General features: G+C 38.4%; 5 protein-coding genes, 1 long non-coding RNA gene and 2 pseudogenes across 9 annotated transcripts; 5 read left to right on the top strand and 3 right to left on the bottom strand.

Moving 5' to 3' along the window:
* Positions 1–13,536: 13,536 nt before the first annotated feature.
* Positions 13,537–18,523, top strand: SMCO1 (single-pass membrane protein with coiled-coil domains 1). 3 transcript variants are annotated; one of them, XM_037837640.1, is made up of 3 exons: positions 14,479–14,528; positions 17,501–17,650; positions 18,079–18,523. In XM_037837640.1, the coding sequence occupies exons 1-3, from the start codon at positions 14,479–14,481 to the stop codon at positions 18,521–18,523; spliced, it is 645 nt and encodes a 214-aa protein (XP_037693568.1). The 3 variants fall into 3 exon arrangements, 2 of the variants coding, with proteins under 2 accessions (XP_037693568.1, XP_037693575.1); XM_037837647.1 differs by lacking the exon at positions 14,479–14,528 and adding an exon at positions 14,559–14,583 and having other exon boundaries at positions 17,500–17,650; XR_005217180.1 differs by lacking the exons at positions 14,479–14,528; positions 18,079–18,523 and adding an exon at positions 13,537–13,597 and having other exon boundaries at positions 17,501–17,637.
* LOC119535164 lies at positions 15,429–24,094 on the bottom strand. Its single transcript, XR_005217181.1, has 3 exons — positions 24,047–24,094; positions 22,427–22,535; positions 15,429–16,050 (listed from the first exon to the last, which is right to left on the bottom strand). It is a non-coding gene; the product is annotated as an uncharacterized LOC119535164 (long non-coding RNA).
* A 2,155-nt stretch (positions 24,095–26,249) lies between these two features.
* Positions 26,250–92,947, top strand: RNF168 (ring finger protein 168). The gene is made up of 6 exons (XM_037837628.1): positions 26,250–26,584; positions 68,658–68,734; positions 70,488–70,667; positions 72,391–72,512; positions 85,121–85,202; positions 88,077–92,947. The coding sequence occupies exons 1-6, from the start codon at positions 26,284–26,286 to the stop codon at positions 89,031–89,033; spliced, it is 1,719 nt and encodes a 572-aa protein (XP_037693556.1). The 5' UTR covers positions 26,250–26,283; the 3' UTR covers positions 89,034–92,947.
* Positions 92,948–121,845: 28,898 nt separating this feature from the next.
* Positions 121,846–130,155, bottom strand: LOC119538770 (annotated as a pseudogene).
* A 28,316-nt stretch (positions 130,156–158,471) lies between these two features.
* On the top strand, positions 158,472–235,447 carry UBXN7 (UBX domain protein 7). Its single transcript, XM_037837619.1, has 11 exons — positions 158,472–158,591; positions 177,099–177,246; positions 187,902–187,969; positions 192,610–192,675; positions 193,827–193,939; positions 215,312–215,458; positions 217,876–217,966; positions 218,704–218,831; positions 225,428–225,821; positions 225,961–226,040; positions 227,345–235,447. The coding sequence occupies exons 1-11, from the start codon at positions 158,519–158,521 to the stop codon at positions 227,504–227,506; spliced, it is 1,470 nt and encodes a 489-aa protein (XP_037693547.1). The 5' UTR covers positions 158,472–158,518; the 3' UTR covers positions 227,507–235,447.
* Positions 235,448–244,563: 9,116 nt separating this feature from the next.
* Positions 244,564–252,636, top strand: TM4SF19 (transmembrane 4 L six family member 19). 2 transcript variants are annotated; one of them, XM_037841811.1, is made up of 6 exons: positions 244,564–244,770; positions 246,519–246,726; positions 247,140–247,217; positions 249,051–249,220; positions 249,494–249,675; positions 252,145–252,636. In XM_037841811.1, the coding sequence occupies exons 2-5, from the start codon at positions 246,547–246,549 to the stop codon at positions 249,672–249,674; spliced, it is 609 nt and encodes a 202-aa protein (XP_037697739.1). In that variant the 5' UTR covers positions 244,564–244,770; positions 246,519–246,546; the 3' UTR covers position 249,675; positions 252,145–252,636. The 2 variants fall into 2 exon arrangements, with proteins under 2 accessions (XP_037697739.1, XP_037697783.1); XM_037841855.1 differs by lacking the exon at positions 252,145–252,636 and adding an exon at positions 251,564–252,119 and having other exon boundaries at positions 246,412–246,726.
* Positions 252,637–257,722: 5,086 nt separating this feature from the next.
* Positions 257,723–258,272, bottom strand: LOC119518524 (annotated as a pseudogene).
* Positions 258,273–258,402: 130 nt separating this feature from the next.
* DYNLT2B (dynein light chain Tctex-type 2B) lies at positions 258,403–287,085 on the top strand. Its single transcript, XM_037837614.1, has 5 exons — positions 258,403–258,656; positions 262,513–262,646; positions 274,662–274,731; positions 284,299–284,362; positions 286,940–287,085. Exons 1-5 carry the CDS (start codon positions 258,544–258,546, stop codon positions 286,985–286,987), a joined length of 429 nt encoding a protein of 142 aa, XP_037693542.1. The 5' UTR covers positions 258,403–258,543; the 3' UTR covers positions 286,988–287,085.
* Positions 287,086–288,358: the final 1,273 nt, after the last annotated feature.

Below are 288,358 nucleotides of genomic sequence, written 5' to 3'. Positions count from 1 at the left end.
AGTCTGAAAAAGAGATCAGACTTCATTTAGAGATATGAACAAAATGGAGTTGGTTAGGACTAAGGTAAATCAGACTAAAGGGTAAAGGAAGATATGATGGTATTTTAAAACTTCAACTTCTGTGTGAGACCAAAGGAAGTGATGTTTATTAGGTGCAAAATCTATATTTTTTGGTAGCACACTGTATAATTTAACTTGTATGTTCAGTTTATTCAAGCACCACAATTACATGGAACTTTGAATAGGGAGTGAAATCTGGTTGGTTTGTACAGGTTAGTGTACAAACCCAATACATCCCAAGGCAATTTGGGCAGAGAATACAAATGTGTTTTCAAAGCCCCCTTGAGGGACTGGGGGAAACTATGGAAATATTAAACTTCCCTACCTGGAGAATACCTGATATTCTCACAAGAATTTGTGACTATAAATTTACAAGGCCGAGCCCTTGATCTTGGGGCTTGCCCTTATGAAGTGTGTTACTGCAAAAGAGAGGCTAAGCCTACTTATAATTGTGCCTAAGAGTCACTCCCAGAGAACCTCTTTTGTTGCTCAGATGTGGCCTCTCTCTCTAAGCCAGCTCTGCAGGTAAACTCACTGCCCTCCCCCCTACCTGGGACATAACTCCTATGGGTGTAAATCTCCCTGGCAACATGGGACATGATTTGCAGGGATGAGCTTGGCCCTGGCATCGTGGGATTGAGGAAGCCTTCTTGGACCAAAAGGGGGAAGAGAAATGAAATAAAGTTTCAGTGGCTGAGAGATTTCACATAGAGTCAAGAGGTCATTCTGGAGTTTATTCTTACACATTATATAGATATCCCCCTTTAGTTTTTAGTGTATTGGAATAGCTAGAAGGAAATACCTGAAACTGTTGAACTACAATCCAGTAGCCTTGATTCTTGAAGATGATTGTATAACTATTTAGCTTACACTGTGTGACTGTGTGATTGTGTGAACCTTGTGGCTCCCACTCCCTTTATCCAGTGTATGGACAGATGAGTAGAAAAACGCAACAAAAAGTAAATGAATAATAAGGAGGAATGGGGGGTATGGGATGTTTTGGATGTTCTTTTTTACTTTAATTTTTATTCTTATTCTTTTTTTTGTGATAAAGAAAATGTTCAAAAATTGATTGTGTTGATGAATGCACAACTATATAATGGTACTGTGAACAACTGATTGTACACTGCATGATTGTATGGTTGTGAATATATCTCAATAAAATTGAATTTAAGAGGATCTAAGATGGTGGCATAGAGAGGAGTAGAAGCTAAGTAGTCCCCCTGGAACAACTAAAAAAAACCAGAAACAACTAGTAAATAATCTGGAATAACTGCAGGGGGACAAACGTGACTGTCCACTCATCATACACCAACCTGAATTGGGAGGAATGCCCAAGATCACAGCATAAAATCTGTAAGTAAAAACTGCGGATCCAAATTGGGAGACCCCACCCCCACAGCCTGAGCTAACAAAGCTTCCTCCCAGCAAGCGAATATAGCTCAGCTGAGCTCCAACTGGGGTTTTAATTAGCGAGTGTGAACTGCTCACTATGCTACGAATCCCCAACAAGTAGACAGAGGCTTTGGGTGACAACTGACCTTGGAGAGCCAGAGGGTTGCCTCGGACTAGCTCTGTTCCTTTTTTGACTCAGTGGAGAAAGCCTCAGCCATTTTCAGTTCCCAGTTCTGTGACCCAGACAAGGGTATAGCACAGGCAGAGAGAGACCATTGAAATGCTAATAACCACCCCCCCCCACCCCGAGGGCATCTATCTTCTCTAAGAGGAAAGAGGTGGGGCCCAGCTCTACTGCCTGTCTTTCATTCAGAACTTACACCAGTCAAGAATTATAGGCTAACAGGTGCCACCTGCTGGGCAGAAAAGCACAGTGACCGGAGGCATCAGAGGGTGTACCAATTTTCTAAGACATACCCTCAGGGAAACCGGATACTGACTATTTCTTCCTTCTGGGACCTTAGCCCATTCTGGTCTGGGGAGGCCTGATTGGAGTAACCAAGGAAATCATGCCTAGACAACAGGAAACTACAACCTACACCAAGAAAAATGAGGTTATGGCCTGGACAGGGGAACAAACTTGCACTTCAACTGTGATGCAGGAATTGAAACAACTAATAAGTGAATTCAAAAAGTTTAGGGAAGATATGGCAAAAGAGATGAACCGTATAATGAAAACACAGGATGTACATAAGGTAGAAATTGAAAGTTCAAAAAAACCAACTGGTGGAATCTATGGAAATGAAAGGCACAACACAAGAGATGAAAGACACACTGGAAACATACAACAGCAGATCTCAAGAGGCAGAAGAAAACACTCAGGAACTGGAGAAAAAGGCACCTGAAAGCCTACACACGAAAGAACAGATAGTGAAAAGAATGGAAAAATATGAGCAACATCTCCAGGAACTTAAAGACAAAACGAAAAGCAAGAATTTACGTGTCATTGGTGTCCCAAAAGGAGAAAAGAAAAGAAAAGGGGCAGAAGCAATAATAGAGGAAATAATCAACGAAAATTTCCCATCTCTTAGGGAAGACATAAAATTACAGATCCAAGAAGTGCAGCGTACCCCAAACAGAATAGATCTGAATAGGCCTATGCCAAGACACTTAATAATCAGATTATCAAACATCAAAGATAAAGAGAGAATCCTGAAAGCAGCAAGAGAGAAATGATCTATCACATACAAAGGAAGCTGGATAAGACTATGTGTGGATTTCTCAATAGAAACCATGAAGGCAAGAAGGAAGTGGGGTGATGTATTTAAGATACTGAAAGAGAAAAACCACCAACCAAGAATCCTATATCGGGCAAAACTATCCTTAAGATATGAGGGAAAGCTTAAAATATTCTCTGACAAACAGACAATGACCGAGTTTGTGAACAAGAAACTTGCTCTACAGGAAACACTAAAAGAAGCACTGCAGACAGAAAGGAAAAGACAGGAGTGAGAGGTTTGAAAACAATTTTGGGAGATAGTAGCACAGCAATGTAAGTACACTGAACAAAAATGACTGTGAATATGGTTGAAAGAGGAAGGCTGGGATCATGTGGGACACCAGAACAAAAGATGAACAATAAAGACTGGGACTGTGTAACTCAGGGAAACCTAGGATGCTCAACGATTGTAATAAAAGGTACAAATATATTTTTACACAAGGTAGAACAAATGAATGTCAACATTGCAAGGTGTTAAAAATAGGGTGGGATTGGGGGGAAAGCACAATCAATGCAAACTAGAGGCTAGAATTAACAGAAACATTGTATTATGCTTCCTTTAATGTAACAAAAGCAATATACCAAAGCTAAATGCATATGGGGGGGGGGGGGAATAGGGGAAGGGTATGGGATTCCAGGCATTGGTGATGTTGTCTGACTCTTTATTCTACTTTAGGTTAATGCTATCTTTCCTTTTGTCACCTTCTAGCTATCAAGTTTTTTTGTTTGTTTGGTTGGTTGTTTTTCTCTCTTTCTCTTGCCTTTTTCTTTTGCCTCTCTGCCTTCTCTGACTCTTCCTCTGTCTTTGTGGAAGAAATGTCCTTATATAGAGAGTGGCGATGGTGCTCAATACATAAATATGTGACTATACAGGGAACCAACAATTGTTTACTTAGGACGGAATGTATGGAGTTTGAACAAAACCATCTTAAAAGAAATGGGCTGTTGAAGAAATCTTGAGGGCACTATATGGAGTGAAATAAGACAGAGACATAAAGGCAAATATTGCAGGGTCTCACTGATATGAACTAATTATATTATATGTAAACTCATAGACATGAAATATAAGCTACCAGGATATAGAATGAGGCTCAAGAATGGGGAGCGGTTGCTTATTATGAGCAGAATGTTCAACTAGGGTGAACCTAAATATTTGGAAATGAACAGGGGTGATGGTAGCATGTAATGAGAATAACTAACAGTGCTAATAGGTGTGTGAAGGTGGTGGAAAGGGTAAGCTCAGAGTCATGCATGTCACCAGAAGGAAAGTTGGAGGTTAAAAGATGGGAATGTATAAAACCGTGAATCTTGTGATGGACAATGTCCATGATTAACTATTCAAATATTAGAAATCTCTCTCACGAACTAGAACAAATGTATGTCACTATAACTAGAGGTTAATAATAGAGAAGCATATGGGAAAAAAATATACCTATTGCAAACTATATACTACAGTTAGTAGTATTTTAACACTCTTTAATCAATAGTAACAAATGTACTATACCAAAACTATGAATCAATAATGGAGGGAGGGGCTTGGTTAGGGGTATGGGAGGATGTGAGTTTCCTTTTTTTTTTGTCTTTGTTTCTTTTCTGGAGTAGTGCAAATGTTCTAAAAATTGAAAAAAAATAGTTGTGTTGATGGATGCACAGCTGTATGGTGGTGCCGTGGGCAACTGATTGTGCACTTTGGATCTCTGGATAGTTGTATGGTATCTGAGCAATCTCAATTAAAAAAAATAAATTATAGAAAAAAGAAGGAAAAAAATTGAATTTAAAAAAGCATATATGCAAAAAGAATAAAGGCTGAAAAAAAATCAGTGAGCTAAGTACACATATCTCAAGATGTTAGGGAAAAAAGAGGAAATTAAACCTAAAGATAGTAGAGGAAAGAAATACTGTAATAAAGATCAGAACAGAAATTAATGAAATAGAAAACAAATTAATAAAAGAAGGAATTATCAAAGGCAAATATTGGATCTTTTAAAAGGTTAATAAAATGGAAATGCTCCTGGCAAGACTGATAAATAAAAGAGAGAAGGCACACTCAATCAATAAAAGGATTGAAGAAGGAAAATCACTCTCTATCCATATAAAGAGACATTAACATGTTAGAATATTATAAAAAAATTCATGGCAATAAATTTGGAAGTCTATCTGAAATAGAAAAATTCATTGAAAATTTCACTTGGCATAAGACAAGAAAGAAAATATGAATAGACCTATATCTGTTTTTTGCAGATTTTATTGAGATATTTTCACATATCATATATTCCATCCAAAGTATACAATCATTGTCTCACATTATCATCATCTGGTTGTGCAATCATCACACTCAATTTTAGATGTTTTCATTGCTCCAAAAAGAAAATTATCAGATAAACACAAAAATAGAAAACCCAAAACACCCCATGACTCTTTTCTCCCCTTATTATTGACCTCTAGTATTGGTGTGGTACACTGGTTAGTGTTGATGAAAAGATTTTAAGATTTTACAAGTAACTATAGTCCATAGTTTGCAATAGGTATTTTCCCCAATATTCCACTCTATTATTAACTCTTTGTACCAGTGTCATACATTTGTAGTAGTTCATGCAAGGATTTATTTAAATTTGTTTTGTTAATCAGTGACATACATGACTCTAAACAACCCCTTTCAACCAAATTCGTGTACCATACAGCACTATTATTTATATTCCCAATAATGAGCTACCCTCACCACTTACCTATTTCCTAAAATTTTAAGTTCAACCTCATTATACCTTCTGAACTTATTGGGTAACCACTCCCCATTCTTTGGCTTCCTCCTATCTCTAGGTATCCTATAGTCTACATTTTAAGACTCTGAGTTTACATATTCTATTTAGTTTACATTAGTGAAATCATACAATATCTGTCCTTTTGTGTCTGATTTATTTCACTCAGCATTATGTCCACAAGACACATTCATGTTGTTGCATGCTTCAAGACCTCATTTCTTCTTACTGCTGCATAATATTCCATCATATGTATATACTACGTTTTATTTATCCACTCATCTGTTGATGGGCATTTGGATTATTTCCATCCTTTGGCATTGTGAACAATGCCGCTATGAACATTTGTGTGCAAATGTCTCTTCGTGTCCCTACTTTCTGATCTTCTGGGTATATATCGAGTAGCAGAATTGCCAGGTCATAGGGCAACTCAATATTTAGTTTTCTGAGGAACTGCCAAACTGTCTTCCACAGCAGCTGTAACATTTTACACTCCCACCAGCAGTGAATAAAGTATTCCTCTCTCCACATCCTCTGCAACACTTGTAATTTCCTATTTAATAGTAGCCATTCTTATAGGTGTGAGATGGTATCTCATTGTGTGTTTGATTTGCATTTCCCTAAATAGCTGATGAAGATGAACATCTCTTCATGTGCTTTTTAACCATTTGTATTTCCTCTTCACTTCTGTGAAGATTCATATCTTTTGCCCATTTTATAATTGGGTTGTTTGTCCTTTTATTGAGTTGTAGGATTTCTTATATATACTGGATATCAAACCCTTATCAGACATATGGTTAGCAAATATTTTCTCCCATTGAGTTGGCTGCCTTTTCACCCTTTTGACAAAGTCCTTTGAAGTACAGAAATGTTCATTCTTGAGGATTTCCCATTTATCTATTTTTTTCATCCATTGCTTGTACTTTGGGTGTTAAGGTCTTAGAGGCTACCTCTTATCACTAAGTCTTGAAGATGTTTCCCTATATTTTCTTCTAGGAGTTGTAAAGATGTCAGTTCCAAATGGACTCCCAGTTTGTACTGTTGTAAAAATTAGGAAGCTGATTCTAAATTTTATATGGAAATGCAAATGGCCAAGAATAGTGTAAATAATCTTGAAGAAGATAGCTGCAGGACTCACCTTATATGATATTAAGACTTACTGTAAAGCTACAGTATTTAAGAGAGTGTGGTACAGGTGCAAGAATAGACAAATAGACCGATGGAACGGAAGAGAGGGCAGAAATTGATGCTTATATATATGGAGACTTGATTAATGACAATGGTGTTCTGCAGAGGGGTGAGGAAAGGGTAGTCTTGGTAATAAATGGGATGAGGTCAATTGCATATCTATGTGAAGAGGAAATTAATTTTGACCACTTCTTCACTTTCACTCCAAAATTATTTCTAGGTGCATTATAGATATAAATGTGATAGGTAAGGCAATAATGTTTCTAGAAGAAAAAGAAAATAATATTTTCATAACCTTAGCATAGGAAATATTTAATATATGACCTCAAAATGAAAACACTGGTAAACTGATATATAGGTTGAACTGTGTCCCCAAAAAGATAAGTTCCAAGTCTTAATCCCCACTCCTGTGAATGTGATCTTATTTGTAAATATGGTCTTAGAAGTTGTTATTAATTAAAATGAGGCCAAACTGGATCCGGGAAAGCTGTTGTAATCCAATGTGTCTGGTGTCCTTATAAGAAGGGATAATTGGACACAGACAGACAGACATAGGGGAGAGGGAGAATGCCATGCAACAATTAAGGCAGAGAATGCCAGGACAAAGGCATGGAACAGATTCTTCTCTATAGCATTCAGAGGAAGCAGAGCCATGCCAATACCTTGATTTAAGACTTCTAGCTCCCAGAACTGTGAGACAGTAGATTTCCATTGTTTTAAGCCCCCAATGTGTGGTAATTTGTCATGACCATTCTAGGAAACTAGGACAATTGAACTATATTAAAAGAGTGAAAAGAAAAGCCACAAAGTGGAAGAAGATACTTGCAATATGTATAAATGACAAAAGACTCAAATCCACAACAAATATCTCAATCAATTAATCAACCAATTTGAAAAGTCAAACAATCCAATAGAAAAATGGGCAAAAGACATGAACAGCAGCATACATATGAAAAGGTGATGAACATCACTGGAAACCCAGAGTGCAAATTAAAATGCATACACACACCAGTGTGGCTAAAATTTTTAAAATCTACAATACCAAGTGTTGATGAGGTGGTGGAGCAACTGAGACTCTGATACACTGCATATGAGAGTGAATATTGATACAAGCATTTTGCAAAACTAATTGTCAATATATGTCAAGCTGACTATAAGCATATTCTATGACCCAGCAATTCCATTTCTAGATATATACCTACCAGGAATGCATATACAAAAAGACATGCACAAGAATGTCCACAGCAGTATTATTTGTAATAGTCCCAAGCTGGAAATCACCCAAATGTTCAACAAGGATAAATAAACCAGGATATATTCATAGTATGGAATACCAGACAGAAATTTTAAAATAAGCTAATTCCTTCACTCAACAATGTGAATAAATCTCATAAACATAATGTTGAGCAAAAGGAACCAGTTGAAACAATGAATACCTCTAGTCATGATAGAGTGACACCAGACTAATCTTCATGTCATAAACAATTAGATAACTGTGCAACATATATGAAATAATTGTTTTCAGTCATTGGACTACAGGCAGTGCAGGACTGTGGTCACTGAGAGAAGAGAAATATCTGACAACCAAATTAAATGAACAAATTTCTTGAAAGATGTATATTACCAAAACTGACACAAGAAAAAATAGGAAATATGACTAGCCTTACAACTATTGAAGAAAAAGAATTTATATATGAAAAGCTTGCCAGGAAAAAACTCCAGACACAGATGGCTTCACTGGTAAATTCCATCAAAGACTTAAAGAACAAACAATAAAAATCTTTTGTTAGCTATTTCATAAAATAGAGGAATAGGGAATACTTCCCACCTCATTATGTAAGGCCAGTATTATCCTGATACAAAAACACCAAAAATAATCCGACCAAAATTCTTCATGAACATAGATACAAAAGTCCTTAAACAAATATTACCAAATTCATTCCAATGATGTATAAAAAAATAATGCATCATAACCACGTGGTATTTGTCTCAGAAATGTAAGGTTGACTTAATATTTGAAAAAATATATATATATATAATTATCTCATTAGATACAGAAAAAACATTTGACAAAATGCAAAATCTATTAATGATAAAAACTTGCAGCAAACTAAGAAGAAATGAAATTTTCTCAGCTTCATAAAGGACATCTACAAAAAAAAATCTACAGATTTTTAAATGGTGAAAGATTGAACATGTTCCCTCTAAGGCAAGGCAAATGGACAAGGCAAGGATGTCCACTCTTGCTACTTCCATTTGGCATTGTACTGACAATACTAGGTACTGCAATAAGGTGAGAGAAACAATTGCCGAGGGCTGGCCTAACCCTCAGCAACGGTCAGGGTCCTGATAGGGGAGCTGGAGTCAGCAAAGGAACGAGACAGACACCTTGTTGTGTCTGGGTACGAAGATGAAATCTCCGACCAAGCAGAGCATCAGAGCTTTATTTTTATAATTTTCTATAACATACACACTAGCATTTAGGCATACAATACTAGAATAGTTTGGCTAAATTTCAGACATTATTTATTCTTACACAATGACCAATGGGTTTGCAGGGACAGATTCCTTGAAGCGTAGCAAGACACAGTGTTCCGGGCACAGGCATAGCAATTCCTACTATTGAGTACCAAGCAATCTATAACTATTTTTTTGTGTTCATGTTTTAGAGTCTGTTAATCATTACCTTTTTGTTTCTTCTAACTAACTCTTTCAAAGCTACTTATTTCTTCTAGCTAACTCTTTCAAAGCTTGGGAAGGGGGATTTTGAGCAGGAAGGGTGACCTATTGTCTTCTAAGAAAGGAGCAGGCATTTTCACTACGCTGAAGCTAATGCAGGGTAAGCTGCTGGCTCATTAATGGAGCTAGGTGTGGGAGCATTCCACCACCACAGAGCCCAAATGAGAAAAAGAGGCAGTATGTATATAAGAAACATATAAGAAACAGCATAAGAAACAAATTCCTTTTAGGCAGGAGTCATAGGTGCCACTTGATGCTCCGCCTTGTGGAACGGTTACCACGACATGTACTGAAGGCCCAGGGACCGTGCCACTAGGCCGACTGTCGGGTGCTGAATTGGCTGCCCACAAACAATAACAAAAAAATGCATATGGATTATAAAGGAAAAACACTGTCTTTATTTACAGATGGCATGATTGTGTTTATATGCTTAGGAATCTAAAAATGGAACCCATAAACCACCAGAACCAATAAGTGAATTTAGCAAGATTTCAGAGGTCAATAACAAAGTCAACAAATTAAAATCAATTGTATTGCTTATACTGACAACAAACAATTGGAAAATAAAATTTAAAAAAACAGTATCATTTTCAGTAACATCAATAACAGTCTATTTAGGGATAAATTTTTTACAAATTGTGTGGAAAACACTGCTAATAGAAATTCAAGATGACTGAAATATATGAAGATTTATACTATGTTCATTTTATTTCACTTTACATGTACTTGAATGTTCATAGCAGCATTATTCATGATAGCCCAAAAGTAGAAACATCCCAAATGTCCATAAACTGAGTGTGGCATATACAAAACAGGTTCTGGAATTTAATTCAGAAATAAAAGGAATGATGTACTGGCATGCTAAAACATGTGAAAACTGACACATGTGAAAATCCCATATTAAGTGAAAGGAGCCAGTCACAAAAGACCACACATTGTATGATTCCATATATATGAAATGTCAAGATTAGGCAAATCTACAAAGACAGGAAATAGATTAGTGGGTGCCTAGACTGGAGTGAGGGGTAGTGGGAAGGAATGGGAAGTGACTACTAATGGGTATGGGGTTTCTTTTTGTGGTGACAGAAATGTTCTAAAATTGATTGTGGTTATGGTTGCACAATTCTGCAAATATGCTAAAAACTATTGAATTATATGCTTTAAATGAGCCAGTTGTGTGGTATGTGAATTATGTCTCAATAAAACTGTTAAAAATACATATTATATGATCCCATGTACAAAAATTTCAAAACCAGGCAAAACAAATCTATAGCAAAAGATAATGTTATCCTTTGGGAAGAAAGGTGTTTTAGTTTCCTAGGCTGCTCAAAACAAACACCATGAAATGGTTTGGCTTAAACAATGGGAATTTATCAGCTTTCAAGCTTACAGTTTTGAGGCTGTGAAAATATCCAAAGCAAGGCATCAGTAAGGTGATGCTTTCTTTATGAAGACCAGCTGCCAGCAATCCTTGGCTCCTCTGCCACATGGCAAGGCATCTGCTTGTCTCTCTCTTCTCTTGCGAGTTTTGAGTTTCATGGCTATCAGCTTCTTGCTTCCATGGCTTTCTCTCTCTTTGTATTCATTCCTTTTATAAAAGACTCCACTAATAGGATTAAGACTCATCCTGAATGAGGTAGGTCACACCTTTACCTGAAGTAGCCTCATCAAAAGGTCCTACTTACAATGGGTTCACACCCACAGGAATGGATTAGATTTAAGAACACGTTTTTCTGGAGTACATAGAGCTTTAAACTGTCACCAGAGGGACAGTAATAATTGGGAGGGGCCACAGAGGATTTCTAGCATGTTGACAATAGTCTATCTCTTGATTTGGGCTAAGGTTACATGAGTATATTATCTTTGTGATGAGTCATCATGTTTAACAATACATTTTTCTGTGTATATATTATACTTTAATAAAACTACTTCAGTAGATTTGAGGTAGGTAAACCATTTCTATGGTTTTCTGCAGTTCCTTAGTGGAAACTAACATAATAGCCCCACTCTCTATGAGTATACCTTTATATGTAAAATGTATTTGAAACCAACACATACATTTTGGGGTCAATAACTGATCTAGCTAGTAGGGTCTGCTAGGGTTATTTGAAATTACTGCTAGAACAAGAAACGTCTCACACAGACAGCAAGAGTGCAGTCTTAATTTGATTTCCCAGGAAGGAGGACCTGAGATAAGGATTTGATTGCAAGTAGTTTATTTGGGGGTGATCCCAAGAAACATCTAGGATACAGAAGTAGGACAATGAGTCAGAGAAGGGAAGGACACTGATACAGGTGCACTGAGTAAGTTCCCCCTTTGGGCAACCAAGTCTCAATCCTGTTAGAGAGCTCTTGATAACTGCTATGATCTCCATTTTACAGATACAGAAACAGAGGCTGAGAGAAATTAAGTAACATGTACAAAGTCACAGATTTAATAAGTGGTAAAACAAGAATTTGTATCAGTCTGTCTCAAGAGCCCAAGCATAATTTGGTTTGAAGGGCACCAAAATCAGGGTACTATAGGTAGCACTGAAATCGGGTTTTAGAACCAGGAATCTAGGAATGAGAGGGGAAGAAACAAACACAAGCAGGCTGCAAACAAATGGAGGGTCAGCCTAGAATCAGCTCTGTTATTTGGATCTTACTTTTATTTGATGAGCAGGCCAGGTACAAGGTTGAGTCTGTGGATGCAACTAATAAAATATATAGAAATCTCACTCTAGAATATGGGCTCAGATATTCTCAATGAATCCTTTTGTAGTCTTTACAAATTCCCAAGTTAAAGAACTCCTTTCTCTGACACATTGGTGTAGATCAATATCTGCACTGCGTACACTTACTTGAGGAGGGCAGTCAGCTCCTGAAGTGCAAAGTGAACAAAACCAGTCTGACAGCCCCCCAACAAAGTATTATTATACTAAATCCTATTTCCATCTGCACATGCTATTGTTAGAAGAACTCAGAAGACAAAGTGACCACTTCCTCATTTAATCTCTGGCAAAAACTTCCTGGATTTTAGGGTAAGAAGCCTCTGGAGATAATACTCTATTAGTGTCTATACACACAAGAGTGCATCAAAGAACATGGCTTTTTCTGGGGGAAATAATATAGCCAAACTAGCACACCTTGACCTCAGCTCACTTGGGATAAGCCACTGTGGGACCAGTCCCCCTTCCTCAACCCCCATCCTCTGTTAGAAAGTTTAGCACAAGACAAAGAACAAATAGGTCTGCCATGGAAACAGAGCCTGCCAATTCTACCCACCACTGCTGTTTCTTCTAGGATGCTGCCTGCCTATCTAGATCCAATACTTGTTCCCTCCTTTCTGTTCTCATTTCTACCCCTTCTCTGTGAAGACCTAAATAGTACCTGTTGATCCTTCCATCTTTGTCTGCCTCTATGGTATTGAACTTTTTCTTTATTTGTTTATTTTACTTTTTATTGTAGTAGCCAATATAGGGCACAAAATTTCCTATTTTAGTCACATTCAAGTGTACAATTCAGTATTATTATGCTACCATCACTGACATCCATTACCCTTCCTTCTTCATAATCTCAAACATCCATTAAGCTATAACTGTCTTTGTGCCCTGCCCCTGGTAACCTCTAAACCACCATCGGTCTCTATAATGTTTATTTCTTCTAGGTATTTCATAAAAGAAATAATTCTTATTTCACTCAACACACTGTCTTCAGGATTCATCCATGTTGTCAAGTGTATCAGAATTTCATTCCTTTTTAGAGCTGAATAATATTAATTGTATGTATATACCACGTTTTATTTATCCATTCATCCATTGATAGACACTTGGGTTTCTTCTACCTTTTGGCTATTGTGAATAATGCTGCTGTAAACATTGAGGTACAAATATCTACTTGAGTCCCCGCTTTTAATTCTTTTGGGTATATACCTAAAAGTGGGATTGCTGTGTGATATAGTAATTCTATTTTCAATTTTCTGAGGAACCGCCAAAGTGATTTCCACAGATGACCATTGAAAGCAGAGTTTCCCTGATGCTTTGGAGGTACTAGCCCAGAGTTTGCCCTGAGAAGCTGACACTGAGACATTCTGGAGAATGCCATTTTGAAACGCAACCTGGGAGCAAGCAGATGCCAGCCATGTGCCTTCCCAGCTAACAGAGGTTTTCTGGATGCCAATGGCCATTCTCCAGTGAAGGTAATCCATTGTTGATGCCTTACCTTGGACACTTTATGGCCTTAAGACTGTAACTTTGTAATCAAATAAACCCCCTTCATAAAAGCAAATCCATTTCTGGTATTTTGTATAATGGCAGCATTAGCAAACCGGAACAACCAAGATTGGGGAGGGGCCCAGACTCCCCTGAAGCACATGGCTGCCCAATACCTGAATAAAATTTAGATTCTATTAATCAGAAAAAAGTGAGAGGAGTGGTGGGAAGAATGGCCACTGGGTAGGCCACAAAGAATCTTGCAAGGTTTTCTCCCACTGAGGCAAGGAAGGACCTGATTCCCTCAGGACACACCAACTTTTCTGAAGATTCATGTGAGACTCACTGACTCCAACCCCTAAGAATCCTCGCGGGAGTTACAGTGTCTCTCAGATCTGTCCCTTTGTCTTTCCATTCCCAGGACCAATGTATATCATAAAAGGTCTGGGGCTCTCTTTAAACCTAGTTAATTAAATAATGAAGCTGTTAAAATTTGGGAGTAATTAATATTTCCATCAAATTTAATCCTAAAACATGTATACATATGTTTATCTCTATATACATTTACCAGAATATACACAGAGCCACAATTACACATGGTTGTGCTATGTTGACGTACTATGGATCAGTTTTCAAAGGGAAATATTATAGTGCATTCCAGGACACCTGTGTTCACATGGGCAGTTCTTTGAAACTATATTTGGATGTACAGGCTATTAAAAGCTTCTTGTACTGAGTGACCTTTTAGACAGCATTTAGATTGTATGCTCATGCTGTTTTGCTGCCTGTTGCTGAGTGGAAGACAGTAGAAGACCCTGAATTCAAGCCTCTACTGGGTTTTTGTTTTGTTTTGTTTTGCCTTAAGAAGATGAACAATGAGACCACAACCCTGATATCCTTGAAGGAGGCCATGAAAAGGTTGCTAAGGGTAATAGGGAGGGAGCAGGTATGGGTTGGCTTTTCTGGGAAGATGCATAAGAGAAAATGAAGAATAAAAAATAGGCAAAGAATTAGACATGATTTAGATTTTTATTTCTGTTAAAGTTGTTCAGACCTTCCAGGTTCAAAAATATGTAAATTGCAAATAAAAATCTACTCTCAAGTGCTATAGTTCCATTCAACTTACTGAGTACCTACTATGCATGTGATAAATGCTAGGTATACAAAGCTAAGCAAAATGTGGTTTCTGCCTGGAAGGAGCTCACAGCCTTTAGGGACAACAGAAGTATTAAAAATAATTACAATTTAATGCTGTTGGCCTTATAATAGGTGTACCTAAAGGGCTATGAAAACATGAAGGGAGGCTCCATTAATTTTGCCTTTGATGCTAGGAAAAGGAAGGCTTCATAGAGGGACATTCAAGCTGGATCAAAAAGAGCGAGTAGGAGTTTACAAGAAAGAAAAATATGTAAAGGAATTCTAGGCTGAGGAAACAGTACATACAAGCCATAGAGCTTTGGGATCCCTCACTGTATTCAGTCAGTGGCTAGATGTCTCATGTGGCTGGTGACTAGGATATGTGAGAGAACTGGCAGAAGATGGGAGCAAAGGGCAAAGAGCTTTGTGATCCTTGCTGAGGACATTGAAGTTGGCTCTAAAGATATAACCAGGCAAGTCAGAGGCAGCATAAAAGACATATAAGCAGTAGAGTAAACATGATCAGAATTGTGTTCTAGGAGAATATTTCAGGAGGATGGATTGGGGGTGGTAGAGGCTGAAAGTAGAGGTCCAGTTAGGCCACTGTAATCCTAGGTCCAGGTAAAAGATGATGAGGACCTTATTTAGTGGGGATGGAGAAAAGGGGATGGATTAGAGAGACATTAGTGGGGAGAAAGAAATATACAAAGGTGAGAATTATTCTGATATTTCTAGTTTAAGCAATTGGATATATGGTTATGTCATTAACTGAGTGGGGAAGAAAACAATCTGGACCAGATTTGCAAATATGTTGTTTAGGATTTATTTTGAAAGGCCTGAAAATGCCCTTTGGTGAAAGGATTCCAAAGAATTTATGCAAATGTAAACTTTTATACTGATTGACAAGCTAAAGGTCAAGCTAAAGATGACCTATAAGCAATAGACTTGTCTTAGTTTCCCAGCTGCTAAAATACCATACAATAGGTTGGCTTAAACAATGGAAATTTATTGGCTCATGGTTTTAGGATAGAAGTCCAAAACTGAGGCTTCAGCAAGGTGATGCTTTCTCCCTGAAGACTGTGGTGTTCTTAAACTGGCCTCTGGTGATCCTTGGGTCCCCGGCTTTTCCGTTACATGGCAGCAGCTTCTTCTTTCTCTTCTGGGTTCCCTTGACTTCCAGTTTCTACTCCTTTCTCTTCATGAAGCTTCCAGTAATGAGATTAAGGCCCAAACTCATTCAATTGGGTCACATCTTAACTAAAAATAACATCTTCAAAAGGTCCTATTTATGATGGGTTCACATCTACAGGAATGGATTAAGAACATGTTTTTTTTTTTTCCTGAGGTACATAATTCAACCTACCACAATATGCTTAAAGGTCTAAAAATTACTATAAACAGTATGCCAGATGAATGGTTTGGAGTTTGAGATAGAGATTGCCAGCATAATAGGTCATGCAAACTTTTACACATTTCACACTAAGCCTTATCGCTCTGTAAAAAGAACCCAAAGCAGTGAGAAACACAGGAGTCAAAGCTAAATTTTGATGGCGGGGAGGCTAGTAGATTAAGCTTAGGACAGTTGAGTTTGACATCTCCAACCAAGTGGAGATGTGCAAGAGAGTTGAAAATGCAGGTCTTAGAGCTCAGAAAAGAAGCTGAATTAACCTTAGTTGAAAGTGAGAACCAAGAAGAGAAGACGGTCAAGGACAGAACCCTGGGCAACTGCAAAGGCATTCCGGTCACTGGGGACATAGAAGCTCAGGAAAGTCATGCGTGTGTGTATGTGTGTGTGTGTATACCTTCCTTCATGAAAGACAATGTGGGTAGCTTCAGGCAAGTGAGTTGTGGTCCCCCAGTTCTTTGTGGCTCAATTAGACATAATTCTGGTGCTACGGTGCCCTCTGATGATCAAGCCTGTTCACAGCAACTTAAATCCCCACATTGGGCTTGGAAGCTTAGCATCGCATTCATGTCACAGATGTGAATCATATGAGAGGTATTTTATTACTTCTATGTAAGGCCTATCTAGGTGTTGGGGTACAGACATAAAGACATCCAAAAAATAGTCTCTGATCCTCTCCTCCCAAAAGCTTACAATTTAGTTCATGAAATGTTAACTCTAAAAATAAAGCAGGATGTGGGGAGTGACAGGTGGTAGAGACAGCCCCGTCACAGAGCAGTAGAGCCTGAGGAGATCTCCAGGTGGAGAGGTGGGGAGATTCAAGGAAGAAGTGGAATTTGAGTTGATCCTTGAAGAAAGGATAGGATTTGGACAGTTATAATAGGGTAGAGAAAGCAACCTTATTCAAATCCTTCTAGCATTAGCTAGCTATATGACATTTGGTCTCAATCTTTTTGCATCTCAATTTCTTTATCTATAAAATGGTTAAAAAAAACACTACTTCTCACAGTTGTGAGAATCAAATAATGTTTGCATAAAATACTTTTTAAAGTATAAAGTACAATACAAAGACAAGACATAGCAGACAATTCAAGAAATTAGAGAATTAGACATTGTTTGTTTTTAAATTTTTGATAAAGTTTAAAAAAATAGGGAACATAAAAAATGCAAGAACTAGAAAGGTGGCTAGAGAGAATGGCAAATAGAAACATCTGCCCATAATTTTTAATTTAAATAGTTATCCAAATTTGATAATATTGTCATCAATGTCTTAGAGCCTTATTTTAATTCAAAACCTCAGTTTTGTCTTGTGACCTTAACTAACCCTTGATTTTTTTTTCTCTTGTAGAGTAGATCACAAACTCCAAGCTTTAGAAGCACAGTTCAAAGAACTGGACTCCACCAAGGATAACCTAACACAGAAATTTGAACAACACAGCAAGACTTTGGCAAGCCAGGCAGCCCAAGATGAGATATGGATAGCAGTTCTAGCACTTAAGTGAGTATCCGATGAGAAATCAGTGGAATTTTGTGACTTTGTGAGTTTCCAGCAGGCATTCCAGAATTTAATTTCCCAGTGATGGAGTGTGAAAAAATTACATCTTCTTAGGTTCATTCAAACAAGATTCATTTGAGCACCTGTTTAAATGCTAGGCACTATGGTAGCTCTCTCATCACAGAACCTCTTGTTTGCCAGTCTTACTAACGCAGAGATGGATAATATATCTCCCCTGACACTGAGGAACTTATAGTATGGGAGGCCTGACAACTAAGCTTCTCAGTTAGCACAGCGCCTATTTCTAAAGTATTTTCTAAAACACAGAAGCTACTTCTAGTGGGTTTGTACTCTGAGTTAACCTAATAGAATTCATTTTATCTTTGTACAGTAAGAGTTCTATTGCTAAAGAAGCTCTCCACATTTTATAGGTTCACTTCAATGGAACTGAATATTTTATACAGCTACGTCGTTGAAGTACTCATTTGCTTGCACACTCGTGTGCTTGAAAAGTTGCCAGATCTTGTGAGAGGTCTTCCCACCTTAGCTTCTGTCCTTAGACAAAAAGTCAAGAACAAGCGCATTAGAGTTGTCTGGGAGTCTGTCCTGGAGGAGTTTGGGCTGCAAGAAGGAGATATCATAGCACTTCGTACTTTTTTTATTGCACATGGTAACAAAGCAGAACACTATTCTGCTAAAGTGAGACAGATGTACATCAGGGATGTCACTTTCATGATCACTAATATGATAAAGAACCAGGCTCTGCAGGATGGTTTGCTGAGAGCTGTTCAAGTAATTGAGAAGGCGAAAGCAGTCAGGGCCTCCAAAGAACAAAAGTCATCCTTAAAAGAGTTAATACTATCAGTCAAAAACTAACCTGTTGAAGTCGTAAGGCATGCAATGATGTGAATGAACCTCGAGGACATTATGTTGAGCAAAATAAGTCAGAAGTCAAAGGACAAACATTGCATGATCTCACTAATATGAACTAACTGTAATGAGCAAAACTTGAGAGTTAAAGTAGAAAGCATAGGTTATCAGGAGATAGAAAGAGAGAAGAGATTGGGCAGTAGATGCTTAAGGAGTACAAAATGTTTAATAAGGTTGATTGTAAAGGTCTGGAAATGGATAGCACAATACTGTATGATGGTGGCACAATTCTGTTAAGTGTAGTTAACAAAGCTGAGTGTGAATATGGTTGAAAGAGGAAGGCTCGAGTCGTGTATGGCACCAGAAGGAAAGCTAGAGGATAAAAACTGGGACTGTATAATTTAGCAAAACCTAGAGGGGACAGTGATGGTGGTTAATTTTATAAATACAAGAAAGTTTTTACATGAACTAGAACAAATGTACGTCTCTATTACAAGTTATTAATAATAGGGTGGTATATGGGAAAAATACAATGAATGTAAACTAAGATCTATAGTTAACAGTAACACTGTAATATTCTTATATTAATTGTAACAAAGGCACTATACCAAAGCTAAATGGCAATAATAGGGGGGATATAAGGGTATGGGAATTTTTCCTTTGGAGGAAATGAGAATGTTCTTATACTAACTGTAGTGGTGAATGCTTAACTATGTGAATATACCAAAAGCCACTGATTGTACACTTAGGATGGATTGTACGGTGCATGAATAGAACTGCTAAGAAAATAATAGGGGGAATAGGGGTATGGGATGTTTTGGGTTTTCTTTTTTATTTTTATTTATTTTTTGGAGTAATGAAAACGTTCTAAAATTGATTGTGGTGATGAATATACAACTCTGTGATGATACTGTGAGCCACTGATTATATATTTGGATGGATTATATGGTGTGTGAATGTATCTCAATAAAATTGTATTAAAAAAGACTAACCTGTTGCCCTATGACCCAGTGATTCTACTTCTAGTAATTTATCTTGCAAATTGTAGAAAACGTATATATACACATTTATTCACTATAGGCCTATTTTTATAGCAAAAGTGAGGGGAATGCAGGGGAGTGAATCTCCCTGGCAACATGGAATATGACTCCCGGGGAGGAATGTAGACCTGGCATCATGGGACGGAGAACATCTTCTTGACCAAAAGGGGGATGTGAAAGGAAATGAAATAAGCTTCAGTGGCAGAGAGAATCCAAAAGGAGCCGAGAGGTCACTCTGGTGGGCACTCTTACGCACACTTTAGACAACCCTTTTTAGGTTCTAAAGAATTGGGGTAGCTGGTGGTGGATACCTGAAACTATCAAACTACAACCCAGAACCCATGAATCCGAAGACAGTTGTATAAAAATGTAGACTGCGTGGTATGTGAATATATCTCAATAAAATGATGATTTAAAAAAAAAAAAAAAAAAAAAATGTAGCTTATGAGGGGTGACAAGGGGATTGGGAAAGCCATAAGGACCACACTCCACTTTGTCTAGTTTATGGATGGATGAGTAGAAAAATAGGGGAAGGAAACAAACAGACAAAGGTACCCAGTGTTCTTTTTTACTTCAATTGCTCTTTTTCACTCTAATTATTATTCTTGTTATTCTTGTGTGTGTGCTAATGAAGGTGTCAGGGATTGATTTGGGTGATGAATGTACAACTATGTAATGGTACTGTGAACAATCGAAAGTACGATTTGTTTTGTATAACTGCGTGGTATATGAATATATCTCAATAAAATGAAGATTAAAAAAAAAAAAAAAAAAGACATAATGCTGAGCAAAATAAGCCAGGCACAAAAAGAGAGATATTGTATGTTACCACTAATGTGAATTCTGTGAAAAATGTACAATGTTTTATACTGTAGAATGTAGGGGACCTAGAGATACCAATTAGTGGAGGGGGAATGATAATCTAATAAGAACAGATAAACTATGGAGGGTAATCTCAATGTTATGGGAATGCTCAGGAATGATTATGGTTTGTAAACTTTCTTGGATATAGTAAGATCATGTTGGAATAGAGTTATTTTAGGTTTTTTTTTCTCTTATTCCTTTGTTTTCTTAGGGGTTGTTAATTTTCTTGGGGTATGGTAGGAACATGTTGGAAGCAATGTAGTTATTTTAGATTATTTGTTTTTCTTACTCCTCTGTTTGGACATGGTTTATTAATTTTCTTGGGATATGGTAGGAACATATTGGAAGCAAAGTAATTATTTTAGGTTATTTGTTTTCCTTAATCCATTGCTTTGTTTGAAATGTTGTGGGTTTTTTTTAGTTGTTGTTTGCCTGTTTGTTTTTAATTTTTTGATAAACAAAGTTAAAAAATTGAAAAAAAATCAGTAGAAAAATGGGAGTAAAAACTAAATGACAAATAGGGTGGGATGGGGGGATGGTTTGGGTATTCTCTTTTCACTTTTATTTTTTATTCTTATTCTGATTCTTTCTGATGTAAGGAAAATGTTCAGAAATAGATTGTGGTGATGAACACATAACTATATGATCATACTGTGAACAGTTGATTGTATACCATGGATGACTGTATGGTTTGTGAATATATTTCAATAAAACTGAATTAAAAAAAAAAAAAGTGAGGGGAATGCTAAGGGAAGTATAAATTGATACAATGGATATTTTCTGTGTAGCCACATAAAAGAGTGAAGCTCTTCGTGTAACGACATGGAGTTATAACCAAGATGTATTGTTGTTTTAAAAATATGTATTTCCAAAATATATTGTTAATTAGAAAAAAGGGCAAAAACATATACATATGCATATATATATATGTCTATGTGTGTGCATATATATGTGTGTGTGTATTTATATGTGTTTGTGTGTGTGTGTATTTATTCTGGAGAGACCATGAGAAAGTTGTAAGATTGGTTGTCTTGAGGAGGAAAACTGATTGGTAGGAGGAAGTCTTTTTGACTGTTAATCTATTTTGTACATTTTGAATTTTCTACCATTTGTGACTGTATTACTGTGCTGGTTTGAAGCTGTTATGTACCCCAGAAAAGGCCATGTTCTTTTAACCTATTCCTGTGGGTACAAAGCCATTGTGAGTGGGACCTTCCAGTTAGGTTATTTCAATTGAGAAGTGACCCAGCCCATTCAAGGTGGGTCTTAATCATTTACTGGAGTCCTTTATGAGGATAAAAGACAGAAAAAAAGCCAAAATTGCTCAGAGAGAAATACAGAGAAAGAAACACCCAGAGAGAGTTCAGTAAGAAGCTTAGAGGAAAGCCTCCAGAGGAGCTAAGAGAGCCATTGAAGCCAGAAGCTGAAAGCAACAAAACCCAGGAAAGAAGGACCAGTAGATGCTGGCTGTGTGTTTTGCTATCCGACAGAGAAACCAAGATGCCAATGGTCTTCCTTCAGAGAAGGCAGCTTACTGTTGATGCCTTAATTTGGACATTCTGATGGCCTTAGAACTGTAAATTTGTAAACTAATAAATCTGCTTTGTAAAAGCCAATCCATTTCTGGTATATTGCATTCTGGCAGCTTGAGCAAACTGAAACAATTACCTATTAACAAACAAACTGTAAAAAACACCTAACATATATACCATGACATGCTATAAATTATATGTTGATGTACATTTTCTCTCTAGTTCAGTACCATAGTTATTTATACTGGGAAGGGAACTCTCAAACACTGACCATTTATTTATAATATTTACTGAACACCTAATGCCATGTGATAGGTGCTGTAAATAATAGAACCATTTAAAAATGTGGACTCTGTCCTTAAGGAAAGAATTAAGTGCTGGTGCTTTATTTAGGAGGTCCAAATTCAGGGCAGCCAGAACGAGGTAACAGGGATGTGAGACAGGGAAGGATGAGAAGTAATGTGATATATTACCTTTCTGGCCCCTCCCTCAAGATGAGCCACGAGAGGCACAGCAGGGTACTCAGCAGGGACATCCACTCAGTCTTCTCCATCGCCAGACACAGTGTCTGGAGAAACATGCCTTGGAGGGAAAAAGGAAAGGGACTTTATCTGTCTCGCTGGCTCAGACTACTGTTTTCAATGAATCAAATTTTGATCCATGGGGAATTAATTACCCCCTCACACTTCCAAGAGGCATCATGTAGGCCTTCCCAGCAGCCATTGGAAAGCAAGCTCCTATACTGTTTAGTGTAATGTTTCACAGGAGTCCAGAAGTGGCAGGAAGAGCCAGAGATTCCAGGAATACTACTGGAATTCACCAAGGCAGAGCAAGTGACTATGGGTCCAAAATTCAAGCAAGGCCAAGGAAATTTGAGGAAACACATCAAATGCATTCATTACAAAAGGCATAAGCAAGCATCTGAAAATAAAAATCGAAATGCAATAGTTAAATAATAAGACTACAATAAAAACCCCTGTCACTAGCCCATATATGCATGGGAGAGTTTAGAAGATGGGGTATCCCTGTGTTATTGGAGAAATACTTCCTGGAGGAAGTACACTGAATTGATTCTTGAAGTAGGCAAAGCAACAAAGCAACCTGTTCAGGATGAATTGCAAAAGGAATGGCATGACAAAGGAGAGGCAAGGCCTGCCTATAATTGTGCCTAAGAGCCTTCTCCTGAATGCCTCTTTGTTGCTCAGATGTGGCACTCTCTCTCTAGCTAAGCCAACTTGGCAGGTGAAGTCACTGCCCTCCCCTTACATGGAATCTGACACCCAGGGAAGTGAATCTCCCTGGCAACGTGGAATATGACTCCCAGGGACGAATGAAGACCCAACATCGTGGGATGGAGAACATCTTGACCAAAAGGGGGATGTGAAAGGAAATGAAATAAGTTTTAGTGGCAGAGAGATTCCAAAAGAAGCTCAGAGGTCACTCTGGTGGGCACTCTTACACACAATATAGACAACCCTAGCTAGCAGTAAATGCCTGAAACTATCAAATCACAACCCAGAACTCATGAATCTTGAAGATGATTGTATAAATATATAGCTTATAAGGGGTGACAATGTGATTGGGAAAGCCATATGGACCACATTCCCCTTTGTCCAGTGTATGGATGAATGAGTAGAAAAATGGGGGCAAAAAAAAAAAAAAAGGCACCCAATTTTCTTTTTTACTTTAATTGTTCTTTTTCACTTTAATTTTATTATTATTTTTTTGTGTGTGGTAATGAAAATGTTCAAAAATTAATTTTGGTGATGAAGGCACAACTATATAATGGTACTGTGAACAATTTGAATGTATGCTTTGTATGATTGCATGGTGTGTGAATATATCTCAATAAAAATGAACTAAAAAAAAAAAAGGAATGGCATGAAAGCACAAGATTTAGATGACAGTTGAGTATACCATTTGTGATGGTTAGGTTCATGTGTCAACTTGGCCAAGTGATAGTACCCAGCTGTCTGGTCAAGCAAACACTGGCCTAACAATTGCTGTGAGGATGTTTGAGGCTGGTTAATAAACCAACAGGCTGGTTTATTAAACCATCAGTCAATTGACTGCAGCTGTGACTGATGACTCACCAAAGGGCGTGTCTTCCACAATGAGAGAATGCAATTGGCTGGATTTAATCCAATTAATCAGTTAAAGACTTATAAGCAAGACAGACAGAGAAGAGTGAAGAGTTTCCTGAGGAGTTCGTCGAAGTTGCCAGTTCGTTTCCTGAGGAGTTCATTGAACACGTTCGTTGAAGATCCCAGTTCATTTCCTGAGGAGTTAGTCGAAGTTGCCGGTTCATTTCCTTAGGAGTTCATCGGACATCTTCCTTGGAGTTGACAGTTTGCTGACTGCTCTACAGAATTTGGACTCGTGCATACCCATAGTTGCGTGAGTCACTTTTACAAAGTTGATAGTCAGAGACACCTCTCATTGATTCTGTTTCCCTAGAAAACCCTAACTAATGCACCATAGTTGAATCAAAATTCTGTTTAAATAATGGGAGATCCTGCTGGAAAGGCAGATTGGAGCCATATTAGGGAGCTGGAATTCCAGGCAAAGCGGTTGACACTGTAGACAACTGGATGACAATCAAAGGTTTCAGAACCCACATTAAATCAAAACAAAATAAAACAAAAGCTCCCAAACGTACCGAAAATCCACACCTCCTTGTTTTGCTTCAATCTGGAAATCACTCCCCTCCCTAACCTTAATGCCTTCAGCCAACCCAAAAGATTGTTTTCATGCACAGTTATTTTATTTTCCACATTTATGTAACAGTTCCTCTAAAACCTTAGACCTGGTTCTTAAATACTAGGGATCACACTATTTATTCCATCATTTTCCTAGCCCAAATCTGCTTTTCTCATAGAACTCAATTCTGTAAAATCAGTTGTCAGTTAAAACACTTTATGCCAAAATGGAAAAACTTATTTAAAATGTAACAAAATGTGAAACTTGTTAGCCTCCTTCATAGTTTTGACTGTTCTAAATTGAAATTCAATAATAAAGCAGTGTATTATAAATGCACACGACACGGCTAAGCCCCAGGTTCGAGGCAGCCCTGCAGTTTGTTTCCAACGCCCATAGGAGGAAAGGCATCTCGCGAAAACCCAATTCTGCACTTGATCTTAGCCAAAAGGCCGAGAAGCGATTGAAAATCCATCTCCAGAACACAGACTTTAAGAAGGGACTGGGCTACAGAAGGAAGGATAAATGCCTGTTAAATTGTGGTAAGTTTGCGGATATTCTGACCATAACCTTTCTAGCAGCTCAACCTTTCTCGGACAAGCTTTTTTAAGAACTTTCGGAAAACGACCTAAGGGGCTGTTATAAATTAACAGAAACAAACAAAAAAGTAGTTTCGGATTTTAATCTGTTTTGAGGTTTCCCTTTTTTGTGCCCAGAGACTAATCTTGCGACATTCCTGGGTTTACACAGCCTCTGATAGCAAAAAACGCAGGGGAAGGTCGAACGCCACCCAAGCCAAAGCGAGGAGCACCTCCAGCCCTCCGCTTCTCCCGGAAGCTGGAAAGCAGGCGGGATCTAGGGGAGGACCCTCTTCAGGGCCGGGGTCGGCGGCGCGCGAGGGACCCGGAAATCCTACCCCGCCGAACGTTAGATGGCTCTGCTCTTCGCGGGTTCTTTTGGTGGGAAGTGCCTTTTTGGCGGGCACTTATGACGTCAACAGCCATTGCCGGGACGCTGCGGCACCAGCACGACGAATGAGCATTTTCACTGGCAAAAGTGACGAAAGGGGCGGGACGCGAAGTGCCCAGAAACCGCGCGAGGTCCCCGAAAGTTGGAACGCCGATGATTTCCAGTCTGCTCCGCAAAAACGGAAAAACGGGAAGTTGTGCTCCGGTGGAAGCCCCGTTCTTGCCGGAGCCTGGTGTTTTGGTGCTTTGGCGGCCTCCGGTTTAGCTGCCGGACCTAAGGGGAGCATCCTCACCCGGATGCGTACCTCCCGCCGCGCCAGGAAAGCGGAGCCCACCGTGAGTCCTGCTACAACGGTTATGTTAAGGCCTCGAAGCAGCCAGGGTCTCCCCACGGAAACGTTCATTTGTTTTCTTATCCAACATTTGTCTTAAAAACGGACTCATCCACTGCATCCAGGACATTACTGTTTTTCTGACCTTCAGAGCGCCTTTTTGCTGCAAGACATGTTTGATGCTCCTAATCTGTGAATTCTGATATGCTGCTGGACAGAATACTGAAACACAAAACTGTAACACCCTGTTAATTTGCTTTCTCTGTAATTGGGCCGAAAATATCCTTTTTCTTTCAGGTGTTGATGTTGAATAGGCCTTATTAGCATATAAAAATGGCTGTGCCTAAAGACCCCATCCCTACCTTGTCGGAATGCCAGTGTCAGATCTGTGTGGAAATTCTAATCGAGCCCGTAACTCTCCCTTGTAACCACACGCTTTGTAATCCATGCTTTCAATCGACTGTTGAAAAGGCAAACTTATGCTGTCCCTTCTGTCGCCGCCGGGTCTCTTCTTGGACCCGGTACCACACCCGAAGAAATTCTCTAGTCAATTTGGAACTGTGGAAGATAATTCAAAAACACTACCCAAAAGAATGCAAGCTTAGAGCGTCGGGGCAAGAATCAGAGGAAATCGGTGAGTAAAACCCAGCCTGTTTATTTGTCTAAAAAAAATTACTTTAAAAACGGAATCACCACCACTCCAATTAAAACACACACACGAAACACTAGAATTTGGCCTAATTATTTATGGGAGTTTGTGCTTTTTACGGGCTACAAAATGTGGATTGAGATTAAGGCAAGATTTTGTTCATGGTTGTAATGCCCAAGCTGCCTGTGTCTCGAGTATTCAGTTGGTGGTGTGTTAAAAATGAAAATAGCCCCACAAGAATTGCCCGTTTAAAGCTTTCGTCATATAGAAAGTTACGTAAATGTACACTTATGAGCAGTAAACCACAGTACATCAACAGCAGTAGGAGTGGGAAACTGATGGATTTCTGTGTTAATACTTCTTTTACTTTCAATTTCTGTCTCTAATTTACTTGCCTATGCACTTCCATTCATTTAGTTCTTTATTCTCTTCTGTTAATCATGCACCAACCCTAAAGTAGCTAATCCTGTGTATTTCAGCCTTTTTATTCAAAGCCCTCAACAGTGTGGACCCAACAGCTATTCAGTATGCCCTGAACAACACTTGCCTTCAGCAGGTTACTTCTACTGATAGGATCAGAAAGAAGCCCAGCAGTTTGCTTCCTAGGCTTGCCTGTGGTGCCTGTTCGCTGGTGTACCTGACTTTTTATGCTGTGGATGTATATATACATTGCAAGTCGCTTGTAAAAATACTGCAAACTTGGTATTTAAACAATGGAAAATTATCTTGTAAAAGAACAGTCATTATCTGATTTACCTATTTTTATAGTTGGGTTTTTAGATTTGGATTTGTTTCTTGGTTTAGGAAGAAAAGGTATTTCCAATCTGGAAAGCTAGATTGAGATTTATTCATATGAAAAATGTTAGTTTCCAGATTCTAAAATCATCTGTATTTGCTTGCTGCAGATAAGATTGATTCAAGGATTGATTCTTCCAGGTTTGAGAGAGAGTTGGCCTGTAAATGGAAGCTAGTTTTTAAAATTCATTTTGCAAAATGATAATGTTGTGCTTTAACTTAGGAGTACATCATTAAGATGTGGGGAAGTTACACTACTTTTCACTACTTCTAAATCATGACATCCTTTGCTAAGAAATTTTAATTTACTGATGATCAAGAAATCCCGCATCCGAATATAAGTTGGAAAAATGCATTTCAAGACCAAAAAATGATATGGCAATTTGAACCATCCTCATTACTTAAAATAAAAAGTGTTTCATTTTGTTACATAATATAATATTGTTACATAAAGCCTGTTACATTAGAATAAGGATTCAGATGTTGATTCTATAATTTTCTCCTTTAAATGCTTTTATATTTCTCTATCTGTAATCTTATTTCACTATCTTTTTTCCTGTTATTTTAAAAGTTCTCTAATTTTAGTACTTGTCAGTATTTAAATTTGAGTGTCTGATATGTGTTAAGCACTGTACTGGTCTCTGTAACAGAAAAGCTTTGTCTTTTATTCCCACTGTAGAGGCTAAAACACATTTTTCTTCATATGAAATGTATTTTAGACCCTACAGAAATTGAGTACAAAACACATGGTGTATCTATACATTCACTTTTTTTTCCCAATTCAGTAGTTTCTGGTATATTAACAGCATTTTGGAATCATCAGCACAGCCAATTTGAGAACATTTTCATAACCCTATTAGCAGTACCCATTAGCAGTCACTCCCCATTTGCTCCCAAGTCTCCCAGCCTTAGTTAACTCAGTCTACTTCCTGTCTCTTTAGGTTTGCTTATAGGCAAATAAATGAACATTTCATATAAATGGAATCATACAATATGTAATCTTTTGTGTCTGGCTTCTTTCACTTAGCCAGAGTTACTTCACTTCAAGCTTCATCCATACTGAAGCATGAAATAGTACTTCATTCCTTTTTATGGCTGAATGATACTCCACTGTATGGATATACCATATTTTGTTTATTCATAAGCTGATGGACATTTAGGTTGTTACACTTTTTGGCTACTGTGAAAACTGATGTACAAGTATTTGAGTTCTTGTTCAGTTCTCTAGGAGTATAATTGCTGGATCGATGGTAATTCTACGTTTAACTTTTTGAGGACATGCCAAACCGTTTTCCATAGCCACTGCACTGTTTTGCCTTTCTATCAACAGTGTACAAAGGTTCCAACTTCTCCATATCCTTGCCAGAACTTATTTTCCTTTTTTTAATTATACACACTGGTAGGTGTGAAGTGGTGTCTCAGTATAGGTGTTGTTTTGGGTTGGCTTCCTAAAAGCTTGCCACTATTAGCATTTGTATACAAGTTTTTGTGTAGACAAATATTTTATTTCTCTTGGGTATATACCTAGGAGGGGAAATGCTGCGTCATGTGGTTAACTCTGTTTAACTTTGAAGAACTGCAAAACGGTTTTCCAGAAGCACTGTATGAGGGTTCCAATTTCTCCACCTCCTCACCAGCATTTGTTATTGCCTGTCGTTTTAATTATAGTTTTCCATTGTGTATTAAGTGGAATCTTGTTATGGTTTTGATTTGCATTTCCCTGATGGTTGATGCTGTTGAACATCCTATCATGCACTTATTGGCCATTTGTATATCTTTTTTGAAGAAATGTCTATCCAGGTCTTTCCCATTTTTTAATTTGGCATATTTGTCTTTTTATTGTGGAGTTGTAGTGACCCTGTGCATATTCTTGATACAAGTCCCTTTTCCATCCCTTATGATAACTCCCCTGTTATTGGCAAAATTTTTCTTCAGTTCAGTGAGCTGTCTTTTCACTTTCTTAATGATGTCTTTTGAAGCACAGGTTTTTAATTTGAACAATATCCAATATATCTATTTTTTTTTTAATTTTGTTGTTTATACTGTTGATATATCTAAGAAGGCTTTGCCTAACCAAGGGTCATGAAGATTTATGCCTATTTTGTGTCTGAGTTCTATAGTTTTAGCTCTACATTTAGATCTATGATCCAATTTGAATTAATATTTGTATATTGTATAAGGAAGGGGTCCAACTTCATTCGTTTGCAGATGGATATCAAGTTGTACCAGCACTATTTGTTGAGACTATTTTTCCCTATTGATTTCCACTCTTGTGAAAATGAATTGACCAAAGAATATTAGTTTATTTCTGGACTGTCAGTTCTGTTCTCATGTTAGTACCACACTGATTAGATTACTGTAGCTTTGTAGTATGTGTTGAAATCACAAAGTGTGCATCCTCCGCCTTTTTTTCAAGATTGTTTAGGCTATTGTGGGTCCCTTGAACTTCCATATAAATTTTAGGATCAACTTGTCAATTTCTGAAAAGAAGCCAGCTGAGATTTGGAAAAAAAATTTTTTTTTCTTTATTAGAGAAGCTGTGGGTTTAAAGAACAATCGTATAAAATGCAGGATTCCCATATACCACCCCACCACCAACACCTCACATTGGTGTGGAACATTTGTTTTAATAGATGATAGACATTTTAGTAATTGTACTATTAAAGTCCATTGTTTAACTTACAGCTTTCTGTTTCTGTAGTGTACTTACATGGATTAAAAAATAAATTTTTATTGTTATTACCATATATACAGTCTAACATTTCCCCTTTTAATCATATTCAGATATATATTTCATTGCTGGTAATTCCATTCACAATGTTGTGCTACCATAACCAGCATCCATTACCAAAACATTTCCATCATTCCGAATAGGAACCCTGTACATTTTAAGCCTTAACTGCCCATTCCCTATCCCCACCTCATCCCCGGTAACCTGTATTCTAGATTCGGACTCTATGAGTTTGCATATTCTAATTGTTTCAAATCAGTGAAATCATACAATATTTGTCCATTTTTGTCTGGCTTATTTCACTCATTATGATATCTTCAAGGTTCATCCATGTTGTCACATGTATCAAGACTTAATTTATTCTTACAACTGAATAATATTCCATTGTATGTATATACCACATTATATTTATCCATTCATTGGTTGATAGATACTTGGATTGCTTCCATCTTTTGACAATTGTGAGTAATGCCTCTATGAACATTGTTGTGCAAATATCTGCTTTCAGTTCTTTTGGGTATATCCCTAGTAGTGGGATTGCCAGATCATATGGTAGTTCTGTATTAGCTTTCTGAGGAATTGCCAAATTTTCTTCCACAACAGATGCATCATTTTACATTGCCACCAGCAATAAAATAAGTGTTCTTATTTCTCCGCATCCTTTCCCTGAGCTTGTTGTTTTCCATTTTTTTAAATAGCAGCCATTCTAATGGGTGTGAAATGGTATTTCATTGTGGTTTTGATTTGCATTTCCCTGATGGCTAATAATGTTGAGCATCTTTTCATGTTTTTTATGGCCATTTGTATATGTCCTTGGAGAGATGTCTGTTCAAGTCTGTTTCCCATTGTTAAATTGGGTTGTTTATATTTTTTTTGTTTGTTGAAGAATTTCTTTATATATTCTGGATATGAATCCTTTATTGGATATGTGGTTTCCAAATATTTTTTTCCTGCTGTGTAGGTTGCCATTTGACTTTCATGGTAGTCCTTTTTTTTTTTTTTAATGCAATTTCATTGAAATATAGTCACATACCATACAGTCATCCAAAATATACAACTGTTGTTCACAGCATCATCACATAGTTGTGCATTCATCACCACAATCACTTTTTGAATATTTTCATTACACCAAATAATAAAAATAAGAATAAAAATAAAAGTAAAATTTGGAAACCACGTATCAGATAAGGGTTTAATATCCCGAATATATAAAGCAATCCTACAACTCAACAACAGAAAGACAAACAACCCAATTAAAAAATGCACAAAAGACATGGACAGACACTTTTCCAAAGAGGAAATACAAATGGCTCAAAAACATATGAAAAAATGCTCAACTTCACTGGCTATTAGGGAAAAGCAAATCAAAACCACAATGAGATACCATCTCACACCTACCAGAATAGCCATTATCCGAAAAACAGAAAATTACAAGTGCTGGAGAGGATGTGGAGAAAGAGGCACACTTATTCATTGCTGGTGGGAATGTAGAATGGTGCAACCACTCTGGAAGACAGTGTGGTGGTTCCTCAGGAAGCTAAGTATAGATTTCCATATGATCCAGCTATTCCATTGCTAGATATATACTCAAAGGAACTGAAAGCTGAGATATAAACGGACATATGTAAACCGATGTTTATTGCAGCATTATTCACGATTGCCAAGAGATGGAAGCAGCCTAAATGTCCATCAGTGGATGAGTGGATAAACAAACTGTGGTATATACACACACTGGAATATTACGCAGCTGTAAGGCAGAACAAAGACATGGAACATATAATAACGTGGATGAACCTTGAGGACATTATGTTGAGTGAAGTTAGCTGGAAACAAAAGGACAAATACTGTACAGTCTCACTAACATGAAGTAACACTAATGAGCAAACTTTGAGAGTTAAAAGCTGATAACACAGGCTACCAGGAGATAGAAAGAGGGTAGAGATCAGGCATTTGATACTGAAGGACTACAGAAATGTTCAGCAGGATTGATTGTATAGATCCAGAAATAGATAGCATAATATTGTGTATTGGTAGCACAATATTGTAAGTACATGGAACAAAGTTGTCTGTGAGTAAAGCTGAAAGAGGTCGGATAGGGGAATGTATGACACCAGAGGTAAAGATAGATGATGAAGACTGGGACTGTATAACTTGGCAAAAATTGGAGTGGCCAATCACTGCTGCTAAATGTACAAATATAAAAATGTTCTCACATGTGGGAGAACAGATGAATGTCAACCATCCAGAGTGTTGAAAAACAGGGATGGTATTTAGGAAAAAACGTAATCAAAGCAACTGGGGTCTATGGTCAACAGTAACATTCCAGTATGCTTCCATTAAATGTAACAAAGGCAATATACCAAAGTTAAATGTGTATGAGAGGGGGCTATAAGGGAGGGAAATGGGATTCTTGATAGTGGTATTGTTTTTTGTCCTTACTATTGTATTGTATGACATTTTTATTTTTGTTATTCACCAAAAAAAACACTTTTTCATAATAATCAGTATGTTCAAGTGCTGACTGTGGTGATAAATGTACAACTATGTGATGATGCCGTGAACAACTGATTGTACACTGTGGATGGTTGTATATTATGTGAATATATCTCTGTAAGATTGTAGAAAAAAGTATAAATAGAGGTAAAAGTGTTGGAGAAAACATGGAGAGAGGGAAGTTGTACCTATTTACTGTTGATGAGGAGGCAGAATGGTGGAGCCTTTCTCGAGGTCATTGTGGTGGCTCCACACGAAGCCGAGTATGTGGGGCCACAGGGTCCTGCGACCTCATTGTGGGGTGTGTATTTGGAGGATCCGGGAACAGAGACTTGGGTGGACATTTGCACATTGGTGTTTGTGGAGTCAGTGTTCATGATTTGTAATGGGTGGAGGTGGCCTAAGGGTACACTGACTGAGGAACAGAATGGTGAACTGTGGTGTATGCATACAATGGAATATTGAGCAACTACAAGAAGGAGTGAAGCTGTGAGACACACAACGAGGAGAATGGATCCTGTAGACAGCATGTTGAGTGAAGTACACCAGAAACCAAGGCAAACACTATAATGCCTCACCAATATGCACTAACTAAAATGTGTAAACTCAGAATTAAATCTTAGAGCATAGCCTAACAGGGAAATGATTACTGTAACGGTCCCTAGATTGTAAGCTCTTACAGCAGTCAAATCTATTCCTGAATTGTAATGGCTATCTCCAAACTCTGAGATGTTGATCTCTTGGTGTATAACCTGATTGGTCTCTGGAACATTGGGTATCTGTGTGACACCTGAAACTCAGAGCTAGAGCTTGGCAGATATGAATATCAGTATTTATGCATACAGCAACTGTTAGAAAAAAAAAGCTGAAATAGAGCCCAGACTTCAATTAGAGATACGAATAAAGCAGATATGGTTAAGACTAGAACAAATCGGGCCAAAGGGTAAAGGTTGAAACTGACTGTGCTCAAACTTCAACTTCCGTGTGAGACCAAGGGAAGAGATGTTTATTTGGTATAGGATCTACGTTTTCTAAACAATATAACTTCTATAGTTAGTTTGTTCAAACACTACAGTTACATGGAACTTTGAATAGGAAGTGAACTATGGTAGGTCTGTATAGATGAGAATGAAATAGCAATACATCCTAAAGTAACTTGGGTGTAGAATAAAAATATATATTCAGGGCCCCCTGAAGTGTTGGGGGAGAATGCAGAGGTGTTGGACTTTCACCTGGATTGTTGCTGATGTTCTCACAAACATTGGGGACTGACGGCTTGATGTGCTGAGCCCTCTGTCTTTGGGCTGGCCCCTATGAAGCTTGTTGCAAGGAGAGGCTAACCCTGCTTATAATTGTGCCAAAGAGTCTACCCCTGAGTACCTTTTTGTTGTTCAGATGTGGCCCTCTCTCTCTAATTAAGCCACCTTGGCGGGTGATCTCGCTGCCTTCCCCCCTATGTGGGACCTGACTCCCAGGGTGTAAATCTCCCTGGCAATGCAGGATATGACTCCCAGGGAAGAATCTGGACCCGGCATTGTGGGATTGAGAACATCTTGACCAAAAAGGGGATGTGAAATGAAATGAAATAAAGCTTCACTGGCTGAGAGATTTCAAATGGAGTCAAGAGGTCACTGTGGTGGACATTCTTACACACTATATAGATAACACTTTTTAGGTTTTAATATATTGGAATAGCTAGAAGTAAATACCTGAAACTACCAAACTCCAACCCAGTAGCCTTGACTCTTGAAGACGATTGTATAACAATGTAGCTTACAAGAGTGACAATATAATTGTTAAAACCCTGTGGATCGCACTCCCTTTATCCAGCGTATGGATGGATGAGTAGAAAAATGGGGACAAAACCTAAATGCAAAATAGGGTGGGATGGCTGTGATCTGGGTATTCTTTTTTTTATTTTTATTTTTTATTCTTATTCTGATTCTTTCTGGTATAAGAAAAATGTTCAAAAATAGATTGGGGACAACCCTTTTTGGGTTCTAATGAATTGGGGTAGCTAGTGGTGGATACCTGAAACTATCAAACTACAACCCAGAACCCATGAATCTTTTTTAGTATTCATTTTATTGAGATATATTCACATACCATGCAGTCATACAAAACAAATCGTACATTCGATTGTTCACAGTACCATTACATAGTTGTACATTCATCACCAAAATCAATCCCTGACGTCTTCATTACCACACACACAAAAATAACAAGAATAATAATTAAAGTGAAAAAGAGCAATTAAAGTAAAAAAGAACACTGGGTGCCTTTGTCTTTTTGTTTGTTTGTTTGTTTCCTTCCCCTATTTTTCTACTCATCCATCCATAAACTAGACAAAGGGGAGTGTGGTCCTTATGGCTTTCCCAATCCCATTCTCACCCCTCATAAGCTACATTTTTATACAATCGTCTTCAAGATTCATGGGTTCTGGGTTGTAGTTTGATAGTTTCAGGTATCTGCCACCAGCTACCCCAGTTCATTAGAACCTAAAAAGGGTTGTCTGTATTGTGCGTAAGAGTGCCCACCAGAGTGACCTCTCGGCTCCTTTTGGAATCTCTCTGCCACTGAAGTTTATTTCATTTCCATTCACATCCCCCTTTTGGTCAAGAAGATGTTCTCCGTCCCACGATGCCAGGTCTACATTCCTCCCCGGGAGTCATATTCCACGTTGCCAGGGAGATTCACTTCCCTGGGTGTCTGATCCCACGTAGCGGGGAGGGCAGTGATTTCACCTTTCAAGTTGGCTTAGCTAGAGAGAGAGAGGGCCACATCTGAGCAACAAAGAGGCATTCGGGAGGAGGCTCTTAGGCACAATTATAGGGAGGCCTAGCCTCTCCTTTGCAGCAACAGTCTTCCCAAGGGCAAATCCTGTAGTAGAGGGCTCAACCCATCAGACCACCAGTCCCCATGTCTGTGGGCATGTTAGCAACCATTGCGGTGGGGCAGGCCAATACCCCTGCATTCTCCACCAACTCCTCAAGGGGGCTCTGCATATTTTTTTCCTTGTTTTTTTTTTTTTTTTTTTTTTAATCAACTGTATGAAAAATAAAAAAAATTAAAAAAAATTAAAAAAACATACAATAAAAGAACCTTTCAAAGAGACCATAACAAGGGAGTAAGAAAAGAACAACTAACCTAAGATAACTACTTTACTTCCAAAATGTTCCTACTCTACCCCAAAAAAGTAACCTAATATAGCAACATTTCTGTGAACTTCCAGAACCCAGGAATTTTGAAAACAATTGTATAAAAATGTAGCTTATGAGGGGTGACAATGTGATTGGGAAAGCCATATGGACCACACTCCCCTTTGTCTAGTTTATGGATGGATGAGTAGAAAAATGGGGGAAGGGAAAAAAACAAACAAACAAACAAAGGCACCCAGTGTTCTTTTTTACTTTAATTGCTGTTTTTCATTTTAATTACTATTCTTGTTATTTTTGTGTGTGTGGTAATGAAGGTGTCAGGGATTGATTTTGGTGATGAATGCACAACTATGTAATGGTACTGTGAACAATTGAATTATGATTTGTTTTGTATGACTGCATGGTATGTGAATATATCTCAATAAAATGAATTAAAAAAATAGATTGGGTTGATGAATGCACAAGTATAAGATGGTACTGTGAACAGTTGGTTGTATACCATGGATGATTGTATGGTATGTGAATATTTCTCAATAAAACTGAATTTAAAAAAATTAAAAAATAAAAGTAAAAAAGAACACCTAAAACATCCCATACCCTTCCTCCTTCCCTATTATTCATTTACTTTTGTCCCCATTTTTCTACTCATTTGTCCATACAAATGAGGGAGGAGCCATAAGGTTTTCATAATCACATGGTCACACCATATAAGCTATGTAGTTATATAATCGTCTTCAAGAATCAAGGCTACTGGGTTGCAGTTTAACAGTTTCAGGTTATTTTCCTCTAGCTAGTCTAATAAACTAAAAACTAAAAAGGGATGTCTATATAATATATAAGAATAACCTCCAGAATGAACTTTCGACTCCATTTGAAATCTCTCAGCTACTGAAACTTCATTTTGTTTCATTTCTCTTCCCCCATTTCATCCAGAAGGCTTTCTCAATCCTACAAAGCCGGGTCCAGGCTCATCCCCGGGAGTCATGTCCCACGTTGCTAGGGAGATTTATGCCCCTGGGGATCATGTCATACATAGAGGGGAGGGCAGTGAGTTTACCTGCTGAGTTGGCTGAGAGAGAGGCCACATCTGAACCAAAAGAGTTTCTGGGGGTGACTCTCAGGCACAATTATAAGTAGGCTTAGCCTTTCCTTTGCAGTAACAAGCTTCATAAGGGGAAGCCCCAAGATTGAGGGCTTGGCCTACTAAACTGATAGTTCCCAATATTTGTGAGAATATCAGGAATTCCCCAGTTGGGGAAGTTTAATATTTCCACACTTTTCCCCAGTCCCTCAAGGGACTTTTGCAAATACGTTTTATTCGCTACCCAAATTACTCTGGGATGTATTAGGGCTTCACACTAATCTGTACAAACCAACCAGATTTTACCCCTGCTTCAAGGTTCCCTGTAATTATGGTGTTTGAGTAAACTGACCATACAAGTTAAATTGTAGAGTGTGCTACAGAAAATACAGATTTTGTGCCAAATATCTTTTCCTTTTGTTCCACACGGAAGCCCAAGTTTTAAAACACAGTTAATATCATCCTCTACCCTTTAGTCTGATCTGCCCCAGTCTCAACCAAGTCCGTTTCTTTCATATTTCCAATTGAAGTCTGATCTCCTTTTCAGCCTTTTTAACAGTTACTGCATGGGGCAGTGCTGACACTCACAGCTGCTGAACTATGGCTCCACGTCCCAGGCCACACAGACAGGTGAAACTCCAGGGGCCGACCAGGTCACAGGCAAACAACCCAGCATCTCAGAATTTAGAAATAACTGGTACAATTCATGAATAGATGTGACTGCTGTAAGAGCTTACAGTCTAGGAACCTTTACATAAGCATTCTCCTGATAACCCATGCCCCCAGATACAATTCTGAGAGCTTGCACATTATTGTTAGTCCATATTAGTGAAGTTTTGTAATGTTTGTCTTTTCATTTCTCGTTTATTTCACTCAGCCTACTGTCTTCAAGGTAGTTTTGTCATGTTTGCCTTTTCTCGTTTATTTCACTCAGCCTACTGTCTTCAAGGTCCATTCACCTAGTTGCATACCTCACAACTTCTTTCCTTCTTGCCCCTGCTCAATATTCCATTGTGTGTATACACCACAGATTGCCATTCCATTCATCAGTCGATGTACCCTTAGGCTACCTCCATCCATTATGAATTGTCAATACTGCCGCCACAAACAGCAGTGTGCAAATGTCCACTTGTGTCCCTGCTCTCAGTTCCTCCAAGTATACAACCAGTAACAAGGTTGCAGGACCATATGGCAACCCCATACTTTGCTTCCTGTGGAATCACCACACTGACATCCAGATGGGCTGCGCTATTCTACTTCCACACCAACAGTGAATAGGTACATACCTCTCCACATTTTCTCCAGCACCTGTATCATTCGATTTATTTTTTTAAACAGTTTTATTCACACACCATATAATCCATCTTAAGTAAACAATCAGTTATTCCCAGTATAATCACATAGTTATGCATTTACCATGACAGTCTATATGAGAACATTTCCATTTCTTCTGTAATGAAAGAGGAAGAGGAAAAAAAGATAGAAGAAAAATAAAATAAAATACAATGAAAAGGTCATGTAACAACCAGAAGACCAAGAATCCCGTATCACTCCCTTATACCCCCCTCTTAAAGACATTTAGCTTATTTAGCTTTGGTATATTGCCTTTGTTACAATTAATGGAAGCATATTACAATGTTACTGTTAACTATAGGCTCTAGTTTGCATTGATTGTATTTTTTCCCTATACCATCCAGTTTTCAACGCCTACAATGTTGACGTTCATTTGTTCTCCCTCATGTAAAAACATTTTTAGATTAGTACACTTAATCATCATCACTGACCATGCTAGGCTTCACTAAGTTATGCAGTTCCAGTCTTCATCCTCTTTCTTTCTTTCTGGTATCATACATGTCCTTAGCCGTCCTTTTCACCCATAATACACTCATGTTTGTTCAGAGAACTTACAATATTTGTGTTACCATCACGCAGTATTGTGCTATTTCTGGATCTATACAATCAATCCTGTTGAAAATTCTGTACTCCTTCAGCATCAGATGCCTGATCTCTACCCTCTTTCTATCTCAGACCTGTGTTCTCTACTTCTAACTTTCAAGGTTCCACTCATTAATGTTAGTTCATATTAGTGAGACCATACAGTATTTGTCCTTTTTGTTTCTGACTAATTTCACTCAATGTAATGTCTACTGTCTACCATTTTCTCTTTTAGATTTTATGTCACATATTATTTTATTTTTATTTTTTCTTTCTCTCTGTTTTTACCCTTACTGATAGTCTTCATTTCTACACTCTTTTTCCAGACCTCTCTCTCCTGTCTTTCCTCTCTGTCTGTAGCGCTCCCTTTAGTATTTCTTGTAGAGCAGTTATGTTGTTCACAAACTCTCGGTGTCTGTTTGTCTGAAAATATTTTAAACTCTCCCTCATTTTTGAAGGATGGTTTTGCCGGATATAGAATACTTGTTTGGCAAGTTTTCTCGTTCAGTATCTTAAATATATCATACCGCTGCCTTTTCTCTTCCATGGTTTCTGCTGAGAAATCTGCATATGGTCTTATTGAGCTTCCCTTGTATGTGATGGATCACTTTTCTCTTGCTGCTTTCAAAATTCTCTCTTTGTCTTTGACATTTCATAATCTGATTATTAAGTGTCTTGGAGTCAGTCTACTCAGATCTATTCTGTTTAGGTTATGCTGTGCTTCTTGGATCTGAAATTTTGTGTCTTGCATAAGAGATGGGAAATTTTCAGTGATTATTTCCTCCATTATTCTTTCTGCCTCTTTTCCTTTCTCTTCTTCTGGGATACCCATGACATGTATATTCATGCACTTCATGTTATCATTCAGTCCCCTGAGAAGCTCGTATTTTCCCATTCTTTTCTGTATGTTTTTTTTTTTGTCTGTAGGATTTCAGATGTCCTGTCCTCCAGTTCCTGAATCCTTTCTTCTTCCTCTTCAGACCTGTTGTTGTGTATCTCCATTGTGTTTTCCATTTCTTCTATTGTGCCTTTCATTCCCATAAGTTCTGCCATTAGTTTTTTCAAGCTTACGAATTCTTCTTTATGGTCATCCAGTGCCTTCTTTCTATCCTTCATCTCTTTTGCCACATTTTTCCTTCAGCTCATTGATTTGATTTAGAAGAGTTTCTTGAACATTGTTAATTAGTTGTTTCAACTCCTGTATCTCATTTGAAGTGCAAGTTTGTTCCTTTGACTGGGCCATGTCTTTATTTTTCCTAATGTGACTCATGAGTTTTTGTTGTCTAGGCATCTGGTTTCCTTGATTACCCCAGTTGGATTTTCCCAGATCATACAGGCCCAGGTCTCAGGAGGAGGGTGTAATCAGTATCAAGTTTCTCTGAGGATGAGACCCAGAAAGTTGTCAGACTTTCCTATGAGGCCTCCAGACTCTGTGCTCTTCCTATTCTGCCCACAGGTGGCGCTTGTCAGCCCACAGCTCCCCACTGGTGTAAATAGGTGTGGTGCCTTTAATTCTCAGTGGATCCTGTCCTGGCCAGGGGCAGAAGGTGTCAGAAATGAAGCGTAAGCAGTTTCTGTCCTCACCACCCCCAGCCCTGGGGTCTGAATTCTCTGAGGGTGGGCAGCCGCTTGAGCTGGGCCCTGCCCCTCTTTTCTTAGGGAAGATATGTCCTTTAGGGATTTGTCTCCTATACTTGACTTCTTTCTTTGTCTCTATCTTAACCCCACCCTTGTCTGGGTCAAGGCTGACAACTGAAAATGCCTGAGGCTTTCTCTAATGAGCTACTTAGAATGACAGGAAAAAAAGAAAGGAAGGAAGGGAGGAAGGCAGGCAGGCAGGAAGGAAGGCAGGCAGGCAGGAAAGAAGGCAGGCAGGCAGGAAGGAAGGCAGGCAGGCAGGAAGGAAGGAAGGCCCCTTTTCAGAGCCCGTCCCCAGCCCCCCAGTTTTGCTGGTCAACCAGACTTGCCCTTTTTCTTGGGACACAGCTGTTTTCCAGTATTCTGAGCTCAATGTCTCCAAAAGCCTCTGTTTTTATTTACTTATTTTTCCATCAGTTCTGCCTCTCTCCGTGGGGAGAGACCTCAGGGTTCCTTTCCTGCTTACTCCAGGTTTATCTGTGCTCCTAACTGGTATTCAGTAGTCTAAATTTGTTAACTAAGACTGCAGTTGGAGCTTGGTTGTGTTACTTTCCCTTGCTTCTAGTAGACTGCTTATTTTTTTCCACAGGGAAGTGTTCCAAGTCAGCCTGCTATGTTGGTGGGAGAGGGTGCCAGTTCCACAATTTGGGGTGCTTTATTTACAGTTCTGTGCTGCAATCTCAGCCTTTCCACCCACTCCAGACTGGTGTACAATGTCCCCTAACAGTTGTTCCAGACCATTTACTAGTTGTTCCTGGTTATTTACTAGTTGCTCGAGAGGACTAACTAAATTCTACACCTCCCTATGCCACCGTCTTGTCCCACCTCCCTGGTAAAGTCTTTTTGAGAACTAAAAGTTTAAAATTTTGATGAGGTCCCATTTATCTATTTTTTCTTTTGTTGCTTGTGCTGTGTGACTAAAGTCTAAGGAACCATTGCCTAACACAAGGTCCTGAAGGTGTTTCTCTATGTTTCCTGCTAGGAAAGTTCTAGCTCTTATATTAAGGTCTTTGATCTATTTTGAGTTGATCTTTGTATATGGTGTGAGAAGTTGCCCTCTTTTTTTTTTTTTTTTAATCCCAATTGAGTGGTCTTTGCCTCTTTGTCAAAAATGAGTTGGCCATGAATGTGAGGGTTGATATCTAAGCTCTCAGTTTGATTTCATTTGTCTATATGTTTGTCCTTGTGTCAGTACCATGCTGTATTGATTACTTTGGCTTTTTAATAAGTTTTGAGATGGGGAATTGTGCATCCTCCAACTTCATTCTTCCTTTTCAAGGAGGCTTTAGCTTTTCAAGTTTCCTTACCTAGCCATACAAATTTGATTATTGGCTTTTCCATTTCTGCAAAAAGGGTGTTGGAATTTTGATTGGGATTGCATTGAATCTGTAAATTGTTATGGATAGAATTGACCTCTTGACTATATTTAGTCTTCTAATACTTAAGCATGGGTTGTTCTTGCATTATTTAGGTCTTCTTTAATTTCTTTTAGCAATGTTTTGTTGTTTTCCTTGTACAAGTCCTTCAAATCATTGGGTAAATGTTTTCCTAGAGAATTTGGAAGAAGCCAAGATGGCAGAATAAGGAGCTCTAGGATTCAGTTTATCTTCCTGGGTAGCTAGTAAACAGCCAGAAAGTGTCTGAAATAACTGTATAGGGGCTCTGGAGACCAGAAGAACACCATACACCATCCAGGGAAGAGCAGAAGGGACTGATAAACTGTGGTGAAGATTTTGTGAGTAGATCTTTCCAAGTTGTGGAGGCTGGTGCCCATCCCCCACTGGCATGGCAGGTCACCTTGGGAACCACCTCCTGGCTGGAAATAGATGTCCTGTTTACCAAGAATGGGGTGAAGACATGACCAGGTACCAAATGAATCTTTGGATTAGCGAATTCAGATTGCTAGGTAGAAAGTGGGGTTGATTTAGAGACACAGTAACTTCTTGGGGTGGCAGGGAACAGTTTACTGAAGGACAACTCTTCCCCAAGGATGGGTTGAAACAAGAGCTGCCCTCAGAGCTGGGACCAAGTAATCTGAATTTGCTTATCAAAAGCCATGATCAGTGTTTAGCCATGCTTACCCCTGTTCTTGGGGAAGAGGAATTTGATGTCCCTTTCTGTTCCCAGAAGCTAGCCTAGGACTGGACCCTGTGGTAGCCTGCCATGAGAGTAGGGGATGGGCACAGGTAGCTGCCATGCTGAGCGAGCAATTTACAGTTCTTAACCATAATTTATCAGTCTTTTCCTCCCACTCTTCCTGGGTGCTCTACAGAGTTATTCTGGACTTTGGAGTTTCAGGGTACTTGTTTCAGACAGTTCTTGCCTGTTTAATAGTTGTTTTGGTGAAAGGACTGAGGCCTGGAGCTCCCTACTTTACCATCTTCCCTGAAGTCTCTGCCAGCTGGGATTTTGATAGAGATTATGTTGAATTTGTAGATCAATTTGGGGAATATTGCTGTCTTAACAATGTTAAGTCTTCTGATCCATAAACATGACATGTGATTCATTTATCTTGACCTTAATTTTTTAATTTGCAGTTTTGCATTTCTGTTAAATTTATTCCTGATTAGTTTATTCTTTTTGATGCTACTGTAAATGGAATTATTTTAACTTCAATTTTGGATTGTTGATTACTAGTATATAGAAATACAGTTGATTGTTTTATCTTAGTCCTGTCTCTTGCTAATTTGCTGAACTTGTTTGTTTTGGGTTTTTTTGTTGTTGGTTTTTTTGTTTTTTTGTTTTAGTAGATTCCTTATGATTTTCAATGTATGAGATTATGTCATTTGCAAATAGACATAGTTTTACTTATTTCCAATATGGATACCTTTTTTTTCTTTTCCTTGCCTAATTATCCTGGCTACATTTCCTGTACAGTATTGAATAAAAGTGGCAAGAGTGGACTTCCTTGTTTTTTCCTGCTTTTAGGGGAAGAACATTCAATATTTCACCATTAAGTATGCTACTAGGTTTTTTGTAGATGCAGTCCCTTCAGTGTCTAGTTTTTGAAGGTTGACTCTTTTATTATAATAACATGTCACTCTTTATCTCTAGTAACATTTTAATTTTAAAACCTGTATTGTCCAATATTACTGTAGCCACTCCACCTTTCCTGTGGTTGCTGTTTGCATGATATATATTTTTCCATCCTTTTACTTTAAACCTAATTGAATTTTTGTTTCTGTGTATTTCTCTTGGAGACAGTATGTAGTTCTTGTTTTTTATCGAGTCTGACAATATGGCTTTCAACTGGATGGTGAAGATCCATTTGCATTTAATGTTTATTGAGATAGTTGGATTTATATCTGCCATTTTACTTTTGGAGAGGATAAATGTTCTCTATGTTTCATGGTTTTGTTGTTGTTGTTGTTGTTCCTCTATTCTTCCTTCCTGCTTTCTTTTGTATTAGAAAACATTTTTCTAAGTGTTTTAGTTCTCTCAATGTTTTTTTTCATTGTATTTTTGAAGTTAATTTCTTAGTTCTAGGACTTATTATAGACATAATAATTAAGCAGAATTCAGTTTAGATTATTCTAACTTAATTCAAATGAGGTATGGAAATGTTGCTCCTCTATGCCTCTGTTCTGTCTTTCTCTGTGTTGTGCTGTTATACACGTTATGTCTGTATATGTGACATACTTAATGATACATGGTTATAATGATTATATAATTTTGTCTTTTAAACATGTTGAGAGAAAAAAGTGTATATATTTATAAAACTTGTTACACTAATGTTCTTATTTGCCATTTTTGGTTCTCTATTCTTATTCCTGTGGATTCAGGTTACCATCTAGTGCCATTTCCTTACTCTGCTATAACATTGCCCTCCCTACCTCTTTTGTGCTCTTGTCAAATATATTATATGTCTATGTGTTATCCGCCTGACAGTACAATTATATGCATAGTGTTTTATGTAATTGCTTTTAAATTCACTTTAGAGAATAAAGGAAAAAGAAATAAACATTTACACCATCTTTAAACTTGAATTATTTTTATTAGTTTTTTTGTGTGTGGTTTTTTTTTTTTTTTTTTTTTGGCATGGATTTGAATTATCACTTATTTTCAGCCTAAGAACTTACTGTAGTATTTCTTGTAAGGTGAGTCTGCTAGCAACAAATTCTCTCAGCATTATTTATCTGGGTATATCTTAATTCCTTCATTTTTGAAGGACAGTTTGCTGACTATAGATTTCTTTGTTGACAGTTTTATTCTTTGAGCATCATCACACTGTCTCTGGCTTTCACTGTTTCTGATGAGAGGCTGTGTTCATTTCTAGGCTGCTCAAGCAAAATACCATGAATGAGTTGACTTAAACAGTAGGAACTTATTAACTTATGGTTTCGAAGCTAAAAGAAAATCCAAATCAAGGCGTCGTCAAGGCAATGCTTTCTTACCAAAGACCGGCATTCTGGAGCTGACTGCTAGTATTCCTTGGCTCCTCTGTCACATGGCAAGGCACATGGGGGCATCTCCTGGTCTCTCCCTTCTCCTCTGGGTTCCGATTCAGCTTTTTGCTTCTTGTGGCTTGCTTTCTGTGTGTCTGAATTTCATTCTCTTGTAAAGGATGTCATTCATAGGATTAAGGCCCATCCTGATTGAGGTGGGTCAAACCTTAACTGAAGTAACCTTATCAATATGTTCTACTTAAAATGGGTTCACACCTACAGGAATGGATTAAATTTAAGAACATGTTTTTCTGGGGTACATACAACTTCAAACGACTACAGAAGTCATCCATTAATCTTATTAGTGTTCCTTCATACTTGAGTCATATTTCTCTTGCTACTTTCAGTAATTTCTCTTTGTCTTTTAACACTGACTATGATGTGTCTGGGTATGGATCTCTGCATTTATCCCACTTGGAGTTTGATGAGCCTAGGTATGTAGATTAATGTTTTTCTTCAAATTGTAGAAGTTTTCAGCCATTATTTCTTCAATATTTTCTACCTTTTTCTTTTCTCTCCTCCTGTTCTCATGATGGATATGTTTGTCTCAGATTTTTCTGAGGCCTTTTAGTTTTTTCTTTTTAATTTTTGAACCTTTTTGTCACCCCAGACAAAAAGGCTGTACTCACCAACTCATAAATCCTTATCCCCCACTCTGCCCAGCCTCTGGTAACCTCTGATCCACTTTCTGCCTGTGATTTGGCCATGCTTTATACCTCATATAAGTGGAATCATACATTTACTCTTTTGTATATGCCTTATTTAATGTTTTCAAGGTTCATTCATGTGGTACCATCTATCAGAATTTTGTTATGGCTGAATTATATTCCATTGTGTCTATGACAAATTTTGTTTATCCATTCATCTGTTGATAGACACTAGGGTCATTTGTACCTTTTCACTATTTTGAATAATGCGTTGGTGAGCAAGTATCTGATTCCTTCTTTTCAGTTCTTTTGGGTATATACCGAGGAGTGAAATTACTGAATCACATAGTAATTTTATGTTTAACTTTTTGAGGAACCAACAAACTATCTTCTACACCTTCTGCACTATTTCACATTCCCACCAGCAATGCACAAGCGTTCACATTTCTCCACATCCTCTCCAACACTTCTTTATCTTTTTTTTTTTTTTTAATATCCATCCTAGCAGATGTGCAGGTACTATCTCTTTCTGGTTTTTATTTGCATTTCCCTAATAACCAGTAATGCCAAGCATTTTCTCATGTGCAGATTGGCCATTTGTGTATCTTTAAAGAACTGTCTTTTTAAGTCCTTTATCCATTTTTAATTGGGTTGTACATCTTTTTGTTGCTGAGTTGTATAAGTGCTTTATATATTCTAGATTTTAAACACTAATCAGATGTATGTTTTGGAAATACTTTCTCACATTCTGTGTGCTATCTTTAACTGTCTGGATAGTGTCCTTTAAATACACAAAATTTCAATTTTGATGAAGTCCAGTTTATTTTTTCTTTTATTGCTTCTGCTTTTGGGGGTCATTTAAGAAACCGTTTGCAAATCCAAGGTCATGAAAATTTGCTCCTGTATTTTCTTTTTTTTTTTTCCCCTTTCTTTTTTTTTATTTTAATCTTAATTTTATTGAGATATATTCACATACCATGCAGTCATACAAAACAAATCGTACATTCGATTGTTCACAGTACCATTACGTAGTTGTACATTCATCACCTACATCAATCCTGACACCTTCATTAGCACACACACAAAAATAACAAGAATAATAATTAAAGTAAAAAAGAGCAATTGAAGTAAAAAAGAACACTGGGTACCTTTGTCTGTTTGTTTGTTTGTTTCCTTCCCCTATTTTTCTACTCATCCATCCATAAACCAGACAAAGGGGAGTGTGGTCCTTATGGTTTTCCCAATCCCACTGTCACCCCTCATAAGCTACATTTTTATACAATTGTCTTCGAGATTCATGGGTTCTGCGTTGTAGTTTGATAGTTTCAGGTATCTACCACCAGCTACCCCAATTCTTTAGAACCTAAAAAGGGTTGTCTAAATTGTGCGTAAAAGTGCCCACCAGAGTGACCTCCCGGCTCCTTTTGGAATCTCTCTGCTACTGAAGCTTATTTCATTTCCTTTCACATCCCCCTTTTGGTCAAGAAGATGTTCTCCGTCCCACGATGCCAGGTCTACATTCCTCCCCGGGAGTCATATTCCACGTTGCCAGGGAGATTCCCTCCCCTGGGTGTCTCATCCCACGCAGGGGGGAGGGCAGTGATTTCACCTTTCAAGTTGGCTTACCCAGAGAGAGAGGGCCACATTTGAGCAACAAAGAGGCATTCGGGAGGAGGCTCTTAGGCACAACCATAGGGAGGCCTAGCCTCTCCTTTACAGCAACTGTCTTCCCAAGGGTAAAACCTATGGTAGAGGGCTCAACCCATCAAACCACCAGTCCCCTATGTCTGTGATCATGTTAGCAACCATCGAGGTGGGGTAGGCCAATACCCCTGCATTCTCCACAGGCTCCTCAAGGGGGCACTACATCTTTTTTTCCTTGTTTTTCTTTTTTTTTTTTTTAACTTTCCCTTCTTTTTTAAATCAACTGTATGGAAAAAAAGTTAAAAAGAAAACAAACATACAATAAAAGAACATTTCAAAGAGACCATAACAAGGGAGTAAGAAAAAGACAACTAACCTAAGATAACTGCTTAACTTCCAACATGTTCCTACTTTACCCCAAGAAAGTTACCTAATATAGCAACATTTCCGTGAACTTGTTCCTACTATATCCATCAGAAATTAACAGACCATAGTCATTCCTGGGCATCCCCAGAACGTTAAATAGCTTATCTGTTCTTCTTGGATTATTGTTCCTCCTTCCTTAATTGCTCTCTATTGCTAGTTCCCCTACATTCTACATTATAAAACATTTGTTTTACATTTTTCAAAGTTCACATTAGTGGTAGCATATAATATTTCTCTTTTTGTGCCTGGCTTATTTCACTCAGCATTATGTCTTCAAGGTTCATCCATGTTGTCATATGTTTCACGAGATCGTTCCTTCTTACTGCCGCGTAGTATTCCATCGTGTGTATATACCACATTTTATTTACCCACTCATCTGTTGAAGGACATTTGGGTTGTTTCCATCTCTTGGCAATTGTGAATAATGCTGCTATGAACATTGGCGTGCAGATATCTGTTCGTGTCACTGCTTTCCAATCTTCCGGGTATATACCGAGAAGTGCAATCGCTGGATCGAATGGTAACTCTATATCTAGTTTTCTAAGGAACTGCCAGACTGACTTCCAGAGTGGCTGAACCATTATACAGTCCCACCAACAATGAATAAGAGTTCCAGTTTCTCCACATCCCCTCCAACATTTGTAGTTTCCTGTTTGTTTAATGGCAGCCATTCTAATCGGTGTTAGATGGTATCTCATTGTGGTCTTAATTTGCATCTCTCTAATAGCTAGTGAAGCTGAACATTTTTTCATGTGTTTCTTGGCCATTTGTATTTCTTCTTCAGAGAACTGTCTTTTCATATCTTTTGCCCATTTTATAATTGGGCTGTCTGTACTATTCTCATTGAGTTGTAGGATTTCTTTATATATGCAAGATATCAGACTTTTGTCAGATACATGGTTTCCAAAAATTTTTTCCCATTGAGTTGGCTGCCTCTTTACCTTTTTCAGAAATTCCTTTGAGGTGCAGAAACTTCTAAGCTTGAGGAGTTCCCATTTATCTATTTTTTCTTTTGTTGCTTGTGCTTTGGGTGTAAAGTCTAGGAAGTGGCCGCCTAATACAAGGTCTTGAAGATGTTTTTCCTACATTATCTTCTAGGAGTTTTATGGTACTTTCTTTTATATTGAGATCTTTGGTCCATTTTGAGTTAATTTTTGTGTAGGGGGTGAGGTAGGGGTCCTCTTTCATTCTTTTGGATATGGGTAGCCAACTCTCCCAGCCCCATTTGTTGAAAAGACCATTATGACTCAGTTCAGTGACTTTGGGGGCCTTATCAAAGATCAGTCGGCCATAGATCTGAGGGTCTATCTCTGAATTCTCAATTCGATTCCATTGATCTATATGTCTATCTTTGTGCCAGTACCATGCTGTTTTGGCAACTGTGGCTTTATAATAAGCTTCAAAGTCAGGGAGTGTAAGTCCTCCCACTTCGTTTTTCTTTTTTAGAGTGTCTTTAGCAATTCGAGGCATCTTCCCTTTCCAAATAAATTTGATAACTAGCTTTTCCAAGTCTGCAAAGTAGGTTGTTGGAATTTTGATTGGGATTGCATTGAATCTGTAGATGAGTTTGGGTAGAATTGACATCTTAATGACATTTAGTCTTCCTATCCATGAACATGGAATATTTTTCCATCTTTTAAGGTCCCCTTCTATTTCTTTTAGTAGAGTTATGTAGTTTTCTTTGTATAGGTCTTTTACATCTTTGGTTAAGTTGATTCCTAGGTACTTGATTTTTTTAGTTGCTATTGAAAATGGTATCTTTTTCTTGAGTGTCTCTTCAGTTTGTTCATTTCTAGCATATAGAAACATTACTGACTTATGTGCATTAATCTTGTATCCCGCTACTTTGCTAAATTTGTTTATTAGCTCTAGTAGCTGTATTGTCGATTTCTCAGGGTTTTCTAGATATAAGATCATATCATCTGCAAACAATGACAGTTTTACTTCTTCTTTTCCAATTTGGATGCCTTTTATTTCTTTGTCTTTCCGGATTGCCCTGGCTAGCACTTCCAGCACAGTGTTGAATAACAGTGGTGACAGCGGGCATCCTTGTCTTGTTCCTGATCTTAGAGGGAAGGCTTTCAGTCTCTCACCATGAGAAATATGCTGGCTGTGGGTTTTTCATATATGCTCTTTATCATGTTGAGGAAGTTTCCTTCAATTCCTACGTTTTGAAGTGTTTTTATCAAAAAGGGATGTTGGATTTTGTCACATGCTTTTTCAGCATCTATTGAGATGATCAATTGATTTTTCCCTTTTGACTTGTTAATGTGTTGTAATACATTGATTGATTTTCTTATGTTGAACCATCCTTGCATGCCTGGAATGAACCCCATTTGGTCATGGTGTATGATTTTTTTAATGTGTCTTTGGATTCGATTTGCAAGTATTTTGTTGAGGATTTTTGCATCTATATTCATTAGGGAGATTGGCCGGTAGTTTTCCTTTTTTGTAGCATCTTTGCCTGGTTGTGGTATTAGATTGATGTTAGCTTCATAAAATGAGTTAGGTAGTGTTCCATTTTCTTCAATGTTTTGAAAGAGTTTGAGTAAGATTGGTGTCAGTTCTTTCTGGAAAGTTTGGTAGAATTCCCCTGTGAAGCCATCTGGCCCTGGGCATTTATTTGTGGGAAGCTTTTTGATGACTGATTGGATCTCTTTGCTTGTGATGGGTTGGTTGAAGTCTTCTATTTCTTCTCTGGTCAGTCTAGGTTGTTCATGTTTCCAGGAAATTGTCCATTTCCTCTACATTATCCAGTTTGTTGCCATACAGTTGTTCATAGTATCCTCTTATAATTTTTTTAATTTCTTCAGGATCTGCAGTTATGTCACCTTTTTCATTCATTATTTTGTTTATATGGGTCTTCTCTCTTTTTGATTTTGTCAGTCTAGCTAGGGGCTTGTCAATCTTGTTGATCTTCTCAAAGAACCAACTTTTGGTGATATTTATCCTCTCGATTGTTTTTTTGTTCTCTATGTCATTTATTTCTGCTTTAATCCTTGTTATTTCTTTTCTTGTACTTGGTTTAGGATTGGTTTGCTGTTCATTTTCTAGCTTCTTCAGTTGATCCATTAGTTCTTTGATTTTGGCTCTTTCTTCCTTTTTAATATACGCAGTTAGTGCTATAAATTTCCCCCTTAGCACTGCTTTTGCTGCATGCCATAGGTTTTGGTATGTTGTGTTCTCATTTTCATTCGTCTCTATATATTTAGCAATTTCTCTTGCTATTTCTTCTTTAACCCACTGATTGTTTAGGAGTGTGTTGTTTAACCTCCAGGTATTTGTGAATTTTCTAAGTCTCTGATGGATAATGACTTCTAATTGTATTCCATTGTGGTCAGAGAATGTGCTTTGAGTAATTTCAATCTTTTTAAACTTATTGAGGCTTGTTTTATGTCCCAGCATATGATCTATTCTGGAGAAAGTTCCATGAGCACTAGAAAAGTATGTGTATCCTGGTGATTTGGGATGTAATGTCCTGTATATGTCTGTTAAATCTAATTCATTTATCAGATTGTTTAGGTTTTCAGTTTCCTTATTGGTCTTCTGTCTGGTTGATCTATCTATAGGAGAGAGTGATGTGTTGAAGTCTCCCACAATTATTGTGGAAACATCAATTGCTTCCTTTAGTTTTGCCAGTGTTTCTCTCATGTATTTTGTGGCACCTTGATTGGGTGCATAGACATTTATGATTGTTATTTCTTCTTGTTGAATTGCCCCTTTTATTAGTATGTAGTGGCCTTCTTTGTCTCTCAAAACATCCCTGCATTTGAAGTCTAGTTTATCTGAGATTAATATTGCTACACCTGCTTTCTTTTGGCTGTAGCTTGCATGAAATATTTTTTTCCATCCTTTCACTTTCAGTTTCTTTGTGTCCCTGTGTCTAAGATGAGTCTCTTGTATGCAACATATTGATGGTTCATTTTTTTTGATCCATTCTGCGAATCTATATCTTTTAATTGGGGAGTTTAATCCATTTACATTCAACGTTATAACCGTGAAGGCATTTCTTGAATCAGCCATCTTATCCTTTGGTTTATGTTTGTCATATTTTTCCCCTCTATCTGTTAATATCCTTTATTGTACCCATACCGAATCTCTTTAGTACTGAACCTTTCTCCAAGTCTCTCTGTCCTTTCTTTGTTTCTCTGTCTGTAGGGCTCCCTTTAGTATCTCCAGTAGGGCAGGTCTCTTGTTAGCAAATTCTCTCAGCATTTGTTTGTCTGTGAAAAATTTAAGCTCTCCCTCAAATTTGAAGGAGAGCTTTGCTGGATAAAGTATTCTTGGCTGGAAATTTTTCTCACTCAGAATTTTAAATATATCATGCCACTGCCTTCTTGCCTCCATGGTGGCTGCTGAGTAGTCACTACTTAGTCTTATGCTGTTTCCTTTGTATGTGGTGAATTGCTTTTCTCTTGCTGCTTTCAGAACTTTCTCCTTCTCTTCCGTGTTTGACAGTGTGATCAGAGTAGGTCTCGGAGTGGGTTTATTTGGATTTATTCTATTTGGAGTTCGCTGAGCATTTATGATTTGTGTATTTATGTTGTTTAGAAGATTTGGGAAGTTTTCCCCAACAATTTCTTTGAATACTCTTCCTAGACCTTTACCCTTTTCTTCCCCTTCTGGAACACCAATGAGTCTTATATTCGGACGTTTCATGTCATCTATCATATCCCTGAGGTCCATTTCGATTTTTTCAATTTTTTTCCCCATTCTTTCTTTTATGCTTTCATTTTCCATTCTGTCATCTTCCAGGTCATTGATTCGTTGTTCAACTTCCTCTAGTCTTGTACTATGAGTGTCCAGAATCTTTTTAATTTGGTCAACAGTTTCTTTAATTTCCATAAGATCATCCATTTTTTTATTTAGTCTTGCAATGTCTTCTTTATGCTCTTCTAGGGTCTTCTTGATATCCTTTGTATCCCGTACTATGGTCTCATTGTTCATCTTTAGTTCTTTGAGTAGCTGCTCTATGTGCTGTGTCTCTTCTGGTCTTTTGATTTGGGTGCTTGGGCTTGGGTTATCCATATCGTCTGGTTTTTTCATATGCTTTATAATTTTCTGTTGTTTTTGGCCTCTTGGCATTTGCTGAACTTGATAGGGTTCTTTTAGGATTTGTAGACCAATTGAAGTCCTTATCTCTAATTTATCAGATCTACAGCTTCGTGGAGTACGCTTTCTCTAACTAACCAGCAGGTGGTGTCCACGAGCCACGTGTTCTCCACAAGCCAGTTCTCCCCTGCTTAGCCTTTTTGGTGAGTGGGGGAGTGAGTCTTGTGGGGTCCAATTGGTGTACCAAGCTTGCGTGTGTAGTTGGTGTTGCCTGCCCTGTATATGGGGTGTGTTTCTGGGCAGTCAGGGAGGGGGGGTGGCTGTAACAATCAAGTCTCCCTGGTGATCCTGGAGTTTTAAAGCTGGTGCAATAGTCTAATCCTTCAGTTCAGTCCTGCCACAGTTTGTCTCTGCCACTGACCCACAAGTCCTTGCTATTGGCGTATGGCTCCTGAGACTTGCAAGTGGGCCCCTCTTCCAGGCTGTGCACCCCAGGTCCTCTGTTGAGGGATGACTGTGCTATGTCACAGGTGAGTGCCGTCCCCCCAGGGCAGTTCTGGGCTGCTGGTCTGTGTAAGGAGTCTCCCAGTCTGCTGAAATGATGACTGAATGGGGCTTTGTTAATTTACACTGCTCCACCTTCCCAACTCTGGGAGAGTCAGCTGAGGTTGCAGGGAAGGCTAATGTCCACGCCCAGTTTTGTGGTGTGTGCCTGTTATTTGAAGCACTTCCGTCGCACTGGTTTGTCTGGGGTAGCTCTGGGGTATGAGGCTGGCGATGGGCAGGAGTGTTTCCTGTCCACCAGGATGATGGCTGTGAGCGGACACCCCCCTTTTCTTGGGAAGTTGTGGTGTTTAGTGAATTTTCTCAGCCACTGGATTATTGCCTTTTGTCTCAGAGCTCTCTTAGTTCTGCTCTTGACTTGACCTGCCCAAATTGCAAGTCTTTGAAGCTTTCTGTATTGGGCTTCTTAGAGTAATTGTTTTAGAAAAAGAAAAAAGGATTAGAAAAAGGGCCCTCCTCAGAGATCTAATGGGCTATTGAAATGCTAAGAGACAAAGCAATTAGGGCCATTAAGGAAAGGTCCACAGGGCAGAGAGATCAGCTTTTCTTTGGGATTTGCATATGAGCCTCAGGGCCTGAGCTCTGCCCTTCCCCTTTCTATGTTCACCAGAACTCCAAAAATCCTCCGCTTTTATTTTGGAGTTTTTCGTGTTGTTTTTTTCTATGCCTGTCTCCTCTCTGCTGGGCTGGCTGCTCTCAGATTCTCTGGCGTCTGGTCTCAGTCTATCTATGGTTGGAGTTTGGATCAGTAGAATGAGTTTCTGATAAGGGCTGCCACTGCAGTTCTCCCTTTTCCTTCCCGGAGCTGACAGCCCCTCCTCCCACGGGACTGAGCCTGGCAGGGAGGGGTGCGGGTCCCCTGGCCACAAAAACTTACAGATTTCGTTCGCTGATATCAGCAGTTCCACGTTTTCAGGAGTGTTGTATGAAGTATGCCCAAAGTCAGATTGCTCTGTGGTGTCCAGTCCACGCAGTTCCTGGCTTTCTACCTACTTTCCTGGAGGAGTAACTAAAACATACAGCTCACCAGTCTGCCATCTTGCCCCGCCTCCTGTATTTTCTTTTGAAGTATATAATTTTAGCTTTTTAATTTAGATCTTTGATCCATTTTTTCAAATGCTTTTTCTGCATCAGTTGATATGTATGTTTTCCTTTGTTCTAAACTCATGTATCATTTTTAAAATTTTTATATGTCGAACCACCCTTACAACCCAGGAATACATTCAGTTGGTCATGGTTTATAATCTTTTTAATATGCTGCTGAATTCAGTTCACAAGTATTTTGTGGGTGATTTTTATGTTCATATTCATAAGGGATAATAAACTATAGTTTTCTTTTCTTGTGATGTCTTTGGCTTTGATATCAGGGTAATGCTGGTCTCAAAGAAGAGTTAGAAAGTATTCCCTCCTGTTCAATTATTTGGAAGACTTCGAGAAGGATTGGTATTAATTCTTCTTTAAATGTTTGGTAGAATTCACCAGGGAAGCCATCTGGTCCTGGGCTTTTCTTTGTTGGAAGGTTTTTGATTATTCATTCAATCTACTGATTCATTCTCCGTATTTCTACAGGCCTATTGAGATTTTCTGTTTCTTCTTGAATCAGCTTTGGTAGTTTGTTTCCTTCTAGGAAGTTGCCCATTTCTTCTGGGTTATCTAATATGTTGGTGTACGGTTGTTCATTGTATTCTGTTAAAATCATTTTTATTTCTGTAAAATCAGTAGGAATGTCCCTGGTTTCATTTTGGACGTAAGTAATTTGTGTCATCTCTTTTTTTTTTTAGCTTACTCCATCTAGGTAAATGCTTAACAGTTTTTTTTTTTTTTCATCTTTTCAGTTAATCAACTTTTGATTTCATTGATTTTCACTATTTTTCTGTTCTCTATTTTGTTTATCTCTGCTCTGATCTTTATTATGTCCTTCTTTCTGCTTGCTTTGAGTTTAGTGTGCTCTTTTCATCCTTAAGACATACAGTTAGATTATTGGTTTGAGATCTTCTTTAATGTAGGTGTTTACAGCTGTATGTTTTCCCTCTTAGCATTGCTTTCACTGCATCCCTTAAGTTTTACTCTGTTTTGTTTTTGTTTCATTTGTGTCAGGATATTTTTAAATTTCTCTTTGGGATGTCTTCTTTGACCCATTGATTATTTAAAAGCGTGTTGTTTAATTTCTAAGTATTTTAGAATTTTCCAGTTTTCCTTGTGTTAATTTCATTCCAAGGTGATTGGAAAAGATATTTGGTACTTCAGTATTTTAAAATTTATTGAGTATTTTGTGACCTAACGTTTGGTCTAAACTGCAGAATGTTCCATGTGCACTTGAGAAGAATGTGTATTTTGCTGTTGTTTGGTGGAGTGTTCTGCATATGTCTGTTAGATTTAATTAGTTTATAGTGTTGTCAAGTCCTCTTATTTCTTCATTAATCTTCTGTTAAGATGTTCTGTTACCAATAGTGGGTATTAAAATCCCGAACCATTATTGTAAACTGCCTGTTGTTCCCTTTAGTTCTGTCGATTTTTGCTTCATATACTTTGTCTGATAATGGTTACAGCCACTTCAGCTCTCTCTTGATTAATATTTACATAAAATATCTTTTTCCTTCCTTTTACAAATTTCAACCTCTCTCTTTGTGTTTAAAATGAGTCCCCTTGTAGACACCATAAAGACGGATCATGGTTTTTAAATGCATTCTGCCAATTTCTGATTTTTTATTGAAGAATGCAATTTGTTCACATTTGAAATAATTACTGGTAAAGGAGGATTTACTTCTGTTGTTTACCTATTTTTTTATGTATGTCTTTTATGTTTTTATTTCTCAGTTCCTCCATTACTGCCCTTTTTTGGGTATTTAATTGATTTTTTGCAGTTTACCATTTTGATCTTTCCTTTTCTGTGTGTTTTTTAGTTATTTTCTTATTGGTTACTTTGGGGATTACAGTTTACATCTTAAACTTACAACAGTGGCTTTTAAATAATACCAATTTAGTTTCAGTAGTGTATACATTGTGTACACCCATACATATTTGTCCTTCACCCTTTATATTATCATTGTTTCAGACTACATCTTTTTACGTTCTGTGCCCATTGACATAGATTTATAATTTTTGCTTTATGCATTTGCCTTTTAAGTCACAAAGAAAAAAAGAGTTACAAATCAAATATACAGTAATACTTTTACATTTATGTAATTGTTTTTGCAGTGTTCTTTATATGGCTTTGAGTTACTGTCTAGTCCTTTCTTTTCAGTGTGAAGGGCTCCCTTTAGCATTTCTTTTTTTTTTTTTTATCTTCATTTTATTGAGATATATTCACATACCACGCAGTCATACAAAACAAATCATACATTCGATTGTTCACAGTACCATTACATAGTTGTACATTCATCACCTAAATCAATCCCTGACACCTTCATTAGCACACACACAAAAATAACAAGAATAATAATTAAAGTGAAAAAGAGCAATTGAAGTAAAAAAGAACACTGGGTACCTTTGTCTGTTTGTTTGTTTCCTTCCCCTATTTTTCTACTCATCCATCCATAAACTAGACAGAGTGGAATGTGGTCCTTATGGCTTTCCCAATCCCATTGTCACCCCTCATAAGCTACATTTTTATACAACTGTCTTCGAGATTCCTGGGTTCTGGGTTGTAGTTTGATAGTTTCAGGTATCCACCAGCTACCCCAGTTCTTTAGAACCTAAAAAGGGTTGTCTAAAGTGTGCGTAAGAGTGCCCACCAGAGTGACCTCTCAGCTCCTTTTGGAATCTCTCTGCCACTGAAGTTTATTTCATTTCCTTTCACATCCCCCTTTTGGTCAAGAAGATGTTCTCCATCCCACGATGCCGGGTCTACATTCCTCCCCGGGAGTCATATTCCACGTTGCCAGGGAGATTCACTCCCCTGGGTGTCTGATCCCACGTAGCGGGGAGGGCAGTGATTTCACCTTTCAAGTTGGCTTAGCTAGAGAGAGAGGGCCACATCTGAGCAACAAAGAGGCATTCAGGAAGAGGCTCTTAGGCACAATTATAGGGAGGCCTAGCTTCTCCTTCCTTTAGCATTTCTTATAGGGCAGGACTACTAGCAACAAACTCCCTCCACTTTTATTTCTTTTAATTTTGACATATCTTAACTGTTCTTCATTCTTGAAGGATAGTTTTGCTTGATATAGAATTCCTGGTTGACAATGTTTTTTTTCCTCTCAGCAGTGTAAGTACGTCTTTCCACTGCCTGCTGGTCCCCATGGTTCCTATGAGAAATGAGTTTTTAATCTTATTGAGGATCCCTTGTAAATGATGACTCACTTCTCTTTTGCTATTTTCAAAATTCTTTGTCTTGGGTTTCTGCAGTTTGACTATGTTTCTTAGCTTGGATTGCTTTGAAGTTGATCTCACTTATAGTTCATTGAGCTTCTTGGATGTGTCTGTTTATGTCTTCCATTGGACTTGGGAAGTTTCCTTCTGTTAATTCTTCAAATATTTTTTCTGCCCCTTTCACTCTCTCCTCTCCTTCTGGGACTCCTATGACACATACGTTGGCAAGTTTGATGCTGTCCCACAGGTTTCTCAGGTTCTGTTTATTTTTCGTTTTTTTTCTTTCTGCTTTTCAGTCTGGATAATTTTAATTGCCTCATCTTTAAGTTTGCTTATCCTTTCTTCCTGCTCAAATCTGCTGTTTGAAACCCTCAAGTGAAATTTTCACTTCAGTTGTTAAACTTTTCAGCACTAGGATATTAGTTTGATTCCTTTTTATAATTTCTATCACTTCATTTTGTTAATACATCATTTTACTGATTTATTTTAGTTCTTTGTCCTCTTTTAGCTTATTACAGAGCATATTTAAGACAGTTCATTTAACATCTTTGATTAGCAATTATAATGTCTGGGCACCCTCAGTGATGGTATCTGTCAAATTCTTTTTCTTTCCTGTTAATGGGCCATGTACACCTGGGGTTTTGTTTGTTTGTTTTTGTTTTTTATACTTTGTAGTTCTTTGTTGAAACTGGACATTCTGAGTAATATTATGTTGTACCTATGGGAATCCAATTCTCCCTCTCTGCATGGATTGCTAATATCTGCTGATTGGTTGATAGCTGCAGCCATCTGTGACTTTTCCAAAGTATTTTTCAAAGTGTGTATTCCTTGTGGGTGGTTACTGAAGTTCCTTGTCCATTATCTCTGCAGTCAGCTAGTGACTTGACAAAGATTTCCCCATAATGAGATATTGTTTCTTTCAATAACTACTGGGCAAGAAGCCACTACAGCCCAAGAAGGCCAGATCCAAGGCAGTTACCTGCTCCAGTCCTTCAGGGAATTTCCAGACCATCCAAAATGCACAACTTCAAAGTTTTGGAGGACAAAACTTCTATCTGACTATCTTGTTCAGCCAGCAGCTCTTGAATCACATGTTATTATCCCTACAGCCAGCAGCTCTTGAATCACGTGTTATTATCCCTACAGTGGTGTTGGGGCTGAGGAATAAGGGATGGTAGCCAGTTTGTTCATGCCACTCCCTTAGAGAAGATAGCATCAGCCTTTCCTTTCATCAAGTGTCCGATTGGGTTCCAGAGATCCAAAATACTTGATTCAAATTACTTACCAGCTCAGTGGTTGTTTTGGTGGGGAGACTGACTCCTAGAGCTTCCTACTCTGCCATTTTGCATGACATCCAACTCTTACCTCCTAAATGGGAGTTTTCTTTGAAGAGTATCAGGTACTTTCATACTGTATCACAAAAGTCCAATATTATTTATTGCAAAGGTTTCTGTTAACATGTTTTCATATTTTCAGGCACGTTGCACTATGAAGAATTTCATAGCAAATAATTTGCCCCCTTATTTAGGGTTCTTATGGTGAAATTGGTCTTGTAGAAGGTTGTAGGAAAGTTTGTACATGGGTACTATTTGCTTTATTGCTACAGTTCTCATGATTTTGTTTGCTTTGAGACATATTTGCATTAGATTAAGTTGAAATTCCCAGAGATTCCTTTAGTTGGAATTATCCTTATCTATGTGTAATGATACCATTAGAAGAACTCCAATTTGGGGATATGAGATAGTTTAAGAACATTTTTGTATTTTCCCCTTTAAGAATTCTAGTAAAGCATTTAACATAAAGTTTGCCATCTTCACAATTTCGTAACTAGGTTATTTATGTTTTAGAGAGAGTTTTACATTTGAGCTTCTCAAAAAGAATCCCTTAGGAGGAAAGAATGATTCCTAATCTAGAATACCTAAATTTCCTTGCCAGTTTGCAACTATCATACTAATACCTGTGGGCAAGAATCACAAATGGGTTGCCTAAACCCTGGCTAAAAATTTGTTGAAGAACAGAAGATTCATACAGTCTCAAAGTGTCTTCTCATTTATTAATTACAAAGGGGAAAGAATACAGTGGAGAAAGATGGCTAACAATAATCATGAGAAAACAAGAACTCAAAACTACAAAAAATAATCTGTACTTCAAAAATGGTAATGTCATAAAGGCAAGGCTAATAAATTGTTCTAGATTAAAGGAGATTAAAAAGACATGACAGCTAAATGCAATGAGTGAGCCAAATTAGATCACGGATTAGGAAATGGGTTGCTATAAAAGATATTGGAATAATTCTTGAAATTTAAATATAGATCATATATTTTACTACATAGGTAAAAGTATTTTGTCAGCATCAAATTCCCTAAATTTAACTGTATTATTATGTAAGGACAAGAAAATTGTCTTAGGAGGTAATATGCCTAAGTATTAGTGAAGGGTTATGATCTATGCAACTTACCCCCAAATGGTTCAGAAAAAGGTATATATTTATATGTGTTTGTGTATATATGTGCATATATTCACACAAGAGAAAGATAATGTGGAACACTTAACACTCAAGGAATCTAGATGAAGAATAAATGGGGATTTATCATAGCAATTTTTACAGTTTTTTGGTAGTTGTGAAAATTTTCAAAACAAAAAATAGAGGGAAAAGCAATTTATTTGTGAGAAGAAAACTCATTTCTGTGATAATGCAAGCAGAGTCAAATCAACAGATAGAAGAATAATTTTATAGTTTAACTCTTTATGTTGTGTGTTTTCTTTCCTTTTAAAAATTTTTTTTACTTTGAAATAGTTTCAAACTTGCAGGACAGTTGCAAAAATAATACAAACCCAGGATAGAGAACTCTAAACATATCCCAATTCCCTCAGGTACCCATATCCACCAGTTTCAACTTTTTGCCACCTTTGCTATATCGTTCTATCAATTTACCTCTCATTTTCTGAACATTTAAGAACATGTTGCACAAATCATACTCCTTGAACACAAAATATATGTCCTGTATACAAAGATATTCATTTATGTAATCACCTTAAGTGCAGTTATCAAATTCAAGAAGTTTAACATTGACATAAAACTTTACATTTTATATTCCAATTTGTTCATATGTCCCAATAATGTCCTTTTGAGACTTTCCTCCTCCATTCTTAAATCCTGTCCAGGATCATGTATTGCATTTAATTATTATTGTTTGTTTAGTTGATCTTTTTGTTTGTTTGTTTAATTGTAGGAACATATATACAACATAAACCATCCCATCCCAACCCCTCCCAAGCATACCATGCAGTGGCATTAATCACATTCACCATGCTGCCCTACTCTCAAAACCATCTGTTACTAGGAATTTCCTTTCATCCCAAGCAGAAACCCTACACTCATTTTGCATTAATTCCCCATTGCCTCTGCCCCCCACCTCTGATAATCTGTATTCTTTCTGTCTCTGTGTTTGCATATTCTATGATATTTCTTTGTGGCTACCATGGGGCTTAAATTTAACATATTGAATCTATAATGATGTCATTTCCTTTGATACCAACTAACCTTCAGTAGCCTGCATGAACTATGTTCTTACACTCCCCATGTCAACTGTTGATTTATTATTACATCTTAGGCATTTGCCTTTTAAATCCTGTAGGAAGTAAAAAATGGAGTAATAAAATAAAAAATGCAATAATACTGGAATGTATATTTACCCATGTCATTATCTTTACCAGAGATCTTTATTTCTTTGTGTGGCTTCACTCAGTTGTCTAGTGTCCTTTCCTTTCAACCTGCAGAACTCCCTTTAGCATTTCTTATAGGGCTGGTCCTAGTGGTCACAAAGTCCCTCAGCTTTTGTTTATCTGGGAATGTCCTAATCCTTCCTTCATGTTTGAAAGACAGTTTTGCTGTGTATAGAATTCTTGATTGGCAACGTTTTGCTTTCATCACTTTAAATATGTCTTCCAACTGCTTTCTTGCCTCCATGGTTTCTGAAGAGAAACTAGCACTTGATCTTATCGAGGCTCCCTTGTATATGACTCATTGCTTTTCTTGCAGCTTTCAGAATTTATCTTTGACATTCAGCAGTTTAACTGTAACATGGCACAGTATGGGTCTATTTGGGTTTATCATGTTTGTAGTTTGTTGGGCAACTTGGACGTGTATGTTCATGTCTTTTGTTAAATTTGGGACATTTTTTGCCATTATACCTTTGAATATTCTCTCTGCCCCCTTCTGTCTGTCTCCCAAAATATGTATATTATATACTTGATGGTATCCCACAGATTCCTCAGGCTCTGTTTACTTCATTCTTTTTCCTTTCTGTTTCTCAAACTGTATGATTTCAATGGTCTTACCTTCAGGTTCGTTGATTCTTTCTTCTGCCAGCTCCAGTCTGCTGTTGAGGGAATTTTTTATTTGTCTTCATCTCTATTTGGTTCCTTTCATAAATTCCATCTCTCTGTTGCTATCCTCTTCATATTCATCTCTCATTTTCCTTACTTAGTTCCTTGTCCATATTTTACTTTAGCTCTGTGAGAGCATATTCATACTCTTGTTTGTTTGTTTGTTTTGGTTTTGGTTTTGGTTTTGGTTTTGGTCTGGAAGTCTTTGACCTGTCCCAGGCCTGATCTCTTCATTGATGATTTCCAATGCTTTCATGTTTTCCTTTTTCTGGGCAATTGTTTCCTGCTTCTCTGTATGTTTTATAATCTTTTGTTGAAACTTGGACATTTTGATATTTTAATGTGTTATTGCTGGAATTTAGACTCTGAGGCATCTGTTCCCTAAGCTTGTATCCAGCTTTCCTTGAATACCAGGAGCTAATAAAACAAGAAAGAAGGAAATAAAAGAAAATACCTATCACATAGTCTTTTCAGATTGACCTGTGTGGGTGCTCTCCTTCAGAGCTCATCCATAAATAACTTTAGAGAATAGCTTCAGGTCAAAATATTGAATCCTTCCTGGTCCTTTCTGGGCATGCACATGTGGCCCTAAGAATTCCACTGTTTACATGGATGTAAATATCTTGTCTTTCCTAGGAAACAGTTTCCTCACAGTCCCAGACACCGCACTATATATCCACAGTCAGCAGTCCCTTGCCCCACACCGCCATTAGACTGCTCTCCCACAGAGTTCTGTGAGAGAGTTCTGTGAGCCTCCTTCTACGCAAAGGACAATTTCTGGGACAGTGAGTCCCTCAGGCCACCACCAGGCAGATTGACCAGACATAAACATGCTCCCAGTATGTGCACAAGGGTTATTCTTCTCCCTCTGGGAGTGGAACTGGGGATCTGCACTGGGAGTGTGGGATGTCTCTGTACTGAGCAGGTGAGGGGTTAGGGGAGGAACTAGCAAGGGTGTCATGATTTTGTACTGCTTTTAAGAAGCCTTTTTCTTGATTCAGCACTCGCCCTGATACTGCAATCCTTTATCTGTTTTCTGGAGCTTTGAGAAATATGCTTCTGTCAGTTCTTGCTGATTATTCAAAGCTTCTGTGGAGGGACAGAGCCCTGAAGCTTCTGACTCTGCCATATTGATCAGGGTGGGGCCTACATTACATTATTTATTTTAAAAATTTTGGTCCAATATTGTACAGTCACTTCTTTAATTAACTTGTGTTCTCTCTTCAGAATAAAATAAAAACTATTAGGATAAATTTACTTTAACGAATCCTGGCTGCCTAGGAAGAACACCTCCTGCAAGGAAGCAACATTAAAACAGTTTAAGCGGATTACGATAGAAGTTTTAGAGGTAACCAAAACTGAGAAATGTTGTTTCCAACAGCTGTCATAGTCACTTTATTCTATAAAATTTAATTGCTCAAATTAATATTTCTTTATACACATAGAAATTGTTTTAAAATAGCAAATTATTGTAGCACCTAAATGTTGCAGGTGGTTGGAAAAGTTACTGATTTTATTTTAGGTTTACCTTGTGTACAAATCAGTAAATATATTAAGAAGAAATTATTTAGAACCTTCAAAATCTCACCAGTATCATGTTTAAAAATTTTTGCAATTCCCTTCTTGCTACAGAGTAGTTAAGCATCTTTTCCTCTTCTGTAAATTGCATATTCTGTGACTGCATGTTCCTTTCCTTTGCTCATTATTATAGTGCCTTTTCTTGGTTGATCTGTAGGAGTTCTTTTTATATTTTGGAAATTAATTCTCTACTATTTTATGTACTTGCAAAGAATGCTTCCAGTTTGTTTTCTGTTTTTAACTTTTGTGGTTTTGTCATCATATGGAAGTTTTGATTATTTGGGGGTTTCTTCTGTCCAGGCAGTCTGGTCCATTTTAAGATTTTAAATTTGTCTCTTGTATTTTCTTCTCATAATCTCATTTATGGTTTGTTTCCATTAATGATGTTTAATCTGCCAGGAATTTATTTTTAGTATTATTTGAAGTAGGCATCTTAACTTTTTCCCCCTATGGATTGCCAATTATATCAACACCACTTGGTTAATAGTCTGTCCTTTCCCCGGTTTCTTTAATCATATGCTTATTTTCCAGAGCTGTTTTGGGGGTTTTAACGTTTTCACTATGTTGTTTATCTACAGCTTTGTCAGTTCTACACTTTCTTAACAGTGCTTAATTTTATGTTTTGATGTTTAACAGAGTAAATCTGTTTCCTTTATTCTTTTTCTAGGTTTTCTTGGATATTTTTATTATTTTACTTTAGCTAGTAAGCTTTTTAAATAATAACAATAAACTTGAAATCCTCCCGATTTTAGTTTCCCAGCTGCTAAAACAAATACCGTATAGTAGGTTGGCTTACCAACAGGAATTTATTAGCTCACAGTTTCAGAGACTAGAAGGCTTGCTTCCTTCTGGGGTCAGTGTCTTCTGGTTGACCAACAATCTTTGGGGTTCCTTGACTTTTCTGTCGTGTGGCAATGCATATGGCTGCATCTTCTTTATCTTCTAGGTTCCATTGATTTCCAGCTACTGGCTGTTCCCTGCGGTCTCTTATCTGTATGTCTGAATTTCATTCTGCTTATAAAGACTCCATAATCCAGATTAAAGCCCAGCCCCATTCAGCTGGGTCATACCTTAACTGAAGTAACATCTTGAAGAGATCCTATTTATAATGGATCCACACCCACCAGAATAAGGACCAAGACCAAGAACACAACCAAGGTAGTTCAATCCGTACATACTTCCTTTCCAATTGTCTGCAATCATTTGATATTCTACCACTCTCCCCTCCCCACTCATATGGAATTTCACTTGAGAACTTAAGTAGCTGGGGATATTTAAGCCAGAGGCCAACAAAAAGTTGTAAAATACAGTATTCCCATATACCACCCTATTATTAACACCTTGGGTTGGTGTGGTACATTTGTTACAGTTGATACTAAAATTGATAAAAGCACATTTCTATGATTTTACTATTAACTATAATACATGGTTTAACTTAGGGTCCACTGTAGTGCAAATCCATGGATTTTTTTAAAAATTTTTATTTTAACCATATTCAGATATATATTGCAATGCTGATAATTAACATTCACAATGTTGTGCTACCATTACCACCAACCATTACTGAAACATTTCCCATCATACCAGATAGGAACTCTGTACATTTTAACACTTAATTCCCTATTTTCTGTACCCACCATGTCTTTTTAATTATTTATTTATTTTTGTAAAGAAAGTTTTATTGAAATACAGGCATCACAGTCACTGATTTATGTCTGTGGCTGCTTTCATACTACAATGACAATTAAGTTATTACAACAGAGACTGTATAGCCCACAAAGTATAAAATACTATCTGTATAACCCATTACAGAAAAGTTTTCCAACCCCTAACCTATAACATCTGATAATAATCTTACCTCACTGCATATATTCTACCCTATTTTTTATTCCTGTCTCTCTACCTGGACTTTGTTTTCAGGCCTGTGTTTTCAGGAACCTTATACTTTTCTTTCCTATTTTTTCCACTATGTTGTCTCTAATTAATCTTCTTCAGTGGCTCAGATAAATGAGAATTTAGCATATTTCCTCCCTTGTTCCCTATGGAGTTTGATCATTGTTTTTAGTTCCTTTATTGCAGCATTTGCAAATTGCTGGCCTGCAGGACATATGAAACATACAGACAAGTTTTCTGCCACCCATCCAATACCAACATTTAATACTGGGAAATTTCACACTAAGATCAGGATTTCTGAATGCTCTTAGAAGAGCAAAAATATGACCTTGATGTGCCTGAGTTTCCTTATGGAAGTAATCCGCTGGAGTTGAATATCCGCTGCCCCTTTAAACAGGCAGATGTATTTCTGTTCACCACAAGTTCTTTTACTTTTAACTGCTAGACCCCTATAGACATTTGAGTTTGCAATTCCTGGTATATTTGTTATCTCTGTAACTGTAAAATATTTACACCTTTATTTCTTATTTCATCAACCATTGCCAGTGTCTTGGCTCCCCATTTGTAATATGGGACTATTAATAGTGCTATTCTTATTTAAGCTCTCCTCCTCCTTTGTACCTCACAACTTTTGTCAAGTATACTTTTACATTGTCAGAGGAGTTGACATTTAAATTTATTTCAATAATCATAAAATCATGATTGATTCTTAAAGTTGGAAAATTCAGTGAAAAAAGATACTTTTGAGCTTATGATTATATTTTCTTAATTTGTGATTCTTTTTCTTACTGAAGTTTCTAATTGATTCTCTTTGCCTAAATCATATCCTTCCCCCAGGATAAAGCTGAAGGCTTCCCTTCTGGAGCTCTCATTCTTCCTGCTCCAGTCTGGGCTTTTCGTTCTTTAGACCCATTGCATTTCTGTCTTCCAGAGACTTTCCTTCTCTGCTCTCTTAGGCTGGATCTAACTGTGAACTTTATGTCTTAGTCTTGCTTGGTTTACTCCTTTAGTATTGTGGAACACATCCTTAAGATACTTCTTAAGAAAAATGTTCGGCAGTACACATTCTGAGTTTGCATATTTGAAAATGTCTTTGTTCTTCCTGTACATGTGACTGACAGCTGGGCAGGTGTTCCAGTTTGCTAATGCTGCCTTTTTGCAAAACACCAGAAATGGATTGGCTTTTATGAAGGGGGTTTATTTGGTTACAAAGTTACAGTCTTAAGGCCATAAAGTGTCCAAGGTAAGGGGGTACCTTCACTGAAGGATGGCCATTGGTGTCTGGAAAACCTCTGTTAGCTCAGAAGGCTCGTGGCTGCTGTCCATGTGTTCCCGGGTTACATTTCCAAATGGCCTTCTCCAGAATGTTGCTCTTGGGGCATTTTGTCCTCTTGTAGCTGCAGCTCCTCTTCAAAATGTCATCCCCAGTTGCTCTCAGCTCTCTTGTGTTCTTCTAAGTGTCCCTCATGGCTGTAACAAGCTCATTTCTTCTGTCTGAGCTTATATAGTGCTCTAGTAAACTAATCAAGGCACATGCCGAATGGGCAGGGCCACACCTCCATGGAAACTATCCAATCGGATTTATCACCTACAGTTGGGAAGGTCACATCTCCATGGAAACACTCAATCAAAGAATTACAGTCTAATCAACACTAATATGTCTGCCCACACAAGATTACATCAAAGATAATAGCATTTTAGAGGGACATAATACATTCACATTGGCACAGCAGGGTATAAAATTTTAACTTGAAAATCATTTTCTCTCCTGTCTTCGAAGACACTGCCCCATGCTCATCTATTGCATTCATTGCTGTAAATGAAAAGTATGATTTTAGACAGATCCTTATTTCTTTGAAGAAGGTGTTTTTTTTCCCTCTTTCTCTTTCTCTAGAAGATCCTGGGATTTCTATTTGTCCCTGGTTCTCAAATTTTACAGTGTTGTACATAGTTGTGGGGTACCCAGTTAACCCTTGTTATTCTGCAGACAGATCCTTCAGCTCTACCAAATTCCCTTGTATTATTTCTTGGTTTATTCCTTTATTTCTGTTTACTTTTTCCCTTCTATTTCCTACAGATTGGAAGTTGGACTCCCTGGATTGAGGCTTTATATCACTCATCTTTTCTCTGCTTCTTTGTCTTTTTCTTTATGGAGTAATTTTTATCTTCAAACTCTCATTTTTTATTTTGAAACTGTAGTTTTAATTTCTAGGAGTTCTCACCTGTTCTCTAGATGTTCCTTTTTATAGTGTCCTGTTCTTGTTTTATGGATTAAAATTCCCATCAAGTTTTCTGTAGAGATACAGATAGAAAGATAGGTAGATACGTATAGATTATTCTCTATTCCTGAATTCCTTTTTAACTCCAGGGTGTTTTCCCCCTATTACTATAGCTTAGTTTTTCTCTTTAATCCTGTAGGCTTAATTGAAATATATAATGACCGTTGATTTTGCTTTCATTTTTAAAAATGAAGCCCTAGCAAAAAGATCTCTGTACATGGATAGGATTGGTGACTGGCAGACATTGAGGGCAAGTAGATGGAAAGCTCGCCATTATGATTTGCCACCCGTAACTGCCAGATTATTGAGTGCTTTTCTCTGGGTCACCACAGCTTACATTAGCTTCCTTGGCTCTCCCCATACAGTTCATTTTCTTTAAAGAATACCTGTGAATGTGTATGTGTGCATATGCCTACATATCCAGGCAAAATGTCTACACCCAAGAATTCTGATTGTAGAGTCTATAAACTTTGAATTCTCCTGTTTTCAGTTCTATACTTTTTTAATCTGGACTCTATATTGCCTTGAGTTTTGGTGCCTGGACTGCTTTCTAGGTTGATGGAGCAGATCGCTCCCTCTGTCTACCACCTCAACTGTAGCCTTCTCTTCCAAATGTTGCATTTTCCTTCATTGTCCTCTATCAGTCACTTGTCTTCCATCAGATCCCATTTTCTAGCAGTCTCTTATTTACTGATTGACCCCCTCCCCTAATCTCTTTGTTTTTGGGGATTATGTTCTTTTTTTATTCCTTTACTGTTATTTTACTAACAGTAAAAAGTCTAGAGGAAGGGTTAAATATATGTACTCACATGCTATTTTGAACTAGAATACCTCTGATCTTCAAAATTGTAATTACATGAAGCAGATATTGTTATAGCTCTTAATAACTGTTCATTTTAATTTTGCATTTTTATGTTAATGTAGTTTTTATGAAAGACCAAAGCTAGCCATAAGATTCTGTGTTGCCTATAGTATTATTTTCTTTTTTTTGATATGAAACAGTTGATGATTATCAGCCAGTTCGTCTGTTAAGTAAACCTGGGGAATTGAGAAGAGAATATGAAGAAGAGATAAGCAAGGTAGGTGCTGAATATTCTTTTTTGGAAAAATTCTCTGTGTGTTTTCAGTTTCAGATTTTATGTATAGTTTTATGTGCTTAAATAGAGTATATATTGGAATTTAAATAATTTTAACGTACTTCATAGGTTTCAATTTTTACATATGTTCAAAATAGTTAGAAACTAGCTTTTATTAACTTATGCATAATTGGTGCTCTTCCCATAAGGAGATTTTTTCATTTCCCTGAAGCTTGAAGCTTAACAGATGAAAAAAGGATTATGGGTTTAGATGAGGCAAGCATAAAGGGTTAATTGTGAAGTACCTAAATACTTAAGTGAAGTCTTTGAACTGAAGAGTCCTAGTACTCCTCTGTCCTCCAACTGTCTAAATCAGCACTGTCCAATAGAAGTACAATGTGTGCGCATGTGTAATGTAAATTTTTCTAATGGTCACATTTTTTAAAAAAGGTTAAAAAAAACAGGTGGCATTTATTTTAATATTATATTTTACTTAACCCAATATATCCAAAATGCTATTATTCTACTATGTAATAAATATAACGATTAAAGGATTTTACATTGTTTCTTTCCTGCTGAGTATTCAAAATCTTGTGTATTTTGCAATACATCTCAATTTGGACTAGCCAGATTTCAAGTGCTCATTAGCCACATGTAACTAGCCACTACTATGTATTGGACCATATAGATCTAGAAGAACTCATAATAAGTAATTAAGAGAGCCTATGTAATTGTCAGCTTATTGTCTAAGCAGTGTGCTAAGTAAGAGCTTTACAGGAATTATTTAATCCTCACAATTTAGTGAGAACAGACTCTATTGTATTTGGAAGCTTTTGACTACAAATAAAACCCAACTTAAACTACCATTTTTAAACCAAAAGAAAATTATAACTGGAATTCCAGTGGGATTCTTTGTTGGTTTCAGGCTAATAACAGGATGGCTACAAAGTTCTGAACCTCAGATGCACCCACAACAACATTCAGAGGAAGAAGAAAAGGTCTCTTCCTATGGTTTTCCTTTAAGAGCAAGAAAACAACTCAGAAGTCCTTTAGCAGATGTTCCCTCATGTTTCATTCCCTCAAATTGGATCAAGGGCTTATTCTTGAACCAAATCCTTTGGATTGCTAAAGTGGTTCTTGTTATCATTTCTATCAGGCATTATAGTTTAAATGACTGCTAGCATGGCTTTAGATTCTAGAATCTGGGTCTGCGTTCCAACTCTGCCCTTACTCATCTATCCCTCAGTGTCCTCCTCTGTGAATCAGAGATAATTATAATAGCCATTGGGGTTGTTCCTTCAGCATTTGTTCCACTCTCGCCCACTCTGGGGATTGATCCCAACTCGAGGGATAGTCCCTGATCTAAGGGTGTAAGTCAGTTTTATCATTTACTAGGGTTTGGTTCGGGAACTAGATCTAAGTCAGACAGCATATAGCACTCTGTTAATTGAGGAAGGTGTTAATAAGAAACACCTCCACAAATGTGTGACCATGTAGTAGAAACTGTGATAAGGACTAAGGAAATAAGGTATGAGGCTATGATCAAAATTACATTTTGCTGATCTAGAAAGACTTCTTAAGGAGCCTTTTTGAACTATCCTACAGGATTTACCTCTCCAGATCTATATGTAATTTGAGATGTTTTAATTCCTGCCAGTTTGTTCTCTTTTTTACTTTTCTTTTACTTATCTTTTTATGAAATACTCCAAGTGTAGTAAAAAGTTCAAGGAAGGATTGTGCTTTATTATTTTCCAAGGTGGAAGCAGAGCGACGAGCCAGTGAGGAAGAAGAAAACAAAGCCAGTGAAGAATACATACAAAGATTATTGGCAGAGGAGGAAGAGGAGGAAAAAAGACAAGCAGAAAAAAGGCAAAAAGAGATAGAAGAACAATTGAAAAGTGATGAAGAACTGGCAAGACAACTAAGCATTGATGTAGTAAGTTTTAGGGGAGAATTTTGAAGTATTAACATTTCTGTTGCTTTGACTAAGTGGTTTTCAAAGAACTGAAGAGATGATCATGATAAATACAAGTTCTTTCCAACATTTGTGCTGTACTTCAAGTAACTTAAAACTTTTTTGCATATTGTTATATATTTCCTCTAATCCAAGTTAAAGAAAGAAAACCTTTTTTATACATTGTTAGTAAATTCAACTTATGTAGGAAGGCTATTCAGTGAAAAGTAAAAGCTACCTTTCTTCCCTCTCCCACCTCTCCACTCCCATTCCTGTTCCTTTACATCAGTTTGTTTTCCCAAAGGTAACCACTAGTAACAGTTTTTTCTAGCTTTTTTTCTTGTTCAGCTAAAAAGGATTGTACCAGTCACACTGTTTTGCCCCTTGCATTTTTTCACTTGATATGTCTTAGAGATTTTTTCATATCATTACATACAGTCTATATAATTCTTTTTAAGAATGGTGTAATATTCCATTGTTTGGATGCAAATTACTTTTAACAAGTGAAACATTTTAAGTGCTATAATAAACCTGGATTTTATTATCTTGTTGTAAATTACTGCCTAGGAGTAAAAGAAAGGATAATAAAACCTATACAAAGGATCCAGTGGGACCCATTGGTTTGAAAGAGACTGGCAGAATCACCTTTGGTTTTTTTAAAATACAAATTCTTATACTTGCTCTAAGTCTACTGAATCAGAATTTCTAGGGATGGGACTTAGGGAATACTACCTCCAGAGGCATCTAGGTAAGTCTGATGTACATTTGAGTTGGAGAGCCTATGCAAACTATTCCTCTGCTTTCAAACAACAAATATTTTAAAATATACTTACCAAAAGGAAGCATACCCAGAAAATTGGAATTTTTTTTTAATTTATTTTATTTTTTTTTTTTTGCATTTTTGAGAGTCCTAAAATTCATAATAATAGACCCAAGTTTTGGGTTGTATGCCCTTTTTTATATATCCTTTATTGTTTTTTGTTTTGTTTTTAATTTGAGTAGAAAAGTTTTGGAAAGGCAGTCAGATAATCAGAAAATTAAATTAAAGATGTAACCAATAGATGAACAGATGGAGTAGGAAGAAAATATGTCAAAGAAGAATTTACCTATCTGAAGAATCTAGTGTTCTAATCCTTGTTTTCATTTCAAATTATAATAGTTAGATCTATTGATATTTTAGAATAGTTTTTGGTTAACTTGAAAAAGTTAAGGCCAACTGTATACCACCACCAATTATGAATTTTTCCAGTACTGTAGTAAAAAACTTATAATACTGTTATAGCAAGTAAATATTCATGATACATATTGGTATACTGTTAAGGCCCCAAATTCAGTTATTTTTACGTAAAACCAAGTTTTTACTCCTAGAATATTCATAACTCTTTGAATTTTTCACTATAGAGTAAGGTCGTTATACTTGTATGAAACTATTTATTAGAAAAATTAACATACATGTCATGCCCTTTTTTGTGCTTAATAATGTACAGTAAAAATGCCACTAATTTAAACCACCATGGATGAATTTAATCTTATTTATGCTAATTTTTGCATGTCCATATTCTGCAAATATGTATAGAATTTAAATGTGAGCTTAATCTCTGAAAAATTCTCTCATATATTCTGAATTATTTAGTCAAATTAAGAGCTTATTTTATCATAAAGTTCTCTTTAATAATGTCTGTTTTGCTTTCTTCTGTTGTTGAAGAACAATTTCTATAAAGAAAATATCTTGGCTTCTCCCTTGACTTCCAGAAAATCTGATACCACCACAACCAAGTCACAAAAGAAAAATAAGAATAAACAAAGAAACACTGGAGATATTCAGAAGTAAGTGAACATGACTATCAGTTATTTACTGATCACATACTGTATGTAAACATTATTTGTTCATATGGGCAACTGGATATCAAAGTTTGGTCCATGAGCTCTGCATAAAGCCTCTCCAGATGATCTAAGATGATGTAAATTGAAAAAAAGAGATCTACTTAAATAGCTTATACTCCTGGCTAGCACAAAGAGAGATGTGATGGCAGCCAATTATTTTGGAAGATTTGCATTTTTTTAATATCTTGTTAGCTCAGTGCAGGACTTCCATATAGGGCCCATTTTCTCAAAATGAACCATTTGGATGCCTCTTTCTTTTGTTTGGACTCAACCGAGAAAAGCTGGTCCCATATAAGATCATCCTCATTGAAGGAGTTTACAATTTGACATTTGCATCTAGGTCACTCCCCCATCACCTTTTCCCCAGTCTCTGCACCATATTTGTTCTCTTACCATACAAAAAGCATGAGTCAAGTAGTCAACAGTGAAATGATTTAGTTTCCTCTCAAACCTCTAGGCAGAGTTAGTTGATGGCTTTATAAGCACATAAACTTCCCTGTAGTAGTCTACGTGCAGAAGAGTTTAAGAACCGCCATCTACACTTGAAAACCATGTATAGACTTCTGGTTCAGCCTTCTTCCAAAATTCACTGAAATGATGAGGTTGGAGAGGAGGAAGGTAGGATTAAATGAGGCTGTTGCTATCAAGAGAGAAAACATGTGGCAATATTAATATTATTAATACTAATATTATGCAAAGTAGAAATCAAAACAAAAAACATTAAAAAGAAAAAGATATTCTGTATCGATAAAGTAATATTTTGCCTAAAGGATACAACTGTCATGATATTTCATGTATCGAAGTACACACTTTGAAATATATAAAGATAAAAAATTATTAGGAATATAAGAGTAATCTGACAGATTAAGGAATTTAAAAGCAGAAATTGAGAAACTGGCAGATTAATGTTAAAACAGAAGTTAATCATAAAAATAAACAAATGTTGCCTAAAAAAGAGATAGGCCATTTAGAAAGCCTAATCAAACAGAAAAAGTACATGTAACAGCAGAGGGGAACTGTTAAAATTATAATGCTATTACATAAAATAAAACTAGATAAGTGTGTCCCCAACAAGTGCTATTGACATTTTAGACAGTATAGTTCTTCGATAGCAGAACTGTGCTGTGCATTTCAGAGTTTTACTTAGGATCTCTGGCTTTCACCCACTAAATGTTAGTAACTCTTTCTGTGCCCTTCTATGATGCATAAAAATGCCACCATCTCCTCCTTTCCCCCTGTTTCTCAGTGCTTTTAGGGCTGGGTACCACCCTGATTGAGATTAACTTACCTCGAATTTAAAAAGGGGTTTTCTAGAAAAATAACAAAATTGACATAGAGTAGAAAACTTGAACAGGTACTACTCAAAGAAAAAAATAGATAATTTCAAAAATTCATGTGCAGTTGAGAAGACTGTTTATTCTAATGTTGGGTGGAATACATAGTCATATTGGTTATGTTTTTATTTGTTTTTTAAAATTTTGCTATATTTTTATTTTTAATTGTTTATTTATTATATTTTTTATTTTCTTTTTTTCATATTGGTTATATATGCCAAAGCTATTTCTGGAAAGACACACAAGAAACTAGAAGCAATGGTTTCCTTCTGGTGAGGGTGATAAGGACATTGTGGGCAGGAGAGACATACGTCATACTGTAAAATCTTTGATACTGTTTGAGTATCAAATAAGATATCCAAATATAAGAACAGTCATTAAAAATCGACCCTGCAAAATTGATTTTACAGATGATTTCTGGCAAATCTTCAAGAAACATATTTCTCACTATTTAAACTTATTTCAAAGCAGAGAAAAATATAGAAAGCCTTCCAAATAATTTTGCAAAGCTACCAGAGGTAAAAGTTAAAGAACAGATGTGGCAAATTTACATGCCCACTGTGGTTAGGCATTTCATATAAGTGAGCTTTCTATGCTCAGCTTAGCTTAGCTCTTGACACACATATAGAACATTCCATCCAATAACATCAGAATAAACATTCTTCTCAACTGCACATGAATATTTGGCAGAATAAACCGTATGTTAGGCCACAGAACAAATCTTAATGAATTTTAAAAGACTGGGATCATGCAAAGTATTTTCTTTGACCATATGGGATGATGCTAGAAATCAATCTCAGAAGGAAAACTTAAAAATCCTCAAATATATGGAATTTAAACAAGAGATTCTTGAACCTCTTTGTGTCAAAGATATAGTCACAGGAAGATTGGAAAATATTTCAAGACAAATGAAACAAAAACACACTGTACCAAAACTTATGAGATGGAGCGACATCATTTATAGCTATAAATGCCTACATTCAAAAAAGAAGAAAGACCTCAAATCAGTAATCTTAACTTTATATCTAATAAACTAGAGGAAAAAAGACCTAACTAAACTAACCCAAAGCTAGCAAGGAAATACGAAAGATAACAGCAAAGGTAAATAATGTTGTGAATAGAAAAAGAACGGAGAAAATCAATGAAACCCAAAGTTGGTTCCTAGAAAAGATCAATATACTTGACAAACCTTGAGCTAATCTAAGAAAAAAAGTGAAAAGACACAAATTTACTAAAATCAGTTGTGAAGTGAGTGAGGACATTGCCACCAACCTCATAGAAATAGAAGGATTATAAGAGAGTGCTATGAACAATTGAACACAACAAATAGGATTATAAGAGAGTGCTATGAACAATTGAACACAACAAATAACCTAGAAGTGGACAAGCTTCTAGAAGGATGTGAACTACCAGACTGATTCTCAAACTTATCCAAAAATTCAAAGAGAAGGGAACACTTGCTAACTCTATCAGGTCAGCATTATCCTGATACCAAAGCCTGATGTTTTGGGCTCAGAGCCAAAATACTCATAAACCAAAGACAAGAGGATGTTAAAAGGGTTATACACCATGACCAACTGGGATTTATCCCAACAACGCAAGGCTGATTCAATATACAAAAACCATTCAATGAAGACATCATGTTAATAGAATGAAGGTGGGGTGAGACCACCTGATCATCTCAATTGGTGCAGAAAAAGCATTTGATAAAATCCAACACCCTTTTATGATAAAAATACTCAAAAACTTGGAATAGAAGGGAACTTCCTCGACCTGAGAAATGGCATTTTTAAAAATCCTACTGCTAACTATACTCAATGAAAGACTGAAAGCTCTTCCCCTAAGATTAGGAATGAAACAAGGATGTCCACTTGCTTTTTATGACCCTTATCAATATATAATGGCCTTCTTTATCTCGTGTAACAGTTTTTGACTTGAAGTCCATTTTGTTTGATAGTTTTAATTACCTCAACTCTCTTTTGGTTGCTATTGTTCTAGCAAGAGCAGTTAGGCAAGAAAAATAATAAAAGGCATCAGAAATGGAAAGGAAGAGGTAAAACCATCTCTATTCAGATATGGACACAATCTTAATATATCGTAATAAATACATGTGAATCTTAAAGAATACACACAAAAAACTGGTAGAGAGGTAGTGAATGAATTCAGCAAACTTGCAGGATACAAGATGAACATTCAAAAATCAGTTGTATTTCTGTACACTAGCAATGAGCAATCTAAAAGGAAATTAAAACTATTCCATTTACAGTATTGTGCTGGTTTGAATGTATTATGTCCCCCAAAACACCATTATCTTTGATGCAGTCTTGCCTGGGCAGAGGTATCAATGTTGATTAGATTGTAATTCTTTTGAGTGTTTCCATGGAGATGCGACCCACCCAGCTGAGGGTGATGACTCTAATGGGATAATTTCCATGGAGGTGTGACCCTACCCATTCAGGGTAGGTCTTAATTAGTTCACTAGAGCACTGTATAAGCTCAGACAGAAGGAGCAAGCTTGCTACAGCCAAGAAGGACACTTTGGGGAATGCGCAGGAGCTGAGAGGGAGCTGAAGCTTACAGAGACATTTTGGAGATGGCCTTTGAAAGCAGACTTTTGCTCCGGAGAAGCTAAGAGAGGACGGATGCCCCAAGAGCAACTGAGAGTGACATTTTGAAGAGAAGCTGAAGCCTAGAGAGGAATGGCCTGGGAGAAAGCCATTGTGAAACCCGAACTCTGGCGCAAACGTCAGCTGCGTGCCTTCCCAGCTAACAGAAGTTTTTCAGACGCCATTGGCCATCCTTCAGTGAAGGTACCCCCTTACCTTGGAGACTTTATGGCCTTAAGACTGTAACTTTGTAACCAGATAAACCCCCTTTATAAAAACCAATCCATCTCTGGTGTTTTGCCTTCCGGCAGCATTAGCAAACTAGAACAACTATCATCAAACAGAATAAAATACTTAAGAATAAATTTAACCAAGGTACTGAAAGACTTCTACACTGAAAACTACAAAATATTGCTGAAAGAAATTAAAGACCTAAATAAATGGAAAGACATCCATGTTCAAGGATTGGAAGACTTAGTATTGTTAAGGTGACAATACTACCTGTGATGTTAAGTTCATGTGTCACCTTGGCTAGGTTATGGTGTCCAGTTGTTTGGTCAAGCAAGCACTGGCCTGATAGTTACTCTGAAGATATTCTGTGGATTTAAATCATCAATAAGTTGATTTTGTCTACAGACAGCTAAGGAGATAGCCTTCAACAAGGATAGAAGTCTCATCCAATCATTTGAAGGCCTTAAAAGGAGAACTGACGATTTGAGCAGTCAGTAGGAAGAATTTCTACCTCTAGTCAGCTTCTCCTGGGGAATTCATCTAAAACATCATCGGAGTGCCCAACTTGCAGCCTGCTCTATGGAATTCAGACTCGCCATCCCCACAGTTGGGTGAGCCAACTCCTATAATAAACCTCATAATAATATATATATAATCCTGTGCGTTCTGTTTTCCTGAAGAACCCTGACTAATACAGATTTGTTACTGGGAATGGTTCTTGAGAAACAGAATCTTAAGGATGAGATTTCCGAGTGGTTCTAGGACTTTTGGAGTTGGTTTTCTAATCTGATTAGATTCAAAGGCACTAGTAGCTCTATTTCCAGTGATCAGGATGGCACTGATAGTCGCTGATGTGAATTGGCAATAGAGATATGCAAAATATCACTGTTGTATACTGCTATTCAAATACTTATGAGAGGCAAGGCTCTGGGTGAGAGTCTGTTTGACACCTTAACAGAGTATTGTGGAGTTAAAAAGTTTCATGATCTTGGTGGTTGTTCCTAAATACCCTGAATACAGTTGTTAAATAGAGGGGTGAGCTTCAAGGTTTCAAGTTCCCAGCTTAAGTACTGCATGAAGGACATGAAAGTTTCTGTGTGTGCCCTGAAAGAAGCTCTTCATGTAGCCTCAGACTTGAGACTTCTGAAAACCAGACCCAGAGTCTCATTTTGTGAGTGACTGGATTACAAAGTAAATTGAATCTCCAAACTTGCAGGGTGTCCACTTCTAAAGTGAGGTTGTTGATTGGAAAGGAATGGGATCCTGAAAATTGGAATGGGTACCTAAGGGTTGATGATGAAGGTAGGGACATTGAAAGCCTAGATTCTCCTGGATGGTCTTCATCGGAAAAACTTGTAATAGTGTGCCCTGAGGATTCAGCCACCTAACCTCACCCTGTCCTGTGTCATCAGCCATCCAGCCTCCACCCAAAGAGATTAACCATTCTGTGCCTAATAAACCTGTAACTGCCTCCCCTGAGAAAACAGCCTTCACATACTGAAGAGATTAATCCTGTTTCACCTGATGAAACTGCAATGGAATGCCCTGGGGTAGTTTGCTTGCAAGACACTGCTGATTCCTTTTATGACCCATCCCTACCACCCTTCTTTTCTTCCAGACCTATAACTAGACTAAGTCCCAACAAGCCCCAGAAGGTGAGGTACAAAGTGTGACCCATGAGGAGGTATGCTACAATCCAAAAAGAACTACATGATTTTTCCAATTTATATAGATAGAAATCAGGAATATGTGTAGTACGAGGCATTATTAATGGTGTGGGGTAATAGTGGAAGGAATATAAAGTTGGATCAGACTGAGTTTATTGATATGGGCCCACTAAGTAGAGGTTCAGGATTCAGTGTTAGGGCTTGAGAGGTTAGGAAGGGCTCTGACAGTTTAGGTGGTTGGCTGAAGCAGGGACCAAAAAGTGTCCTACGTTACCTGAAGGCAAAATGCCAGAACTCCTCTGGTATATAATTCCAATACGGAAAGGGTAGCATTTATGGAAAGGGCAGCATTTTGTTCTAATTGGAATAGGCATATACTCTTGATACAGATTTGCTTTCCCTGTGCACAATGATTCTTCCAAAACTACCATCCGTGGACTTAAAGAATTCTTTATCCACCGTCATTGTATCCCATAAGCATTGCATCTGATCACAGCAAGGGAAGTTTAGGAATGGGCACATACTCATGGAATTCACTGGTCCTACTATGTTCCCCATCATTATCCTGAGGCATCTGGATGGACAGAATGGTTGAATGCCCTTTTGAAGACTAAATTATGGATCAACTGGGCGGCAAGACCTTGCAGGGCTGAGACAGTGTCCTCCAGGAGGCTGTGTATGCTCTAAATCAGTGTCCATTCTGGTGCTATTTCTCCCATAACCAGGATCCATGGGTCTAGGAGTCGAGAGATGGAAATGGGAGTGGCACTACTCACAATTACCCCTAGTGATCCACTAGAAAGTTTTTTGCTTCCTGTCTGCACAACCTTTAGTTCTGCTGGTATACAGGTCTTAGTTCCAAAAAGAGGAGTGCTTCCACAAAGAGACACAAAAAATGATTCCATTGAATTAGAAGTTAAGATTGCCCTCTGGCCACTTTGGGTTCCCCGTGCTTCTCAATCAACAGACAAAGAAGGGAATTACTGTATTGGCCTGGGTGACTGGAGGAAATAGGAAATGGAGGTAAAGAAGAGTTTGCCTGGAATATAGGAGAATCCCCTAGGGTATGTCTTAATACTACCTATTCCCTATGATTACAGTCAATGGAAAACTGCAACAACACAATCCAAGCAGGACTTATAAATAAATGGAATAGAATTGAAATTCCAGAAATAAACTCATACATATATAGAGTCATTTGATTTTCTACAAGGGTGCCAAGACCATTGAATGAGGAAACATTAGTCTTTTCAACAAATGGTGCTGGAACAACTGGATATCTTCATGTTAAAGAATGAATTTGGATCCCTCTCTTATGCATGTTGTATGAGATTCCATTTAAATGAAATAACCAACATAGGTTAATCCATACAGAAAACAGATTAGAAGTTGTCAGTGACTAGGGGAAATAAGAATGCGGATTGACTGCTTTATGGGTAAGGGGCCTGCTTTGGGAGTGACAGGAATGTTTTTGAACTGGATAGAGATGATGCACAACTTTTTGAATGTTCCAAGTGCCCTTGAATTCTACACTTTAAAATGGTTAATTTTGTTATGTTAATTTCACTTCAATAAAAAGATCACCAAAATACTTGAAAATTAAGAAAAATGTCTTCTTCATGGGTCAAAAAATATAAAGCTTGATGAAAATATACATTTGAAAATTCTACATACACATCACAATTTGGGGGATGTGGCTAAAGCAATATCTGGAAGGAAATCTGTACCTTTAAACCCATATCAGAAAAGAAAGGCTGAAAATTTATTTAAAACTACAATTCCAGTAAACGTCATTAGCTTACTATTAGAAAATGAGTTATCACAAATCATCCCATTAACAGTTTTAATATGATCAGCATAAGAATAGTAATTCTTAGCAAAGTAGGAATAGAAGAAAACTTCTTTAATCTGTTAAATGATATCTGCTAAAATACTTAAAACAGATACCACACTTCTTGGTTAAACATTTAAATCATTCTCTCTTTAAGGCCAGGAAAACACAGGGGTGGTCAACTACTCACTGCTCCTATTCAGCATTATACTGGAGTCTGCAAAGTACGACCAGAAAAAAAAATTAAAAATATGAGCTGGGAAAGGAAGGAAAAAGAAGCTATCGTTAACTCAGATGTGGTGTAATTAAATCCCAAATGAGTTCAGAGATACAGTTTTGGAATTAAGTGTTTAGCAAGGTTTCTGAATATAAAATTATTGTAAAACAAATTTATTGAAAAAGCTGCAAGACCTTACGGAGAAAACTGTAAAACTCTATTATAATATATTAAAGAAATGTTCAGTGGCTTGAAACAAAGTCATGAACAAGGTTCATGTCTTTGAAGTTGTGTAATATTACAATATTGTTAAATGCCACATCTCTCCAAACTGATCTGTAGATTCAGGGCAATTCCAATCAGAATCTCAACTTTTTTTTATTACATGATGCTGATTTAAAAATGTGTATGTAAGAGAAAAGGCCGTCAGGTATCCTTGATGAGAAAAAAATGTGTGATTGGGGGAGGATGGATGCTTCAGATTTAAAAGTATATGGCATTTGCACACAGTTAGACAAATTGACTGAAGCAACACAATAGCTTCAGTTAATGGAGCCTTTATAATAGTTGGTGTTTTAAAAATATGTCCACAGATTCTTTTATATTCCTCCCTTAAAAAGATGGAAGTCCAATCCCCCTCTCCTTGTGTATAGCCTGGATTTAGTAACTCTCTTCTAAATAGAATAAACGGAAGTAGCAGTATGGATTATGTCCCGGAAAATGCCATTATCTTTGATGCAGTCTTGTGTGGGCAGGAAACATATTAGTTTTGATTGGGGTGGAGACTTTTGATTGGATATTTCTGTGGAGATATGATCACTCAACTGTGGGTGAGATCTTTCATTGGATAATTTCCATGGAGGTGTGGCCCTGCCCATTCAGCATGGGCCTTGATTAGTTTACTGGAGCACTATATAAGCTCAGTCAGAAGGAGCAAGCTTGCTACAGCCAAGAGGGACACTTTGAAGAATGCACAGGAGCTGAAAGAGGAACTGCAGTTTACAGAGATATTTTGGAGATGGATTTGAAAGCAGACTTTTGCTCCAGAGAAGCTAAGAGAATACAAATGCCGCAAGAGCAACTGAGAGTGACGTTTTGGAGAGAAGTTGAAGCCTAGAGAGGAACATCCTGGGAGAAAGCCATTTTGAAAGCAGAACTCCAGAGCAGATGCCAGCCATGTGCCTTCCCAGCTAACAGATGTTTTCCAGACACCACTGGCCATCCTCCAGTGAAGGTACCTGAATGTTGATGCGTTACCTTGGACACTTTGTGGCCTTAAGACTGTAACTGTGTAACCAAATAAACCCCCTTTTATAAAAGCCAATCCTTTTCTGGTGTTTTGCATTCTGGCAGCATTAGCAAACCAGAACAAGAGTCTAGGTCATAAAAGGCGCTGTGTCTTCTCTGTTTTGGATTACTTACTCTTGAAAAGTTAGCTGCCGTGTTGTGAGCAGCCCTGTGGAGAGGCCACATGGGAAGTAACTGAGGCCTTCTGCCAACAGCCAATGAAAGCAAAGACTCCAGAATAGCCTTGCGAGTAAGCTTTTTACAGGTGGATCCTCCAGTCACAGTCCAACCTTCAGATGACTAACATTTTGACTGTGTGAGAGCTCCTGAGCCAGAACCACCCAGCTAACTTGCTTTTGGATTTCTGACCCTCAGAAATTGTGAGATAATGTTTGTTGTTTTAAGCCATTAAGTTTTGGCATACATTGGATAACTAATGCAGTAGTTGCCATTGCTAAATTCATGGCGAAAGGATGAGCTTGTCAATAAATGGTACAGGGGCAATTGATTATATAGGGAAAATGAGATTGGACTTCTCATACTATATATAAAAATTTAGATGAATTTAAGACCAACATTAAAAAAGGCAAAACCATAAAACTTTACAAAGATTAAAAGAAGAACAGAGAGGAATGTTTTAAAGAGCAAAACATAATTAGATTAAGAAGGTCAGAACACCTGCAGAAAATGAAAAGCTGCAAAGTTTGAAAGGGTATTTTAACTCATTTAACTGACAAAAGATTACTATTAAAGATTACCCACACATTAGAAAAAGACCAGTAGAAAAATGAGCAAAAAACTTTTTTACAGGAAATGAAACCTGAAAGCTAATACAAATGTGGAAAGACTTTTAACTTTATTAGTAATCAAGGAATGCAAATTAAAACTACAAAGAGCTACCATTTCCCACTCACCTTATGGCAAAAATTAAATTTCTGACATGGTAGAGGGTATAGTGCACATACACTCTTGATGAGAGTGTAAAAGATTGATACTCTGTGACTCAGCAGTATAAACACTAGAGAAACCCAGGAGACATGTCCTATTCTTAACAACAGAGAGCTGAAAGCACCCCAGATGTCCAAGAGTAGAATGGAATATTCTTTAGCCCTGCAAAAGAATTATAGCTGAGGGTCACATGCATGATTCGGGAAAATATTGGGTGAAATTGTGTATGAATACATGTAGTATGATACCATATATTAAAGCATACTGGCCTAAGTGTACTGCTTGATGAATTTTCACACACACACATACACACACACACACACACACCTTCAGATTATGATATAGAATATTTTGAGTAGGTTTCCTGGTGCCCTTTCCAGTCAGTATCCCAGTTGCCCATGTCTTAGTTTTCTAGGACTGCTGTAACAAAGTATATTAGACTAAATGGCTTTAAACAACAGGCATTTATCCTCTTTTCATTTCTGGAAGCCAAACGTCCCAAATGAAAGTCTCAACAGGCCATGCTTCCTCCTGGGTCTATAGCATTTTGGTGTTGCCTTGCCATAATCCTTGGAGTTCCTTGGCTTGCATCTCTACCTCTTTGATTTCTGACTTCTGGTTTCTACTGACTGACTGCATCCAAATTTCCTTTGCTTATAAGGACTCCTGTTAAATGAATTAAGGCCTATCTTGATTGAATTTGGCCTCATTTAAATAAGATCTTCAAAGATTCTATTCACAAATGAGTCCACACCTTAACTAATAGTATCTTTAAAGGTCCTATTTACAAATGGGTTCATACCGACAGGAACGTAGATCAAGATTTGAATGTGTCTTTTTTAGGGTAAATGTATTAATTCCCAACAATATCTTTTGGGGGAACAATTCAACCTTTAATGCCCTGAAACTATGTATTGTGATTCTTAAATATATTTTACGAATATTCTCTTATGAGCTATTTGTTTCCATGAGGTAGATGTGTACTTTCTTGGAAAAATCATGTCACACAAAGAAGAAATTACAGAAGAATAAATTTGTTTTAAAGAAGAGATGGTGTATACTATATAAAAATTATATTTTTTAAAGATTGGTTATATATGAGGAAGCAAATGGGAATGGGAAAAGATAATGATATGTATTTCCTATATTTCTGTTTACGTTTTTAGAATGAGCATATATTCATTTATTACTTGGTTATTTAAACAAAGATACACAGGACAGTAAAAGAATCTTAGCTGATTCTGTTGAATAAATATCTGATCACATTTCATTTTGTGATTGTTGTGCTATAACGATCCTACCTTGGTGCTAGAATACCTCGTAACTAGTTTGACATTTGCAGAAGAAATTCTTTAGCCCGGAAAACAAAATTAAAATGAGACTAAACTTAGATTCTTGTTTTTTTCTTATCAAAGTGGTTTTTGCTCCCAGAAGTTTGCATAGTAAATTTTTGGATTGATATAACTAAATACGTGGTTTAGGTAGTCTTGTTAATCTATAATGGATATTCATTTGTTCTTTATATGAAATCCTTCTCTAGATTTTCTTTCATTTTTGTATATATATGTTACTGATTGGCACTTTTGACATAATGTAACTTGTGGTTCCACTTATTTGTAATCAGACAATTTTTTTTTTGTTTAATTATAGAAGTAATAGTTGTTCTTTGGAAAATCACTCAAAGTTACTACCACTTGAAGACAGCCAACATTTGGGATGTTTCTGCCATTTTTGTACATAATTTTTTTTGCACGTTTGATTATTTTACAATTTAAAAAATGTCTAACATCTTGTAACCTGCCTTTTTATTCCCACTTCTTTTATAGCATTTTGCATTATATTGCAAACTTCGTATTCTCAGTGGCAAACAGCCTATTAAAGATGTTTAGAAATTTAGGAATGTGCTGTTATACTGATACATTGATATGTCTGTATGTCTCCAAGCAGATCATTGATACCGAATAAAGTCTCCATACTAAAATAGTAAAGAACTAATCATGGATCATTTCCCAACATTAAGGATTTTAAAAATTTGAACAGCCAAAGTTTCTGGCAAAAAAAGAAACTAACATCCTCTCTCCTAACTTAAAAATATCATTTCTATAACTTTTGGAAAGACAATACAGTCTTACATTGTTTTGATGCTACCTACTATTTTTTCCCCAAGAATTAAGAGATGTTTAAATTTGCCTTTTGCTTCTCTTTCTACTGTTTTTCACTAAAATATCGGTACTCTGCCTTTTAAGTTTAACCAGAATACCTCAGGCCAGGAGATGAAATAGGTTCTCATATATACTCTTTCTGACAAATCAGCCAGGTAGCAAACCAGTCAACCTCAGGCAAAAATAGTTAATCTGACTTTTATGATATTGGGTACATACCCCCCCTGTCTTTCAAAGCATTCAAACTTTGATAAACTTTTTTTTTAAGGTATTTGTCACCTAAATCTCAATTTGGATCAGCATCACCATCTGAAGTTGTTCAAAACAGCAGGAAAAACTCCCCATCTAAGGTATGTTGATAATGAAGATGTTCTTAGTTTGGCAAGTTACTAATAAGTTACTAATGCTATAGATTACTAATATCTGTAGTTTCTTTTTTTTTTTTTTTTTTTTAGTCACCATGATAAATGCAACACCCTTTCTTTGCTGTGTTAGGCTCACCTAGAAATCAGCAAGTTCTTCGCTAAAGGGCCAGTTAGTAACTATTTTAGGCCTTGCTGTCTGTATGATCTCAGTAGGAAAGCATCCATGAGCATGATGTAAATAAATGATCATGTCTGTGTTCCAAAAAAAAACTTTATTTACAAAAGCAGTAGCCATTTTGGTCATGGGCCATAGTTTGCTAGTCTCTGACCTAGATAATCAAACTTACAAAAATGGAATAGGCTATACCTAGCACCAGCTTTAGTTAGAAGGATACAGAGTGGTAAACAGTATGCCAGTAGTACAGCTTCAGGCATGTCTGTTCAGCTGGAGTTCTCACAGAGAACCTGGGACAACCTGGGATTGAGATCAAACAGGAGTATGGTAACCACCCTTGTTTAGAAGCCCCATGCTGCATAAGAGTCATTTATCTCTTCTAATAACCTATGGGTTTAGCTTCCATGGTCCTGGTAAGGGACACATCCACTCAAGAGAGTTATACTACACTTTCAAAAGCCAAAGCTATGGCTTCCTGCTAGGTGTTTATAGCTCATTCTTAGTCTTCCTATTTTAGATGTAGTTCACTTACCAGGGGTCCTCTTTACCATAAGCTATGTGGCCTAGTAACACAGGTGACATTCCACTTTTATCAGGTTTCCAGGAAAGTAGAATTAAGGAAGGTGAACCCAAGCCAAGATCAGTTTCCTACATGGAAGGAGAGATTTGGTTAACTTTACTCATAGGTTCCTAAAATTTTCAATTCAGCTAGGTGGTTTTGTAGCACCTAACATTTATTGGACATTTACTATGTGCCAGATATTTTAGGTATGATCTTATTTATTCTTCATCACAATCACTAATTCTAAAAGATATGTATCCTTCCAGACCCCATTACACAGCCTAGAAAACTGAGGCACAGAGAATTTAAGAAACTTGCCCCAAATCCCTCAAGTAGAGGTGGTACAAGAGGTTTAAAACCAGATAGTCTGGCTCATAATAAGGATTGGTTGTTGGACTGTGATATTTTTCCAACCTGGCTGTTCATATTCACAGCAAAACTAGGCAGGCAGCCTAGAATTTGACCAGTCCAAACCACAGTGGTTCATAAGAAATGGAAACAGGAATGATTGCCAAGTAGATAAAACAACAGATATAAGGTCTCCAACAACAAGGAACAATCTTTGTTCTGAGGGAAATTCTAATCGAAGCATTTCTTCTTCCTTTTTTTTTTTTACATCACAACTTTTGTTTATTATGTGAAATTTTACAATACAAACAAAAATAAATAAATACAGAAATGCGATATATGAACACAGCTAAATGCAGATGGTGACTTTTCTTTTCAAGAGGCCATGATTCCCATTTCTAGTAAAATAAAGAGACTGCACATTGGTAGAAACAGGTTGGTCATTAACGTCACAATTTTGCCTAGAAATCGTCTATAAATGCATTTCCCCCTGCCATTTACCAAAAAGGGTAAAAAGGGAGTTAAGGAAAGTTTCCTTATTGGTTCCTACCATATGAAAGATGCTATACCCTAATTTAGCAGGGCCAATATATGGAAAATATCTAAATTAAATGTTATTACAAAAATGAAGCAGTAATGAGATTCTGGCTAAAGAGAGCATGAAATGAGAATAGTATATATTTAAAGAATCCAAAACAAACAAAAAGTTGTTTAAAAAAGCTGTAGGTACAGTGTAAGCATATAGGATCTTTTTCCATGTGTATCTTTAAACAATGGAAATGTCAAAAATTAGGGTCAACTGTGTTAGACTAAATTACATTATTGTATATGCTGCATTGAAAGGAACTTCTGTATTATAATTATCACAGAGAAGCATAGTTTGCATCATACTATGGCAATTTATCCTCTTCTTAAGGCTTTCCTGTGATCAAAACTAATCCTAAGACTTGACTTATCTAAGACCTTAAGTGGGAAGAATTAAAAGCAAGGGTTCTTAACCTAAAGTCTGTGGTTAGAATCCAAGGAGTACGTGAAAACTTGGATGGGAGAAAAAAAGAACATCTTCACTTCTACTGACTTTCAATGATGTATGTAGACAGCAAACCACCGTAGTATTAGCAGTACTTGTAATAACTTTGTTATCAATAGAAATCACAGATCAAGTATTTTCATATCACATTATATTTTTTGCAGATCTCTTAAAATACCATTCATTTATATTCACCCCTACTTTGAAATTATAAGTTATTAGACTTGCCACTAGGTGTAATTATTTAATGTAGTAATAGGTGCACACATTATTACATCACAAATTTGATTTTTTAACATTTTGATAGCTGTTACAATATAAGTTCCCTTTGTAAACCTGTGTGTGTGTGTGTTTCTTAATTTAAAAACATTGCTCTCAGAAGGGGTCTGTAAGCTTCACCAAGATTCCATAAAGGTCCATGGCACAGAAAGATACTCAAAACCCCTTCACTAGGGGAAGTTTTTAAGTGGAAGAAAGGTCAGGTCCTGATGCCAGCTGTTGGCCATGTGTAGAATCTAGTTTGTAGGTTTTCATGAGAGTTAAAAATGAAGTAATGCCTTAATCTAAAGTTGGCAGAATAAAAATACTGGTAATAGAGAATTAATATACCTTATTGGTAATATTAATAATGTAGAGCAGTGACTCAGCTATGGTATCAGTGTAATTAGACATCAGTGGTATCATGGTATTATGGTATCAGTGTAACTTGATGTTGGGTTCACTGTCTTTTTAAATTTTCTACAGGAAATTGACAGTAGTGATGTGAAGAGCCCTACGTGGCAAGACACAGAAATTGAGGATATGCCAACACTTTCTCCACAGATGTGCCTTGGAATTCAAGAACAAGGTGCAAAATCTTTGATAGAATCACCTATGCCTCAATTAAGTGCCTATGGTGCAGAGTGCCTATGCCTTGAAGGAGAAGTCAAAATAAGACCAAGCAATCATGATAAAGAGTTATGTGTTGTAAATCACGAGAGACCTAAAACCAGAGTTCCCTACTCTGTAGAAGCTGCAGTTAAATCTTGTGGTAAAATAACAAATGGGTGCAGTATGTCTGGTATGACACAGATAATTGGGAACAACACCCTTGAGCCAAAAAATGAAGAGACTAGCCTACTGATCAGTAATGCTATTACCAAAAGAAAACCCCAGGAATCTTCTTTGGAAGCAGTAAGGGATTCATGCTTTTCTTCAAAAAGAAGAAAAATATTCCCCAAAGCTTCCTCAGACCAAGAGGAAAGAGAAACCAACTTTACCAAAAAGCTGATGGAATTGGAGCATCTGCTTTTTGAGAGACATAAACAAGAAGAACAGGACAGGTTATTAGCATTACAACTTCAGGAGGAAGTGGATAAAGCACAAATGAAGCCAAATCGGCAAAAAGGATCCCCAGATGAATATCAGTTACGTGCTACATCCTCTTCTCCAGACAAATTGGTAAATGGACAGAGAAAGAATTCCAAAGATAGGAATTTCAAAAGACAGACTGATACAGAGCATTTGAAACCTTGGAGAGGCTCAAGAGATGAAAAGTGGCAGCCTTTTAAGGTCCAGTTGAAGCATTCAATTACTGTTAATGGAAGAAGGATGCCAAATTCTACTAAAGATAATTGTAATGTATCTAAAGGTGCTCATTCCCTACAGCCTAGTAGTTCACAGAAAAGTATTTTTCAGATGTTTCAGAGATACACAAAGTAATGCATGGGTAAAGGAATGCTTTGTAATCTAGTAAAGCTGGATTGTGAAGATGTCTTCCTATTATAGCATCTTTGTAGAAAAATTTTGTGGCTATGCTCTGTGGTTACCCCTATTCTTAATTAAAGGATTGCATGATTATAAGGGAAGGATATACAGGTGTATTTCTGCAAAACTTAGTGATTAGCAAGAGTCCCAATCCTTTCCATTGTTAATAATTATGATGTACTAAGGTTGACAGTCCTTATGGATATAAAAATACCTTTGCCAACTCCAAGAAATTTTCAAATATTATTCTTTTTCCAAAACCATGCATGTTTGAAGACCTCTGCTCACCTTTTGTCATGACTGGTAATCGAAGCAAGATTGTGCTGTGTAGTTAAGGAACCCATACAATGTTTAAAAACTAAGTTTTCTTACAACTTCCAAAACACTAATGTAATCTAATTTTCATGTCCACTGTAAATTTTAAGCATTTTCTTTGATTTTAGAATGGGATAGTATCAGTGTCAAAACAGAAAATCAGAGTTTTCTGGTCAGTTGGAAATTAGTTGAAGAAAGGAAACCAGGCTCTTGATACAAAGGGAGTTAAGAGTCGACATGAGGCTGAGTGGGATAAATTAACAATTTTGGAGCACTGGAACTGAATGGTTGATAAGGGCTGGGGTCTAAAATGGTGTAGCAGGTATAGTTTGTCAGAGAAGTCTTCCTCATCCTTTCTTTGCTGAATGAAACAGAAAACACTTGGGTTTTATAGCTTTTTACACAACAGTAACTGGTTTCAAAATCAAAATTAGTTACTACTCAATTAACCTGAATTTTTTAAAAATCCCACTTCTGTTAATCTGCTATTCCAGAAAAAAAAAAAAAAAGAGGGAATTTTACTATGGGAGAGTTATGTCACAGTATCTAATGTTGTAGAATCTGTGGCATAACCATGTATTTATTTCTTTATATTATCATTTGTTTTGATACTTTATTTTGTGTTTATGGACAGAAATAGAAAGTATGATACTGGGTTTTTGCCCTGTCTTACCCTGAAAGTTAAATCAGAAGGCAGTGATTTCATTTTTCAAAATAACTTGAGACTTAGTGCTTTGTTTCATTAATATGAACAACTTTTAGCAAACAAATAGCAGCATTAACAGTATGTCTGCTGATGTCTACTTATCTAGTCTAGAAATGTAGAAACACAATAAAATGTCGTGGAACTAATCCTAGCTTAAATTTGTCAATATTTTTTTATGTTATTAAGCCCCTTTTTCCCCTTCAAATTTTGTAATTGAAATTCTCTTTATCGTGGCATACTTGATGGCATCTACAGTGTTTGATTGGTCAATTATGGATAGAATTCTAATGCTAATTTAAAGTTTAGTTTGCCCTTTCTCAAAATCAAAGGGACTGCCCTCTGAGTAAAGATTATGATGAATTAAAGTTTAGTCAGAAACTTAACCAAATTTGTCTAAAATAGACAAATCAATATATTCTCACCAACCCAATATTTTTCTAAGAGCAATTTTACTTTGCCTTTTAGGGTAGACAATTGTTGGAACTCCTCAAATTAAAAGTTATCTAATTAAATCCTCCTGGAATGGTCCCTAACCAGGAAGGGGTTAAAATAGCCCAAGGTGTGATATGTTTAGGATTTATATATTTAACCACCTATTTTGTCTGTGAAGAAGTCTTCCTGACTACAATTGGTTTTAGATAAATTTTAATTTCTCATTAGCCTTTCTGCTATTCCTGCCATATATGCCTTATTGTTAGAAACTAAGAAATATTTTGTGTCAATCATTAGACCTGTATTGCTACTTTTTTCTCTTATTTTTGTGATAGGATTATGAGATTGTTTAATTTATCAGGGTGCTAAAGATTAAGTGTATAGATTAAGAAACTGAAAATTAAAATAATTATGAAAAATTAAAATTGACTACATAAAATTAAGAGTTATGCATATCACAGATTACTATAAAAGGAAATTAAAAGACATGGCAAACTGAGGAAGAAATAGTTGCAGTTCATCACAAAAGGCTAATTTCCTTTACATGAAGTGTCTTTAGTCTATATGATTTCCTTTATGTAAATCAATTAAGAAAAAGACCAGTTAATCCAATAGAAAAATTAGAAAAGTGTATGAGCACTTTCCAAGAAAGGAAATATATATATTTAAGAATTGCTCTTAAATTTGTGAAAAGATGCTTAATCTCACTTACACTAATGCTCATGTTTTTCTACCATTAAGATGAATAAAGGTTTTTGTTTTTTGGTCTTTTGTTTTCTTGTTTTTGTGTGTGCTTTAAATTTTTTATCTTAACAACTAAGGAAATAGGCACTTCTGTACATTGTTGGTGTGAATAGAAAATTGAAAATCCCTATGGAGGTAAACTTAGCAATTCTAGAAATTTCTTAAAGCTGTCCTCATATGTATGTAAAATGATATGTACAAAACATTTTTGTTATAGCGTTGTTTGTAAATAGCATGAACTTAGAAATAACCTTAATGTCCATCAATAGATATTAAATAAATGATAGTACAGTGGAGTACTATACAGCAATAAAAAAACAAACCTACTTTACTGATAAAAGAATTATAAATTATAGTTAAGTGAAAAATACAAGATGTAGAATTGTGTATATAGTGTGTAACCATTTGTCCAAAAAAAAGTGTATATACATATATATCTGTATTGCATACAGTATCTCTAGAAGGAGAAACAATTATGTTGCCAGAGGGAGTGGAACTGGGTAGCTGGGAGACGGGAGTAGAAGGATGACTTCATTATGTTTTTTTTTTATTCTTTCTGAATTTTAAATCATGTTGAATATATTATCTAGTCAAAAACTTTTTAGATGGTCTTAAAATATTGCAAGATAAAGGAAACTTATGCATCTCAGTCTGCACCACTGTAGATGGCCCTTTTTGCCTTTAAGTTTGGAGAATTATAATTCAGTAAAGTTTTGTTCTCCATGAAAAGAAAATAATATTGTGCATTTTTTTCTTACTTAGCTTTAATGAACTATTTTTAAATTATTTGGAAAATAGAGTGGCTTGCAGCAGACCCATAATTGCACTGGGAACAATTAGAAAAGCCAGATAAAATTTTTGAATTATCTACTGAACAGCATTAGAAAGCTGAAACAATGAGGACTAAACATGTTAAGATTCTAGAAAAGGGAAGACTTCAGAGAGATGAACTATTTACAACCACTTTCTCCCTGGTGTCATGTACCTACTTTGGGTGCAGGACAAGTGTTAGGACTACTGATGAACAGTAGTCCAGAGAAACTGGCAGAACTCTTGACTGTCATGTGCCGGGGTGACAGTTTTGGTGAGCCCTCAGACACATAGCTGCCTTCCCCATCAAAATAACTGCAGGGTTTTGAAGAGGCTGACCAATGAAGCTAGGCAGGAAACCTCTCAAAAGCAGAGAGGAGTTTCCATCAGGCTTTCAGTGTTGATGAGACGAAAGGTTAGCTTTTGGGACCTACCCAGGAAAAGAACTCTGTTGAACATACTGGAGTCTCAATTGAAAGCCCTAGAGGAGAAGTTGGCAAACTACATCCTGGGAGCCAGTCTGGACTGCCACCTATTTTTATAGGGCCAGTGAGCTAAGAGTGGTAGTAAATGTCTTTTTAATTCCTTGGTTATGGCATGTAATCCATAAGGAATTGAACTGTAAGACTAATTAATTCTTGCATGAGTTTTGAAAAAAGGGCATGTAATGGAGGAGGAAAGAAAGACAATAATTCCCTTCTTAACTTGGCTGCTTCTCTGAACCTCAATTTATAAAATGAGAATCATACCAACTGCTGCTATGAAAGGTTAAGGGAACTAATATACATACAGCACCTGTTACAGCCCCCGAGACAAAAAAAAAAAAAACCCTTAACAAGTGATGGTTCCATCTCCCTAGCTATTCTTCCTGAATACTCCACCAGACCTACTTTTTGGAATAGTTACTTCTTGGAGTCATCTAGTGACTTTGTACTCCCCAGATACGGCATCCAACAGATTGCAATTCTGTCTACTGATGACTCCACTCCTCCTCTGCCAGAGGTATTTGTGGCTCCCTTGTGTCGTAAAAGACCTTGGACCCAGAGAAAACCAGTTCTCTGAAGCACCTTGTGGTTTGCTCAAGTTCCTATGCAAGCTCTACATGTATTTGTTATGCATGAAGATGTATAAAACACAAGCTAAAAACTTTGAGATGTTAAGTCTGGGGAGTTAACCCAGTACTGTGTCTGTTTCCTCATTTCTTCTTCCTGTTTGAAGATCTCAATAAACAACCAAGACTAAATTTTGAGTCTGAATTCTTTTTTTTCTGGAATATTTTCCTTGTCTTAGCAGGATGTGGAACAACATGGACCTTGAGTTCAATGATAGGGGGACCGTTCTCTCCATTTCTCTTCAACTTGGCTTTTGTGGTCCAAGGCTGCTGCGGTTAGGCTCCATCATCAAACTAGTTCAGTTCAGAAGATCCAGTTGGGGATCATAAATTGAGCCAGCTCTAACTGCTCATCTTTTGATCATTCCTCTCTAGCTGGTAATCTTTCTAGTAAAACCCCATTAAAAGCTTGGGTGTCTTTTGTTTTTCACTTTAAGTTAATCTGACTGATCATGGACTCTTCTGAGATCCAGAATCAGGAAGAGAGCCCCATTCCCTCCTCAGTTTATACTAGACAAATAAAGGTTATACTGGGTGCATTGGTCAGACTCCAGTCAAAGAATCAAAAACTACAACAGGTATTTAGACAGGAGATTCAGTATAGAGAATTGGCTACACGAGTATTGGAGCAAAAGGGAATGCTGTACAAAGTGGCTAAGTGGCTACCACTCACAAAGGTGGGAAATGAAGGGTTTTGGTTACTAGAATGTAGGCACTCAAGGGGCTGAGGGTGGTGGGTAGTGGTAGACACTGCAGAGTTGGTGTGCAGACCTCTGAGAAGGAAACCCCAGCTGCTGCCTTTACCTCTGGAAGGTCCCAATGAGGCTAGTTTTAGAAGAGTTGAAAGAATTTGGAGGCAGGAGCCAACAGCCAATGCTAGGGCAACACTGATAAGAAATAGTAAAAAAATAAAAAAGGAAAGAGGCTTCTTTTCCCTCTTGAGTTACCTCTTCTTGGTAAAACTTAATAGGAAGCCAACTGACAGAGAGCCTAGGAAAAATGTTTGTTGTATTACAGAGATTACGGAGCAGAGTTTAGAAGGGCAGTTTTGAAGCTAAGAGATAAGGCAGGAAACGAAGCACACCAGGCATGTTTTCCTATAATGGATTCTGGGACTAAAATGTCTTGAAATGTCTAAGGCAAAAACCTAAAAACTCCTATCCTGACAAGATGGAGTCATTTGTGTGGAAAAATGATGCTTATCCACAATGGTAAAACCTCATTAAAGACCTACGGAATAAAACTGTGGAGAAGCCTTTTCAAGTACCTGTCAAAAGCCCCCCCAGTTGTTCACTCTGTATTGCCCTGACTATATATTCTAGTGTCCCCAGTTATGCCTGTCTATTTTGTTTTTTGTTTTTTGTTTTTTTTTTTTTTTTTTTTTCTACAGAATTTTTTATTCTACTTAATTTTAACAAATAGTTGATAAATCAGTTAATGAATATTTCAGTCTTTCACGTATGAACCAAAAATGTAATTATGGATTTGATTTTACCAACATTTGCTGCCTGCAGTAGTCAGTGATCACAAGTCACATTAAATGAAAGGTGAACCCCATTAAAGTATCTGGAAAATGGAGCTTAATAAGTTTTGTAATTATGGGGCAAATTTATGCAAATTGCAATTTTTATTAGGTAATTTTCCATCTTCATCTAAGCTCTAATAGTCTATTAGACTTGTGGCACTTCAGTGCTTTTTTTTTTTTTTTTTTTTTTTTTTTTTTTAATCATCATTTTATTGAGATATATTCACATACCACGCAGTCATACAAAACAAATTGTACTTTCGATTGTTTACAGTACCATTACATAGTTGTACATTCATCACCTAAATCAATCCCTGACACCTTCATTAGCACACACACAAAAATAACAAGAATAATAATTAGAGTGAAAAAGAGCAATTGAAGTAAAAAAGAACACTGGGTACCTTTGTCTGTTTGTTTCCTTCCCCTACTTTTCTACACATCCATCCATAAACTAGACAAAGTGGTGTTTGGTCCTTATGGCTTTCCCAATCCCATTGTCACCCCTCATAAGCTACATTTTTATACAACTGTCTTCGAGATTCATGGGTTCTGGGTTGTAGTTTGATAGTTTCAGGTATCCACCACCAGCTACCCCAATTCTTTAGAACCTAAAAAGGGTTGTCTAAAGTGTGCATAAGAGTGCCCACCAGAGTGACCTCTCGGCTCCTTTTGGAATCTCTCTGCCACTGAAGCTTATTTCATTTCCTTTCACATCCCCCTTTTGGTCAAGAAGATGTTCTCCGTCCCACGGTGCCAGGTCTACATTCCTCCCTGGGAGTCATATTCCACGTTGCCAGGGAGATTCACTTCCCTGGGTGTCTGATCCCACGTAGGGGGGAGGGCAGTGATTTCACCTTTCAAGTTGGCTTAGCCAGAGAGAGAGGGCCACATCTGAGCAACAAAGAGGCATTCAGGAGGAGACTCTTAGGCACAAATACAGGGAGGCCTAGCCTCTCCTTTGCAGCAACCGTCTTCCCAAGGGTAAAACTTATGGTAGAGATGCCTGTCTATTTTGACCCAAGCTAATAATTCAGGGAGGTTTGTCTGTGCCATCCCATACACAGACTGGAGATACCAATCACCACTGTCCTGAGTCTACAAGCATCCCAATTCCTAATGTACACAGATGCAAAGAATCCCTCTGAAATTTCCTCCATATAAAATTGAGCCCTCAGACCTCACTCACTAAATTCCCAGAGCTCTTAGGAATCAAGCCTGGGTAAGCTTTAGTTTGTGTATCAAAAGGAGGGCATTTGAGTAATTGAAAATAGGTCACAATGAAGTAAGTCTCCAGAGTAAACCTAGATTGCAAAAAGCCGGAAAATAAAGGAATAGTGTAATAAGTCTAGCAGAATCACTGAGGTAGTAAATCAACTTGGGTTTTTTTGTTTTTTGTTTTTTGTTTTTTGTTTTTAATTCAGTTTTATTGAAATATATTCATAAACCATACAGTCATCCATGGTATACAATCAACTGTTCACAGTATGATCATATCATATAGTTATGCATTCATCACCACAATCTATTTCTGAACATTTTCCTTACATCAGAAAGAATCAGAATAAGAATAAAAAACAAAAGTGAAAAGAGAATACCCAAACCATCCCCCCATCCCACCCTATTTGTCATTTAGTTTTTACTCCCATTTTTCTACTGATTTTTTTTCAATTTTTTAACTTTGTTTATCAAAAAATTAAAAACAAACAGGCAAACAACAACCAAAAAAACCCCACAACATTTCAAACAAAGCAATGGATTAAGGAAAACAAATAACCTAAAATAACTACTTTGCTTCCAATATGTTCCTACCATACCCCAAGAAAATTAATAAACCATGTCCAAACAGAGGAGTAAGAAAAACAAATAATCTAAAATACCTACATTGCTTCCAACATGTTCCTACCATACCCCAAGAAAATTAACAACCCCTAAGAAAACAAAGGAATAGGAAAAAAAAAACCTAAAATAACTCTATTGCTTCCAACATGATCTTACTATATCCAAGAAAGTTTACAAACCATAATCATTCCTGAGCATTCCCATAACATTGAGATTACCCTCCATAGTTTATCTGTTCTTATTAGATTATCATTCCCCCTCCACTAATTGGTATCTCTAGGTCCCCTACATTCTACAGTATAAAACATTGTACATTTTTCACAGAATTCACTTTAGTGGTAACATACAATATCTCTCTTTTTGTGCCTGGCTTATTTTGCTCAGCATTATGTCTTTTTTTTTTTTTTTTTTTAATCTTCATTTTATTGAGATATATTCATATACCACGCAGTCATACAAAACAAATCGTACTTTCGATTGTTCACAGTACCATTACATAGTTGTACATTCATCACCCAAATCAATCCCTGACACCTTCATTAGCACACACACAAGAATAACAAGAATAATAATTAGAGTGAAAAAAGAGCAATTGAAGTAAAAAAGAACACTGGGTACCTTTGTCTGTTTGTTTCCTTCCCCTATTTTTCTACTGATTCATCCATAAACTAGACGAAGTGGAGTGTGGTCCTTATGGCTTTCCCAATCCCCTTGTCACCCCTCATAAGCTACATTTTTATACAACTGTCTTCAAGATTCATGGGTTCTGGGTTGTAGCTTGATAGTTTCAGGTATCCACCACCAGCTACCCAAGTTCTTTAGAACCTAAAGAGGGTTGTCTAAAGTGTGCGTAAGAGTGCCCACCAGAGTGACCTCTCGGCTCGTTTTGGAATCTCTCTGCTACTGAAGCTTATTTCATTTCCTTTCACATCCCCCTTTTGGTCAAGAAGATGTTCTCCGTCCCACGATACCGGGTCTACATTCCTCCCCGGGAGTCATATTCCACGTTGCCAGGGAGATTCACTCCCCTGGGTGTCTGATCCCACGTAGAGGGGAGGGCAGTGATTTCACCTTTCAAGTTGGCTTAGCTAGAGAGACAGGGCCGCATCTGAGCAACAGAGGCATTCGGGAGGAGGCTCTTAGGCACAACCATAGGGAGGCCTAGCCTCTCCTTTGCAGCAACCGTCTTCCCAAGGGTAAAACCTGTGGTAGAGGGCTCAACCCATCAAACCACCAGTCCCCTATGTCTGTGGTCATGTTAGCAACCATGGAGGTGGGGTAGGCGAATACCCCTGCATTCTCCACAGGCTCCTCAAGGGGGCACAACATCTTTTTTTTTTCCTTGTTTTTGTTTTTTTTTTTTTTAACTTTCCCTTCTTTTTTAAATCAACTGTATGAAAAAAAAGTTAAAAAGAAAACAAACATACAATAAAAGAACATTTCAAAGAGACCATAACAAGGGAGTAAGAAAAAGACAACTAACCTAAGATATCTGCTTAACTTCCAACATGTTCCTACTTTACCCCAAGAAAGTTACCTAATATAGCAATATTTCTGTGGATTTGCTCCTACTATATCCATCAGAAATTAACAGACCATAGTCATTCCTGGGCATCCCCAGAACGTTAAATAGCTTATCTGTTCTTCTTGGATTATTGTTCCCCCTTCCTTAATTGCTCTCTATTGCTAGTTCCCCTACATTCTACATTATAAGCCATTTGTTTTACATTTTTCAAAGTTCACATTAGTGGTAGCATATAATATTTCTCTTTTTGTGCCTGGCTTATTTCGCTTAGCATTATGTCCTCAAGGTTCATCCATGTTGTCATATGTTTCACCAGATCGTTCCTTCTTACTGCCGCGTAGTATTCCATCGTGTGTATATACCACATTTTATTTATCCACTCATCTGTTGAAGGACATTTGGGTTGTTTCCATCTTTTGGCAATTGTGAATAATGCTGCTATGAACATTGGCGTGCAGATATCTGTTCGTGTCACTGCTTTCCGATCTTCCGGGTATATACCGAGAAGTGCAATCGCTGGATCGAATGGTAACTCTATATCTAGTTTTCTAAGGAACTGCCAGACTGACTTCCAGAGTGGCTGAACCATTATACAGTCCCACCAACAATGAATAAGAGTTCCAGTTTCTCCACATCCCCTCCAGCATTTGTAGTTTCCTGTTTGTTTAATGGCAGCCATTCTAATCGGTGTTAGATGGTATCTCATTGTGGTCTTAATTTGCATCTCTCTAATAGCTAGTGAAGCTGAACATTTTTTCATGTGTTTCTTGGCCATTTGTATTTCCTCTTCAGAGAACTGTCTTTTCATATCTTTTGCCCATTTTATAATTGGGCCGACTGTACTATTGTCATTGAGTTGTAGGATTTCTTTATATATGCAACATATCAGTCTTTTGTCAGATACATGGTTTCCAAAAATTTTTTCCCATTGAGTTGGCTGCCTCTTTACCTTTTTGAGAAATTCCTTTAAGGTGCAGAAACTTCTAAGCTTGAGGAGTTCCCATTTATCTATTTTCTCTTTTGTTGCTTGTGCTTTGGGTGTAAAGTCTAGGAAGTGTCCACCTAATACAAGGTCTTGAAGATGTTTTCCTACATTATCTTCTAGGAGTTTTATGGTACTTTCTTTTATATTGAGATCTTTGGTCCATTTTGAGTTAATTTTTGTGTAGGGGGTGAGGTAGGGGTCCTCTTTCATTCTTTTGGATATGGATATCCAACTCTCCCAGCCCCATTTGTTGAAAAGACCATTATGACTCAGTTCAGTGACTTTGGGGGCCTTATCAAAGATCAGTCGGCCATAGATCTGAGGGTCTGTCTCCGAATTCTCAATTCGATTCCATTGATCTATATGTCTATCTTTGTGCCAGTACCATGCTGTTTTGGCAACTGTGGCTTTATAATAAGCTTCAAAGTCAGGGAGTGTAAGTCCTCCCACTTCGTTTTTCTTTTTTAGAGTGTCTTTAGCAATTCGAGGCATCTTCCCTTTCCAAATAAATTTGATAACTAGCTTTTCCAAGTCTGCAAAGTAGGTTGTTGGAATTTTGATTGGGATTGCATTGAATCTGTAGATGAGTTTGGGTAGAATTGACATCTTAATGACATTTAGTCTTCCTATCCATGAACATGCAATATTTTTCCATCTTTTAAGGTCCCCTTCTATTTCTTTTAGTAGAGTTATGTAGTTTTCTTTGTATAGGTCTTTTACATCTTTGGTTAAGTTGATTCCTAGGTACTTGATTTTTTTAGTTGCTATTGAAAATGGTATCTTTTTCTTGAGTGTCTCTTCAGTTTGTTCATTTCTAGCATATAGAAACATTACTGACTTATGTGCATTAACCTTGTATCCCGCTACTTTGCTAAATTTGTTTATTAGCTCTAGTAGCTGTATTGTCGATTTCTCAGGGTTTTCTAGATATAAGATCATATCATCTGCAAACAATGACAGTTTTACTTCTTCTTTTCCAATTTGGATGCCTTTTATTTCTTTGTCTTGCCGGATTGCCCTGGCTAGCACTTCCAGCACAATGTTGAATAACAGTGGTGATAGCGGGCATCCTTGTCTTGTTCCTGATCTTAGAGGGGAGGCTTTCAGTCTCTCACCATTTAGTACTATGCTGGCTGTGGGTTTTTCATATATGCTCTTTATCATGTTGAGGAAGTTTCCTTCAATTCCTACCTTTTGAAGTGTTTTTATCAAAAATGGATGTTGGATTTTGTCAAATGCTTTTTCAGCATCTATTGAGATGATCAATTGATTTTTCCCTTTTGACTTGTTAATGTGTTGTAATACATTGATTGATTTTCTTATGTTGAACCATCCTTGCATGCCTGGAATAAACCCCACTTGGTCATGGTGTATGATTTTTTTAATGTGTCTTTGGATTCGATTTGCAAGTATTTTGTTGAGGATTTTTGCATCTATATTCATTAGGGAGATTGGCCAGTAGTTTTCCTTTTTTGTAACATCTTTGCCTGGTTTTGGTATTAGATTGATGTTAGCTTCATAAAATGAGTTAGGTAGTGTTCCATTTTCTTCAATGTTTTGAAAGACTTTGAGTAAGATTGGTGTCAGTTCTTTCTGGAAAGTTTGGTAGAATTCCCCTGTGAAGCCATCTGGCCCTGGGCATTTATTTGTGGGAAGAGTTTTGATGACTGATTGGATCTCTTTGCTTGTGATGGGTTGGTTGAGGTCTTCTATTTCTTCTCTGGTCAGTCTAGGTTGTTCATATGTTTCCAGGAAATTGTCCATTTCCTCTACATTATCCAGTTTGTTGCCATACAGTTGTTCATAGTATCCTCTTATAATTTTTTTAATTTCTTCAGGATCTGCAGTTATGTCACCTTTTTCATTCATTATTTTGTTTATATGGGTCTTCTGTCTTTTTGATTTTGTCAGTCTAGCTAGGGGCTTGTCAATCTTGTTGATCTTCTCAAAGAACCAACTTTTGGTGATATTTATCCTCTCTATTGTTTTTTTGTTCTCTATGTCATTTATTTCTGCTTTAATCCTTGTTATTTCTTTTCTTCTACTTGGTTTAGGATTGGTTTGCTGTTCATTTTCTAGCTTCTTCAGTTGATCCATTAGTTCTTTGATTTTGGCTCTTTCTTCCTTTTTAATATATGTGTATAGTGCTATAAATTTCCCCCTTAGCACTGCTTTTGCTGCATCCCATAGGTTTTGGTATGTTGTGTTCTCATTTTCATTCATCTCTATATATTTAGCAATTTCTCTTGCTATTTCTTCTTTAACCCACTGATTGTTTAGGAGTGTGTTGTTTAACCTCCAGGTATTTGTGAATTTTCTAAGTCTCTGATGGTTATTGACTTCTAATTGTATTCCATTGTGGTCAGAGAATGTGCTTTGAATAATTTCAATCTTTTTAAACTTATTGAGGCTTGTTTTATGTCCCAGCATATGATCTATTCTGGAGAAAGTTCCATGAGCACTAGAAAAGTATGTGTATCCTGGTGATTTGGGATGTAATGTCCTGTATATGTCTGTTAAATCTAATTCATTTATCAGATTGTTTAGGTTTTCAATTTCCTTATTGGTCTTCTGTCTGGTTGATCTATCTATAGGAGAGAGTGATGTGTTGAAGTCTCCCACAATTATTGTGGAAACATCAATTGCTTCCTTTAGTTTTGCCAGTGTTTCTCTCATGTATTTTGTGGCACCTTGGTTGGGTGCATAGACATTTACGATTGTTATTTCTTCTTGCTGAATTGCCCCTTTTATTAGTATGTAGTGGCCTTCTTTGTCTCTCAAAACATCCCTGCTTTTGAAGTCTATTTTATCTGAGATTAATATTGCTATACCTGCTTTCTTTTGGCTGTAGCTTGCATGAAATATTTTTTTCCATCCTTTCACTTTCCGTTTCTTTGTGTCCCTGTGTCTAAGATGAGTCTCTTGTATGCAACATATTGATGGTTCATTTTTTTTGATCCATTCTGCGAATCTATATCTTTTAATTGGGGAGTTTAATCCATTTACATTCAACGTTATAACCATGAAGGCATTTCTTGAATCAGCCATCTTATCCTTTGGTTTATGTTTGTCCTATTGTTGCCCTCTGTCTATTAATATCCTTTATTGTACCCATACCGAATCTCTTTAGTACTGAACCTTTCTCCAAGTCTCTCTGTCCTTTCTTTGTTTCTCTGTCTGTAGGGCTCCCTTGAGTATCTCCAGTAGGGCAGGTCTCTTGTTAGCAAATTCTCTCAGCATTTGTTTGTCTGTGAAAAATTTAAGCTCTCCCTCAGATTTGAAGGAGAGCTTTGCTGGATAAAGTATTCTTGGCTGGAAATTTTTCTCACTCAGAATTTTAAATATATCATGCCACTGCCTTTTTGCCTCCATGGTGGCTGCTGAGTAGTCACTACTTAGTCTTATGCTGTTTCCTTTGTATGTGGTGAATTGCTTTTCTCTTGCTGCTTTCAGAACTTGCTCCTTCTCTTCTGTGTTTGACAGTGTGATCAGTATATGTCTCGGATTGGGTTTATTTGGATTTATTCTATTTGGAGTTCGCTGAGCATTTATGATTTGTGTATTTATGTTGTTTAGAAGATTTGGGAAGTTTTCCCCAACAATTTCTTTGAATACTCTTCCTAGACCTTTACCCTTTTCTTCCCCTTCTGGGACACCAATGAGTCTTATATTCAGACGTTTCTTGTTATCTATCATATCCCTGAGGTCCATTTCGATTTTTTCAATTTTTTTCCCCATTCTTTCTTTTATGCTTTCATTTTCCATTCTGTCATCTTCCAGGTCACTGATTCGTTGTTCAACTTCCTCTAGTCTTGTACTATGAGTGTCCAGAATCTTTTTAATTTGGTCAACAGTTTCTTTAATTTCCATAAGATCATCCATTTTTTTATTTAGTCTTGCAATGTCTTCTTTATGCTCTTCTAGGGTCTTCTTGATATCCTTTGTATCCCGTACTATGGTCTCATTGTTCATCTTTAGTTCTTTGAGTAGCTGCTCTATGTGCTGTGTCTCTTCTGGTCTTTTGATTTGGGTGCTTGGGCTTGGGTTATCCATATCGTCTGGTTTTTTCATATGCTTTATAATTTTCTGTTGTTTTTGGCCTCTTGGCATTTGCTGAACTTGATAGGGTTCTTTTAGGATTTGTAGACCTATTGAAGTCCTTATCTCTAATTTATCAGATCTACAGCTTCGTGGAGTACACTTTCTCTAACTAACCAGCAGGTGGCGTCCACGAGCCACCTGTTCTCCACAAGCCAGTTCTCCCCTGCTTAGCCTTTTTGGTGAGTGGGGGAGTGAGTCTTGTGGGGTCCAATTGGTGTACCAAGCTTGCATGTGTAGTTGGTGTTGCCTGCCCTGTATATGGGGCATGTTTCTGGGCAGTCAGGGACGGGGGTTGGCTCTAACAATCAAATCTCCCTGGTGATCCTAGAGTTTTAAAGCTGCTGCAATAGTCTAATCCTTCAGTTCAGTCCTGCCACACTTTGTCTCTGCCAATGACCCACAAGTGCTTGGTATTGGCGTATGGCTCCTGAGACTTGCAAGTGGGCCCCTCTTCCAGGCCGTGCACCCCGGGTCCTCTGTTGAGGGATGACTGTGCTATGTCACAGGTGAGTGCCGTCCCCCCAGGGCAGTTCTGGGCTGCTGGGCTGTGTAGGGAGGCTCCCAGTCTGCTGAAATGATGGCTGAATGGGGCTTTGTTAATTCACACTGCTCTACCTTTCCAACTCTGGGACAATCAGCTGAGGTTGCAGGGAAGGCTAATGTCCACGCCCAGTTTTGTGGTGTGTGCCTGTTATTTGAAGCACTTCCGTCACACTGGGTTGTCTGGGGCAGTTCTCGGCTATGGGGCTGGCGATGGGCAGGAGTGTTTCCTGTCCACCAGGATGATGGCTGTGAGCGGACACCCCCCTTTTCTTGGGAAGTTGTGGTGTTTAGTGAATTTTCTCAGCCACTGGATTATTGCATTTTGTCTCAGAGCTCTCCTAGTTCTGCTCTTGACTTGACCTGCCCAAATAGCAAGTCTTTGAAGCTTTCTGTATTGGGCTTCTTAGAGTAACTGTTTTAGAAAAAGAAAAAAGGATTAAAAAAAAAAAAAAAAAAAATGGGCCCTCCTCAGAGATCTAATGGCTTATTGAAATGCTAAGAGACAAAGCAACCAGGGCCATTATGGAAAGGTCCACTGGGCAGAGAGATCAGCTTTTCTTCAGGATTTGCATATGCACCTCAGGGCCCTTCCCCTTTCTATGTTCACCAGAACTCCAAGAATCCTCCGCTTTTATTTTGGAGTTTTTCGTGTTGTTTTTTTTCTACGCCTGTCTCCTCTCTGCTGGGCTGGCTGCTCTCAGATTCTCTGGTGTCTGGTTTCAGTCTATCTATGGTTGGAGTTTGAATCAGTAGAAGGAGTTTCCGATAAGGGCTGCCACTGCAGTTCTCCCTTCTCCTTCCCGGAGCTGACAGCCCCTCCTCCCCCGGGACTGAGCCTGGCAGGGAGGGGCGCGGGTCCCCTGGCCGCAAAAACTTACAGATTTCGCTGATCTCAGCAGTTCCACGTTTTCATGAGTGTTGTATGAAGTATGCCCAAAGTCAGATTGCTCTGTGGTGTCCAGTCCACGCAGTTCCTGGCTTTCTACCTACTTTCCTGGAGAAGTAACTAAAACATACAGCTCACCAGTCTGCCATCTTCTATGATTAGCTTCAACTTGGTTTTAATGTGTGAGAGAATCTTTCCATCCCTAAAGAGCTAAAAGCACTATAATTCATACAATTGTATTATGTTTATTGAATTAAACTTTAATTTTAATTAAAATTTGAAACTCTCAGGATCTCAAGAATGGTTGTTTGGAAGAGGACTGCAACATCCCCTGGCCTGAGCAAAGCAGGCCTGCAGACCTTGGCACACAACACTGCGTGACCTGGGCAGCTGATGTTAATCCTGGCATCTTTGTAAACCAGTAGAGAGAAAATGCTAAATTAACCTTAAAATGTAACTTTAAAATGTGAAATGGGAAGTAAGCAGGGAGTGAGAACTCTTGGTCTCACAAAGGAGTGAGATGTAAATGTAAAGTCTTACACCCAGATTTGAATAAGCATTCATCTGTGGTCCCCAGACCTCCCAACTTCGAGTGTTAATAGTTTACTTCCTTTTTGATACTCGTGGTTATCTATGGATCACTCCCCCTCCCCACATCACAGGACTCCGTTCCTGTGCTTGCTCCCTTGGAATGTCTTTGTCTCAAACTCTTACAACTGGCTTGCCATCCTCTTTAATTGCACAGTCAACTTCCCTGTGAATGCGGTACCTGCCCAGCGTGAGAGAGCCATTATGATCTCTGTACCCACTTCCCACCGTGGGTAAGCCCTGAATAAAAGCTCATGTCTCAGAACATGTTGGGTGTCTTCTTTGCCCTCTGAACTGGCAAAGCCCCCATGGGCTGCAATAAGGACCTTATATACAAACAAAGGAAAATTAATTTCTTCTTCTATTGTGCATAAAAAACATTTAAGTATTTTGTTTATTTGTATAAAGCTAAAAAACATACTGAACTGGTTTACGTTTAGAAGAATTTAACTGTTTTTAAGCCAATAATTATACTTTTTAAAGCATTGTCTTAAAAACAATTTTTTCTTTGGGATGATAAGAACAGACCACAGGCTAAAAAATAGATGAAAGGACTAATTATCTAAGACCCAGGTCTTTAGGGGATAAAAGTGACAATTTACAGCAAAGCCCCTGATTTCTAAAGCAATCAAAACATGAAACTCTTTGCTTTGGATTAAAAAAAAAAATCATTTATGTATTGTTATGTTTGCCAGAAGCTTCCATAACAAATATCACAAACTGGTTGACTTAGACAACAGGAATTTATTATCTTACAGTTTCGGAGGTTGGAAGTACAAAATAAAGGTGTTAAAGCAGGATCAGGCTTTCTCTGAAGTCGGTAGCATTCTGGGTTGGCTTGCTGGCTTCTTCGCTCCATCACTTGATGATCTGTCTTCTGCCTTCTCTTGCTTCTGCTGACAAATTTCCTGTGCTTATAAGGACTTCAGTTATGTTGAATTAAGGCCCACTCTTTTTTAAGATTCCTCTTTCTGGATATTCAGGTCGAGACACTAGTGTTGGAGTTTCAAATGTTCTCCTGTGGACGCCAGATTTTCTTGGCACATGTGCGCTCTCACACTCTCTCCCTCTCTCTCTCTCTCTCTCTCCCTGACTCTTCCTTCCCCCTTCCTTTACTCCTTCACTGTCTCTACTTTCTCTACCAACTCTTTAATTATGAAACTTTTCAGAGCTCAAATCCTTGGCCCTGGCCCTCTGCTCGTCTCACCCTGATTTCTTTTTTTTTTTTTTTAATGTTTTTTACTACTTCTATTTTTTGAGGCTCTGAATAGATATTTTTAATGCCAAAATAAGATAACTAAAATTGTAATGTATTTCAACTGTCACATGCACAGACACATATAAAACAGTATTTACACACACATATGTACATACATTCATATATAATGCAACAAGTAGTTGCATTTACACAGTTGAATGGTCTGTTATGGAACCAGTTTGGGAAACCTGCCTTCTGCTGATCCCTGTGAATGAGGCTGAGTGTAGCTCTATGATGCATACATAATCCGAAATATTCAAGCTCTGTATTTGAGGCCCTTCATAAATGTGAGAAGTTGGCCAAATGGCCTTCCTGGTCCACTGCCCACTCCCCTCTCTGGGGTTCCCATGACCCAGGCCACAGTGAGGTGTAACTTTTAAGTACAGATACAGAAGAAGAGGTCACCCTGATTTCTTAACAGGCAATTTTATGCCATTCTATGGCTTTGGCTACTCCCTACTTGCTGATGATTCCCAAACCTTTATCCTTGGTCTAAATGTCACCTGATGCCAAAACTGTACCTGCTTTTTGTCTACAATATTTATTGCAAAGCACAGTGATAAGACATGGAATAAAACAAGAAAAAAAGAAAGACATGGTCCCAGCCCCCATGGTGTTTACAGTCAAGTGTATGGTCGTCTGCCAACTAAACAGTTCCATCTAAATGTTCAACCAGCCATTCAAACAAAATGTCTTACATCTGAACACATCCATGCCCCCCAAACCTGCACCTATTCCTCTGTTTAAAATCCTGAAATCTGGGAGTAATTCTAGAATCCTTTCTCTTTCTTATGAATGTGCCTACTGCACCTAATCGCTCATCAACTTCACACCAGTATCTCTCTTTCTCTGCCTCTCTTCACTAGCCCAAGGACTGGCACACTTTCCCACTAAGCTTGAAATCAGAAACTTGGAAGTCATCTTAAATTCCTGCCTCTTCTCTGTCCCATCTAATTGGTCCATATCTCTTGTTCTCTGTAAATATCTCTATCTGTAAATATCTCTTATCTGTAAATATCTGTAAATATCTCTATTTGTAAGTATCTGTAATATCTGTAAATATCTCTATCTGTAAATATCTCGTTTTGTAAATATCTCTTGTTCTCTGTGTTCCTTCCTCTCTATCTTCATTGCCTCTTCCCGCATCAATTCCTTGCCATTTCCCATAGGAGTCTCTGATGGTTTGATGTTCTTTAGTCTAACACTCTGCCCTTTGCTGAGAGCATGCCAAGTGCCCCAAAGATAGGCTCCCACGGCACATAACGTATGTAGTTACATGCAGATCTAAAGCCATTCCATTTCAGTAGCCACACAACTCACTCCTTTGGCATATCTCCTGATCTTTGCCTCTTTTCTGGTCCATCTCTATGCAATCCCTTTGCTGTTAAAGTCTGGTGAATGATTCCTGGCTCTAGATGGTCACCCTTTATCCCAGTCACTTTGTTTCTGTCCTCTACAGCTTGGTAATACCACAGAGGGCCCAACTCTGGGTTGCCTTGGCCTCCAGGACTCAACCCTTCGCAGCATCTTCCTTTATAAGCAAATTGTCAAATCTTCATGGTCAGAACCAAGAAATGACTATTGTCTTTGTCTCAGAGCTCAGCTTCCCTCAATCTCACCCTTTACACTTTCTGTTATCTTTTTAAACACAGTTCTGAATATCACCCCTTTTAAACTCTTAAATAGTAAGATAAGGACTGCTAAGACATGGTCTCTGACTATCTTTTTATCTCCTTTTCAGCTCCAGTTGCAAGTTCTAGCCCTACCAGATTACTTGCGGTTTTCCAAACAAGCCTTGCCTTTGCAAGTACTGAATCCTCTTGTTGCAACAATCTCTCTCTCCTCCTCTCCCTCACTTTTTGGCTTGGTTTAACCACTAGTCATTTTTCAAAACTAATTCAGATATCAGTTTCAGTATTAAACTTGGTGGTTGCCTCACCAACATCTACCCACCCCCAAACCCCCTCACCCCCACCCTGCTCTTGGGCACCCCTCTGACACCAGTTGAGCACCTGTATCTACCTTTACAATAGGGCAGCATATGATTCAGGCTTCACTTACTCACAATTGCATTTTCCAGCCTCAGTTGTAGATTTGGGAATAAAGTATGGTACCCAACTGGGACCATGAGATGTCATGAGGCATTTATTGGAGACTGTAGGGCCTTCGGAAGTGATTTATGGAAAGCTGATCAAGCAGATGGAAGGAAATTGAATCATTCGTAGTATTGTAGAGACACTGAATTAAACCAGACTGTCCTCCCTCTGGACTTCCCAAACACATGGGCCAATAAATTCCCTTCATTGTTTAGGCCAGGTTGAGTTGTGTCTTCCATTCTTTGCAGGCTTCTCTAACCACCCCCATTCCCAAACCGAACTTGGTGCCTCTCCTCTTTGTCCTTCTTGCACCATAGGCATTATTGGTGCTGTTTTGTAATTACTATTTTACTTGTCTGTCTTACCAACTAGACCATGACCATCTTAAGAGCAGAAACTGTCTTGTTCACTCACTTCTATCCCCAGAACATAGCACACTACCTGGCATATAACCCAGTAATAAATATGTGCTGACTGTTGGATAAATGGGTGGATGAGTGGGTGAAAGATTCAAATTTTACTTCTCTAGTCTTGATCTCTCCTATGTATTTCCATCCTACATATCTGCACTGGGGTTTTCCTGTTGAAGGGAACTAAAAGAAATTCTGACTTGTCTGGGGGTATCTGATGCAGTGGTGGAGTTGCTGGACCCACAGGCTTCTATTTTCACTTGCTGACTCACACATGGGTTTGAATATTTTGGCCAAAGGTGAAAGAAAGTATGTGTACAAGCACCTGGGTAGACAGGAGGGGAAGACAATGGAGAGGACAGCATAGTATTTGGTCCCAAACAAGGGCAGGTCTGAGCTGAAGCGAGAGAGGAGGGCAATACTGTGTGGGCCTAAAGGCCATTTTGGTACCTTATTACTTTGCAGCTCTGGAAAGCCTGAAAATAAAGACCAGGAGGTGAAGAATTTTCCCAGAGCATTCATAGCAGTGGACATTCCAGATGCCCTGCAGAGACCTGACAACAGATAATCAATACTTAATAAAGGGGACTTGTTCTGGAACATCTGTGAGAACCCTCTTGGGAGACATTTTTCATGGGCCTGAAGTCCTATGTGAGCATGTGAAGAGTGACCTGCTGACAAAATTCTGGGCAAGTGCTAATGGGACCATGTTTGTACCCACTCAGGTTACACTTCCAAATGTCTTAAGAAAGTACATGGTGGGATAGCAAGAACAGGGTTCTTGAATCAGATAGATGCAGATTCAAATTCTGATTCTAGCTATGTAGCCCTAACCTCTCTGAATATTTCTTTAAGTATAAAACAGAAACAAAAAAATCTTCCTCATGAATTGTTGAGAAGATGAAATAATATAGCATATGTGGCAAATAGAAGTATGTATCCTCTCAAAAGACATGTTCTTAATCTTATATCACATTCTTGTAGTTGTGAAACCATTTGTAAATAAGACCTTTTGCAGATTTATTATCAGTTAAGGTGTGGCCAACTGAATCAGGGTGGATATTAATCCATATCACTAGATGATTTACAAAGGAAGTCACAAGTAAGAGAAAGTCATATAGGAGCCAAAGCTGGAATCCAGTAGAAACCAGAAAAGCAAACACAAGGAGAGAGTTATCACCATGTGACAGGAGGCAGAGATACAAGCCAAGGAACCCCAAAATTGTTGCAAGCCAGCACCAGAAAGCTACAGACTCTGGGAGAACGCATAGCCTTGCTGGCACCTTGATTTTGGATCTGTAGCCTCCAAAAACGTGAGACAACAGATGTTTGTTGTTTGAGCCCATCCACTGTGTGGTATTTGTCATAGCAGCCTGGAAAACTAAGACAGCGTATGTGCGTCGGAATGAGTATTTTGATACTAACCAATGTTTTCCCCTGTCCTTGTATTATTTGGTCTTCCCTCCATTTAGTCAGATGGGCTATTTGACATTTATTACTTCAGGAAAGGATTCACCTAGGAGAAAGAAGTTAGACTTTTTGCAGAGGAAAAAGAAGTTATTTCTAAGCTACTTAGTCTAAAAAACTCAACAGAGGAACAGAGAGAACTTAACAGAAGAAAAATAGATTTGTAAAACTACCTGATGTTGAACAAGACAGGACTTCCTGACCTCAGCGCAAGTAAAGATTCCCTGTCTAGGAAAGGGGGAGAAGAAGGAGGAGAAGTATTATAAGTTCAATATACAATTAGAGAGGGAGACCCTGTACCCCCTACCCCTCCATGTCTCAGAGGAATGTTCCAAAACAACATGGAAACAGTGGAGACAGTCTTAGACAACCTTAGAGGTTCTGTTACCCCAAGGCATGTGTATTAGTTAGGGTTCTCTAGGGAAACAGAATAAACAAGAGATATTTGTAAATATAAGATTTTATAAAAGTGTCTCACGCAACTGTGGGTATGCATGAGTCCAAATTCTGTAGGGCAGGCAGCAAAGTGGCAACTCTAATGAAGATGTTTGATAAACTACTCAGGAAACGAACTGGCAACTTCGATGAACTCCTCAGGAAACACATTGCTGGTTAGACGAAGGAGTGAAGGTCTTCTCCCACTCTTCCTTAAATAAAGTTTCAGTGGCTGAGAGATTTCAAATGGAGTTGAGAGAGTCTCGTGGACATTCTTATGCACTATATAGATAATACCTCTTAGGTTTTAAAGTATTAGAATAGCTAGGAGTAAATACCTGAAACTATCAAACTCCAACCCAGTAGTCTGGACTCCTGAAGACGACTGTATAACTATGTAGATTACAAAGGGTGACAGTGTGATTTTTAGACTCCCTTTATCTAGCATATGGGTGGATGAGTAGAAAAATGGGGACAAAAACTAAATGAAAAATAGGGTGGGATGGGGGGATGGTTTGGGTGTTTTTTTTTACTTTTATTTTTTATTCTTATTCTGATTCTTTCTGATGTAAGGAAAATGTTCAGGAATAGATTGTGGTGATGAATGCATAACTATATGATCGTACTGTGAACAGTTGATTGTACACCATGGATGATTGTATGGTATGTGAATATATTTCAATAAAACTGAATTTAATTAAAAAAAAGTCTTCAACTGATTGGATTAAATCCAGCTGATCAGATTCTCTCATTGTGGAAGACATGCCCTTTATTGATATAATCAGTCACAGCTGCAATCAACTGACTGATGATTTAATAAACAAGCCTTCTGGTTTATTAACCAGCCACAAATGTCCTTGCAGTAATGGTTGGGTCAGTGCTTGCTTGACCAGACACCTGGACACCATCACCTGGCCAAGTTGACACATGAACCTAACCATCACAGGAGCATTACAGACAGATAGCAAAAGACAGGAGAGAGAGGTCTGGAGCACAATATTGGGTGATAGTAGCACAATAATGTAAGTACACCAAACAAACGTGACTGTGAATATAGCTGAAAGAGGAAGGTTAGGGTCATGTAGGACACCAGAAGGAAAGATAGAAGATAAAGATTGGGACTCCATGATTTAGTGAAACCTAGAGTGGTCAATGATTGTGATTAAATGTACAAATATGTTTTTACATGAGGGAGAACAAATGTCAACTTTGCAAGCTGATAAAAATGGGGTGATATTGGGAAAAAACACAATCAATGCAGACTAGAGTCTGTAGTTAACAGTAAAATTGTATTTTGCATCCATTAATTGTAACAAAGGAAATATATCAAAGCTAAATGTCTATAAGAGGGGGATATAAAGGAGGGGTATGGGATTCTTGGCATTGGTAGTGGTGTCTGACTTTTTTATTGTATGCTAATTTAATTTAATTTTTATTTTGTTGCTTTTTAGTTGCCATTTTTTCTTTCTTTTTCTTTTTTCTTTTTACTTTTTTTTCTGCCTCTTCCTCTTTCTTTGTAGAAGAAATGGAAATATCCTTTTATAGATAGTGTTGGTGAATGCATAACTATGTGATTATACAGGGAACCTTTGATTGTTTACTTAGGATGGAATGTATGGTGTGTGAATGAAACCATCCAAAAAATAAACAGAGGGATACAAGTGCTGGAGAAAATGTAGTGAAAGGGATGTACCTAATAATCATTGTTGGGGAACTAGAATGGTGCAGCCCATCTGGAGGGCAGTGTGGTGGTTCCACAGGAAGCTAAGCATGGGGTTGCCATATGTCCTGCAACTTGGTTATTGGGTATATACTTGGAAGAACTAAAAACAGGGACACAAACGGACATTTGCATAGTGGGATTTATGGTGTCAGTATTCGTGATTTGCAGTGGCTGGAGGTGGCCTAAGGGTCCATCAACTGATGAACAGATGGTGTATACATACAATGGAATATTGAGCTGCTACAAGAAGGAATGAAGTTTTGAGGTGAATGGACATTGAGGACAGTATGTTGAGTGAAATAAACCAGAAATAAAAAGAAAAACATTATAATACCTCATGAATATGGACTAACTAAAATGTGCAATCTCTGAGAATTGAGTCTGAGAGCATAGGTTATCAGGGGAAGGCATATTGTAAAGGTTCCTGGATTGTAAGTTCTTACAGCAGTTGCATCTATTACTGAGCTATAGTGGTTATTTCTACATTCTGAGATGCTGAGCTCTTTGTGCATAAGCTGGTGGTCCCTGGAACTTTGGGTAACTGTGACACCTAAGACTCAGAACCAGAGTCTGGCAGCTATGAATGTCAGCATTACCCCATACAGCAAATATTAAGCAGTTTGAAAAAAGAGATCAGACCTCAATTAGAGATATGAATGAAATGGACTTCGTTAGGACTAAGGTAAATCAGACTAAAGGGTAAAGGATGATATTGATGGTGTTTTTAAAACTTAAACTTCTGTGTGAGATCAAAGGAAGAGATGTTTATTAGGTGCCAGATCTATATATTTTTTGTAACATACTACATAATTTAACTTGTATGGTCAGTTTATTCAAACAACGTATTTGCAAAAGACTCCTGAGGGACTGAGGGAAATGTGGAAATATTAAATTTCCCTACCTGGGGAATTAATGATATTCTCACAAGCATTGGGATCTACTAATTTAGAATTCTTGGGACTTGCCCTTATGAAGTTTGTTATTGCAAAGGAGAACCTAAGTCTACTTAAAATTGTGCCTACAAGTCACCCCCAGAAAACCTCTTCCATTGCTCAGATGTGGTCCCTCTCTCTAAGCCAACTCTGCAGGTAAACTCACTGCCCTCCCCGCTACGTGGGACAGGACTCCCAGGGATGTAAATCTCCCCGGCAATGTGGGGCATGACTCACAGGAATGAGCTTGGCTTGGCACTGTGGGATTGAGAAAGCCTTCTTGGACCAAAAGGGGGAAGAAAAAGGAAACAAAATAGAGTTTCAGTGACTAAGAGCTCTCAAATAGACTGGAGAGGTCATTCTGGAGGTTATTCATATGCATTATATAGATATCCATTTTTAGTTTTTAGTGTATTGGAATAGCTAGAAGGAAATGCCTGAAACTGTTGATCTGCAACCCAATAGCCTTGATTCTTTTTTTTTCTTACATTTTATTTTGAAATAAATTCAAAGTTATAGGAACAGTTGCAAAAACAATACAAACCCCATACATGGAACTCCAGCATTCCCTAACCGCCCCCCAATACCCCAATCCACTAACTTTAACATGTTGTCAGACCACTATTTCTTTCCCTCCCTCCCTCCCTCCCTCTCTCCCTATCAATCATCCATCGTCTATTGCTCTGTGTTCTGAACATATGAGAGCTAGCTGCACACATCCTTGAACAAACACTATAATTCACATATACAATTCCCATGAACAAGAACATTCTTTTATGCATTCCCATTAAGAGCAGCTAAGAAGTACATGAGATTCAACATTGATACAAAGCTTACATTCTATATTTCCTTTTCCTTATATCTCAACTGTGTCCCTTTGAGCCTCCTGTCCTCCATCCTCAGATCCCATCCAGGGTCATCCTTGGCATTCAATTGTCATCTATTTAGACCTTTTTTTTTCCTCAATTGTGGAAACATATATACAGCCTAAATCTTCCCATTCCACCCCCTCCCTAGCATTCCATTAGTGGGATTAATTACATTTAGAATGTTGTAATGCTATTGCCTTCCCACCATCCATTATTATAAATTTCCCTTCACCTCAAACAGCAACCCTACACTCATTTCTTAACTCCCCATTGCCCCTTCCCCCGTTTCTCTTAACCCATACTCTACTTTTCATCTCTATGGTCATATTCTCTGATAATTTCTTTGTGTTTACTGTGGGGCTTAAAATTAAACCCTTAAATCCATAAAAATCTTGTTTTTCTTTGACACCAACTTAATTTCAATAGGACACATAAACTATGTACCTATACTCCTCCATTCCCCCACCTTTATATTGTTCTTGTCAAAAATTACATATTTTACATTGAGTTCAAAACCACTGACTTGTCATTATAGTTTGTGTATTTTGTATCATGTAGGAAGTAAATAGTGGAGTTACAATTCAAAAATTACTGACTTCTATTTGTATTCCATTATGGTCAGAGATTGTGCTTTGAATATGTTCAATTTTTTTTTTTTAATTTATTGAGGCTTGTTTTATGTCCCAGCATACAGTCCATTCTGGAGAAAGATCCGTGATCACTAGAGAAAAATGAGTGTCCTGGTGATTTGGGATGTAAGGTTCTATATATGTCTGTTAAAATTCTCTGTATCTCTTTCTCCTTTCTTTGTTTCTCTGTCAGTAGGGCTCCCTTTAGTATCTGAAGTGGGGCAGGTCTTTTATTGGCAAACTCTCTCAGCATTTTTTTGTCTGTGAAAACTTTAAGCTCTCCCTCAAATTTGAAGGAGAGTTTTGCTGGATAAAGTATTCTTGGTTGGAAATTTTTTTCTCTCAGAGTTTTAAATATGTCATGCCACTACCTTCTTGCCTCCCTGGTGGCCGCTGAGTAGTCACAACTTAGTCTTATGTTGTTTCCTTTGTATGTGGTGAATTGTTTTTCTCTTGCTGCTTTCAGAACTTGCTCCTTCTCTTCAGTATTTGAGGGTCTGATCATAATATGCCTCGGAGTGGGTTTATTTGGGTTTATTCTATTTGGAGTTCTGGGCATTTATGCTTTGTGTATTTATATTGTGTAGAAGGTTGGGGAAGTTTTCCCCAACAATTTCTTCGAATACTCCTTGTGCCAGTTTGAATGTATTGTGTCCTCCAAATGCCATTATCTTTGTGGTCTTGTGGGGCAGACGTTTTGGTGCTGGTTAGATTTGCTTGGAATGTGCCCCACCCAGCTGTGGGTGATGATTTTGATGGGGTGTTCCCATGGAGGCATGGCCCCACCCGTTTGGGGTGGGCCTTGATCAGTGGAGCCATATAAACATGCTGACTCAGGGAGATGGAACTCAGTGCAGCTGTGAGTGACGTTTTAAAGAGGAGCAAGCTTGCCAGAGAGGAACGTCCTGGGAGAAAGCCATTTTGAAACCAGTACTTTGGAGCAGATGCCAGCCACGTGCCTTCCCAGCTAACAGAGGTTTTCCGGATGCCATTGGCCATCCTCCAGTGAAGGTACCTGATTACTGATGGACACTTTATGGCCTTAAGACTGTAACTGTGTAGCCAAATAAAACCCCTTTTTATAAAAGCCAATCCATCTCTGGTGTTTTGCATTCTGCAGCATTAGCAAACTAGAACACTCCTTCTAGACCTTTACCCTTCTCTTCCCCTTCTGGGACACCAATGAGTCTTAAACGTGGATGTTTTATTTTATCTATCGTATCCCTGAGATCCTTTTCAATTTTTTCAATTTTTTTCTCCATTCTTTTTTTTGTTCTTTCCTTTTCTGTTCTGTGGACTTCTAGGACACTGAGTCATTGTTCAACTTCCTCTAATCTTGTATTATGAGTATCCAGAGTCTTTTTAATTTGGCCAACAATTTCTTTTATTTCCATAAGATCTTCTATTGTTGTATTTAATCTTTATGCTCTTCTAGAGTCTTCTTTTTGTCCCTTTTATCCTGCTCCATGGTCTTCTTCATGTCTTTTATATCCTGTGCCATGTTTCCGTTCCTCAATTGTGATTGTTTGATTAATTGTGCCAAGTACTGCGTCTCTTCTGATATTTTGATTTGGGTGTTTGGGATCAGGTTCTTCATATCGTCGGGTTTTATCATATGCATTAAGCTTTTCTGTTGTTTTTGGCCTCTTGGCATTTGCTTTGCTTGATAGGGTTCTTTCATGTTGTAAAAAAATAATACCAATCTAATTTTTCAGAAATACAAGTTGGTGGCATACGCTTTCTCCAACTAACCAGCAGATGGCATCTGCGAGTCACCTATACCCCTCAAGTCAGTTCTCCCCAAATCTGTCTCTGTGATGTGTGGGGAAATGATTTTTGTGGGGTTCAGTTGGTGAACTCAGTTTGGGTTGTTGTTGGAGCTGTCCGCCCTGAACGTGGTGCGTGTGTCTGGGTGGTCAGGGAGGCAGGGCCACTTTAATAGTCAAACCTCCTGGGTGTTCCCGGAGATTCAAGGCTGCTGCAAGAGTCTAAGCCTTCATTTCAGTTCTGCCCCAGAACCTCTCTGTCGCTGACCCACAAACCACCGGCATTGATGAGGCATCCCTGGGTTTTCCGAGCGGGCCCCCCTTCTCAGCTGTGATCTTCCAGGACCTCTGCTCAGGGAAGGCTGTGCTACATCACTAGTGCGCGTCGTCCCTCAAGGGAAGCCCCGGGCCACCAGGCCGTGCAGGGGCCCTCTCTGCCTGATGCAAACATTAGTCTATGATTCTTGACTGGTGTAAGTTCTGAATGAAAGGCAGGTAGTAGAGCTGGGCCCCACCCCTTTCCTCTTAGAGAAGATAGATGTCTTAGGGGGAGGTCATTAGCATTTCAGTGGTCTCTCTCTGCCTGTGCCACACCCGTCTGAATCACAGAACTGGGAACTGAAAATGGCCGAGGCTTTCTTCACTGAGTCGAAAAAGAAACAGAGCTAGTCTGAGGTGACCCCCCAGCTCTCCAAGGTCAGTCATCACCCAAAGCCTCTGTCTACCTGTTGGGGATTCGCAGCTTGTAGTTAATTAAAAGCTCGCTAATTAAAACCCCAGTTGGAGCTCAGCTGAGCTATATTCACTTGCTGGGAGAAAGCTTCTCTCTGGCGCCAGAGGAGGCTTTGTAGCTTGGGCTGTGGGGGAGGGGCCTCCCGATTTGGATCCACAGCTCTTACTTACAGGTTTTATGCTGTGATCTTGGGCATTCCTCCCAATTCAGGTTGGTGTATGATGAGTGGATGGTCACGTCTGTCCCCCTGCAGTTATTCCGGATTATTTACTAGTTGTTTCTGTTTTTTTTTCAGTTGTTCCAGGAGGACTACTTAGCTTCCACTCCTCTCTATGCCACCATCTTAGCTCCCCTGCCTTGATTCTTGAAGACGATTATATGGCTATATAGCTTATACTGCGTGACTGAGTGATTGTGAAAACTTTGTGGCTCCCACTCCCTTTATACAGTGGAGGGACAGAAGAATAGAAAATGAGGACAGAAACTAAATGAATAATAGGGAGGGATGGGGGGTATGGGATGTTTTGGGTGTTCTTTTTCACTTGTATTTTTCTTCTTTTTTTTTTTGGAGTAATGAAAATCTTCAAAATTGATTGTGGTAATGGATGCATAACTATAGGATGATGCTATGAACAACTGATTATTGTACAACATGGATGATTGTATGATATGTGAATATATCTCAATAAAATTGAGGGTTTTTTTTTTTAAAGAACATGAACCTTTTCTGTGGTACTGACAGCTTCAATCCATCACGTACCTTAATCTGCTAATTTAAAAATATATGGTGACCTGGATATGTATGGAGAAACTGGGGTTTGGAAGATGAAGCTGGCCCAGGGAAGGAATGTTTAAGGGGCCCTGAGATTGCTGCTAATAGTTTAGGGAAGTATAAATCTCTCTCTCCCTCCCTCTCTCCCCTGTGTGTCTTTCCTGAGGCCTTCCATTATTGGGACTGTTGATCTCTTTAGTACGTTAGCTCCTCACCACAATGCAGCTTTAGCTCCTGCAAAGCTGATCTGTGGAAGGAGGTGTTAGGATAGTCCATCCCACAGAAAACAACTAAAAATGCTGGGTGTAATTTTAAAACAAAGAAACTTCTTGAAACCATCAAAGAACTGACAAGATAATAAGGAATTGTTGGGCCCAAGTCAGAGAATGAGTGAAAGGGCTAAGCACGTGTAGGGAGTTCTAGTCTATGGAGAATCTTTCAGCTCCAGATGCCAGTTGTTTCCTCTTCAGAAACATGAATCCAAATGAACCCAGATTTTTTTTTCTGACAGTAGAATTTGATCATTCAGAGCCTTCACTGAGCTCCCAGCAAAAAGGAATTTTCTTTCCGTGGATGCTAATGGATTCTCTGAGGATGTGCAGGCCCCACAAGGCCCAGAGATGGCTCTTGGTGCCACAATTCTGTCATGTGACATAACCCCCAGGCATAGTCCATCCAGCCAAGGGTGGGCATTAAAGCAAGTTGGGCTAATTTCTGGAAATTCAACCACATGGACACACAGAGACCACCACATTGCTGGAACCACAGTACTTGAACTCGAGGGTTGTGGGTGATAATCTTCCATCCACCATGTGTCCTCAGCAGCCCAGAAGGCCAGTTTGCAAAGAAAGAGTGTAGAAGCAGGCAAACAATCTTTCTGGGATGACACAAAGAAAGGGGGGGGGAGGGGATGGGAGAATAGGAAAGGGGAGTACTGAAGTCTCATTTACTTTAAGGGCATTTGCCAAATCTTGCAAACTTGAGCTACAGTTTTCATAGCCTCTTGGAGCAAGAGATGAAGTAGTCAAAGGCCAAGGTGTGGAGTCTGATATGAAACACTCCCCATTTACCCCAAATGGGTAAATCCCCTGTTAAGGGACAATCAGAAGTAAACCCAGCCCAGCCACCCCTTCCACCATGGGGCTGTGAGGAAGGTTGCCTTGGTGATAGGGGGTGAGGAGAGGCCCTGTTCCTGAGTAGGTGTACACACGGGCCAGCTCTGGCATGTTGATTTGCAGCCTGAATTCACATCACCTGTGTGGTCCAGAAAGCCTCAAGTTATGAATTTAGTTTAAATTGGTCCCAGTATGTTTGCACCCAAATGCTTGGCAGGAGCAAAAGTAAATCCCCTCTAAAGAAACGTGCCTTAGACCTCAGAATTCCCACAAATAAATTTGCAAAGAAAATAAGCAGCTTATAGGAAAAAATATATATTTAAGCAGCTTATAGTAAAATACATATGTATAAATAACTAAGCACATACACACACACACACACACACACACACACACAAACAGGGACCATATATGAGAAGCAGTATGAACTACAGAAGGAACAGATTTGTAATGTCTTCAGACATTGGAATTATCAGACATGGATTATAAAATAATAACACTGAATACTGTGTTTGAAGAAACAAAATTCTAACTTGAAAGAATCTGCAAAAAATAATTTTTTAAGTAAACAAGATTTAAAATATAAATAGAACCAGTAGAAATAAAAATAAAATAATTTAAAACATTTTCAACTATTTCATATAAGAAATTTCAAACATACAGAAAAGTTGAAAGAATGGTACAATGAACACCTTATACTCACTACCTAGATTCCAGAATTGTTAACGTTTTGCCATATTTATTTTATATTTTTTTAATTTGCTGAACCATTTGAAAATAAATTGTAGACAACATATTCCAACCCTAAATATGTCAAAATGCATCTCCTAGACATAAGAACCTTTTCTTCTACCACAATATCATTGTAACATCTAAAAAAGGAATGAAATACTAATATAGGCAACAACATGGATAAATCCCAAATACCTTATGCTAAATGCAATACACCAGACACAAAAGGCTGACAGTTTTTCTCTTTCAGTATCTTAAGTATATCATACCACTGCATTTTCAACTTCATGGTTTCTTTTCTTCTTTTCTTTTTTTTTAATAGCAAACTTTTGTTTTATTTTCACTAAGTTCCTCCTTCCCTGTTAGAAACAAATAATTCCCAGTATAGGACTTAAATTTAAAAAACAAAAAAACAAAATTCATGCAGAGTGTTATTTCTCAACATGGCTATAGAAAAAACTTAACCCATGGAAGTACACTGACTGAGATTTGGAAAACTGAAATAAATACACACTCACCACAACACTGTAATTCAGTCCCAAAGGAGTAAATGACTCTCTACCCAAAATCTAACGAATTTGGGGGGTTGGGGTGGGGATTGATAATTATATTTTATCTTGCTTTTAATATAGGGTGAATAATCAATTCTTTACAAAAATTATCTACATTAAATGTGCTTTAGAAACAAAATTTTACTTAATATTTTGACAAACTCACCTCACATTTCTTAGGTTAATTTCTGTATAAGTATTAGTTTTTACATTACTAATCATTGTACTGCTACAGCTAAAGCAACTAAATATCAGTCTATGCAGTGTTGCGTAAAAGATCTACAAACAAATGTATAGTCCTACGTTTACCAAAAAAAGGAGCTTCTTAAAGTAAAAACAAACTGGAAGAAAGCAATAATGTTCCAGATGAATGGCATTGGGAAAATTACATATAACAAATATTTTACTAGATTAGCAGGTATTCATCAGTTTCTCTCATAAGGGTAAAATGCTTGAGGAAGATCTTGAGACTAGCATCCACTCCCTCTAAACTTTCAGCTTCTACATAGTATCAGATGTTACAACTGGTATAAATGATAAATGCTTTTAGATAAAAATAAAAACTCATCTACAAAGCAAACTAGCAAAATCTGTAGTGACTATTTGTAAAAGGCTCTCTTTGTCAGTGGTAATATCCTTTAACACATATCCAGGATAGACTAAATTGAAACAGAATGTTTCTGTTACAGTAGGGATCCTTGCGTATACTTTTACTATTATAAAATTCCAAAAATACATAAATAATCCTTGTACCATGCATTATGCACCAGTTTGGGGCAGACTGATGAAGTCATGGCTACCACTTTAACAGTTAAACAATGTATCTGAAGAGTTCTGCCATCTATACACAGTGTATGGTGAGGACTCCAGGGAGGTGGCAAAACCACCTCTACATTGAAAAGTTTGGGATGGAATGTCTCCAAATCAGAGGAGAGGGGGATATGGGGAAGGGAAGTAGGCAGGGTAAGAGAATTTTAAAATAATACTGCTTGGGAAAGTATATTTTAAGATAGCTACTATACCTTGTCTATCCTTTATCCTAACCTTGAATAACTGCATGTTCATGTAAAATAAAATTTCTACTTTATAGGAAGAGGAGCAGTCTGTTAAGAAAAAGCATATTCTGTTAGGGACGATGGGATGACATCTCTCTCATAAGTGCCATTTTACTTGCTGAGTCTTTTGGCTACATCATTATATGCTATTTCAACCTCCTTATCTTTGGGACAGGTATTGGTGAACTCATCCCTACTATAAGCATTAGTTAAGTATCTTCAGATGCCTGTCATTCCTTTTGGGATATCAAAATTGCAGTACTTTTTTTTTTTTCTATTAGTTACAGTCTCTAGTTTATGCTGATTGCATCCCTCCCCCAATGCCTCCCCATTTTTAACACCTTGCAAGGTTGACATTTGCTTGTTCTGCCTCGTAAAAGAACATATTTGTACATTTTATTACAATTGTTGAATACTCTAGATTTCACCAAGTTACACAGTCCCAGTCGTTATCTGTCCTCCTTTCTTGTAGTGTCTCACATGCTCCCCATCTTCCTCTCTCAACCGTATTCATAGTTACCTTTGTTCAGTGTACTTACATTGTTGTGCTACCATCTCCCAAAATTGTGTTCCAAACCACACACTCCTGTCTTCTATCACTCTGTAGTGCTCCCTTTAGTATTTCCTGTAGGGCAGGTGTCTTGTTCACAAAGTCTCTCATTGTCTGTTTGTCAGAAAATATTTTGAGCTCTCCCTCATATTTGAAGGACAGCTTTGCTGGATACAGGATTCTTGGTTGGTGGTTTTTCTCTTTCAGTATCTTAAATATATCACACCACTTCCTTCTTGCCTCCATGGTTTCTGCTGAGAGATCTGCACATAGTCTTATTAAGCTTCCTTTTTATGTAATGGATTGCTTTTCTCTTGCTGCTTTCAGGATTCTCTCTTTGTCTTTGACATTTGATAATCTGATTATTAAGTGTCTTGGCGTAGGCCTATTCATATCTCTTCTGTTTGGAGTACGCTGCGCTTCTTGGATCTGTAATTTTATGTCTTTCATAAGAGATGGGAAATTTTCATTAATTATTTCCTCTATTATTGCTTCTGCCCCCTTTCCCTTCTCTTCTCCTTCTGGGACATCAATGATACGTACATTATTGTACTTTGTTTCATCCTTGAGTTCCCGGAGACGTTGCTCATATTTTTTCATTCTTTTCTCCATCTGCTCCTTTGCGTGTAGGCTTTCAGGTGTTTTGTTCTCCAGTTCCTGAGTGTTTTCTTCTGCCTCTTGAGATCTGCTGTTGTATGTTTCCGTTGTGTCTTTCATCTCTTGTGTTGTGCCTTTCATTTCCATAGATTCTACTAGTAGGTTTTTTTTAACTTTTGATTTCTGCCGTATACATGTCCAGTGCTTCCTTTACAGCCTCTATCTCTTTTGCAATATCTTCTCTAAACTTTTTGAATTGATTTAGCATTAGTTGTTTAAATTCCTGTATCTCAGTTGAAATGTACGTTTGTTCCTTTGACTGGGCCATAACTTTGTTTTTCTTAGTGTAGGTTGTAATTTTCTGTTGTCTAGGCATGGTTTCCTTGGTTATCCAAATCAGGTTTTCCCAGACCAGAACAGGTTCAGGTCCCAAAGGGAAGAAATATTCAGTATCTGGTTTCCCTGAGGGTGTGTCTTAGAAAATTGCTCCAGCCTTTGATGCTTCAGTGCGGGACACTGATTACGTGCTTTGACTTGGCGGGCCTGGGCTGGGGGACCTGATCAGCCCCTGGGGAGGGTGGTGGGCACGGGCGACAGCGCCCTCCACAGCCCCCCGGGCCTGGGAAAGTGAGGCCGGAGGCAGGCCCCATTTCCTCACCCAAAATACTACTGTTGGGAGAGGCTTGCCGGAGGGAACCGCCTTTTCCCCACCCCCTTATCTCGCCTGGACACTCCCCGTTGCCAGAGCAACTCCCCCACCGCCAGTGCGCATGCACAGTCACCGGAACTACTCCCGCCCCTTGTCATTCAACCTCCGCGCCCTCTCTGAACCAATCCAAGCCTTTGACCTCTACAGCTACCCCGCCCCCTAAGCGCCCAATATAAGCTGGTGTTCTCCCCTAATAAAGCTCTCTTGGTTTCATCCTCCCTCAAAGAACCGTGTCCCGCCTGCTCCTTCTCGCCGCCCTCCTTGCACGCCTCCGCCGGGGACTAGGGCCCAGTCCCCCGCCTCGCCCTCGCCTCCGGGAAAGAGCCCCCGCCGCCGGTACCCTCTGAGCAATGCCGAGAGCCGAGGGTTCAGCAACCGGCCGCCCCCCCCCACCTCAGACAAATCAACTGCGACCGCAACTGGCGCCCAACGTGGGGCACCTGCACTTGGAAGTCCTCTCCACGCAGCGGTCCAGTGACGCCACTCGCTCGCCCGGACGCCTCTCCAGCTCCCCTTCTCCTCGCCTGCAAGGTAAGGGCCGCCTCTCCCTCGCCGCTCCCGGAGCCGCCTCTCCCTCGCCGCTCCGCGTCAGGGGCCGCCTCTCCCTCGCCGCTCCGCGTCAGGGGCCGCCTCTCCCTCGCCGCTCCGGAGCCGCTCCTCCCTTCCCCACTACCCATTCTTCCGTCTGCCTCTCGTCCTTTTCTTCTATAACCCCCATTCCTCCTAACGCTCTCCCTCTTCCCCTCCATTACTTTGCTGTAGTCCTTTGTGTGTTTCTTTCTTTGTTTGGCGCCGTGTACCTCTTTGCAACTGCCCCCCCAGACTGCTCCAAAATGGCGAACTTCCTCCTTCTTCTTCTACTGAGGGGAGGAAGTGCTCTAGTGATGACGTCAGCCCTAAGCCAGACCGGAAACCGCATGCACTTTACCCCGCCCTTTCACAGGGCGGAGCTAGTCCGCCATCTTATGCCTTAGGCCCCTCCCTTTCACAGGGCGGAGCTAGTCCGCCATCTTATGCCTTAAGCCCCGCCCTTTCGCAGGGCGGAGTTAGTCCGCCATCTTATGCCTTAAACCCCGCCCTTTCGCAGGGCGGAGCTAGTCCGCCATCTTATGCCTTAAGCCCCGCCCTTTCACAGGGCGGAGTTAGTCCACCATCTTATGCCTTAGACCCCGCCCTTTCGCAGGGCGGAGCTAGTCCGCCATCTTGTGCCTTAGACCCCGCCCTTTCCCAGGGCGGGGCTGGTCCGCCATCTTGTGTCTTGGCCACGCCTACCGCGCCGCCATCTTGCGACGCTTGGGGCCTCCCACTTCCGCCTCCCCCTTCGACAAGCTCCCCCTCGGAGCCGCTGCCGGCAGCTGCCGCCGCCCCTCCCACCCCGCCAACTAACAACCCCTGGCTGCCTTCTACACCTCAAGGCAACCCTTGGGGCAACGCTGCCCCTACCCCCACTCCCGTGCCAGGCCCTCTACTTTGAGTGCACCCTGCTAAGAGCCGGCTTAAGAAAATTTGCCCCGTAGTGCGGCTCTAAATCAGCCTAGCTTCAGATCTAGTCACCCTGGCTGTTCATGTATTCGGAGAGCCGCCAGAAAAAATTGTTTGGCCCCTGAACGCAGGCAAAACCCGCCTGCTTATACGTAATAACCTGGACTCTCTTAAAAGGATTTCAGGGGAAATTCAGCTGTCATTATCCTAGCCATCGGCTGTTACAGGGACTCACCAAGCTTCCCTTCCGCAGCCCCTTCCATCCTTTCCCCTCCTCTGCACCCATCCCAGGTGCCACTACCGTCTTCACTGACGCCTCCAAAACCCGTTTTACCTTCCTCTCTTATTCTCAGGACCACCCGGAACCCCGCCTATTCAGTTATGTCAACCTTCATTCAGTCCAAGTGGGGGAAATTCTGGCGGTGTCATACGCGCTAAACGCCCACTGCAACCACCCAGTAAACATTTTCACAGACAGCCTCTACACGTATCAGGTCTGCTGAGTCCTCGCGTTTTCCACCTTTTTCCCGGGAGACTCGGCCATTGATAAAGCACTTTCTAACCTCAAAAGCATCCTAGAGCATCGACGGGATCCTTAGTTCATTAGCCACATTCGTAGTCATTCACGCCTTCCGGGGCCCCTGGCTAATGGCAATCGTATAGTAGACCAAGCGGTCTCAGCTCAGACTACCCAAGCTATGCTAACTCACACGGCTGCCCCTCCGGGGGACGCTGTTAACCAGGCCAAGTTATTGCATTCCAGGTTTCACTTTTCGGCTACGTCATTGCATCATCTATGTGGCCTCCCCCTAGATACCTGTAAACATCTTGTCCGCAATTGTGCAACTTGTGCGCCCTTTGCGCCGCTTGGCCCCCTGCAACCTCAGGGAGTCAACCCACAAGGCCTAAAGCCCAATTCTAGATGGCAAATGGACGTAACTCACGTTCCGTCCTTTGGACGCCTCAAATATGTGCATGTAATAATTAACACCTTCTCGGCCATGTGTTATGCAGTCCCCCTTGCCGGGAAAACGGCCAAACACTGTATCAAGGCCCTGAGACAAAGAATTCTCTTCATGGGAATCCCCTGGGACCTAAAAACGGACAATGGGCCTGCCTATCGCAGTGCCTCCTTTGCGGCCTTTCTTCAATTATATAACATCACCCATCATTTCGGCATCCCCTATAATCCACAGGGGCAAGCCATTGTGGAAGCAGTCCATCGCCGCTTAAAAACACAAATTGAAAAAGAAAGGGCAATGCTCCCCCAGGCAACTCCAGGGGACCTTATCATAGCAGCCCTTATTCACCTTAATCTACTCACATTCAATAAGGAAGGGCTTTCGCCCCTACATAAACATTGGGGGCCCTCATACAGGCCTACCCAGGCCCCGATGGTTTACTGGAAGGACCCAGAGAATAATGCCTGGAAGGGTCCCTCCCCACTCCTCGCCCAGGCGCGCGGGTTTGCTTGTGTTTTCCCAGATGATGCAGCACAACCAATCTGGATCCCAGGAAGGGCAATCCGGCCCGCCACCAGCAACCAAGCGTCTAACGAGACGAGAACGCCGTCGTCTCCGCAACCTAGTGCACCAGATGACAACAGTACACCTGGGCCTGGACCCCAGTCTGAGTGAACCCCCTTTTTCCACAGCCCTCCAGCCGCACCTCAGCTCCAACCAGCCGCACCTCAGCTGCAAACAATGCATCGCCAACACCACCACCCCAACCGTTTCTGCCCCCCTCTCGTTACTCCTCTCCCCTCCTCGACTTTATCCAAGCAGCCTTCACCTCGGTAAATTCCTCCCACCCCTATCTTACCTCCTCTTGTTGGCTTTGCCTCTCTACTTCTTCCCTCCTGTATGAACCAATTGCCTCCAACCTCTCCTTTTCAGAAAACACAGAGAACAGCCCTTCGGAATGCAATTGGAATACCTCTGCCGTCCCTCTAACCTTTCATTCAGTCTCCTTTACAGGAAAGTGCATCCGTCCTCGCTCAAGCAACTCTCCCAGCCTCACAGCTTGTGCCAGCTACTCCTCTCCCAGCAGCTCTGCCAAGTTTCTTATTCCCCATAACTCCTCACAGTAGCTGTGCTCCTCTACAGGACTTACCCCCTGCCTTAATGTGCAAACCCTCAATACCACTAATGAAACTTACCTCCTAATTGTCCTTATTCCTAGGGTCTTATACCACAGCGAGGAAAACTTCTTCCTCCGCCTAGAAAGAACTACAGATCCCGCCCTTCTGCAAAAGCGAGAGCCCATCACCGCCCTCACAATTGCCTCCCTCCTAGGTCTTGCAGGCGCTGGCACCGGAATCGCTGCATTAGCCAGTCAAGGCTCCGCCCTAACTCACCTCCGAGCGGCGGTTAACGAGGACATTCGTCACCTACAAAACGCTATTTCCCATCTTAAAAATTCTGTTAACTCCCTCTCTGAGGTAGTGCTCCAAAACCGCCGGGGTCTCGACCTTCTCCTCCTCAAAGAAGGAGGCCTCTGCGCCGCCCTAGGAGAAGAGTGCTGTGTATATGCCAATTCCACAGGTCTCGCCGAGGACAGCCTAAACAAGGTCCGAGAGGAACTAGAACGACGTAGAAGAGACCGTGAAGCCACCAGCTATTGGTCCCACATCTTTACCCCCCTCCTCCCTTACCTCCTCCCTCTTCTCGGCCCCCTACTAATGATCATTCTAGCTCTCACTTTAGGACCCTGCATTATCCGCAGAATCGTCCAACTTGTAAGAAAACAAACAGATGCTATTTTTTCCTCGTTCGTGCAAATCCAGTACCAGCAACTCGCCACCTCTGACGCTCCCTACTCCAAGATGACAACCAACCCTCCGCAACCTCACTGCCGCCGGTCAACCCGCCGACCGCGAGGCCCTTCTCAATCACCTGAACCTCGTACCAACCTCGAGCTCCAGTTAAACCTTCCACCTTCGCCCATCCCGCTAGCAGCGAGGCCCTTGTCGAGCGCCCGGGCGCCACACCAACGCTGAGCTCCAGCCTCGCTGAGCCACCGTCAACCCTTTTTCCCCTCCCCAACCTTCCCCTTCCCTCATCCCTTAGCGGACCTCTCCGGTAAGCTTCTTCCTTTAATTTGAAAAGAAGGGGGAAATGCGGGACACTGATTACGTGCTTTGACTTGGCGGGCCTGGGCTGGGGGACCTGATCAGCCCCTGGGGAGGGTGGTGGGCACGGGCGACAGCGCCCTCCACAGCCCCCCGGGCCTGGGAAAGTGAGGCCGGAGGCAGGCCCCATTTCCTCACCCAAAATACTACTGTTGGGAGAGGCTTGCCGGAGGGAACCGCCTTTTCCCCACCCCCTTATCTCGCCTGGACACTCCCCGTTGCCAGAGCAACTCCCCCACCGCCAGTGCGCATGCACAGTCACCGGAACTACTCCCGCCCCTTGTCATTCAACCTCCGCGCCCTCTCTGAACCAATCCAAGCCTTTGACCTCTACAGCTACCCCGCCCCCTAAGCGCCCAATATAAGCTGGTGTTCTCCCCTAATAAAGCTCTCTTGGTTTCATCCTCCCTCAAAGAACCGTGTCCCGCCTGCTCCTTCTCGCCGCCCTCCTTGCACGCCTCCGCCGGGGACTAGGGCCCAGTCCCCCGCCTCGCCCTCGCCTCCGGGAAAGAGCCCCCGCCGCCGGTACCCTCTGAGCAATGCCGAGAGCCGAGGGTTCAGCAACCGGCCGCCCCCCCCACCTCAGACAAATCAACTGCGACCGCACTTCAGGTCACTGTGCTTTTCTGCCCAGCAGGTGACGCCTGTTAGCCTGTAATTCTTGACTGGTGTGAGGAGGTGTGGCCGTGTTCCCCCAGGCTCTGGGGTCTGGTTCTGAATGGAAAGGGCCCCACCCCTTTCCTCCTAGAGAAGACAGACCCCTCAGGTGGAGGTCATTAGCATTTCAATGGTCTCGCTCTCTGCTTGTGGTGTCTCCACCCTTCCCAGAGTCACAGCCCTGGAAACTGAATATGACTGGGGCTTTCTCCACTGAGCCAAAAAAGAAACAGATAGTCCCCTTCAGACCCAGTCAAGGCGACCCTCTGGCTCTCCCAGGTCAGTCGTCACCCAAAGCCTCTGTCTGTTTTTTGGGGCTGCGTACCTGTAGTGAGCAGTTCACACTCACTACTTAAAACCCCAGTTGGAGCTCAGCTGAGCCGTATTTGCTTGCTGGGAGAGAGCTGCTCTCTGGCACCACCCGGCTCCGCAGCTTGGGCTATGGGGGAGGGGGGTCTCCCGACCTGGTTCCGCAGGTTTTGCTTACAGATTTTATGCTGTGTTCTCGGGCATTCCTCCCAATTCAGGTTGGTGTATGATGAATGGATGGTCTCGTTTGTCCCCCCGCAGTTATTCTGGATTATTTACTAGTTGTTTCTGGTTTTTTGTAGTTGTTCCAGGGGGACTACTTAGCTTCCACTCCTCTCTATGCCGCCATCTTGACCGAGAAAAATTGCAGTACTTTTTGGCTACCACCTTGACAATGTGCAGTTTGGGCAGCAGGTTGTGATCAGCTAATGTCACTTCATTGCCATCCAGAAATTTATGTGTAGAATATCTAATATCCTCCATACTATTCTCATCAATTTCATCAGGGAGGGGAGAATTCAGATATTCATGCAGTTTCTGCAGTGTTTTCAAGAGACCCCTCTCCAGTGCTTCATTAGCCTCTGGCCTTGAATTCTTGATATATGCAGAGAATTTGGCAAAGATGTCCATTCCAGCAGTATTTGATTCTGGGTGTTTGGGTGAAAGCTTTAAGTACTCAGGATGGCATAAGACTTCTTCAAGAAATTCCTCAATCTTGTTTACATCCATCTGTTTTGACTTTATTGTTGAAAGTTATAAATGGTGGGTGGGTCCCAGGAGCCAAGTTCTGCAGGTCTGCAGGCTTTCTTTCAAGTCAACAGTAGAGACACTAAATACAATGCCTTTGATCCAAAGAATGATGAAAAGCCTCTGGGAAAAGGGGCAGTTTCCTATGCTTTCACCATCACTGCCAGCCTTGACAAAGATCTTGATGATGGGCTCTTTGTCCTCCTCCTTCAGCCCTTTCAGTGGCATGGACAATGCCATGGTCGGCTCAGTGGGCTCAATGGACAGCAGCTGCTGCTGCTCTGGGGCTGTTCTGGAGCTGCTCTGGCTGCGGGCTCCCACCTCGCTGCGCTTCTCTGGAGAGTCTGTGTGTCAAGCTCACAGTGGCCTCAGCTCCACAGCACCACCCCACACTCCACCCACGACTCTCAGGCTGCCACAGTCGGAGCTGCTCAACTCTATTGTTTCTGATGAGAAATTGGTACTTAGTCATATTGAGCAACACTTACATGTAATGAATTGTTTTTCTCTTGCTGCTTTCAAGATTCTATATCTTTGGCATTTGACATTCTGATTAGTACATGTCTCAGAGTAGGTCCATTAAGATTAATCTAAATTCGGGAGTATGGTGCACTTCTTGGACATGTATATTTTTGTCTTTCATAGAAGTTGGTAAATTTTTGGCCATTATATCCTCAGATATTCTTTCTGCCTCTTTTCCTTTCTCTTCTCCTTCTGGAACACCCATGATACATATGTTTGTGCATTTTTTGCTAGCATTCAATTCTCTGAGACCCTATTCAAATTTTTCCTTTCTTTTCTCTATCTATTTTTCTGTCTGTGAGATTTCGAATGTCCTATCTTCTAACTCACTGATTCTCTCTTCTGCCTGTTCAAATCTGCTGTTGTATACCTTTAGTGTATTTTTAATCTTTTTTATTGTGACTTTCATTCTCATAAGTTCTGTTATATTTCTTTTTATACTTTCAAATTCTTCTTTATGCACACCCAATGTCTTCTTAATATCCTTTATCTCTTCAGCCATATTCCTTCATCTCTTTGAATTAATTTAGGAGATTTGTTTGAACATCTTTGATTAATTGTTCCAAAGTCTGCATCGCCTCTGAAGTTTTAATTTGTTCCTTTGATTGGGACATATCTTCCTGTTTCTTGGTATGATTTGTAATTTTTTGCTGATGTCTAGGGATCTGATTAACTTGATGAGTTTACCTTGAAGGTCAGTTTCTCTCTCTTGCGTAGGACTTTATTGTTGGTTGGCTTTTTGTTAAGGTTCTTCTTTGACATGGTTCAACTTATTCTAGACCTTTAGAATTGCCCACGTTTAACTGTTCAATTTTTTCAGCTCTTCTTCATCTGATTTTTGCACTGGGTATGTGGTACAATTTTTAAGACTGCACTATTTGTGCACTTGTTTCATTCCCAGGATAAAGTGTCTTTTCCTCTGTTCCTTCTCTGGGAATCTTGATCTGTTTTTGTTTAGCCTATATAAATAAATAAATATATATATATATATATATTTATATATATATATATGTATATAATTTTATTGAGATTTTTCACATACCATATGATCATCCAAAGTGTACAATCAGTTGTTCATGGTACCATAATATAGTTGTGCATTCATTATCACAATTAATTTTTTTCAATTTTATAACATTTTCATTACTCTAGAAAAGAAATAAAAAAAAAGAAAACTCAGTTGTCCCATACCCCACCCCCCCTCCATTATTGACTCATAGTATTGGTATAGTACATTTGTTACCATTGACGAAAGTATATTAAAATATTACTAACTGTAGTACAGAGTTTGCAATGTGTATTTCCCCCATATACCCCTCTATTATTAACTTCTACTAATAGTGTCATACATTTGTTCTAGTTCATGAAAGAAATTTCTAATATTTGTGCAATTAATCATAGACATTGTCCACCACAAGATTCACCATGTTATACATTCCCATGTTTTAACCTTCAACATTCCTTCTGGTGACATACATGACTCTAAATTCCCATTTCCACCACATTCACACACCATTCAACACTGTTAGTTAGTCTCACAATAATGTGCTACTGTCACCTCTGTCCATTTCCAAATGCTGAAGTTCAACCTAGTTAAACATTCTGCACATATTAAGCAACCACTCCCCATTCTTTAGCCTCATTCTATATCCTGGTAACCAATATTTCATTAATATGAGTTTACAAGTTATAATTAGTTCATATCATGAGATATGAAATTTTTCTTTATACTCTTCTAGGGTCTTCTTCTCATCCTTTATATCCTGAGCCATAATATTGATATTTGTGTGTAATTCTTTGATTAATTGCTCCAAATTTTGTGTCTCTTCCAGCATTTTAATTTGTTTGTTTGACTTGTCCATGTCTTCTATATCCTTCAAGTGCTTTGTGATTTTCTGCTGGCTTCGGGGCATTTGCTTATCTTGATAGGGTTGTTTTGGGAAGAGCAGAGTTAATTGAGCCTTTATATGTAATTTGGTTTGCAGGAGTGCAGTTTCCCTAGCCCACCAGCTGCTGGCACTCTACCACCACCTGCTGGTAGAATTGGGAAACTGCACTCCAGCCAACCAAATTAAATATAAATCCTCAAATAATTCTGCACTTCCCCAAATAACCCTATCAAGACAAGCAAATTCCCTGAAGCCAACAATAAATTATAAAGCATTGAAGGATCTAGAAGCTATGGATAAGCCAAATGAACAAATTAAAAAGCTGCAAGAGACACAAAATTTTGAGCAATTAAAGAAGTACAAACAAATGTCCAGAAGCAAACAAATGTAAGAATCATTGGTGGCCCAGGAGAAGAGAATTGTAAAGGGCTAGGAAGAGTGTTTCAAGACATAGTTGGGGAAAACTTCCCAAACCTTCTAGATGACATAAATATGCAAATCAAAGATGCCCAATGAACTCCAAATAGAACAAATCCAAATAACCTACTCTGAGACATATACTGATTAAATTATCAAATGCTGAAGACAAGGAGAAACTTCTGAAAGCAGCAAGAGAAAAGCAATTCACCACATACAAGGGAAACAACATAAGACTAAGTACTGACTACTCAGTGGCCACCATGGAGGTGAGAAGTTAGTGGTGTGACATATTTAAGATTCTGAAAGAGAAAATTGCCAGCCAAGAATTCTGTATCCAGCAAAGCTCTCCTTCTAAATTGAGAGAGAGCTTAAAATTTTCACAGACAAACAAATGCTGAGAGAATTTGTTAACAAGAGACCTGCCTTGCGAGAAATACTAAAGGGAGCTCTACCAGCTGAGGAAAGAAAAATAGAGAGAGAGGCCTGGAGAAGTGCAAGGAACTGAAGAGTTATTAATAAGGGTAACTTAAAGGAAAAAAAAGAGGGGAAAAATAGATCTAACAACTAAAAACCAAAGGATAAGATGGCTGGGTCAAGAATTCCCTTCACAGTAATAACTTTGAATGTGAATAGATTAAATTCTCCAATTAAAAGATACAGACTGGTAGGATGGATTAAAAAATATGGCCCATTGATATGCTGTTTACAAGAGACTCATCTTAGACCCTGTGACACAAAGTGACTGAAAGTGAAAGGATGGAAAAAAATATTCTATGCAAACATCAATCAAAAGCTGGGGTAGCCATACTAATATCAGAGAAAATAGACTTTAAATGCAAAGATGTCATAAGAGACAAAGAAAGACACTATTTATTAATAAAAGGGATAATTCACCAAGAAGAATAACAATTATAAATGTTTATGCACCCAATCAAGAAGCTCCAAAATACATGAGACATTGTCTAAACTGAAGGGCTCAGCAGAAACATCTACAATAATAGTCTGAGACTTTAATACACCACTCTGTTCTTTAGATAGAAAAACTGGACAGAGGACCAATAAGGAAACTGAGAACCTAAACAACATGTAAATGAATTAGACTTAACAGACATACATAGATTATTACATCCCAAAGTACCAGGATATACATTCTTCTCTACTGCCTATGGAACATTCTGCAGGATAGATCATATGCTGGGACACAAATAAATTTTAAAAGATTGAAATTATTCAAAGCACGTTCTTTGACTACAATGGAATGCAACTAGAAATCAACAACCACCAAAAAACCAGATCTTTCACGAATATATGGAGGTTAAACAACACACTCTTAAACAACCAGTGGGTCAAAGAAGAAATTGCAAAACAAATTGGTAAATATCTAGAGATGAATGAAAATGAGAACACAACATATCGAAACCTGTGGGATGCAGCAAAGGCAGTGCTGAGAGGGAAATTTACAGCTCTAAATGCATATCTCAAAAAGCAAGAAAGAGCTAAAACTGATGATCTAAATGAACAACTGAAGAGGCTAGAGAATGATCAGGAAACTAACCCTAAAGGAAGTAGACAAAAATAAATAACAAAGATTAAAGCAGAAATAAATGAGCTGGAGAAGAAAAAAAACAAATAAAACCAAAAGTAGGCTCTTTGAGAAGATCAACAAGATTGACAGACTCTTACCTAGACAGACAAAGTAAAAAACAGTGAAGACCCAAATAAACAGAATCAGAAATGAGAAGGGGATAATTACTACAGATCCCAAAGAAATTAAAAAAAAAAAACATAAGAGGTTACTATGAACAACTGTATGCCAACAAGCTAGACAATTCAGAGGAAATGGAAAATTTCCTGGAAACACATAAACAACCTAAACTGACCCAAGAATAAATAGAAGACATCAACAAACCAATTACAAACAGAGAGATCCAATCAGTCATCAAAAATCTACCTACACAAAAAATAGATTGGGGTGATGGATGATGGATGCACAACTATATGATGGCACTCTGAACAAATGATTATACCTTTTGGATGATTGTATGGTATGTGAATATATCTCAATAAAATAGAATTTAAAGAAATCTACCTACAAATAAAAGCCCAGGGCCAGATGGCTTCACAGGGGAATTTTACCAAATTTTCCAAAAAGAATTGACATCATTCCTGTTCAAACTCTCTCAAAGAATTGAAGAAAAAGGAACACTACCTAACTTATTTTATAAAGGTAATATCACTCCAATACCAAAACCAGATAAAGACACTACAAAAAAGGAAAACTATAGGCCAATCTCCTTAATGAATACAGATGCAAAAATCCTAAACAAAATACTTGCAAATCAAATCCAAAGGCACTGTACTGGTTTGTATAAATTATGTCCTCAGAAAAAGCCATGTTCTTTGATGCAATCTTGTGGGGCAGACATATCAGTGTCGATTAAGTTGAAACGTTTGGATTTGGTTGTTTCCATGGAGATGTGCCCCACCCAACTGTGGGTGATAACTCAGATTGGATAAATTCCTTGGAGGTGTGGCCCCACCCGTTCAGCGTGGGCCTTGATTAGTTTACTAGAGCACTATATAAGCTCAGACAGAAGGAGTGGGCTTGCTACAGCCAAGAGGGACACTTTGAAGAACGCACGGGAGCTGAGAGAGGAGCTTCAGCTTACAGAGACATTTTGGAGATGGCCTTTGTAAACAGATTTTTGCTCCAGAGAAGCTAAGAGAGGACAAACAACCCAAGAGCAACTAAGAGTGACATTTCTGAGGAGCTGAAGCCTAGGGAGGAATGCCCTGGGAGAAAGCCACTTTGAAACCACAACTTGGAGCAGATGCCAGCCGTGCCTTCCCTGCTAAAAGACATTTTCCGGACACCATTGGCCATCTTCCAGTGAAGGTACCCGATTGTTGATGTGTTACCTTGGACACTTTATGGCCTTAAGACTGTAACTGTGTAACCAAATAAACCCCGTTTTATAAAAGCCAGTCCATTTCTGGTATTTTGCATCCTGGCAGCATTAGCAAACTAGAACAGGTACATTAAAAGAATTAAACGCCATGACCAAGTAGGGTTCATTCCTGGCATGCAAGGGTGGTTCAACATAAGAAAACGAATTAATGTATTTCAACACATTAACAAATCAAAAGGGAAAAATCAAATGATCATCTCGATAGAAGCTGAAAAAGCATTTGACAAAATTCAACATCCCTTTTTCACAAAAACACTTCAAAAGGTAGGAATTGAAGGAACCTTCCTTAACACGATAAAGGGCATATATGAAAAACCTACAGACTGCATTATACTCAATGGTGAGAGGCTGAAAGCTTCCCCCTAAGATTGGGAATGAGACAATGATGCTCACTGTCACCTCTATTATTCCACATTGTGCTAGAAGTTCTAGCCAGAGCAATTTGCCAAGATAAAGATATAAAAGATACCCAAATTGGAAAGGAAGAAGTAAAACTGTCAATATTTGTAGATGATGTGATCTTATATTTGAAAAATCCTGAAAATTTGACCAGAAAGCTACTTGAGCTAAAAAAAAAACAAATTCAGCAGAGTGGCAGGATATAAGACTAATGCACTTAAGTTGGTAATGTTCCTATACACTAGTAATGACCTAAATGAAGAGGCAATCAAAAACAAAATTCCATTCACAATAGCAACTAAAAAAAAAATCAAGTACCTAGGAATAAATTTAAACAAGGATGTAAAAGACCTTTACACAGAAAACTACAAAATTTTACTAAAAGAAATAAAAAAGGACCTAAGTAGGTGGAAAAATATTCCATGCCCATGGATGGGAACACTAAAAATTGTTAAGATGTCAATTCTACCTAAACAGATCTACAGATTCAATGCAATTCCTATCAAAATTCCAACAACCTACCTCGCAGAATTGGAATAGCAAGTTATCAAATTTATTTGGAAGGGAAGGGGGCCTCAAATTGCCAAAAACATCCTAAAAAGGAAGAACGAAGTGGGAAAACTTACACTTCCACACTGTGAAGCCCACTATAAAGCTACAGTGGCTAAGCAGGGGAGAACTGGCTTGTGGAGAACAGGTGGCTCGTGGACGCCACCTGCTGGTTAGTTAGAAAAAGTGTACTCCACGAAGCTGTAGTTCTCATAATTTAGAGATAAGGACTTCAATTGGTCTACAAATCCTAAAAGAACCCAATCAAGTTCAGCAAATGCCAAGAGGCCAAAAACAACAGAAAATTCTAAAGCATATGAAAAAACCAGACGATATAGATAACCCAAGCCCAAGCACCAAAATCAAAAGGTCAGAAGAGACACAGCACCTAGAGCAGCTACTCAAAGAACTAAAGATGAACAATGAGACCATAGTACGGGATACAAAGGATATCAAGAAGACCCTAGAAGAGCATAAAGAAGATATTGCTCCCTATGGTTGTGCCTAAGAGCCTCCTCCCGAATGCCTCTTTGTTGCTCAGATGTGGCCCTCTCTCTCTGGCTAAGCCAACTTGAAAGGTGAAATCACTGCCCTCCCCCCTACGTGGGATCAGACACCCAGGGGAGTGAATCTCCCTGGCAACGTGGAATATGACTCCCAGGGAGGAATGTAGACCTGGCATCGTGGGACGGAGAACATCTTCTTGACCAAAAGGGGGATGTGAAAGGAAATGAAATAAGCTTCAGTGGCAGAGAGATTCCAAAAGGAGCCGAGAGGTCACTTGGGTGGGCACTCTTACGCACACTTTAGACAACCCTTTTTAGGTTCCAAAGAATTGGGGTAGCTGGTGGTGGATACCTGAAACTATCAAACAACAACCCAGAACCCATGAATCTCGAAGACAGTTGTATAAAAATGTAGCTTATGAGGGGTAACAATGGGATTGGGAAAGCCATAAGGACCACACTACACTTTGTCTAGTTTATGGATGGATGAGTAGAAAAATAGGGGAAGGAAACAAACAGACAAAGGTACCCAGTGTTCTTTCTTACTTCAATTGTTCTTTTTCACTCTAATTATTATTCTTGTTATTTTTTTGTGTGTGCTAATGATGGTGTCAGGGATTGATTTAGGTGATGAATGTACAACTATGTAATGGTACTGTGAACAATCGAATGTACGATTTGTTTTGTATGACTCCGTGGTATGTGAATATATCTCAATAAAATGAAGATTTAAAAAAATAAAAAAAAATAAAACAATGCCTTGAATGAGCTCAAAAAAAAAAAAAGACATTGCAAGACTAAATAAAACGATGGATGATCTTATGGAAATTAAAGAAACTGTTGACCAAATTAAAAAGATTCTGGACACTCATAGTACAAGACTAGAGGAAGCTGAACAACGAATCAGTGACCTGGAAGATGACAGAATGGAAAATGAAAGCATAAAAGAAAGAATGGGGAAAAAAATTGAAAAAATCGAAATGGACCTCAGGGATATGAAAGATAATATGAAACGTCTGAATATAAGACTCATTGGTGTTCCAGAAGGGGAAGAAAAGGGTAAAGGTCTAGGAAGAGTATTCAAAGAAATTGTTGGGGAAAACTTCCCAAATCTTCTAAACAACATAAATACACAAATCATAAATGCTCAGCGAACTCCAAATAGAATAAATCCAAATAAACCCAATCTGAGACATATTCTCATCACACAGTCAAACACAGAAGAGAAGGGGCAAGTTCTGAAAGCAGCAAGAGAAAAGCAATTCACCAATACAAAGGAAACAGCATAAGACTAAGTAGTGACTACTCAGCAGCCACCATGGAGGCAAAAAGGCAGTGGCACGATATATTTAAAATTCTGAGTGAGAAAAATTTCCAACCAAGAATACTTTATCCAGCAAAGCTCTCCTTCAAATTTGAGGGAGAGCTTAAATTTTTCACAGACAAACAAATGCTGAGAGAATTTGCTAACAAGAGACCTGCCCTACTGGAGATACTAAAGGAGCCCTACAGACAGAGAAACAAAGAAAGGACAGAGAGACTTGGAGAAAGGCTCAGTACTAAAGAGATTCGGTATGGGTACAATAAAGGATATTAATAGAGAGAGGGGAAAACTATGACAAACATAAACCAAAGGATAAGATGGCTGATTCAAGAAATGCCTTCACGGTTATAACGTTGAATGTAAATGGATTAAACTCCCCAATTAAAAGATATAGATTAGCAGAATGGATCAAAAAAAATGAACCATCAATATGTTGCATACAAGAGACTCATCTTAGACACAGGGACACAAAGAAACGGAAAGTGAAAGGATGGAAAAAAATATTTCATGCAAGCTACAGCCAAAAGAAAGCAGGTGTAGCAATATTAATCTCAGATAAAATAGACTTTAAATGCAGGGATGTTTTGAGAGACAAAGAAGGCCACTACATACTAATAAAAGGGGCAATTCAAGAAGAGGAAATAACAAACGTAAATGTCTATGCACACAATCAAGGTGCCACAAAATACATGAGAGAAACACTGGCAAAACTAAAGGAAGCAATTGATGTTTCCACAATAATTGTGGGAGACTTCAACACATCACTCTCTCCTATAGATAGATCAACCAGACAGAAGACCAATAAGGAAATTGAAAACCTAAACAATCTGATAAATGAATTAGATTTAACAGACATATACAGGACATTACATCCCAAATCACCAGGATACACATACTTTTCTAGTGCTCATGGAACTTTCTCCAGAATAGATCATATGCTGGGACATAAAACAAGCCTCAATAAATTTAAAAAGATTGAAATTATTCAAAGCACATTCTCTGACCACAATGGAATACAATTAGAAGTCAATAACCATCAGAGACTTAGAAAATTCACAAATACCTGGAGGTTAAACAACACACTCCTAAACAATCAGTGGGTTAGAGAAATTGCTAAATATATACAGACGAATGAAAATGAGAACACAACATACCAAAACCTATGGGATGCAGCAAAAGCAGTGCTAAGGGGGAAATTTATAGCACTAAACACATATATTAAAAAGGAAGAAAGAGCCAAAATCAAAGAACTAATGGATCAACTGAAGAAGCTAGAAAATGAACAGCAAACCAATCCTAAACCAAGTACAAGAAAAGAAATAACAAGGATTAAAGCAGAAATAAATGACATAGAGAACAAAAAAAAACAATAGAGAGGATAAATATCACCAAAAGTTGGTTCTTTGAGAAGATCAACAAGATTGACAAGCCCCTAGCTAGACTGACAAAATCAAAAACAGAGAAGACCCATATAAACAAAATAATGAATCAAAAAGGTGACATAACTGCAGATCCTGAAGAAATTAAAAAAAATTATAAGAGGATATTATGAACAACTGTATGGCAACAAACTGGATAATGTAGAAGAAATGGACAATTTCCTGGAAACATATGAACAACCTAGACTGACCAGAGAAGAAATAGAAGACCTCAACCAACCCATCACAAGCAAAGAGATCCAATCAGTCATCAAAAAGCTTCCCACAAATAAATGCCCAGGGCCTGATGGCTTCACAGGGGAATTCTACCAAACTTTCCAGAAAGAACTGACACCAATCTTACTCAAACTCTTTCAAAACATTGAAGAAAATGGAACACTACCTAACTCATTTTATGAAGCTAACATCAATCTAATACCAAAATCAGGCAAAGATGCTACAAAAAAGGAAAACTACCGGCCAATCTTCCTAATGAATATAGATGCAAAAATCCTCAACAAAATACTTGCAAATCGAATCCAAAGACACATTAAAAAAATCATACACCATGACCAAGTGGGGTTCATTCCAGGCATGCAAGGATGGTTCAACATAAGAAAATCAGTCAATGTATTACAACACATTAACAAGTCAAAAGGGAAAAATCAATTGATCATCTCAATACATGCTGAAAAAGCATGTGACAAAATCCAACATCCCTTTTTGATAAAAACACTTCAAAAGGTAGGAATTGAAGGAAACTTCCTCAACATGATAAAGAGCATATATGAAAAACCCACAGCCAGCATAGTACTCAATGGCGAGAGACTGAAAGCCTTCCCTCTAAGATCAGGAACAAGACAAGGATGCCCGCTGTCACCACTGTTATTCAACATTGTGCTGGAAGTGCTAGCCAGGGCAGTCCGGCAAGACAAAGAAATAAAAGGCATCCAAACTGGAAAAGAAGAAGTAAAACTGTCATTGTTTGCAGATGATATGATCTTATATCTAGAAAACCCTGAGAAATCGACGATACAGCTACTAGAGCTAATAAAAAAATTTAGCAAAGTAGCAGGATACAAGATTAATGCACATAAGTCAGGAATGTTTCTATATGCTAGAAATGAACAAACTGAAGAGACACTCAAGAAAAAGATGCCATTTTCAATAGCAACTAAAAAAATCAAGTACCTAGGAATAAACTTAACCAAAGATGTAAAGGACCTATACAAAGAAAACTATGTAACTCTACTAAAAGAAATAGAAGGGGACCTTAAAAGATGGAAAAATATTCCATGTTCATGGATAGGAAGGCTAAATGCATTAAGATGTCAATTCTACCCAAACTCATCTACAGATTCAATGCAATCCCAATCAAAATTCCAACAACCTACTTTGCAGACTTGGAAAAGCTAGTTATCAAATTTATTTGGAAAGGGAAGATGCCTCAAATTGCTAAAGACACTCTAAAAAAGAAAAACGAAGTGGGAGGACTTACACTCCCTGACTTTGAAGCTTATTATAAAGCCACAGTTGCCAAAACAGCATGGTACTGGCACAAAGATAGACATATAGATCAATGGAATCGAATTGAGAATTCAGAGATAGACCCTCAGATCTATGGCCGACTGATCTTTGATAAGGCCCCCAAAGTCACTGAACTGAGTCATAATGGTCTTTTCAACAAATGGGGCTGGGAGAGTTGGATATCCATATCTAAAAGAATGAAAGAGGACCCCTACCTCACACCCTACACAAAAATTAACCCAAAATGGACCAAAGATCTCAATATAAAAGAAAGCACCATAAAACTCCTAGAAGATAATGTAGGAAAACATCTTCAAGACCTTGTATTAGGTGGCCACTTCCTAGACTTTACACCCAAAGCACAAGCAACAAAAGAAAAAATAGATAAATGGGAACTCCTCAAGCTTAGAAGTTTCTGCACCTCAAAGGAATTTCTCAAAAAGGTAAAGAGGCAGCCAACTCAATGGGAAAAAATTTTTGGAAACCATGTATCTGACAGAAGACTGATATCTTGCATATATAAAGAAATCCTACAACTCAATGACAATAGTACAGACAGCCCAATTATAAAATGGGCAAAAGATATGAAAAGACAGTTCTCTGAAGAGGAAATACAAATGGCCAAGAAACACATGAAAAAATGTTCAGCTTCACTAGCTATTAGAGAGATGCAAATTAAGACCACAATGAGATACCATCTCACACCGATTAGAATGGCTGCCATTAAACAAAGAGGAAACTACAAATGCTGGAGGGGATGTGGAGAAATTGGAACTCTTATTCATTGTTGGTGGGACTGTATAATGGTTCAGCCACTCTGGAAGTCAGTCTGGCAGTTCCTTAGAAAACTAGATATAGAGCTACCATTCGATCCAGCGATTGCACGTCTCAGTATATACCCGGAAGATCGGAAAGCAGTGACATGAACAGATATCTGCACACCAATGTTCATAGCAGCATTATTCACAATTGCCAAGAGATGGAAACAACCCAAATGTCCTTCAACAGATGAGTGGATAAATAAAATGTGGTATATACACACGATGGAATACTACGCGGCAGTAAGAAGGAACGATCTCGTGAAACATAGGACAACATGGATGAACCTTGAAGACATAATGCTGAGCGAAATAAGCCAGGCACAAAAAGAGAAATATTATATGCTACCACTAATGTGAACTTTGAAAAATGTAATACAAATGGCTTATAATGTAGAATGTAGGGGAACTAGCAATAGAGAGAAATTAAAGAAGGGGGAACAATAATCCAAGAAGAACAGATAAGCTATTTAACATTCTGGGGATGCCCAGGAATGACTATGGTCTGTTAATTTCTGATGGATATAGTAGGAACAAGTTCACAGAAATGTTGCTGTATTAGGTAACTTTCTTGGGGTAAAGTAGGAACATGTTGGAAGTTAAGCAGTTATCTTAGGTTAGTTGTCTTTTTCTTACTCCCTTGTTATGGTCTCTTTGAAATGTTCTTTTATTGTATGTTTGTTTTCTTTTTAACTTTTTTTTTCATACAGTTGATTTAAAAAAGAAGGGAAAGTTAAAAAAAAAAAAACAAGGACAAAAAGATGTAGTGCCCCCTTGAGGAGCCTGTGGAGAATGCAGGGGTATTGGCCTACCCCACCTCGATGGTTGCTAACATGACCACAGACATAGGGGACTGGTGGTTTGATGGGTTGAGCCCTCTACCATAGGTTTTACCCTTGGGAAGACGGTTGCTGCAAAGGAGAGGCTAGGCCTCCCTATGGTTGTGCCTAAGAGCCTCCTCCCGAATGCCTCTTTGTTGCTCAGATGTGGCCCTCTCTCTCTGGCTAAGCCAACTTGAAAGGCGAAATCACTGCCCTCCCCTCTACGTGGGATCAGACACCCAGGGGAGTGAATCTCCCTGGCAACGTGGAATATGACTCCCTGGGAGGAATGTAGACCTGGCATCGTGGGACGGAGAACATCTTCTTGACCAAAAGAGGGATGTGAAAGGAAATGAAATAAGCTTCAGTGGCAGAGAGATTCCAAAAGGAGCCGAGAGGTCACTCTGGTGGGCACTCTTACGCACACTGTAGACAACCCTTTTTAGGTTCTAAAGAATTGGGGTAGCTGGTGGTGGATACCTGAAACTATCAAACTACAACCCAGAACCCATGAATCTCGAAGACAGTTGTATAAAAATGTAGCTTATGAGGGGTGACAATGGGATTGGGAAAGCCATAAGGACCAAACACCACTTTGTCTAGTTTATGGATGGATGTGTAGAAAAGTAGGGGAAGGAAACAAACAGACAAAGGTACCCAGTGTTCTTTTTTACTTCAATTGCTCTTTTTCACTCTAATTATTATTCTTGTTATTTTTGTGTGTGTGCTAATGAAGGTGTCAGGGATTGATTTAGGTGATGAATGTACAACTATGTAATGGTACTGTAAACAATCGAAAGTACAATTTGTTTTGTAAAAAAAAAAAAAAAAAAAAAAAAAAATAAGTAAAAGAAGTCGGGCACAGAAAATTACATATTGTAATTCCATTTATATGAATTCTCTATAAAAGCAAAATTGTAGAAACATAAAGCAGGTAACTGGTTGCCAGGGGATGGGGGTGGAAGTAAATATTTACTGTGAATGGGCAGGGGAGAACTTTCTAGGGTGAAGGAAGTCTTCTAAAAGTGAATTGTGGGAGGCGGGGCAAGATGGCAGACTGGTGAGCTGTATGTTTTAGTTACTCCTCCAGGAAAGTAGGTAAAAAGCCAGGAACTGCGTGGACTGGACACCACAGAGCAATCTGTCTTTGGGCATACTTCATACAACACTCATGAAAACGTGGAACTGCTGAGATCAGCGAAATCTGTAAGTTTTTGCGGCCAGGGGACCCGCGCCCCTCCCTGCCAGGCTCAGTCCCGGGGGAGGAGGGGCTGTCAGCTCCAGGAAGGAGAAGGGAGAATTGCAGTGGCTGCTCTTACCGGAAACTCATTCTACTGATTCAAACTCCAACCATAGATAGACTGAGGCCAGACACCAGAGACTCTGAGAGCAGCCAGCCCAGCAGAGAGGAGACAGGCATAGAAAAAAAACAACACGAAAAACTCCAAAATAAAAGCAGAGGATTTTTGGAGTTCTGGTGAACACAGAAAGGGGAAGGGAGGAGATCAGGCCTTGAGGCGCATATGCAAATCCCGAAGCAAGGCTGATCTCTCTGCCCTGGGCACCTTTCCTTAATGGCCCTGGTTGCTTTGTCTATTAGCATTTCAATAACCCATTAGATCTCTGAGGAGGGCCGTTTTTTTTTTTTTTTTTTTTTTTTAAATCCTTTTTGCTTTTTCTAAAACAATTACTCTAAGAAGCTCAATACAGAAAGCTTCAAAGAATTGAAATTTCGGCACGTCAAGTCAAGAGCAGAACTAAGAGAGCTCTGAGACAAAAGGCAATAATCCAGTGGCTGAGAAAATTCACTAAACAACACAACTTCCCAAGAAAAGGGGGGTGTCCGCTCACAGCCACCATCCTGGTGGACAGGAAACACTCCTGCCCATCGCCAGCCCCATAGCCCAGAGCTGCCCCAGACAACCCAGTGTGACGGAAGTGCTTCAAATAACAGGCACACACCACAAAACTGGGCGTGGACATTAGCCTTCCCTGCAACCTCAGCTGAATGTCCCAGAGCTGGGAAGGGGGAGCAGTGTGAATTAACAGAGCCCCATTCAGCCATCATTTGAGCAGACTGGGAGCCTCCCAACACAGCCCAGCAGCCCAGAACTGCCCTGGGGGGACGGCACTCACCTGTGACATAGCACAGTCATCCCTCAACAGAGGACCCGGGGTGCACAGCCTGGAAGAGGGGCCCACTTGCAAGTCTCAGGAGCCATACGCCAATACCAAAGACTTGTGGGTCAGTGGCAGAGACAAACTGTGGCAGGACTGAACTGAAGGATTAGACTATTGCAGTAGCTTTAAAACTCTAGGATCATCAGGGAGATTTGATTGTTAGGGCCACCCCCCCCTCCCCGACTGCCCAGAAACACGCCCCACATACAGGGCAGGCAACACCAACTACACACGCAAGCTTGGGACACCAATTGGGCCCCACAAGACTCACTCCCCCACACACCAAAAAGGCTAAGCAGGGGAGATCTGGCTTGTGGAGAACAGGTGGCTCGTGGACGCCACCTGCTGGTTAGTTAGAGAAAGTGTACTCCACGAAGCTGTAGATCTGATAAATTAGAGATAAGGACTTCAACTGGTCTACAAACCCTAAAAGAACCCTATCAAGGTCAGCAAATGCCACGAGGCCAAAAACAACAGAAAATTATAAAGCATATGAAAAAACCAGACGATATGGATAACCCAAGCCCAAGCACCCAAATCAAAAGACCAGAAGAGACACACCTAGAGCAGCTACTCAAAGAACTAAAGATGAACAATGAGACCCTAGTACGGGATATGAAGGAAATCAAGAAGACCCTAGAAGAGCATAAAGAAGACATTGCAAGACTAAATAAAAAAATGGATGATCTTATGGAAATTAAAGAAACTGTTGACCAAATTAAAAAGATTCTGGACACTCATAGTACAAGACTAGAGGAAGTTGAACAACGAATCAGTGACCTGGAAGATGACAGAATGGAAAATGAAAACATAAAAGAAAGAATGGGGAAAAAAATTGAAAAACTCGAAATGGACCTCAGGGATATGATAGATAATATGAAACGTCCGAATATAAGACTCATTGGTGTCCCAGAAGGGGAAGAAAAGGGTAAAGGTCTAGGAAGAGTATTCAAAGAAATTGTTGGGGAAAACTTCCCAAATCTTCTAAACAACATAAATACACAAATCATAAATGCTCAGCGAACTCCAAATAGAATAAATCCAAAAAAACCCACTCCGAGACATATACTGATCACACTGTCAAACATAGAAGAGAAGGAGCAAGTTCTGAAAGCAGCAAGAGAAAAGCAATTCACCACATACAAAGGAAACAGCATAAGACTAAGTAGTGACTACTCAGCAGCCACCATGGAGGCAAGAAGGCAGTGGCACGATATATTTAAAATTCTGAGTGAGAGGAATTTCCAGCCAAGAATACTTTATCCAGCAAAGCTCTCCTTCAAATTTGAGGGAGAGCTTAAATTTTTCACAGACAAAGAAATGCTGAAAGAATTTGCTAACAAGAGACCTGCCCTACTGGAGATACTAAAGGGAGCCCTACAGACAGAGAAACAAAGACAGGACAGAGAGACTTGGAGAAAGGTTCAGTACTAAAGAGATTCGGTATGGGTACAATAAAGGATATTAATAGAGAGAGGGAAAAATATGGCAAACATAATCCAAAGGATAAGATGGCCGATTCAAGAAATGCCTTCACGGTTTTAACGTTGAATGTAAATGGATTAAACTCCCCAATTAAAAGATATAGATTCGCAGAATGGATCAAAAAAAATGAACCATCAATATGTTGCATACAAGAGACTCATCTTAGACACAGGGACACAAAGAAACTGAAAGTGAAAGGATGGAAAAAAATATTTCATGCAAGCTACAGCCAAAAGAAAGTAGGTGTAGCAATATTAATCTCAGATAAAATAGACTTCAAATGCAGGGATGTTTTGAGAGACAAAGAAGGCCACTACATACTAATAAAAGGGGCAATTCAGCAAGAAGAAATAACAATCGTAAATGTCTATGCACCCAATCAAGGTGCCACAAAATACATGAGAGAAACATTGGCAAAACTAAAGGAAGCAATTGATGTTTCCACAATAATTGTGGGAGACTTCAACACATCACTCTCTCCTATAGATAGATCAACCAGACAGAAGACCAATAAGGAAATTGAAAACCTAAACAATCTGATAAATGAATTAGATTTAACAGACATCTACAGGACATTACATCCCAAATCAACAGGATACACATACTTTTCTAGTGCTCACGGAACTTTCTCCAGAATAGATCATATGCTGGGACATAAAACAAGCCTCAATAAATTTAAAAAGATTGAAATTATTCAAAGCACATTCTCTGACCACAATGGAATACAATTAGAAGTCAATAACCATCAGAGACTTAGAAAATTCACAAATACCTGGAGGTTAAACAACACACTCCTAAACAATCAGTGGGTTAAAGAAGAAATAGCAAGAGAAATTGCTAAATATATAGAGACGAATGAAAATGAGAACACAACATACCAAAACCTATGGGATGCAGCAAAAGCAGTGCTAAGGGGGAAATTTATAGCACTAAACGCATATATTAAAAAGGAAGAAAGAGCCAAAATCAAAGAACTAATGGATCAACTGAAGAAGCTAGAAAATGAACAGCAAACCAATCCTAAACCAAGTACAAGAAAAGAAATAACAAGGATTAAAGCAGAAATAAATGACATAGAGAACAAAAAAACAATAGAAAGGATAAATATCACCAAAAGTTGGTTCTTTGAGAAGATCAACAAGATTGACAAGCCCCTAGCTAGACTGACAAAATCAAAAAGAGAGAAGACCCATATCAACAAAATAATGAATGAAAAAGGTGACATAACTGCAGATCCTGAAGAAATTAAAAAAATTATAAGAGGATATTATGAACAACTGTATGGCAACAAACTGGATAATGTAGAAGAAATGGACAATTTCCTGGAAACATATGAACAACCTAGACTGACCCGAGAAGAAATAGAAGACCTCAACCAACCCATCACAAGCAAAGAGATCCAATCAGTCATCAAAAATCTTCCCACAAATAAATGCCCAGGGCCAGATGGCTTCACAGGGGAATTCTACCAAACTTTCCAGAAAGAACTGACACCAATCTTACTCAAACTCTTTCAAAACATTGAAAAAAATGGAACACTACCTAACTCATTTTATGAAGCTAACATCAATCTAATACCAAAACCAGGCAAAGATGCTACAAAAAAGGAAAACTACCGGCCAATCTCCCTAATGAATATAGATGCAAAAATCCTCAACAAAATACTTGCAAATCGAATCCAAAGACACATTAAAAAAATCATACACCATGACCAAGTGGGGTTCATTCCAGGCATGCAAGGATGGTTCAACATAAGAAAAACAATCAATGTATTACAACACATTAAAAACTCGAAAGGGAAAAATCAATTGATCATCTCAATAGATGCTGAAAAAGCATTTGACAAAATCCAACATCCGTTTTTGATAAAAACACTTCAAAAGGTAGGAATTGAAGGAAACTTCCTCAACATGATAAAGAGCATATATGAAAAACCCACAGCCAGCATAGTACTCAATGGTGAGAGACTGAAAGCCTTCCCTCTAAGATCAGGAACAAGACAAGGATGCCCGCTGTCACCACTGTTATTCAACATTGTGCTGGAAGTGCTAGCCAGGGCAATCCGGCAAGACAAAGAAATAAAAGGCATCCAAATTGGAAAAGAAGAAGTAAAACTGTCATTGTTTGCAGATGATATGATCTTATATCTAGAAAACCCTGAGAAATCAACGATACACCTACTAGAGCTAATAAACAAATTTAGCAAAGTAGCGGGATACAAGATTAATGCACATAAGTCAGTAATGTTTCTATATGCTAGAAATGAACAAACTGAAGAGACACTCAAGAAAAAGATACCATTTTCAATAGCAACTAAAAAAATCAAGTACCTAGGAATAAACTTAACCAAAGATGTAAAAGACCTATACAAAGAAAACTACATAACTCTACTAAAAGAAATAGAAGGGGACCTTAAAAGATGGAAAAATATTCCATGTTCATGGATAGGAAGGCTAAATGTCATTAAGATGTCAATTCTACCCAAACTCATCTACAGATTCAATGCAATCCCAATCAAAATTCCAACAACCTACTTTGCAGACTTGGAAAAGCTAGTTATCAATTTATTTGGAAAGGGAAGATGCCTCGAATTGCTAAAGACACTTTAAAAAAGAAAAACGAAGTGGGAGGACTTACACTCCCTGACTTTGAAGCTTATTATAAAGCCACAGTTGCCAAAACAGCATGGTACTGGCACAAAGATAGACATATAGATCAATGGAATCGAATTGAGAATTCAGAGATAGACCCTCAGATCTATGGCCGACTGATCTTTGATAAGGCCCCCAAAGTCACCGAACTGAGCCATAATGGTCTTTTCAACAAATGGGGCTGGGAGAGTTGGATATCCATATCCAAAAGAATGAAAGAGGACCCCTACCTCACCCCCTACACAAAAATTAACTCAAAATGGACCAAAGATCTCAATATAAAAGAAAGTACCATTAAACTCCTAGAAGATAATGTAGGAAAACATCTTCAAGACCTTGTATTAGGAGGCCACTTCCTAGACTTTACACCCAAAGCACAAGCAACAAAAGAGAAAATAGATAAATGGGAACTCCTCAAGCTTAGAAGTTTCTGCACCTCAAAGGAATTTCTCAAAAAGGTAAAGAGGCAGCCAACTCAATGGGAAAAAATTTTTGGAAACCATGTATCTGACAAAAGACTGATATCTTGCATATACAAAGAAATCCTACAACTCAATGACAATAGTACAGACAGCCCAATTATAAAATGGGCAAAAGATATGAAAAGACAGTTCTCTGAAGAGGAAATACAAATGGCCAAGAAACACATGAAAAAATGTTCAGCTTCACTAGCTATTAGAGAGATGCAAATTAAGACCACAATGAGATACCATCTAACACCGGTTAGAATGGCTGCCATTAAACAAACAGGAAACTACAAATGCTGGAGGGGATGTGGAGAAATTGGAACTCTTATTCATTGTTGGTGGGACTGTATAATGGTTCAGCCACTCTGGAAGTCAGTCTGGCAGTTCCTTAGAAAACTAGAGATAGAGCTACCATTCGATCCAGCGATTGCACTTCTTGGGATATACCCGGAAGATCGGAAAGCAGTGACACGAACAGATATCTGCACGCCAATGTTCATAGCAGCATTATTCACAATTGCCAAGAGATGGAAACAACCCAAATGTCCATCAACAGATGAGTGGATAAATAAAATGTGGTATATACACACGATGGAATACTACGCGGCAGTAAGAAGGAACGATCTGGTGAAACATATGACAACATGGATGAACCTTGAAGACATAATGCTGAGCGAAATAAGCCAGGCACAAAAAGAGAAATATTATATGCTACCACTAATGTGAACTTTGAAAAATGTAAAACAAATGGTTTATAATGTAGAATGTAGGGGAACTAGCAGTAGAGAGCAATTAAGGAAGGGGGAACAATAATCCAAGAAGAACAGATAAGCTATTTAACGTTCTGGGGATGCCCAGAAATGACTATGGTCTGTTAATTTCTGATGGATGTAGTAGGAACAAGTTCACTGAAATGTTGCTATAGTATGTAACTTTCTTGGGGTAAAGTAGGAACATGTTGGAAGTTAAGCAGTTATCTTAGGTTAGTTGTCTTTTTCTTACTCCCTTGTTATGGTCTCTTTGAAATGTTCTTTTATTGTATGTTTGTTTTCTTTTTAACTTTTTTTTTCATACAGTTGATTTGAAAAAAGAAGGGAAAGTTAAAAAAAAAAAAAAAAAGAAAAAAGACAAACAAGGAAAAAAAAAAAAAAAAAAAAGATGTAGTGCCCCCTTGAGGAGCCTGTGGAGAATGCAGGGGTATTCGCCTACCCCACCTCCATGGTTGCTAACATGACCACAGACATAGGGGACTGGTGGTTTGATGGGTTGAGCCCTCTACCATAAGTTTTACCCTTGGGAAGACGGTTGCTGCAAAGAAGAGGCTAGGCCTCCCTGTATTTGTGCCTAAGAGTCTCCTCCTGAATGCCTCTTTGTTGCTCAGATGTGGCCCTCTCTCTCTGGCTAAGCCAACTTGAAAGGTGAAATCACTGCCCTCCCCCCTACGTGGGATCAGACACCCAGGGAAGTGAATCTCCCTGGCAACGTGGAATATGACTCCCGGGGAGGAATGTAGACCCGGCATCGTGGGATGGAGAACATCTTCTTGACCAAAAGGGGGATGTGAAAGGAAATGAAATAAGCTTCAGTGGCAGAGAGATTCCAAAACGAGCCGAGAGATCACTCTGGTGGGCACTCTTACGCACACTTTAGACAACCTTTTTTAGGTTCTAAAGAATTGGGGTAGCTGGTGGTGGATACCTGAAACTATTAAACTACAACCCAGAACCCATGAATCTCGAAGACAGTTGTATAAAAATGTAGCTTATGAGGGGTGACAGTGGGATTGGGAATGCCATAAGGACCAAACTCCACTTTGTCTAGTTTATGGATCGATGTGTAGAAAAGTAGGGGAAGCAAACAAACAGACAAAGGTACCTAGTGTTCTTTTTTACTTCAATTGCTCTTTTTCACTCTAATTATTATTCTTGTTATTTTTGTGTGTGTGCTAATGAAGGTGTCAGGGATTGATTTAGGTGATGAATGTACAACTATGTAATGGTACTGTAAACAATCGAAAGTACAATTTGTTTTGTATGACTGCGTGGTATGTGAATATATCTCAATAAAATGATGATTAAAAAAAAAAAAAAAAAAAGTTAAGTAGTTGTACAGGTTTAGGAGGTTACATTTACAATAGCAGGAGGCACTGAAAAATATGCTTGTTATGTGTAGTTTCATTTAAAAATACTAATTAAAAATTATATTCAGAGCATGTATACATTTATATCATATCCTGATTTGATGAAATAATTATATATTACTTTTACTGTCAAATGAAATGAAGGAAAATATAGGATGATTATTATCATCACTCCTTGATTTGACAGGTGAAAGGGAGTAGCTTTCTAAATTCTGACATAAATGATTTTATATTCATTGCATTTAAAACATTCTGAAATGCTGCCATGTAATTTTATGAATGTGAAATTGTTACATTTATTTAAAAACACATAGTAGTTTCATTTGCTTCTGAACATCTGGAGACTTTATGGAGAGGGTTAAAAAAAAATGGTAACCAGTTGGATCAAATGGCTAGCACAGGCCCAAAGTGAATACTGCTGTGTGTTTGAAATAGGTTCTCTTTCTGAATTTTCTGAAATTTAGGCCTGATCTGATTAGGAAGCACCCGAGGTCCTTAGAGTGGAGCGTAATCTTTCACCCAAATTGGCTTCTCCCCCAGGGTTTTGATCTATGACTTGGTAAGAGCTTTAATCCTTCTCTCTGAACTGTAGCTCCCTTAATTCAGTTCCCAGTTCCCAGAAGACCAGTTTTGAGGACGGTTTGATCCTGGTAGATGTGGAGAGGAAGCAAAAGCACTTTGATTTTTGCTAATGTATACCCATAGAACCCACTTCCAGATTTGTCTTTTTTGTCCTTTCCTCCTCTCTCCCTTTCTTCTCTCTGGCTTCCTGTCATTGTCTTCTTGCTCATTATCTGTCCACATCCCCTGTAAGACAGCAAGCAAATCCGTAATCAAAGCTCTTGCCTGATTTAAGCTGTGAGACTTGGTTACATGAGGTCTTTGCCCAAGGGACTTCATATTTAGTGTGTTCATGATTGGATTAATGAAACAGGGAGCAGGTGACAAATTTAGCCTGTGGAAGTCCCATTCAGAAGAGCAAGCATTTGAAAGGGCTGAAAAGACATACCAGGGATTCTAATCAAGCAGGGTGGTTTAGATGAAAGGTCACAAATGAAATTTAATGTGAATTATACTAAGGTAATTTATATTAAGAAAATAATTTATGCATAGTACATTATGTCATCGCTTTACTTTTGCTTTTGGAACCTTTGTGGAGTAGAGGAGGCAATGCTGTTCCTTATAGCAGAGATTTTAATGATTTACAAAAGAAGGAATTAGAACATGAACATTATAAAAGAAAATTTACCATGGTGGAGACCAAAACTGAGGAACAAAAATGTAAAAAGGGAAGCAACAAAGGTAAGATTCTTGTTTCTTCTTCTGTACTTCCCTTTCTCCACATACCTACCCAAGTATTTTCAAAACACTTCTATTTTATACAATATATTCTGATTTAGTGAAACTTCACTGGTAAAAAATTTGATCTGCACTCCCAATATATGTATTTTATTTACAATCTATATATGTATTCTACGTGTTCTTATTTACATTGTATAAAGCACTTAACATAGATATTTTATAGGATGAGATAAAGGTAAAATAAACTCTTTAACATTTAATTTTTTATTAATGGTATAAAAGCCTTTTACTCATTGAGCAATCATTTTTGGTGAGAGCAATGTCATTAAATATGCTTCATTATTTTAACTTAGCTTCTTTGTGATACAGGGATTTGAAGGTTGGTTTCTAAGTTGTTCATTATCTTTTACTTCATTGTTTTTATTGAAATATGATTTGCATGGAATAAACTGCACCTATCTTAAAGTATATAGTTTGATTAGTTTTGACCCAAGTGGTTAATTTTGATAATTAGTTTTAATAGCTGATATCTAATATACAAGAAACAGTTTAGGCACCATTCATTATTAAAGATAATTGATGTAAAATCCAAAAAAAAAAAAAAAAAAAAAAAAAAAAAAAAAAAAAAAAAAAAAAAAAAAAAAAAAAAAAAAAAAAAGTGAATTGTGGTGATGGCTGCACAACCATATGTTACCAAAACTCACTGATATGTACCTTAATATGGGTAAATTTTATGGTGTGTCAATTATACCTCAATAAAACTGTTTAAAAAAAAAAAAAAAAAAAAAAAAAAAAAAAAAAAAAAAAAAATAGGGGAAGGAAACAAACAGACAAAGGTACCCAGTGTTCTTTTTTACTTCAATTGCTCTTTTTCACTTTAATTATTATTCTTGTTATTTTTGTGTGTGTGCTAATGATGGTGTCAGGGATTGATTTAGGTGATGAATGTACAACTATGTAATGGTACTGTAAACAATCGAAAGTACGATTTGTTTTGTATGACTGCGTGGTATATGAATATATCTCAATAAAATGAAGATTAAAAAAAAATCTCAAAGACGGGCTAGTTAGCTCTCTCGGATAGGCTGTAACCTCTGGAGTACGCAGCCAATGGGGAAACTGGGGAGGGACTTGCCGTATTAGGGGTAGGCTATAACTATCGCCATGTTCTTTTTCTGGCATGCCTGCCATGTTTCTGGCTGTGTGTCCATTCTTGCAAGATCATGAATAAATTCTTTTCTCCTCCAAAAAAAAAAAAAGAATATAGTCTTTTCTGGGGTCCAAAACAGATCCAAAACAGCCCAGGGGTATACTGGGCTTTTTTTTTTTTTTTTTTTTAAGCCTGATTCTTACATGGTTGGCTTTAGAATTAAGGCTTTAGAAGAGGCCATACTGTTTCTTACTCTGGCTTTTTCCCCTTTATTTTGCATCTCTGTCTCAAATGGGAACCAGCAGCTTCCCAAGTCCATGACTGGTCTCTTTGCTTCAGCCCATCCAGAGAACTGCAGCATCCAGTCTGGGAGGTAGTGCAAGGACGAGTTTTTGTCTTTTAACTGACAGATGTAAACCATTTACATGTATTGGGATCACTGCTCTATTTGGAATCTTTCTTCCCATCTTACTGCTTTCTATTTGTATTGCTTTTTTCTATTCTCTTTTTTCCTTCTTTAGGATTTTCTTTATTCTCTTCCCCCACTCCCAACCACGGATCAGTGGTTTTCAATGGTTTAACTTTGTATGAAGTTTTTATTGTTACAACGATTATTCAGGGCAGTGTAGTGGTAGCCTGGACATCTTGCAATGTGCAAAATGATCCCTTATGGCAAAATAAAAGGCTGCATCCTGAACAATTTTTGGAAGTCCTGCTAGATATTCATATTAATAAAAATCCTGTTTATAATTTTCTAAGCCCAGAACCTAACCCCATGTTACACTTGAAGTCAAAGTATTTTTTGCATTGATTTAATATATGCTGACATTTGTAGGGATGCGACTACTGTAAACTGGGAAAAGATACCTTGTTTTGTCCTGTACTTATTAAGAATTATTTCACATTATGGAAGATCACATTGCAGATGGCACACCACTCATGGCATCAGCCTGCAGTTGTAGCTGTCACATTTTATGGTAACTCTATGTATATGTACAAGCATCTGACTACTTCACTGCTTTCTGTTAGTAAAATATCTCCAGCATTTATATATTTTATATGTAATACAAATATATTTCATATCAGTTTTATTATACTTATTTCCTTTTAGTTCTCCATTAAATAATAAGAGGGCAATATATGCTTTTTTGGAAATTATGTATGCAGATAGATTATATCATCTATGAATTTTATTTCAGGATAGTTAAGGAAAGGAGTGCTATAAAAATGTATGTAATGGAAAAAGGCCCATTAGATCTCATGTTTGAAAATTAAATCTTGTAAGTATTAATTATCTATTTCTAGGTAACAAATTTTCCCAAAACTAGTAGTTTAAACAATGGTTAACATTTATTATCTTACAGTTTCCCTGGTTCAGGAATTAGGGATCAGCTTGACTAGGCAGTTATACCTCAGGGTCTCTCTTGAGATTGCAGTCATCTGGGACTGGACCTGTAGTCAACTGAAGGCCTGACAGGGGGTCCCTTACATGATTGGCAAGTTTAAACTGGCTGTCGGCGGGAGATTTTGGTTCTGCTCCTTGAAGAGTGCTCCATGTGGTTCATTTTGTTCTTGCTCCATTAGGTTCCTGGTTCATGTGGACACAGTAGTTTGAGTGTCCTCAGCCATTTGGATGGCTTCCTCCAGAGAGTATGATCCAAGACAGTAGGGCAGAAGCCATAGTTCCCTTTATGACCTAGCCTTGGAAGTCATACAGTCACTTCCTCTGCAGTCTTCGAGTCCTACAGACCAATGTTGGAGGAGACTTCTCGTAAGCATAAATTGGAAGGTGAGGATCAGTGGGCACCCTCCTGGAGACTTGCTATCACACTATAGATGATTGATGGTTATACATTTCTCTCCATCCTTTTAGTGATTATTTCTAAATTTTGAAGTGTGTGCATCTCTAAAGGTAATACTTCTACTTTCCTCCTGAACAATATATGGATCTTAGAATGCTTTAATTCCAATTGCCTCCTTCCTGGATTTTATATTATCATCAAGTGTTTTATTACCACCTTGTTTTTATACCTTCTACAGTTACTATGATTATTATTTAATACATTCAAAGTTTGTGTGGATTTACCCATATATTACCAATTTCTTTGTCTACCAGTTCTTCCTTCTGGTTTTAATTTCCTTCTTCAAGAAATATATCCTTTATTCTTTTAGGGAGCTCTGTTTTTTTGGTAATCCCAGTTGTTTGTCTGAAATTTTCTTCATTTTTACCTTTACCCTTAAATGATAATTTACCTGTGCACAGAATCCTAGTTTCACACTTTCGTTCCTCAGCATTTTAAGGCTAATACTCTATTGTCTTTTGCTGCTCTGTTCCGAATTTTTTATCAGACTAATTGCTATTATTTCATAAGAAATTTTCTATTTTATACTTGCTTCTGCCAGTTGTCCTGGGGTTATTATTAGCCCTGGATCATTTTATATTCATTTTCTCCCTTGTGGTTCCTGGACCCTGCAGGAATTGATAATTTGAATCTTAAACCACCTGAGGGCAGGCTCATAGGTAGGAATTCTGAGGGATCTATCTATCTATATCTATCTATCTATCTATCTATCTATCTATCTATCTATCTACCTTAATCTACATCCTTCCTCCAGAAGCTCAGGGGCTGAGAGACAAACCTCATCGTTCCTTCCCATTGCTGAGGGTGGATTTTTCCTATTCTGTGCATTTACATTTTTGCGAGCAAGTTCTTCAAAGTTCCCAGCTTTAAAGTACATGGGACAGGGAGTTCCCATTTAGCCCACTAAATGAAGGTCCAAGGCCTTGTCTCTTGTCCCCTAGTGGCCTTTAACCACACCTAACCAGACTTACAACCTCTTCCTCTCTGCTCCTCAGTCCCGACATCATTGCAAACTCATTGATGAGTGATTGAATTCCCTGTTCATTTTTGGCCCCTGCAGATTTCTCTTTATGATTTATTTATTTATTTATTCATTTGAGATCTCAGCTACAAACTTAAAAGAATGCTTGTTATGATTTGGGCAGCATTTCTTGGCATTTTATTCTCAGGTTTGTGCCTGCTACATTGCCCCATATCCTTTCTTTGCACAGGTTACAGTATTCTTGATTAGAAGTCTGCTTTCTTTTACTCCAATTGTATCTTCCTGAAAGATATGATTTTTCCTATTCTAACCTTGATTTGACTTGGTTATTTCTCAACTTTCTCTAATCGCACATTAACAGACTGTTTCTTAGGATGGGTCAAATCTCCAGATGACCAAAACTGAGGCTCTTTAACTTTATTCTCAGGGTGAGGGGAATCATCAGCTTTGAGTGCATCCCACTCAGATAATAGTATTTAAAAATACTTAATACGAGTAGCAAATATTCTTTATTTAAAAATAAAGGATAAAATAACAAACCCTCATTTTAAAGGTAAGGAAACTAACTGGAATCCTGATGAGAGAAATATGTTGACAAATTTATTGAAAGAAAGCAAGTTGAAAATCGTTTATTCAAACCCCTCGATGTGCCAGACCCTGCACCCATGCTTTCTTGGCTTGAAAGGGTTCTGGTATTTTCCTCCTGCTGGATGGGGTCGCTACACCAGCTGGCTAAGCAATTAATTTACAGATTGGGGAATCGGTATGAGAGTTGCTCCAGTGCCGATAATTTGGATTCTGACAGGAGCTGCAAAATATGAAAAAATTACTGCCATCAGCAGTTGGGTCTACCAATAAAGCTTGTGAACTTGAAAGGCGAGGAACCTGCTACTGCTGAGACCGAAGCTTCCTCCGGAAACCAGAAATCAATACCGCGACTACGAGGTTGGCCTTGGAGCTTGGAAAGGAGGGAACCAGAGGTTGCAAAGTAAGATGCAGCAAGAAGGCAGCAACCGAACAGCCAACCCGGAGAGCTGAGAGAGCTGGGAAAGCTGGGAGAGCGCTCCCGGACTGGCCGCGAACTGCGCGTGCGCGCAGCGGGGCGAGAGGGGCGGAGCATGGGGGCAGTCAATGAGCCTGCGCAAACGGCGCAGCGAGGTGGGGGAGGGCGGTCCGTGTGTGTCTGTGTTGTTGTTCGGCGGCAGCGGCGGCGGCGGTAAGATGGCTGCCCACGGGGGCTCCACGGCGTCCTCGGCGCTGAAGGGGTTAATTCAGCAGTTCACGGCCATCACCGGTAAGAGACGCGGTTACCGGAAGGTGGAAAGTGGGGTCCAGAGCGGGCGGCGGGTCTGCCCCGGGCTTTTCCCTACCTGCATGCATTCCTCCCTCGGGCTTTACCCACAGCTACTGTCTTCCCTCCTGAGGAAGAGGCGACGACGGCGTCGGGGTCTCCGGGTTAGGCGGGAGACAGACCCCCTCCCCCACCCCCCGCTCGTTCTCCGTACCCTTGTTCTCGGTCTCCTTGCAGTGTGGAGGGAGACCCTCTAACCCCCTGCCTGTCCAGTCTAGGCGAATGGGCCGAACCCATCCGCCCCCGCCGGCCCGGAGACCTGGGGGCGGGAGGAGTGGGGGGCCGCACCCGGGCCACCGCCCTCCTCCTCCTCCATCATCTCTTCTCTGTGTAGGATTGGGGTAGAGTGCACCACCTCACCTTTTTTCTTTCTTCCCCGGCCGGGTCATTCGCCCCCCGTCCCTGGCCTGCCCTTCCCCTTTCCCGGCCCCTCGGAGCCATCGCCATAGTCCTGGCGTGTTCGGGCCCTCCCGCCTTAACGGCGATGCTGGTGGGTTCGGCAGCGCCTTTACAGATCCCGGGGATAGGCTGCCAGAAAGGAGCCTGCTGAGGAGTACTTTAGGGCCTAGGGTTTTAAGGGAAGAGTGAGGGGGGAATTCCCCTCCCTCCAAGCTTGATTGTGGAGGTCTGGAGGAATCCTGGGTGCCGTTTCCCACCTCCCCGTAATAAAATTGTAAAGACCGAGTAGATGGCGCCGGGGCCTCCTGCTGCTAAAATAGGGATGGCGGCAGAAACTTCTCGGAGAGAGAATCTGTTTCTGGGTGTCAGTATACCTAAACCCTAGGCGTAGGTTTTTCTTTTCCTTTGGACCCCTGCGAAGGGCACGCAGATCTTCTTACCGCCTGGAGAAAAGCCCTATGCAGTTCTGTGAATTCCCTATGTCTTGTTTCTCTCTGATGGTGCTGAACTTTTTTTGCATGAGTTATTAGAGGGCGGAGCAAATGATGAAGTTCTCTGTGGAGTGATTTGAGAGAAGAGTACTCCATGTGCCTGAGTGTAATTTTGCCGTTCTAGTTTGTCATTTTAGGAGGAGGTCAGAATGTTAGTTCCTTCCTTTAGCAGATGTATACTTAATCTGGTAATTTGTTAGATGCAGGGAATGTTTAATGTTCTTAGAGTTTGTCGTGCAAGATCTGGTTAGATAAAATTTTATATTGCTTTAACCGTTACAGGTTGTTTGGAAATTATCATTTTATAATTAAAACTAGTTTTATGTTTCACTCTGTGGTTAATAACTAGATATTTGATGCATTATCTAGCGTGTGGGCATGAAATACCACATCAAAGTTGGTCAAGTAGAATTTGTAATAAAATTAAAGTGGGAAATGGGATGATACTTTTCATAGTATTTTTAAACTTTTGCGATATATTGAAAATGTAATGCATTTCCCAGTATCTAACTAAATCATTGTTAGAGGGAATATTAGAAAACAACTGTGTATGTAAGTTAACATTGTTGCATTATTTTTATATAGAAAAATCCTTGTAGTGAATCAGCTATGGAAGTGAATATCCATTATTAATCCTTTCTTTAGCGTTACTAGTGGTGATTTGATTTAAAATGCCATTTATTTAATTTCAGTTTATGTTAACTATTACCCCCTCAAGAACTCAGATTGCCTTAACTTTACATTATCTCTTCTAATTCAACGTTTTTGTCAGAGACAAAAGTCAAAGTGTGCCTAGCTGAACTGACTCGATTTAGTTTTTCTGTTTCTGTCTGCTAGTCTTCACTGCTTGTTTCTTGGTCATAGGACTTTCTCTTCCTGAATCAAATTGGAGTCCCTCAGTAGACAGTGTTATCTGGAAATCTACAAAAGGGAAAATACCTTAGGTTGTTCTTAATGTATTGTGAATTTCTATAAATAATTTTTGGAGTTCTTTTTATATGATAGGGATTATCCATTAGAAACACAGGATTGAGCCCCTTCAGGCTTTTTCACATATTTTACAAAGAAATTTTGGTGTTCTCTCTCTTGACATATATTTGAAAGTGTTGTGTTTATGATATAAAGGTGTTTTATTCTTGCTGGATGAATCAGACTGACCTTAGGCACATATGCTCTGATTTCAAAAAGATTTTACTTATTTGGAATTTCATTATTCTGATAAAAGCACTGCATCTTCAAAAATGCTGTCAATCTACCTTTCTTTATGGCATTTAGAAATAGAAGGGAAAATTGAAAGATTTCTTGTGAAGTCTTATTTCTCCCTAAATAGAGCAAATCTTTTTAATACTGGAGTATGAGATAATGAATCTGATTTTTAAAAATTATTAAAAAGATATCATGACAACGTGAAATAACTTTGAAAAGGGGGGTGGGGGATAAATCTCCACTCTCAAAACAGTGGTATTTATCTTGCATGTTAGTTTCCAATTCTTGTTCATATACTTATTTTTACATTGATCCTAGTGTACATAATTTGGAATTCTGAAGTTTTTCACTTAGTATTACATAATAAACATTTTTTCCATGATGAAAGCCTTTAATAAGCAGTCAACAAAACGTTCTCTAAAGTAGTCACATTGAGAAACTATCAACCTCTACCATTGATGCCTTCAGAGTCATTTAAACCAACGTAAGATAATCAGTCCTGTTACTTTATAGTCGTACCACATTTTACAATATTCCATTTGATATATCTTGAGATTCATAATACATGACTTTGAATGACTGTTGGCTCCTTTCAGAAGTCATTTCAGTTCTCAAAACATGAAGAAAGAATTTTTTGCTGGATCTGAAGGTAATTCCAAAAGAACAGTTTTTAAAATATTTTAACCATGGAAGTATCTTATTAACACCAGCTTGGGCTGATACCCAGCCACACACATACAAAATGCACAGATGTGGTCAGATGATTCATGAGGTGGAGGTATATAGAGCATAATAAAATAGGTAAAAATAGGCAATCAGAAGGTAAAGACAGTATGAGGGAATAGAAAGTAGAAAGTGAGACAAGTACAACAGGTTGCTAGTATAGCACTTCTATAGAGCTTTGTGCAAAGGAGGCATTCATATATTTCGTAAAATTATAAAACCTCAGTTGTAGAAGAGACCTTAGTTTAATCTTTTTCTAAAACTGAGTGAATGCATATTCATTAGAAAAATTAGAAATTGATGTGTGTAGTACTTGTTTTTTGTGATGAATTTCGATTCCTATTCTTTTTTATAATATGTTTCTCTTAGATTGGTATTAACATGTGTTTAAGTTCTTTGTGTCAGGAAAGGTTGTCCCAAGTTTTCTAGATATCAAAAGACAACTTTTGGAATTTTAAAAATTATTTCATAAGATTATAATAGTTTGAGCAGAATTTTAAGGGCAGTAATAAATAGAATGAAATCTTAGTAATAAATTCAGTATTTATTATTAAACTACTGTGTGCCCCAGGCATGGTTCAAATCCTGAGGATACTACTATGAGTAAGACATGGTCTCTGTCCTCAAAATGCTTAAAGTTTAATGGGAATACAGACATATAAATAGGGATTGTAATACAGTGGAAGAATGGTAAGGAGGTATTATGGGACCACGAAAGAAGGGAGGTCAAGAAAGGCTTTCCAGAAAAAATAATTTCTTAGCTAAACCCTGGAGAATAATTTATCTGAGAAGCTGTGTTTCTGGCAGGCGGAACGTGTGCGCAGGCCTGGAGAAGAGAGGGATAGACACATACAGGCAAGTGAAAGGAGTGACATAGGTTTAGGGATTGATGATAACTTGAAATGAATATAGCATAGCTAGCGGGAGGTGCATTAAAAGGAGCTGAAGAGATAAGCAGGGGCCAGATCAGGAAGGGCTTCGTAAGCCATGTTAAGAAATCCGGACTTTATTCTGAGTGTAGTAGGGGTCAATGAAGGGTTTTAATTAGGGGAGTGACATAATCTGATTTGGGTTTTTTAGAAGAAACTACACAACTGTAGTGGAGAAGAGGTAGGATGGGAGATAAATAGATGACTTGCATATATTCAAGAAAGAAACTGTTCTGAAAAAAGTAGTGGCAGAGAACTGGACTCTGAAAGATATGGGAAGAAGTTGTAGGAGTCAGAATGAAGTTTAAGATTTGTTTTGATCATTTAGGTATGTAATGGTGCTATTGATGAAGGTATGGGATAGTAGAAGAGGTTTGGGGCGAAGATGATTAGTTCAGTTTGGGGTAAGTTAATTTGCTGCTAATGGGATTTCCAGAAGGAGCTCTTCAATAAACAAATGGGTATTTGGGTCAAGAAAGATAAATGAGATCTGAAGAGTCATACTGATGGCAATTGAAGCTATAAAATTGTCTGGCATCTTGCAGCAGAGAGTAGAGTATAAGAAGAGTCCCAAGGGCATAGAGCTGAAGGAGCATCAATATCTTAGAGAGTGCAGAAGAATAAAGTACAGAGACTAAGAAGAAACCAGAGATGTAGGAGGAAAACCAGGAGTGTGATGATACCTCAAACATTAGGAGTATATTGATACCTCACATATTAGGTAGGCACAATAGAAAATCAGAAATCACTGAATATTCATAGTTTTTTGTTTTTTTTTTAGGGCTGGAAGATATCTTAGAATCCATCTTGACCCATTCCAGAGATATCCAAGTGAAAAATTGGAGGCCCAGAGAAGTGAAATGACTTAGGGTTATATATTCTTCTTAAATTTGTTTGTAGGAAAGGACCGTTTAAAAAGTTTTTTTCCAATCTGCATGGATCAATACATTTGTAAAATATAATAAAATTTAATTACTTGAAAAATGAAATAAAAATTAAAAACCATACAAAATATGAGCCCAAATTCTTTTAAAAATTGAGGTATAATTTTCGTGTAGTAAGATTTTCCCTTCTTAGTGTAGTTATAAGTTTTGTTAAGTGCAGACAATCATGAAAACAACCAAAATCGAGATACAGAACAGTTTTCTCACCCTCAAAAAATCCCTTTTGCCTCTGTAGTTATCCTTTTCCCCCACTGAGGCCTAATTTATTATTTTTTTCATTTTGTCCTTTCCAGAATTTCATATACATGGAATTATGTAATATGTAGTAGCCCTTTGAGTGTGCATTTGAGATTCATCCAAGTTGTTGTATTATTAGTACTTTTAATTGACCAGTAATAGATCATTGTGTACTGTAGTTTGCTTATCCATTCTTCAAATGAAGGACACTTATGCTGTTTCTGGTTTTTAGAGATTATAAATAAAGCTGATGGAACATTCGTGTACAGGTGTGTGAATATAAATTTTCATTTCCTTTGGATGAACACCTAGATTACTGGATCATATGATAGGTGTATGTTTTAATTTTATAAGAAATGGCCAGTTTTCCAAAGTGGCTATAGCATTTTTCATTCCCATCAACAATGTTTGAGAGTTCCAGTTAATTCTGCATTCTTGTCAACAGTTGGTATTGCCAGTTTTTTAAAAAACCATTCTAGTAGATGTATAATGGTATCTCATTTTGGTTTAAACTTGCATTTCCCTGATAACTAATGATACTGGGTATTTTTCACATAATTTTCCATCCATAAATCTTCTTTCAAGCCCCAGTTTTTCATTATTAGATTCAACAGACATAAAATTACTCTTTCAAATTGCTACAGAATTTCCTGAATGCTTACACTGGAATTTCTGTTTTTATCTTGTCATGGACCAGTAATAGATAGCTTATGTGAGGACCATCTTTGGGTAGGCACTGGGTCTAGGTAGTGGAAGAACAGGGACTAGAAGAACCCTGGTGTTTTTACTCCCAGATGTTTCCTGCCATATCACTGTTTCCCCCACTGTAGTTTCTTGTTGATCTAACAAATATTAGCTTGTTAATCCATGCCCCAACTTACTCCTTTCATGCCCCTTGTACTTACTACATTGTTTTCTCGGTGTCAAATTAAAAATTCACCTTATTCATCTCACCCATCTCCTGTTCTCATTTCCTCTGATGGATAGTCTGGCTTACTTTGATATCATTCCTAGGAAATATGTAGAATGGAAAAGTAACTATTATGTCCCTACATTTCTATGCTCCTTCCCTTTGGGGCAGAAGGGTCTATAGAGGAATTTTTTTTGCATTTCTGACTGCTATGCTTGGTTCTTTGAAGGTAGTGAAGAGATTATCTTTTTGACACTGAAAGTAGTGTAGTGACTTGACATAAGGAACTATTAAAGTTTGGAATGTCTCTTTATTCTTCCTTCCAGCTGTGGTGGAGATATGGTCTGCATTATTGGCTTTTGAGCTATTTCCTACCTAGGTCATTAATGGACAGAGGGTGTGAACGTGGTGATAGCAGCAAGGAAATGGCCACTTATGAGTTGTGTGCCATAAACTGGGTTAAGTAATGTCCTTTGGTGCCATTAACAGGCTTAACACAGATGGAAAGAAGTGATAAGGGATAAATACGAAAAAAGGGTGCATGTGATCAGAAAATAAAATGGGATCCTACCATAAATTATAGGTTCCTGGATTAGATTAAGATATCCTGCTGCTACCTATATATTGGTACCTCAAAGTAAGCCCATTTAAACAAGCTTTGCAAATAGTTTAAATTTTCAAATTTGTTTTATTAGCATTTTACCTGTGTTTATATTTAGGTAAAACTTGTAACTTGACTTAAGGTTTATGACTGTTCCTTTCCTTTGTATCATTTAGCCCTCCTTTTCCTCTTTCAGTTAACTTTCACTTCTTCATGTTGCTCTGTCTAGCAAATTGGAAGTGCTATTTGCATTTTGAGTAGGACAGTTTTTTGTTTTGTAGGATTTTTCTATTCACTGCGGAAGGTTTATAACTTGTATTGGTTTCCTGTGACCATTGTATGAAATTGCTAGAAATTGTCTAGCTTAAAACAACACATATTTATTTTCTTACAGTTTTGGAGGCCAGAAGTCTGAATTCAATTTCACTAGGCCTAAATCAATGTGTATTGGCAGGCCACATTCTCACCACGGGCTCTAGAGGAGAATCTGTTCCTTGCCTCTTGCAGCTTCTGGTGCCTGCTGGCATTCCTTGGCTTCTGAACGCATCACTCCAGTCATCAAGGCCAGCAATCTTCAAATCTCACTTCATCTTCACATTGTTTTCTCCTCTGTGTGTCTGTGGTCAAGTCTCCCTCTGCCTCCCTTTCATAAGAATACTTAAGATTACGTTTACGGCTACCAAGATCATTCAGGATAAACGCCTCATCTTTAGCTCTTTAATGTAATCATCTGAAAAGAAAACTCCCCCTACCCCCACCCCCACCCCTTTTTTGGGGGGCCATATAAGATAACATGTACAGGTTCCAGGGATTAGGATGTAGGTATTCTGGGGGGCCATTTATCAGCCTACCACAACATGCCTGGCTTTTATCCACTAAGTGGTGCAGTGGTATCCCTCAACTCCCAGTCATGGAGCACTAAAAAGTATCACATTACTAAATGCCTCTAATATTTCCTGGCATTAAAGAGCCACTGGAACGTTTAATTATCTTTCAGTTATGTTCTGTTTAAAATGATATACCGTAAGTGATATACTAAGAGTAACTGATTACAGAAGCACAGATGGATAAGATATTTTGGCTTTATTTGAGAAAGTGAATGGAATACTTGGCTTCTTGGGCCCCTCTCACACACTACTTACTTCAGTCTTGGCAGCATTTAGCATGTGCTTCCTTTTAAAAAGTCTTCATGTGTAGGGGCATTCTGTTTTTGAAAGCTCTTGCAGATCACTGTTCTGACAAATTCGAGTGATGGAAGTCACTTGTGAATTGTCAACAGAGGTAGAATAGGGCCACATCAGGGATATGCTGGCTTCAGTTTACATTCTAACATTAAATGGTTAAGCAAGGTTCACTAATATGGCAAAGTGGGCTTCCCCATTCTCCCTCTAATTCTTGGCCCTGAGTGTTGGTACCATCTGCCCAAAATATCACAGTTGTTATTTTCTTTATGATAGTTTATTCTTTTTGTCTTCAAGTCTGTCCCTATAGCATCCCTTTTAATCTATTTTAATTTTTAGTTCCATAGACCTATGGACCTTGGAAATTTTGGAGTAATAGCCTGCCTGTAATTTGAGTTTTTTACTGTCTCAGCATCAGCTCTTGCTGCTTCTCCTCATTCACTCTGGAATAGTGCTTAGTTATTACAGATTTTTTTGGAGCAGATCCTTTCATGTGTCATTTTACTCTTTATTCATAACATTCACTTTTTTCTATCATAGTACTTTTTTGCTTTCTTCATTGTATCCCCCCCCCCTTTTTTTAGTGAGTGCATGGCATCAGATAGTAAAATTGTGGTTCTCCATAAGCTATATTGAATATTCACACTTAATGCTTCTAGCATTTTTCATTTATCATTGATGTATAGCTTGACTACTATATAACTTGGGACAGTCTATATTATTATTGGAACAGTCTATATTGTTAGTTAACTATTTTCCAGGAGCTGTGCCTTACCTACAGAAATTAAGTAACTTGCTCAAAGACAACTAATGAATGACAGAACTAGGATTCAAACCCAGATTTATCGGAGTAGCTTACTGGCTCTTCATGTCTGAATATAGAGGGGAACATGACAGATGTTTTCTCTTCTCTTTGTGTGTTTTCTCTTTGCTTTCTCTTCTAATTGTTACTGGGAACAGGACCAAAATTTTGATACATTTGTTTCATCTGCTTGGTGTCCCTATCCCCAGGTACCCTATGTCTTTTTGGTGCCCTAAGTTAGCCACATGAGGCAGTTAATGTAGTCCTTTCTTACCTCTTCCCCCAAGCTTTCCAGCCTCCTATACCTTGAAACAAATAAATTACCATTGTTTAAAAAAAAAAAAAAAAGATTCCGAAGTAATTAAAAAATAGTCATTTAATTTTTATTTTAAAAATGATAGATTGCAATAGACAAAAAGTATAATAATATAATACAGTGTAACTGGGTACAATGTAGAAATATTAGGAAAGATCAGATTGGTGGAGTGAGATGCTTCAGGCCTCTGTCCTCCTACAGAAGCTTTGAACAACCAGCAAGAACTGGCAGACACATCTTTTTCAAGTCTCCAGAAAACTGTTAAAGGACTGTGGTAACAGGGCAAGTGCTGAAGGCACTTGGACTACTATAGCTACTTCCGTCCATGCTTTTCTACTAAATCAATGTCCTTATTCTCTCTGTTACTGGGTTTTAGGAGGAAGCAATATGATTGAATTAATTCACCTTGTGAAATAATTAATATGGCCATAATGTTTCAAAAGTGTCTATATTTTTAAATAGGATGTTTGTTTACCAATAAATTCTTAATTGATAGTGTTTTAGGCAGCATAATAAAGTGAAAAAAAAATGTAGGCAGTTAGGAAAAGACTTTTGGGATAGACAAACTGTATTGTTGACAGACCAGCTTACGAATTCTCTAAATGATTCCTGTGGCAGTGACATTTGAGTTCTGGTAGTTGGAAGAAGATGAAAAGGGTGACAACATCTAGTTGTATGCATTGGTTATTTTTAAGTTAAATTTCCTTATGAACAAATGAATTTCAGAATAAGTGAAAGCAGGAGCAGTGGTAGCTATTAGAGCAGAAGTGAGTTTCGCTCCACCATCAGCATGTTCTTTGTTCTTTTTGTAGTGCTTTAGTGCAGTGTGAGGACCTAGAGAGACAAGAGCCAAAGAAGTATAGTACTGTAAGTTCAGCCGCTTAATTCTCTGAAAAGAAAAAGATTGGTAGGTGTCTTGAGAAGCTAGTTTTAGGGTTCATTAAGAGGCAGAGTAATAGTTCATGCCACTTTCTGCTAGAACAAGCAGCCAGAGTAGTCTACTTTATAGAAACCTTTTAACCCTCACAAACTGCCATGTGGATAAGTATATTAAAATGGCAAGCAAAAGCCATGGGGAGGAGCCAGACCCTGGAAGCATGTGCAGAAAGGATCAGGAAGGCCTTATGCTTTGGCCTGGAGTTATTCTCTAAACTCACTGGGTAAATAAGCCCTGAAGGAGGGCAATCTGCAAAAACTGGGAAAGGTATTTCATATTTCTTAGATTTTTTTTTGGTCAGTTCCTGGCATTCAAGGAAAGCTCTGTCATAACGCTAGCTGATTACAACCTCAGAATTTGAATCCCAGAAATAACACATTAAAATTTCAAAATGTCCATGTTTCAACAGAACATTACAAAATATACCAAGAGACAGGAAGCAATGGCCCAGGCAAAGGAGAAGATTAAATCATTAGAAACCATCAGTGGGGAGGACCAGACCAGGGACATAACAGACAAAGACTTTTAAAAAATGATCCTTCCAATAATGTTCATGATTTTCTTCTGTTTTTTAGAAGAGTTTCATATACTGGGTCACTTTTTAGCCTTTATGATTGTTTCCCATTGTCCAGAAAGTTAGGCAGCCAGTTATCAGACTGTTACGTAGACACCATGTGGGATTCTGTAAGAGAGGCAGTGTCTTTGATTAGAGTTCATCTCTCAAGTTAAATGGTTAACATTTGGTTTTGGAGTTACGGGAGCTGTTTTTCCTACATGTTTTGGGTAAAGAAGATCATGTAAGAAAAACTTGTCAGATTTCATTTAAAAGTAGTTTCATGAGAAATTAATCACTTAAGCATTACCTCAACTAAATTTCCATTTACAGAAAGCTATACAGCAGTAAGGAAGGAGGTATGTGCGATGAGGACATGAGGTATCTATCTTTGCTTCTGTAAATTTTAACATCTTAAATTGAAGATTCTGAAAACCTGTCTTTTTTGGAGAAAAACATTGCTTATAAATCAGGGCCTTCTATCACCAGATTAATAAGCATAATAGTTGTAAATCTACTTGATGCTTTAATAAGCTGAACTGAACTTTTCAAAATAGAAAAGGTCCTAAATATACCCAAAGTTAAAGGAAAATATGAACAAATAATTAAAGGAGGAAATCAGGAAAACGATAGATGAACGTAAAGAGAATATCAATAGAGAGATGGCAGTTAGGAAAAGAAATCAAACAGAACTGTAGCAAAAATTAAAAATTCCCTAGAGGAGTTCCACAGCAGATTGGAGCTGCAAAAGAATGGATTAGTGAACTTGAAGGTAAGACTGTTGAAATTATTCAGTTGAGAAGCAGAAAGAAAAAAGAATGAGGAAAAGTGAACAGAGCCAGAGGAACCTGTGGGGCACCATGAAACGAACCATTGTACACATTGTAAGAGTCCCAGGAGAAAAAAGAAAGGAACAGAGAGAATGTTCAAAGAAATAAGGGTTGAAGACATCCCAAATTTAATGAAAAAAACATGAATATGTACATCCAAGACACTCAGGGAACTCCAAACAGGATAAACCCATATAGACTCACACTGTGGCATATTATAATCAGACTGTTGAATGCTAAAGATAGAAAATTCTGAAAGCTGTAGGAGAGAAGCAATGTGTCACATACAAGGGAAGCTCAATAAGATTAGGTGCCAGTTTCTCATTGGAAACCACGGAGGCAAGAAGGCAGTAGGGAGAGAGGAGCTAAGACAGTGGCATAGAGAGGAGTGGAAGACTGTTAGTCCCCCCCCGGAACAATTCATAAATGACCAAAAAATTAGTAAATACCTGGAATAACCGTGGGGAGACAAACATGACCGTCCACTGATCATCCACCAACCTGAATTGGGAGGAACGCCCGAGATCGCAGCATAAAATCTGTAAGTAAAAACTGCGGACCCGCCCTGAGAGCCAAGAGCCCCTCCCTCACGGAAGCCTCGAGGTGCTAGAGAGCAGTACTCTCTCAGCCCAGCTCCGACTGGGGTTTTAATGCTAACTGCTCAATAAAGGCAGCGAATCCTCAACAAGCAGACAGAGGCTTTTGGTGACAACTGACCTTGGGAGAGTCGGGGGACATATCTGTCTCAGGACGGGGAGCCCAGAGGATTGGGTGCTATCTCTGGCTTACGGGTGAATTTGGGAGCTTTCTGTCCTTTTCTCTCTCTGTGGAGAAAGTCTCAGCCATTTTAAGCCTCCAGCGCTTTTCAGTAAAGACAGCCCCGGCCATTTTAAAATCTAAACACTGTGATCAGCAGAGTCAGAGAAACAAAGAACTTATTGATATGCAGATGACCTCTCTGGAGGGGGCATAGCTCCCCAAGAGGAAAGGGAGGGGCCCAGCTCTACTGCCTGCCTTGCTGGAACCAGACCCCAAAGCCTGGGGGAGGAGAACCACAGGCCACATCCTCTTACACCAGTTGGTGACAGGATGACAGGTGCACCTGCTGGGCAGAAAAGCACAGGTGTATCAATCCTCTAAGAAAAACCATCACGGAAACCAGATACTGAATATTTCCTCCTTCTGTGACCTGAGCCTGTTCTCGTCTGGGAAAACCTGATTGGGGTGGCCTAGGAGGTCAGATGCCTAGACAACAGAAAGGTACAACCTACACTAAGAAAAACGAAGTTATGTCCCAGTCAAAGGAACAAATGTACACTTCAGCTGAGATACAGGAATTTAAACAACTAATTTTAAATCAATTCAAAAAGTTTAGAGAAGATTTTGCAAGAGATAGAGGCTGTAAAGAAAACACTGGGCATACATAAGGCAGAAATCGAAAGTTCAAAAAAATAACTAGTAGAATCTATGGAAATGAAAGGCACAACACGAGACGAAAGACACAATGGAAACATACAACAGCAGATGTCAAGAGGCAGAAGAAAACATTCAAGAACTGGAGAACAAAACACCTGAAAGCCTACACGCAAAGGAGCAGATGGAGAAAAGAATGAAAAAATATGAGCAACGTCTCCGGGAACTTAAGGATGAAACAAAGTACAAGAATGTACGTATCATTGGTGTCCCAGAAGGAGAAGAGAAGGGAAAAGGGGCAGAGGCAATAATAGAGGAAATCAATGAAAATTTCCCATCTCTTATGAAGGACATAAAATTACAGATCCGAGAAGCTCAGTGTGCTCCAAACAGAATAGATGTGAATAGGCCTACGCCAAGACACTTAATCAGATTATCAAATGTCAAAGACAAAGAGTGTGTGCCAGTTTGAATATATTGTGTCCCCCAAACACCATTATCTTTGATGTAATCTTGTGTGGACAGATGTTATCAGTGTTGATTAGATTGTAATTCTTTGAGTGTTTCTTTGGAATGAGCCCCACTCAGCTGTGGGTGATGACTCTGATTGGATAATTTCCATGGAGGTGTTGCTCCGCCCATTCGGGGTGGGTCTAAGTTGAGTCACTGGAGCCATATAAATGAGCTGACGGACCGAGGGAACTTAGTGCAGCTGTGAGGGATGTTTTGAAGAGGAGCTACAGCCAAGAAGGACACTTTGAAGAAAGCACAGGAGCTGCAGATGAGAGACAGTTTGAAGATGGCTGTTGAAAGCAGACTCTTGCTCTGGAGAAGCTGAGAGAGGACAAATACCCCAAGTGCAACTGTGAGTGACATTTTTGAGGAACTGCAGCCTAGAGAGGAACGTCCTGGGAGAAAGCCATTTTGAAACCAGAACCTTGGAGCAGCCGCCAGCCGCATGCCTTCCCAGTTAACAGAGGGTTTCCGGACACCATTGGCCATCCTCCAGTGAAGGTACCCAATTGCTAATGTGTTACCCTGGACACTTTATGGCCTTAAGACTGTAAGTGTGTAACCAGATAAACCCCCTGTTATAAAAGCCAATCCATCTCTGTTGTTTTGCATTCCGGCAGCATTAGCAAACTAGAACAGAGAGAATCCTGAAAGCAGCAAGAGAAAAGCAATCCATCACATACAAAGGAAGCTTAATAAGACTGTGTGTGGATCTCTGAGCAGAAACCATGGAGGCAAGAAGGAAGTGGTGTGATGTAGTTAAGATACTGAAAGAGAAAAACCGCCAACCAAGAATCCTATATCCAGCAAAGCTGTCCTTCATGTGTGAGGGAGAGCTCCAAATATTTTCCGACAAACAGACAATGGGAGACTTTGTGAACAAGACACCTGCGCTACAGGAAATACTAAAGGGAGCACTACAGAGTGATAGGAGAAGACAGGAGTGTGTGGTTTGGAACACAATTTTGGGAGATGGTAGCACAGCAATGTAAGTACATTGAACAAAGATAACTATGAATACAGTTGAGAGAGGAAGGTTGGGAGCATGTGAGACAACAGAAGAAAGGAGGAAATATAAAGACTGGGACTGCATAACTTGCTGAAATCTAGTGTTCAACAATTGTGATAAAATGTACAACTATGTTCTTTTACGAGGGAGAACAAGCAGATGTCAACCTTGCAAGGTGTTAAAAATGGGGAGGCATTGGGGGAGGGATGCAATCAACATAAACCAGAGACTGTAACTAACAGAATTATTGTATTATGCTTCCTTTAAGGTAACAAAGGTGATATACCAAGGTAAATGCAGATAAGAGGCAGGGATAGGGGAGGCATGTTAGACACTTGACATTGGTGGTATTGTCTGACTCTTTACTTTGATTTAAGGTTATTTTTCCTTTTGCTACTTCCTAGCTGTCATTTTTTTTTCCTCTTTCTTGTGCCTCTCTGCCTTCTTTGACTCTCCCTCCTGCCTTGTGGAAGAAATGTAGGTGCCCTTATATAGACAGTGGTGAAGGTGGTGAACACATAAATATGTGACCATACAGAGAACCATCAATTGTTTACTTAGGATGGAATGTATGGGGTATGAACAAAACCATCTTAAAAAAAAAAAATGGGTTGATGACAAAACCTCGAGGGCAATATACTGAGTGAAGTAAGTCAGACACATAAGGACAAATATTGCAGGGTCTCACTGATAAGAACTAATTATAATATGTAAACTCATAGACATGAAATATAAGGTACCAAGATATAGGACGAGGCTTAAGAATGGGGAGCAGTTGCCTAGTATGAGCAGAATGTTCAACTAGAATCAACTTAAATGTTTGGAAATGAACAGGGGTGTTGGTAGCAAGATGTGAGAATAACTAACAGTGCCGAATGGTGTGTGAATGTGGTGGAAAGAGGAAGCTCAGAGTCATATATGTCACCAGAAGAAAAGTTGGAGATCAAAAGATGGGAATGTATAAAACTGCATCCTATGGTGGGCAATGTCCATGATTAACTGTACAAATATTAGAAATCTCTTCCATGAACCAGAACAAATGTATGACAGTACAACTAGAAGTTAATAATAGAGGGGCATATGAGGAAGAAATATATACCTATTGCAAACTATATACTACAGTTAGTAGTATTTCAGCATTCTTTCATAAACAGGAACAAATGTACTATACCAACACTATGAGTCAACAATTGAGAGTTGGTTAGGGATATGGGAGGATTCGAGTTTCCTTTTCCTTTTTTTTTTTTTTCCTTTTTTTTTTCTTTTTTCATCTTTCACTTTATTTCTTGTCTGGAGTAATGAAAAGGTTCTAAAAATAGAACAAAAATTAAGTGCGGTGATGGATGCACAGCTGTATGAGGGTACCAGGGGCAACCGATTGTACACTTTGGATCTTTGGATAATTGTATGGTATCTGAACAATCCCAATAAAAATTTAAAAAAAAAAGGCAGTAGGAAGACGTATTTAAAGTGCGTAAAGCAAAAAAAATTGCCAACCGAGAATTCTGTATCCATTGAAACTGTGTTTCAAACATGAGGGATGGATTAAGACATTCTCAGATCAACAAAAATGGATAGACAGGTAGATAAATAGAATGATATGGCAAGTGTGGCAAAATTGTGAAATTGGTGGATCTGGGTTTCTGGGATGGGGAGTGGTTAAGGGTACATTGGAGTTCTATGTATGGGGTTTGTGTTATATTTATGTAACTGTCTGGAAGTATTTAGTGCTGTGACAGATAATCCATAGAAATAATAGAATAGCACCACAGGAATGGGAGTAGGGAGTTCATTTAGGGAATGTTTAGCACACAAATTGACATAGTAACACTTAGGGTGATTCTTGAAGTGTGAGTATGTGTGAAATATAGGAAAGGAGGAGATGGGGAGGATAAGAGCATTTCAGGCATGTAGTTCAATATGGCTGGGGTGAATTGTGTGGAATGAGAAAGAGGAAAGTTACAGCCAATCAGAGAGATAAACTGAGGCCTGATCACAAAGGACTTTCCAGATCATTAGGACTTTGGAATTTATACTGTATGTGTCATCCATTAAAGAGTTTTAAAACAGGGGGTGATATAACCAGATTTGTTTTTAGAGTGTACCCTCAGCAACAAGATGGAAGATAGAATGATAATCAGTTAGGAATCTATTGTAGTAATCCAAGTAAGAAGTGTTACGCATTTTGTCCAAAGCCCTAGAGCTAGAAGTAAGAAGAGAAAAGAAACATATTAAGAGTAGAGTCACCACCTCTGTTTTTGGCAGTAGGGCTGAACTAGAGAGAGAGCACAAATAACTTTCCTGCTTTTATTAAAAAAAAAGCTGAATAAACGTGTGTGTGTGTTTTTAAGTAAGGAATGCTCAGAGACCAAAAATGAAATGAAATTGAGAATGCAGAGGTTAGCTAGATTTAAAGCATGCCTTCACCCTGGGAAATCTGCCCAATGTATATGGCTTTGAACCCTTTTAATAGCCTCATAGGGGACAGGAAACAAAGCCCAAGTTTTCCTAAGGAGAAGAGTCTGAAAGGAGACTACTCCCTTTCATGAAGTTGAGATTTTCAAGTTTCCACTTTGGTAACAGGCGGGGGTAGGGGTGGAGATGTTTTCACTTAGAATTTATAACAAGGGTCCTCACAGAGTCACATGTCCCATGTAGTCTTGAAAAACCTCAAGTCAGCAATGTATTTAAGTTGCTCCTGTTTGATAGTACTCCCAGGTACCTTACAGAATCTGTCAAATCAGATCCTCTTAGGAGGAATGTATCTTCAACACAGTCTTCAGAGAAAATCTACAGATTAAATTTCCAAGGCACATGAGAGCACAGTAAAAAAAAAAAAGAAAAAAATCACAGCATAACAAAAGCCACAGCACAATGAACAAGAGCCAGCAGAAACAAGTGACCCATAGGGACTGCAGAGAGTTTATGACTATAAAGTAAGGGTCTCTGAAACATGACCAGGAAGATTAGGGAAAAAACCCCAAACAAAACTTAGGAAAACATAATTGAAATTAAAAACTCAGTGACCAGGTAAACAAACAAAAGCAGATTAGGCACAGTTGAAGAGAGAATTTGTGAACTGGAAGATAGCTCTGAAAAAATTACCTGAAATGCAGCATAGAGAGAGACGATAAACATGAAAGTTGAAGCATAAAGGATAGAGCGAAAACTCTAAAATATATCTAATTTAGAATTCCAGAAGGAAATGAGTGTGAATGGAAGGTTGAGACAGTGGTCAAAGGGAAATGACTGAAAGTTTTTCAAAATAGATTTTTAAAAAATATTAATTCTCAGGTCCAGGAAGCCCAGTGAATTTCCAGGAGGATAAATAAAAACAGCCCTACAAGGTAGAGTGAACTGCAGGAGACCGCAGACAGAGGAGATCTTAAAAACAGCCAGAGAGAAATAGATTATTATAAAAATTTTTTAATTTAGTCTGGCAGCTGATTTCCCAGTAGCCATAATGGAAGCCAGAAGATGGTGGAATGATATCTTTAGAGTACTGAGAGAAAATAACTGTCAACATTGAAATGGCATATCCAATAAAACTGTCTTTTAGGAATGACAGCAAAATAAAGTTGTTTTCTGACAAAAATTTAGAATAGCACTTACCACTGAAGGAAATTCTAAAAGACATAATTCTTTTAGAATTATGTAAAAGGAAGATCACCCATACAGAAAGTCTGAGATGTTTTTGAATGGCCACAAAATGTTCCATCAAAGAGATACTACAATTTCCATTCTCTTATTTTTGGACATTTATGTTGTTTCTACTTTTTCAGTATTAACTAAAGCTATGCTGGGCATGTATATGGACATGTTTGTGCATGCAGTATTATATGTAGCTTTATTTCTTTTTGACTAGAGACCCAAATTTCTGGGTCAAAAAGTAATGGATATTTTTATGTTTCTTGATATGTCCTGCAAAGGTATTTTCTTAAAAAGGCCTTACAAATTTACATTGCTTCTATCAGACTATGCTGACTTGACTTTATTTACAAATGGAAGTCTGTGGTAGGGGCGGTTTTAATAATGAAGATTGACATTTCTTGCCAAGTTTTGATTTAGTCATGTCTTAGACAAAAATATCCCATCTCACTTCTTTTCTATTGGTACGAAAAATGCTGTCTTTTTAATAGAGAGAAACACATGCTAAGAGAAATGCTTTATCTTTTCTTTTTAGCTTATTAACAAATATGTACTTGTATTATTTAAAGAAATGGCCAAGGTGCTTTATTTAATTTTTGTTTTATTATGAAGAAAGAATTCTGTTAATGCTGCTACTTTCTCATCTGGCTCTGTGTATTTCAGTTTAAAAGTAAACTAATGGGAAAATAAATATTATTCTAAAAGGGAAAAAATACTGTTAATTTGCTTGGGAATTCTGTATTCTAATATGAGCTGATTGTAAGAAGATGTCTTTTTTTACTTTTTTCCTGTCTTTCTGCTATTTCAGGGGCAAGCGAAAGTGTAGGGAAGCATATGCTTGAAGCCTGCAACAATAATCTGGAGATGGCAGTCACTATGTTTTTGGATGGTGGAGGAATCGCTGAAGAGCCCAGTACCAGTTCAGCAAGTGTCTCCACTGTCAGACCACATGCAGAGTATGAATTTGTTATTTATTATTAGGAATTCCCCCCTGCCTAAATTAAGCAATTGCATTTTTTTTTTTTTTTTTTTTTTTTTTTTTTTTTTTTTAATAAATGAGAATTCTGACTTCCTTTTTTGTATTTTGGTTTTCAGATATTATAAAAGGGATAACAATTTGATGCATAGTTATTAGCATACTTGTTACAGATTTCTGCTGCATACTTCTTTTTTTTTTTTTTTTTTAAATCATCATTTTATTGAGATATATTCACATACCACGCAGTCATACAAAACAAATTGTACTTTCGATTGTTTACAGTACCATTACATAGTTGTACATTCATCACCTAAATCAATCCCTGACACCTTCATTAGCACACACACAAAAATAACAAGAATAATAATTAGAGTGAAAAAGAGCAATTGAAGTAAAAAAGAACACTGGGTACCTTTGTCTGTTTGTTTCCTTCCCCTACTTTTCTACACATCCATCCATAAACTAGACAAAGTGGTGTTTGGTCCTTATGGCTTTCCCAATCCCATTGTCACCCCTCATAAGCTACATTTTTATACAACTGTCTTCGAGATTCATGGGTTCTGGGTTGTAGTTTGATAGTTTCAGGTATCCACCACCAGCTACCCCAATTCTTTAGAACCTAAAAAGGGTTGTCTAAAGTGTGCATAAGAGTGCCCACCAGAGTGACCTCTCGGCTCCTTTTGGAATCTCTCTGCCACTGAAGCTTATTTCATTTCCTTTCACATCCCCCTTTTGGTCAAGAAGATGTTCTCCATCCCACGGTGCCAGGTCTACATTCCTCCCTGGGAGTCATATTCCACGTTGCCAGGGAGATTCACTTCCCTGGGTGTCTGATCCCACGTAGGGGGGAGGGCAGTGATTTCACCTTTCAAGTTGGCTTAGCCAGATAGAGAGGGCCACATCTGAGCAACAAAGAGGCATTCAGGAGGAGACTCTTAGGCACAAATACAGGGAGGCCTAGCCTCTCCTTTGCAGCAACCGTCTTCCCAAGGGTAAAACTTATGGTAGAGGGCTCAACCCATCAAACCACCAGTCCCCTATGTCTGTGGTCATGTTAGCAACCATGGAGGTGGGGTAGGCGAATACCCCTGCATTCTCCACAGGCTCCTCAAGGGGGCACTACATCTTTTTTTTTTTTTTTTTTTCCCCTTGTTTGTCTTTTTTCTTTTTTTTTTTTTTTTTTTTAACTTTCCCTTCTTTTTTCAAATCACCTGTATGAAAAAAAAAGTTAAAAAGAAAACAAACATACAATAAAACAGCATTTCAAAGAGACCATAGCAAGGGAGTAAGAAAAAGACAACTAACCTAAGATAACTGCTTAACTTCCAACATGTTCCTACTTTACCCCAAGAAAGTTACATAATATAGCAACATTTCAGTGAACTTGTTCCTACTACAACCATCAGAAATTAACAGACCATAGTCATTTCTGGGCATCCCCAGAACGTTAAATAGCTTATCTGTTCTTCCTGGATTATTGTTCCCCCTTCCTTAATTGCTCTCTACTGCTAGTTCCCCTACATTCTACATTATAAACCATTTGTTTTACATTTTTCAAAGTTCACATTAGTGGTAGCATATAATATTTCTCTTTTTGTGCCTGGCTTATTTCGCTCAGCATTATGTCTTCAAGGTTCATCCATGTTGTCATATGTTTCACCAGATCGTTCCTTCTTACTGCCGCGTAGTATTCCATCGTGTGTATATACCACATTTTATTTATCCACTCATCTGTTGAAGGACATTTGGGTTGTTTCCATCTCTTGGCAATTGTGAATAATGCTGCTATGAACATTGGCGTGCAGATATCTGTTCGTGTCACTGCTTTCCGATCTTCCGGGTATATACCGAGGAGTGCAATCGCTGGATCGAATGGTAGCTCTATATCTAGTTTTCTAAGGAACTGCCAGACTGACTTCCAGAGTGGCTGAACCATTATACAGTCCCACCAACAATGAATAAGAGTTCCAATTTCTCCACATCCCCTCCAGCATTTGTAGTTTCCTGTTTGTTTAATGGCAGCCATTCTAACCGGTGTTAGATGGTATCTCATTGTGGTCTTAATTTGCATCTCTCTAATAGCTAGTGAAGCTGAACATTTTTCATGTGTTTCTTGGTCATTTGTATTTCCTCTTCAGAGAACTGTCTTTTCATATCTTTTGCCCATTTTATAATTGGGCTGTCTGTACTATTGTCATTGAGTTGTAGGATTTCTTTGTATATGCAAGATATCAGTCTTTTGTCAGATACATGGTTTCCAAAAATTTTTTCCCATTGAGTTGGCTGCCTCTTTACCTTTTTGAGAAATTCCTTTGAGGTGCAGAAACTTCTAAGCTTGAGGAGTTCCCATTTATCTATTTTCTCTTTTGTTGCTTGTGCTTTGGGTGTAAAGTCTAGGAAGTGGCCTCCTAATACAAGGTCTTGAAGATGTTTTCCTACATTATCTTCTAGGAGTTTTATGGTACTTTCTTTTATATTGAGATCTTTGGTCCATTTTGAGTTAATTTTTGTGTAGGGGGTGAGGTAGGGGTCCTCTTTCATTCTTTTGGATATGGATATCCAACTCTCCCAGCCCCATTTGTTGAAAAGACCATTATGGCTCAGTTCGGTGACTTTGGGGGCCTTATCAAAGATCCGTCGGCCATAGATCTGAGGGTCTATCTCTGAATTCTCAATTCGATTCCATTGATCTATATGTCTATCTTTGTGCCAGTACCATGCTGTCTTGGCAACTGTGGCTTTATAATAAGCTTCAAAGTCAGGGAGTGTAAGTCCTCCCACTTCGTTTTTCTTTTTTAGAGTGTCTTTAGCAATTCGAGGCATCTTCCCTTTCCAAATAAATTTGATAACTAGCTTTTCCAAGTCTGCAAAGTAGGTTGTTGGAATTTTGATTGGGATTGCATTGAATCTGTAGATGAGTTTGGGTAGAATTGACATCTTAATGACATTTAGCCTTCCTATCCATGAACATGGAATATTTTTCCATCTTTTAAGGTCCCCTTCTATTTCTTTTAGTAGAGTTATGTAGTTTTCTTTGTATAGGTCTTTTACATCTTTGGTTAAGTTGATTCCTAGGTACTTGATTTTTTTAGTTGCTATTGAAAATGGTATCTTTTTCTTGAGTGTCTCTTCAGTTTGTTCATTTCTAGCATATAGAAACATTACTGACTTATGTGCATTAATCTTGTATCCCGCTACTTTGCTAAATTTGTTTATTAGCTCTAGTAGGTGTATCGTTGATTTCTCAGGGTTTTCTAGATATAAGATCATATCATCTGCAAACAATGACAGTTTTACTTCTTCTTTTCCAATTTGGATGCCTTTTATTTCTTTGTCTTGCCGGATTGCCCTGGCTAGCACTTCCAGCACAATGTTGAATAACAGTGGTGACAGCGGGCATCCTTGTCTTGTTCCTGATCTTAGAGGGAAGGCTTTCAGTCTCTCACCATTGAGTACTATGCTGGCTGTGGGTTTTTCATATATGCTCTTTATCATGTTGAGGAAGTTTCCTTCAATTCCTACCTTTTGAAGTGTTTTTATCAAAAAGGGATGTTGGATTTTGTCAAATGCTTTTTCAGCATCTATTGAGATGATCAATTGATTTTTCCCTTTCGAGTTTTTAATGTGTTGTAATACATTGATTGTTTTTCTGATGTTGAACCATCCTTGCATGCCTGGAATGAACCCCACTTGGTCATGGTGTATGATTTTTTTAATGTGTCTTTGGATTCGATTTGCAAGTATTTTGTTGAGGATTTTGCATCTATATTCATTAGGGAGATTGGCCGGTAGTTTTCCTTTTTTGTAGCATCTTTGCCTGGTTTTGGTATTAGATTGATGTTAGCTTCATAAAATGAGTTAGGTAGTGTTCCATTTTTTTCAATGTTTTGAAAGAGTTTGAGTAAGATTGGTGTCAGTTCTTTCTGGAAAGTTTGGTAGAATTCCCCTGTGAAGCCATCTGGCCCTGGGCATTTATTTGTGGGAAGATTTTTGATGACTGATTGGATCTCTTTGCTTGTGATGGGTTGGTTGAGGTCTTCTATTTCTTCTCTGGTCAGTCTAGGTTGTTCATATGTTTCCAGGAAATTGTCCATTTCTTCTACATTATCCAGTTTGTTGCCATACAGTTGTTCATAATATCCTCTTATAATTTTTTTAATTTCTTCAGGATCTGCAGTTATGTCACCTTTTTCATTCATTATTTTGTTTATATGGGTCTTCTCTCTTTTTGATTTTGTCAGTCTAGCTAGGGGCTTGTCAATCTTGTTGATCTTCTCAAAGAACCAACTTTTGGTGATATTTATCCTTTCTATTGTTTTTTTGTTCTCTATGTCATTTATTTCTGCTTTAATCCTTGTTATTTCTTTTCTTCTACTTGGTTTAGGATTGGTTTGCTGTTCATTTTCTAGCTTCTTCAGTTGATCCATTAGTTCTTTGATTTTGGCTCTTTCTTCCTTTTTAATATATGCGTTTAGTGCTATAAATTTCCCCCTTAGCACTGCTTTTGCTGCATCCCATAGGTTTTGGTATGTTGTGTTCTCATTTTCATTCGTCTCTATATATTTAGCAATTTCTCTTGCTATTTCTTCTTTAACCCACTGATTGTTTAGGAGTGTGTTGTTTAACCTCCAGGTATTTGTGAATTTTCTAAGTCTCTGATGGTTATTGACTTCTAATTGTATTCCATTGTGGTCAGAGAATGTGCTTTGAATAATTTCAATCTTTTTAAATTTATTGAGGCTTGTTTTATGTCCCAGCATATGATCTATTCTGGAGAAAGTTCCGTGAGCACTAGAAAAGTATGTGTATCCTGGTGATTTGGGATGTAATGTCCTGTAGATGTCTGTTAAATCTAATTCATTTATCAGATTGTTTAGGTTTTCAATTTCCTTATTGGTCTTCTGTCTGGTTGATCTATCTATAGGAGAGAGTGATGTGTTGAAGTCTCCCACAATTATTGTGGAAACATCAATTGCTTCCTTTAGTTTTGCCAATGTTTCTCTCATGTATTTTGTGGCACCTTGATTGGGTGCATAGACATTTACGATTGTTATTTCTTCTTGCTGAATTGCCCCTTTTATTAGTATGTAGTGGCCTTCTTTGTCTCTCAAAACATCCCTGCATTTGAAGTCTATTTTATCTGAGATTAATATTGCTACACCTGCTTTCTTTTGGCTGTGGCTTGCATGAAATATTTTTTTCCATCCTTTCACTTTCAGTTTCTTTGTGTCCCTGTGTCTAAGATGAGTCTCTTGTATGCAACATATTGATGGTTCATTTTTTTTGATCCATTCTGCGAATCTATATCTTTTAATTGGGGAGTTTAATCCATTTACATTCAACGTTAAAACCGTGAAGGCATTTCTTGAATCGGCCATCTTATCCTTTGGGTTATGTTTGCCATATTTTTCCCTCTCTCTATTAATATCCTTTATTGTACCCATACCGAATCTCTTTAGTACTGAACCTTTCTCCAAGTCTCTCTGTCCTGTCTTTGTTTCTCTGTCTGTAGGGCTCCCTTGAGTATCTCCAGTAGGGCAGGTCTCTTGTTAGCAAATTCTCTCAGCATTTGTTTGTCTGTGAAAAATTTAAGCTCTCCCTCAAATTTGAAGGAGAGCTTTGCTGGATAAAGTATTCTTGGCTGGAAATTCCTCTCTCTCAGAATTTTAAATATATCGTGCCATTGCCTTCTCGCCTCCATGGTGGCTGCTGAGTAGTCACTACTTAGTCTTATGCTGTTTCCTTTGTATGTGGTGAATTGCTTTTCTCTTGCTGCTTTCAGAACTTGCTCCTTCTCTTCTATGTTTGACAGTGTGATCAGTATATGTCTCGGAGTGGGTTTTTTTGGATTTATTCTATTTGGAGTTCGCTGAGCATTTATGATTTGTGTATTTATGTTGTTTAGAAGATTTGGGAAGTTTTCCCCAACAATTTCTTTGAATACTCTTCCTAGACCTTTACCCTTTTCTTCCCCTTCTGGGACACCAATGAGTCTTATATTCGGACGCTTCATATTATCTATCATATCCCTGAGGTCCATTTCGAGTTTTTCAATTTTTTTCCCCATTCTTTCTTTTATGCTTTCATTTTCCATTCTGTCATCTTCCAGGTCACTGATTCGTTGTTCAACTTCCTCTAGTCTTGTACTATGAGTGTCCAGAATCTTTTTAATTTGGTCAACAGTTTCTTTAATTTCCATAAGATCATCCATTTTTTTATTTAGTCTTGCAATGTCTTCTTTATGCTCTTCTAGGGTCTTCTTGATTTCCTTCATATCCCGTACTAGGGTCTCATTGTTCATCTTTAGTTCTTTGAGTAGCTGCTCTAGGTGTGTCTCTTCTGGTCTTTTGATTTGGGTGCTTGGGCTTGGGTTATCCATATCGTCTGGTTTTTTCATATGCTTTATAATTTTCTGTTGTTTTTGGCCTCGTGGCATTTGCTGTCCTTGATAGGGTTCTTTTAGGGTTTGTAGACCAGTTGAAGTCCTTATCTCTAATTTATCAGATCTACAGCTTCGTGGAGTACACTTTCTCTAACTAACCAGCAGGTGGCGTCCACGAGCCACCTGTTCTCCACAAGCCAGATCTCCCCTGCTTAGCCTTTTTGGTGAGTGGGGGAGTGAGTCTTGTGGAGCCCAATTGGTGTCCCAAGCTTGCGTGTGTAGTTGGTGTTGCCTGCCCTGTATGTGGGGCGTGTTTCTGGGCAGTCGGGGAGGGGGGGTGGCCGTAACAATCAAATCTCCCTGATGATCCTAGAGTTTTAAAGCTACTGCAATAGTCTAATCCTTCAGTTCAGTCCAGCCACAGTTTGTCTCTGCCACTGACCCACAAGTCTTTGGTATTGGCGTATGGCTCCTGAGACTTGCAAGTGGGCCCCTCTTCCAGGCTGTGCACCCCGGGTCCTCTGTTGAGGGATGACTGTGCTATGTCACAGGTGAGTGCCGTCCCCCCAGGGCAGTTCTGGGCTGCTGGGCTGTGTTGGGAGGCTCCCAGTCTGCTCAAATGATGGCTGAATGGGGCTCTGTTAATTCACACTGCTCCCCCTTCCCAGCTCTGGGACATTCAGCTGAGGTTGCAGGGAAGGCTAATGTCCACGCCCAGTTTTGTGGTGTGTGCCTGTTATTTGAAGCACTTCCGTCACACTGGGTTGTCTGGGGCAGCTCTGGGCTATGGGGCTGGCGATGGGCAGGAGTGTTTCCTGTCCACCAGGATGGTGGCTGTGAGCGGACACCCCCCTTTTCTTGGGAAGTTGTGTTGTTTAGTGAATTTTCTCAGCCACTGGATTATTGCCTTTTGTCTCAGAGCTCTCTTATTTCTGCTCTTGACTTGACGTGCCCAAATTTCAATTCTTTGAAGCTTTCTGTATTGAGCTTCTTAGAGTAATTGTTTTAGAAAAAGCAAAAAGGATTTAAAAAAAAAAAAAAAAAAAACAAACAACAAAAAAAAAAAAAAAAAAAAAAAAAAAAACGGCCCTCCTCAGAGATCTAATGGGTTATTGAAATGCTAATAGACAAAGCAACCAGGGCCATTAAGGAAAGGTGCCCTGGGCAGAGAGATCAGCCTTGCTTCGGGATTTGCATATGCGCCTCAAGGCCTGATCTCCGCCCTTCCCCTTTCTGTGTTCACCAGAACTCCAAAAATCCTCTGCTTTTACTTTGGAGCTTCTCGTGTTGTTTTCCTTCTATGCCCGTCTCCTCTCTGCTGGGCTGGCTGCTCTCAGAGTCTCTGGTGTCTGGCCTCAGTCTATCTATGGTTGGAGTTTGAATCAGTAGAATGAGTTTCCGATGAGAGCAGCCACTGCAATTCTCCCTTCTCCTTCCTGGAGCTGACAGCCCCTCCTCCCCCGGGACTGAGCCTGGCAGGGAGGGGCGCGGGTCCCCTGGCCGCAAAAACTTACAGATTTCGCTGATCTCAGCAGTTCCACGTTTTCATGAGTGTTGTATGAAGTATGCCCAAAGACAGATTGCTCTGTGGTGTCCAGTCCACGCAGTTCCTGGCTTTTTACCTACTTTCCTGGAGGAGTAACTAAAACATACAGCTCACCAGTCTGCCATCTTGCCCCGCCTCTCAATTGCATTTTTATTAAACTTAGGTTAATTCTCTGTTTTGGAAAAAATTAAAGGTTGAAAGCACCCAAAAAGAATTAAGTAGAAATTTCTGTACTTAAAGACTTTAAATAGTCTAGAGCACAGTCACATCTGTTACTGATCCTCAAAAGAGTACAGTAGGATGGCATTATTATCCACATTTTACAGATGAGGAAGCAGAGGCCTAGCCATTTTCCCAAGCTACACAGCAAGTAAGTAGCAGATATGGAAGTAAAGTCCAATAAAGTGCAGATTTCCCAATTCTCTGTTGTCCTACATCTTACAGGAAAGTTTTGAGTTGCCATGAATAGTTTTTGAAGAAAAATTCTAGTCCTTTATACCTTAAATTGTCGCATGCAGTTAATCATTAGAAGCACCTTCAGCATATGGAGCTGTAATATATAGTGACTAGTAGTAAATGAAGAGACTTGGTACATTACCCTTTACATTTGATGCCAATGTGAGTTTACCTGTATGGCAAAATTCCAACAATTTTTGGAAAAAATAGATGGACCCTGCTCAAGGGAAAATCATTGATTTTGAAACAAAAGATTTTAAAAGCTCATTTATAACCCTCAGTTTTTAGGATATGAAATACTAAACAAGGTGAAATCCTCCTAAATAGGAATACACAAAAGACCTGAATTTTATTTTTATTCAGTTAGAGATAAATTTAAAAAGCCAAATCATATATAGGACATAATTGCTTCTTTTGTTGATTCTAGAGTTCACATGAAGTGTGAACTTTAGAGATCATTATTAATATTTTATCGAGTTTTTCCTGTTAATAAATTTGTAAATTTCAGAGTACTTAACATGAACAGGAAAGTATGATCTCCTGTTTTCCCCCAACATATAGCTCACATTTTTAATGAAAATTGATATGTAAACATGATTTAGTTTAGAGAAACTTGAATAACATATTCACAGTTGATATCAGGGAGCATATCTTCCTCACTGTATAAAACATGTTAATTGTGTTTAAAAGTAGTTTTGATTAGTTAATGTCTTTTCCTACTGAGTTATTTTATAATTTGACTTAGTTTGAATTGCTAAGTGATTAACATTTGATAGTGGCTCCAAATTCAACTATAATTTCAACTGTTTATATTTCACCTTTTTCTATTCCATCCTTTAATTCTGTCGGGTAGCAAACAGTCTTGGAATAGATATACTGAGATATGTAGTAATCAGGTCTTTCTGTATAGAAATTACTATTTAATCCATTCCTCTAATTGATCTATATTATCAGATTAAAGTTGTTTTTTTTGAGTAATTGTCTTAGATTGAGAAATATATATATTTCACATACACACATAATGTAAAGTGAGGCATAACAACAGTGGAATGATTACTTTAGGTAAAAGATGATGTCTTTTAGATTTTTAGTTTTCTAGAGAATTAATGGGCTTATTTCTCTTTGAAAGAGGATTAACAGCTTCCTTTTACAGGTGTATTACCTCTCCCCTTAGATGACTGAAATTCTGTGTGAGCAGTGACTGATGTCTACTAACAAAGAGTACTTAACATAATTTTGAAATGTACTTTGTCCTTCAGTAATTTGACTTATTGTAGATATCTCTCAGTTGTTCTTTGATGACATGATGTTAGTGATTGTTGACAAATGAATCAGTATTTCTACTTTATTTCTTGTTTTGGAGTTTCAGGTGTTTGGTATCAAAAACAGGGTATTAAGCTCATTTATTACCATTAGAAGCAACTGAATAAGAAGCGTTAGGCCTAACTTAAATTAACATTTATTATAAGCAGGAAGATAATAAGTTTGTAACTTTCAGTTACTTGTTAAGAACATTAATCAGCAGAGTTTAATATTTGAGATAAAAACTGTAAAATAATTATAGTTTTCTAAAGGAACACAAAACCATTTTTATAGTATACCTAAATGAGTATTTTTCACTGGACGAAATGGATTATTAATAGACCCTGTGGAGGTAAATTTTGGCGAGTTTATAGACTTCAAAAGATGAGTAATTATCTTTTCTGTTCTTTGTGTATTTATTTAATAAATAATCCAGGGTAATACCTACGTTAGCCTCCTTCACAAGAAACACAAAATTCACTACCTATTTATTTATTTAAGCTTATTTTAATATATCCGTGTGCTTTAATTATATATTATTTGATGTATTAGTAATGTAATATTGTTTTTATTGAGCCTATATTTTTCTATTCTGTACTTTTCTATATTTTAGCCTGATATTTAAAAATAATTTTTTATTTTTTTATTTTTGGTAAATTCCCTATCATTTTGTTTGAAAGAATTTAGGGTAGAGAAGTTGAGAGGGAAAAGGAAAATATTTTTGATTTTTCTATTTGTTCTCCTTGTTTATTAACCTTTGAGCTATCTGTGCTAGGTGTTTTATTCCAGTTGATCTTGTGTGAAACCCATCTAGAAGTATCATGAAGTCAATAAGTTTGATGTTCATTTTACTTGTCAATTTGAATGCATTCGTAAATAATTACATAGAGAACAGGTAGCAGAAACAGTTTTCATTGTTACATTTTTCCCACTGTTTTTTAAACAGAGAAGAAGTTCGGGCTCCAATTCCTCAAAAGCAGGAAATATTGGTGGAACCAGAACCCTTGTTTGGTGGTAAGTTCACCCTTTTTTTCCTTAGCATTATTTGACTTTCTTGTTGTCTTTAGGGTTTTAATTAAACTATGAAAAGATGTGAAGGCTTGCCCAGGGATCATTACTTCAAGAATAGGGTCAATTTTTTTTTTCTTTTTTTATACTCAGGAAAATTGCAGTTAGTTCTTTCCAAGAAGTGAACCAGATTAAAAAAATTGATACTTTGTTGTAGAAGGCCAAAAGCGGAAAGCTAGCAAACAGAACTGCTGCCTTGTAATGGAATGAATTTATCATGAGATAAAAATCTTGTTATTTTCCATTTTCTGGATACCTATTTGACTGCCATATCCTTACTATCTTGATATGCTTTACCTTTCCTCTTTCTTAATTTCTAGAAATGCTATTCCTATTTTGAACAGAGGAGAAAATAACCCCTAACCCATAGAAAGAATTGTTTTATCAATCTTGGTACAAAGAATAGGGGGTAGAGAATGGAACATTTAGCCAGATTTAAAGGAAATTTATAGTTTTAGTTTAATCAACACTTATTTCCTTTTTGTGAGCCAAATATTTTAGGTATTAGTGGGTTTATAAAAAATGGAAGATAGAGTTGAAATTTGGTTAGGTATAGAGAAACTTAGAAATATATATTGTATGTAACAATGGGGAGAAATAATTTGTTTGAAAGTTGAAAACAAGAGATAAGTTTTGTAGGTAAACCAGAATGAGGATAAGAAGCAACTTGTAAGGAAGGGATGAAGAAAATTATGTAAACCATGTCTTTTGATTTGAAAATGTACCTTAGGTGAGAGTTTTTATAAGATAGACTTTTAACTTGGCAGCATTAGAGTAAAGTGAAATAAAAGAATATGTCCTCTAGATTCAGAAATTAATAAAGATGGGTAAGATCTCGATACCAAAGTTTAATATGTGCTTTCTGGAGTGTTCAGTTTAGCCAGTCATTGTACTGGTGATATACCAGATGTAATAAAGCATTCTTCATAATTTTTTTTCATATAAATGTTATGAATAGATTTTGGAATTGGGAAAGAATGTCCTTGGAAGCTTTATTTTCTCTTTTTTGCAAGGAATAAGACAGGCTCTTTAAGTTGGGAAGACTGCAGAAAATTGATTCTGTGCCATGTTGCTGTTGAGCAGATAGGCAAAGAGCGTTCCATTTGAAACTTCCCTCTCCTTTTATCTCTGGATTGATATACATTAAGGAAGGGGATGAGAATGACTTTATAAAGTTGGTGTAAAATTATGCAGTCCTAACTTTCATTATTAGACCTTATTATAACATGAAAAGGTTGTTGAGAACTACTAGAGTGCTATTGATTTAAAGCAGTGGTTTAAAGTATAGTCAGAATGGAGGTCCCTGATACGCTGTCAGGGAGTCTGCAAGATCAAAATGATTTTCATAATAATTCTAAGATTTTCTTTGCCTTTTTTTTCAGTGTGTTGACATTTGCACTGATGATTCAAAAGCGATGGTGGGTGAAACTGCTGGCATCTTAGTTGAATCGGGGTAGTGGTCCCTAACTGTAGTAGTCATTGAATTCTTTATTGCCGTACTCTTATTTATTTATTTATTTATTTATTTATTTATTTATTTATATTAAAGAAGTTGTAGGTTTCCAGAAAAATCATGCAAAAAATGCAGAGTTCCCATATACCCCTCCTCACACACACACAGTTTTCCCTATTAATATTTTGCTTTAGTGTGGTATCTTTGTTATAAATGATAAAGAGTATTATTATAATTGTACTATTAACTATAGTCCATAGTTTATATTAGGGTTCACTGTGTTGTACAGTCCTCTGGTTTTTGTTTTTAATTTTTAACCACATTGGAATATATAATTCAGTGGTGTTAGTTACAGTGTTGTGCTGCCATCACTACAATCCATTACCAGAGCCTTTCTATCACCCAAATAGAAACTTTGTACCAATTAAGCATTAACTCCCCATTCCCTACTCACTACCCCGGCCCCTGGTAACCTGTGTTTAGTTTCTGACACTATAGATTTGCTTATTCTAATTATTTCATATCAGTGTGATCATACAATCTTTGTCCTTTTGTGTTTGGCTTATTACACTCAACATAATATCTTTAAGGTTCATCCATGCTGTCACATTTATCAGAACTTTGTTCCTTTTTACGACTGAATAACATTCCGCTGTATACTGTAAATATACCACATTTTGTTTATCCATTCATGTCTTAATGGACTCGAGGGTTGCTTCCATCTTTTGACTGTTGTGAATAATGATGCTGTGAACATGGATGTGCAAATATCTGTTCAAGTCCCTGCTTTCAGTTCTTTTAGATATATATCTTGAAGTACTGAGATTGCCAGATCATAGGGTAATTGTGTACTTAACTTTTTGAGGAACTGCCAAACTGTTTTCCACTGTGGCTACATCATTACATTCCTGCCAACTGTAAAAGTGTCCTTATTTCTCTGTATCCTCTCCTACACTTGTTATTTTTTTTTTTAATAGTGAGAGCCAGTATTACTTAATAATGTACTTGATGAAGCAATAAAAAATATTTTATGAATATGACCCTTGAGGATACATCTTTTTAATATTCTGTGTGATGAAATAGTGTATATGCATGAAGCACTTCTGCGTACTGAAATATGGTGGTTGTCTTGAGGAAAAGCACTTGTGCAATAATTTGAGTTGCAAGCTGACCTAGCTGTTTTTTTTTTTCCATGGGTCACCACTTGAACTTGAAAGATTGCTGACAAAGTAGTTATTTAGACTTGGACATTTGGCAGACGTTTCCTTGAAAATGGACAAAGTGAGTCTATTACTTCAAGGCAAACAACTCACAGTATTTGTTGCTTAAAAAAAATGGAGCTTTCAGGCAAGAATTAGAATTTTAGAAAATTTGTATCCACCTTTGTGAACATGACAGCTTCCCAATACTTAAAGACTTTTTGATAACATCAGTAGTGATGTTAACAGATGTGATTTTTTTTAATATTGCATAATGAAAAGGTCAGTATTTAAATTGTTTGCTTAACTCAGTGAACAAATATTTTTAAGTGACTAATTCTTCATACTACAAAATCATACATAATAAGAATGCAAGATAGACTCGATTAGATATCTACTGCTGCCAAAAAAATTGCCCCCCAAATTTAGTAGCCTAAAACATCAAACATTTGTTATATCAAGGTTTCCATGGATCTGGAATACATATGTAGCTTAGCTGAGTGCCTTTGGCTCAGGATTTCTCACAAGGATGTAATCAAGGTGTCAGCCAAGACTTCAGGCACTTCAAAGCTTGATTTGGGGTGGTTCTGCTTCCACGCTCATTCACAGTGCTGTCTGGAGACATCAGTTCCTTACCATAGAGCAAGTGAGGGAGACAGAGCAGCTCAGGATGGAAGCCACAGTCTTTTTATAACTTAATCTTGGAAGTGACATTGTTTCTACTTGTCTCGCTTACCTGTTATGATTTTCAAGTTGACTTTGAATCCCTTAGTTCTTTGTAGCTTAGCCTCTGGCCCTAGTGACCAGCACTTCTATTTTATAAGAATACCGATGTTGCTTATAGCACGTGGTTTGGAAGAGCCAGGCAACCACATATTAAAGATATAGGGAGGAATTAATAGTCCTAGGACTAGAAGTGTTGTGCCTGAGAAGAGGTTCTTGGTTACACTTGGGATAAATGAGAGAGAAACAAATGAAAGCAGAAAGAAAATAATGTAAAAGTAATGCTTGTTGGAAAAAATTCAATACATAGCTAAAAAGTAAGTATTTTTTTTGTACTAATCCCTTTTCTCAGAGATAATAATTGTGATTCTTTAACATAAATACTGATACAGATATAAACATGAATGATAAAATACAGGTATGTTTTAAAGAGACAGAAGTTTTTTACATGTGGTTCTGCAGTTTTTACTTTTGTTTTGTTTTGCTTTTACTAAGTTCTTAGATAAAAACAGTTACCCTTTGTAATTGCAAATGCAGGCTGTTGGGAAAGATGTTTTGACATGGGGTGGGAAACTTTTGTACTCTCTACCTAATCTTGCTCTTCACATCATCATTTATTAACATGGAGCACTGTCTGGTTAGGTGCTGGCCAGGCTTGCCATAAGCCAATTTAGTAACCCTTATCCGTATCGAAAGAATCATTAGAAGTCCTTATTCATTGTAATATACATAAATGTTCTGGTCATTTATTTTTTTTGTTTGTCATATACATATACGAAGATAGGGTTTTGATTATTGTATTCTAGACCTTATGTGTAAAGTACTTAAGGTTTGGGTAATGGACACTATACAGGGGTATGAGAAGACCTTGGTTCTGTTTACTTTTCTGTCACTAAATTGCTATGTCACTAGAATATTTTTTTCTTCAAAAATTAGACGTGTTTTGGTGTTTGTAATTCTACATGTGTATTCAGTCAGTAAGTAGTTCTTAAATCAAGTTTGGTCAAGTCTTTTAAACTGAGCCTTGGTTTTCTCATTTGTAAATGAGATGGTTGGATCTTTTAAGATTTTTTAGTTTTTAAAGAGAGGGTACAATTGTGAATCTATGAGTGTTTTAAAACAAGAAATATTTATAGATAAGGAGTGTTTAGAATTAAGTTTCAAAATTAATGTTTTAAATTTTTCAATCAATTCTCTCTTTCCCCCTAAAGCTCCTAAAAGACGACGGCCTGCACGTTCAATATTTGATGGTTTCCGGGATTTTCAAACTGAAACTAGTAGGTATTAGCTTAATCATATTAATTACAGTAATGCATGCCTAAGGAAGCATTTGGAAGTACAGATTCTAAGACCTTTGTCTTTTTTCATTTGCAGACTTTGACTTTAAAGTGAAATGTAATTTTAAACTTATTAAGTGAGGAACCTTTTCCCTCTCTCCCTCCCTCCCTCCCTTTCTCTATTTAAAAACAAGATAAACCACAGCAGGGGAAAGCACCCATACAGTCCCCTACAGGTCAAGATCCTGATTGTTTGTATATCCAATTACTTTGAGGATTCACCTTTTTAAAAATATGGAATTATGAATATGATCTGTTTTTGATTTTCTTGACTCCCAGTTGAGCTGAATTGTTCCAAATTGTAACTTACTTGAATATCTTGGATCCTGATATCTAACGGTGAAAGGAATGACCACAATGAAAATGATTATTGTAGGGGATTGAAAAAGAATATTATTTTGGCTCAGTTGTTTGGAATAGATTTATATCTTAAACCTGTGGAATAAGTTAGAATGAGAATCTTGGCATTATACTCTTAGAACATGCAGTAGTGATTTGGCAAGGGAATTCTAAAGAAAGGATAGTTATGTTTAGAAAATAAATGAGAAACCATTGGACCATGCTTGATTTATAATGAGTTTATTGAAGCACAGATGGGTCTTAAAACTTTGGGGAATGTTGAGGAAACTAAAATGACTCAGGTCTACTAGGGAATCCTCTGCCCTTTCCAGGAGAGGATGATAGCCGTGATTATATCTCCCACTGCCAGAATCTTAAAAAATTGGGAATATAACTAGAAACAACCAAAGAGGAATTGAGGTCACTTTCAGGAATAGATGAATGGAGATGAAAGTTTTCTCCTATGCTAAAGTTAGTTTTGAATATTTGAAGGAAGTGACTTTTTTAGTTGACTCCCATTTTTAATTAAATTTCTGCTTTTATTCTTACCTTTGGAGATGGAATACCAAATTTTAAGACTCCTCCCCCCCTTGTAATTTTTCCAAAGTTAACATTAAATCTTTGCATTCATATTTGAGGTCAAGAACATTGTAGAGTAATTGCTTCAGTTGACACAAGGTTTATCTTAGGAGATTCGTGAAGTTATTTTATTTTTTGGCTAATTGAACCCTTTTCATCCTCCTGTGTTGCAGTTCGGCAAGAACAGGAATTAAGAAATGGAGGAGCAATAGATAAGAAACTAACTACCCTTGCAGATCTATTCCGGCCACCCATTGACTTGATGCATAAAGGCAGCTTTGAAACAGTAGGTTCCTGGGGATTCTGAGCCTTAACTATGAATCTTTTTGCGTTTTCAATGCTGTGTTTTTCTTTCAAAGAAAAAAAAAACCCTGTCAGCTATCAGCATATTAGGAATTGGCATTGTAAGTATTAACATATGATACATACCTAAAGGTCACATTATTTATGTTTCAACCAGCAGTATGTAAGATTGGTTGTTAGATGAAACCCTTTTATTCACCTTGTGTGGAGTCATTTTAGAATCTGTGCCAGTTCCATAGATTTAAAAAAAAAAAGTAGTTTTTTTGTTTGTTTATATGTCTTTGATCATCACAACAGTGTGTGTTCTTTGGCCATTTGTGAATTGTTATTTTGCAGGGATCTTTTGCCCATCTTTTGGTGAACCTTGTATGCTTTAAAAGAATAGATCTTTAATTGCAGAATACAATTTCCCTCTGGTTCTTGGTTTTATCTTAGCTATAGCCAAAGAAAATCTTTCTAGAGCAGGTTTTTTTGATTTTCTGCTAGATTATAAGCTTAATGAGGGCAGGGGGAATGTGTTTATTTGCATTTTGGTAATCCTTGGGACCCATACTCTAGCATTTTAATAGGAACACTTTGTTAAATGAATGAGTTTAGTTAGGATTTAAATATTCTGTTGAGATGTTCACACAGCTTGCTTTTTTGTTGACTAGCATGCTAATGGTCTTTTGAATCAGAATATCCTTTCCACAGATTTAAATCACTTAAATTTCAGACAAGTCTTATCTGTTAGGCCAAAGAATAACTGTAAAAATGATGTATACCAGTGATATATTTAAAAAGGAATTATAATTATGTTAAAAAACACTTGTCCTTTGACATACTCTTAGATTAGTCTAAATGAAGTATTTAGGATAAGAAACTTCACTGTAAGCTTATTCTTCAGTTTAAATTTCTGAATTGTAAAACCTTGAAGTGTTTGGCTGCATATAACAGAATACTCAAATGATGGAGATTTGACCAAACAAGAGTTTATTTTTCTCATGTAATACATCTGGAATTGTGGGAGTAGTTGATGTGCATTCATCAACTCAAAGGTGTCAGATCAGATGTGTTAGTGCTCTTTATCTTTCCCTCATGGCTTTAACATGGCAGCTACGGTTCCAGGCAATTATGTCTGCCTAACCTTTCTAGGGTCCTGGTGATAACACAACAACGGAGAGACAATAGCAGCAATATGAAACAAAATAGATTTGATTTTGTTTTGACGCTTTGCATTTTCATTAGCTTCTGAGTTGCTCTAGGGCTTAATGCAATAACTCAGCTTGATTTAAGGTGGCCTCACAGTTACTCTACTGCTTATTCTTTGAGGGAAAATTTAAGTGTCTTTTTACATTGTCCTCTGAAGCTTGATTCATTTTGTTAAGTTATTTCACCTTTTTTTCTTTGTATTTCATGACCTGTGTTGTTTGTACAATCTATTCAATTTTTCCTCTGATAATACTAAACTTTACCATCTGTAAGTCTTTAAATGATGTAAACACTCCCAGATAAAGCAGTCATTTCATTGTGATTAAAGCTCTATCCATTAGTTTTACAAAAATTAGGGTACTAATATGCAAAATAAGTTTAGAGAGGTAAATATTAAAAATTAGAGTAGCACCTTCTGGCTGCTCAGTCAGGGGCCCATAGGTTTGGTTACCATATTTGATGTAACGAAAACTGAACCACAAAGAAATGTAGATGTCCTTATATAGATAGTGGTGAGGGTGGTGAACACATAAATATGTGACTGTACAGGGAACAATCGATTGTTTACTTAGGATGGACTGTAATGGAGAGTGAACAAAACCATCTTAAAAAAAAAAAAAAAATGGGTTGATGACGAAACCTTGAGGGCAATATTCTGAGTGAAATAAGCCAGACACATAAGGAAAAATATTGCGAGGTCTCACTGATAGGAACTAGTTGTAATATGTAAACTCATACACATGAAATATAAGTTACCAGAATATAGAATGAGGCTAAGGAATGGGGAGCAGTTGCTTAGTATGAGCAGAATGTTCAACTAGGTTGAATTTAAATGTTTGGAAATGAACAGAGGTGACAGTAGCATGTTGTGAAAATAACTAACAGTGCCGAATGGTGCATGAATGTGGTGGAAAGGGGAAGCTCAGAGTCATATATGCCACCAGAAGGAAAGTTGGAGGTTAAAAGATGGGAATGTATAAAACAGTGAACCTTGTGATAGGCAATGTCCGAGATTAAGTGTACAAATATTAGAAATCTCTTTCATGAACCAGAGCAAATTTATGATACTGCAACTAGAAGTTAATAATTGAGGGGCATATAGGAAAAATATATATACCTATTGTAAACTATATACTACAGTTAGTAGTATTTTAACATTCTTTCATAAACAGTAAGAAATGTATATATACCAATACTATGAGTCAACAATGGAGGGGGGATAGTTAGGGATATGGGAGGATTTGAGTTTTCTTTTCTTTCTTTTTTTTTTTTTTTTTTTTGGTCTTTATTTCTTTTCTGGAGTAATGAAAATATTCTAAAAATCAAAAAAAAATAATTGTGATGCATGCACAGCTATGTGATGGTACTGGGGCAGTTGGTTGTACACTTTGGATAATTGTATGGTATGTGAACAATCACACACACAAAAAAAGTAAATGAGGGGAGGAGGGATATGGGATGTTTTGAGTGTTCTCTTTTATTTTTATTCTTTTTTTCATTTTATTTTTTCGAGTAATGAACATGTTCAAAAATTGTGGTGTTGAATGCACAACTATATGATGAAACTGTGAACAGTTGTACACTTTGGATGATTGTATGGTATGTGAATATTTTTCAGTAAACTTAACATTTAAAAAAAAAACTGAGCCACAATTATACAGGTTTAGAAACTAGATTTTCTTAGTGTATCTAGAAATGGTCATGTTCATGGGGACTGGTTCATGCTAACCAAATTAGAGACTAGTTAATACACTTGTTCATTCAAAAAATACTTTTTGAGTGCTTCATATTGCAAGGCCTTGTTCCAGGCAGTGGGGTAAAGATTTGACTGCATGTGAGACCAGAAACGAATGAACAGTGGCTTAAACAAAGTAGAAGTAGAGTGAGTAGAACACTTAGAATAAATAGTCTAGGCGAGGATATATTTCTTGGGTTTTCTTCTTTCCTCACTAGCGTATAAGCTCTGTGAACACAAGGTCTTTGATTTATTTGCTGTTGTGTATGCATAATATCTAGAACAGTTTCTGGCACCCAGTTGGCCCTCATTTAATCTTTGTTAAGTGACTGGCATAGACTGGAGTACACTGTAAAGAAAAATCAGTGCAAGTACCACAATATTCCTTATTTTCCCACATAAGAAGTGCATGTTTGCTGGGGGGCAAGATGGAAGACTGGTGAGCTGTATGTTTTAGTTACTCCTCCAGGAAAGTAGGTAGAAAGCCAGGAACTGCGTGGACTGGACACCACAGAGCAATCTGTCTTTGGGCATACTTCATACAACACTCATGAAAATGTCGAACTGCTGAGATCAGCGAAATCTGTAAGTTTTTGCGGCCAGGGGACCCGCGCCCCTCCCTGCCAGGCTCAGTCCGGTGGGAGGAGGGGCTGTCAGCTCCGGGAAGGAGAAGGGAGAACTGCAGTGGCTGCTCTTATCGGAAACTCATTCTACTGATCCAGACTCCAACCATAGATAGACAGAGACCAGACACCAGAGAATCTGTGAGCAGCCAGCCCAGCAGAGAGGAGACAGGCATAGAAAAAAAAAAACAACACGAAAAACTCCAAAATAAAAGCAGAGGATTTTTAGAGTTCTGGTGAACACAGAAAGGGGAAGGGCGGAGCTCAGGCCCTAAGGCGCATATGCAAATCCCGAAGAAAAGCCTATCTCTCTGCCCTGTGGACCTTTCCTTAATGGCCCTGGTAGCTTTCTCTCTTAGCATTTCAATAACCCATTAGATCTCTGAGGAGGACCCTTTTTTTTTTTTTTAATCCTTTTTTCTTTTTCTAAAACAATTACTCTAAGAAGCCCAATACAGAAAGCTTCAAAGACTTTCAATTTGGGCACGTCAAGTCAAGAGCAGAACTAAGAGAGCTCTGAGACAAAAGGCAATACTTCAGTGGCTGAGAAAATTCACTAAACACCACAACTTCCCAAGAAAATGGGGGTGTCCGCTCACAGCCACCATCCTGGTGGACAGGAAACACTCCTGCCCATCGCAAGCCCCATAGCCCAGAGCTGCCCCAGACAACCCAGTGTGACGGAAGGGCTTCAAATAACAGGCACACACCACAAAACTGGGCGTGGACATTAGCCTTCCCTGCAACCTCAGCTGATTGTCCCAGAGTTGGGAAGGTGGAGCAGTGTGAATTAACAAAGCCCCATTCAGCCATCATTTGAGCAGACTGGGAGCCTCCCTACACAGCCCAGCAGCCCAGAACTGCCCTGAGGGGACGGCACTCACCTGTGACATAGCACAGGCATCCCTCAACAGAGGACCCGGGGTGCACAGCCTGGAAGAGGGGCCCACTTGCAAGTCTCAGGAGCCATACACCAATACCAAGGACTTGTGGGTCAGTGGCAGAGACAAACTGTGGCAGGACTGAACTGAAGGATTAGACTATTGCAGCAGCTTTAAAACTCTAGGATCACCAGGGAGATTTGATTGTTACGGCCACCCCCCCTCCCCGACTGCCCAGAAACACGCCCCACATACAGGGCAGGCAACACCAACTACACACGCAAGCTTGGTACACCAATTGGGCCCCACAAGACTCACTCCCCCACTCACCAAAAAGGCTAAGCAGGGGAGAACTGGCTTGTGGAGAACAGGTGGCTCGTGGACGCCACCTGCTGGTTAGTTAGAGAAAGTGTACTCCACGAAGCTGTAGATCTGATAAATTAGAGATAAGGAGTTCAATAGGTCTACAAACCCTCAAAGAACCCTATCAAGTTCAGCAAATGCCACGAGGCCAAAAACAACAGAAAATTATAAAGCATATGAAAAAACCAGACGATATGGATAACCCAAGCCCAAGCACCCAAATCAAAAGACCAGAAGAGACACAGCACCTAGAGCAGCTACTCAAAGAACTAAAGATGAACAATGAGACCATAGTACGGGATATGAAGGAAATCAAGAAGACTCTGGAAGAGCATAAAGAAGACATTGCAAGACTAAATAAAAAAATGGATGATCTTATGGAAATCAAAGAAACTGTTGACCAAATTAAAAAGATTCTGGACACTCATAGTACAAGACTAGAGGAAGTTGAACAACGAATCAGTGACCTGGAAGATGACAGAATGGAAAATGAAAGCATAAAAGAAAGAATGGGGAAAAAAATTGAAAAAATCGAAATGGACCTCAGGGATATGATAGATACTATGAAACGTCCAAATATAAGACTCATTGGTGTCCCAGAAGGGGAAGAAAAGGGTAAAGGTCTAGGAAGAGTATTCAAAGAAATTGTTGGGGAAAACTTCCCAAATCTTCTAAACAACATAAATACACAAATCATAAATGCTCAGCAAACTCCAAATAGAATAAATCCAAATAAACCCACTCCAAGACATATACTGATCACACTGTCAAACACAGAAGAGAAGGAGCAAGTTCTGAAAGCAGCAAGAGAAAAGCAATTCACCACATACAAAGGAAACAGCATAAGACTAAGTAGTGACTACTCAGCAGCCACCATGGAGGCGAGAAGGCAGTGGCACGATATATTTAAAATTCTGAGTGAGAAAAATTTCCAGCCAAGAATACTTTATCCAGCAAAGCTCTCCTTCAAATTTGAGGGAGAGCTTAAATTTTTCACAGACAAACAAATGCTGAGAGAATTTGCTAACAAGAGACCTGCCCTACTGGAGATACTAAAGGGAGCCCTACAGACAGAGAAACAAAGACAGGACAGAGAGACTTGGAGAAAGGTTTAGTACTAAAGAGATTCGGTATGGGTACAATAAAGGATATTAATAGAGACAGGGGAAAAATATGGCAAACATAAACCAAAGGATAAGATGGCTGATTCAAGAAATGCCTTCACGGTTATAACGTTGAATGTAAATGGATTAAACTCCCCAATTAAAAGATATAGATTCGCAGAATGGATCAAAAAAAATGAACCATCAATATGTTGCATACAAGAGACTCATCTTAGACACAGGGACACAAAGAAACTGAAAGTGAAAGGATGGAAAAAAATATTTCATGCAAGCTACAGCCAAAAGAAAGCAGGTGTAGCAATATTAATCTCAGATAAAATAGACTTCAAATGCAGGGATGTTTTGAGAGACAAAGAAGGCCACTACATACTAATAAAAGGGGCAATTCAGCAAGAAGAAATAACAATCGTAAATGTCTATGCACCCAACCAAGGTGCCACAAAATACATGAGAGAAACACTGGCAAAACTAAAGGAAGCAATTGATGTTTCCACAATAATTGTGAGAGACTTCAACACATCACTCTCTCCTATAGATAGATCAACCAGACAGAAGACCAATAAGGAAATTGAAAACCTAAACAATCTGATAAATGAATTAGATTTAACAGACATATACAGGACATTACATCCCAAATCACCAGGATACACGTACTTTTCTAGTGCTCACGGAACTTTCTCCAGAATAGATCATATGCTGGGACATAAAACAAGCCTCAATAAATTTAAAAAGATTGAAATTATTCAAAGCACATTCTCTGACCACAATGGAATACAATTAGAAGTCAATAACCATCAGAGACTTAGAAAATTCACAAATACCTGGAGGTGAAACAACACACTCCTAAACAATCAGTGGGTTAAAGAAGAAATAGCAAGAGAAATTGCTAAATATATAGAGACGAACGAAAATGAGAACACAACATACCAAAACCTATGGGATGCAGCAAAAGCAGTGCTAAGGGGGAAATTTATAGCACTAAACGCATATATTAAAAAGGAAGAAAGAGCCAAAATCAAAGAACTAATGGATCAACTGAAGAAGCTAGAAAATGAACAGCAAACCAATCCTAAACCAAGTAGAAGAAAAGAAATAACAAGGATTAAAGCAGAAATAAATGACATAGAGAACAAAAAAACAAGAGAGAGGATAAATATCACCAAAAGTTGGTTCTTTGAGAAGATCAACAAGATTGACAAGCCCCTAGCTAGACTGACAAAATCAAAAAGAGAGAAGACCCATATAAACAAAATAATGAATGAAAAAGGTGACATAACTGCAGATCCTGAAGAAATTAAAAAAATTATAAGAGGATATTATGAACAACTGTATGGCAATAAACTGGACAATGTAGAAGTAATGGACAATTTCCTGGAAACATATGAACAACCTAGACTGACCAGAGAAGAAATAGAAGAACTCAGCCAACCCATCACAAGCAAAGAGATCCAATCAGTCATCAAAAATCTTCCCACAAATAAATGCCCAGGGCCAGATGGCTTCACAGGGGAATTCTACCAAACTTTCCAGAAAGAACTGACACCAATCTTACTCAAAGTCTTTCAAAACATTGAAGAAAATGGAACACTACCTAACTCATTTTATGAAGCTAACATCAATCTAATACCAAAACCAGGCAAAGATGCTACAAAAAAGGGAAACTACCGGCCAATCTCCCTAATGAATATAGATGCAAAAATCCTCAACAAAATACTTGCAAATCGAATCCAAAGACACATGAAAAAAATCATACACCATGACCAAGTGGGGTTCATTCCAGGCATGCAAGGATGGTTCAACATAAGAAAAACAATCAATGTATTACAACACATTAAAAACTCGAAAGGGAAAAATCAATTGATCATCTCAATAGATGCTGAAAAAGCATTTGACAAAATCCAACATCCGTTTTTGATAAAAACACTTCAAAAGGTAGGAATTGAAGGAAACTTCCTCAACATGATAAAGAGCATATATGAAAAACCCACAGCCAGCATAGTACTCAATGGTGAGAGACTGAAAGCCTTCCCTCTAAGATCAGGAACAAGACAAGGATGCCCGCTGTCACCACTGTTATTCAACATTGTGTTGGAAGTGCTAGCCAGGGCAATCCGGCAAGACAAAGAAATAAAAGGCATCCAAATTGGAAAAGAAGAAGTAAAACTGTCATTGTTTGCAGACGATATGATCTTATATTTAGAAAACCCTGAGAAATCAACGATACACCTAGTAGAGCTAATAAACAAATTTAGCAAAGTAGCGGGATACAAGATTAATGCACATAAGTCAGTAATGTTTCTATATGCTAGAAATGAACAAACTGAAGAGACACTCAAGAAAAAGATACCATTTTCAATAGCAACTAAAAAAGTCAAGTACCTAGGAATAAACTTAACCAAAGATGTAAAAGACCTATACAAAGAAAACTACATAACTCTACTAAAAGAAATAGAAGGGGACCTTAAAAGATGGAAAAATATTCCATGTTCATGGATAGGAAGGCTAAATGTCATTAAGATGTCAATTCTACCCAAACGCATCTACAGATTCAATGCAATCCCAATCAAAATTCCAACAACCTACTTTGCAGACTAGGAAAAGCTAGTTATCAAATTTATTTGGAAAGGGAAGATGCCTCGAATTGCTAAAGACACTCTAAAAAAGAAAAACGAAGTGGGAGGACTTACACTCCCTGACTTTGAAGCTTATTATAAAGCCACAGTTGCCAAAACAGCATGGTACTGGCACAAAGGTAGACATATAGATCAATGGAATTGAATTGAGAATTCAGAGATAGACCCTCAGATCTATGGCCGACTGATCTTTGATAAGGCCCCCAAAGTCACTGAACTGAGCCATAATGGTCTTTTCAACAAATGGGGCTGGGAGAGTTGGATATCCATATCCAAGAGAATGAAAGAGGACCCCTACCTCACACCCTACACAAAAATTAACTCAAAATGGACCAAAGATCTCAATATAAAAGAAAGTACCATAAAACTCCTAGAAGATAATGTAGGAAAACATCTTCAAGACCTTGTATTAGGCGGCCACTTCCTAGACTTTACACCCAAAGCACAAGCAACAAAAGAGAAAATAGATAAATGGGAACTCCTCAAGCTTCGAAGTTTCTGCACCTCAAAGGAATTTCTCAAAAAGGTAAAGAGGCAGCCAACTCAATGGGAAAAAATTTTTGGAAACCATGTATCTGACAAAAGACTGATATCTTGCATATACAAAGAAATCCTACAACTTAATGACAATAGTACAGACAGCCCAATTATAAAATGGGCAAAAGATATGAAAAGACAATTCTCTGAAGAGGAAATACAAATGGCCAAGAAACACATGAAAAAATGTTCAGCTTCACTAGCTATTAGAGAGATGCAAATTAAGACCACAATGAGATACCATCTAACACCGGTTAGAATGGCTGCCATTAAACAAACAGGAAACTACAAATGCTGGAGGGGATGTGGAGAAATTGGAACTCTTATTCACTGTTGGTGGGACTGTATAATGGTTCAGCCACTCTGGAAGTCAGTGTGGCAGTTCCTTAGAAAACTAGATATAGAGGTACCATTCGATCCGGCGATTGCACTTCTCGGTATATACCCGGAAGATCGGAAAGCAGTGACACGAACAGATATCAGCACGCCAATGTTCATAGCAGCATTATTCACAATTGCCAAGAGATGGAAACAACCCAAATGTCCTTCAATGGATGAGTGGATAAATAAAATGTGGTATATACACACGATGGAATACTGCGCGTCAGTAAGAAGGAACGATCTCGTGAAACATATGACAACATGGATGAACCTTGAAGACATAATGCTGAGTGAAATAAGCCAGGCACAAAAAGAGAAATATTATATGCTACCACTAATGTGAACTTTGAAAAATGTAAAACAAATGGTTTATAATGTAGAATGTAGGGGAACTAGCAGTAGAGAGTAATTAAGGAAGGGGGAGCAATAATCCAAGAAGAACAGATAAGCTTTTTAATGTTCTGGGGATGCCCAGAAATGACTATGGTCTGTTAATTTCTGATGGATATAGTAGGAACAAGTTCACGGAAATGTTGCTATATTATGTAACTTTCTTGGGGTAAAGTAGGAACATGTTGGAAGTTAAGCAGTTATCTTAGGTTAGTTGTCTTTTTCTTACTCCCTTGTTATGGTCTCTTTGAAATGTTCTTTTATTGTATGTTTGTTTTCTTTTTAACTTTTTTTTTCATACAGTTGATTTAAAAAAGAAGGGAAAGTTAAAAAAAAAAAAAAAAAGAAAGAAAGAAAAACAAGGAAAAAAAAATGATGTAGTGCCCCCTTGAGGAGCCTGTGGAGAATGCAGGGGTATTGGCCTACCCCACCTCGATGGTTGCTAACATGATCACAGACATAGGGGACTGGTGGTTTGATGGGTTGAGCCCTCTACCATAAGTTTTACCCTTGGGAAGACGGTTGCTGCAAAGGAGAGGCTAGGCCTCCCTATTTTTGTGCCTAAGAGTCTCCTCCTGAATGCCTCTTTGTTCCTCAGATGTGGCCCTCTCTCTCTGGCTAAGCCAACTTGAAAGGTGAAATCACTGCCCTCCCCCCTACGTGGGATCAGACACCCAGGGGAGTGAATCTCCCTGGCAACGTGGAATATGACTCCCGGGGAGGAATGTAGACCCGGCATCGTGGGACGGAGAACATCTTCTTGACCAAAAGGGGGATGTGAAAGGAAATGAAATAAGCTTCAGTGGCAGAGAGATTCCAAAACGAGCCGAGAGCTCACTCTGGTGGGCAGTCTTACGCACACTTTAGACAACCCTTTTTAGGTTCTAAAGAATTGGGGTAGCTGGTGGTGGATACCTGAAACTATCAAACTACAACCCAGAACCCATGAATCTCGAAGACAGATGTATAAAAATGTAGCTTATGAGGGGTGACAATGGGATTGGGAAAGCCATAAGGACCACTCTCCACTTTGTCTAGTTTATGGATGGATGAGTAGAAAAATAGGGGAAGGAAACAAACAGACAAAGGTACCCAGTGTTCTTTTTTACTTCAATTGCTCTTTTTCACTGTAATTATTATTCTTGTTATTTTTGTGTGTGTGCTAATGAAGGTGTCAGGGATTGATTTAGGTGGTGAATGTACAACTATGTAATGGTACTGTAAACAATCGAAAGTACGATTTGTTTTGTATGACTGCGTGGTATGTGAATATATCTCAATAAAATGATTAAAAAAAAAAAAGAAGTGCATGTTTATTTTTTGACGTTGTCATTCAATTGCTCATGTTCCTAGTCCTAATGATAAAAATATTTTATTAATTTCAAAAGTAATTAATATTTGACCTGAAAATGTAAAGAGCCTGTTCAACAACAAAATAAATATATAAGATAAAGCTTTTCTAAATAAATATAGCTTACATTCAATTTTATTCCAATTAGACAAATTACCCAAAAAATTGAAACTGATAAGAAAAATATAAAGTAATAATTCCCCTTCCAAAAAAAGTACCATGCATATTTTAATATTTCCTTCTTGACTTTATATTTATGTTTTATTTGAAACATATTGTTCCTCTGCATTCTTATTTTTCTTCCTTTCCTGATCTGTATGGGACCTGCAGAGATGTTAGTCTCCCAGTGCTTCTTCCTTGTCACAGATAACGCTGTCATATACTTCTCTATTTGATATAGCCAAACTTGCCTTTGGGTATCCCTTTAATGGCTTTTGAATAGGGATCCAAACAACCTAATAGACTCCAAAGGAAAGGTTCCTCATTTGTCCTATGGTCCACTCTTAATCTCCAATCTTTGACTCACGTAATTGTTATACACAGAGAGTACTTGTGAGAGTCTTTTATATTCTCTCCCAGATGATGCTGCTTTGTCTGAAAGTTGTGTCTTCTTTGTGGCCTGCCTTCTGGCACAAATTTCTTAACAGTATCTTCAGTGTGGATGGCACCAATTTCCAAGTTTCTTTTGTTGGTATCAGGTTTTCCCACAGTGTAAGCTTATGAGGGCAGGGATGATTGTGCTTTGGTAAATGCTGTAACTCCAGCATTTATAACTGTACCTGAAACACAATAGGTACTCATGAATGAATGAATCTGAATTAATGAAAGAATGAATGTTGAGTCAGTCAATTTTTAAAAACAAAAGCAATGGACTCTTATTTTGTAACTCTGTACTTATATTCATTTTTAGTTTCATACAGTTGTTTCTTGTCAGTGTTGTAGTTGGGGCAGGCGTATATAAAATTACTTTGTTACAGGGATATGTACTGTCCAATCTGTCTCTCTGGAGTGTTGTGTTAATTTTTTTTTCTTGATTCTTAAATATTTTTTCTTCAGTTATAGCAGTTTATTCATTTGTCATCCATTTAATAAAATATCTATGCATGCTAAAAGGAAGGAAGTAAATGGAACACTGTTACTTCCTAAGAGCAAGGAATTATTAAATTTGTATGCTTTAAAATAAGCCTTTCAAAAGTTAAATGCAGGCGGAGCAAGATGGCGACATAGAGATGTGTGGAATTTAGTTAGTCCTCTAGAGCAATTAGTAAATAACCAGGAACAGCTAGTAAATAATCTGTAACAACTGTTGGGAGACATCCATGAATGGACACACATCATACACCAGCCTGGAATGGGTGGAGAGGCTGAGATTGTAGGCCAGAATCATAAGTAAAGCTCCAGAAACCTGGAGCTGAAGCCCCTCCCCACTCAGGCAGGGCAGGCTGAGCTGAAGTACTGCTGTGTGAAGAAAAGAAACAGGTTACAGGGAAAGTAACTCAACCAAGCTCCAGTTGCGGTTTTAATTAACACATTTGGACTACTGAATACAAGCTACAAGCACAGAGCAGGAAGGGAAGCAAATTCCTTCCAGCAGGGAGGAGGCAGGGCTGACAGGAAAAAAATTCATAAATAAATAAAAACAGAGACTTCAGAATACTGGAAGACGGCTGTGTCCCAAGAAAACTGAGGGACTGGGGACTGGCTCTGAAAAGGGGCTTCTGCTCTTTTCTTATTTTTTTCTTTCATTCTAAGCAGCCATTAGAGAAAGCCTCAGGCTTCTTCAGTTCCCTGCTGACCCAGACAAAGGTGGAGTTAACAGAGCCAGAAAGACAAAGGAGGAATTCAGATGGAGAAGGTAACTCCCTTGGAGGGTTATCTTCCCTAAGAAAAGGGGGGAGGGTGGTGGTGGGACCAGCTCAAGTGGCTGTTCTCCCTCAGAAAATTCAGATCCCAGAGCTTGGGGGAAAACAAACAAATAAACCGGAAACAACTTAAGCTTGTCTTCTGACATTCTCAGCCCCTCACCAGGTCAGGGTCCACTGAATTAAAGGGACTGCACCTCTTTACACTGTTGGGGAGCTGTGAGCTGACAAGAGCCACCTGCTAGGCTGAATAGGGAAAGCACAGAGTCTAGAGGCCTCACAGGAAAGTCTGTCAATCTTCTAGGACCCACCATCAGGGAAACCAAATACTGAATACACAGCCTCCTCCTGAGACCTGAGCCCGTCTGGTCTGGAAAAATCTGACAGGGGCATTCAAGGAAATCATATGCCCAGGGAAAAAAAAAATCGCACTAGGGAAAATGAAGATATAGCCCAGTCAAAGGAATAAACTTACCACTTCAGCTGAGATACAGGAATTGAAACAACTAATTATTAATCAAATAAATCTCCTAAATCAATTAAAAAATCAATTCAAAATCAGTTTAATGAGTTGAGGGAAGATAGGGCAAAAGAGATAAAGGATATAAAGAAGACATTGGGCGAACACAAGGAAGAAATTGGAAGTTTGAATAAACAATTAGCAGAACTTATGGGAATGAAAAGCACAATACAAGAGATAAAGGACACAATGGTAACATACAGCAGCAGATTTTAAGAGGCAGAAGAAAAGATTCATGAACTGGAGAACAGGACATCTGAAACCCTAGACACAAAAGAATAGATGGGGAAAAGAACGGAGAGATATGAGCAGCGTCTCAGGGAACTGAGTGACGACATGAAGTGCATCAATGTACATGTCATGGGTGTCCTGGAAGGAGAAGAGAAGGGAAAATGGGCAGAGGCAAGAATGGAGGAAATAGTCACTGAAAATTTCCCATCCCTTATAAAAGACATAAAATTACAGATCCAAGAAGCACAGTGAACTCTAAGTAGAATGGATCCGAATAGACTTATGCCAAGACACTTAATAATCAGATTATAAAATGTCAAAGACAGAGAGAATTCTGGAAGCAGCAGGAGAAAAGCGATCCATCACATACAAGGGAAGATCAATAAGACTATTTGCAGATTTCTCAGTAGAAACCATGGAGGCAAGAAGGCAGTGGTATGATATATTTAAGATACTGAAAGAAAAAAAACCACCAACCAAGAATTTTATATCTGGCAAAACTGTCCTTAGAGGTGAGAGTTTAAAATATTCTCAGACAGACAATGAGAGAGTTTGTGAACAAGATACCTGCTTTATAAGAAATACTAAAGGGAGCACTACAGGCAGATAGACAGGAGAGAGGTTTGGAAAAGAGGGTAGAAACAAAGACTATCAGAGTAAAAAGAAACAAAAAATAAAAATAAGATTACATATAAAATCTGAAAGACAAAATGGAAGACAGTAAACATTACACTGAGTGAAATTAGTCAGAAACAAAGGAACAATACTGTATGGTCTCACTAAGGTGAACTAACATTAATCAACGAACCTTGAAAATTAAAAATTGAGAACCCAGATTTGAGATAGAAAGAGGGTGGAGATCAGGCATCTGATGCTGAAGCAGTACAGAATTTCAACAGGATCGATTGTATAGATCCAGAAATAGCGCAGTATTGTGTGATGGTCCACCTGTCCTCTATCCTCCAATCCCATCCAAGTTCATTCTTGGCATTCAATTGTCATCTATTTAGACTGTCTTTTTTTTTTCTTTTTCAATTGTGGAAACATATATACAGCCTAAATCTTCCCATTCCACCCCCTCCCTAGCCTTCCATTAGTGGGAACAATCACATTTAGAATGTTGTAATGCTCTTTCCCACCATCCATTACTAGAAATTTCCCTTCACCTCAAATAGCAACCCTACACTCATTTCTTAACTCCCCCTTGCCCCTTCCCCCATTTCTCTTAACCCAAACTCTACTTTTCGTCTCTATGGCCATATTCTCTGATAATTTCTTTGTGTTTACTGTGGGGCTTAAAATTAACCTCTTAAATCCATACCAGTCTTGTTTTTCTTTGATACCACCTTCACTTCAATAGGACATATAAACTATGTTCCTATACTACTCTATTCCCCCACCTTTATGTAGTTGTCTAAAATTACATATTTTACATTGAGTTCAAAACCACTGATTTGTCTTTAGAGTTTGTGTATTTTATATCATGTAGGAAGTAAGTAGTGGAGTTACAGTTCAAAAATTATTGACTTCTAATTTGTATTCCATTGTGGTTGGAGAATGTGCTTTGAGTATATTCAATTTTTTTTTTTTTTTTTTTAATTTCTTGAGGCTTGTTTTATGTCCCAGCTTATGGTCCCTTCTGGAGAAAGATCTGTGATCACTAGAGAAAAATGAGTGTCCTGGTGATTTGGGATGTAAGGTTCTATATATGTCTGTTAAAATTCTCTATCTCTCTTTCTCCTTTCTTTGTTTCTCTGTTGGTAGGGCTCCCTTTAGACTCTGAAGTAGGGCAGGTCTTTTATTGGCAAACTCTCTCAGCATTTGTTTGTCTGTGAAAAATTTAAGCTCTCCCTCAGATTTGAAGGAGAGTTTTGCTGGATAAAGTATTCTTGGTTGGAAATTTTTCTTTCTCAGAGTTTTAAATATGTCATGCCACCGCCTTCTCGCCTCCATGGTGGCTGCTGAGTAGTCACAACTTAGTCTTATGTTGTTTCCTTTGTATGTGGTGAATTGCTTTTCTCTTGCTGCTTTCAGAACTTGCTCCTTCTCTTCAGTATTTGAGAGTCTGATCAGAATATGTCTTGGAGTGGGTTTATTTGGATTTATTCTGTTTGGAGTTCGCTGGGCGTTTATGCTTTGTGTATTTATATTGTGTATAAGGTTGGGGAAGTTTTCCCCCACAATTTCTTTGAATACTCTTTCTAGGCCTTTACCCTTCTCTTCCCCTTCTGGGACACCAATGAGTCTTAAGTTTGGGCGTTTTATTTTATCTATCGTATCCTTGAGATCCATTTTGATTTTTTCAATTTTTTTCTCCATTCTTTCTTTTGTTCTTTCATTTTCTGTTCTGTGGACTTTTAGGACACTTGAGATGTTTTTCAGCTTCCTCTAGTCTTGTATTGTGAATATCCAGAGTCTTTTTAATTTGGCCAATAGTTTCTTTTATTTCCATAAGATCTTCTATTTTTTTATTTATTCTTGCAATGTCTTCTTTATGCTCTTCTAGGGTCTTCTTTATGTCGCTTATATCCTGGGCCATGGTCTTCTTGATGTCCTTTAAATCCTTTGCCTTGTTTTCATTCCTCGATTGTAGTTCTTTGATTAATCGTGTGAGGTTACTGTGTCTCTTCTGATATCTTGATTTGTGTGTTTGGGGTTGGATTCTCCGTATTGTCTGGTTTTATCATATGCATTAAGATTTTCTGTTGTTTTTGGCCTCTTGGCATTTGCTTTGCTTGATAGGGTTCTTTCAAGTTGTAAAAAAAATACCTGTCTAATTTTTCAGAAACACAGTTTGGTGGCGTACACTTTCTCTAACCAGCAGATGGCGTCTGTGAGTCACCTATACTCCTCAAGTCAGTTCTCCACCTTGTTCCCGCGGTGTGTGGGGAAATGATTCTTGTGGGGTTCAGTTGGAGAACTCAGTTTGGGTGTGTTGCTGGAGCCATCTGCCCTGAATGTGGGGCATGTGTACGGGTGGCCAGGGAGGAAGGACAGCTTTAATATTCAAATCCCCTAGGTTCCCGGAGATTCAAGGCCACCGCAAGAGTCTAAGCCTTCATTTCGTTTCAGCCCCAGACCCTCTCTCTCTCTGTCCCACAAACCACCGGACTTGGCGTAGTGTCCCTGGGTTCTCCGAGTGGGTCCCCCCCGCCCCTCCGCGATCCTCCAGGACCTCTGCTGAGGGAATGCCGTGCTACGTCACCAGTGCACGCCATCCCTCAAGGGAAGCCCTGGGCCGCTGGGCCGTGCCGGCGTGCTTTCAGCCTGATGCAAAGATGGCTGAACGGGACATCTCAACCCCCCCTCCTTGCACAGTTCCTCCTTCCCAGCTCCGGGACAACAAGCGGGGCTCTGGGCTGTGGGTACGGCCCCGGGCAGGAGTTTATCTAGCCCTCAGGGGAGCCAGCGGCTAGCTGCGGGGTTTCTTTCTGCTTTTGGCTCTCCCCTCCATTCCCCTGGTCCCGAGGGTATCTGCAGCGGGCTATCTTCCAGGCCAGACACCGAGAGGCCGGCCCAGCCCCCTGTTGCTGTGTTTTACTGCGTGGTTTCCACTGTCGCAGCTGCAGCTGCTCCTGGGTTTTTCCCTTTTTTTTTTTAAAGAGCCAGTCTGCCTCCAAATGCCAAACCCTGGCTTCCCCAGACCACCGCGCGGCTGCAGGTCTTCCAGCCAGCTTACTCGTTTCAGAATGCAGACTCCCGGTTTCACCAAGTGTATGGCCCCTGTGGAACTAGCAGACCTCGTCCAGCTGGCATATCACTGTAACCGGTATTCTGGGTCACTTTCTGGTTTTTATCTAGTGTTTTTCACGGAGGTGTTTTTTTGCCCTGTCTCACCTAGCCACCATCTTAGTTTCTCCTCGCAATATGCTTTCTTTAATTGTAACAAGAACAATACACTAAGGCTAAATGCCTATTGGAGGGGAACATAAAGGAGGGGTATGGGGTTCTTGGCATTAGTGTTGTCTGACTTTTTTATGGTATTTTATTTTATTTTAACCTTTTGTGGCTTTTCAGTTGCCATTTTTTTTCTTTTTCTCTTTTGTCTTTATTTCTTTTCTTGGCTCTTTGTCTTTATTTTTGGCTGTATTTTATCTTATTTTTAGTTTTCCTCTTATCCTTTTTATTCTTTTGTTCAGTTCTTTCTCTGAGTAATGAATATATGTAAGTGCTAATTGTGGTGATGAATGTACAACTATATAATACTGTAAACAATTCATTGTACACTGTGAGTGATTGTATGGTATTTGAATATATCCTTATAAAATTGCAGGAAAAGATAAACAGAGGGATACAAGTGCTGGAGAGAACTTGGAGAGAGACATAGGTATTCACTGTTGGTGGGGAAGTAGAATGGTGTAGACTGTCTGGAAGACAGTGTGGTGGTTCCACAAGAAGCTAGCTATGTGGGTGTCACAAGGTCCTGCAACCCCACCATGGGTTATATGCTTGGAAGATCTGAGAGCAGAAACATGAATGGACATTTGCACACTGGTGTTTATGGTGGCAGTATTCATGATTTGCAATGGATGCAGGTTGTCTATGGTGAACTGTGGTGTATGCATGCAATAGAATATTCAGCGGCTACAAGAAGGAGTGACGCTGTGAGACCGCAACTAGGTGAATGGATCTTGAGTACAGCATTTTGAGTGAAGCAGACCAGAAACGGGAGGACAAACATTGTAATTCCTCACTAATGTGGACTAACGACAATGTGTAAATTCTGAGAACTGAATCTTAGGGCACACCTTATCCAGAGAATGCTTATTGTAATGGTCCCTAGATTGTAAGCTCTTAACAGCAGTCACATCTGTTCCTGAGTTGTAATAGGTATCTCTAAATCCTGAGATGCTGAGCTCCTTTTGTATAACCTGACTGATCTCTGGAACTTTGGGTATCTGTGTGACATCCAAGACTTGGAGCTAGAGCTTGGCAGCTATGAATGTCAATATTACTCCATAAGACAACTGTTGAGAGAGCTGAAAAAAGAGTTCAGACTACAATTAGAGATATGAATGAAGTGGATATGCTTAGGACTAAGGCAAATCAGGCCCAAGGGTAAAGGATGATACTGACTGGGTTTAAAACTACACTTTTGTGCCAGACCAAGGGAGGAGATATTTATTTGGTGCGGGATCTGTTTTCTATAGCATACTGGATAATTTAACCTGTATGATCAGTTTGTTTGAACACCATAGGTGTATGGAGCTGTGAAAGGGAAGTGTGACTTGATGAGTTTGTACAGGCTGGGGTGAAATCCCGATACATCCCAGAGTGATGTGAGCAGAGAGTAATAGTGTATTTGCTGGGTCCCCTGAGGAACTGGGGAGAAATGCAGAAATGTTGGACTTCCCCTCCTGGGTTTTTACGAATTTTACTGCAAACTTTGAGGACTGCCAATTTGATGGTCTGAGCCCTCAATCTGAGGGCTCTCCCTTGTGAGGCTAGTTGCTGCAAGGGAGAAGCTAAGCCTACTTATAATTGTGCTAGGAATCCCCCCCAGAGAGCCTCTTTGTTGCTCAGATGCAGCCCCCTCTCTCTCTAAGCCCACTTGTCAGGTGAATTCACTACCCTCCCCACTACATGGGATATAACAGCCAGGGGGGTAAATCCCCTTGGCAACGTAGGAAACTACTCCTGGGGATGAGTCTGGACCCAGCACTGTGAGAGGATCTTCTTGACCAAAGCGGGGAAGAGAGATGAAACGAAATAAGGTTCCAGTGGCTGAGAGATTTCAAATGGAGTCGAGAGGTGCCTCTGGAGGGTATTCTTATACACTATAAAGATATCACCTTTTAGTTTTTAGTGTGTTGGAATAGCTCGAGGGAAATAACTGAAGCTGTCAAACTGCAACCCAGTGACCTTGATTCTTGAAGACGGTTATATAACTTTGTACATTGTACAGTGTGACTGATTGTGAAAACTTTCTGGCTTGCACTCCCTTTATCCAGCATATGCACAGAGTGGGAAAATGGGGACAAATATTAGATGAAGAATAGGGTGGGATGGAGAGGATGGAAAGATCTAGGTGTTCTTTTTTCTTTTATTTTTATCTTGGAGTAAGGAAAAGTTTCAAAAATTGATTCTGGTGAACGCACACAAATGTATGATGGTGCTGTGAATAATCAGTTGTACACTGTGGATGACTTAGGGTGGGTGAATTTATCTCAGTAAAGCTGTATTGAAAAAGTTAATGAAAAATGAGGGGAGGAGAGAAAGGGGAGGTTTTGGAAACTTTATTTTAATTTTAATTTTAGTTTTTGGAGTAATGAAAATGTTCAAAGATTGTGGTGATGAAGCACAACTATGACGATACTGTAAACAATTGATTGCACACTTTGAATGGTTGTATATTACATGAATATATCTGAATTAAAAAAAATGTATTCCTTGAAATATTTTTAAAAAGTGAAATGCACTTCTTTATGTAACTTGGTTTTTCACTTGTGGAGTCAGTAAATGAATATTAGAAAATAATTTTCTCTGGGTGATTCATCAAAAGAAATAGGATAATGGTATCTGTAAGATTGTGTAAACTTTCTTAAAACAGAGGATAGTCTTAGTCTTATATTTTCCACCACCTCCAAAATGATTTGTGTTGTTTGTTACTAAACTGAGTTAATTGAGTATTAAGAGTTTTCTATGTTGAACTGATTTGTAAAAGACTATTGTTCTAGGATAAAGTTATTCAAAACTGTGGCTTTTGTCTCATCCCTATGCAAAGGTGTGAGGAAGTATTTCCTCATTTGCTTTTCTGTTATTCTTTTCCCAGTAAGCAATATTTCTTTGGCGTTTATGGTGGTGAGAAATTGGAGCAAAAAGTATACACTCATGATTGCTGTTGTACTATAAACTGGGGAGTCTTTTGGAGATCATTCTCAAACATCTTTTGATCCCATAATCCCGTTTTTAAAAATCTATTCCTAAGAGAACAACCCTAAGAGAAAAACTCCTCAGCAATGTTTACTGAAATGTTTAGGGTGATTCTATAAAAGAGCACATGCCTAATAATTGAGAAATAATTTGAAAAATGGGGTCACTTTGTATAGAGGCTCTTGAGTACCCATTACCACATGAATATGATATTTTAAAATGTGTATGGAAAATGATTTGGAAGAAAATAAAGCAACCCAAAGTAATATACACATTTTGGTTATATATCTATTTAAAAAGAGAGAAGATATGCATGTTGATAGGAAGTGGAAGAGACAATACTACAGAATTATGTGATTGGTTGACCTTAAGTTTGTGGAAACTTTTTCAGGTAAAGACATTAAAATTTCAGCCATTATAACAAATAACAGTGAATAAAAGAGAAAAGAGTTCATTTGAATTTGAGAAATGCTTTAAAAAGTCTAATTATATATGTATATATAAATTAAATATATGTGTAAATACCTAAAACTCCAGATGTTATACTTCAGAAAAAAGTTAGTATTTATATGAAAAGAGGACAGCTTCTGAATTCTGAAACATGTCGGTCACCAAGTAGAAATTGTTTCTAACAAATGTTATGAAACTTTATTCTTACAGGCCAAAGAGTGTGGCCAGATGCAGAATAAGTGGCTGATGATAAACATTCAAAATGTGCAAGACTTTGCATGCCAGTGCCTCAACCGTGATGTTTGGAGCAATGACGCTGTGAAGAATATTATCCGGGAACATTTCATTTTCTGGCAGGTGGGAGAGAGTTAACCCAAATTTTTGTAGTATTTTACTGGTTGTGTATGGGAGTTTGGGGAGGAATCAGGTTGGAAAATGGAAAAGAAAAACAAAACAGTTAAATATGATGTGTAAAACCACCCATAATGGCTGAAATAGAAAGGGCAAGTGAAAATTAGGGTAGTAATAAAATGCTCCCAAGGGAATGAGGGAGAAAAAGAACCAAGCTATGTATGATTCATGTCCAGAAGAGCTTAAACATCTTAATAGAGTATAGAACTGTACTGTTAAATAGAAATATAATATGTAATTTCAAGTTTTCTAGTAAATTTAGTAGTGATAGCAAAAAGTAAAAAGAAACAGGTGAAATGAATTTTACTAGTATATTTTGTTTAAATCAATATTTATTGATAGAAATTATATTTATGTAAAATATTTCCGAAACATAATTTCATCATGTGATTAATATAAAAATATTAGAGATGTTTTACTATTTTTTTGGTATTGTCTTTAAAATTTTACACTTGCAGCACGTTTCAATTCAGACTAACCAAGTTTCAAGTGCTTTAATAGCCACAGGTGGTTAGTGGCTTCCAAATTGGACAGTGCAGGTATAGAAGATCTTGGAGTAATGGGAAGAATATTTGGCTGAGACTTGGATTCTAGCTTATTTTGATACTGTTTATATTTCGTTTGGCATATCGCTTAGTCTTACTAACTCCAGTTTCCTTTTAAATTATCAAGCTAAGATAAGATGATCTTGTTCCAGTTTATTAAAAATTAATAGAAAACAGGAACTTCTGAGTGAACTTAATTTTTTCCCACTGCAAGATATGCTATTAAAGCCATTAATTTGCCTAGTCATGTTTACAGGCCCCAAATTCAATATGACTTTTTTCTGAATGGTAAAATTCCTTTGATTTTATTCAACACATATTGATTATCTTTTCTGTGCCTAGCACTCTTTTTTATGATCTTAATATAGTTTATTAAGTTGTATGTGTTTGAGAGTCAGGAATGATTTCTTAAGATGGGTCAGGGATTATTTCCTTGGGGAGCTATCATTTGAGCTGGGTTTGAAAGATGAATAGAAGTTTGCCAAGTGGATAAAAAAGGATCGACATTCATGGCAAAGAATCTAGTATATAAAGTTGGAGGCTCAAAATGAAATAGTCGCTTCAGGGCTGTGGAAGTGGTTAAATAGTTTCACTGTTGGAAGACAGGAGGGCCAGATCAATAAGAACCGTGTTGTTAACAACATTGGGTGGCTAGGGAAGTATTTTCGGTAAGAGAAAGAGTGATCAAATTTGGTTGGCAGTGTTGAGAATGGATTGTGAGTAGGTGAGATTGGTGAGAGAAATATTTAACAGAAGGAATTCATAGGACTGCCCAATTTATTTACTGTGTGGAGAAGGAAAGGGTGTATGTGGTGTTACCTCTAACTAAGATGGAAAATACAGGAGGAAGAGCAAGTTTAGGGAACAAGATGATGAACTTGGAAGTTATTCAGTACATCTCCGTGGAGCTACTGCTCTGAACTTAACAGAGCTCTGGACTGTAAATAGGCAATTAGGAATCGTGTGGTCTACAGTTGTGGTTTTAAAGATTGAGAGAGAAGAGAAAGCTGAAAACACTATCCGGGAGTATACCAGTATGGATAGTCAGGAAGGAGAACAAATAAAGGACTTTGAAAAAGAAGGGTTTGAATGGTAGAGGGAAAACCAGGAGTGCATAGTATCATGGAAGCCTGGACTACTTAAAGAAGAGGGAGAAATAATTGATAGTGTCAGCTCCATCAGAGAATTCAAGAAAAATTAAGATTTAAAAATAATGATGGAACTATTGGATAGAAGATTTAAAAATAACGATGGAACTATTGGATAGATAGATTTTGTGAGAGCAGTTTTGCTGGAATGATGGGGACAGAAGCCAAATTAGAGCGGTTTGATGAGGAAATGGTAGACATGGAGACACGAATACTTTCAGCTCTTTCAAGAGCTAGATTGAAATAGGAGAGTTAAAATTAAAGAAGTCATTAGAGGGGAACTCTTTTAAGGAAGGGAGTTGTTTGAGCTTGATTGTAGTCTAACGTGGGGTGGAGTGGCTAGCAGAGAAAGAGGCTGAAGGATAGATGAGCTGCTAGAATGCCTTGAAGGAAATAGGAATAGATGGAATCACTAGCATTAGGTGGACAGATACACTTGAACAGGAAGAGCAACACCTCTTCTGAACTGGCAAAGAGAAGGAATGGATTGTTTATGTTAAGTTTTCAGCAGGGGTAGGGGGGCAGGAGGTTGAGGAGACCTTCCTTTTCTCTTTAACATAGGAGTGAGATCTTAAAAATATACCAAAGGTATATTTGGTGAATTAATTGCTGTCTGTGTATGACAAGTATATAGTTGGCTGACTTTTTTTCAATATCAATGATTTAACAGGTTTATCATGACAGCGAAGAAGGTCAGAGATACATCCAGTTTTATAAGCTAGGAGATTTCCCCTATGTTTCTATCTTGGACCCACGAACAGGTAAGATTATATCAGCTTATAGGCTTTCACCTATGATTTATCTTTCAGTTACTTAAATAATTGATCTTTAATATTTGGCTGTATCTGATTTCAGAATTGTTATAATTTAGGTGAAGGGTACTTCTTCATGTACTTTGTAATTATTTAAACGTCTGTTGGAGTGTATACTTTGTAATTATTTAAACATCTATTGGAGTGTATATTTGGGGAATCTGTTTCTGGCCACTTTGGGAGATAGTGGTAGTTTATATTTGTGCATTTCTGTCATTTTAAAGAATAACTGGTATATTCATTTTTTTCATCATTTTATAAGGGATTCTCTTAGGTTTTTTACCATTAAAATATGAAGATTGTTCATGTACTAGTTACAGTTCCACTAGAGAAGCAGAGGGTAGAGCCAGTCTTATTAAAATTGAGTTTTATATAGATATTGCTTCATCTGAACTCTTTGCTAAATGGCAATAAGTGATAATCAGCAGATAAGGTAGCTGCTCTAAAATTATGGCTGGGAATCTCTTAGGTGGAATGTAATAGATGTATCCCCTAGATTATGAAGTCACTATGTAACTTAAGCTAGTGAGGAATGGAAATATGTGTTCACAGTAAATTTTAATTTGCCAAAAGAAATACTTCATGACATTGTCCAGTTGTCCAGAAAGAGTATTGATTTTTCTTTCCTTTTCTTTTCTTTTCTTTTCTTTCTTTTTTTTTTTTAATGGATCCTGTTTTATCTTTAGGCCAGAAGCTAGTAGAGTGGCATCAGTTAGATGTATCTTCTTTCTTGGACCAAGTGACAGGATTCCTGGGTGAACATGGGCAACTGGATGGACTTTCCAGCAGTCCCCCCAAAAAATGTGCCCGCTCAGTAAGTACACTAGGAAGTGGTGATCGACAGTTAAGCATAATTGTACTCAGGCATCTTGTGTAAAATGTTTGAGGTTTGAGGTTAAGATGGTAAAGATAATAATGTAAGTAGTGGACAGTTATCATTTGTGGTTATGCAACATTTTAGACACCCTCCCTATATTTTGATAATTTCCTACATAAGGGATCCCTCTTCCCAGTGAAATCTGGCACATGTTCCCAGACTTCCTTGCAGTTTAAGGGGCAGGCATGTGACCTAAAACTTAGATTTAGAAGCAATATGAATATATAACAGTAAGCTGGAGGCAAGCCTGGTGGCAGAGGCTTCTACTTTTTCAGAGGCAGCACTGGCAGAGCTTCTGGTATCCAGTTCCAAGCAACAGTGGAAATTGTGTTTTGCTAGAACAACTCTCATGGTGTAGTTGGGCATTATTACTAGTTACATAGCTTTAGGGTGTGGCTCTCTGGGACTCCCAGAGATTATTTAATCTACTTAATTTCTGTAACAAGCTATTACTAAACAGAGCTATTCAATGTTAAGATTAGATTACTGAAAGGAGCTGTTTGGGTTTGAGGGCAGTGAGGATAAAATTACTTTTAGAGGATATGACTTTGGCAGTCCATATCATGCAGTGATGAAACAGTTCCTTAGGTTATTACCTGTAATCATCTGGATTAAAATGCCTAGTTTTTATTTAAGGAAAGGTTTTGGGTACTTACCAAGGAGTGGTATAGAATTCTTTTTTAAGGCATAAAAATACTGAGCTTTTGTAATTGGCCTAAGAGATTTTCTTATCTTTTGCAGTCGTAGGTTAATAATAGTATCAAAAACTAAATACAGAGCCTGAGTCTGTGAGTTATTGAATTACAGTTTAAATTGAATTTGCAGGCTCACCATGTCTCTTAAAACAGTTAAAGTATACTTAGTGGGGAAGAGTGGAAACATATAATTGGGATGATTTCAGTGACTGCTACCTCATCCCCCACTTAATATTTTGTTCAACTGTATGCAAGAGAAATGCCAACAAATAACGGCTTAAACAAGGAAGGGGTGTCAAGAGTTGAGGAGTGCCAAGAGCTGAGCTGCCAGATGTCAAAGTAGTCAATAAAGACAAGCCTTTCATCAGTTACTTACTGCAATAATATAAGGAAGAGCTTAAATAGGAGAAAATGCCAGTTCCCCAAATGATCCATCTCCCCCAAGAGGAATAGAACTGGGTGGGAGTGCAGACATGGGGATCATCTCACTGCCAAGGGAATCCCGAAGAAAAGGTTCTTGTCATTTTAGCAACCTGAAGGCCTGGTGGAGGAAGAGGAAGAACATCCCCAACCTCCTCTTCAAGGAGGTTTCCAAATGAACCTGGGCTAAGATTGCAACTATGCTTAAGAACGTGGTTGACCAGAGGGACCTGAGTCTTTTGACTGCAACTCCTTTGTAGATACTGCAGTGCATTGACTGTGCACCAAGTTTGGTGTGGGGAGGGCAGCTTTCCCCCACAACACCTGCCTTTGTAATTGCCTTTAATTGGGACAGTGAGATTGCACATAAGATTTTATCTAGGAGCCAGACTCCTCAGGGGGTTTGGGGCAGGCAGCCTTCAAGTCCAGGGGCAGGCGGTTCTCAAGTCCAGAAGCAGGCAGTCTAGGCCATCAAGGAGCCAGGTCCTGCTCCCCCTTTCCCCCCTCCATCCTTAACATTGGCTTTTGTCCTCATGGTCATAATGAGATGTTGCATGCCAGGTATCATATCTACATTCCGAGTGTAAATGGGGATGAGGGGGATGGTACCTCTATTACAAAAGTAAATATTCCCAGATAGCTATAGTTGGAGTTCTGTTTAACTGGATACGTTTTCTTACACAAACACAATTGAGGTTCTGTTAATAAGGAAGCAGAGAATGGATGTGAAGTAGGAAACCAGCAATGTCTGTCAAAATGTCGTTCTTTAAAATCTACCTACTTGATAACAGTGTGATTATCTTTAGTCTATCCAAGCCATTACATGTCATGTAGGCACATCTGTTTGCTTTTTTTAATGGTAAATTAGCCTTAAGTTTATTTTATTTTTTAAAATGTTATCAATTTGTTGATATATAATTAATGTACAATAAACTGAACATAGTTAAATTTTATAATTTGGTAAGTTTTGATATATGTACAAACCCATAAAATGAGCACAGTCAAAAGAATGAAAATAGCCATCACCCCCAGATGTTTCCTTATGCCCCTCTGTAACCCATCCCTCTGTGTGGTCCTTCCTCTGCCCCAGTTTTATATAAAAGGCACTGTATGTTATGTGCATTTTTCTGTTTGGCTTCTTTTACTTAGTATAATTATTTTCAGGTTCATCCATGTTGTTGCATGTATCAGTAATTTGCTCATTTTTGTTACTGAGTATCACATTGTATAGATATACCACAATTATCCGTTTTCCTGTTAATGGACATTGAATTGTTTCCAGTTTGGGGCTATTACTAATAAAGTTGCTATGAACATTTGTGTACAAGTCTTTGTGTAGGCAGGTGCTTTGGTTTCTCTAGTGTAAAAAATACTTAGGAGTGGAATGACTGGGGTATGATAGATGATTATTTAGTTTTCTAAGAAACTAATACGTTGTTTTCTGAAGTGGTTGAACCATTTTACATTCCCACCTGCAGTATTTACGAGTTCTGTTTCTTTCACATACTTTACCAATATGGTAAGGTATAGTTGGTTTTCCAATTTTAGACAGTCTAATAGGTGGGTAGTAGTATTTCATTGTGGTTTTAATTTGCATTTGCAAAATGCCTAATGATAACAAATACCTTATCATCACAGTACCATCATATAGTTGTACATTCATCACCATAATCAATTTTTGAACATTTTACTTATACCAAAAAGAACAAAAATAAGAATAAAATAGAAGTAAAAACACCCAAATCATTCCATCCCTCCCATCCCCCTATTTTTCATTTAGTTTTTGTCCCCGTTTTTCTACTCATCCATCCATACACTGGATAAAGGGAGTGTGAGCCACAAAGTTTTCACAATCACATGGTCACACCAATGTAAACTATGTAGTTATACAATCATCTTCAAGAATAAAGGCTACTGGGTTGCAGTTTGGCAGTTTCATCTATTCCAATACAACTAAAACCTAAAAAGGGTTATCTGTATAGTGCATAAGAATGCCCCCCAGAGTGACCTCTCAATTCTATTTGAAATCTCTCATCTACTGAAACTTTATTTTGTTTCATTTTGCTTCCCCTTTTTGGTCAAGAAGATTTTCTCAATTCCACGATGCTGGGTCCAGGCTCATCCCTGGGAGTCATATCCTGCGTTGCCAGGGAGATTTACACCCCTGGGAATCAGGTCCCATGTAGTGGGGAGGGTCGTGAGTTCACCTGCCGAATTGGCTTAGCTAGAGAGAGAGGGCCACATCTGAGCAACAAAGAGGTTCTCTGGGGGAGACTCTTAGGCACATAAATTAATTTTATATATGATGTTAGGGTAGGATCAAGATTCTTTGGGGGGAGGGGATAGTGCATATTATCTTGTTCCGTTTATTGAAAAGATTATCCTTTCTCCCATTGAATTGCCTTTGCACTTTGTCAAAAATAAACTGATCATGTATGTGTGAGTCTGTTTATGGACTCTATTCTGGTCCAATGACTATGCCTTTTTTTCCACCAATATTTCACTTTCTTGATCACTGAATCTTTGAATCTTGAAATAACATGGTATAAGTCCTCCAATTTTGTTCCTTTTTATCAAAGTTGTTTTGGTTATTTGCGGTCCTTTGCATTTCCATGTAAATTTTAGAATCAAATTCTCACTTTCTACAAAAAGCTGTTGGGATTTTAATTGGGGTTGCAGTTGGCTCTGTGGATCATTTTGGAAAGAATTGACATCTTACCAATTTGAGTCACTGATTGATGAACATTGTATATACCTCTCCATTTATTTAAGTTTTTAGTATCTCTCAGCCAGTGATTTGTAGTTTTTAGTGTACAAATCTTTCACATCTTCTTGTCAGATTTATCCCTAATTTTCATATTTTTGTGTTATTGTAAATATGTATTTTTTAAATTTCAATTTGATTGTGTTTTGCTAATATATAGAAATACAATTGAGTTTTGTATCTTGATCTTGTAGCCTGCAACCTTGCTAAACTCACTTATTGATTCTAGTTGCTTTTTTTGTGAATTCCTTAGAATTTTCTATGTAGGTAGTCATGCTAATGTTATTTACCATTTTAGTTCTTCCTTTCCATTCTGTATGCCTTTTCTTTTTCTTACTTGCTAAACTCACTTATTGATTCTAGTTGCTTTTTTTGTGAATTCCTTAGAATTTTCTATGTAGATAGTCATGCTAATGTTATTTACCATTTTCGTTCTTCCTTTCCAATCTGTATGCCTTTTCTTTTTCCAATCTGTATGCTGGGATCTCCAATACAGTGTTCAGTAGATGTAGTGAATTTAGACATCCTTACCTTGTTTCTGATGTTTGGGTGAAAGCATTCAGTCTTTCACCATTAGGTTTCATGTTAGCTATATCTTCTCATAGATCTAGTTTATCATGTTAAGTAAGTGTCCTTGATTCCTAGTTTGTGGAGTTTTTATCATAAGTGAATTTTTCATATGCGTTTCTACATCTATTGAGATGATCATGTGTGTGTGTATGTGTGTGTGTGTATGTATATATATTTGGTGAATTACGTTGGTTGATTTTTGAATATTAAAGTAACCTTGTATTCATGGGCAAATGAGGTTTAATAGATTATTTCTTTCAAGAGACTTGTCCATTTTATCTAAGGTGTTGAGTATATTGGCATAAAGTTCGTTATATTTCTTTAATGACTGTAGGGAATGTAGTGATGTCCCCCCACTCAATCCTGTTACTGGTAATTTGTGGCTTCTCTTTTTTTCCTGATAGTCTGGTTAGAGACTTACCAGTTTTATTAATCTAAAAGAACCAGGTTTTAATTTCACTGAAATTTCTCTATTGTTTTTCTGTTTTTTTAGGTCATTGATTTCTGTCCTTTTTTTCTGCTTAGTTTAGATTTAGGTTTAAATTTCTTTTTCTAGGTGGATATTTTGTTTTTTAAGGTAAAAGCTTACGTCATATTAATACTTAAGATCCTTCTTTTCTAATATGAGCTATTTAATTCTATAATTTCCCTATAAGTACTGCTTTAGCTCTATACCACAATTTTTTCTAGCTGTCAGGATAACTGGTAAATGGAATTTACCAGCTGGACATGCTTTCTTTTGTACATACAAGATTCTATAGGTAAGGAATCGGAGGAGAATGGACATTCAATAGGAAACTAATAGTGCCTGCCATGGAGACAGTCTTTAAATTCAGTCTACATGCTGTGCGATGTCATTTGTTCTAAATCTGTAGTTCTTTCATGTCATGTGTGCATATCTATTTGCCTTTTTTTTTTTGTGGTGGTAAATTAAAAAAATAATACAATTTTTCACCAGATGAGTGAAAGCCTAAAAGAGGTTCCTTTAATTTTTTGTTAGCAACTCATACATTTTTATTATAGAATATTTAAGCATATTCAAAAGGAGAGGGAATTTATTGAAATTTTATTGTTGTATGTGTCTGTTACCTAATTTCAATAATTATCAACATGTGACCAGTCTTATTTCATCTATACTGCATCATTTTGAAGCAAACCTGGAAATCATTGTTTCATTCACAGATACTTTGGCATGTATCTTTAAAAGATAATGGCTCTTTTTTTGTTTTTTAAACGCAATCGGAATACCATCATGCCCTTTAAAAATTGGCAGTTTCTTAGTATCAACAGTATATCCACTGTCAATATTTGGTTGTCTTACAATTTTTTTCTATAGTTTGAGTCAGGGTCTAAATAAAAAGCGTTCCACTGAAGCAACCCATGTTTTTGTGACTCCCTAAGTTTGATGAAATCTGTGACATCAGAACTTTACCAAGGAGAAAACCGTAGAAGTTTGCATTTCTCATAACCACAATAAAAGTCTACATTGTAATTTAAACTGAGGTGAACATAATTGTTGTTTTTTCCCTGTTTTGTATAGTATTTTATTTTGTTTTGAGTGTTAGATATATGACTCTTAGATTTTTTGAGAAATGATAGTTTCTTTGTTCAGTTATTTATTGATATGCGTCTGTGTGCCAGTGATAATGCTAGTTGAGTACAGTGGCCAGCAAGGTAGACATCACTCTCTGTTGTTTTTAGTCATTTTAAATAATACTGTCTTGGCTTTATATTTTAAATATTAGTTCCTGTCTTCTTCTGGGCAAGGAATAGTAGATATACTGTTCTCCTTGATTTTGTTCATTTTGATGCCACAAAAATTACCTACTGCTTGTAGCATCATTGTGCTAGGTGTTATAAAATGTTTTTTGGCGTTTTTTAAATAACCGTTTTAACTTGGCTGTGTAAGAAAAGGTCCTTGCCCTTACATAGCTTAAAATTTAGTAGAAGAGAGATATTCAGCATAAAATTATAATGGCTACCTATTATATTTCTTATGCCCTGATTGACTTGACTAATAATTTTTTGGTTTAACTGTTGTTGCTTGTTTCTTTCCATCTATGTTTTATGGCTGCATCTCACAGGAGAGCCTTATAGATGCTAGTGAAGACAGCCAGCTAGAAGCTGCCATCAGAGCCTCCTTGCAAGAGACACATTTTGATTCAACACAGACAAAACAGGATAGTCGCTCAGATGAAGAATCTGAATCTGAACTTTTTTCTGGCAGTGAGGAGTTTATATCCGTTTGTGGTTCCGATGAAGAAGAGGAGGTAGAGAGTCTTGCCAAGTCCAGAAAGTCTCCCCATAAAGATTTGGGGCATAGAAAAGAGGATAACAGAAGGCTACTGACTGAGTCTCAAGGCAGGACTGAGCCTGGAACAACCACGAACCATCAAGGATTGCCAGGCATGGATTCAGAAATAGTGGAGATGTCACCTGAAAAATCAGATGGAATAGTGGAGGGGATAGATGTAAATGGTGAGTTATATATTAAACTTAACTTTCCTTAAAACTTGAATATTATGGAAGGGATTGCTTTATTTATTTAAATTAGTCTCATACCCTAAGCTCCTGCATCTTTTTTTTTTTTTTTTTTTTTTTTTAATCCTCCCTTTAGGACCAAAAGCACAGCTGATGTTGCGGTATCCAGATGGCAAAAGGGAACAGATCACTCTCCCAGAGCAAGCTAAATTGCTAGTAAGTGTATCTAATTAGTAGCTTTTACTTGAAGCAGAAGACCTAATTAATTAGGCTGAGTCCAGTGAGCCTTACTTGGTAATCCTTAGAAATACCTGTTAGATATTTTGTCTGACCTCTCACTGGAAACTCACCTATGGTGAAGCTTAATTCTAATACTTTATTTCCTTTTTGGATTATCTTAGGTAAGTCGCATAAGATCTTTTCCACTCAAGGTTTTTCTATTCTATGATTTTATGGAATAGAAACGCCACTGAAGTTATTACCTCTGGAAACGAGTTGGGCTATTTGAAACCATAGTAGGGCTCCTGGGTTTCCTAATAGGTGGAACTGCAAAGTGGTTAAGAACCACTATATTTTTCTCATGGGACCCATCTGGTTTGCCCCATGTCATTCTCTGTTTCATACCATTCTCCTTTCTGTATACTGGGAACTTTCATTTACTCCTCATCTTGCATCTCTATCATGGTAACATCTGAAGTCCACAGCTGACAGGTCTTCCTCCGGGTCTTTTAACTCTCAGATAGTTAGATATCACTTAGCCCATGAATGAATCCTCCTTGGATTGGGTCCCCATATCTGGTCATTAGCTGTGGCTGGGCGTGGTTAGGCTGGCTCTTAAATTCTGTGTGACTGGAATGAAATTAGGGTTTGGCCATTGGTGCTGACAACTTAGACTATTTCCTGGGAATATTGAAAGGGAATGGGAGATGAGACAATGGAGAGCATGTATAGATCACTTTTTTTGAGAAGTTTAGTTGTGAAGCTGGAGGTAAGAGTGGGCAATAATCAGAAGGGGAAAGCGATTGAATGAGTATGTTTAAGCCTAATGGAAAATATTTGTAGAGAAGGAGATGTTGAAAATACCTGTAAAAGAGAAGTTAGTCTGCATTGCAGGGTTTCTGACAAGGCAAGAATAGAAGGGATCCCATGCACAGGTGGCAAGATTGGCCATAAGTAGAGATGAAAGACATATCTTTCCTGATCAAAGAAAGGAAGGAAAACTGATAAAAAATGAGGTTAATAATTTTATAAATAGCAGTTGGGTTTGTTTACTGGGGAGATAGGCAATAATAACCCTGTATATTTCAGTAATCATTTAATGGCCCTAAATTATTGGATACATTGTCTTCCCATTCAGAGGCTTATGTTGGCTCTTCCAAAAGGGTAATCTTCAGTTATCTGGAAAAATAAATTTCATATTTCATCTGATAATGATAAAATGAATGTTATATATTTAATTCATTAATATATGCTTTTCTTTTATTTCGGTCTAACAGCTTTGCCTTCTCTTGTTTTTATAGGCTTTGGTGAAGCATGTCCAGTCTAAAGGTTATCCAAATGAACGTTTTGAACTTCTCACCAACTTCCCTCGAAGGAAACTGTCTCACCTGGACTATGATATTACATTACAAGAGGCAGGCCTCTGTCCTCAGGAGACTGTCTTTGTACAGGAAAGAAATTAACACCATGGCCTGACCTCTCTCAGCTTACCCCTTTTTTCCCTTTTCCTGTGAGATACCATGTCACTGGGTATGCATTTTGGCTCAAAGGACCATAGAGCCAAAATTGGGCAAGCAAGTCACCTGCCTTCTCTTTTATTTCTTGCTCTTCTATAATCGGTCTGTTTTTTCTTTCTCCTCCCCCCCCCCTTTCTTTCCTCTCTCTTCTGTTTTCCTCTTTTTCTGGCTTTTCTTTGTTCCTTTCTCTCTTTCTTACCTAATCTGGTGACCAAATGGAAGTATAAAGATAAGATTTCTTCTAGAACTGGCAGCAGAAAATGTGTGTTTCAAGAAATGGTCTCTTGCACAGCACTTTTTGGGGATCAAATAGTATGTTACTCCTCAGACTTCTTTGGCAAAGGAATGGCTAAATTCAGAATAAGAACCGTCTCCCTTTTTCGTGAGTCCCATTTTTAGAAGGAAGAAAACATTCTCTAACACATTTCATTTCGTTCTGTTTTGTTTTTATGTAGGAAGTATCACGTAACAAAGTGTCCAGACTTTTGTTTACATGGACAAAGCTCCCCTTATAAGTATTGCTTATCATATTAAAATACTTTTTACCCCCCAAAGGATTTCCTCCCTTCCAGCTCCAAGATTTCCATGATACGTATTATTGACAAAATGAGTGTTAAATGTAGGGTGAGTAGTATGGGGTAGCTTTCAGTGTCCTAGCCTGAGACAGCTTCCTTCATTATTAACTATAAACTATATTGATCCTGCTAGCCCTGGAATGGACATTTAGTGAGCAAATTGTGGTAACTGGGACAGGAAGGCATTTGCTGTGTTTTTCCAGTACCAAGGCAGTTGTTCAATAATCATGCAGTAAAATAGCTTGTAATTGTAACCTCTGTGGTTATTGATTGTCCTATGTGTTTTTGGGCATACTTATGTATGTCCCAGGGGAAAAAGAAAAAGATGCAGCTGAGAGTTGCTAACCATGTACTTTGGTTAAAAATGATGATTCATTTTGAACCCTGGTTAGAATAGTCTTTAAAAGGCTCTGGTGACTAATGAGCTTTTATCCTCATGCTGTTTTCTTGCAAAAGATATCAAAAACGAAAGACTCCCTAAGGGGAAGACCTTTAAACTCAATTCATAAGACACCATTTAGTAAGTGGGAGGAGGGGATTAGCAGTAATTTTCAGATGTTGTGGGCTTTTTCTGCCAACAAAAGCCACTTTCAAATTGTAGTTGGTGAAAGCTTTTTCAGTGTTATTTAGAAGAGACCATCTTGAATCTGTATAATAGTGTTTGCTTAGCTTCACTATATGCTCAATTCTCATTTAGAACTTCAAACAGAATCTCTAAAGGAATTGTAATGATTCTAGTGGCAAAATCGGAACTTTAACTCATGAAACTGTAATATAGAAAGGACCTATTTTGTCAGTTGGGGAGTTGGATTGATTCTTCTACTTGAGGAACATAAATTGCTCTTGCTCAGAGACCTGTACATTCCCATCTACTCTCTTGGCAATTAGAGGGTTAAAAAGAAGATGTATATCTGTTGCTAGTACACAATTATAGAATATGGTTTCTAATGGTTGGCTTTTGAGGGACCCTCCCTAAAGAATGAGTTATGTATCTCCTCTAGGAAATCATGGAAAATTCTGTTTATTCTTCAGTGAGTCCTTATGAATTAATGTTCTTACCTTTTTCTAAGTCTGTGTAAGTGCTTATGTATAAGTATATAATTGTATAAATATTTATAAATATATTTATATAATTACAATGTCATTTATACCTTGAGTGGAAGTTCTCTCTTTAGATTGGTGACTGGGTAATAGCCCTCAAGGCTTAACTAGAAGCTTCTGATTTATTGAGGAAACATAGATTTTATGGTAATTCTCAGTTGTATCTCTGACCTTGGATAGATACTTGCTTTCTGAAGAATACTATCAGTGGTGCATTAGGGGGTAAAATATTGTTGGTAGTAAACAAAAGCAGGGGTCAGAAATCTAAAAATTCAGGGAGGCACAGGGTAAGAAGGCATATGCTCAGCTTTGGTGCTGTGATAGCACCCATCTCCACTCCCAGCAAAGTCACAGCTAAAGCCCACATCTGTCAAAAATGTGAAGTCAAGAATTTTCCCTATAGGATTCTGTTTCATCTTCTTACCTATTAACTTCTGTTTATAAATATTCAGAGAGCCAGAGACACATGTTGTTTGATGATAGGGTATAGTTCTTTTTGATAAGTTCAGCCCTGGCATATCCATTTATGAGAAACCAAAGTGAATTTTTCAACTTGGATTACTCTGAGATGACCAAGTATATATATGTATGTGTATATATAGAAAGTGATTTAAGCATATAAAAGAGACAGGACATGTGACATTCATCTAACTTAGATATAATGGGGTGTTCATAGTAAAGGGTGTAGAAGATTTTATTTTATTTTGAGGCAGGAGTAAAATTATCCTGAAGTTGATAGAGAAGACCATGTGAGATAGATGTACATGGTAAGAGTGAATAAGGAATACTGCCTTGTTCAAGAACTTAATCCACTTAGAAAAGATTTATCCTAGTTTGTCTCACTCCCGTTTGTCTCACTCCCTTTGCAAGTTCCGTTGCTCTTTGGGAAAGAGGTTTTATTGAATAGTTTGGATGAGATCAGTAAAATTAGTTTTTAAAAAAAGTCCTTATAGGTATTGGGAAAAGCTTGAAAGATCGTTCAAAAAATGGGGAGGGAAAGAACAAGATAGAGATTGAGAATAAATGAAAAGAGACAAAGGGAGATGAAATGAAAACTGGCAGGACAAAAGTGAAGAGAATACTTTTTAAATTTGATTCAGGAAAGAACCAGTGAAGAGAAAGAATGGTGCCAAATAAGGAAAAGAGCAGGGAACTGATCTTGAGTAACTAATACATGCTAGGTACTTCATATGCATTATCTCCTTTAATCTTCCTAAGAACCCTGCAAAATGTGTTTTTCGTATTTTATAGTTAGAAAAGAAAAGTGAGGCTCAGAGAACTTGCTATGGATGTCACAGCTAGTAAGTGAAAGAATCAAAATTGGAATCCAGAGTCCATGCTCTTTTCACTCTGCCATGCTGTATTCTCTTACAGTGGGGGAATAATTTACTCAAAAGGTTATCTTTCCATTGTTTTAGCTCTGTAAATTATCATTTGATTTTATGTATTTAAAGCTAGGGAAAAGTTGAGATAAAGCTTGTGGGATTTACCACATGCCTATAAATTCTTATTTATGCCATTATTTTGAGGGGCTAATTATTAATTGCTTTTTTAAAATGACACGCTGATGAAAATGTGAAAGGGAAATAGCTATATGGCATTATTTGCCAAGAATAAATGGAAAGGATGAAAAAGTTTTTATCAATTTTTGTAACCATTTTTTTCAGAAAAGATAAAACTATCTTCTATATCCCATCTCTACAAGATTATTGAACCCTGTATGTGTATGCTTTTAAATCCTTTATAAAATTCTACTTCCTCGACTCTACAAGTCAACAGTTATTTATTGAGCCCTTATTCAGAGTTGGAAATGTTTTGAAATCTTAAATCTGGTTCTTGCCTGTTATCCAGCTGGGGAAATGTACTACTCATGAGATAATTGGAGGACATATAAATGCTTATCTTTCTGGGGCTGAATTATAATTACAGTAGAAATTTAGAGTGGGGCAAGAATAGTGTGGGTTTTAGTTAGGAAAGTCTTCATCAAGAAATGACTGGAAGGTGGCAGACACTAACTACTAGACTTAACGTAGGCCTTAAGTTGACCAATAAGGCATACCCAGTACCCAAGCAGGAAAGTATTGATCCTAGCACTAAAGATTCTTGCCTACCAAGGATCTCAGTTGGACACAGGGAAGATACCAGTGGGAGCCACTTGCAACTGAAGAAATGAAGGAAAAATTTAATTTCTTTATCCAGCAGCAAACTAAATGTATAGTATATTACATATGATATGTGGAAAGGGCACTATATGTAGGCATAGGTGCACGTAAGTAACAGCACTGCTGCTAATTAATTGTGTTATCTTGGCAGGCCTCTTTTCTTCTGAGTCTCAAGTTCCTCATCTAAAAATGGAAAGAATTGGACTAGATCAGTAGTTTCAGTCCTTTCAAGTAAAAGGACTCAAATTTAAAATTTGCCTGGTGTAGGGTAGAGAATTAATAGAGTCCCTCATGATAGTATTAATCTTATTAATCCCATAAATGGAGAAAATGTAAATGTACATATGGAATTGCAGACCTCTTGCAGTAACTCTAGGGACCCACAGATTGTAAACCACTGAATTGGATTATCTCTGAAATCCTCCACTCTGAAATTTTATTTTTCCTTGTCTCCCCTTTATATATTATCCCTATAGACAATTTGTTTGCCTTTTTTCTGTATTCAGGTATCCTTTGCCCAGTTAACTTGATCTAACCTCACTGTGATGATTGAAATCTCCAAAAAGGAGAATGTGCTAGTTATTTCTAGATCTTTTAAACACAATTCATTAATTTTTAAAACGAACGCTGTGTTCCTAATCAGTATTGAGTATGACTGAAATTTAATTAATGAGAACCAAATATTTCACTGACACCAGAGTTAAATTTTATTCTATAGGTGTGCTTAGAAACAGCATTTTACTGGCTGGGCAGTTGTTGGAAGATTGAAAATATTTCTTATCCTATAGAGTGTATCTCCATTGTATCATCTACCCTCGTCTTTTTTTGGAGGAGGATGTGCCTTTCATTCAGCTGCTCAGTAGCAAATACCGGGATGCAGGTTGATGAATATGAGTAAGGTCTTATATAAAACCAAATGAGAATAGGAGGAACCAACTCTTATGATGAATATGGCAGTTTTCTGATAACGCTAGCCTTGATGAATAGGCTACTTAAAGACAGCTGTGTCTATGAATATTCAGCTTCATCCTTGCTTAGCATTTTATTTATTGTCTTGCTGTGAAAACCTTAATATTACATGGAACATATTTTAGAATATTGGCAACAATGTTCTTTAGTCCTGAAAATAACCAAGGAAGAATATCATACCAATATGTTGATTTCTCCTTTTAAGAAGCGATTTTGGCATTTCAGTGACGATTATTTTGGTCTTTGACTCACCTATGTGTTAATATTACTAGAGAGACAAATTAGAATCAAGAGTGTTTTTCCAGAAATTTTGATAGGTTAGTTAGTTTTCCCATTAACTGAACTCACGTGGTTACATTATTGGATGTGATGAAGACAATCTTATTAGAAAATCTTTTAATCCTACTTTCTCTTCTCATTTCTCTAGTCTCGATCTTTGGCATCCATTCTCTGCAAGTTAATCATTTTTAACATAATTGGCATTTAAGGAATTCCATATTTAAATGTGTACCACATTGCATTTTTTATAAAGTAGTATACAAGGGAAGAATTTGAGGCAAAAAAACACAAAATCTCCTTATAGCTCATTTTCTCTCTTAAGGAGAATTCTCTCATTCCAAATAGAGAATGGCTAGCTCAGTGATACCCCTACCCCTTTTCGATGTACAGAATGCTACTGAATTGCTTAGAATTTCAGTTTTCTTAAAAATCTGTTTTGGTACAAGCCTTTGTTTGCCTGATGATCTCAAAATAAACTTGGGCAATCCAGTGTGAACTGCTTTAATAAAACATGATTTAGCATTTCTGTAATGAGGTATTTCTTGAAAAATGTCCAGATTCACTTAATGGTTAGAGTTGCAAATACCAATGGTAGTATTTTGCCTAAGAATAACCACATATTAATCTATAAATATAAGTTGCTTTGGTTTATTTAATTCTTTGGCAACAAAAAGCAAGTTTTTGTTGTATGTCTGATGATATTTCCTCTAAAGAGATCGAAATCCTCTGAGATTTTTATATCCTATATAAAGTCACTTGGATTTTCAAATAGGAAGAATAGACAAGCTAAGCTGAATTGAACATAAGTAATATTTTATCTCTATCAAAAGAAGTTAATAGTCTAACTGCACTACTATGAAACATTCATATATTAGATGTGATAAAATGGGAAATATTACAAATCATTTGATAAATTCTGGTCTGGAATTACATCCTCCCTTTCTTAAAATCTTTTTATTTTCTTTTTCATAGACCCAATATGGGAGTCTTAACTGTTACAGGAGAGATTGTTGATGTGGAACCATTCCCTGCTATTCTCTTTTTCTCTATCAGGGAAGAAGGCTTTATAGTACATGTTACCAGGATCCATTTCAAGTTAGTATCGTTGGAATGTTGATGCTCAGTTGGATATCTTACTGTTTTAAACAAAATTTTACAGTACATTTTTCTCAAAGCTTCTGTGTTCTTAATGGAAAAGATCAATTAATTGGTGTGATTCAAAATATAAATAGGATTGTGACACTAATCATATGCTCTTAATAGCTTAATAATTTATTGCCCTCATATGGAGTGACTATTGCCACCAGAAAAATCCCTTTTTACCTGCTAACTAGAGTGAAAGTAGTACATGACCTCCACTTTTCAGTTGAGTAGCAAGCTTGTAATAGGGGTTGTTTGTCTTACCGTTTGGGAACTTGTGCCTTGTTACTTTCTTAGGTTTGTCCCTTAAGTTTAGAAAGACTTTATAAAACACAGGAAAACGAGACAGTAAAGCTATGAGTTAATCCCCTAGTCTTAGATGTAAAGAAACGAGTACCAGTTGGTGCTAACATGATATGTATTCTTTGAGGGACTTCCATCCAAGCTTTGACGTGAATCTGTTAGATACAATTCTTTACTCCTTTAAGAATTTTTTGTTTCCAGAATGGTTTTCCGTTTGATTATTAACAAATTCTAAGCATCTGGTGTCTTTTTTTTTTTTTTTTTAAGGAAAAAAAACAGAAAACAAACAAACAAACAAAACTTCAACCTCTTAAGAAGCAAAGTCCTTTTTCCAGTAGGTATTGGCTGTTCCATAGTAATTCACTCACAGGAGTGTTTGTAGACTCTGCATGCTTTGTATGAGTTCAGTTTGAACAACGCGTTTTGAATCATCTGGGATGCCCAGTCCTGGCATGTCTTCACTAATTGTGTTTATAAACACTTACCATGTCATTTTCCAAACCTCACTTCCCATCTTATTCAGAGAGGTTAATCAAGGAATGAAATTTGTTTGGGGATGGGGATGGGGGTGGGATGGGGATTTGAGAGAAGTCAACTTGGGGTGTTTGCTTTTAAAGTGTTTCTCAAGCAGTTCCTAACAGTATTGAGAGATTCCCTGGAATGTTTGTGTACTCAGTTTATTCTGGACAAAGTGGTGGTCTTTCTGAGATTTGCATTCTTAATGCAGGACAGGCTCTAAATTTAATCTGTAGTGCAACTTTAACTGTTATCAAATTCAAGAAGATGATGGACAGAGACAGTGCTCCTATTGTAGTGTTTCTGGCAAGTGTTCCCTAAGATGCACATATAGATCTGTTTTCTGGGCCTTTAATCCCATGGTGCTAGGAGATACTTTTTTTTTTTTAATTCAACTCTTCCCAATATCAGGAAGGCTTTTGGACAAGTAAGTAATGGGTAGTTGGACCATCCACCAAATTCTTTAGTTCAGGACACACAAGAGACTCTCCTTTTGCCCAGTAAGTGATAATAAAGGTGCTAGGGATAGCTTAAATTCAAAGGCATGTGGGGACACTAGAAAATCTGAATTTGTAGGAGGAGAAAAACCTGCCATCAGGTAAAGCAGAGCTGTAACTGCTGGCTAAGACTCAGTGGAACTTCCACTTGCTCTAAAACCAGGGAAATCTTAGATAACTGGGTGTGATATATCTATAGATATGTTTAGTCTATAGGTAAATACTTTCTAAATTGAGGATCTCTTTCTCTGTTGGTGATCCTCTAGTTTTGGCTGTACCAAATTGTGGATATTCTTGCTGTATTGTACCCGGTTGCTTTATACTGATACTGCAACTTGAATTGGGGAGGGAGGGTGGGACAGCTGGGGTGGGGGAGGGAGGGGAGGGAAGGGGGGCGCTAAGTCTTTGAAGACGTCAGCTCACTGTGCTGAGAGAGGGACCAAACTCAAGGAAACCTCTGATCTATAAATTCAACTGCTGCATTTTTTTTATAAATACATGTAAATGTCTTGTTGTAATATTTGATCTTGGAAATAAAAAAAAAAAACTTTTCAGTATTAGTTTTTTGTGTCTTATTGTTTTTTCAATGTAAAAATCTCTGGATATTACTTTCACGAATGCAATTCAGGTGCCAAAAGCTTGCCTTTATTCTTCTGTTTAGGACATTGTTATATTTGTTGATAAAGGTGAGTTCATGTTCCCATTGTTAAGTGTGATATTTGCTAGATTTTTCTATCTGTTCATAGTACTGTAAGTTGAACATTTATAGTAAGCACTTTATAAATGTTGGTTGAATTGCCATGAAAACATTGGGATATGTATGTAGCCTTGCTAGGAAAGTAAGATTATATATTTGACGTGTTTGGGCAATTCAAGCATATAGTCTTTCAGATGAGCGATAATAACTAATGACTAATTAAGGATTAGGCTTCTAAGAAACAAGTGAAGGAAAAAAAGTAATTTTAAATTAAAGGGGAAAAAGCCAGGAAATACATTGTGTAGTAGATAGAAGTTGGGATGCCTGCCCAGCTCACAGTTCCCTCGGTGATGAGTTTTCCTCCTTTTGTGAAACCGTTCTTCCCTGTGCTCTGGCGGCAGCCTATCCTGATCGGACTTACCCTTTGCTTTCAAGACCTTGTCTTCCTAGCTACAGGGATTGGTCAAGGGATGGGCATCCTACCTATACTGGGCCGATAGGGTACCTATCCTGTTCCTCCAGGAACAGACCACATACCTGTAGCCTTAACTACCCTACTACGTGCCGGATATTAGGGATGGGTGGTGAGCAAAACAGATAGCTCCTGCCCTCAAGGAACTTCTAGTTGATACAAACAATAAACAAAAGTGTAAGCAGATTTGATTGAATTTCTGTGAAAAAAATAGATGCCAATAGACAATTCTGCTTTAAATAAGAAGTTGGGAAGTTAATATTTAGGCAGAGACCTGAAGGATGAAAAGAAGGTGGCCATTTTTAAGAGTAGGAGGAAAACTGTTCTGAGCAGAGAAAAATCCAAAGGCCATGAAGAAGGGAAGGTACTGAGAGCAGGCCAATGTCTGGCACGTAGAGTCAAGGGAGTGGTACAAAATGAGTAACAAGCCTTAGACCTCACATACAAGGCCTAGACCCTGATAAGGAGCTTGGATATTGTTTGGAGTGCAATTAGAAGCCAAGACTAGAGTAGTGGCAATAGAACCGAAAATAGTGTATAGATTAGATTTGCATTTTAAAGAAATTACAAGACTCTTTATGGGATTTGGGGAAACGGAGGAAAGAAATGAAGAATGACAAGTTTCTAGCAGATGGGTATGTAGTGGTATTATTACTGAGACGGTTTGGTGGGGGATAATTTTGAATGCATTAACTGGTGCTTTCAAGTGGAGTGTTAGACATGTGCATCTTGGAAGAGACGGAGATTGGAGTTAGAGGTTTTAAAATCATCAGTGGGATTTAATACCATGAGAATGGATGAGGTCACCTAGGGAAAGAATTGAAGAAGACTGTCCAGAACCCAGCTCTGGGGATTACCAGGATTAAGAGGCCCAGTCAAGTAAGTGTAGCCAGTGAGAGGAGGAACACGAGTGGGTGTCAAGGGAGCAAAAAGCAAGAATGTTCAAGGAGTTTGGAGTGGCCAATTCTGTCTAATGCTGCTTAGAGGTGAGGTAAAAAGGACAGTGAAGTGTTCATTAGATTTAGAAAAAAGAAATCATCAGAGACTGAGGTATGGTGGAGATGGAAGCTAATTTGAGCAGGTTAAAGTTTGTAATACTTTCCACTAATTAAAAAAAAAAAAAAAAAAAAAACTTCCTCTTCAGCAGACCGTAAGCTCTTTCAACATCTGTCTTCCTTTTTTCTCCCTCTCTGTCCAATTAAGGGAATGTGCATTCTTGTTCAGTTAGCTGTCAATTGAGATGGTGAGCCCACCCACAAGGAGCCTGATTAGTCTGTCACTCTTAACTGGGGAAGACTAGAAAACAGCTGGCCTGATTAGCTAGCTATATCATCTTTTCCCTTTCCCTCCCACCAGTGAATACCATTTTCTTAACTTCCTTTATTCCTTTTTCACATCCCACCTCCACAGGCCACAGTATCCCTGGAATGGAACTTCTATCTATCCTGTTCTCCCAAGCCTTTCAGCTTTAGGAAGCCTTTTATGGCATTAGGTAAATTATTTCCCCATCCCGGTCCCCACTCTTAATTTGTGCCTTGAAACTCCCATTTGCTTTTCTCGAGACATGTCAGCAATAAAGTGATAACTAGTAGCTGTGTCTCCAATAGAGCCAAATTCTAAGAAAATAACACTTACATCCTGTAAAAAGGTAATATTTTAGTCCTTTTGTGGCAGTGAGCAGGGCTCTGTTACCATCTGGACTACCACAAGGACGTGAACAACTTGACCTGAAGCTGACCTTAGTAAAACTGTTTACTGCAATATATAGGTGTATAAATAGGAGTATCTTTTTTTCTAAGATTGATCATTGAATTAATTGTCACAAATTTACCCTAATGAGCAAAGACCTACAGTTGCCATCACCAACCCCACACTAAGTTTGGCACTTAAAGTGATTAGGGCTAAATTCTTTTGCTTCCTGAGCTCCATTTTTAATTTTTTTTTAATTTTTATTTTTTAATTTTTATTTTTTTAATCTTCATTTTATTGAGATATCTTCACATACCACGCAGTCATACAAAACAAATCGTACATTCGATTGTTCACAGTACCATTACATAGTTGTACATTCATCACCTAAATCAATCCCTGACACCTTCATTAGCACACACACAAAAATAACAAGAATAATAATTAAAATGAAAAAGAGCAATTGAAGTAAACACTGGGTACCTTTGTTTGTTTGTTTGTTTGTTTGTTTCCTTCCCCTATTTTTCTACTCATCCATCCATAAACTAGACAAAGAGGAGTGTGGTCCTTACGCCTGAGCTCCATTTTAATGACATCCATATGATGGTGTCAGCTGTGAGATAAACCACTGGGTTGGGCATAGGAATATTTTCTAAAAGTCTTAGTGGTATCTGGGAATCAGCATCTGACCATTCTAAATGCCTAAGAAATATTCTGACCACTGTGTATAAAATCTCTTTTGCTAAGCTGAGATCCAAGAATAGGAGAGAACTAAGTCACTCAAGGTATTTTAAATCCTATTTAATTTTCATAATAAATTTGTGAGACAGGTAGACATCAATTTATAAATGAAAAAATTTTTTTCAGAGTTAGGCTTAGAGAGAGAAAGTCCACATTTGAGTACAAAGAGGTTCTCTGGAGGTGACTCCTACGTATAATTATAGGTGGGCTTAGCCTCCCCCTTACAACTATAAGTTTCACCAGAGCAAGCCACAAGATCGAGGGCTTGACTTATAAAGTAGGGGGTTCTTAAGTTCACATAGCATGTGTTATATGAATGAAAATGATAAAGTCTCTATTACTGAGGCTCAGTAAACTACCCAAGTTTGCACAGCCAATAGGTATTTATAGCATGTATAGAAATCCAGGTCTCTCAGGTGCCAATGCGTTACAGTGCTGCTTCCAAGAAATAGCTTATGATATTTGGAATCTGGGTTGGGAAAAAAAGTCTCAAGCATCTGTGTGCTGTATTGGAAGGTGTGTACTCAGAAGTGGGGTCTTTTCCCCTCTTCTACTCCAATCACTATGATCTCTTTATTTGCATAATGAGACTAACCTAAGAATTGTTTTACTTGCTTTAAGTGTTTTGTAAGAAGGATCCAATGAGATAATTTGTAAATGTGTTTTACAAAGTTAATAAGTGCTGCTGCTTATAAAGCTTTATGAGTCCTCAGCCTGTTATCTTCATTCAAAATTCAGTACCCTGGGAAGACACAAGAATTTATTTAAGCTCTAATGATTATTCTTTACAATGAAAATGGAAACTGGATCCTATTGAATGAACTTTTCAATATTTGTTTATCAGCTTTAGCATGTGAGGCATGTACATCTGCACACATAGAAATTTAGTTCGTATGCAATGTAAGAGAATTAAACTATAATAGCCACTCAAAATGACCATTTCTCGTATCTGTGCATCAAGGATTTTCTCCGTATTTTTCTTTTGTTTTTATCATTAGACTTAATATTTATGCATGGTGACTGTGTATTACTTCATCTAGTGCATGAATTCATTAATCAAGTGATTCTTGCACTCATATCACATTCCAGGCTCTATGCTAGGTTCTGGGTATACAGAGTAGAGTAAGATACAGCCTGTGCCCTCAAGGATCTCACAGTTGTGGGGGAACAGGCATATAAATAACATAGGTAAATCAACTTGCAGTGGTAAGTGGGCAAAGATTTCTGAAAGAGAACATAAAGAGCACTGACCATAAAAGAAAAGATTGATATATGGGACTTCATTAAAATCAAGAACTTCTCATCATCAAAAGACATCATTAAGAGAGTGACAAGGCAAACCACAAACAGGGAGAAAACATTCATGATAAATATGTCTGACAAAGGTCTCATATCTGGCATTATAAAGAACTCCTACAAACCAATAAGAAAAAGAAAATAACCAATAAAAAGTGGGCAAAAGAACAGGCACTTCTCAAATGAGGATCTCCAAATATGCAATATACATATGAAAAGAGGCTGAACTTCATTATTCATCAGGAAAATGCAAATTAAACCACAATGAAAGACCACTAAACACCCACCAGAGTGCCTCAAATTAAAACTGTTGGTGAGAATGTGGAGCAACCAGAACTCTCATACACTGCTGGCTGGAATGTAAATTGATAGGACCACCTTGGGAAACTGGCAATATCTACAAAAATTAGATATGTACCTACCCTATAACCCAGCAGTCTCACTCCTAGGCATACTCCCTAGAGAAATGAGCATGTAGGTCCTCCAAAAAATGTATGTGAGAATGTTCATAGCAGTATTATTCATAATAGGCAAAAATTGGAAATAATCTAAATGTCCATCAACAGTAGAGTAAATAGTAATATAGTAATGCAACAGAATAATACTCAGCAATAAAAATGAGTGAATTCCCCAACATGATGCATGAATCTCACTGATATAATGTTGAGTAAAGAAAGCCAGATTCAAAAGAGTACACATTATATGATTTCATTTATGTGAAATTCAAGAACAGGTAAAAACTAATCAATGATGATAAAAGCCAAAATGGAAGTTAATGCTGGGGATGAGAATAATTATGGGAGGAGGCAAAAGAGAGCCTTTTGGGAAGTGGGAAATATCCTCTATTTTGATATTTTCATCTGTGTGGTATTTACATGGGTGTATATATAAAAATACATTAAATTGTATAATTAAGATTTGTGCATTGTACTGCAGATATATATAGATTCCCTAAATTAAAAAAAAAAAAAAATTAAGTGCAATGGGAGCATGCCTAACCCTGAGTGAAGAAATATGGGACGACTTCCCTGGGGACATGTTAAGTGGATCTTGACTAGTTTGTCAAAATTGGGGGTGGGAGGTGTCACAGATCTCCCATGCAAAAAGACCAACAAAATGCTCAGCATTTGGGGTGACTGTGGTACAAGATGATGGTAGCCTGGGGCTTGAGGCTAGTGCAGGAACCCTGCAACACAACCAGTCAGCTAAGGGCAAAGTAAGCAGGATGATAAGGAAAATATGGTGTCTGCTCTGCTCAGCACTGTTCTTCCAAAGATCCCAAATTCTACCATCAGTGAAACAGATGAATATGTGGACAGTCGATATGTAGAAAAGTGTTGGTGCTTGGGGAAGTGAGGTGGTTCTCATGGGCGCAGCCTCTGACTCATTACATTTTAGCTCACAGGCCCATGCCTCTTGTTTCCTTCCTTAGAATCACATGAAAATGAGAAGAGGGTAGGTCATCAGGAGAGGGTTCTCTAGGGAGAGGAAGTTCCTTCAATGGAGGCCTGTGGGTAGGGGTGTGGGCATGTGCACACACACACCCTGGGTGACCTCTACATATACAGAGAGCCTCCCTGGCCCTCCTGGAAAGAGTCCTGAAAGAGGAGCGATGGGTCAGGCCTGGCAGGAGTCCTATCTGGAGCTGCAGGAGTGAAGAGCACCTCTGAAGAGGGAGCCCTTCTCCAGGAGCTTTCTCTCCCACCCTGATTCTTGCCACTGGATTCAGGTAAGCAGAGACGAAAAGATCCAGTGAGGTGATAGCCAGGGATAGTGCGGCCTAGCAGTTAAGAGAACAAACTTCCAATTCAAACAAGCCCTGGTTCTGCCACTTAGGAGATATGTGACTTCAGGCAATTCATTTAACTTCTTGCCTCTGTCTCGCTGTCAACTCCAGACCTTTGCATGGATCTATAATACTTTCCCTTCCAGGCTTTGCCTGCCTAATGCCTTGCTGTCAGCCGACTTTTAGCTCCAGGAGGCTTTACCTCATAACGGCAGGACAGGGTTAGGAGTTCCTCCATGTGCTTCCATTACACCTTAAATGGACACCTCTGGTTGGCACACATCACATTTCATTATAATTGCATACAGACTTGCGAGTGTCTCCAGAAAACGTTAAGTCCCTTAAGAGAAAAGGCCATATCTTTTTCACCTTTGTATCCCCAGCCCCTAACACAGCTCCTGGCAGATAGCGGTTGTTTAATAAATATCTGACTGATAAAGGAATGAAAGAAACGGCATGAGCGATGTGTGAGGCTGGTAGGCACACAGAGAAATTGAAGTCTCTTTCCCCATATGCTGTAGCTGATCATTTATATTGTTGCCCAGGCATCTGGCCAATAATTTGTTCACCCAGCTAGGATCTCAGGTCAGAACAGGGCCTCCCCTAAAGTCTGGTTTTAAGGTTTTACTTTAAGATCCTGCTTGTCCCTTCAGATATCAAATTAGCCAACCTCTTTGCTAATCTCCTGGCTCACATTTTTGGAAGCATCTCTCAAAAGTGATGTGAGTTGTAGGGGAGCAGTCAGGGAGAGGAAGTGAAATCCAAACTAAGTCACAACCTTCCTAGATAGAGGAGCATAGCGGTGCTTTTAGCACGAGGGTAATGGGACAGCCAGGAGTCTCTGGATTCCACTTACCTAAAGGCCACACTTGAGTTCTTAGTTTTTCCTCTGCATGTCCATAATTTTTTACTTTCCCTTCTAAGACTCTTCCATGATAAGAAAACTCTCCTATAGAAAAAACTTTCATTGGATTTATTTTGGCCCTCTGTGTCTAGACAGGCCTTACTCATGGGGAGCTGAAAGCCATTCCGCAACAAAAGTGTCTCCCTTTCCCCATGGTATGGAGCATTTGCTTCAAAGTCCTTAGTTTGGCCCCTGGCAAATGTCAGTCAGCTGGGAAGATCTGAGATGGGTTAAGGTCCTCACTTGCCAACATCTTCCATTGGTTACTTTGCCCAACACAGAAACACGCCACGAGCGCCCCGCACTCAGTGCCCGGACGGCTTGGACAGGGAGGCTGCCCAGACACGTACTTGTACAACAGCAGTCCAGGGCGGACTGTGGGCAGAACTGTTTGCCCGTAGGTTCTCTGCCTCCTGACAGCAGGACGAGCTCCTCACTCTGCGGAGGACGCGGCCTGTGGGAAAGGCCTGCTTCAGGAAAAGAGGTCTTCTGGATCCACCAGCCGAGAGGGAAAAGTTCCCACCACCCCTCCTGAGCCCTGAGCCACACCTGCCCTCCAAGCCCTGCTCTTGGGGTAAATGCTGCACCGTTCCTTCATATTTCCCCACCCCAATTGAGAACTGAACTTCTTTTCATCAGGGACAAGTTATTTTGTGGGAGAATATGGCTTACAGAGCAAATACCCCATGGAGACGGCACACGGGGAAGGGAACTCATCACACTAAAATATGAGGACTTACGGCAGGAGGTTTCCTGTTGGTGTTTTGAGGCGAGAAGGAGGAGATAGTCTTGGGCTCCAAGATTAGAGGAAGCCAAGGTCACCAAGGGCTGGGGAACGAGAGAGAGGGGCCAGGCATACCCCCAAACCAATTGGCTTGCTCCATGTGGTATCTGGCACCAGTCTTTTTACCCTAAGCTGCCATCTGGATAAATCCAAAATGCTGGATAAATCAAGTTTAAAAAAAAAAAAGATATAAAAAATAAAAATATAAACAAATATGTTTATTTTATATAAACAAAAAATATAAAAAATAAAAAATGTAAATAAATGTTTATTTTATATAAATAAAAAATATAAAACAGTATTATAAAAACAAAATTTAGTATAGCTATTCCTAGAAAAAGGCCAGGAAGGTGGTAGGATTAGAAAAGGCACACCTGGGGGCTTTGATGATATTATTGGTAATGGCCTAATTTTTTAAACTGGTTGTATTTACATAGGTGTTATTTAATTGATCTACAGACCTTATAAATATGACCATATTATATAAGTTATGTTTAATTATTTGTACTGTGAAATATTTCATTATATATGTGTGTGTATGTACGTGGAGAGAGCCTCTGATACACACACACACACACACACACACACACATATATATATATTTCTGATTATATGCAAGATAGTGTGTCATAGGGGAATGCTGAGGTTCTTGCACTCAGGGAGCTTATGGCCATAAGGGGAAACAATTATATCAGTTGAAAATGTGATAAGGGAGAAAGGGGTATAGGAAAAGGAGTGGAGGAGGCATCTAGTCATGATGGTTTAATTTTTAATTGGCTTTATTAATGTCTAATTAACCTACAATGAAATTCACCAATTTTAGGAGTAGTTTGATGAGTTCAAATACATAGTTGTATATTCAGAATCTAGATCTAGAACATTTCCATCACTTCAAAAAGTTTAAGTTTCCTTGTGCCCTTATATTAATCCCCTGTCCCATTCAAAGCCCCTGGCTACCACTGATCTGCTTTCTGTCACTTTAGGTTTGTCTTTCCTAGAATTTCATATAAACAGACCCATATAGAGAGTAGTCTTTGGTTTCTGGCTTCTTTCACTTAACAAAATGCTTTTGAGATTAATCCTTGTGTCAGTAGTAGCAGTGGTGGTGATGTTGGGTGTTCAATTGTATGGATATACCATAATTTATCTATTTCACCTATTGATGAATATTTGGGTTATTTCTGATTTTTAGTTATTATGAATAAGGCTGCTACAACCATTTGTATATAGTCCTTGTGTGGACATATGTTTTCATTTCTCTTGGAAAAATACCTAGGAGTGAACCTACTGGATTGTTAGGTAAGTGTATGCTTAATTTAATAAGAAACTGCTAAGCTACTTTTCAAAACAGCTGTAGAATGTTTGTATTCCCATCAGTGATGTATAGATATCCAGTTACTCCACATCCTTACCAACACTTGATATGGTCTGACTTTTAGTGGTGACAATTCTACTGGGTGTGCTTTTAAGTTGCATTTCCCTTTGATGAATGGCATTGAACATCTTTTCATGTTCTTAGTTGTCATCACATATCTTCTTTTGTGAGATGACATGAAGTGTTTGTCCAAAGCTCTTGCCCATTTGTTAACCAAGTTGTTTGTCTTCTTATTGTATAGCTTTAAGAGTTCTTTATATATTTTAGACACAAGTCCTTTGTCAGATATATGTATTTTGAATATTTTCTCCAAGTCTGTAGTTTGCCTTTTTCATTTTCTTAATGGTGTCTTTCAAATAGCAAATTTTTAATTTTGATGAAGTCTAATTTATCATTTTTTAATGGATTGTGCTTTTTGTATCTTATCTAACCCACAATCCAAAAGATTTTCTCTTATGGTTTCTTCTGGAATTTAATTGAGTTTAGGTCTATGATTCATTTGAAGTTTATTTTCAAATGTGACTCAACGTAATAGTCAAAGTACATTTTTTTGTGTGTGTTTTGTATATGGGTTATTTCAGCACCATTTGTTGAAGAAACTTTCCTTTTCCCACTGATTTACCATCTTTTTCAAAAAAATCATTTGATCATGTATGTATGGGTCTATTTCTGAACTCTCTCTTCTGTTCAGTGGTCTATGTGTCTTTCTTTACACCACTACTTCACTGTCTTGATTGTAGCTTTCTGAGTCTTGAAATCACATGGTGCAAGTTCTCTGACTTTGATATTCTTTTCCAAAATTGTTTTAGCTAGACTAGGTCTTTGCATTTCTATATAAATTTAGATTCAGCTTGTCAACTTCTACAACAAAACACTGCTAAGATTTTGACTGGGATTGCATTGAATCTATGCATCAGTTTTGGAAGAATTGATATCTTAATATTATTGAGTCTTCTGATTCATGGTATATCTCTCTATTTACTTAGGTCTTCTTTAATTTCTCTCAGCAATGTTTTATGTTTAATGTACAGGTCTTGCACATATTTTGTTACATTTATCCTTAAATATTTTAATTTTTATGCTCTTGTAAATGGTATTTTTATTTCAATTTTCAAATTTGTCATTGCTCATATTAGAAATACAATAGAACTTTTATATATTAATATTTTATCCTATGACCTTGCTAAGCTCACTGTAGATTCCTTAGTATTTTCTATGTAGATGTTATCTGTGAATAATGACAATGTTACTTTTTCCTTTCCAAACTATGACTTTCGCTTCTTTTTCTTTTCTTATTGCACTGGTCAAGACCTCCTGTACAATGTTGAACAGAAAGGGCAGAGTGGACCTGATGAATGCACCTTTAAAATTTTTTATTTCTTTACCAAATAGAAATTATCACTAGTTATAATAGACATATAAACAAAATATGATGGGGTGGGGAGTGTTTTGTGGGAGTGAGGGTTGTCAGAGAATTGAGCAATTAAGCCCAATACATTGGAGGAGGGTTTATGAGGGGCAGAGATTTTAAGAAAGTTTTTTGGCTTTCCTTGATCTGACCCTAGGAGGTGATAGTTCTACAGCCTACTTCCCCCACGCCATCCTCTGTTACTGGAGGTTCCCCTACTCCACGTTCCCAGCAGCAGGGCTACCAAGATTCTCCTTCCATCAGTTCCAGGACACTGTCCTCTCCTTCTGTGATGGCATGCTCATGGACCTGCTCCCGCATCCTGGGGCTGAGCCTGGGGACTGCAGCCGTGTTTGCTGCTGGTGCCAACATGGTGCTCCTCTTTCCTAACTGGGATGTGACCTACCTGTTGAGGGGACTCATTGGCAGGCATGCCATGCTGGGCTCTGGGCTCTGGGGAGGAGGCCTCATGGTAAGTGTCTGGGGTTCCCTGGGTATGGATTACCAAGAGAGGAGGGAACAGGGAGGTGTGGGGGAAGAGTGTTTGAATTCCCTGCAACGAAGTTTGATCAAACAAGATAGTCTTGGGTCCATAGACAATCCAGGGGGTAGGGAACTATGGGAAGACTTGTCAAGGGTTCCTGCATTTTTGCGTGGAGACTAGGCAGGCTGGATGTGGACGTTTTCCATCCACAGAATCAGATCAGGCTAGTCATCCAAAATTGGGTCCTGATGGTCAAAAGCCAAATCCTCTAGGAAATACAGAACAATCGAGTCCATGTGAGGAGTCTAACCACTCTATTTCAATACCTAAATAAGCCTCGGTCTATAGCTAGAAACCTAAATTATCCAATCTCTGCTTAACACTCTTCTCTCTTCTCTCAGGTATTCACTGCAGCTACTCTCATCTCCTTGATGGGCTGGAGATATGGCTGCTTCAGTAAGAGTGGGCCCTGCCAAAGTGTAAGCACCAGGTTCCGCCATTCTAATACCTGGAATGTCCTGCATTCTACTACTCTAGAGGCAGAGTAGTAAAGAGGGAATTTCAGTCTTGGGGTTTGAAGCCAAGTCCTGATGATGCTACTTAACAACACTAAGCTTTGGGGCAAGTTGTTTAAACTTCCTGAGCCTCAGGTCTTCATCTATCAAATGAAAGTTAAAAGGATGAACAAGGGAGTACTTTAGTGAACCATAAACGTCTATACACATGTGAGGAACTCTTATTATTTTTAGTCTGTTGAACAATCTGGACATGTTAAGTGCATTGTAATCATGAATCACTGATACAAAATGTCCTGGCTATTTTATTTCATGTTTTCTTCTAGCTGAAAGATAGTGATCGCTAGTGAATAGATTCTAGTCCAAATACTCCATTTTATAGATGATGAAACTGAGGTCCAGAATAAATTTGCATTTTATTAATGACAGCATCTCCGTAAATTTGAAAAATCTCAGTACATCTATGTATAAGATATATTGCTTACTCAGTATCAGACACATAAATTTGTGGATCCTTTACAGTAACTCTGCAGCCTCCTCCGATATCTGCAGCCCTCATATCAGGAACCCCAATGTTTCAGAGTCATGTATTAAAGAATTAAAGATAAATACCCATGCATTTCATTCACTGTCTGTTCTCATTCATGTCTGGTTTTCCCCTAGGCAGGTGGTTCTCAAACTTTAATGTGCATCAGAATCCCCTGGAAGGTTTGTTAAAACATGGGTTGCTGGGTCCCACCCCCAGAGCTTCTGATTCAGTAGATCTGGGATGGAGCCTGAGAATGTGCATTTCTAACAAGTAACCCGGTGATATGATGCTGCTGGTCCAGGGGCCACATTTTGAGAACCACTGCCATGGGCTTATGGCAGACTAATTCATCTTGACTCTTTTAACTCAGAGTCAAAACTTACTATTCACCTTTCTCTGGCCCCTCCCAAGCTTCAAACAAGCTTGACATCAGTGGGAACATGACTCTATGATTCTATATAAAACCATATGCATGTTTTATTCAAAATTTTAAAATATGTAATTTTTGGAGGGAGAAAAGAAAATCTAGTACCCTAAGAAAGAAGCCAATATGGAAGCAAATTAGAATCCTGCCGAGGAAACAAATTTATTGTTATCTTTTCTGGGGGGGAAGTGGGTGAAGCTCAGGCTAACAAGCAAAGGAACTCTTGACTGGAAAAAGTACAATTATAGACCTGGAGTCATTTCAGGGTTTTACTTAATTTTCCTTCCTTTTTTCCTCCCTCCCTCTCTCCCTCTCTCTCTTTTTCCTTCCTCCCTCCCTCTTTTCCTTCCTTCCTTCTTCTCTCCCTCCTTTTTTTCCTCCTTCCTTCCCTCCATCCATCCTCCTTTTTTTCTTTTTTTTTTCCCTCTTGCTTTCTGTTTGAAAAAAAGAGGAATCAGGGGATAGAAGTTTAGAACTTCCTAGATGAGTCAGAGGTGGGCATACGATAACCAATCTGACCCTTCAACACAGAGGCTGAATTCTGAGTGTGAAGTGCAGTCTGAGATTAAAGATTTCTTATGCCAACCTGCCTGAGAGGTTCAGAAGAGCCCGCCGAGTCAGGGAGATCCTGGTCCAAGTGCCCGTGTGCCCACCTTCTCAGTCCCTTCTCTTTGCTGACTCTACCCAGTGACCCCTCATTAGCCACCCCAACTTGCTTAGGCTTTAAAAGAGGTGCCATGTGTAAGATCATCCTCATGGGATAGGATGGGAGGAAGCCTGAGCACCAGAGAAGTTATACATCCAGATTGCCCCACTGGTCACGATTTCTTCCCTCCCTCTGCAGATGCTTACTTCTCTGTTGTCAAGTGGCCTGGCTTTGCTTGGAGCCTTGATTTGCTTTATCACTTCTGGAGTAGCCCTGAAAGATGGTCCTTTTTGCATGTTCGATGTGTCATCCTTCAATCAGACACAAGCTTGGAAGTATGGTTACCCCTTCAAAGACATGCATAACAGGTAAATGGATGGAAGCTTGGATTTGCAATTTTTTCAGAGAGAGAAAAGAGAGATGAAAGACCCACAGATGGACTACAGCCTCCTTTGGATCACGCATTCTAGCATTTTGCTCCTCTGATGCTCAGAAAATTGTAAGTGCAGTGATACCCGAGAGTCACCCTCAAGAGTCCAAGCCTGTGACCTGAGCTGGGGGAGGGGGCTAAGCTTTCTATTGGGATTGCTGTTCAGCTTTTCTTACTTATCCCCAGCCCACGGTCTCTTTATCTGTTTTAGGAATTACTTGCATGACCAGTCACTCTGGAATTCCGTGTGCCTGGAGCCCTCTAAAGCTGTTGTTTGGCACGTGTCTTTCTTCTCTGTCCTTCTGTGCATCAGCTTCCTCCAGATTCTCCTGGTGGTCATTCATTTCATCAACAGCTTCCTGGGCCTTTTCTGCAGCCTCTGTGTGACGTGAGGTAACCCCCTTTCATGTATGTGTGTTTTCATCATAAGCTGTTGTATTAGTTGGGGTTCTCTAGGGAAACAGAATCAACAAGAGATATCTATAAATATGATTTTATAAAAGTGTCTCACGCAACTGTGGGTATGCATGAGTCCAAATTCCGTAGGGCAGACAGCAGACTGGCCACTCCAATGAAGATGTTCCATGAACTCCTCAGGCAACAAACTGGCAACTTCAATGAATTCCTCAGGAAACGCTTCACTGGTCAGCTGAAGAAGTGAAGGTCCTCTATCTGTCTCGCTTAAAAGTCTTCAACTGATTGGATTAAATCCAGCTGATTGCATTCTTTCATTGTGGAAGACATGCCCTTCTTTGATGTAATCAGTCATGGCTGCAGCCAACTGACTGATGATACAATAAACCAGCCTTCTGGTTTATTCACCAGCCACAAATGTCCTTGCAGTAATGGTTAGGCCAGTGCTTGCTTGATCAGACACCTGGGTACAATCACCTGGCCAAGTTGACACATGAACCTAACCATCACAGCTGTCTTGAATCCTTCCTGCAGGTAGTGGGTGTGAATTATCAATAAACTTCCCTTTTAGGTATTCCTGTAGCAATAATAATAATAATAAATCCTGCACAAATATTGAATGATACAATGCATTTTAAATTATGTCATAAACCGCAAAATGATATACTAATAGAAACGGATGATTAAGTAATTATTATTGTGTAAATTACTATTGTATAGGAACTTATAGTCTATAAAATGCCCTCTAGCCATGATCTCATTTCAGCCTCCTAATAATCTCATAAAATTGGCCACATGCTACAGATTGAGGAGTTGATGCCCTAGAGGATAACATACTTGCTGCCCAAGAACACGCCGCTAGGTCAAAGTGAAGTTAGTGCCCAACCCCCTATCTTGGGAATTCAAGCCCACCAGTTTATTACTGTTCAGTATTGTTCAGCAAATACGTACCGTGCATCCTCCGTGTGTCCCGCACTACCGTGCATACTGCAGATCCAAAGATGACCAAGACGTGGTCCTTGCCCTTGGAACTTACCCTTTGCTTGAGGAGCTCATGGCCAGGTTAGGGAGACAAACACATCTACAGATAATTTGCATGTCATATGGTAAGGACTGGGTTCGAGATTAACACAGGATGCAATAAGAGCTCAGAGGAACAACAAACCTTCAAGAGAGGGTCTATGAGAGCTCAAGGAAGGATTTAGTTGGGTCTAAGCTGATTCTTGAAAGGGCCCACAAAATAGGGAGGAAGGGTTTTCCCAGCAGAGGAAACAGCAAGCACAAAGGCATGGGGAAGAGACACGGGATGGCGCGGGGGGAAGACTGTGATACAATTGCTTATAATGTGGAACCTGGAAAGCCAACGGCTCTCCCTCTCTCCTACATCAGGACTTTTGATCTGGGGATAGTGCTGGATGGCGAGAAGAGTCAGAGATTGGGATGAAAGTAGTGCCGGTAGGAAAGTTTGATGGTTGCAAAAGAGAAAGAAGCAGGCAGAAGCAACATGGGAAGAACTGGGAAGATAGATCTTGGCAAGAGAAGAGGGAGTGGGCAGGTCCAGGAAATGAATTAGAGAACTTCAGGCTCCAGGGCCACAAAGTGAACAAAGCCAGGAAGGGACTGTGGGGGTCCAGGGGCTGTTCTACACACCCTCCCATGGTCCCCTGGACCACACATCTGTCCCAGCACTAGCCCAGGTGAGTGAAGAGCTACTGAGGCACAGGAAGCCTCTAGAACACAGTGGTTCCTCTGTCCCCAGTGCTCAGGAGCAGGGCAGAGGAACATGGTTCTGCCATCTGACAGTCAAACTAGCAGAGCTTGTGGAGGTCAGGTCCCTCTAAACAATATCTCACCCTTTCCTTCCCAGAGCTGCTGGCCCACGAGGTTCACCCAGGATGGGGAAGGTGGATGGATAGAGCTGTCAGGAACAGAAAGAAGCACAGCCTCTTGAGCTGGTAGGGAGTCCTGAAGTCCAGACACCACATTATGTACCCACAAACAGCATCCAGGAAGCATTCCCTAAGTCTCACATTTCCCGGTTGGCTGATTTAGTTTCAGGGTTATGGCTAGGATGTGCCAGATCCACAGAAGCTTCTCCTGCAGTAAAAAGGTACTGACACCTCCAAACAATTAACGGAGAAGTTAAACTTAATTTATATCTAGTTTTGGGCATGTTAGGCACACACTCACATGCACGCGCACACACACACTCCAGGTGCACAATCTGCATCCTGGCTCAGCCCCACTGATGGCTCAGCAGGACACCCAGGTGAGAGAATTCTGTCCTTGGCCCCACAAAGTTGACAGTGGAGAGTTGCCTCTTTCATGCCTGAGCTTCCTCCGTCCTTTGAGGGAACTCAGAATGATGTTATTGTCGAATTTGACAGGACTTCAAAGGACAATGTCGCCAATCACTGCCTCAGCTAGGACCGTTGTTTTCTTTTTCAGTTTCTGTGCATCTTGGGTGGATATTTCTCGTCAGCTGCTGATGCTCCCAGATCTCCAAGGGCACAAGTTCCAGTTTTGAAGTGCAATCCCATTGGGTGAGGGGTACAATGTTCCTGTCTCCTAGAGAGGTCCTTATCTGCTAGAACAGTTCGCTCATCTTCTATTGTCACAATACAGTTTAGGGCTCTGGAAGTGAGGGGAAGAGAGAAGAGCCTTGGAAAGGCAGTGGGGAGAGGAGAGAAAATTCTGCATTCATTCTACCATGAGTCCCAGGCCCTCCATGCCTGGCTGTTGGCTGCCCTCTGTGGGATTCCAGAGGGCACCTGCATCCCCTTTCTTCTACCTACATCCCAGGACCACCCTTACACTTGGAATGGGCTTTCACCTGTTTGTTTTTTTCTACCCAGACAAAATGTACATCTGGCTCCTGGCTTGGCTTCCAACCAGGGTTTTGTGCAGAGGAGCTGATGCTAATCTGTTCATCAGGACAGTGCCGAGTAAATATGTTATTACAAAGGAAAGCTGTTCCTTGTTTTGCATGTGTCTTCTTGAGTATCACCATGAAATGAAGAGGATGTTTCCTTGTTTATAATTCTGCTCAGAAAAAGGAAGGGCTCATCCTTCAAACAGATTGTACTTCAGCTTTCTGTTTGGAGCACAAAGAGCATTTCTCACAGACATAACGTTCAGCAACGTAGTTCAGTGCCCAGGGCTGTCTGTGAAAGCTTATTTCACCAGAATGAAGTTGGACTCCAGCACACCTTACTACACACTGACCTGCTATAAGGCCTGCTCCCCTCCAGCTGCTGTGGGCTGGCTGTGGGAGCTCCCCTTTCCTCCCTACTTGCACTTGGCCATTTTGCATCCCTCCCTCCCCTCTTCCCCAATTGCTTGGTCCTTGGTGCCTGCCTGGCAAAGCCCTCCCCACTCGCCTCACACCAGGTAACACTGTTCCCCTCATCCTAGTCAGAGGGCTTGCCATGACAATATCCACCAACAGGGAGAGGGAGGAGATGCCAACCAGCCCGTGTTTACCCAGCAAATGCACTTGGCAAGCAGAATGCTGGGAACAGGATTCTAGATACAAGTCGCGGTCCCTGCTCACCCGCAGGTACACTTCTATGGCTGTTGCTTCCTCCATCTCTTTCCTCCAAGGCCTGTGTCTTCACCCCTGCTACTTCTGGAGGCCTTTACAGCTTCACTCCCAGGGCACTGGCTCTGTACTCAAGCATCCCGCATAATATTGCTTAGTGAAGAAGGGAGAACTGGGGAAAGGAGTTGGCTTTGCTCTTGAAAAGCAAATGAATCATTGTTGATGTACCTGTGTCTCTGCACATCACCAATGCCAAAATTAAAACTTTTTTTTTCTCTTTGGCATCCAAATGGGGAAAATAAATTAAAAGAAAGGGAAGAATGGCAGGGAGTCCTCCTGGGTGGACAAAGGGATAAGAGGCAAGCTTCCTTATTGAAGAGAGAGGGCACTGGAGCACAAACTCCAAACTTCCTCAAACTTTATGCCTTTTTCCTTGTTTGTACTTTCATCTTCTGTTTCTTCTTGTCATAAGCAGGAAACACTGATGGCCTACTTTGTGCTGAGGAGTGTACTGTTGGCCCTTCCCCTTCTCTTTCTTCATCTCCTCTGTCCCCTGCCATTTCCGCAACAATTCAGCACCAAAGCCATTAGATGGGAACAAATGAAGCAGGAGATAGCTCCAGGAAAGGATGGCCCAGAGCGTGACCAGAGTAAGAAGAGCATCCACGTTGGGGAGGGCACGAGGGACACTGGGGACCAGAGCCGTGCAGGATGAGGGTGGATGTGTACACCCAGGCAGCCCAGCACAGGGGTCTGAAGTCCAAGCAGGGTGATAGGGTGTTCACAGGGTGAGCCAGTGTGGGCCGTCAGAGCCCGAGTGGGGTGAGGAAGGCATCCATGTCAGGGGACAGCCAGGGAATCAATGCCTAAGAGGACTGAGGGAGGTTCGACGTCGGGGGCAGCAGCCATGGCCTAGAGAGGAAGCTGGAGCTCAGAAGTGCTGAGGAGGGCATCCAAACAGAGTGGGGGAGAGCAGTGACAGCAAGGGGAGATTGGTTACAAACAAGGGGATTGATCAGATAAGTAAATATATTGTGGGTAATGGGAGCCAGGCTTCTCACTGTCAGAGAAGGGAGTTACAAATTTGGAAAGGGAGAAAACTAGAATGAATCCTGTGGTGTTAGATTTGATTTGGAGGTATATGTGTGTGTATGTGTGTGTGTGTAAATGAATACAGATGTCAATGTGTATTTACACACACACACACACACCATTTATTCCCTAGCTCACCTAGTGCCTAGATCTTGGTTTCTGTTCTAGTTTGCTAATGCCGCTGGAATGCAAAACACCAGAAATGGACTGGCTTTCATAAAGGGGGTTTATTTGGTTACACAGTTACAGTCTTAAGGTCATAAAGTGTCTAAGGTAACACATCAGAAATCGAGTACCTTCACTGGAGGATGGCCAATGGTGTCCGGAAAACCTCTGTTAGCAGGGAAGACATGTGGCTGGCGTCTGCTCCAAAGTTCTGCTTTCAAAATGGCTTTCTCCCAGGATGTTCCTCTCTAGGCTGCAGTTCCTCAGAAATGTCACTCTTAGTTGCACTTGGGATATCTGTCCTCTCTCAGCTTCTCTGGAGCAAGAGTCTGCTTTCAACGGCCATCTCCAAACTGTCTCTCATCTGCAGCTCTTGTGCTTTCTTCAAAGTGTCCTTCTTGGCTGTAGCTCCTCTTCAAAACATCACTCACAGCTGCAGCTGCACTGAGTTCCTTCTGTTTGCAGCTCATTTATATGGCTCCACTGATCAAGGCCCACTCTGAATGGGTGGGGCCATGACTCCATGGAAATATCTCATCAGAGTTATCACCTACAGTTGGGTGGGGCACATTTCCATGCAAACAACCTAATTCCAACATTCCAACTTAATCCCCACTAATGTGTCTGCCTCACAAGATTGCATCAAAGATAATGGCATTTGGGGGACATAATACATTCAAACTGGCACAGTTTCTAAATATCAGTTTCCACTAAAAGGAACCAGCATTCCTTGGACAAATGGCTCATTTCAGGGCCAGGGCATGAAAAGTATGAGATGAGCCTGGAACATCTTGTGCCAGAAAATAAGGACGTGTTCAAAGAATGATGAGCCCATTTCAAAAGGACAGAAATGCCAGTTTGAAGGGGGTTCCACTGTCCAAATCTGGGACAACGTTATTTATTGTGAACATCAACATATAAGACTATAATTTACTAAATAAAATAGGGATCCATGAGTCCACACTGATTAAATAAATAAATAAATGGAAAGTTTAATGAGGAAAAGGGTATTTACCTAGGCACAAATTACCTCCACATATGGTGGTGGATACCTGAAACTATCAAACTACAACCCAGAACCCATGAATCTCGAAGACAATTGTATAAAAATGCAGCTTATGAGGGGTGACAATGGGATTGGGAAAGCCATAAGGACCACACTCCACTTGGTCTAGTTTATGGATGGATGAGTAGAAAAATAGGGGAAGGAAACAAACAAACAAACAGACAAAGGTACCCAGTGTTCTTTTTTACTTCAATTGCTCTTTTTCACTTTAATTATTATTCTTATTATTTCTGTGTGTGTGCTAATGAAGGTGTCAGGGATTGATTTAGGTGATGAATGTACAACTACGTAATGGTACTGTGAACAATCGAATGTACGATTTGTTTTGTATGACTGCGTGGTATGTGAATATATCTCAATAAAATGAAGATTAAAAAAAAATTACCTCCACATAAAAATACTTATAAAATACAAAGAGGAAAAAGTTACTTTATAGTAGTGAAGTGTGGCAGACACCATCTTAATCAAGTGATCAAAGGGGACATTACCAGTAACGGGACCATATTATGAACCATCTGATAGGATGCAATGAGAAGAACACAGTATAACTCCCGTGATATTCTACCAAAGATAAAGATCTTGAATCTAATCATGATGATACATCAGATAAACCCAAATAGAGGGACACTTCTACAAAACAATCAACTTGTAATTTTCAACCATTTGGAGGTCTTAGGGTCATGAAAGTCAATGAAAGACTGAGGAAGTGTTGTAGATTGAAAGATGGAAGGAGAATTAAAGGGATACAGCTTGATGCAACACATGCTCATGAACTAGGTCCTTGTGCTGTGTGACAATTGGAGAACTCTGAATGGGTCTGAGAAGTAGAGGGTAGTAATGCATCAGTGTTAATTTACTGATTTTGATGGTTGTATTCTTGTTAAGAGAATGTCCTTTGCAGAAAAATGTGTGAAAGTATTGGAGGTGATGAGCTGAGCAACATACTCTCAAATGGTTCAGCAAAAAAAATTTTTTGTACTGTTCTTGTTTTTGTACTTTTCTTTGAATTTGAAAATTGTTTCATAATAATAATAATTTAAAAAGCAGGTCCTGCTTGCTGGAAAATTGCAGGGTTGCACTAGGGTTTTCCAGAGAAACAGAATCAATAGATTTTTACACACACACACACACACACACACACACACACACACACACACTGATTAAAAGGAAATGACTCAAGTTACTATGGGGGTGGGCAAGTCCAGACTCCATAGGGCAGGCTGTAAGCTGGAAACTCCAATAAAGAGGATGTTGAAGTCCTTAGTGCAAATTCCCCAGGGGAAGCTGGGTGGCTGGAAATTCCAGCAAGCACTTATGCTGAAGTTGAGGCCGATTATTCTGACCTCTGAAATCCTCAATTTGGCATTTAGGACCTCCAGCTGATTGGATGAAGGGCCTACTCACATTGCTACAGGCAATATCCTTGGGGGGACATATCCAATAAAAGCAGGCCAATGTTTGACCAAACAAACAACTGGACACTGTAACCTAGTCAAGTTGACACATGAAATTAACCATCACATGGGGTAAATAACTTTTTTTTTTTTAAAGGAACAAACTGCCCTTCATATTTTACTGCAAATGTTAACATTTATAATGACAAATCATAATCACCACACCTATCCACCCACCGCATTCTGATTTGGGTACTCTTAAGACACCTTATAAGCATTATTCTGTCAGCGCTAATCTCACTACCCTGTAATTGTTGTTTCAACAAATGCCTCCTCAGAAGACTTGAAAGCAGGAAGCACAATGACAAAACTAGTAGGCCAGCACCTGACTTGGTGCCTGTAACAGATTAGGTGCACTGCAAATGTGTATAAAGTGAATGTAGGTGTGCTTACTTTAAAGAATTCACAGGACAGGTGAGTGCATGTTTTTTAAAAAATCAAAAAGGGAAAAGTCAGATTTAATTGGAAGAAAAAAAAAATCAGAAGTTGTTTGGAAAAATAAAGGAGCAAACCAGCTGCTGAAAAAGAGTTCTGCATTTTGTGATTACATTTTTTTGGAAGGGCTGCAAAAAATAAAAATGCTATTTAGCTTAAGAACTTGTCTGTTATCTACAACTCATGAAGAATCATTGGTTATTTCTTAATATCAAAATTTACACAGACTTCTTTCTATATCTTCGACATTTAGAGGTGGTAGTACAAAGTCTCCTATTTCAGCCAACTCTCAGTGGGGGGGGGGGGCACTAGTACCACACCATCGCCTCGGACAAAAAGCATCGGAATATTACGTTTTGTTGATTTATATATCTCTTCATGTTTCTTCATCAATTTCTATAGTACTCACAGTTTCTTCCACATCTCTGAATATCATATTTAAATGTTGATAAGCATGTAATCTACCTCGAAGCTCTCGGTCGTTTCTCATTTTCACATAAACTCGCTCATCCAGACTGAGTCTGATGAGACCCAGGGGCTACTCTACGGTATTGGTAGTTTGTTGCTGGTCCACAGCGTCCGCCATGTTTCAAACCCTGCGCCTTTTCTGTGGTAAAGAACTTTTAAACATCAGGGGTTTTGTTATATCTCAACTCTATTTCGTTTGTAAATACCATCACACGATTGTATAATTCAGGTATATAATTCAGTGCTTCCCTTCTGTTTCCATACCACCGAGTACCTTTTGTTACAGCAAGTGGCACTCTAGTTACTAACAGCTTAGTTCAAGGCCTCCCCTCACACCGCCCCAAACCAAACCTGTGAGCTCTTTAGGGCAAAGCCTAACAGGGACAACCAATGCCGGTCCAACTTATTGCGATTGCCCGCCTAACGTCGTGCGCAGGCTCCGGAAAGGGCGGAGAGAGCCTGCTGACCAGGGTGGGGCCGCCTTCCCGAGAGCGCGCGGCAAAGTCACGTGAGGGCTAAGGGCGAGCCCGTCGCCCAGGGAACGGTTTGCCACCTAGGAGCCGCACCCGCCTGCAACCAGCCTGGCCCTTCATCGCGAGCTACACCCGGGCCAAGAAGCCCCGGCCATGTCTGCGTCGGCCGGCGTGTCCTCTTCTGTGGGTGACGGGGTGCCTGAAACTGAGAAGAACGTAGGGGAGCCTGAGAACACCTATATATTGCGGCCCGTTTTCCAGCAAAGGCGGGTAGTAAACGGGATGTGGCTGGAGCGGTCTGCGGGAGTGCCGGCTCGGGGAGGGAAAGCTCGCTGGGAAGCCCTGACGTCAGAGAGCAGCGTGCGGACGCCCGACTGGTGGGGGCGGGGCCTGGCCGGTGGGGGCGGGGCGGAGGCGGGGAGAGATGGCGCTGTCCTAACATCCTGGCTCGTCTCCGGCTTTCAGCTGCAGGGGGCAGCGGAGGACCGCATTCACCCTTAGGGCGCAGGGTGCGTCTTAACTTGGCGCAGTGGGGATGGATGGTTCTAGGAGAAACCGGCTTTGGGCACAGGGGAAACGAGAAGGAGGGAATGGAAACAGGTGGAAAACAATCAGCTTGCGTCGAATGCTATTCAGCCTTGTTCCGAGGGTTACGGTGTCCTCTTACCCTAATGCGGAGCACGGAACTTGTGTGAAGTTCTCCCGAGGTAGTAAGCTGAGGCCATTGGCTCGCCACCCCGTTACCTTTCTAGAATTAAGGCACAAAGTCACTAACTTCATCTTCTCAGGAGAAAAAGATTAAAAAAAAAAAAGACTCCCCAAACCCCTCCTCTATTTGATATCAGATTGTTTGCTGAATCTAACACTTTGGGAGTATTGGAAGCCAGGAACTGGTTACATCATGATAAAATGTCATGCAGCAGTTTTCCCTTAGGTAAAATGGGAATAGATAAAGGTTTGTTCCGTTATCTTGGTGAAAGATCCTGGATGCATAGAATGCTATTCAGCCTGTTTCTGTTGTGAGACAGTGCAGAACAGAATTAACTAAAAATAAATATTATGCAGGAATAATCCTATGAGATGTGTGACTTGTTTGAGGAAAACCTTAACATTTTACTGAGGATAGAAAAGGCTTAAGGAAGGAACCAGATATAGGATGTTTGTTAATAGGAAGACAAGATTTCCTATTAACACATCAAGTATTAGAAATTTGACAATAATTCTAAAGTTCATCTATGAGAATAAGCAGGCAAGAGAGCAAAGAAAATATGTGTTAAAAGATAACGAGCACTTGGGAAGACTTGCTGCAAAGGAGAGGCTAGGCCTGCCTATAAATGTGCCTAAGAGCCTCCTTCCGAATGCCTCTTGGTTGCTCAGATGGGGCCTTCTCTCTCTAACTAAGCCAACTTGGCAGGTGAAATCACTGCCCTCCCCCTTGCGTGGGATCTGACACCCAGGGGTGTAAATACCCCTGGCAACATGGAATATGACTCCCGGGGAGGAATGTGGGCCCGGCATTGTGGGATGGAGAACATCTTCTTGACCAAAAGGGGGATGTGAAAGGAAATGAAATAAGCTTCAGTAGCAGAGAGATTCCAAAAGGAGCCGAGAGGTCACTCTGGTGGGCACTCTTACACACAATGTAGACAACCCTTTTCAGGTTCTAATAAATTGGAATAGCTAGCAGTAAATACCTGAAATTATCAAACTACAACCCAGAACCCTTGAATCTGGAAGACGATTGTATAAAAATGTAGCTTATGAGGGGTGACAATGTGATTGGGAAAGCCATGTGGCTCACACTCCCCTTTGTCCAGTGTATGGATGGATGAGTAGAAAAAAGGGGCCAAAAAAAAAAAAAAAAAGCACCCAGTGATCTTTTTTACCTTAATTGTTCTTTTTCACTTTAATTTTTATCCTTATTACTTTTGTGTGTGTGGTAATGAAAATGTCCAAAAATTCATTTTGGTGATGGACGCACAAATTACATGGTGGTACTGTGAACTCTTGATTGTATGATTTGTATGACTGTATGGTATGTGAATATATCTAAAAAAAATTGAATTATTAAAAAAAAGGTAATGAAGAGACACTAACAAATATTAAACCACATATAAAACTTAAAACATTCTGGTAACCTGCACATGATAGACAAATCAGCTGATGAATATATATTCAGAAAAGGAGCCGAGTGTTGTAGTAAATAAAAATACAGCCAAAATGTTAATGGTATCATTAGGGTGGAGAAATTAGCGGTGGCTTTTTTCCTTTTTCCTGCCTTCCTTTATTCAGTGATCCGTTCATTTAACAAATATTTGTTAAATGTCTGCTCTTTGTTGGGTCCTGTTCTCGGAAATGGGGGTTTCAGCAGTGAACAAAACAAAAATCCTTGTTCTCATGGAGTTTGTGTTCTAGTGGAATAGAAGGACAACAAATACAATAAATACATAAGTTAACTGTATAGTGTAATAAGTGCCAGGAAGGAAGATATGAAGTGCCGATAGTAGGAGGGTGGTTTGAAGGCTTAGGGTAGCCAGGGAAGATGACTTCTGAATAAAGATTTGAAAGACGTGAGGGAGCTAGCCATACATACAGAGAGACGATGAGCATTTCAGGCAGAGGCACTAAGGTTTGCATGTCTGGTATGGTCAAGGAACATAGGGAAGCCCAGTGGGACCTGAGTAGAGAGAACTTGAGGGAAAGAAGTAGTAGAAAATAAGGTCTTCTGTTGTTGGGGGTTGGGGGTGGGATTAATCCTGTTTGACCTTGCAAGTCACAGTGAGAACTCTGGCTTTTATTCTGAGTGAAATGGGAAATTTGGAGTGTTTTGAATAGAGGAGTGTCAAGATTTGACATATATTTGACATATATTTTGGTAGCTATGTTGAGAACAGGATGTGGAGGCAAAGGCAGACACTAAGAGTAACTTGTTAGGAGACCATTGTAATCCAGGAAGGAGGTCATGGTAGCTTGGAGCAAGGTTGTGGTGATGAGGTGGTTAGAAGTGGTTGAGTCTTAGATTAATTTTGAAGGTTAACTGATAGGATTTGCTCATTAATAGATGGGGGCTGTAGGCTGGCACCAGGGTTTTTGGCTTGTGCAACTGGAAGAATGGAGTTGCCATTGATTGAGATAGGGAAAGAGGACTTAGTTTTGGGGAGGAGAATATCAGAAGCTCAATGTTGGATGTGTTTGGTTGGAGTTGCCTAGCAGACATCTATTCTAGTTTGGTAATGCTGCCGGGATGCAAAACACCATAACTGGATTGGTTTTTATAAAGGGGGGTTATTTGGTTACAGAGTTACAGTCTTAAGGCCATAAAGTGTCCAAGGTAACACATCAGCAATTGGGTACCTTCACTGGAGGATGGCCAATGGTGTCCAGAAAACCTCTGTTAGCTGGGAAGGCACGTGGCTGGCATGTGCTCCAAAGTTCTGGTTTCAAAATGGCTTTCTCCCAGGATGTTCCTCTCTAGGCTGCAGTTCCTCAAAAATGTCACTCTCAGTTGCTCTTGGGGTGTTAGCTTCTCCGGAGCAAGAGTCTGCTTTCAATAGCTGTCTTCAAACTGTCTCTATCTGCAGCTACTCTCTCAGCTTCTGTGTATTCTTCAAAGTGTCCCACTTGGCTGTAGCAAGCCCGCTCCCTCTGTCTGAGCTTATATAGTGCTCCAGCAAACTAATCAAGGCCGCTGTATGGGCAGGGCCATACCTCTGTGAAAGTTATCCAATCAGAGTTATCACCCACAGTTGGGTGGGGTGCATTTCCATGGAAACAACCTAATCCAAACGTTCCAACTTAATTCCCACTAATATGTCTGCCCCCACAAGATTGCATCAAAGAACATGGCTTTTTCTGGGGGACATAATATATACAAAGTGGTACAACATCCAAATGGAATATATGTTGGATTATGTGATCTGAAGTTCAAGGGAGTGGTCTAGGCTAGAGATGGAAATTCAGAATATGACTTTTTTTTAAATTTGGTTTTATTACTTTCATAATAAAAAATATGAAAAAGAAGGATTAAATGGTACTAATGACAAAAGACTGGGGGAAATTGAAATGTGGAGGTAAATTGGTTTTGGAGTTACTGATAAGATATTCTCAAATTGTTTAATTTAGGTTCAAACCTTCTCTGGTTAAAGACTGTATCCATGCTGTGCTCAAGGAGGAATTGGCAAATGCTGAATATTCTCCAGAAGAAACACCTCAGCTCACAAAACATTTATCAGAAAACATTAAAGATAAGTTAAAAGGTAATCATGGTGGTAATTGGAAATTACTTGCCTCAAACATTCATTTTCACCCATGTCCCATCCCCATTCTTTAACAAGTGACTTAAGCTGTGCATTCTATTAAAGACAAATTTCTCCTCAATGTCTAGTTTTCTATAATTATTGGTGACTTTTACACATATAGGTTTTTGCAGACTGTGGGACAAAGAAAAAAGATGGGAAAGAAAACATTGTAGGGAACCACTGTCCAAGAAATCATAGTATTGAGAAAGGCCAGGAAGCACAGGAGCTCTTTTCCCCCAATAACTCTTGGCTGTTTTTTTCCCACCAAGCTATCAATCCCTAGGCTGGCATTCAGAACCCACACTGTCTGGCGCTATTCCATCTCTCCAGCGGTATACTTAACTCCTTACCTCACTCAGCCCTTCATTCCTGCAGAGCATATCTTGTGCTTTTCTTACCCTGTTCTCTCTCTCTTGCTCTCTTTTTAATAATGTTACATCATCTGAAAAGTCCTTTCTATCTATCTTTTTTTTAAAGATAAGATTGGGGAGTGGGCAGGAATGTCTTTGTAAAAGTAATACATCCTCATTGTATTAAACTTGGGCAGTGTGTACAGAAAAGTACACATAAAGTTATTTTTAAATTATATAAAATTCTATTACCCAAAGATAGTTTCTATATAATGTTGAGTATTTCCTTCTTTTTTAAATTTGTTTTAACTTTGAGAAATTAAAAAATACAGAAAAGTACAAAGAAGAAAATATCACTCCTATTTGATATTTCCATCACCCAGAATTAACTTGTTTGTATATTAGCATTTTTATTTTCATACTTATTTATTAACATTCACTATTAACATTTTTATAAAAGAAAAGATACATGTGCATGATAAAGAAAAATAAATAAAATTAGATAAATCACCCCAGATGTCACTACCCATAAATAATCATTAATATTAGGTGAATATACCAGATCTTTTTCTATGTATATATATATATATATATATATGAATAAATAAACACTTTAATAAAAATGAGATACTATAGATATACTTCCCATATTCATACAGTATTTATTTGAATTCTAAATAGAATAATTGCTCATCATTTATTCCTTTTACCATGTTATTTCCATGCTGAATTCTTTATTTTGGTTCACTTCTTAACTGATGAGATTTTGTTGTCAGGTTTTTACAGGAAGGGCCTATAAATGCTATATTCCCTGGGTTCTTTCATGTTTGAGAATGTCTGCATTTTGCCTTTCAACTAGAGTACATTTTGGATGATTATGATATTTTGAGGTAATAATTTATTTTCTCACTAACCTTGTAGACTTTGCTTTGTTCTCTTCTGGCATTGATTATTACTGTGAAGAAATCTGAGGCCAGCCTGATGTTCTCTCCTTAAAGAATCCTGTCCTTAACTTTGATGCCCAGTTGCTTTTCTAGGATATGGCTTTGTGTCAAATCTTTAATATCTTTCAATCTGCAGATTTTATTTTTCTCATATCAGGGTAATTTTCTAACATTTCTGAATACATTTCCCGTTCCATTTGTTGGATCCTCTTCTTCAGGAAACCAAATACTGTTATGTTGAATCATCTTTGTCTTCCATTTTATTAGCTTCTCTCTGTCATAATTCCTTTTCCATTGATATTTACTTGTGATTATCTTAAGCCAGTAATTCAATTTTCATTTGTATCTGTTCTGTCTCTTGCCATTTTGAATTTTTTAGTTCTGCGATGAGATTGTGTAGGTATTCAGTTTGTTTCTTAGGACTGTTATTCTTTCTTTTCCTCCCTTTTGTTTTATAATCCAATTTTTGAGATCTTATTTTATTGAATTTATGAGTTTACATTGTTCTATTTTGTGAGTCAGTTGTGAGGAATCTCTGCCTGTTTCTTGGCTTATATTATCTTTTAGGTTGAGTTTTTTTGTCCTTTGCACAATAGTTATCTTTCTTTCTTGTTATTCTTTTTTGCTGTTGCGTCTTCACATGTTGCCATTCAGCTTCTTTCTGTTTTACTCTGCCTTTAATATCAGAATGCTCTGATATTGTGCGGATGTTTTCTTAACTCTCCTCCCACTGTACTTGAGACTATTTTATTTTTCCCTCAGAACTGTGGGGCCTTTACTTTCATCGAAGAGAGTCAGTTCTGTTTCAACTTTGCCCATTTCACATTTTAAAATAAGGAGGCGGGGCAAGATGGCAGACTGGTGAGCTGTAAGTTTTAGTTACTCCTCCAGGAAAGTAGGTAAAAAGCCAGGAACTGCGTGGACTGGACACCACAGAGCAATCTGACTTTGGGCATACTTCATACAACACTCACGAAAATGTCGAACTGCTGAGATCAGCGAAATCTGTAAGTTTTTGCGGCCAGGGGACCCGCGCCCCTCCCTGCCAGGCTCAGTCCCGTGGGAGGAGGGGCTGTCAGCTCCGGGAAGGAGAAGGGAGAACTGCAGTGGTAGCCCTTCTCGGAAACTCATTCTACTGATCCATACTCCAACCATAGATAGACTGAGACCAGACACCAGAGAATCTGAGAGCTGCCAGCCCAGCAGAGAGGAGACAGGCATAGAAAAAAAAAAATAACACGAAAAACTCCAAAATAAAAGCAGAGGATTTTTGGAGTTCTGGCGAACACAGAAAGGGGAAGGGCGGAGCTCAGGCCTTGAGGCGCATATGCAAATCCCGAAGAAAAGCTGATCTCTCTGCCCTGTGGACCTTTCCTTAATGGCCCTGGTTGCTTTGTCTATTAGCATTTCAATAACCCATTAGATCTCTGAGGAGGGCCCTGTTTGTTTGTTTGTTTGTTTGTTTTTAATCCTTTTTTCTTTTTCTAAAACAATTACTCTAAGAAGCCCAATACAGAAAGCTTCAAAGAATTGCAATTTGGGCACGTCAAGTCAAGAGCAGAACTAAGAGAGCTCTGAGACAAAAGGCAATAATCCAGTGGCTGAGAAAATTCACTAAACACCACAACTTCCCAAGAAAAGGGGGGTGTCTGCTCACAGCCACCATCCTGGTGGACAGGAAACACTCCTGCCCATCGCCAGCCCCATAGCCCAGAGCTGCCCCAGACAACCCAGTGTGACGGAAGTGCTTCAAATAACAGGCACACACCACAAAACTGGGCGTGGACATTAGCCTTCCCTGCAACCTCAGCTGATTGTCCCAGAGCTGGGAAGGTGGAGCAGTGTGAATTAACAAAACACCATTCAGCCATCATTTGAGCAGACTGGGAGCCTCCCTACACAGCCCAGCAGCCCAGAACTGCCCTGGGGGGACGGCACTCACCTGTGACATAGCACAGTCATCCCTCAACAGAGGACCCGGGGTGCACAGCCTGGAAGAGGGGCCCACTTGCAAGTCTCAGGAGCCATACGCCAATACCAAAGACTTGTGGGTCAGTGGCAGAGACAAAGTGTGGCAGGACTGAACTGAAGGATTAGACTATTGCAGCAGCTTTAAAACTCTAGGATCATCAGGGAGATTTGATTGTTAGGGCCACCCCCCTCCCCAACTGCCCAGAAACACGCCCCACATACAGGGCAGGCAACACCAACTACACACGCAAGCTTGGTACACCAATTGGGCCCCACAAGACTCACTCCCCCACTCACCAAAAAGGCTAAGCAGGGGAGAACTGGCTTGTGGAGAACAGGTGGCTCGTGGACGCCACCTGCTGGTTAATTAGAGAAAGTGTACTCCACGAAGCTGTAGATCTGATAAATTAGAGATAAGGACTTCAATAGGTCTACAAACCCTCAAAGAACCCTATCAAGTTCAGCAAATGCCACGAGGCCAAAAACAACAGAAAATTATAAAGCATATGAAAAAACCAGACGATATGGATAACCCAAGCCCAAGCACCCAAATCAAAAGACCAGAAGAGACACAGCACCTAGAGCAGCTACTCAAAGAACTAAAGATGAACAATGAGACCATAGTATGGGATATGAAGGAAATCAAGAAGACTCTGGAAGAGCATAAAGAAGACATTGCAAGACTAAATATAAAAATGGATGATCTTATGGAAATTAAAGAAACTGTTGACCAAATTAAAAAGATTCTGGACACTCATAGTACAAGACTAGAGGAAGTTGAACAACGAATCAGTGACCTGGAAGATGACAGAATGGAAAATGAAAGCATAAAAGAAAGAATGGGGAAAAAAATTGAAAAAATCGAAATGGACCTCAGGGATATGATAGATAATATGAAACGTCCGAATATAAGACTCATTGGTGTCCCAGAAGGGGAAGAAAAGGGTAAAAGTCTAGGAAGAGTATTCAAAGAAATTGTTGGGGAAAACTTCCCAAATCTTCTAAACAACATAAATACACAAATCATAAATGCTCAGCGAACTCCAAATAGAATAAATCCAAATAAACCCACTCCAAGACATATTCTGATCACACTGTCAAACACAGAAGAGAAGGAGCAAGTTCTGAAAGCAGCAAGAGAAAAGCAATTCACCACATACAAAGGAAACAGCATAAGACTAAGTAGTGACTACTCAGCAGCCACCATGGAGGCGAGAAGGCAGTGACACGATATATTTAAAATTCTGAGTGAGAGGAATTTCCAGCCAAGAATACTTTATCCAGCAAAGCTCTCCTTCAAATTTGAGGGAGAGCTTAAATTTTTCACAGACAAACAAATGCTGAGAGAATTTGCTAACAAGAGACCTGCCCTACTGGAGATACTAAAGGGAGCCCTACAGACAGAGAAACAAAGAAAGGACAGAGAGACTTGGAGAAAGGTTCAGTACTAAAGAGATTCGGTATGGGTACAATAAAGGATATTAATAGAGAGAGGGAAAAATATGGCAAACATAAACCAAAGGATAAGATGGCCGATTCAAGAAATGCCTTCACAGTTTTAACGTTGAATGTAAATGGATTAAACTCCCCAATTAAAAGATATAGATTCGCAGAATGGATCAAAAAAAATGAACCATCAATATGTTGCATACAAGAGACTCATCTTAGACACAGGGACACAAAGAAACTGAAAGTGAAAGGATGGAAAAAAATATTTCATGCAAGCTACAGCCAAAAGAAAGCAGGTGTAGCAATATTAATCTCAGATAAAATAGACTTCAAATGCAGGGATGTTTTGAGAGACAAAGAAGGCCACTACATACTAATAAAAGGGGCAATTCAGCAAGAAGAAATAACAATCGTAAATGTCTATGCACCCAACCAAGGTGCCACAAAATACATGAGAGAAACACTGGCAAAACTAAAGGAAGCAATTGATGTTTCCACAATAATTGTGGGAGACTTCAACACATCACTCTCTCCTATAGATAGATCAACCAGACAGAAGACCAATAAGGAAACTGAAAACCTGAACAATCTGATAAATGAATTAGATTTAACAGACATATACAGGACATTACATCCCAAATCACCAGGATACACATACTTTTCTAGTGCTCATGGAACTTTCTCCAGAATAGATCATATGCTGGGACATAAAACAAGCCTCAATAAATTTAAAAAGATTGAAATTATTCAAAGCACATTCTCTGACCACAATGGAATACAATTAGAAGTCAATAACCAGCAGAGACTTAGAAAATTCACAAATACCTGGAGGTTAAACAACACACTCCTAAACAATCAGTGGGTTAAAGAAGAAATAGCAAGAGAAATTGCTAAATATATAGAGACGAATGAAAATGAGAACACAACATACCAAAACCTATGGGATGCAGCAAAAGCAGTGCTAAGGGGGAAATTTATAGCACTAAATGCATATATTAAAAAGGAAGAAAGAGCCAAAATCAAAGAACTAATGGATCAACTGAAGAAGCTAGAAAATGAACAGCAAACCAATCCTAAACCAAGTACAAGAAAAGAAATAACAAGGATTAAAGCAGAAATAAATGACATAGAGAACAAAAAAACAATAGAGAGGATAAATATCACCAAAAGTTGGTTCTTTGAGAAGATCAACAAGATTGACAAGCCCCTAGCTAGACTGACAAAATCAAAAACAGAGAAGACCCATATAAACAAAATAATGAATGAAAAAGGTGACATAACTGCAGATCCTGAAGAAATTAAAAAAATTATAAGAGGATATTATGAACAACTGTATGGCAACAAACTGGATAATGTAGAAGAAATGGACAATTTCCTGGAAACATATGAACAACCTAGACTGACCAGAGAAGAAATAGAAGACCTCAACCAACCCATCACAAGCAAAGAGATCCAATCAGTCATCAAAAAGCTTCCCACAAATAAATGCCCAGGGCCAGATGGCTTCACAGGGGAATTCTACCAAACTTTCCAGAAAGAACTGACACCAGTCTTACTCAAACTCTTTGAAAACATTGAAGAAAATGGAACACTACCTAACTCATTTTATGAAGCTAACATCAATCTAATACCAAAACCAGGCAAAGATGCTACGAAAAAGGAAAACTACCGGCCAATCTCCCGAATGAATATAGATGCAAAAATCCTCAACAAAATACTTGCAAATCGAATCCAAAGACACATTAAAAAAATCATACACCACGACCAAGTGGGGTTCATTCCAGGCATGCAAGGATGGTTCAACATAAGAAAATCAATCAATGTATTACAACACATTAACAAGTCAAAAGGGAAAAATCAATTGATCATCTCAATAGATGCTGAAAAAGCATTTGACAAAATCCAACATCGCTTTTTGATAAAAACACTTCAAAAGGTAGGAATTGAAGGAAACTTCCTCAACATGATAAAGAGCATATATGAGAAACCCACAGCCAGCATAGTACTCAATGGTGAGAGACTGAAAGCCTTCCCTCTAAGATCAGGAACAAGACAAGGATGCCCGCTGTCACCACTGTTATTCAACATTGTGCTGGAAGTGCTAGCCAGGGCAATCTGGCAAGACAAAGAAATAAAAGGCATCCAAATTGGAAAAGAAGAAGTAAAACTGTCATTGTTTGCAGATGATATGATCTTATATCTAGAAAACCCTGAAAAATCAACGATACACCTACTAGAGCTAATAAACAAATTTAGCAAAGTAGCAGGATAGAAGATTAATGCACATAAGTCAGTAATGTTTCTATATGCTAGAAGTGAACAAACTGAAGAGACACTCAAGAAAAAGATACCATTTTCAATAGCAACTAAAAAAATCAAGTACCTCGGAGTAAACTTAACCAAAGATGTAAAAGATCTATACAAAGAAAACTACATAACTCTACTAAAAGAAATAGAAGGGGACCTTAAAAGATGGAAAAATATTCCATGTTCATGGATAGGAAGACTAAATGTCATTAAGATGTCAATTCTACCCAAACTCATCTACAGATTCAATGCAATCCCAATCAAAATTCCAACATCCTACTTTGCAGACTTGGAAAAGCTAGTTATCAAATTTATTTGGAAAGGGAAGATGCCTCGAATTGCCAAAGACACTCTAAAAAAGAAAAACAAAGTGGGAGGACTTACACTCCCTGACTTTGAAGCTTATTATAAAGCCACAGTTGCCAAAACAGCATGGTACTGGCACAAAGATAGACATATAGATCAATGGAATCGAATTGAGAATTCAGAGATAGACCCTCAGATCTATGGCCAACTGATCTTTGATAAGGCCCCCAAAGTCACTGAACTGAGCCATAATGGTCTTTTCAACAAATGGGGCTGGGAGAGTTGGATATCCATATCCAAAAGAATGAAAGAGGACCCCTACCTCACCCACTACACAAAAATTAACTCAAAATGAACCAAAGATCTCAATATAAAAGAAAGTACCATAAAACTCCTAGAAGATAATGTAGGAAAACATCTTCAAGACCTTGTATTAGGCGGCCACTTCCTAGACTTTACACCCAAAGCACAAGCAACAAAAGAGAAAATAGATAAATGGGAACTCCTCAAGCTTCGAAGTTTCTGCACCTCAAAGGAATTTCTCAAAAAGGTAAAGAGGCAGCCAACTCAATGGGAAAAAATTTTTGGATACCATGTATCTGACAAAAGACTGATATCTTGCATATACAAAGAAATCCTACAACTCAATGACAATAGTACAGACAGCCCAATTATAAAATGGGCAAAAGATATGAAAAGACAGTTCTCTGAAGAGGAAATACAAATGGCCAAGAAACACATGAAAAATTGTTCAGCTTCACTAGCTATTAGAGAGATGCAAATTAAGACCACAGTGAGATACCATCTAACACCGGTTAGAATGGCTGCCAATAAACAAACAGGAAACTACAAATGCTGGAGGGGATGTGGAGAAATTGGAACTCTTATTCATTGTTGGTGGGACTGTATAATGGTTCAGCCACTCTGGAAGTCAGTCTGGCAGTTCCTTAGAAAACTAGATATAGAGCTACCATTCGATCCAGCGATTGCACTTCTCGGTATATACCCGGAAGATCGGAAAGCAGTGACACGAACAGATATCTGCACGCCAATGTTCATAGCAGCATTATTCACAATTGCCAAGAGATGGAAACAACCCAAAAATGTCCTTCAACAGATGAGTGGATAAATAAAATGTGGTATATACACACGATGGAATACTACGCGGCAGTAAGAAGGAACGATCTGGTGAAACATATGACATGGATGAACCTTGAAGACATAATGCTGAGCGAAATAAGCCAGGCACAAAAAGAGAAATATTATATGCTACCACTAATGTGAACTTTGAAAAATGTAAAACAAATGGTTTATAATGTAGAATGTAGGGGAACTAGCAGTAGAGAGTAATTAAGGAAGGGGGAACAATAATCCAAGAAGAACAGATAAGCTATTTAACGTTCTGGGGATGCCCAGAAATGACTATGGTCTGTTAATTTCTGATGGATATAGTAGGAACAAGTTCACCGAAATGTTGCTATATTATGTAGCTTTCTTGGGGTAAAGTAGGAACATGTTGGAAGTTAAGCAGTTATCTTAGGTTAGTTGTCTTTTTCTTACTCCCTTGTTATGGTCTCTTTGAAATGTTCTTTTATTGTATGTTTGTTTTCTTTTTAACTTTTTTTTTCATACAGTTGATTTAAAAAAGAAGGGAAAGTTTAAAAAAAAAAAAAAAGAAAAACAAGGAAAAAAAAAAAGATGTAGTGCCCCCTTGAGGAGCCTGTGGAGAATGCAGGGGTATTCGCGTTCCCCACCTCCATGGTTGCTAACATGACCACAGACATAGGGGACTGGTGGTTTGATGGGTTGAGCCCTCTACCATAAGTTTTACCCTTGGGAAGACGGTTGCTGCAAAGGAGAGGCTAGGCCTCCCTATATTTGTGCCTAAGAGTCTCCTCCTGAATGCCTCTTTGTTGCTCAGATGTGGCCCTCTCTCTCTGGCTAAGCCAACTTGAAAGGTGAAATCACTGCCCTCCCCCCTACGTGGGATCAGACACCCAGGGAAGTGAATCTCCCTGGCAACGTGGAATATGACTCCCAGGGAGGAATGTAGACCTGGCACCGTGGGACGGAGAACATCTTCTTGACCAAAAGGGGGATGTGAAAGGAAATGAAATAAGCTTCAGTGGCAGAGAGATTCCAAAAGGAGCCGAGAGGTCACTCTGGTGGGCACTCTTATGCACACTTTAGACAACCCTTTTTAGGTTCTAAAGAATTGGGGTAGCTGGTGGTGGATACCTGAAACTATCAAACTACAACCCAGAACCCATGAATCTCGAAGACAGTTGTATAAAAATGTAGCTTATGAGGGGTGACAATGGGATTGGGAAAGCCATAAGGACCAAACACCACTTTGTCTAGTTTATGGATGGATGTGTAGAAAAGTAGGGGAAGGAAACAAGCAGACAAGGGTACCCAGTGTTCTTTTTTGCTTCGATTGCTCTTTTTCACTCTAATTATTATTCTTGTTGTTTTTGTGTGTGTGCTAATGAAGGTGTCAGGGATTGATTTAGGTGATGAATGTACAACTATGTAATGGTACTGTAAACAATCGAAAGTACAATTTGTTTTGTATGACTGCGTGGTATGTGAATATATCTCAATAAAATGATGATTAAAAAAAAAAAAAAAAAAAAAGAAGGGAAAGTTTAAAAAAAAAAAAAAGAAAAACAAGGAAAAAAAAAAAGATGTAGTGCCCCCTTGAGGAGCCTGTGGAGAATGCAGGGGTATTCGCGTTCCCCACCTCCATGGTTGCTAACATGACCACAGACATAGGGGACTGGTGGTTTGATGGGTTGAGCCCTCTACCATAAGTTTTACCCTTGGGAAGACGGTTGCTGCAAAGGAGAGGCTAGGCCTCCCTATATTTGTGCCTAAGAGTCTCCTCCTGAATGCCTCTTTGTTGCTCAGATGTGGCCCTCTCTCTCTGGCTAAGCCAACTTGAAAGGTGAAATCACTGCCCTCCCCCCTACGTGGGATCAGACACCCAGGGGAGTGAATCTCCCTGGCAACGTGGAATATGACTCCCGGGGAGGAATGTAGACCCGGCATCGTGGGACGGAGAACATCTTCTTGACCAAAAGGGGGATGTGAAAGAAAATGAAATAAGCTTCAGTGGCAGAGAGATTCCAAAACGAGCCGAGAGATCACTCTGGTGGGCACTCTTACGCACACTTTAGACAACCCTTTTTAGGTTCTAAAGAATTGGGGTAGCTGGTGGTGGATACCTGAAACTATCAAACTACAACCCAGAACCCATGAATCTCGAAGACAGTTGTATAAAAATGTAGCTTATGAGGGGTGACAAAGGGATTGGGAAAGCCATAAGGACCAAACTCCACTTTGTCTAGTTTATGGATGGATGTGTAGAAAAATAGGGGAAGGAAACAAACAGACAAAGGTACCCAGTGTTCTTTTTTACTTCAATTGCTCTTTTTCACTCTAATTATTATTCTTGTTATTTTTCTGTGTGTGCTAATAAAGGTGTCAGGGATTGATTTAGGTGAATGTACAACTATGTAATGGTACTGTAAACAATCGAAAGTACAATTTGTTTTGTATGACTGCGTGGTATGTGAATATATCTCAATAAAATGATGATTAAAAAAAAAATAAAATAAAATAAAATGTTTCCACTGTGCCCTGGTCAGAAAAGGGAATAGTTCTGTTTTCTTTTCTTGAGATTTGGAATTAAAATTTTCAATTTTTCAATTTGCTGCTTTAGCAGTTAAGTTTCTGGAGCTGAATTGTGCTAGGCCACCCTAGTGAATTCCAGAATCTTGTTTCTTTTTCTTGTCTGCCTTATTGAACAGCTTAGACTTTCCTAAAGATCCCATGCTCTCCTGCCTCTGCACGTGCAATTCCCTTTCCATTGAGTGGAGAGACATCATGACCCTGGTGAATTCACACTTTTCCTTCGAGACTCAGCTCTTTTGTCACATCCTCCATGAAGTCTTCTCTGGTCATTCCTTCTTTCTGCCCCGAAAAAGGGAGGAGCCCCAGCTCAGTACTCTATATTGCATTTCATTTTACTTTTCATATCTGTTTTCCCAACTACTGTCATCTGGTTAAGGCAAGAAGAGTATTTTATTTATTTCTGTCTATCAAGGGCTTAGCTCAGGGCCTGACTTTAGAGTAGAGGATTTTGGAGTAATGAAAATGTTCAAAAAATTGATTGTAGTGATGAATGCACAACTATGTGATGATACTGTGAACAATTGTACTCTTTGGATGATTATATGTTATGTGAATGTATCTCAATAAAATTGCATAAAAAAGAGTAGAGGAGAAAGGAAAGAAGCTAAGGTTTATGGAGAGACTACTATGTATCAGTACTGTTCTGCATGCTTTATATATTACTATATCTTATCTCATTTACTCTCACATCACCCCTGGGAGATAGATAGTGATATTCCCATTTAACAGATGAGGGAGACGTAAACTGAAAAATTAAATAACTTCTGTAAGCTTACACACTTAGTAAGTTTACAGTTAGGATTTGTCCTCCAGTCTCTCTGACTCCCAAAATTATGACCATATACAGTAAGTTCTTGTGGATTGAATGCTTATGTCCATTTCTGGGCAAATTTGCCTTTGGTACATAAGTTTACATATTTACTTATAATTTTCTTATTCTCTCTTTCTAGAAATGGGATTTGACCGATACAAAATGGTGGTGCAAGTAATAATTGGAGAACAAAGAGGTGAAGGTGTATTGTGAGTAGTTGGTTTTTCCTTCTTGTTTTATTCATATATACTTCTTATTAGGTATTCACCCTCTTAACAATGCAGTAAAATCATGTCCTTGCAAAGTGTGAGGAAAGGACAGTGTAACAAAATGCAGCTGTGAACCAAAGGGGTCCTGGTATGAACAGTAAAGTTGACAGGCTGGATGAGCTTCATGGGGTAACTCAGTTTCATACTATCTATAGGCTAATATATCTTTTAGGCTTTATGTACATGTGCTCCCATGGGATTAAGTGTACATGTTTCTTCCCATATTCCTTATGGCTCGGTTTTGGGTCCTGTCACTCTCCTAAATCAGTTTCTTTAATTCTGAGTCCTTGTTGGCAATCTAGTGGCCTTTCTTGCTCTTGTTCTTGGCTATGGCTTCCATTTCTTAAAATTCATTAGTTTCTAAAATTATTATTATTTAACTGTATTCTTTCATTTATTCAACTATTACATATTTTTAAACAACTTTATTGAACTATTATTTATCATCAGATTCGTCCATTTTAAGGATGTGATTCAATGATTTTTAGTAAATTTACTGAGTTTTATAACCATCACTATAATCCAGTTTTAGATTATTTTCAAGATCCTTCATTCTTGTTTACACTTAACCCCTGTTCCCACCCCAGCCCCAGGCAATCACTAATCTACTTCCTCTCTCACAGATTTGCCTTTTCTCTATATTTTATGTAAATAGAACCATAAGTAAATTATTATTTTAATATCATTTATCTCTCTTGTTTTTCCTCCTGCTTTTCTAACTGCTTATTCTCTTTTGTTCACTGTCTCCTCTTTCACTCCTGCATTCCCACCTGTGAACTTTTCTTTTTATAATTTTTTTTATTTAGAGAAGTTGTACATTTGCAGAAAAATCATGCAGAAAATAGAATTCCCGTATTATCACCTTATCTTCCCCATTATTAACACTTTGCATTGGTGTGATACCTATGTCACAATTGATCAAAGAATATTATTATGATTGTACTATTAAAAATAATCCTTTTTTTACATTAGAGTTCACTCCTTGTGTTGTACAGTCCTATGGTTCTTTAAAAAATTTTATACAACCTAAAATTTCCCATTTCAACCACATTCAAATATATAATATAGTGCTGTTTAAATTATATTCACAATTGTGTAGCCATCACCATACTCCATTACCAAAACTTTTCCGTCGCCCCAAACAGAAGTTCTGTACTAATTAAGCGTTGACTCCCCATTCCCATACTCCTTCCGATACCCTGGTAATCTGCATTCTAACTTTTGACTCTATGAATTTGCTTTTTCTAATTATTTCATATCAGTGAGATCATGCAATATTTGTCCTTTATTTCATTCAACATGATGTCTTAAAGGTTCATATGTGTTGTCACATGGATCAGAATGTTATTCCTTTTCAGAACCAAATAATATTTCATTCCATGTCTAAAGTTGCTTCCAACTTTTAAAGATTGTGAATAATGCCACTATAAACACTGGTGTGCAAATATCTGTTCAAGACCCTACTTTCAGTTCTTTTGGGGTGATACCTAGTAGTGGAATTGTGGTTGATATGGTGATTTTATACTACTTTCTGAGGAACTGCTGAACTGTTTTCTACGGTGGCTGCACCATTTTACACTCCCACCAACAATGAATGAGTGTTCCTATTTTTTCCATGTATTCTCCAACCCTTGTTATTTTTTGTTTCTTTAATAGTATTCATTCTAGTGGGTGTAAAATGGTATCTCATTGTGGTTTTAATTTGCATTTCCCTAACAGCTAATGCTGTTGAACATCTTTTCATGTGCTTTTTGAGCATTTGTGTATCTTGTTTGGAGAAATGTCTATTCAAGTCTTTTGCCCATTTTAAAAATTGGGTTATTTGTCTTTTTGTTGTTGAGTTGTATTATTTCTTTATATATTCTGGATATTAAACTGTTTATCAGTTATGTGGTTTCCAAATATTTTCCCCAATTCTGTAGTTTGTCTGTTTCTTTCCTTTGATACATAAAAGTTTTTAATTTTGATAAAGATCCATTTATCTATTTTTTCTTTTGTTGCTTGTGCTTTGGGTGTAGTCTTAAGAAACCATTGCCTAATGTGAGGTCTTAAAGATACTTCCCTATTTTTTTTTCCTAGGAGTTTTATAGTTTTGGTTCTTGTATGTAGGTCTTTGGTCCACTTTGAGTTGATTTTTGTATATGTTGTTAGGTAGGGGTCCTCTTTCATTCTTTTGCATATGGTGTCCAATTTCCTAGCACCATTTGTTAAAGAGATTATTCTTTCCCAATTGAGTGGAGTTGGCACCCTTGTAGGAAATCAATTGGCTGTGGATATGAAGGTCTGTCTCTGAACTCTCAATTCAATTCCGTTGGTCTATATGTCTTAACTTATGCTGCCAGTACTATTGCTGTTTTTGACCACTGTAGCTTTCTAATAAGTTTTAAAATTGGGAGGTGTGAGTCCTCCAACTTTGTCCCTATTTTTCAAGATGGCTTTGGCTATTTGAGGTTCCTTACCCTTGCAAATAAATTTGGTGATTGGCTTTTCTATTTCTGCAAAGGATGTTGAACCATCCTTGCATAACTAGAATAAATCTCACTTGATCATTGTATTAGTTAGGGTTCTCTAGGGAAACAGAATCAACAAGAGTTATCTATAAATATAAGATTTTATAAAAGTGTCTCATGCAACTGTAGGTATGCACAAGTCCAAATTCCATAGGGCAGGCAGCAAACTGGCAACTCCGATGAAGGTGTTCGATGAACTCCTCAGGCAGTGAGCTGGCAACTCTGATGAAGGCGTTTGACGAACTCCTCAGGAAATGCTTTGCTGGTAGCCCAAGAAGAAGTGAAGGTCCAGTCTTCTAACTTTCTCACTTAAAAATCTTCAACTGATTGGATTAAATCCAGCTGATTGAATTCTCTTATTGCAGAAGACATGTTCCTCGTTGATACAGTCAGTCATGGCTGCAGCCAATTGACTGATGATTTAATAAACCAGCCTTCTGGTTTACTAACCAGCCACAAATGTCCTTGCAGTAATGGTTAGGCCATTGCTTCCTTGACCAGACACCTGGACACGATCACCTGGCCAAGTTGACACATGAACCTAACCATCACAGTCATGGTGTGTAATTCGTTTAATGTGCTGTTGGATTCGATTTGCTAGTATTTTGTTGAGGATTTTTGCATCTACATTCATAAGAGATTTTGGTCTGTGATTTTTCTTTTTCTATGGTATCTTTATCTGGTTTTGGTATTAGGGTGATGGCCTCATAGAATGAGTTAGAGAGTGTTCCCACCTCTTCAATATTTTTTGCAAGAGTTTGAGCAGGATTGGTGTTCATTCATCTTGGAATGTTTGGTAAAATTCCCCTGTGAAGCCATCTGGTCCTGGACTTTACTTTGTTGGGCTTTTTTTTTTTTTAAATTATCTGGATTTATTTAGCATACCAATAATAAATTAATATGTACAGTTATCAAAAAATGTTGGGTGCTTTCCAAAGAAAATTTTTCTTTCTGGAGGTGTACACTAAAGTGTATGTGGAACCATTTAAACAGCTGTCTTTATAGTTTTCAAATTCAAAAGTGTGGTAACATCAAGTTTTCTAAGACTAGAGTACCTTTCTCTGTAATTCATGATTTAGACAGTTTTGAGTTTATAAAGGTTTCAGATGCCATATTTGTTCCTGCAAGCTACCAAAACTGACATTATAGAACTGACAGTTCAGAAATCATCTGATCCAATCACCTAATTGTACAGATAAGGAATCCACTGGCATTGTCAGAAATTACAAAAGCTAATGAGAGCAGGGCCTGGACTACAAATTGGTTCTTAGAAAGGCTCCAGAAATGTCCATTGGGCTAAGTAAGGCACATATATCACGTATCTAGTTGTATCTAAAATGACCCTAGTTTTCTTTATGTTTAACACTGGATTGAAATCTGATGGTTCTTGAGTAGTTCACAAACATATTTAGTCATTCTGACTATTGTGGTTGATCACCAATCACTAAAAGCTAGGGCTGTTTATGCTTCTTTTCTCCTGGGATATTTCAACTTAGGCAACTTTTATTCCCATTCTTCTGTCCTCATAACAGACCTATGTCAAGGGTGACTGTTCTTGTCTGAGATTCAGCATCAGCAGAGGGAGCTAACATGGTATCAATATCTACCAAACCATCAACATTTGAGTTTGGAGCACCTCATTTCAGTCAGAGTTATCAGGTATCCTGCTCTGTTCATTTGAACAGTGACTGTTTCTGAGCCCAGCTTTTGCAAAGCAGTTGTGGATTACTTCATGGGTGTCAGTATCCCACATGGCAATGAGATTTCTCAGCACATCAAGAATACGCCATGTAATGCTTCACATAATGTACCATGGTGACTTATGATGTTTCAGCCTAATGGCTGCACATAGCCATGCTGTAAGCAGGCAAAAGTCTATACAATTGTTTTAATTTAAACCCCCAGTGAGTGTGTGTAGCACATTTTATCAATCAGTAATAGAATGTTCAAATTCTAGCAAGCCAGTTTTCTCTTAGGAGCCATTTCCCAAACAACCTGCTGGATATCAGTTCATTTTTTCAACTTTGTATATATGCAGGAAAGTTGCATATATAAAGGGAAATTTTGAATTTCCATATAAGTGATTCTAATTTTGGGCTACTTCTCAGCACTGCAGCAAAGGAAGACTAATGGCCTGTCTTTATATATTTATTTTTCTCCAGGGCAAACATCTCAATAAGAGTACATGTCTGGTTTGGTTGCAGGTGATAGCACATTAGATATGCCCCCATGGGCATATTTATTCAGAATAGACCTCCTGTTTTCAAGCTCATCTTCAGCAAACAGAAGCCATTGTAGAATGTTACGGGTTACAGTTTCACCATTTCAGTTATTTCCTTCTAGCTATTCTAATACCTTAGTAACTAAATCTTTATATATATATGTATATATATAGCAGGTGTCTGGTCAAACAAAAACTGGCCTTATTGTTACTGCAAGGACATTTGTGGCTGGTTAATAAACCAGAAGGCTGGTTTATTAAATCATCAGTCAATTGACTTCATCTGTGGCTGATTGCATCAACAAAGGGCATGTCTTCCACAATGAGAGAATTCAGTCAGCTGGATTTAATCCAATCAGTTGAAGACTTTTAAGGGAGAAGAGAGAGAATCTTCATTTCTTCAGCTAGCCAGCATCTCCTGAGGAATTCATCAGACACCTTCATTGGAGTTTCCAGTTCACTGCCTGCCCTACAGAATTTGGACTCGAGCATCCTGTGCTACAGAATTTGGACTCGTGCATCCCCACAGTTGCGTGAGACACTTTTATAAAATCTTATATTTACAGGTATCTCTTGTTGGTTCTGTTTACCTAGAGGACCCTAACTAATACAGTGCTTTCCTTAGCTCTTATATATTCACAGTGACACTCTGTCATACTGGAGAATATTGATTAGTTTGACACAGAAGAAACCAACATTATTCTCGCTAGTTGAGGGCAGTATCCCCTCAATGTTGCAAAATTATGCACCAAACAATTTAAAACATGAAAACCTCTCTTGGTAGTGGCTGGATTATAGATGAGGATGAGAAAAACCACAGTCTTATGGATGTATTAATAATCTATTTTGAGACATTAAAAGACTGATGCAGACACAATGGTATGAGTTAAGCCTCCCCTCACCCAACTCAGCCCCTAGACTGCCTAGACCCAGATGTGGTTCCTGGTGCCAGAGGAACTCCATGCAGCGGATGGGTTCATGTGAGCTCATTCAATCTACATGGTCAATTATTTTTCTATGAATAATACCACCATATGTGGCTCTAATAACTTGTTGAAGTAGGTATCTGATACTACTTTGCAACCACTGATTTCTCTCTTTGAAGTTGAATACTTCATCCATGAGAAGCAGTAGTGCCCTAAGTGGAATATCGTTATCCACATTATTGTCAAGTCCAGCTGAATCTTGACAATATTTGGGATCTGAATCAGTCTTTAGAATTAAAGGAGGCACCTTGAAAATTGATTGCTTTATATCTTGGCCTAATATTTCTGACATTTTGCCCATGTTTTCTGACATTTTAGTTATTTCTTCTGCCAAGTTCTCAGAAAAGGACTTAACTGCATTTGAAACATTCCTTATAGAATCGTGGAGCAGATTTACAAAGTGTCCATCTTGCGAGCAAAATCTCCTTTCTCTTTACTATAGGCTTTGTTCTCAAAGTCCTACACATAGTGAGCCAAAGCTGGTGATGCTTTCATCATTTCAGAAGTTAATAATAACTGCAAATACACATTTTGATCACTTTTTCTCTTTTCTAAAACATCTCTATCCATCTTATTAAAAGTCTTTTTACTAGGAAGCTTCACTCTGGAATGTGGAATCATGAAGGTCAGTATAATGACGATGGGTTTTCCATATCTCCTCACCTTTCCACATCTCCTCACCTTGTTCTGGTGTACAGTAGTGGCATATAATTCATATATCCTGCCATGATCATCACAAACTCTAGTGTCTGAAATGTAAGCATGAAGTTGAACTGAGTCATCAAAAGATACATTTGAAAGTCATCTAAAGACAGATTCATGCTTTCTCTAGGAGACTCATTAAAAGATTCTCCATCAGTGTCATCTGATCCGTTTGATAATTTTCTTCTCCTTATTTTGTTCAGACAATGTTTTACTAATTTCTTCTAATTCTTTTTATATGGGTTTCCTTAGCTCATTGAACATATTTAAGACAGTTGATTTAAAATCTTTGATTAATGTATGAGCTTCTTCAGGAATGGTTTCTGACAAATTTTTTTCTCAGTGAATGGGCCATACTTTTCTATTTCTTTGCGTGTTTTGTAATTTTTTTTTTGTTGAGAACTGGAAATTCTGAGTATTATGTTGTAACTCTGGAAATCTAGTTCTACTCCTCTGAGATTGCTAGTTTTTTGTTTTTAATGAAATTTTATTGAGATATATTCACACAGGATAGAAACATTTGAAGTATAAAATCACTGGTTCATAGTATCATCCCACAGTTGTGCATACAGCCCCATGGTCAAATTTGGGATTGCTAGGTTTTTGTTGTTGATGTTGAGGGGAGCCATCAATTTGTGACATTTTCAAACAATTTTTGCTCCCTGATGGGGAATGGAAAGAGAAAAGAGAAAACAAGAATCAGTACTGGCTCTTTAAGACTCTTCTGCTGCTTTTGCCTGAGGGGCACTGGAATAGTGACTGCCCTCAGAGCTGCTCCCCCCTCCCCCACCATGATCTGAAGAAGCTGATCAAAAGCAGTGATCAGCAATCATACCACACTCCCTGGGATTTTGGAAGAGGAGGCCTTTATAGCCCACCCTGGCACCAGCAATCTATGTGAGGAGCCTAGGCTGCAGTCCCCACTGCTGCCTGCCCTGAGGCTGGGGGATGGGGTTTGTAGCTGCTGCATGGAGGGTGAAATGCAGCCTCTTTGTCCAGGTCTTCCCTGGATGCTTCACCATGTTTCACTAGACTCCAGAGTTTCAAAATAGTTGATTCAGACAGTTCCTGCTGGTTCAATAGTTGTTTTGGTGGAGAGACCGATTCCTGGAGCTTCCTACTCCACCATTGTTCCATAATCCTCCAATATATACATGTATATATTACATATATATACATGTATATTACATATATATATATATATATACACATATGTATGTATTTATATATATAAATATATATAAATGACATATATAATCATTCTTTCTGGTATGGCCCAGGTTTCTGGTATGACCCAGATGTCCTGGGTTTATCTCATACATTTCCAGCCCTAGAACTGGAATTAACCATTTCTCTAAGGAGCCCTGGTTCCTTTTATTGGGGAATGGTGTAAAAAGACCACAGTGTGAAGACAAAGACTGTGTTTTATGCATCTTTGAATCATTTGCACCTAGCACTTTTCCTAAAACATAATAGATAGTCAACAAATATTTCTTGAAGTTTTTAATATTCGTACTTTCATTTGGTTCAACTCAGGTTAAGTGCCACTTCCTTCCTGGTCTTCTTTGGCTTTTGTTCCTCTCTAAAGTCTCTCAAATTCTGTAGCCCTTCTATGGATTTTATTTAAATATTTCACATCTGGTGGCTTGGACTAGATAGACTTTACAATTCCTTTTAATCCTGATAACCTATAAATACAGCACCACGTATCCATTATCTTTTTTTATGTGTATTAATTTTTTTCACCTGATTAAATTGGGAATTATTTGAGGATAGGGACCAGATTTTAATCTGTCTGGACATACAGTAGTTGCTAGATAAATACTTGTTGATTGATCAATTAAACAGGTTAACTTTATTTCATATTGTTACTGCTGCAGTTTGGAAATAGGTAGAAATGTATTGATTTAAAGATTGTGAAATATTAGATGTGGGGGAAGCTCTTCTATATAAAATTTTTAAAATAACTTTAAAAAATGAACCAATGTAATATGGTATATGTGTATCTTTGTCTGTGGGCTTGAAGCTGAACTGCCTGGATTCAAAGCCAAGCTTTGTCACTTACCAGTTATATGACCTTGGACAAGTTTACTTAATTTCTCTGGCCCTTAGTCTTCATGTTTATTAAATAGGTATAATAATAGTATTTATCTCATAGGATTAAATGAGTTAATGTATGTAAAGCACTTAGATCAATGGCTGGCACAAAGTAAGTACTCAATAAATGGTGATGATGAATCATACATTTAATTAAAAATTTCACTTAACATATTGTGAACATCTTTTCATGTTCTTAAAGTTTTTTTTGTAAAATATCTTTATAATGGCTGCATAGAATTTCATTGCCAGGAAATATCATAATTTTATTTACCGGTCTAGTACTAGTGGGCATTTAAGTAGTTCCCAAGTTTTAATTTGCTTTTCTTTTGACTAACTTTTTTCCTTACCCAAGAATTGGAGAGAAGAGAATGCAAAATGGAGGCAAAGTGTATCAGAGAATGGCCAATTTGAGAACTGAGAGGTTGCATAGCATCCTCTAGAGATAATAGTGGATTTTGAATTAATTAGAAGACTTGATTTCTAGTTCAGAGTTTACCCTTTACTTTTCTTGGACTGTATTAAATGATCAGGTTGGACTACATAATCTCTTAGACCAGCCTTCTCATATCTTTATGCAAGACTCAAGCCCATTTCATTCATAAGTCTTAGGTGTTATTTTCTCCAAAAGTCACACACCAATATCTTAGCTGAAGTAATCTAAGATAGAGCTTCCCATCCAGAGTACCAAAGACTTCAAAGTGTTGAACCCTTCAGCCCGCAGGGCAGCCAGGGAGAGTCCGAGGCTGCTCGAGTCCATGGGCTGGTCACCTCCAGCTTCAAGCAGCCTCATCTGTGACTCCAGTCCCTTCCAGTTTATCCAGTGTACTCTGCTGTGCCAATATGATTTTTCTCAGCATGTCAACCTGTGAAAAAAAATTGGGGAGCACTGTTCTGTAAGATTGTATCAAGGAAAACTTTTGCTCATGGCAGGTATGTGTAGTTAAGATCCTTGTTAATGTTGCTGATAATTCTTTCTTTGACTTTTTAGCATGGCTGCTCGCTGTTTCTGGGATGCTGACACTGATAACTATACTCATGATGTTTTCATGAATGTAAGTTTATTTGGAACTCTTTTTTTCCTTTCTAAGGAAAATGTGCATTTCACATTAAATCAAATTGCTTAATGTTTATTTCTTAAAATGTGAGGACACCTGAGTTTTAGACATTTGTCGTAGACTCTTTCTGGGTGAGATGATTTTAATGTTATTTTCATGTTACTAAAGCAGAAACCTAGTGTGCTGATTATAGACAAGGAGAACCATAGCAGATGATGTAAATCTTTACAGTTTCAAATTTGGGAATAGCATATTGTTAATTTAGTGCTAATAGACATCTGGTACTTTGCTAAGCTACAAACAAATTTGGGTGGCAAGGATTCCATGAGCAAAGGTGATTTTTCTGTCAGTAATACTTTATCTCAAAGCCATTTCTCAAAACTGAGCAAAAATAAAGAGAAATCTTTAAAAAGAGGTTGCATGTAAACATTGGTAAGTTATTGCCACAGGCATTTATATATATTTTAATTATATGTTATTTTATATTTGTTCCCAGAAATGATCCCATCCTCTGTCTAGGTGCTCCTAGGTTGTGAATTAGTAGAATCAGAATTAAAGTAGAACAGAAACTGGATTGAGTGAATTAGGAGAGAGGGGTTCCATTTCCATCTCTGTCACTTTCTAACTGAATGACTATAGGTAAGTCATTGGACTTTTCTGGGTCTCAGAGTGCATCAGTAACATTAGTAAGCTGTAGCAGATCTTCCCAATGACTGGCTCTGTCTGCCTAAGAATAATCTGGAGAATCTCTCAAGTAGATTCTGATCTAATAGGCCAGGACTGAATCAGAGAATTTGAAATTTTAAAGTTTCCCACCTGATTCTACTGAACTGCCAGGTTTAGAAGTTGCTTGTTTAGATAATCTTAACATAACTTTTAGCTCTAAAATTCTGTGGTCCTACCAGTGTTTAGTTTTACGTGCTACTGTAGGAATCAAGGGTTCAACAGTGGGAACTACCATGTATATCTTTCTTTATCAGGTCTCTTTTTGAGGGAAGAGTCAAGCTGAAGTGGTTTTTCTGCTTCTTGGAGTTAAAAATGCTTATTCCCTGAGTTCTTTTACAATAGAATTCATTCATTCAACAAATAATTCTGAGCTCCTATTGTGTGCCAGTTTCTGTATTTAAGATGTTAGGAATAAAATGATGAGTAAGACAGACCTGGTCTCTGCCTTCAGAGAGTTTATAATCCATTGGAAAGCAGACAATACTCAATAAACAGATATGTAATTTAAAATTTTAGTTAATTATTGCTTTAATAAGATTATCAGAATTGGGTTTGGAAGCACAGGATTGGTGAAGGAGGTAGCTAAAAATCATTTTTGAGCCCAAATCAGGTTGCTGGCTTACTCTACTGTGTCTGTAGTTCACTTTGTGGAGTTGGTTATTATTTGGGTTTCATTTCCAGAACTTAATGCACTTTTTTTGGGGAAGGATCCCAGGAAGTGCTAGCAGAGGATGAGGAAATGAGAACAGCAAGGGAAAAGTATGTGCTATTGAGCAGATTATTGCTGTGGGTAACCAGGGCTCCATCTGCTGGAGCACTCTCTATACAAAGTGTGGGCCACAGACCAGTGTCAGTCTGTGAACTGTTTGTTCCACATCCACAGCAAGATAAGTAAATAAACTGAGTGTAAAGGTTTAGAAACTTTTATAGCAATTTGAGAAAGTAATTTTATGTCTGTTGAATCTAATCATAAATTTGGGATATATTTTATATGTTTCTTTTTTCTTTTCATTTTCCTAGTATTTTTTTATTGTATTTTACAAAAGTATTAATCTATGAGGGATTGGAAATTAAAAAACAAAGAAATGGGTCCTTCATCATATATAGCACTGTTGTAGAACACAGCTCAGGGAACTAGGTTAACCATAGATTTTTACTTTCTGTTAATAATAAGGTACTTGAGCTCAGATTGTTTTTCTCCCATTACTACTAAGCTGGAGCAGAGGTTTATGGGTCAGGAGTTGCTGAGGCAGGTGGAATTCTTGTTATTAGTACCTAAAAAGTGTTTTTAACAAATTTAACTGGGATCTGGAAAGCATTTTGAGATTCTGAGCTAAACAATGGACAGATGTATTTTATCAGTTAAGAAAAGATACCCAAAGACCATTTGCCCTTACCCACAGATCATGACAAGGTGCTGTTATTTTTATTTTCAGTGATATTCAGTATAGTTCTTGGGTTGGGTAATGCTTTTGTTCCAAGAAGCTCAAAGTATTTAATGCATTATTTTATTCTAAGATAAGTCAGGAAAAATGGAAATTATTATTTTATGAGTATGCATTAATTAGTTCATTAGTTTACATTTTATTTCTATATTCAGAAAATATAATTCTTTAATTCATCCTACCATTAGCGAGCAATTTTGTAGTTATTCTTAGGCAAACAACTTTATAGTTACACTCTGGAAATCCATTGTTTCTTGAAGAAGGTAAAAAGGTCTTCGTAACTTAAAATTGACAAAGATAAGGGATGGTGTTAATTTCAATTGCTTCTGTTGCCCTTATTACCTCATTAACACTAACATTCTGGATTTTTGTGTGTGTATGTTTTCTGTTTTGTGTTTTTTAGGACAGTTTATTCTGTATTGTTGCAGCATTTGGCAGTTTCTACTATTGAATCTTTGAAAAGCTGGGAAAAGATATGACCATGAAGAAATTTGAACTTTTTTATATTGTTAAATAGCTAGACAAAATAAAGATAAATTGGCAGTTTGACAACTGAGTCTGTTGAGTTTTAGGCCTTATATTTTTAATGTTTTGATTTTGTTATAATTTGTTCTTATTCCATTTGGAAAGTAGAGAAAAAAGTAGGAGAAAATCCATAATTCAATTGCTCAAACTTATTTGACCATAAATATTTTGGTATATTTTATAACAATGCTTTTTTATTTGCAGGATCTAGAAAATATATATGCAATTTTTATCTTGATTTTTCACTTCTCCCAATGTCATAAGCAGTTTTTATGTCAAGCTACTTGCATTATGATTTTCATAAGCATAATTTAAAAGCTGCATTTATCACATTAGGTTATACTATTGGTTATTTTTTTGCCATTTCCTTATTGGGGGACTCATATTTCTAATTTTTCACTATTATCAGTAATACCGAGATGAATTTATTTAGTTGTTTTTTTCCTACGTGTTGAATTGTTGCTTTTATCTCTTATCTCAGTGTTTTTGCTCAGCTATTGTCACCCTATGCCTTACACAGCTCATTAACTTAAATACCCATCCATTTTCTCTAGTGTTTGTCCACAGTGTCAGGGTCTGAGAGTTTCCAAGCTGTGTATGAACTTAGCCCTCCCTTAAGACTGAGATTCTTATGTTGGTTACTATTCAAACTCCCACTAGCCTTGTAGTGACTTCCCTTTACAGTCTCTATTGTTCTCTGTAGCTACCAGACCTTATTTGGGGAACCTCAGGGAAGGGGTCAGATTTAAATCCTTTTTCACCCTCGGGGCTCCTCGGCAGATGTACATGTTTACCCACAGTCTTTCTTCTGAATCACTTTTAAGTTAAACAACTAGACTAAATAAATAAACAAATAAGTAAATAAATAAGTAAATAAGTCTTTTTACATCCTTCTTCCATAACATTGTGTACCTACTTGCCTTACATCTACAGAATCACAAGGGACCCCTCGAAAGGTTCATTCTAGCTAAGTAAAGTTTTCCCTAACCAGACACCCCTGCTACATGTAATTTCCTACAAATGGCCACCCTAGAATCCATCCACTCTTGTTCAACTAGCCCTCAATTGATTCCTAGGGATCTTTTGTGTGTGTGTGAGCCAATATGGGTAAGAAAAAACAGGAAGCAACTGGGTTTGGGTTAGCCACAGGTTTTCACAGGACATGGCTGGCAGACATGAGTTCTCTACATCACCAAGTAGGTAAAAGTTGGCGCCGCGGTAAAGTGTGCCCGGGGGACCTTAGCGAAAGGCGTCTGGGCTCCCTGCGTAGTGAACGCCTCGGTGCGCGTGCCGTCGC

This window comes from Choloepus didactylus, chromosome 1 (assembly GCF_015220235.1).
Source record: "Choloepus didactylus isolate mChoDid1 chromosome 1, mChoDid1.pri, whole genome shotgun sequence".
NCBI classification, from domain to species: domain Eukaryota; kingdom Metazoa; phylum Chordata; class Mammalia; order Pilosa; family Megalonychidae; genus Choloepus; species Choloepus didactylus.
Note: the sequence above shows the minus strand (reverse complement) of the source record. Positions and strands in the feature narration are given on the sequence as shown.

Coding starts and splice junctions, on each gene's coding strand:
- SMCO1 (XM_037837640.1), top strand. CDS start 14,479: ATGAACAATGAGACCACAACCCTGATATCCTTGAAGGAGGCCATGAAA. Junction 14,529..17,500: donor TTGAAGGAGGCCATGAAAAG/GTTGCTAAGGGT, acceptor TTTCTCTTGTAG/AGTAGATCACAAACTCCAAG. Junction 17,651..18,078: donor ATAGCAGTTCTAGCACTTAA/GTGAGTATCCGA, acceptor CACATTTTATAG/GTTCACTTCAATGGAACTGA.
- RNF168 (XM_037837628.1), top strand. CDS start 26,284: ATGGCTGTGCCTAAAGACCCCATCCCTACCTTGTCGGAATGCCAGTGT. Junction 68,735..70,487: donor ATGAAGAAGAGATAAGCAAG/GTAGGTGCTGAA, acceptor TTATTTTCCAAG/GTGGAAGCAGAGCGACGAGC. Junction 70,668..72,390: donor GACAACTAAGCATTGATGTA/GTAAGTTTTAGG, acceptor CTGTTGTTGAAG/AACAATTTCTATAAAGAAAA.
- UBXN7 (XM_037837619.1), top strand. CDS start 158,519: ATGGCTGCCCACGGGGGCTCCACGGCGTCCTCGGCGCTGAAGGGGTTA. Junction 187,970..192,609: donor ACCAGAACCCTTGTTTGGTG/GTAAGTTCACCC, acceptor TTCCCCCTAAAG/CTCCTAAAAGACGACGGCCT. Junction 192,676..193,826: donor GGATTTTCAAACTGAAACTA/GTAGGTATTAGC, acceptor CCTGTGTTGCAG/TTCGGCAAGAACAGGAATTA.
- TM4SF19 (XM_037841811.1), top strand. CDS start 246,547: ATGGCATGCTCATGGACCTGCTCCCGCATCCTGGGGCTGAGCCTGGGG. Junction 247,218..249,050: donor AGAGTGGGCCCTGCCAAAGT/GTAAGCACCAGG, acceptor CTCCCTCTGCAG/ATGCTTACTTCTCTGTTGTC. Junction 249,221..249,493: donor TTCAAAGACATGCATAACAG/GTAAATGGATGG, acceptor TATCTGTTTTAG/GAATTACTTGCATGACCAGT.
- DYNLT2B (XM_037837614.1), top strand. CDS start 258,544: ATGTCTGCGTCGGCCGGCGTGTCCTCTTCTGTGGGTGACGGGGTGCCT. Junction 258,657..262,512: donor CGGCCCGTTTTCCAGCAAAG/GCGGGTAGTAAA, acceptor TGTTTAATTTAG/GTTCAAACCTTCTCTGGTTA. Junction 262,647..274,661: donor CATTAAAGATAAGTTAAAAG/GTAATCATGGTG, acceptor CTCTCTTTCTAG/AAATGGGATTTGACCGATAC.